The 288,358-nt window shown below is 43.7% G+C and overlaps 4 protein-coding genes and 1 pseudogene across 12 annotated transcripts; 3 read left to right on the top strand and 2 right to left on the bottom strand.

The window, feature by feature from the left end:
* The first annotated feature begins 5,421 nt into the window (after positions 1-5,421).
* LOC106605252 (elongator complex protein 6-like) lies at positions 5,422-9,130 on the top strand (annotated as a pseudogene). Its single transcript, XR_014392256.1, has 8 exons — positions 5,422-5,940; positions 6,028-6,106; positions 6,336-6,406; positions 6,577-6,701; positions 7,025-7,034; positions 7,067-7,219; positions 8,529-8,682; positions 8,772-9,130. The product of XR_014392256.1 is annotated as an elongator complex protein 6-like (transcript).
* A 194-nt stretch (positions 9,131-9,324) lies between these two features.
* Positions 9,325-44,055, top strand: LOC106605338 (sterol regulatory element-binding protein cleavage-activating protein). 4 transcript variants are annotated; one of them, XM_014200843.3, is made up of 21 exons: positions 9,325-9,461; positions 19,576-19,770; positions 23,077-23,197; positions 23,426-23,583; positions 23,694-23,914; positions 26,722-27,000; positions 28,174-28,300; positions 29,171-29,283; positions 30,146-30,240; positions 30,378-30,476; positions 30,781-30,993; positions 31,465-31,865; positions 32,088-32,234; positions 37,246-37,447; positions 37,643-37,758; positions 38,053-38,560; positions 38,814-38,982; positions 39,769-39,935; positions 40,097-40,177; positions 40,760-40,966; positions 41,172-44,055. In XM_014200843.3, the coding sequence occupies exons 2-21, from the start codon at positions 19,649-19,651 to the stop codon at positions 41,415-41,417; spliced, it is 3,792 nt and encodes a 1,263-aa protein (XP_014056318.1). In that variant the 5' UTR covers positions 9,325-9,461; positions 19,576-19,648; the 3' UTR covers positions 41,418-44,055. The 4 variants fall into 4 exon arrangements, with proteins under 4 accessions (XP_014056318.1, XP_014056317.1, XP_014056314.1 ...); XM_014200842.3 differs by lacking the exon at positions 9,325-9,461 and adding an exon at positions 9,488-9,847; XM_014200839.3 differs by lacking the exon at positions 9,325-9,461 and adding an exon at positions 9,855-17,014.
* Positions 44,056-44,183: 128 nt separating this feature from the next.
* Positions 44,184-74,536, bottom strand: LOC106605337 (tyrosine-protein phosphatase non-receptor type 23). The gene is made up of 23 exons (XM_014200837.3): positions 74,253-74,536; positions 59,427-59,501; positions 59,180-59,307; positions 53,440-53,516; positions 53,276-53,325; positions 53,007-53,138; positions 52,721-52,801; positions 52,353-52,484; positions 52,199-52,246; positions 52,007-52,063; positions 51,796-51,854; positions 51,523-51,602; positions 51,243-51,423; positions 50,986-51,131; positions 50,583-50,903; positions 50,350-50,504; positions 50,053-50,204; positions 47,341-49,810; positions 46,850-47,034; positions 46,650-46,754; positions 46,397-46,535; positions 46,093-46,209; positions 44,184-45,434 (listed from the first exon to the last, which is right to left on the bottom strand). The coding sequence occupies exons 1-23, from the start codon at positions 74,334-74,336 to the stop codon at positions 44,823-44,825; spliced, it is 5,586 nt and encodes a 1,861-aa protein (XP_014056312.3). The 5' UTR covers positions 74,337-74,536; the 3' UTR covers positions 44,184-44,822.
* A 227-nt stretch (positions 74,537-74,763) lies between these two features.
* On the top strand, positions 74,764-81,828 carry LOC106605340 (GA-binding protein subunit beta-2). Of its 4 annotated transcripts, none has more exons than XM_014200844.3 (9): positions 74,764-74,913; positions 75,770-75,880; positions 76,067-76,234; positions 76,436-76,633; positions 76,911-77,043; positions 78,767-78,847; positions 79,035-79,199; positions 80,011-80,129; positions 80,216-81,828. In XM_014200844.3, exons 2-9 carry the CDS (start codon positions 75,773-75,775, stop codon positions 80,681-80,683), a joined length of 1,440 nt encoding a protein of 479 aa, XP_014056319.1. In that variant the 5' UTR covers positions 74,764-74,913; positions 75,770-75,772; the 3' UTR covers positions 80,684-81,828. The 4 variants fall into 4 exon arrangements, with proteins under 4 accessions (XP_014056319.1, XP_014056321.1, XP_014056323.1 ...); XM_014200846.3 differs by having other exon boundaries at positions 74,766-74,913; positions 76,439-76,633; XM_014200848.3 differs by having other exon boundaries at positions 74,766-74,913; positions 76,911-77,016.
* Positions 81,829-111,967: 30,139 nt separating this feature from the next.
* Positions 111,968-234,639, bottom strand: sema6cb (semaphorin 6Cb). 2 transcript variants are annotated; one of them, XM_014200832.3, is made up of 21 exons: positions 234,427-234,638; positions 215,410-215,514; positions 173,763-173,964; positions 149,097-149,305; positions 143,073-143,187; positions 142,642-142,699; positions 140,974-141,030; positions 140,477-140,578; positions 137,951-138,041; positions 137,561-137,683; positions 137,178-137,266; positions 136,170-136,387; positions 135,714-135,845; positions 135,364-135,519; positions 134,360-134,533; positions 133,875-134,012; positions 132,009-132,086; positions 129,252-129,310; positions 128,818-128,868; positions 126,038-126,202; positions 111,968-114,509 (listed from the first exon to the last, which is right to left on the bottom strand). In XM_014200832.3, exons 4-21 carry the CDS (start codon positions 149,242-149,244, stop codon positions 113,143-113,145), a joined length of 3,321 nt encoding a protein of 1,106 aa, XP_014056307.1. In that variant the 5' UTR covers positions 149,245-149,305; positions 173,763-173,964; positions 215,410-215,514; positions 234,427-234,638; the 3' UTR covers positions 111,968-113,142. The 2 variants fall into 2 exon arrangements, with proteins under 2 accessions (XP_014056307.1, XP_014056311.1); XM_014200836.3 differs by lacking the exon at positions 126,038-126,202 and having other exon boundaries at positions 234,427-234,639.
* Positions 234,640-288,358: the final 53,719 nt, after the last annotated feature.

Here is a 288,358-nt window from a genome sequence, read left to right as displayed (position 1 = left end):
AATCAGTTCCTCCCCAACCCTGTACTGTATGTGTGTGTGTGTCTGTGCGTGTGCTCTTACAGGGCGAGGTGACCATCGAGATGGAGCTCTACCGTCCCAAAAACGCCAAGCCAAGGCCCCCCTGCAGTCCCCTGATCCACTATGATGTGTACCTCTACAAGGTGCCCAAAGCCCTGCGCAAAGCACCTGTTGTCAACCGGATAGGGGCCAGGCCCAGGGGTAAGGTACTGAGGTGGGAGGATGACATGTACCCCCCTTCGCAACCCTGTCCTATGTACAGCCCCCTTAGTACACGGTCCTTACCGACCATCGACCCCAGTGGTTATAGGACACGACCACGGACAGCCAAGGTGTGCACTCCCTAAACCCAGGGTCAAACATCGCCACACCTCTATCTATCACTGTACAGGAGTATACTGACATGCAGTATACATGCTAAAACAGAGTGTGCAATGTACTGGAACTGGAGACTGAAAGAACGTACTGACAAACAATGAAATAATACTCATATGGACAGAGTCATACTGAACTTTTTATCCATCGTCAGTGGGTTTTTGGCGAGTTGCAAAACATAAAAGGTGGATTCTTCCATAACTGTGCAGCTGAAATATTCATCAAAAATCCTGGTCTGTATTTCAATAGTCCAAAATGGCTTTCTTTTCTCTTCTCCTTCATCTATTTTGCTGATCTGGGAGAGTAAGCTATTTCAGACTATTTAGGTTACTGGTCGCCGTGATTTCATACTACCTCACATCATCTGGTGGATACTATAGTTAGTTACGTAACAGTGGCTGTAAATGCGCTACAAACTTGAACACTGGCAAATGAATGTGACACAACTCAAGTGTGTAGTCTCAGACACAATGAGGATACTTGATTTTAAAACAAACAGTCGCTCGAGCAGCTACCATTGAACATTCTAAAAGGACAAAAATCTTATTTCACCATGGATATATTGAACACATACAGTGCATTCGGAAAGTATTCAGACAGGTTTTTAGAAATGTTTGCCAATTTCTTAATTATAAATAAACGGAAATACCTTATTTACATAAGAATTCAGACCCTTTGCTATGAGACTCTAAATAAATTGAGCTCAGGTGCATCCTGTTTCCATTGATCATCCAAAAACCGAGCCATGAGGTCGAAGGAATTGTCCGTAGAGCTCCGGGACAGGATTGTGTCGAGGCACAGATCTGGGGAAGGGTACCAAAAAAATGTCTGCAGCATTAAAGGTCCCCAAGAACACAGTGGCCTCCATCATTCTTAAATGGAAGAAGTTTGGAACCACCAAGACTCTTCCTAGATCTGTCCGCCCGTCCTAACTGAGCAATCGGGGGAGAAGGACCTTGGTTAGGGAGGTGAACAAGAACCCGATGGTCACTCTGACAGAGCTCCAGAGTTCCTCTGTGGAGAAGGGAGAATCTTCCAGAAGGACAACCATCTCACCAGCACTCCACCAATCAGGCCTTTATTGGAGAGTGGCCAAAAGTCCCCTAAAGGACTCTCTGGTCTGATGAAACCAAGATTGAACTATTTGGCCTGAATGCCAAGTGTCACATCTGGAGGAAATCTGGCACCATCCCTACGGTGAAGCATGGCGGAGGCAGCAACATGCTGGGGATGTTTTTCAGTGACAGGGACTGGGAGAATAGTCAGGATCGAGGGAAAGATGAACGGAGCAAAGTACAGAGAAATTCTTGGTGAAAACCTGCTCCAGAGCGCTCAGGACCTCAGACTGGGGCAAAGGTTTACCTTCCAACAGGACACAGCCAAGACAATCTTGGGGTGGTTCCGGGACATGTCTCTGAATGTCCTTGAGTGGCCCAGACAGAGCCCTGACTTGAACCCGATTGAATATCTCTGGAGAGACCTAAAAATAGCTGTGCAGCGACGCTCCCCATCCAACCTGACAGAACATGAGAGGATCTGCAGAAAAGAAATGGGACAAACTCCCCAAATACAGGTGCGCCATGCTTGTAGCGTCATACCCAAGAAGATTCAAGGCTGTAATCGCTGCTAAAGGTGCTTCAACAAAGTACTGAGTAAAGGGTCTGAATACTAATGTAAATGTATATTTCAGTTTTAAACATTTTATAAATGTCCAAAAATTTATAAAAAACAGTTTGCTTTGTCATTGTGTGTAGATTGATAAGGAACGTTTAAAAAAAATCCATTTTAGAATAAGGCTATAACGTAACAAAATGTGGAAAAAGTAAAGGGGTCTGAATACTTTTCGAATGCACTGTAATAACTGAAATTATACTCAATGCTTATATTTTTATGATATAAACAAAATAATTGTGTCTATACAATAAAGTAAAACAATTTCTCTGTTAACATGAACTGTTTCTTGTGGGTTTCTGTGTGGCTATCTAAAGATTACTTTTCTATTCATAACCACAGGACCACAGAATGAACACATACAGCATGGGAAGCATATGGAGCAGGGGATCACAGTTTCCCTGCTTCTTTCAGTTCATACAGTCTGTACTTGTGTCATCAAGCCCCAGTGGCCTAATGGATAAGGCACTTTCTTTCTAAGCCATGGATTGCTGGTTTGGGTCAATCTGAGTGGTTTGTAGCAGAATGGCGCAGAGGAAGCACACTGGGCCTATAACCCAGAGGTTGATGGATCGAAACCTTCCTCAGTTGTCTTGTAGACAAAAAAAAAACAATTTCATGGGCGGATCTTCCATGCTGATGTTCCCACAAGCTTCTTACGTCTGTGAGTTCAAATAATAGGTTTTGTACGATCAAGATTTACAGAACTCAGCCTCCCCTGGCTCAGAGGGGTATACAACAAAGCAAGATCAGTTAGTCAGCTACTGTATCTTGCATAAATATTCTGAACTAACTTTATATTTTTGAAATTGGCATGATATAGTTGACTCCACAATCCAAAAACCCATATCTAAGTTTACTTTTCTTAATGAATAAGAAAATGTGTGGTTATTTCTGGTTGTTTATCTTTAGCTAGCTGGCTAACTCATTGATGCTGATTTGTAGTATACCACTCAGGTGACCCCCCCCTGCCAAACACACAACCAGACATTGATTGATTGGAGACAGCTTGTGTCAATTACTGAACATTTCCTAGAATTTTCTACATGCAGTGACATATGTGGCAATATGTGTAGAATTGCAGGAGATTAGCTTTAAAACAGCAACATTTTCTCTCAGCCTCATGGAAAAATGTTAGAATAGCATGAGATTATTTATAAAACTGCACGCAACTGGAGATAATCATCAGTTTTTAGAGATTTTTTTTTGCATTCATGTAATCTAAACAAGCACATAAAGGCTTCATAATTCATAAAGGTCATGTTAACAGACATATATATACACATACATACATACATACATACATACATACATACATACATACATACATACATACATACATACATACATACATACATACATACATACATACATACATACATACATACATACATACATACATACATACATACATACATACATATATATATATATATATATATATAAGATCTCCTAAACCTGTGTTAACCTCAGACCTTATTTTCAGCGTTTATCCCAAAACCCCATTCTTTACTCATTCATTTACCCCATAGGAATGGCTGAACGAACCGTAAGAGGTATGGCTTGTTAGCGGTTGTTAGAATAACAAGCACCATGAGCGCTTTAGTCCCGAACCTATTACGGTGTTTTAGGTGCCAAGTTTACGGTCATATTGTAGCAGTGTGTAGGAAGGAGATTCCTAGATGTGAGAAGTGTACAGGAGGGCATGAGACAAAGCAATGTGTAGTTGCAGCCTGGTTTCATAGACTAGACATAACATAGTAACTGAAAATATGCAACACTCAAATGAGTATGATATGTTACGTTTTGTAGGTTTCATAAGACATATGGTTACTTTAGGCAAAAACTAAAGTAGGGTGATTGGTAGGGGAGGATGGGTAGGTGTATAACGCAAACGTCTAGCAACCCAAAGGTTGCGAGTTTGAATCTTATCACGGACAACTTTAGCATTTTAGCAACTTACTACTTTTTAGCGACTTTGCAACTTCTTAGCATGTTAGTTAACCCTTCCCCAAACCCTAACCATGTTAGCTAACCCTTCCTTTAAAGAAGAATGGTAAAAAGTGTGAGTAGAGTGAGCTGAAGACTGGAGGAGAAATGGAAGTGAATGAGGTCGAAGTATCGGAGCTGGTAGGTGTGGTAAAGTTCTCGGAGCCCGAGCCATGCACCGAGGGTCAGGATAAAGATGAGTCTGTGACAGTAGTAGTGAAGTTTTTGGAAAAAGTAGACCCTTGCCTTTTGGCTGATCCATTTGTGGTTTCAAGGTGGGTGAAAACAGAGTTGGGTGCTGTTGAATCGGTGAGGGTAACCAGAAGTGGTCTTGTGATAATTGTTTGTATTTCTGTTGGTTAGAGGAAGAAGGCGCTCCGCGTTTAACAAAATGGGGGCAAGAAATGTGAATTGTTTTGCTCTCAAAAAAAGGACGTCATTGAAAAGAGTGATTACTGGGGTAGCAGTAAATGTAAAAGTTGACCAACTGAAGGGGAAGATTGACGGTGTTTGTGATGCTCGTCATTTGGTACGACGCAGACAGGGTGGCGTGAGTGGTGAAACAGAAGTGTCATTGTCTGTTCTTTTGAGTTTTGATGTTGAGTCTTTGCCCGACAAAGTGATGTTAGGATATATAAATTATCCTGTAGGAGCTTTTGTGCCGAATACATTATGTTGTTACAGGTGTCAAGCTTATGGGTATGTGGCAGCAGTGTGTAGGAGAGAGGTTCCTAGGTGTGAGAAGTGTGCAGAAGGGCATGAGACAAAGGAATGTGTAGCATTGGGGAAAGTAGTGGTATGTGTTAATTGTAGGGGTACCCGTGGGTCTGGGGATCAGAAATGTCCCGTGCGTGAGAGGCAGGTTGAGGTTTCCAGGGTTAGAGTAGTGCAGAAGTTGTCATATGCTGAGGCAGTAAAGAAAGGAGAGGAAAATGGGTCAAGGGGGAGGGATCCTGAGAGGAGTGGCGTGAGTAGTAGAGTACCAGTACAGAGGGATAGGCCAACAAATGATATATGTTTCTGTAAGATTGGATTTTTAGCATTTATAGCAATGGTTATAAACTGTACTGCAGGGATGGAACGTAAGTCGCAGAAAATTGAGGTTGTGGTGGCAGCTGCAGAGAGGTATTTGGGTGTGCGAGACTTGACATCAGAAGAGTTACAGGGTGTGTTAAGTGGTGGTGTCCCATCCTTTCAGGTTGTTGGCCTGAGGTAGGACTAAATAGATTTAAATAGTGGAGTAGAGGGATTTTTTTGTGAGTGTAGTGTTAGATGGTAAGGTATTTGTTTATTTTTTCAAAGTATAAGGTAGTTGTACTCCAGTCTAGTAGGTGGCGGTAATGCAACATTTATTGGATGCCAACCGCCGTTAAACCTCATCAAGGAAGAACTCGAAACGCTTTTCACATGCTCAGATTGTCCCTGTCTTCGTGCAGTAGAAACTACGGTCATGCACCCATGCTACTTTTTCCACAACAAACATTCAGAAAATGAAATAGCTATGAATGTGGAATTGTTTTAAACAATGTGGTTATTATTGACAAAAAAAAAAATACTCTGAGCTGTTGGGATTTGTCCTGGATAACGCTAAAATTCGTGTCAACAATCTAGCCAACTTCATAGCCTCTCTCGGCAGTCTGCGCTAGCTAAATGTATTTTCCTGGGAGTGTTAAGCGTTCATATATAGAGTCATTGGTTAAGATTTCTAGCTAGTTATTAATAAAGTAATTTATATCAATCGATGTTAGTATTTATCTAGCTAACTAGGTAAGATAGCAACTCACCAGAAGACATCCCAAAGATTCGTATGAGAAGTCTTCATCCCTTCTCAAGATGTTTGCAGAGCTCAGCAGTATTCTCAATACTAGTCCCGACAACGTCAAGCCGGTAACCCTAACCTCACCCCTAAACGTTACCAATTTAAAGCCCTATGCCTAATCCTAACAATTGTGGATTTATGTCTGTTCACTGCAGGGAGAGTTTATCTTGGTGTCTGACAAACAGACAGACGCGTCCTTCCTCATTCACAATTTCCTCTCTTTTTATTTACGAGGTGAGGATTTATGTGAGTGGGCTGATGTCTAGTTGACTGAAACTTGTGCGTAACACCGTGCCCTCTATTATTGCTGTTGATTGTAGTGTTATGTGAAAAACAATGACAGTCAGTAATAGAAGGAACATATGGGGCCAAGTTGTGTACTACTTTGATGCACTCTCATAAGTGATCAAAAATTAAATCTGGTGAGGCCAGACGTGCTCAAAAATGTTTGTGTGATTTACAGCAGGCTGTAAGGTGTGTTTCCTGGGTCTTGTGCAGTCCTTCAGTCACTACAGTGCAATCAGTCAACGGTTGGTGAGTATACTTATCCTCCAAAACGCTGGGTTAAACTTTCCCCCAGCCACTCTTATACATACTGTGCAAGTAAATGTGTCTTTACAGTTGTGTATGGTTTGCTGTTGCCTGGTGAAGATGTATTAACTACATGTTGTATGGGTTCTTTCACTGTGCTCCATGTTAATCAGGGTGTGAGTTTGGCCCAGGCAAGGGAGAAAGGGCAGCTGGTGTTCATAGAGGGACTAAAGGAATGCTTGGGGGTACTGCTTCAGGGGGAGTCCAGCAAAGGAACCCGGGCAGTGGACTTCCTCAGGTACCTGTCTGTAGCGTTGACTCTGATCAAGCCTACTCCTGGACTAAAAAGCATTTTCATTCAGTGCAGAAGCTCCATTGAAAGTGCATTTTGGTCCTAGAATATCATAGACTTTATCTGGTTCCGGGAATCCGGCCTGTATTGTTTGACACACTCATACACCTTTTTTTCTGATGTAATCAAAGCAGTTAATGATAATATGAATCTGAAAATATCTCTTCCCCCTTAATTTATCTCCTCCTCTATGTCCCCTTTCTTTCTTTGTCTCTCATCCCTCGCCCCTCAATCTTTCTCCATCTCTCTGTTCCCCTCCACCTCCACAGAGATCCCAGTTCTGGCCTGCGGGGTCTATATGACTGCGGGACAATGTAAGGTCGGCAGTAGGTGGAGGTGAGGAGTGGGGTCCCCCTGTGCTCCTGGTGGATGACCTCAGTGTGGTCCTGAGTCTGGGGGTCAGTGTTGGGGCAGCACTGGACTTCAGTCATTACTGCAGAGCCACTGTCTGCTCCGAGCTGCAGGCCAGATAATACAGTCTATCACATTTTACAGTTACATTTGAGTCATTTAGCAGACACTCTTATCCAGAGCAACTTAGTTAGTGCATTCATCTTAAGATAGCTAGGTGGGACAACCACATTACAGTCATGGTAAGTACATTTTTCCTCAAAGTAGGAAGGGCGGTGGGGGCTGTGGGATGATTTAAGATGCTCTTTGAAGAGGTAGGGTTTTAGATGTTTTAAGATACTCTTTGAAGAGGTAGGGTTTTAGATGTTTTAAGATACTCTTTGAAGAGGTAGGGTTTTAGATGTTTTAAGATACTCTTTGAAGAGGTAGGGTTTTAGATGTTTTAAGATACTCTTTGAAGAGGTAGGGTTTTAGATGTTTTAAGATGCTCTTTGAAGAGGTAGGGTTTTAGATGTTTTAAGATACTCTTTGAAGAGGTAGGGTTTTAGATGTTTTAAGATACTCTTTGAAGAGGTAGGGTTTTAGATGTTTTAAGATGCTCTTTGAAGAGGTAGGGTTTTAGATGTTTTCGGAAGATGGGAAGGGTCTCTGCTGTCCTAGCTTCAGGGGGAAGCTGGTTCCACCATTGGGGTACCAGGACAGAGAAGAGCTTGGACTGGGATGAGCGGGAGTTGCTGTGGCGTAGGGGTGGGAGGGCCAAGAGACCAGAGGACGCTGAACAGAGTGCTCTGTTTTTTTAAATTTTATTTTTATTTCACCTTTATTTAACCAGGTATGCTAGTTGAGAACAAGGTCTCATTTTCAATTGTAACCTGGCCAAGATAAAGCAAAGCAGTTCGACACATACAACAACAGAGTTACACATGGAATTAACAAACATACAATCAATAATACAGTAGAAAAATCTATATACAGCATGTGCAAATGAGGTAGGATAAGAGAGGTAAGGCAATAAATAGGCCATGGTGGCAAAGTCATTTCAATATCAATTAAACACTGGAATGGTAGGATGTGCAGAAGATGAATGTGCAAGTTGAGATACTGGGGTGCAAAGGAGCAAGATAAATAAATAAATACAGTATGGGGATGATGTAGATTGGATGGGCTATTTACAGGGTTGGGGAGTAGGGTTTGAGCATAGCCTGAAGGTAGAGATGGGCAGTTCCTTTTGCTGCTCCGTAGGCAAGTACCATGATTTTGTAGTGGATGCGAGCTTCGGCTGGAAGCTAGTGGAGTGTGCGGATGAGTGGTGTGACATGGGAGGCGCACGGTATCACAAGCTCACTGTCTCTTTTGTCTGTCTCCGTTAAAATAATCACACACATCCCTCTATCTACTATCCCTTTTCTCTTTGATCTGCAGGGCAACATGGTGATGTTGGTGCGATGTGAGGCAGAAGAAGAAGAGTGATGATGAACGCTCAGAGAGGCTGCTGAGGGGCCTTATACACCAGTCCATCCTCATTCTCCAAGTACAGGGTCTCCCCACCGGCTACTGCAGGGACATCCACGGACAAGTCAGATGGATTACATTCTTTGTGTGTGAGAGTGGAAAAAAAGAGAACTGTTAAACGCATTAAGCTGAACCGTACTGTGTGTGTTTCAGGTGGAAGTGTGCTGGCGAGGACAATGTGACAGGCAGCAGACCCAGAAGAAACTCTTCCAGTACAAGGTCCACGACAAGGGGGCTTCCTTTTTTTGCCAGGGGGACATCCAGTGTACTCCTTTAAGCCCTCGATGGCTCCTTTCTGCTTCCCTTCCCAGTGTCGATCTCCAGTCCCTCACCTCTGTCACATGGCTCTCTGAGCTCAAACAGAGAATGATAGAGGCCTCTAGTGGCCAAAAGGCTGTATTAGCATGGGCAGCTATTGGGCCATTGGGCTTCCAACATTTTAAAGTAGTCAACCTCATGGAACTTCCAACTTCATTGGCTGATCCCTCCTGGTGACTTTGTTGGAATCATGTCCAACCGGGTCATCAGGAGGGATCAGCCAATCTCGAAGAAGAAAATGGACTACATCAAAATGGAGATTGCCTCAATGGAGCTGCCAATGCTGTTATAGACGTTGTAATGGCACAACTAGAAAGATGAGTCATCTATCTATCTCTATGGGCTCAACACACAGGCGGGGAGGTTTGCAATTTAGGAGAACCAAGGTGCTGGATTATGGTCATGAAACAGGTTGGGATCAGTTTTGAACTGGAGATGTGGTATTGAATTGAACATTGGATTTCTGCATTAGAACCAACCGGACACATGTATTGCAAAGCTGACATAGGAAGCCTGGGTGAATAGGTAATTTCTCAAGCGACATGGGAACTGACCTAACTAGGTTGGACTTGTGTTATACAACAACAAAAACATCACATTTAAGACAAACACCAGTGTGGGCGTTGTTGGTCATGAAGGTAAAATACTGTGTGGTTTACAGTAATATATCCAGCGCGTGTCGCTATATCCTCATGCTTTCCTGTCTTGGATGAAGTAAAGGGTGAGAGGTCGACAATTCACGCTGCTGCTGAAACAAAGTAGTGACATGGTTCTGTTGATGTAGTCAGTTTTTCCAGTTAAATTAGCTAAATCCAAGATACTAGAATAACGAGGTTAAGACGGTACACGACTAGCTCCTCGATAGCAGGACCAGCACTATCGACGAAGACACGAGAAAGTTATTCAGCCAGGCAAGTGTAACGTAGTAGCTAGCTAGTCAACTAGCTAACGTTAGCTTTGGTGTGTTCATTTAGGTAGCTAATTTACTCGATTAGTTAGCAAAGCGACCATCTAAGCTAACTAACGAAGTCGGACGCGTAGAACCAAGGTTGAAGATATTTGTTCGACCTAGGGTAGAACTCTGGGTTTGGCGGGGGGGTATGAACGCGGGACTCGCGGTTAGGTGTTTTTGGTAGTAGAAGCTAGCCAGCCAAGTTCGCTTAACTAATAGCTATTGACAGACGATGTCACTGGCATTACTCGGCAACGCTAATGTGATTATCTAATTCCTAGCTGCCCGCCCTACTATCACCGTAAGGTCAACAACCCTGCCTTGCTGTCATGGATACCTTGCTGGTGTTGGTTGGCATCGTTCAGCAATGTGTTAGCAAGCATTTACCATATCTGCTAACAGTAGAAGCTAGCTAACGACGTTAAGCTTGATTCAAACGTTGAAGCTGATTTTACAACGTTCCATGTTGCAGAATTATGGATTAACATCGTTTTTGGTCGTTTCGGGTGTAAATGGTAATACGAAAGTAAATGGCGACTAGCTGGTGGCTAGGTAGTGGAATTCAAGTGAAGTTGCCCTGTGTTCGTTAATGTTAACTCGCTAAGTAACGTTAGCACCTGTTAAAGCTAACGCTACTGGTGACTCGTTTGACAGCCGACAGCGCGCCCTCGGCAGGCCTGTAAAGTTTGTTCGCGTGGGTGAATAAATTGTTTTCTGCCATCTAATTAATTATTAATCTAAGCATTGGGCAAACTTTGAAACAATTGATTTGATTGAGATCACGTGTAGGGATATTTACGGCGTTGCATCACCATCCTTACCTACTGTGCACAGACGAGGGTGACTGTGTTTCTGAATTATGTATTAGTACTACTGCTATCTCTAATTGATACCAAATTAAAATAAACTTTTCTGTCTGGGGATTTATATTGTTACAGAGCTGCGCCACACCAGTTGGTTAACGTTGACCAAATGCAATTTGATTGGTCAACACCTACACATTAAGTAACTGTATTTGGGATTTCTCTGCCCATTGAGATTGACCAGGAGGATTTAATTGAGAGGGTTGAGGGGCGATTATGTCTTGGGTGGTTTTTTTTTTTGTCCCACTTTGTGCCATCTGAGCAGCTGTAGAGGAGGGAAACAGTGATCGTGCAGTACAGATACAGTAATGACAAAGCATCACCCTTTAGAACAGAGTTAGGCAACCCTGGTCCTGGAGTGCCGCAAGCACTTCATGTTTTTGATTTAACCGACCTGGAAGACCAGGTGTGTTGAATTTAGGCAATCACTGAACTGATCAATCAGCCGTGGCAGGTGTGGTGCCTGAAACAGAACAGGGTTGCCTACTACTCTGTAAGATCTACTTCTCTTCACATAAACAGGCTCAATGTCTGAAAGAGCATCTACGCTGAACAAAAATATAAATGCAACATGTAAAGTGTTGGTTTCATGAGCTGAAATTAAAAATCCCATAAATGTTCCATATGCACACATTTCTCAAATGTTCTGCACACAATTTGTTCGCTTACTTGTTAGGAGCTTTTCTACTTTGCCAAGATAATCTATCCACCAGACAGGTGTGGCATATCAATAAGATGATTAAACAGCATGATCATTACACAGGTGCACATTGTGCTGGGGACCAAAGGTCACTCTAAAATGTGCAGGTTTTGTCACACAACACAATGCCAAAGATGTCTCAAGTTTTGAGGAAGTGTGTAATTGGCATCATGACAGCAGGAATGTCCACCAGATCTGTTACCAGAGAATTTAATGTTAATTTCTCTGCCATAAGCAGAGAGATTCTGTTTTAGAGAATTTGGCAGTACGTCCAACCGGCCTCAACCGCAGGCCACATGTATGGTGTCGTGTGGGCGAGTGGTTTGCTGATGTCAACGTGAACAGAGTGCCCCATGGTGGTGATGGGGTTATGGTATGGGCAGGCATAAGTTACAGACAACGAGCACAATTACATTTTATTGATGGCAATTTGAATGCACAGAGATACTGTGACGAGATCCTGAGGCCCATTGTCGTGCCATTCATCCGCTGCCATCACCTCATGTTTCAGCTTAATAATACACGGCCCCATGTCGCAAGGATCTGTAATCAATTCCTGGAAGCTGAAAATGGCTTGCATACTCACCAGACATGTCACCCTATTGAGCATGTTTGGGATTCTCTGTATCAAGGCGTACGACAGCGTGTTCCAGTTCCCACCAATATCCAGCAACTTTGCACAGCCATTGAAGAGGAGTGGGACAACATTCCACAGGCCACAATCAACAGCCTGATCAACTTTATGCGAAGGAGATGTTGTGCTGCATGAGGCAAATGGTGGTTACACCAGATACTGACCAGTTTTCTGATCCACACCCTAACTTTTTTTTTTAAATGTACGCTATATATACACAGAAGTATGTGGCCACCCCTTAAAATCACTGGATTTGGCTATTTCAGCCACACCCATTTGGTGAAGGAGGAATAATGGTCTGGGGCTGTTTTTCATGGTTCGGGCTAGGCTCCTTAGTTCCAGTGAAGGGAAATGTTAACACTACAGCATTCAATGACATTCTAAACGATTATGTGCTAGTAACTGTGTGGTAACAGTTCGGGGCCGGCCCATTCCTGTTTCAGCATGACAATGCCTCCGTGCACGAAGCTAGGTCCATAAAGAAATGGTTTGTTGAGATCGGTGTGGAAGAACTTGACTGGCCTGCACAGAGCCCTGACCTCAGCCCCATCGAACACGTTTGAGATGAATTGGAATGTAGACTGCGAGCCAGACCTAATCGCCCAACATCAATACCCGACATTACTAATGCTCTTGTGGCTGAATGGAAGCAAGTCCCCAGCTCCCCCCAGGAATGTTCCAACATCTAGTGGAAAGCCTTCTCAGAAGAGTGGAGGGTGTTGTAGAAGCAAAGGGGGAACCAACTCCATATTAATGCCCATGATATTGGAATGAGATGTTTGACGAGCAGGTGTCCACATACTTTGGTCATGTAGTGTATCTGTGACCAACAGATGCATATCCGTATTCCCAGTCATGTGAAATTCATAGATTAGGGTCTAATCATTTTATTTAAATGAACTGTTTTCCTTATGAACTGTAACTTGGTAAAGTCTTTGAAATGGTTGCATGTAGTGTTGATATTTTTGTTCAGTATGTGTTTTGTGCATATACAGTTGAAGTCGGAAGTTTACATACACCTTAGCCAAATGCATTTAAACTCAGTTTTTCACAATTCCTGACATTTAATCCTAGTAAAAATTCCCTGTTTTAGGTCAGTTAGGATCACCACTTTATGTTAAGATGTGAAATGTCAGAATAATAGTAGAGAGAGTGATTGATTTATTTCAGTTTTTATTTCTTTCATCACCTTCCCAGTGGGTCAGAAGTTTACATACACTGAATTAGTATTTGCTAGCATTGCCTTTAAATTGTTTAACTTGGGTCAAATGGTTCGGGTAGCCTTTAGCAAGCTTCCCACAATAAGTTGGGTGAATCTTGGCCCATTTCTCCTGACAGAGCTGGTGTAACTGAGTCAGGTTTGTAGGCCTCCTTGCTCGCACACACTTTTTCAGTTCTGCCCACAAGTTTTCTATGGGATTGAGGTCAGGGCTTTGTGATGGCCACTCCAATACCTTCACTTTGTTGTCCTTAAGCCATTTTGCCACAACTTTGGAAGTATGCTTGGGGTCATTGTCCATTTGGAAGACCCATTTGCGACCAAGCTTTAACTTCCTGACTGATGTCTTGAAATGTTGCTTCAATATATCCACATAATTTTCCTCCCTCATGATGCCATCTATTTTGTGAAGTGCACCAGTCCCCCTGCAGCAAAGCACCCCCACAACATGATGCTGCCACCCCCATGCTTCACGGTTGGGATGGTGTTCTTCGGCTTGCAAGCATCCCCCTTTTTCCTCCAAACATAACGATGGTCATTATGGCCAAACAGTTCTATTTTTGTTTCATCAGACCAGAGGACATTTCTCCAAAAAGTACGATCTTTGTTCCCATGTGCAGTTGCAAACCGTAGTCTGGCTTTTTTTATGGCGGTTTTGGAGCAGTGGCTTCTTCCTTGCTGAGCGGCCATTCAGGTTATGTCGATATAGGACTCGTTTTACTGTGGATATTGATACTTTTGTACCTGTTTCCTCCAGCATCTTCATAAGGTCCTTTGCTGCTGTTCTGGGATTGATTTGCACTTTTCGCACCAAAGTACGTTCATCTCTAGGAGACAGAACGTGTCTCCTTCCTGAGCAGTATGACTGCTGCGTGGTCCCATGGTGTTTATACTTGCGTACTATTGTTTGTAACGGGGGAACGTGGTACCTTCAGGCGTTTGGAAATTGTTCCCAAGGATGAACCAGACTTGTGGAGGTCTACAATTTTATTTCTGAGGTCTTGGCTGATTTCTTATGATTTTCACATGATGTCAAGCAAAGAGGCACTGAGTTTGAAGGTAGGCCTTGAAATACATCAACAGGTACACCTCCAATTGACTCAAATGATGCCATGACGTAATATTCTGGAATTTTCCAAGTTGTTTAAAGGCACAGTCAACTTAGTGTATGTAAACTTCTGACCCACTGGAATTGTGATACAGTGAGTTTTATAAGTGAAATAATCTGTAAACAATTGTTGGAAAAATGACTTGTGTCATGCACAAAGTAGATGTCCTAACCGACTTGCCAAAACTAGTTTGTTAACAAGAAATTTGTAGAGTGGTTGAAAAATGAGTTTTAATGACTTCTGACTTCAACTGTGTGTGTGTGTGTACACAGTACTAGTAACAAGTTTGGAGTGGACACCTCATTCAAGGGGTTTTCTTTATTTTTACTGTTTTCTACATTGTATAATAATAGTGAAGACATCCAAACTATCAAAAAACGCATGGAATCAAGAAGTAACCAAAAAAGTGTTGAACAAATCAAAATATTTGTTATATTTCAGATTCTCCAAATTGGCCACCCTTTGCCTTTGACAGCTTTGCACACTCTTGGCATTCTCTCAACCAGCTTCCTGAGGTAGTCACCTGGAATGGAATGCATTTAAATTAACAGGTGTGCCTTGTTAAAAGTTCATTTGTGGAATTTCTTAACTTCTTAATGCCTTTGAGCCAATCTGTTGTCTCTTGACAAGGTATGGTATACAGAAGATAGCCCTATTTGGTAAAAGACCAAGGCCATATAATGGCAAGAACAGCTCAAATAAGCAAAGAGAAACAACAGTCCATCATTACTTTAAGTCATGAAGGTCAGTCAATATGGAAAATGTTAAAAACTTTGAAAGTGCAGTCGCAAAGACAATGAAGCGCTATGATGAAACTGGCTCTTTTTTCAGGAAAGGAAGACCCAGAGTTACCTCTGCTGCAGAGGATAAGTTCATTAGAGTTACCAGCCTCAGAAATTGCAGCCCAAATAAATGCTTCACAGAGTTCAAGTAACAGACACATCTCAACATCAACTGTTCAGAGGTGACTGCGTGAATCAGGCCTTCATGGTTGAATTGCTGCAAAGATACCACTACTAATAATACCAATAAGAAGAAGAGACTTGCACGAGCAATGGACATTAGACCGGTGGAAATCTTTCCTTTGGTCTGATGAGTCCAAATTTGAGATGTTTGGTTCCAACTTTCGTGTCTTTGTGAGACGCAGAGTAGGTGAATGGATGATCTCCGCATGTGTGGTTCCCACCGTGAAGCATGGAGGAGGTGGTGTGGGGTGCTTTGCTGGTGACACTGCGAGTGATTTATTTATAATTCAAGGCACACTTAACCGGCATGGCTACCACAGCATTCTACAGTGATACGCCATCCCATCTGGTTTGCACTTAGTGGGACTATGATTTGTTTTTCAACAGGACAATGACCCAACACACCTCCAGGCTGTGTAAGGGCTATTTGACAAAGGAGAGTGATGGAGTGCTGAATCAGATGACCTGGCCTCCACAATCACCCGACCTCAACCCATGGTTTGGGATGAGTTGGACCGCAGAGTGAAGGAAAAGCAGCCAACAGGTGCTCAGCATATGTGGGAACTCTTTCAAGGCTATTGGAAAAGCGTTCCAGGTGAAGCTGGTTGAGAGAGTGCCAAGAGTGTTCAAATATGTCATCAAGGCAAAGGGTGGCTACTTTGAAGAATCTCAAATGTAAAATATATTTTGATTTGTTAAACACTTTTTTTTTGGTTACTACATGATTCCATGTGTTATTACATGGTTTTGATGTCTTCATTATTATTCTACAATGTAGAAAATTGTAAAAAATAAAGAAAAACCCTTGAATGAGTAGTTGTCCAAACTTTTGACTGGTACTGTGTGTGTGTGTGTGTGTGTGTTTAATGTATTCTTTTGCTTAAAACTTGATGGTTGAAGTAAAACCATCTGCCGTCCAAATTCGAAACTCAGTCAAATATAGACTTATTGACATTCTGTGCACTTTCACATTTTTACACTTCTCACATTCATTCACCTACTGTATGTTTCATGCATGTTTAAACCACACACGCCCACACATTCACGTTACATACAATTTTCTTTAAAAAAAAGCTGATATTTTATTCAACTCAGTATGTGAATCTTAAGGAGTTTTTTGTTGTTGTTGCACAATACACATAGGCCCACTGATTTTCCATTTAAATGTTCATTGTGTCTCATCACTAAAGCCTTTGTGACGGGTCACTCAACGTTTTCATTGTAGTTTTTGGACCGGGTTTTTGCCATTTTCGATGACATAATAGTGGTTACTGATTGACTGGGCCAATTTGCTCCCTGTGTGTTTGTAAATGGTTGGCTGTAAATGAGCTGTCGCAATAAAGCCTTCAGGCATTAGTCCCAGCTGACATTGACTCAAGAATGGTCTGTACAGTTATGGTGCATTAGAGCTGAGGAGCAAGTGCTCAGTTCACTATGGGAGAAGGGAGCTGAAATACAATCTTGCTGCTTCTCAATGCAGCCTAAAATCCCTGCTTTTATGGTGCTACTTGCGAGGAGTCTTAGCTTTTTTACTTTGGGTTTTAAGACCCCTTACACAGGTGTGGATCATGGCAATGGACTGTATAGGATCCAACGATGCCTTCAAACTGGGGATTTTAGGAAGCGTCGTTAGGAGGTAAGCATTTATTTGGTTTACTTCAGGCACACTCTTCTTCAGAGCAGCATATGATGAAATCTTAAGCCTAGTCTTGTGTAACTCTGTTACCAATTCCTCCATGAGCTAGCAAACATGTTTCTGAGAGAAGCGTGTCTGCACATTTGTTGGAAAATGTAGCCTACCTGTACGCACCATTTAAATTATAATCTTATTTTCATTTCCTGGGAACTTGCAACTAGAAAAACATGTCTACAGTGCGCACACGGGCTACTATGTAAAAAGAGGTTTATGGTTTTGGGAGGCATTTTCGTCCCTGATGTTCTTGCACAAGTGCTTTTGGAACATAATGACATGCTCTGTTTTGTCAGAAGCTGTGTTGTTTTCTGTATGAGTGGTTAGGCAGGTAGGCCTACTGAAGGTAAACTGCAGCTCCCTCCCTGAGCTGGGCTACTGGACTCCATAGTGGCACATGTCTCAAGATTTGGCATCATAAAGTCTCTGTTGTATTGCTGGCTGGGTCAGTCATTTTCTTTGTCTTAAAAAGCCTCATAGTCTGAGGTATGCGCTGATGACTGGGGCGGCAGGTTGCCTAGTGGTTAGAGCATTGGACTAGTAATCGGAAGGTTGCTGGATCGAATCGCCGAGCTGACAAGGTAAAAATCTGTCGTTCTGCCCCTGAACCAGGCAGTTAACCCACTGTTCCTAGGCCGTCATTGAAAAGAAGAATTTGTTCTTAACTGACTTGCCTAGTTAAATAAAGGTAAAATATAAAATTAAAATTAAAAACTCACTGTCATGTGCAGACTGACTTGACTGCCTGCCTGATGTGTGTACAGTGTTACCAGTTATGTCTGCCTCACCCGTGTAGCTGCAGGATGGAGAGACTAGGGAAAAAGAGGTAGAGAGGGTGGGGGCGTAGACCTGTGAGCCTCATTGTGGAGTTTCCTATCCCGGATTAACTCACTGACGGAGATGTTGTTGAGCACCTGCCAACTCAGGCCTCGCTTTCCTGCACCACAACACCAGGGAAGGACTGAGGAGATGGACGAACAGGGCATATTGGGACCTACAGGCTAGATATCAGGTCAATATGTAGAGCAAAGTAGAAATGGGGTGAGTCACGGCACTCGAGGCCTCTGATTAAATTCAACCGTCGGTTTACCCTCTAGCCATTGTGTTGGTATGTGTGTGTGTTGTGCTGCCTGCTGTGTTTACTGTACATAGAGTATTTATAGTGGAAGATCAAGCCGCTCCAGAGGTAGGCTAAATTCCCCTAGGAATGTTTCCAGAGTTCTCAGGGGGTAGAGCTGAGCCAGTCAGTCACACTTTGGCTGTGGTGCCTGAAATAGGGCTCTGTTGTTTAAAGCCATGGGTCTCCGTGAAACCTTTAAAATCCGGTGCTTTTGGAGGACTTAGGCCAAACAGGCACGAGAGAGCGTGAGAGGCAGCCAACCTCCCCCTGAACAGGTACTGGGACAGAAAGGCACTTTTTCCGATTAAAGAAATGCAACTGGGACAGGGCTGAGTTTGTCTGGGATAGTAACTAGACTAGCTAGATAGATGCTGTGGCAGGGCTGAGTTTGTCTGGGATAGTAACTAGACTAGCTAGATAGATGCTGTGGCAGGGCTGAGTTTGTCTGGGATAGTAACTAGACTAGCTAGATAGATGCTGTGGCAGGGCTGAGTTTGTCTGGGATAGTAACTAGACTAGCTAGATAGATGCTGTGGCAGGGCTGAGTTTGTCTGGGATAGTAACTAGACTAGCTAGATAGATGGCTGTGGCAGGGCTGAGTTTGTCTGGGATAGTAACTAGACTAGCTAGATAGATAGATGCTGTGGCAGGGCTGAGTTTGTCTGGGATAGTAACTAGACTAGCTAGATAGATAGATGCTGTGGCAGGGCTGAGTTTGTCTGGGATAGTAACTAGACTAGCTAGATAGATAGATGCTGTGGCAGGGCTGAGTTTGTCTGGGATAGTAACTAGACTAGCTAGATCGATGCTGTGGCAGGGCTGCGTTTGTCTGGGGTTAGAAGGTACTGTGATGTAGCCTAGCCAATCTGGTAAGGTTGTCTCTAAATGAAGGTTGTACTTGGGACGGACGGGTAGGACCAAATATCTTGTGGTGGTGTTAGGGATGGGAAATGTAGACGTGATATCTCTGGTGTTTCTGATAGGACAGGGAGTTAGTGAGGGCTTTTCTTTGGTTTCTGCAGTGTGTGACCATATATGGGTTTGAGGTGTTTTGTGTAATAAATTGGTAATAAGGCAGACTCGTCCAAAGCAACATGAACACAGGCTACATTCATCAGCAGCTGATTCTGTGGTGAGTGACGAGTATCCTCCAGGGTTGAGGTCAATTCAAAATGAAGGCAGTCAATTCAGGAAGTAAACTGAAATTCCAATTCAATAATTTAAAAAAGGCCACCTATGTCCAATGCTTTAATTCAAAGCTTTTTCCATTTGTTAATTTTCAATTCAAATCACTTCCTGAATTGACTGCATTCCATTTGAATTGACCCCAACCATGGTATCTCTGAGTTTGTATTAACCCACACCTCTCGTCTCTGTGGTTCCCTAGGTCCCTGGATGCCCCACGGCACTCCGTCCTCGCCCGCCCCCCCGATGGCCGGCAGCTGACCCCGCCCCCCAGGATGACGGTGAGAGAGCGGCTGCGAGAGAAGATCTCGGCGGCGTTTTACCGCCATGGGCTGCTTTGCGCTTCCTATCCGGTGCCCATCATCCTCTTCACATCCGCCAGTATTCTCGCCTGCTGGTACGTCTGAGGAAGGGGAGTGTCTATGAGGGAAGGGGGTTCTGGGGATGGGCGTGTGCATCTTCAAGAGATTATATGTGAGAGTTCTTGTACTGGTTTCTCTGAACACGTTTATGGCAGGTTTTGAAAGGATTGTATGTATTTTTTTGATCCACATGGGCAGAGGTGAGATGGTAGGTCAGTAGAAGAGAAGCGGATGGATGAAAATGAAAAACATAGGTAAACAACAGAGCTGGGAGAAAAAGGAGCAGGACCTGCAAACCCAGTCAACTAAATGAAACGGCCATAGCCATACACATAAATCGGCACTCGGAACAGAACACACCCTTTTCCACCTCAGAGTTCCACATTAGAGGTCAACCCCGTCACAGTTGAAAGGTCACAGATGAGAAGTCAGGACAGGATGGAACGAATTCGGTACAGCATGGAACCGTGGAAGCAGCAGTGCCAAAAGCACGGCTGGCTGACAGCTGCACTGAGTGCAGGGAATTAAAGGGGTGGAAGCAGAGTTAAAAAGAGAGACACAGCAGAGGGCTGTGAGAAAGTGACCCCTGGAGAGTAGGCCTATCTGTGTGTTCCTGGCCCTCCATCTGCCTCCCAGGAGGTGGGGGCTCCTGCTGCAAAACAAAAGCCCTTTGTGGCAGTACAGTGACCTTAGAGAGGGAGAGCGAGCGGGAGAGAGGGTGTAGTGTCCTCAAAGAGAAATCTGTATCCCGTGGCCCCAGGCCTGACAGGCTGCCAAAGAAGCAGGATGAAAGAGTGTTTAAGCACTTAGATACTGAGCAACACTGTCTGTCACATCACTATTAAAAAAACACAAGCATTTCGCTACACCCGCAATAACATCTGCTAAATATGTGTATGTGACCAAAAATATTTGATTTCTTGTACTATACTGTGGAACTATGCAAACTGCACATATTGATGTGTTGCAGGTCAGGATACTGAGTCAGTTTTGACAGTGTTTAGTGTGTAGAACACCCAGAAACGTGTCAGTGTGTTCAGTCCTCACCTGAAAATCTATTTCCCAGTGACCTGTTGGAATCTTCAGTTAATTATTCAAGAGGTTTGAAATGCTTTTGCTCGTCTATGGAAGTGGGCTTCAACTTTATAGATTTCCACTCACAAGGTCCGGATTTTTATAGAACTAGGTGGCACAGAGATTTTAACTGGTTATGGTTGGCGTCCTCCAAATTTGTACCTACATTCATCCCTTTGCTACAGTATTGCCAGGCTGTCGTCATCATTTCCAGTCGTGGTAAAGTGTACCCAATGGCCTGACAGACAGACAAATGCAGCACTGTCACTCTGGCTGTTTGTCTTTGCCTCAGTAGCCTCGTAGCTTTCCATGAATTTTGGAGGCGACCTTGAACTTAATGCACTTTTTGGTTTTCTTTGTTTTTTTCCTCATTTAAAATGAGTTTGTTCGCAGGGCAAATGGGCCCTAGAAAGTGGTCCTTTCTAGGAGAATGGTTGAGTGAAGACGATGACAACCTGGGATGAAAGGTTGTAGTTACTTACTCTTGCATTAGGGTGGAATTAGTGGGCATTAGTAGACTCATGTTTTACAAACACACATTCATGAGTGGATATGGTATCGACATGCATATTAAGCGCTAAACCCCTTCAATCCTTTTCTCATTAAGTATGTGTGTGTGTTTGTTCCTGTGTCTGTGTGTGGGGCGTGCAATTGTGCACGTGCGAGTGTATCGGTCTACTAAATCTTGTAAATCTCAGTGTGTTTGGTAAGAGCCAACCTCTTCCCAGGGAAGCAGGGGTGTCGGTCTCTAGTTAATGCTAAATCTGCCAACAAAGGACAGGGGAGGCAGTGGCACCGACTTCTTTTTTTCTCTCTTACACAGACATTCACACACTTGCACACTCAGGGATGCTTATATACACATGTATTATTATACTGAACAACAATATAAACACAACATGTAAAGTGTTGGTTTCATGTGCTAAAATAAAAGATCCCTGAAATTCTCTCAAATTTGGTGCACACATTTCTTTACGTCTGTGTTAGTGAGCATTTTGCCTTTGCCAAGATAATCCATCCACCTAACAGGTGTGGTATATCAAGAAGCTAATTAACCACATGATCATTACACAGGTGCACCTTGTGCTGGGGACTATAAAAAGCCACTCTAAAATGTGCAGGTTTGTCACACAGCAAAATACCACAGATGTCTCAAGTTTTGAGGGAGCGTGCAATTGGCCTACACCTGTGGGATCGTCTGAGACCAGCCACCCAGACAGCTGATGAAACTGTGGGTTTGCACAACTGAAGAATTTCTGCACAAACTGTCAGAAACCGTTTCTGGAAAGCTCATATGCGTGCTCGTCGTCCTCACCAAGGTCTTGACCTGACTGCAGTTCAGCATCGCAACCAACTTCAGTGGGCAAATGCTCACATTAGATGGCCACTGGCACGCTGGAGAAGTGTGCTCTTCACGGATGAATCCTGGTTTCAACTGTACCAGCAGATGGAGTTGTGTGGGCGAGTGGTTTGCTATTGTGAACAGAATTCCCCATGGTGGCAGTGGGGTTAGGGTGTAGGCAGGCATAAGTTACAGACTACGAACGCAATCGCATTTTAGCGATGGCGATTTGAATGCACAGATATACCGTGATGAGATCCTGAGGCCCATTGTCGTGCCATTCATCCGACGCAATCACCTCATTTTTCAGTATGATAATGCACAGCCCCATGTTGCAAGGATCTGTACACAATTCCTGGAAGCTGAAAATGTCCCAGTTCTTCCATGGCCTGCATACTGTCCAGACATGTCGCCCATTGAGCATGTTTGGGATGCTCTGGAACGATGTGTACGACAGCTTGTACCAGTTCCCGCCAATATCCAGCAACTTTGCAACAGCTTGATCAACTCTATGCTAAATAGATGTCTTGCTACATGAGGCAAATAATGGTCACCAGATACTGACTGGTTTTCTGATCCACGCCCCTACCGTTTCTTTTAAGGTATCTGTGACCAACAGATGCATATCTGTATTCCCAGTCATGTGAAATCCATAGATTAGGGCCTAATGATTTTTTTTTAATTGACTGATTTTCTTATTTGAACTGAAACTCAGTAAAATCTTTGAAATTGTTACATGTTGCGTTTATCTTTGTTCAGTGTACATTTAACTGTAAGGAAATTATCATTTTGGTAGAGGGTGTGTATTTTATTGCTGGGATAATAATTCACAATACTCAGGCCTGTAACTAATATTCGGACCCCACTGTCACTTATTCTCCACTCCCATGTTCTCCCATGTCATCGCTCTCTCCCCCTCTCTCAGTTACCCCCTGCTGCGGCTGCCTCTCCCGGGGACCGGGCCGGTGGAGTTCACCACACGGGTCCGAGATTACACCGTCCCTTCCCATGAGCCCCAGGGAGACCTCGGCGAGCGGCCTGACTGGGTAAGACTCATGGTCAAAAGATCACCCCGCTTACAGTACCTACATGGCTTGACTGTTTACATGGTACATTTGTAGTATCATGATCTGTAAAACCAACACCACTAAGTACCATTTGGTACCAGGTAGTTAGTTCTTTGAAATACCAGCTGAAAAAGGGACTGTAAAATAAGTAACTCATCTGTTTCTCTGCCATGTTTTTCAAAACCCTCTATGGCTCTGTTCCTCCAGTATCGGGGTCCTCCGGTGGCCTACATTCAGCAGGTCCTGGTGAAGGCAGCTGTGTCTCCCTGGGACAGTACGCTGGTCCCTGTGGACGTGTTTCGCTCCCCACTGGGCCGTGTATTCAGCCTGCTGGAGGAGATCCGCAACCATGTACACAACGACGGGTATGGGAAACTACACACGCACATCCACTGTCTCTCCCCCACCTCTAGCTTTCTCTACCTTTTTAAAATGCACCTTGACTTGACCGGACTTACCTTTCGTCTCTTTGCAGTTCTGGGGTCAAGAGCTTGGAGGCGCTCTGCCTGCAGGTGACGGACCTGTTGCCGGGGTTACGGCGTATGCAGACAGTGCTGCCAGAGCACGGTTGTCTGCTGGTCTCCCCCGGCAACTACTGGCAGAACCAGCGGGAGCTGTTTGACTCTGACCCCGACCTGCTGAAGACCGTCCACCAGCACGAACCCAAAGGACTGCACACCTCGGCCACACTGAGAGGTAGAGAGGGCAGGAAGGGAAGGGAGGGGTGAGGTAAATGGAGGGCAGAGCAAAGGAAGCATCCTTTTGTATCCCTTTGGCTAATGCTCATTGAGCCCCAACCAGAGCGTGTGAGCAAGCCGCTCGTCGCTAATGGAGTGGTGCTTACCCTCCATGTCCTTTCCACTAAAAACCCGCGCCAAATTCGCTCCATTCATTAAAATCACAATTTAACCAACACCCGTCTATTTTTGTGACTACTTGGATCTACTAATCAAATCAAATTGTATTTGTCACATGCGCCGAATACAACAGATGTAGACCTTACAGTGAAATGCTTTCTTACAAGCCCTTAACCAACAATGCAGTTATAAGAAAAATAAGTGTTAAAGTATTTGCTAGTGAAAAATAACAAACAATTAAAGAGCAACAATAAAATAACAGTAGCGAGGCAATATTTACTTATTTGTATTTTATTGAACCTTTTATTTAACTAGGCAAGTCAGTTAAGAACAAATTCTTATTTACAGTGACGGCCTATATACAGGGGGTACCGGTACAGAGTCAATGTGCAGGGGCACAGGTTAGTCAAGGTAATTGGGGTAATATGTACATGTAGGTAGAGGTAAAGTGACTATGCATAGATAATAAACAGAGAGTAGCAGCAGCATAAAGGTGGAGGCGGGGGGTTCAATGCAAATAGTCTGGGCAGCCATTTGACTTGGGGGTAGCAGCTGTTAAGAAGCCTTTTGGACCAAGACGTGGCGCTCTGGTACTGCTTGAGGTAGCAGAGAGAACAGTCTATGACTAGGGTGGCTGGAGTATTTGGCAATTTTTAGGGCCTTCCTCTGACACCGCCTGGTATAGAGGTCCTGGATGGCAGGAAGCTTGGCCCCAGTGATGTACTGGGCCATATGCACTACCCTCTGTGGTGCCTTGCGGTCAGAGGCCGAGCAGTTGCCATACCAGGCGGTGATGCAACCAGTCAGAATGCTCTCGATGGTGCAGCTGTATAACTTTTTGAGGATCTGAGGACCCATGACAGATCTTTTCAGTCTCCGAGGGGGAATAGGGGTTGAAGCTCTCAACCTGCTCCACTACAGCCCTGTCGATGAAAATGGGGACGCGCTCCGCCCTCCTTTTCCTGTAGTCCACAATCATCTCCTTTGTCTTGATCACGTTGAGGGAGAGGTTGTTGTCCTGGCACCACACTGCCAGGTCTCTGACCTCCTCCCTATAGGCTGTCTCATCGTTGTCGGTGATCAGGCCTACCACTGTCGTCTGCAAACTTATTGATGGTGTTGGAGTCGTGCCTGGCCATGCAGTCATGGGTGAACAGGGAATACAGGAGGGGACTGAGCACGCACCCCTGAGGGGCCCTCGTGTTGAGGATCATCGTGGATCAGATGTGTTGTTACCTACCTTTACCACCTGGGGGCGGCCCGTCAGGAAGTCCAGGATCCAGTTGCGGAGGGAGGTGTTTAGTCCCAGGCTCGTTAGCTTAGTGATGAGCTTTGAAGGCACTGTACCAATTGTTTTTTAAGTATTGAAACCAAACCATATGGATTTGAATGAAAGGTGTTTGAATAAACATGAGAAGGTGAATGTAAGAAGTGAACATCATTCCAAATAGGCTACATGTCATATTAAACCGTATATAAACACTCTAAATAGGTCAGGAGCCAGACAGGGAGACTAAGAAGGAACAAATTATTTAGGCTGTATTATTTCAATTATTTCAAGGCTGTAGCCTACAAAGAAATACATTGTGAAGCATTTGTGAATACAACACCAGGCTGATAGGGACATACAACATTTAGTTGTATTAAATCATTATAGTCTATCAATTTGGCATTTAGGCTGTGACTTACTTAGAATTAAATACAAACAAAATGAAAAATGCCTTATTAGTCTGTCTACAGTGCCTTTTAATAAATGTTTTGAATACACGCCAGTCTGTGGGTTCAGACTCATGCGATGGTGCCTGGAGAGCAGGCCAGCAGCTGAGAATATCCTCTCTACACCTGCAGAGCCACTGGGGATGATAAACACCCTTTTGGCCACTCTTGCCAGGCTGAGCTGAGATGTAGAGTTGTTTTAAAAATGTTCTATAGATAGGCCTAAAGGTTTTTAGGCAAAATAACCCAATGAAAACGGAAAGCTCCTTGAAAGTGGGAATGTACCAGGCCTATTGGGCCAAAATATTTATGGCCTAATTTATCTCTATTAAGGGAACAGATTTTTTGGTTTATAAATACTTTGCTACAATGACACAGTTAGTTATCTACAAACCTCGTTCCTTTCTTTTAGCATGTGGATGTAGTAAGCATACTGTCATGCTTTCGGGATACGTGTCTTTTCAGATTCCACAATGATTCTCTAGTTGTAGACATTACATCAACAAACTCCTTCTCTTGCTCCTGGTCCTCATCTTTGTAAGTCGCCATGATTTTGCACCTGTGTGTTTTATCAGTTTCTTTATAAAAAATCTTTAGTGAACTCCATGGCTGTCGCTAAAGCATGGGGCTATAGCAGCACACAAGTAGACTACAAATGCATGGTGGGCTGGACATGCCCTGAGCTCCTGAAGTGAGCGCTACTTTTTTGGAGCGGAATTAGAGCGGGCAAGATGGCCGACGCTCCAGCCTTTTGGGAATCTCGCTCCGTGCTCCAGTCAAATTGGGCACGCTCCTCACTGCTCACATACTCATACCCAACTAGTGTCAGGCAGACTGGTAATTGTGTGTGTGTGTGTGTGTGTGTGTGTGTGTGTGTGTGTGGTGTGTGTGTGTGTGTGTGTGTGTGTGTGTGGGTGTGATATCTGTTAGACCTGCTGTTTGGCGTCCCGGTGAAACACACAGGGGTGAGTCTGTACAGCAGGAAGAGGGTGGTCACCTACACCATCACCATGGTCCTGGGCAGCTACGACGCCAGGTTCCTGTCTAGCCTGCGGGCGCGTCTCCTCCAGCTGCACCCCTCGGTGAACTGCAGCCTGCGCGAGGACCACATGGTGCACGTGCACTTCAAGGAGGAGATAGGCATGGCCGAGCTCATCCCGCTGGTCACCACCTACATCATACTGTTCGCCTACATCTACTTCTCCACACGTAAGTCTCTGACTGGAGTCTGGGCGCCACGGGGGCATCTCAATAGTCTAAAGAGCTTCCCTTCATCTGCGCTGATCTGAAAGAGTTGGCTTAGTTTCATTTAGTTAAAGATGCATCCTTCTTCCCATCCCTTCGTCATTGAGGTAATGTATCCCATTACTAAGGCCGGTGGGGGGAAATTGGTTTCAAATGAAATGCTGAAGTCGAATGTCTTGCTTTGGGGGCCTCTCGTTTTCTCTCGGATATTGTGCCCAGTCAAGGCCACAGAGCCAAGGTCCAGATTAGTGTGTGTGTGTGTGTGTGTGTGTGTGTGTGTGTGTGTGTGTGTGTGTGTGTGTGTGTGTGTGTGTGTGTGTGTGTGTGTGTGTGTGTGTGTGTGTGTGTGTGTGTGTGTGTGTGTGTGTGTGTGTGTGTGTGTGTGTGTGTGTGTGTGTGTGTTTGACTGAGTCCTAGCCAAGGCTGTTCCTGTCTAGTCCAGGGATAATCTCCTACACAGGAACACTGTAGTCCACCATAATAATCTACCATGATAAGACTCACCAATGTGTGCCAACACCAACAATATGCTGGCACACACATGCAATATGTTCTGTGCACAAACCTCATTTCAACTAAAAGCTGCATAAACTCTCATGCTCAGAGACATTCTTCTTTGTAGTGTGGGTGTTAGACAGAGTCCTATGTTAACTCTTTCCTCCCAGTGTGTGTAGCCTCTGTCTATGTTAACTCTTTCCTCCCAGTGTGTGTAAACTTTGTCTATGTTAACTCTTTCCTCCCAGTGTGTGTAGACTCTGTCTATGTTAACTCTTTCCTCCCAGTGTGTGTAGACTCTGTCTATGTTAACTCTTTCCTCCCAGTGTGTGTAAACTTTGTCTATGTAAACTCTTTCCTCCCAGTGTGTGTAGCCTCTGTCTATGTAAACTCTTTCCTCCCAGTGTGTGTAAACTTTGTCTATGTTAACTCTTTCCTCCCAGTGTGTGTAGACTCTGTCTATGTTAACTCTTTCCTCCCAGTGTGTGTAAACTTTGTCTATGTTAACTCTTTCCTCCCAGTGTGTGTAAACTCTGTCTATGTTAACTCTTTCCTCCCAGTGTGTGTAGACTCTGTCTATGTTAACTCTTTCCTCCCAGTGTGTGTAGACTCTGTGCTAACTCTACTTCTTCCTCTCTCCAGGTAAGATTGACATGGTGAAGTCAAAATGGGGCTTGGCGCTGGCTGCCGTGGTAACGGTGCTCAGCTCTCTGCTTATGTCTGTGGGGCTCTGCACCCTGTTCGGCCTGACGCCCACACTCAATGGAGGGTAAGAAACACACACACACACACACACACACACACACACACACACACACACACACACACACACACACACACACACACACACACACACACACACACACACACACACACACACATTCTCAACCTAAAAGCCCCTGACCCTCTCCTGCTCATTGATCTGTATGGATTACTGTGGGACTGCAGACGTTAATGTACAGTGAGTGACAGGGGACTGTGTTACCAAGGGCAACAGATGTGGACTCAAAGGGGAGGAGGGATTCTTAAGAGGGCGGGGATAGATATTGATGTGGCGTACCTGGCCAATCACACCCAGCTTATTGGAATGTAGAGGATGGCGTGACCATCTCACACCATCCAAATCTCACCAACCATCAATCAAGATTCCAGGGTCCACACGCACATAGACCTACATACCCACTGTCGTGCATATTGACACAATGGCCACACAATAAAGCCTGTTGAAGTAATAACACGTGTGTTTGGTCTTTATCTTCTGCGGGGTAGTTTTGTTGCGTACTGACCTCCAACCCTTATCTTCACGTGTAATGATAGCATATCTCTGGTTTACTGTCTGTCAAACCTGGTCTGTCTTCAATCGGCCCTCCTCTCTTTCATCATCCCTACTCTTGTCTGCTAAATGTCCCGTTTTCTATTTTTAACCTGTTTTTTTATTTGTGCGACAATTTGACGACAATCAAATGAATCAAATTGAAAAACCTGACCTCTCTCCCACCCTAACATCCAAACTTGCATCTATCATCTTATCCACGAATAAGCACTCTGAGAGCACTGGTTACTCAAATGAGATTATGAAGTATTATTCACAACAGCTTTGTAATCATGTTGTCTCTGCTTGTGTCTCTCTCTCTGTCAGTGAGATCTTCCCCTATCTGGTGGTGGTGATAGGGCTGGAGAACGTCCTGGTTCTCACCAAGTCTGTGGTGTCCACCCCTGTTGACCTGGAGGTCAAACTACGCATCGCTCAGGGTAAGAGTGTGTGTGGGTTGGTTCTTCTATCCTTGTGGGGACCTACAATCCCCAAAAGTCCCCACGAGGATAGTGAAGCAAGGAAAATTCTCCCTCGTAGGGACATTTCCCATGTCCCCATGAGGACAAGTGCTATTTTAAGGTTACTTTGACATTTTAGTCATTTAGCTGACGCTCTTATCCAGAGCGACTTACAGTAGTGAATTAGTAGTTAGAATTAGTGTAAGGGGGCCTCCTGAGTGGCACAGCGGTTTAAGGCACTGCAGCGTGCTTGAGGCGTCACTACAGACCCGGGTTCGATCCCGGGCTGTTTCGCAGCCGTCTGCAACCGGGAGACCCATTGGCCCACAATTGGCCCAGCGTCGTCCGGGTTAGAGGAAGGTTTTGCCGGGCCGGGACGTCCTTGTCCCATTGCGCTCTAGCGACTCCTTGTGACGGGCCAGGCGCATGCACGCTGACTTCGGTCGCCAGCTGGACGGTGTGTCCTCCGACGCATTGGTGCGGCTGGCTTCCTGGTTAAGCGAACAGTGTGTCAAGAAGCAGTGCGGATTGGCAGGGTCGTGTTTCGGAGGACGCATGGCTCTCGACCTTCGCCTTTCCCGAGTCCGTACGGGAGTTGCAGCGATGAGAGAAGACTTTAACTACCAATTGGATATCACAAAATTGGGTGTAAAAAGTACCATGAAAAAATAATTAGTGTAAGGGGTCAGAGTTACGGGTTAGGGTTATGGTAAGTTTTAGAGATAGGGAAAATAGGATTTGGAATGGGAATTCATTTTAGGTCCCCACGAGGATAGAAGAACAAAACGTGTGTGTGAAATCCAAACATTTGTTAATGTGGTCTTGTGTTGTCCCTCTCCAGGCCTTAGTAATGAGAGCTGGTCTATCATGAAGAACATGGCCACAGAGCTGTGCATCGTCCTCATAGGATATTTCACCCTGGTGCCCGCTATCCAGGTAACACACACACACCAATCTATCACACACACTTTCATTCACATAGACGGTAGATCATACTGCCACTCAACATGCACACACACACACTACTACTGTGCGTGTTATGAGCGGCCTGCTGTTTATTTCTGTGTTTCCAGGAGTTCTGTCTGTTTGCTGTGGTGGGTCTGGTGTCTGACTTCTTCCTTCAGATGTTTTTCTTCACCACAGTTCTTTCCATTGACATCCGACGCATGGAGGTGAACACACACACACACACACACACTGTCAACAGTGCTTTCCTTAGTAATTTACAGCATGGAGGTGAGGTCATAGACACACACACATTTGCCATGTGAAGGTGAGGTCTCTTGATACCTGAGTGATTTCCTCAGTCTACAGTGCTCAGTATAATATTGACAGTCTCTCTTTATCCACCTTGTTCCTCTGTTACAGTCGTAGATGCATGCATACTCTAACACTGATCCATGCACTTGTACTTGCATACATGTTACACACTCCCACATGCCCGCGCACCCTAAAACTGTCCTCTCACACACACAGTTGGCCGATCTGAACCGGCGTCTTCCAGCCGAGGCAGGGATGCCCCCTCCCAAACCGGGCCCCCTGCGCCCTCGGGAGGCGCCTCCTCCCCCACGGCCCTCGCCCTACACCATCACCCTGCAGACGCCCGCCTTCAGGAACCTGCGTCTGCCCAAGAGGCTCCGTGTGGTCTACTTCCTGGCCCGCACGCGTCTGGCCCAGCGCTTCATCATGGTGAGACTGGCTGGAGGCACTTCCTGAAAAGACCGTTTAAGTTAGGGTTGCACGATTATTTTGCTAAATGCACAGGCTTTTCAGAAATGAGGATCGGAAGATTCCTGATTTTCCTGCTTATTCCCGTCTGATTCCGGGAATCTTCCTAACTGGATTTTCTGGGAATTTGGGGAAAGTTACCGGAATCTTCCGACCCCAGTTTCACTTAGTCCAGTGTTAACAAATGCTTGTGTGAAAGGAGAGTGAGTTGGCACTGGGCTAAGAACATGCAGTGTGAAGAAGCCTTGAGGGTGACTGTCTCAAGGCCTTTTCACAGAGAGTCTGCCTGTTGGGCCGTCGTGTCTGCGTGTGTTACCGTCTGTCTCGCCTGTCAGTATTTGTCTGTCTCTATATGTCTGAACGTTTACAGTACTTCCTTGAAGTAGTTCTCTGCATGCGTTGACATGTCCCTCTATCCCTGTATTGTTGTAGGTGGGTACAGTGATCTGGATTGGCATCCTGGCCTACACGGACCCCGCTGGCCTCCGTACCTACCTGGCAGCCCAGGTGTCTGAACAGAGCCCCCTGGGGGAGGGTGGGGCCGGGGGTCTGCCCCCCCACCTGGGAGTAGCCCCGGTCTTCCCTGGACCAGGAGGGGACCCCGCCAGCACCCTCAGTGTCCTCCCTGCCCCCGCTGAACCCACCCCGCTTCCGGAGAACCAGTCCCAGGGCCACCACGGGGCCCCCAGGGAAGGAGTACCCCACCAGGCCCAGGCCCCACCCCTGGTGCCCCAGATCAGCTGGGGGGCGGAGGATGAGGAGGGCTGGAGGAGGCTGTCTTTCAGACACTGGCCCTCGCTCTTCAGCTACTATAATATTACTCTGGCCAAGAGGTAGGTCAGGGGAGTTGGAATGAGTTACTGTGTGTGTTTATTGTGTGTGTGTGTGTGTGTGTGTGTGTGTGTGTGTGTGTGTGTGTGTGTGTGCGCGCGTATGTGCATAGTGTGTGCCACTGTTGACCCTACTTACCATGCTTTTGGGTTATGGAAGGGAAGAAAGGTCGAATTCATTGTTTAATGTAGGAAAAGTCATTTTGTTACCTTTCTGTCCCACAGATACATCAGCATCCTGCCTGTCATTCCCGTCACGCTTCACCTGAGCCCCCGGGAGGCCATCGAGACGCGTCACCCCCAGGACACACGCCACCCCCCGCCGCCCAGCCTCAAAACTAACGAGCTGCCCGCAGACCTCACGCTCTACAAGTCAGTACCGACACACTCTCACACACACCAACCTCCATTTCCAACGCCTTCAAACTACAGATTGACTAATATTCCCCCTACTACAATCCATGCACTTCATGTTTTTCAAATACACACACACACACACACACACACACACCACACACACACACACACACACACACACACACACACACACACACACACACACACACACACACACACACCCATGCACAGTGCACACCACTTCAAAGTCCATGCTAATGTCCTTGTGCAGGCGAAAGATCAATGTTATAGTAAACGATTATGGCGTCAAGGCCAAGAGATTCAGTGATAATCCACATAGTCCAAACCCACATCTCATACAGTATAGGTTTGCATTTGTCCCACGTAGAGGTTGCAAAATTCCGGAAACTTTCAATAAATTCCATGGTTTTCCCCAAATCCTAGTTGGAGGATTCCCGGAATAAGCAGGAAATCCTGGTTGGAGGATTCCCGGAATCAGGAAGGAATAAGCAGGAAATCCGGAACCGTCCAACCAGGATTTGCAACGCTAGTCCCACACCTCTCTTTTCTTCCTCTTTCTAACCTTGTCAACGAAACACGGCCAAACAGTCCGTCACCGTGTCGATGGTTATCTCAAAAACGGTAGGAAGAAAGAGAAAGCCGTTTTTCTCTTATCTCTATAGCTGAGTTGACTGGATATTGGGCGAGGTTGGTTTTGCATCGGTGCCCCCACCCACCCGGGGCACAGGGCCATGCAAAATGAACTCCCTCACTGACTCACAGACTTTGGTCCTGTCTACCGGCTCATCTGATTGGCTGTCAGGTTACTCGTAAGATGTCCGTGGGTTGACGATGTCATGGTGGAGTGGGTTTATGTTTGGTGTGGTTTTGGGACTGAGTGAAACGGTCTCTCAACTGTGTTTTCCCTAGTTCTATTTTGTTGGTAGTAGGGGTCAAAGGTTCCTCAAAGCAACAGGCAGTACGTCCAACGTCAATGTTTTTATTAGAATAAACAGAATTGGGCAGAGGGGGTGCTGTGTTGCTTGAGACCACCAGTGTTTTTCCTGCGGTATACTACGTCCTTGACCAATAATAGCATATTAAAATGGATCTGGAACTGTGTCCACTGTGATGTGTAACGCCAGAGAGGTGTTTCATTGGAAGTGGAAGGTTTGAATCGTATTCATCAGGTCATGGTCGTCTCTGGAACCCAGATCAGTGTTCACGGTACATATCTGAGAGAAAGGCCACAGTGGTGAAGGTCATCTGTGAAACCCAGATCAGTGTTCACGGTTCATATCTGAGAGAAAGGCCACAGTGGTGAAGGTCATCTGTGAAACCCAGATCAGTGTTCACGGTACATATCTGAGAGAAAGGCCACAGTGGTGAAGGTCATCTGTGAAACCCAGATCAGTGTTCACGGTTCATATCTGAGAGAAAGGCCACAGTGGTGAAGGTCATCTCTGGAACACAGCCCAGGCACAGACGGAGATTGATCTATTACAATCTTTGGGTCAGGTCAAGGAGGAGGGGCCTGGATGATTCTCCCAGAATATCTCTATGGTTGTCCAATCAAGGACAGAATCCTTTGAAACTCTCGCTTTTATTTAATTTTATTTAACCTTTATTTAACTAGGGAAGTCAGTTAAGAACAAATTCTTATTACAATGACAGCCTACTAAAAGGCCTCCTGCGGGGACGGGGACCTGGGATTAAAAATATAAATATAGGACAAAACACACATCACAACAAGAGAGAAACAACACTACATAAAGAGAGAGCTAAGACAACAACATAACAGCAAAACATGACAACACAGCATGGTAGCAACACAGCATGACAACAACGTGGTAGAAACACAACATGGTAGCAGAACAAATACATGGTACAAGCATTATTGGGCAAAGTCAACAGCACGAAGGTCAAGAAGGTAGAGACAACAATACATCATACAAAGCCGCCACAACTGTCAGTAAGAGTGTCCATGATTGAGTCTTTGAATGAAGAGATTGAGATAAAACTGTCCAGTTTGAGTGTTTGTTGCAGCTCGTTCCAGTCGCTAGCTGCAGCGAACTGAAAAGAGGAGCGACCCAGGGATGTGTGTGCTTTGGGGACCTTCAACAGAATGTGACTGGCAGAACAGGTGTTGTATGTGGAGGATGAGGGCCGCAGTAGATATCTCAGATAGGGGGGAGTGAGGTCTGAGGGTTTTATAAATAAGCATCAACCAGTGGGTCTTGCGACAGGTATACAGAGATGACCAATTTACAGAGGAGTATAGAGTGCAGTAATGTGTCCTATAAGGTGCATTGATGGCAAATCTGATGGCTGAATGGTAAAGAACATCTAGCCACTCGAGAGCACCCTTACCTGCTGATCTATAAATTATGTCTCCGTAATCTAGCATGGGTAGGATGAATGAATCAACTGAATCAAGGTTAGTTTGGCAGCTGGGGTAAAAAAGGAGCGATTATGATAGAGGAAACCAAGTCTAGATTTAACTTTAGCCTGCAGCTTTGATATGTGCTGAGAGAAAGACAGTGAACCGTCTAGCCATACTCCCAAGTACTTGTATGTGGTGACTACCTCAAACTCTAAACCCTCAGAGGTAGTAATCACACCTGTGGGGAGAAGGACAGTCTCCCCACAGACCCCCCCCCCCCCTGTGGGTAGAGAAAGCTTGTTGGACACTAACAAAGCTTTGTTGTAGAGCATTTAACACAACATCCAGGGAGGGGCCAGCTGAGTATAAGACTGTATCATCTGCATGTAAATGGATGAGAGAGCTTCCTACTGCCTGAGCTAAGTTGTTGATGTAAATTGAGAATAGTGTGGGCCCTAGGATTGAGCCTTGGGGTACTCCCTTGGTGACAGGCAGTGGCTGAGATGTTCTGACTTTATACACTGCACTCTTTGAGAGAGGTAGTTAGCAAACCAGGCCAAAGAACCCTCAGAGACACCAATACTCCTTAGCCGGCCCACAAGAATGGAATGGTCTACCGTATCAAAAGCTTTGACCAAGTCAATAAAAATAACAGTGGCGATTAAAGAGCTCAGCCATGTGCTTCTTGTCAGTAACAACCACATCATCAACATTAAGGGACATGGGCAGCTGTGAGGAGGAGGGTTTATTCTCCAGGTCTTTAACCGTTTTCCAGAACTTCTTGGGGTTAAACCCACAGAGAGAGAACTGCTCCTTAAAGTAACTAACTTTGGCCTTCCGGATAGCCTGAGTGCACTTATTTCTCATTTGCCTGAACGATAGCCAGTCAGCCTGAGTATGTGTGTGCCGAGCCTTTTGCCAAATGCAATTCTTTTCGTGTAGAATGAGTCACTGTGTGTGACCAGCTCCACGTGCAATACCAGTCCTGAAACCACGGCAGAGTCTGATTGGTCCAGCGCACGTCCTCTCTCACACATGCTCATGCATGGAGTCGGCGTGTACATACTGACTTGATTGTCCCCTTAGGGAAAGGTTATACCCATGTGGTGTTTATTCTCCAGGTCTTTAACCGTTACTCCACCTCAAGAATTGCATTTGGCAAAAGGCTCGGCACACGCAAGATCACGGTCGAACCAAGATCACGGTCGAATCCTTTATGGGGGCGGGTTTGTTAACAATACCACTGAAAATATCAAAAAATAAGTTCCAAGTGTCTTCGATCAAGCTGATTCTTTACCATTTTACAGAGGCCAGTTCATGAAGGAGGGCTTGCTCATTAATGTTTTTTAGCAAGTGTCTATGACAAATCAGGACAGGTCGTTTCACTGAGCAGCCATTACGAACACAGGCTGTAAAACAGTGATCACTACGGTCAATACAGAAAACACCAGAATGATACCGATCAGGATTATTTGTGAGGATTACAAAGAGGAGAGTAGCCTTTTCTGGGTGTTTGGAGTCATCCCTTGTGGGATTGGTGATAATCCGAGAAAGATTTAGGGAGTCCCATTGCTTTAGGACTTGGTCAGGTGGTTTAAGCATGTCCCAGTTTAGGTCACCTAGCAGGACAAATTCAGACTTGGTGTAAGGGACCAGGAGAGAGCTTAGGGCAGGTAGGGTACAGGCCGGTGCTGATAGAGGACGATAGCACCCAGCAACAGTCAACAAAGAGCTATTTGAAAGTTTAATGCTTAAAACCAGCAAATCAAATTGTTTGGGGACAGACTTGGTAGAGACAACCATCAGAGAATCTCCCTCAGCCTGTTTACAATAATCATAAACAAATAAACTGGTTGCCAATCAATGTTAGATACTATTTTATTATGTTAGGCCTGTGGCGGTGATGGAATTACATTAGTATGATCGTTTTGTAACATTTCAAGCCTCAAATAGAAAGGCTGCTTTCTGTTGTAGTGTGAGTGGAAGTGCAACCATAAGGTGAGGGAAAACAACCATTTTGTCCCCGGCTCTTAACGGTCAACATTTGCATACTTGTGCAGCCAGTTATACATGGGTATAACCTTTCCCTAAGGGGACAATCAAGTCAGTATGTACACGCCGACTCCATGCATGAGCATGTGTGAGAGAGGACGTGCGCTGGACCAATCAGACTCTGCCGTGGTTTCAGGACTGGTATTGCACGTGGAGCTGGTCACACACAGTGACTCATTCTACACGACAGGTGCGGCTTCTGCCTTTACAACCGTCTCCACTAGAGGGACACACTGGACCCATTACACACGGCTCTGCTTTCCAGGCTTTCCTCATGGGGGGACAATGAACAGACATGTTATGGAATGTCATTCTGACGAGCTGAGGATTTATGTCGGTACGCCATTGCGTCAAGTTCACACTTCTCTCAAGGTTCAAGTCTTGCTATTGTAAGATGCTCTGTGGTGGCCACGAGATGACTTGGTCTCCCCGTCATTGGTACTCTCTCTGTCTCTAATGTGCTCTCTCTTCACACATTTAACTCGCTCTCTCTCGATACAATCCAAACCAGCTTTATTGGCGCGTATAGAGAAGGCAGCAAACAGGTTATTAACCCTGTCTGTCTGTCTGTCTGTCTCTCTCTCTCTCTAGGGTAGCAGCTCTGGGCCTGGCGGCAGGGGTTCTGCTGGTGCTGCTGCTCTTCTGTCTCTACCGGGTCCTCTGTCCCCGCAACTACGGCCAGAACGGCGTGGTCCACGGCCGCCGGCGCCGTGGTGACCTGCCCTGCGACGACTACGGCTACTCGCCACCCATCAGCGAGATCTCCCCCCTGCTGCTGCGTGGACACAGCATGGTGAGAGACTGGGCACACACACACACACACACACACACACACACACACACACACACACACACACACACACACACACACACACTGTGACACATACCGTTGTTCATTAGCATGAATATTTACAAGTATCTCTCCTCTGCATTCTCTCTCTTCCTTCCTCTCTCTCTCTCTTTCTCTCTCTTTCTTTCTCCCCCCCAGGATATAGAGTGTCTGGCGAGTGACGGCATGCTGTTGGCCAGTTGTTGTCTGGCAGGACAGATCCGTGTGTGGGACGCTCAGACTGGAGACTGCCTCACTGTCATTCCTAAACATGGGTAACACACACACGTACCATATCCACAAGGTCACCTTGGCCAATACAGGCTTACATACACACACACCTATGGACAGTTCATGCTTGTATTCATGCATAATGTTTCTATTTTTTGGCCTGGCACCATTCACCTATTCGGAGTACAACTTGTATTATTTTAATAATAACTTTTTGTCTGTGTTCACCGTTCTTCCCATTCCCATGTCCTTTATTTCTTCCAACATAGTCTTTCCTCCTGTTCTCCTATATGCATATCCAGCCTCCTACCCTGAACACTAAACTGTCTCTCTGTCAGGCTGCGGCGGAGTAGCAGCAGTGGCTGCTGGGAGCAGCGGGATGGCTGGGACGCCGTGGGTGTGGCCGAACCTGAGAATCTGGGAGGCGGGACAGAATCAGAGGGCGGGGTTTTTGATGAGGATGAGGGCTACCCCCTCAGGCGGCGGACCACCCCACGTCCTGCCCTCTTTGAGGACCAACCCGACCTCACCCCCCTCATCGACACCAACTTCGACTCCCAGCCCCCCTCCCACCTCCTTCTCACCCCGCCCAGGGATGGCTTTGACTTCGGGGGGCTGGTGGAGAAGGCCTACCTGGAGCACGAGCCTCCCTCGCCGGGCCTCACTGCCTCCTACCCCTCCCCCTCACCCCCGTCGGGACCCCCTCCCCAGAGGAGACGCAGCCTGGGGTACATCCAGCCCCCTGCTCCACAGGGCCAGGGGACCCCGGACTGGGAGAGCGCCGTGTGGGCCATGGAGCTCCGGGGGAACCTCATCGCTGCTGGGAGGAGCAGCGGAAAACTGGAGGTGAGACCCAATCCCAAATCGACCCCCCCTAGCCCCTACACCGTCACTAGACACTTTAGGATGCTCCCTTGGAGACAGAAAGAAAGAATGGGATGGGTGCAGAGGGAGTGGATGAGAAGGGGAAAGAGAGGTAGTCATAATTAGAAAGCAGGAAACAATATTTGCAAGAGGAGAGAGAGTCAGAGTAGGAGAAATTGGCACAGCGAAAGCGATAAAAAGCCAGGGCAAGTGCACTAACGTGTTATGTGGTTAGCTGTGGGACGCAGTGGAGGGCTCGTTACGCTGCAGTAATGAAGACGGCGTCTCAGGGATCACGGCCCTGGCCTTCCTCAACAACAGGATCGTGGCGGCCAGACTCGACGGCTCTCTAGACTTCTTCACTGTCGACATCAACAAGCCTCTGGGCCTACTGCAGTACAGAGGTGAGCTTCACACACACTGTTAAACGACCCAATATACGCCGAGTGCACAAAACATTAGGAACCTGCTTTTTCCTTGACATAGACTGACCAGGTGAAAGCTATGATCCCTTATTGATGTCACTTGTTAAATCCACTTCAATCAGTGTGGATGAAGAGGAGGAGACAGGTTAAAGAAGGATTTTTAAGCCTTGAAACAATTGAGACATGGATTGTGTGTGTGCCATTCAGAGGGTGAATGGGCAAGACAAAATATTTAAGTGCCTTTTGAACAGGGTATGGTAGTAGGTGCCAGGCACACTGGTTTGAGTGTGTCAAAAACTGCAACGCTGCTGGGTTTTTCACGCTTAACAGTTTCCTGTGTGTATCAAGAATGGTCCACCACCCAAAGGACATCCAGCCAACATGACACAACTGTGGGAAGCATTAGACGAGTTGTGGGAAGCATGATGAGTTGAGGCTGTTCTGAGGGCAACAGGGGATGCAACTCAATATTAGGAAGGTGTTCCTAATGTTTTGTACACTCAGTGTATGTCTAATACGCTTGGAAAGTCGATGGGTAAAATGTCAACAACTGGAGTCACCTGGTCATTCTTGGAGACATGTTATTGACCGGGAAGTACTACGGTAGCTATCAATAGTGTAGTTAACTAATTACCAAGTAAGGTGCCTTCAGACATGTTTACTTTTGACGTTTGTGACGTCCTGACTTTGGGAGCGTTTTACCTGGAAACATCTGTAATGAGTGTGTTATCCATGTTGGGTGTGTGTGTGTGTGTGTGGTGCCAGGTCCCCCCGGGCGTAGTAACATGCTGCCCTCGCCCTGCTACAGCAGTGAGGATGTGATCTCATGCCAGCTGACGCGCTCGGTGCAGTGTGCCCACCAGAAACCCATCACGGTGCTGCGAGCCGCGGCCGGCAGAGTGGTCACGGGCAGCCAGGACCACACCGTCAGGGTGAGTGAGAACACACACAGGAACACACACACACACAGAAACACACACGTGTACACTTGTGTATATCATTCACCAACCTTTTACATGCTAAAACAGAATAAAATCTACACTCACTCACTCACTCACACACACTAAAACCCTACTGTGTCCCTGTGTGTCAGGTGTATCGTCTGGAGGACTCATGCTGTCTCTTCACGCTCCAGGGCCACTCTGGGGGAATCACTGCCATCTACATAGACCAGGTTGGTCAATGGTACAGTCTGTATCCCCCCTCCCCCCCGGGCAGTCCGATGGTACAGCCATGTTCCCCAAAACTGTGTTCCAATGGCTAAACTCTTGTCTGGCTGCATTCCAACCCAAAACCTGCTCCCTTGAATCATTTCCCCCAGAAGGATAGTTATGCAATGTAGCAATGGGTTCACCTTGCTCCTAAAATTCCACCTTTTCCGAACCTTGTGTACCAGTCTTGCTGGGTGTGCATGACTCACCAAGGCACAGGCAGCCCAATTCTGATCTTTTTTACACTAATTGGTCTTTTGACCAATCACATCAAATCTTTTCAAATCAGATCTTTTTCAGAGCTGGTCTCATTGGTTAAAAGTCTGCCTGTGTAAACGCGGCCTAAGGTGCTCCTTTCTGATCAAAATCCATTTGAGTGTAAGCCCCCCCTTACTAGGGCACTTCGCAGCAAAACATTTTGCAACGGAAAATGTGGATTTCTTATGAACAACTGCAGGTAGTCCCTTCCCAGAGCAGTCCACTTTTTTCTGTTTGTACTTAATGAATATGACCAATGTGAAGTATCAGTCATTGTCGTGTTGTAGACCATGGTTCTGGCCAGTGGGGGGCAGGACGGAGCAATCTGCCTGTGGGATGTGCTGACGGGCAGCCGGGTCAGCCACGTGTACGGTCACCGCGGCGACGTGACCTCGCTGGTGTGCACCACATCGTGCGTGATTAGCAGCGGCCTCGACGACCTCATCTGCATCTGGGACCGCAGTACGGGCATCAAGCTCTACTCCATACAGCAGGTGGTTCTCTCTCTCTGTGTGTGTGTGTGTGTGTGTGTGTGTGTGTGTGTGTGGATAATATGGGAGAAATCAGGTAAACTAGCCTCCTGTTTTTCAACGATAGTTTATGCTTTATGCCTCTTCGCCTGCTCCTATCCCAATTTTCCATTCCTTCTCTAAACCTAACCTGTTCTTTCTTTCTTTTCCTCTTCCCCCCCTCCCCTAGGAGGTGGGCTGTGGTGCTAGTCTGGGGGTGATCTCTGAGTCTCTCCTGGTGACAGGGGGTCAGGGCTGTGTGTCCTTCTGGGACCTGAACTTCGGAGACCTCCTCCAGACGGTCTACCTGGGCCAGAGCAGCGACGGCCAGGGGGTTCGCCAGCTCGTGGTGCTGAACAACGCCGCCATCGTCTGCGACTTTGGCTCCGAGCTCAGCCTGGTCTACGTACCTTCGGTGCTGGAGAAGCTGGACTGAGTAGTAGCAGAACTAGGACAGGCGCCACACAGTGGCCTGGAGGAGTAGATGAAATGGTCAGTACTGACAATGGGGATACATGCAAACGCAACTCATTTTGGCCCTACACTACGCTGCAGTTGGACAATCTTCTTGGAAAGAGTTGACGTGATTGGCTAATTTAGATCGTTAGCGCTTCACCTGATTAGGTGGGAGGGCATTTCTATAGCAATACATAAAAAAATTTTTAGAAAGCTAATGTCTGGTTGGAGAGACAGATGTACAGACAGACAGACAGACTTACAAGTGGTCAACCAACCACAGGGTGAGGTCTGTCTGACCAGAAAGATGACCCTTGACCTTGTTAGTAGCTCAGGGGGTTTGTATCCATGCATTGGATGGTTTGGGGTACACACACCCCAAGGGGTTCCCATCCAACAATCAGACAGTCTGTCACTCTATGCTGCTGTCATTGGCGGAGTGTTTGATACCACACCAGCCAATCAGTGTAGCGAAGCTGTGGCAGGCTCATGTCATGAGGTCTGAGGGCCGTTGGGCTAAGCCGTTACTAGCATGTGTGTGTTTCTTTCCCAGGACACAAAACAGTCTCTTTTTATGGTGAAAACACTGCTGACAAAAATCCTTCATTATTGTGTGTGTGTGTGTGAGATAACTGGATACGATTACTGTAATGAAATGCACCTTGAGAGGGGGTTGTTTTTATGTTTAAATCTATTTATTAGTGATACATTTTAAAGTACCAATTTGAGATGTGCATAATATAATGTGGAGATGACGAGTTAGATTTTTTATTTTTTTTAAACATTGGTTATGATGAATATTTGTAATATGAATATTTTGGAACTGAAAAGGCTTACATGTTTTCTTGTAGTTGGGGATTGAGGGGGAGAGGTCCCTTGCCTTACCAAGCCTCAGGCTCTGATTTTAGGGCTACTGTTGCTGCAGGAGGACCCATCTGGCCCCTAAGAGCCCTTTTAGCTGTAGAAGGCTCTATACCTCTACACTTTCTGCTTGAATTTGAGATGTGAAGTTGTGGTAGCTCTACATTGGCTGCTCTCTTCCCATGTTGACTGGGCCCAGGAGAAATGTCAGATCATTTGAGATTGTGAATATATTCAATTGCACTGTTTTACGTTAGTACCATTGTACGTCTTGTTCTCTGACTAAAGGTTCCATTGAGGAAATCACGTTACTTTTTAAATGCCTAAAATGGCTTCCTCTTGAAAAACATCTTACAACTGGGTTTCTCTGTCCACTATATTTTTCCCAATACGATGAAACGGTCTCTTTACTTTCCCTTTTTTATCTCTGTAATTATCTGCTTGTGAGTTTGAGAACCCCATCAGGCATAAAGGAGAGGATGGGTAGTGTACCAGTAATGTGGTGATAACTCCACCTTGGCCCAGCCAGTCTTTTCAAGTGAGCAAAGGAGTCCGCGAGGGCCTCAGACTAGGAATATGAGGAGTTTGATGGTACCCTCTACGTTGGACCCCCTCTACTAACTCAACCTTTCTTCCAGCCCCTTCGCTCTGAGTGACCGTAGCGCTAGCCTGCAGACACACGCAATGCAGAGAGCCTAGTGGGCTTGACCTTAGACGTTAGCCTACTTGGTTACTTACACCCATAGCTGAATGTAGATCTGTGACGCTTGATATTGAAAAGCAAATCCACTCAACTTCTACATACACAGATATAACACACTAACTCTTAACCCTCTGAAATGCACATGCTCACACACACTCTAGGCACTTTGAAACATAATGTATAGAAAGACACACGTCAGACTTGTGAATGCAGGGGTGGACAGCTTTAGTCCTCAAGTGTTGCAGTGTCTGCTGGTTTATCAATAACATGAATTGAAGACAAAGGAAAACCCAGACACGCGCCTCCCAGAAGGACTGGAGTTGTGCACCCATGTTCTATTGTAACATTTCTAATTTATTTTGTGTTTTTTCATGTAAATAATAGGTGAGTGTGTAGATTCACTTATAATTTGAAGATTATTTTTTACTTCCTGACCAAATGGTCTCTTTCTGGCAGTGTGGGGGGGGGTGAGTGATGACGACTTGGGTCTCTAAGGAATGAATGTTGAAGGATATAAACTGCTGCCTGAGTTGGGCAGTAAAATATGGTTGTGTTCCAAGTCCTTTTAAGCTGCCTTTCCTTATCTCCTTGCTTGCAAATAATGACACGATAGTTATTTGACACCCATCCATTGCAACAGTTCACACACATTCAGTCACAATATGTGGCCTATGCAGGAATTAAACCGCACAACTCTGGTGTTGGGGGCACTATGCTCCTTACATATGTTTCCCAGCGTTCTGCCACTGTACTATCAGTAGTGATGAAAGGAGATGAGAAGGGAAGCATTTAAGATAATTGGAACATAGCCCATGTCCCCTTGATCTGTTCCTTTTGGTCCTACAAAATAGTTGACGGAGGGAGGGGCAGAGAGAAACCGCTGTAAATATTGTTTTTGTGGAATCATAGGCCTGCTCTGCCCCCCTCCTCCCGGGCCTTCTTCGGTTGGCTAGGGTACACAGACTGTAGTGGCGGTAGCAAATGTTCTGGACTATTTTTAACACGGGAGCAAAACTTTGTACTAATTTCCAAATAAAGAGGCTTTGACACCTTGTCATGTAGTCTGTGATTTTTGTAGAAAAGTGGATACTCACTTGAGAAATAAACCATACATATATTCAAACATTCCATAAGCTGTGGGTGTGTATTTTAAATACCGTAGTCAAAACCATGACAACGTAATAACATGAGGGTAGTCTACATTTATTCAAGATATATTTACAGTGTTAATGAAAGACAAGAAAAAAACTTAAGACGTGCTGATTCATGTATGCGGTTACCATAACGACACCTTCGTCTGCAAGCTCCTCCCCCACCCTCTGGCCTCTGTCTGCGTCACCTTAGTGCCACCATATCAGTCACTACCATCATCTTAGTCCACATGAAGACCCCAAGCTAACCCTGTGCCTGGAGCGACCAGCTGTACGAGGGCGTGCTGGGATTGTAGTGGCCAGCTCTGAAACAAGGCGTGAAGAACAGACCCATCTGGTACAGGTAGAAACACAGGACAAAGAGAAGGAAAGAAAAGACGAGTGCACCATGATTTGGTCCCAGAAGCACAGCCAGGCCACCAGTGATCGGAGGCAGAATGTATGACCCCTGCAGTGTCCCTAAAGCGACAGAAAGGCCCAGGTTCAAACCAACCCCTAGCCCCTACCACTAAGCACTTCTAGTTGTGATTCTTGGAGTTTCCACCATTCTAATCATGTTGGTTCATTAACTGAGAATCAGAGACTCAAGAAGAACTAGTTCTAAAGGCTACAGGTCAGTTTGACACGGCTATGAAGGGAGAGAGAAAGAGGGCATCGTGGCTCCTGTGTTTCAGTTCTTGTTGAGGCTCCAGAGGGGGTCTAGGCAGCTCAGGGGGTCGTCTCCCCCATCCTCGTGGGGCCCCTGGTTGAGACCCTGGCCCTCGGCAGGCTGCAGGAAGCTCTGCTTAGTGACACGGTACTTCCCCTTGCACCCACCACCCTCCATGGAGAAGGCCTCGGGAGTCAGAGAGGCCAGCAGCTCCAGGGAGTTTGGGGCCGGGCCAGAGGGAGGGGCCGGATCAGGGGTCACCTCTGGGACCGCATGGTTATTGGCTGTGGGGGGAGAGGAAGGGGCGGTGGCATCCACACCATTGGGTGGTGGGGACTGAACCTTCTCTGGGGAGGAGCGTGGGGGACTGAGGGAGGAGCGTTGGGTCTCGCTGGGAGAGGGGTCCCGGGCGGGGGCGGCGGCTGGCTCTCTGTCCAAGGGCAGGTCGGTGGCGGGGATGAAGGGTTGGTCCTCCAGACCAGAGGGGGCACCAATCTCGATGACAGGGTCCATGGCTGGGTCAGTGGCACTGGGAGGCCGGATGCTGAGTTTGGCGATGGTGGCCTGAATGGAGCTGATGGTCATGTCACCTCCCAGAACGATGTCCTGTTGGGACTCCTGGCGAGAGTAAGGCTACAGGGAAAAGACAACCAGACAATATTTAGACAGGAGTGAGCAGTAGTGTAGCATAGACGGGTTGGTTGTCAAGCAACAACAGCGAAACGTGCGCAACTATGGGGCAAAACAGGGTTGGCTTAGATTGACAACATGTAAACTATATTTTGTCTCCAATTTTTATTGAAAACATAAATGTGCACAATGAGCACTTGTCTCTAAAATACATCATTACAGTTGTTGGTTAGCTAGCCAGTGAATTTTTTGCCATATTAACATTGACATGAAATCAGTCAAAACACCTCAAAACAAGACAAGATGAAGATTAAACTAGCTGAAACGAGTCACTTCCGATTCCCCACATGGCAGTTTCTTGACATTGTTGGTAGCTATCTGGCCATCCAGAATCACAACAACTCATATACTTCTGCCCCATTGAAGCGTGCACATAGTTTGTGACGTTGTCAGCTAACCCATCTATAGGGCCTCTCAATTTTAGCTTACATCGAGTACCACCAAAATCGAAGCAAATAAAATAGTTTTTCCAACTACATTTTCAATAGGAGCATATTTACGACTTCAATCACCACTACTCACTATCCATTCAGGTGTCTGAGACCCTAAAGCCTGAATGCCAAAAGGATCAAAAACTGGCTCAGTGAGAGACTGGGCTCACCTTGGTGGCAGCAGTGCTGGGTGTCTTGCTGCAGGGGGCGGTAGGGAGGTAGCCGTGTCTCTGGAGGACCTGCTCAGCGTGTTTCAGCACCGCCTCGTAACAGAACTTCAGGTGCAGCTGTGGACAGACACCAGAGAGAGGAGACACCTTGAAGAGCCATCACACCAACAAACAACACTGACTCAATGCACTGAGAAAGTGACATGTGCTTTTACTAGAGAACTTGGCTATGTGATGTCACTCTTACGAGACTGCACATTTAACCCCTTGTAAAGCATGAGCTTGTTGTGTGTGTGTTTCTAACCTTCTCCTGCAACATGTTCTTCCTCTGCTGCCTCATCTTCTTGACCAGTAGAGGTAGGTCAGGGATGCTGTTCCCTGCCTCCAGCTCCTGTACCGCTGCATACAGCAGACAGAGGGCGCCGGTACGCCCCACGCCAGAGCTGAGGTCATGGAGAGAGACGGGGTTAGTGGCAACACACACACACACACACACTTGGTTTTGATTCATCATCATGATGTTTGGTGATCTTAATAAAATAGCATGTGTGTGTTACCTGCAGTGCACGACAATAGGTGTGTGTAAGGGCCTCTGGTGCAGGTAGTATCCATGAACCTCCTGGATGAAGCAGATTAGATTGCTCTTGCTCTCAGGAAGACCCCTGGGGGGGGGAAGAAGAAGTGAAATGGTATTCGTTAGCCAGATATTAATTTCCATGCATACAGTGGTTAATCAGTTGTTACTGTGTGGACTCACAGCTCAGGCCAGGAGGTGAACTGCAGGTGTATGACGGTGCGTTTGAGGCTCTGGTCACGGTATTGCAGGCCAATCATTCGCTCCACGTGGGTGGGCGTGGTCTTCTGCGTAGTCAGGGTGACTGTGATTGGTCCCTGAGCAAGCTGCTGGCCGCGTTCTGTCGGGAAATAGCGCAAAACCTTTCCCTGCGGAAACACAGTAAAGAAACCGACTAAGAGTTGGGGTTCTTTCAATAAATAACAATGTGTCAATCAAAATATGGACTGATAACTTCCAATGAAATAATAAATGTGTTTTCACAAACGTTTAAGTCAATAGTCTGGAAGTAAATAAACCATCTAATCAAAGTTCTGCCTTATCCAATTCCTGACCTACCTTTTATCCCTTCTTGGGTAAAATCAAACAGGTGGTACATCGTCCACCCACGGTAGTAAACCTTTATGAGCGACCCCTAGAATGACCCATTCCTTCTCCCCTGAGTGTGTTCATACCTTATCTAACTCCTGCTCTGAGACCAGCATGACCACCAGCGAAACCTTCTGCTCCCACACCATGAGCCAGAAGTCGGCGGCCGTGCCCGACAGCGGCGCCTGCGTGGCGATGAGGCGCGGGCAGTAGGGCGACAGCTCCTCCACAAAGCTGCCGTTGATGTAGTCGTCCTTGCCCGAGCGCAGCAGCACGCGGTTACAGTCGTAGGGCATCACGTCCTGGTGGCGGTTCTTCATGGTGTAACAGCGAGCGATGGCGATGGACAGCTGCCTGGCGTCCCTCTCCTGCCCCTCCTGGAGCTCCTTCCAGCGGGCATCCAGCGGCGACAGACCACCTTCGTCCGCCGACGGGCGCTCCAGAGACTCCACGGCCGAACGGAAGCGTTCGAGTTCGCTGCAGAGGCGGGCTACGCGTTCGGGGGCTTGGTACGGGTCGCCCTGGATCAGCCGGACGCCCTGGGAGCTCTTCTTGCGGCGCTCCCCGTCCTGAGGGTCAGCCTTGGTGGGTTGGAGGACGTTGGCGGGGGCCTTGGGGCCACCGGGCTGGCTCTCTGGGCTGGAGGAGAGCAGGTCGTCTGTGATGGAGTTCTGGCGCGGGAAGAGGGAGGTGGAGGGGGATGAGGAGGAAGGGAGAGAGGGTGGACCGCCAGGGGTGGGGGCTGGGGAGGGCCTCTGGGGGGCCAGGCCTAGGGAAGAGGGGCCTGGGGAGGGAGAAGGGGAAGGTGAGGGCGAGGGAAGGATGGCGTTAGGTGGGAGGGCCACTGGAGGAGCTCCAGCAGTTGGTGGAATCATGTGCTGGGGAGGGGGCCGAGGTTGTCCCATAGAGGTGGGCTGTGGTGGGGCTCCGGGAGAGCCGTTCACACCTGGAGGAGTGGGGTACATGGTGGGGGTCATGGGGGCTACAGGCTGGGGAGCCTGGGACTGTTGGGGGGCTGAATGAGGCATTATAGGAGGCTGGTAGCCCTGTGGTAACTGGGGCTGGTAGACATGTTGGGGGGGTTGACCAGGGTGGGGCATCTGGGGCCCCTGAGGTGGGAGGGGGCCCCTGGGCAGGTAAGCCTGAGGGAGGTGGACATGATGGGGCTGGGAAGCAGGGGGCATCTGCTGGTGCAGGCCAGGGGGCATGGGCTGGCTGTTAGGGGGCATCTGCTGATGAGGGCCAGGGTGCATTTGTGGATGAGGATGCATTTGCTGGGCGTTGGGATGCAATTGTTGTTGTTGGGAAGGTAGCATCTGCTGATGAGGGTGTGGGGGCATCTGTTGGTTGGCAGGTTGCATGTATGGTTGGGAGACAGGGGGCATGGGCTGGGAAGTGGGTGGCATCTGTGTGTGAGGGCCCCTTGGGATCATGTGTGAGGGCTGTTGTGGCAGGTAGCCCTGCTGAGGGTGTTGAGGCTGATAGCCCTGTGGTAACTGGGGCTGGTAGCCATGCTGGGGTTGTGGCTGGGGCTGACCAGGATATGGCTGCTGATACTGGGGGGGCATGGGCGGCCGGGGCTGGGGGGGCATGTACTGTGGGTAACCCTGCTGGGCCTGGGGAGGGGGTCGGGGCCCGGGCATAGCCCTGGGGGCAGACTGGTAGCCTGGGGGCAGCTGCCCAGGAGGGTGTTGGTACTGCTGCTGTGGATGTTGGTGTGGCACCTGGCTGGGCGCTTGCATGGGCACCCCAGGCTGGGTAATGTACTGTGGGTACACACCCATCTGTGGGGGAACAGCGTAGCCTGCAGAGACAGTAGGTGGTACAGGGTGGCGTGGGGCTGAGTTATAACTGGGGATGGGGGTCTGGATACTATCTACTGTAGTAGTGGAGGGACGGAAAGGGGCACGGGCAGGCCCGACTCCCCCAGTTTGGGGGGCTTGCGGCTGGGGAAGGCCATAGCCAGAAACAGGGGTCTGCTGGGGGGGTAGCTGAGTGAAGGGTCCGCGGGGGAAACCCTGGGCGGGGAGCGGGCCAGGGAAATGGTGCGGGCGAAGGTTTGGGGGGAACTGAGGGGTATAGAGCGGTGTCCCAGGTGCCCCTGGCCAGGGTAACGAAGCATTGCCACCCAGATTGGCACCAGGAAGGAAAGCCTCAGGTCCCGGGCGAAGGGCAGAGTGCAGGGAGGGGTGGTCGGGGGGTAGACTACGGAGCTCGTCAGGCAGGTCTCCTCCCAGGCTCAGTATAGCAGCGTTGATCTGGGCAAGCTCAGCATCCTCCAGACTAGAACAGGCAGAGTCCACGTCTGAGCCCCCCTTGGACCCCAGGGACGGTTTGGCTGCAGTGGGCCGAGAAGGGGGATTCTTCTGGGTCTCCCTGTCCAGCACGGCCTTCCTCTCCTCCTCCCTGCCCTGACACAGAGTCTTAGCTCTCTCCAGCAGGCGGGAGGACTTGGTCTCCAGGTCCTCGTAGAAGTCCTTCCCCTCCTGGGACTTCTTCATCAGGTCCTCGTAAGCCTCGTAGGACGCCACCAGGGTCTGCACCGTGCCGTTCCACCTGAGAGTTGGAGCGAGAGAAAGGAAGGAGGAGAAGAGGAAGGGTGAGATATCTTCTTCAGTAACAATGACATGAGGCTAGTGCTTATGTACCTAGTGTTTCCATTTGTCTGCTCCGATTTGCTTGTGTGTTCTGATTCTCTTTATTGGCCCCTTCCCTATGGCCTTGGACTGGAACAGCGTCAAAGTCCTTTGACCAATAGTGCTGGTGTCCCACTAAAACCCTTCCAAGCCCTTGCTCACTTGTGTTCCGTCTCGGCGAGGCCCTTGCGGACCGAGGCGTATTGCACGTTGGCTTCCGTCAGCGCCTTGAGGATGTTCTCCTGGGCAGACAGATTCTGGTCGATGTACACCTTCACCTGCTCATACTTCTTCAACTGCTCCTCAAACAACCTCTATAGGGAGGGAGGGAGAGAGGTGGCGAGGAGGGAGATAGAGGGAAGGGGGAGACAGGCAGGCAAATGTTACATATAGTGTGTTAAGAGGCATGCATTAGTCTAGAATTTCCTGAAGATCAAACCCATACACAATGTCCTGTACCTTCATGTCAGTGCGCTCGGTAGTGACAAGGGAGGAAGTGATGTCGTCCTGCTGGATGAGGTCACGCAGCTGTTTTTCCAGGGTGCTCCTCTGGTCCCTCATCTCCTGCACCTTACCCAGGATCCTCTTCATGCACTGCAGCCCCGCCACCTCCTCTGTAGGAACACACACACACACACTTAGGAACACACTCCAAATGACACCATAACTCTTTTCCACTTTCCAATACCCACCCTGGTTGAGTTGGGGCCTTGGCAGGGCATCTCTCAGGGCATCCAGTGGTCCCCCCAGCAGCCTCAGGTTACTGATGTGCAGGTTCATGGCTCTGTGCAGCTCTGTGTTGGTGAAGCTGGCCTTCTCATGGGCCTCCATGTACTTCTCCAGGTCCCTGCGGATCTCAGCCAGGGTCTGGGCATGTGCCTGGGTGTGCAGCTCCGCCGCGGGGCCTCCTCCCACCGCCTCTTGCAGCGCCCGCACCCCGGCCTCGTCCTCCTCCAGCACGTCCCGGATCTCCCTCAGAGACGCCTCCACGTCCGTGAACACACCAGACAGGACTGAGGGAGAGAGACATAGGGATAGTAACAAAGGCTGTGTGAGTATATGTGTGTATGTGTGTGTCCCAGGCCAACCACTCACCCTGCATGGACTGAATGAGGCTCTTGACGGTGTCTGGTCTGACACTGAGTGCAGCACACTTCTCCATCAGTACAGGGGGGATGTGACTGTACATGTCCAGGTTATCTACTGAGTCTGGCTCCAGACCCAGAGAGTCCATAAACTGCCTGTAAACCCAGAGCTAGATCAGTAACCACACAAAGTCACTATATTAAATCGTAGAAGGCGTACCTAGACGACACAAACACACACACAGCCGCTCCGACTCTCCTACTCACTCTAGAGTCTCATTCCTGCTGTCTATCTTGGCCATGATGTCCCGTAGCAACTTTGCCTTCTCTTCACTGTAGAGAGAGGAGGCCTCGTGGGCAGCCATGGGCACCAGCTTGGCAAACAGGTCTGGTCCTGTGACACTGGGATCAGTTGGGTTCACGGGCAAGGCCTTCACCAGGGGGGCACCTAGAGAGGACATGATGACAATGAAAATCCAAATATAGTATATGAAATGCAGGAGAGGTTGTGTGTGAGGATAGGTCATAGGTCAGGGTTCAATGTGACCTTTGACGGACGCAAGAGTCTCCAACGAGGGCACAGTCTCATGGTAGATGAAGTCATTGTCTTTCTTGGCAGAGTTGAACCTACAAGGGACGGGGGGGGTAAGGAATAGCAAGATAAAAGGAGAGGACGGATCAGAGAGAACCCCTTCAGCCAGAGCGCCACTGTTTGAGTGACAGTGTGTGTGTGACTGTCTACCTATCTCAAAGGTTAAAGATTGTACCAACCTACCCTACAATCATAAGTCAATATACAGTAGGGAATATAGCTGCTTACTTTCCCCCTATCACGTCCATGGTGAACTTCAAGGCCTCCTGCACACTGTCCGGCTGACCCTGATCAAACGAGAGAGAATGAGAGAAGAGGGGATTGAGGGGAAGGAGCATAAAGACAGTTCCTTTGTTATTGTAAGTTTGATAACAGACACAAAAGAATCCATTTCAGAACGCCAAATGAAAAAGGTTACACAGAGTCAAGGTGACTGTACCTTGGCCAACTTGATGGCTTCACTGAGTTTGTCTAAGGAGCTCTGCAGGTAAGCCAGCTGTTAAAAACACAAAAACACACAGCTTTAGATAAATAGGTGTATAAGGAGAGACATTGGATTACGTGTAGAGGAATGGAGGTATGCAGAGGAAGATACACGGGGGGAGTAGGGATAGTCAAGAAGGTGACATACCCGCTCTCCATATTTCTGTTGCTCCTCTGCCTGCTTCCCCATATGCAGCTGAAAAGAAATATAATGTTATTCAATAAAAGAGCATCCGTAAACCAAATCGAGAACACATTCGCAACACACTCCCTCACAACACACTGTCCTGTCTCAAACTCACATGGGCGATGGAAGCAAAGTAGTAGATCTTCATTTGCACCAGTTTCTTCCAGTCCTTCTGGATCTTACCCAGCATGGAGGCTGTGTCAGAGTTCTCCAGAGCCCTGCACGCCTCCTTATAGTAGTCCACCACCTGCACCAGGCCAACAACAGAACAGTCGCACACCTGGGTCGTACTCATTAGGGCACACCGTAGCGAAATGTTTTTGCAACAGAAAATAATTATCATTTTCTTATTGGATAAGTTCAGTTAGTCCCTCCCAGTTTGATGCCTAATGAGAACGACACTGCTCTACGGCAACTGAGGTCTAGAGGGTGTTATCGTGCCCTGCTGCTACGTCTTGTGTTGTTGAGAGGAGAGAGATTTACCTGAGCACTGATGCGGGCTACAAGGAAACTCTTCCTGTTGTCCAGCATGGACTTCTCCAGAAGACACTCCTGAGCCTGACCCTGAATGGAGACAAATAACCATGAAGTGTGTGTGTGTGTGTGTGTGTGTGTGTGTGTGTGTGTGTGTGTGTGTGTGTTCATGCTTGTGAGAACACATGCATGTGCGCCGTGTGTGTGTGTGTGTGTGTGTGTGTGTGTGTGTGTGTGTGTGTGTGTGTGTGTGTGTGTGTGTGTGTGTGTGTGTGCGTGTGCGCGCGATAGTTACCAGCATGAGGTTGATGTTGAGGTTAAGGATCTGGTGACTCATGTCCACGCTGAAGTTGTGGCTGAAGTGGTCCCTCAGGTAGGAGAAGGCCCCCGCGGAGCACTGGAAGTGTGTACATGACACCTTCATCCCCTAGAGGGAGAGAGAGAGGGGAGGGAGACAGAAGGGAGTGAGGATGGAAGCGATAGAAAGAGGAGGGCAACACAATGGATGTCAGTGTGAGATGTCATGGAGAGAGCGAGAGAGGTTAACGTGTTGCTTCTGCTCACCTCTTCAGACACCCTGTTATCCATGGCTCCCAACATGGAGTGGAGAGCACCTACAGAGAAGACAACATCATGGCAATCAGGACATAGCTGTTTGACGGCTGGTTGGGCCCTCAGTGCTGATCTAAGGTCAGTTTTACACTTCACCACTCAATGGTTCAACTCACCCAGGTTGTAGAGGATGCAGGCTTGCTCATAGCTGATGTCATCATGAGTGACTGTTTTTCCAGAAAATATTTCTGTCCTGATAAGAGAGAATGAAATTGTTGACACACTGTTTTGCATACATGAGGGTGTGGTCTGTGTCTACATGTTTGGGCCTGTCTGTATTTGTATGTATTATGGATCCCCATTAGTTCCTGCCAAGGCAGCAGCTTCTCTTCCTGGGGTCCAGCTAAAATTAAGGCAATTATATACAATTTTAAAAACATTACAATACATTTCACAACAGATTTTTACGACACATTAAGTGTGTTCCCTCAGGCCACTACTCTACAATCACATATCTACAACACAAAATACATGTGTATGTGTGTCTGTCTGTGCCTGTGTGTGTGTCTCTTCACATTCCCGGCTGTTCCATAAGGTGTATTTTTATCAGTTTTTTTAAAATCAGATTTTAATGCTTGCATGAGTTACTTGATGTGGAATAGAGTTCAATGTAGCCATGGCTCTATGTAGTACTGTGTGCCTCCCATAGTCTGTTCTGGACTTGGGGACTGTGAAGAGACCTCTGGTGGCATGTCTTGTGAGGTATGCATGGGTGTCTGAGCTGTGTGCTAATAGTTTAAACAGACAGCTTGGTGCATTCAACATGTCAATGCTTCTCGCAAATACAAGTTGTGATGAAGTCAATCTGACCTCTACTTTGAGCCAGGTGAGACTGACAATGTTAACTCTCTGTGTACATTTAAGAGCCAGCCGTGCTGCCCTGTTCTGGGCCAATTGTAATTTTCCTAGGTCCCTCTTTGTGGCACCTAACCACACGACTGGACTGTAGTCTAGGGCCTGTAGGACCTGCCTTGATGATTGCATTGTTAAGAAGGCTGAGCAGCGCTTTATTATGGACAGACTTCTCCCCATCTTAGTTGCTGTTGGGTCAATATGTTTTGACCATGACAGTTTACAATCCAGGGTTACACCAAGCAGTTTAGTCTCCTCAACTTTCTCAATTTCCAAATGTTTCATTAGTTGAGGTTTAGGGATTAGTGAATGATTTGTCCCGAATACAATGCTTTTAGTTATTGAAATATTTAGGACCAACTGCCTTCTTGCCACCCATTCTGAAACTGACTGCAGCTCTGTGTAAAGCGCTGCAGTGATTTCACTTGCTGTCATTGCTGACGTGTATAGTGTTGAGTCATCAGCATACATAGACAAACAGGCTTAACTCAGAGGCAGGTCATTAGTAAAGATTGAATAGTAAGGGGCCTGTGTTCTGTTATACAGGTAACTCTCAAACCACAATATAGCAGGGGATGTAAAGCCATAACACCAATGCTCCCTCTATGCTGCGCACGTAGCCCCGGGACTGCCACGCTGAAATATCAGCCAACAGAGAGAAGCACGAGATTGAACCACTCAACTTTCTAGAGCAGCGATCACCAACCGGTCGATCTCCAAGACATTCCTAGTCGATTGCCAAATAATTCTGTAAAAAACCCAACGATAAAGCCTATTTTTTGTATTAGTCTTGAGCTGTTGGCGGTAGGTGCACCCAATTCAGCTGCCCTGCGCGCCGGGGTAGGCGAGCTGTTGCCATTTTGAACCATTTTTATTTCACCTTTATTTAACCAGGTAGGCCAGTTGAGAACAAGTTCTCATTTACAACTGTGACCTGGCCAAGATAAAGCAAAGCAGTGCGACACAAACAACAACACAGAGTTACACATGGAATAAACAAACGTACAGTCAATAACACAATAGAAAAGTGTATATTCAGTGTGTGCAAATGAAGTAAGATTAGGAAGTTAAGGCAATAAATAGGCCGTAGTGGCGAAATAATTACAATTTCGCAAATAAACACTGGAGTGATAGATGTGCAGAAGATGAATGTGCAAGTAGAGATACTTGGGTGCAAAGGAGAAAGAAAAAAAAATTATATATAGAAATAAAATAAATAACAATATGGGGATGAGGTAGTTGGATGGGCTATTTACAGATGGACTATGTACAGGTGCAATGATCTGTAAGCTGCTCTGATAGCTGATGCTTAAAGTTAGTGAGAGAGATATGAGTCACCAGCTTCAGTGATTTTTGCAATTCGTTCCAGACATTGGCAGCAGAGAACCGGAAGGAAAGGCGGCCAAATTAAGAATTGGCTTTGGGGGTGACAAGTGAAATATATCTGCTGGAGCGCGTGCTACGGGTGGGTGCTGCTATGGTGACCAGTGAGCTGAGATAAGGCGGGGCTTTACCTAGCAAGGACTTATAGATGACCTGGAGCCAGTGGGTTTGGCAACGAATATGAAGCGAGGGCCAGCCAACGAGAGCATACAGGTCGCAGTGGTGGGTAGTATATGGGGCTTTGGTGACGAAACGGATGGCACTGTGATAGACTACATCCAATTTGCTGAATAGAGTGTTGGAGGCTATTTTGTAAATGACAATCGCCGAAATCAAGGATTGGTAGGATAGTCAATGTGTCTCAAGGTACAAACTCTGCCTTCCCTGCGGGCCCAGAGAGCAAATTAAGTGCACTATAGGTCTACCACTGGCCAATCAGATGGCTCAGATGACTGTGTCTGCAGTAATGTAGTGTGGCATAAAAGAAAGCTGCAGAAAGTTGATACTGTGAGATTTCTAAACGTTTAAAACCATGACTAGAGAGACTGTCAACGAATACAGCAAAGAGATGCTGTTAATATGACCAGGTTTATGTTTAAATTCTTACTCAGCACTGTCAACACTTTGTATTCAACACTTTTATAAGCCATAAAATGCGCGTTGTTCCTATATCCTCTCAGCGCTACAACAAGCACTGCAGCAGTAATGAATGAGTAGGAAAGTGTCTCTATAGGCTTGCGTTGTTGTTAGTGGCTTGGGTCTTTTTTAACATCGAGGAATATTTCACTTTCTCTGTTCAACATGACTTTGTGCATGAGGCAGAAATAATGTGGTGCGTGTCGAGTTTCACCAGCTGGGAGATGGTGTCCCTTTTTGGTCAGTGTTAGTGGAGGAAAGGGAGAGCGGAGGGATGTTGAGAGGCAGATCCTCAGTCTGCTGCTCTCTCCCGCCGCTGAGACGGACCATCAGATGCACGCACCATCGCGCCCCCCCCCCCCCCCCCCAAAAAGGAAATTATTTAAATGTATGGTCATTCAGCTGTGCTTCACAAGTAATACAACAACCGATCTATTACCGGCGTGATCATTTAGCCTACCTCAAATGTTAAAATGTAATAACATTTTTAAAAATGCCAGAACAACAATGCATTGGCAGGGCAATTAATGCAAAGCCAATATGCAGTGATAATGTATTGGACCTATAACTTACTGCACAAACCTCACTGCTACAGTACTATTTTTATTTGATTGTTGCGTAGGCTTGGAGCGGTAGATCTCGGCTTGCATTTTGACTCAGTGATCTTGACTCAGAAAAGGTTGGTGACCACTGTTCTAGAGTTTTCCCTGTTAACACTATCAACGTTTCCATTTACCGTGGCAATTGTGATCGAATCAATGCAATATTACCGAAACAAAACTAACTATGCAAGAGATTTTGTTGTAGGCAGAACGCATCAGAGTAGGATTCTATTGCATTGACATGCACTACTCAGCCCGGTGCGGTTTAAACAATCAGAGCTGCAGTAGGCCTATATGCAAATAGCTCATTGCCATATATGGATATGTGCCATTTACTTTGACCTGGACTGTGTTTGCAGCATGAGCGGTCGTGAGTAGAGGCGCTTAATTTGAAGTCAAAGTAAGAGCTGCTGCAGCCACGTGTGCACATTTTGTTCATTTCCTTTGCTAGTTAGTGAGTTATTAGCCCAGTTATAGATCATTTGTAGTCAGCAATAGCGGAGTGATTGCTTCCTACAAGAGCACAAAACATATACATCTCTAGACGTCTTTGAAAAGCGAGTCAGGTAAAGAGCTTTTTTTATGTCTTAAAGGGGCAGTGTTGTATTTTGAGACAGGCTTGAATAAGCTAAGTAGCCAATAGGCAGAGGGTAGAATAATTTGTCTGACTCTCTGTAATAATGGTATGGAAATAATAATGCATTTTATTTAGTAAAGTGGTTTCTTGCATCAAACATCACATTTTCAGTCACCTCCTTGTCTGAAGGACAAGTGGATAAACAGGTTAATGTCAAGCCCTACACTTTTTCAAAAGTCTCATGGAATGTAGGCCTACATTGAACACCACACATTGGCTGCTACATTAGGCTGAATGATAGAACAGCCGTTTCCACGTTAAAATGTTATGGGATGCATTTTCTCAATTGTTTTGATGTTAGGCCACTCTGGTAGGCCTACGTTATGATCAAATAGCCACAGTAGCCTACATGGCCACCTCTAAAACTGTAACTTAAAGCGGGTACAGCCTCCGGGTTCACAGTAAACACGCGCTGGAAGTTGCACAGAATTTTCACAATGTTACGTTAATTAAGCAGACCTGAAATTTGCTCAGTGCTCAATAGAGGGAACATTACACATACGACTTTCCAGCAGCAGATTATTATAGATAATGTCAAAAGTTGCACTGAAGACCAACAAAACAGGTCCCACAATCTTTTTATTTATTCATTATTATTTTGTTTGCCAATCATCTGTTATTTGTGTAAGTGGTGTACATGTTGAATGCCCATCCCTATAAGCATTTTGAAAATCTGCTGTTCATTTGTTTACCGTGAAATAGCATTGTATCTGGTCAAACACAATTTTTTCCAAACGTTTGCTAAGGGTTGATAACAGGCTGATTGGTCGGCTGTTTGAGCCAGTAAAGGGTGCTTTGCTATTCTTGGGGAGCAGAATGACTTTTGCTTCCCTCCAGGCCTGAGGGCACACACAGTTTCCTGTAGGCATAGATTGAAAAAATGGTAAACAGGAGTGGCAATATCATCCACTATCATCCTCAGTAATTTTCCATCCAAGTTGTCAGAACCAGGTGGTTTGTCATTGTTGATAGACAACAATATTTGTTTCACCGCTTCCACACTCACTTTACAGAATTACAATGCTTGTCGTTCATAATTTGGTCAGTTATGCATGGCTGTGTAGGTTCAGAATTTGTTGTTGGCATATCATGCCAAAGTTTGCTAATCTTGCCAATGAAAAAATGATTAAAGTAGTTGGCAATATGACTGGGTTTTATGATGAATGAGCCATCTGATTCAATGAATGATGGAACCGAGTTTGCCCAAAATTCTATTTAAGGTGATCCAAACCTTTTTACGATCATTCATCTTTGTTTCATAGTAACTGTTTTTCCAGAAAATATTTCTGTCCTGGTAAGAGAGAATGAAATTGGCGACACACTGTATTGCATACCTGAGGATGTGGTCTGTGTCTACGCGTATGGTAGGGAGAGCTTATGAAAGTGTGTGTGTGTGTTCGCTCACACTTTATTTGGATAGTTCAGATTGTCCATCTGTAGAGATATCTGTTGATAAGCAACGGCGTGCTAAGGTTCCAGTTAGGGAGGGTTTAGAATAAGGGTTAGGGTAAGAGTTAAGGTTGGGGCTTGGGTTAAGATGAGGGTTAGTAGATAGTTGAAATGTTACTGATAGTCTGTCGAGCATCTACAGATGGAATATCCAAATAAAGTGTTACCTTGTGTTCTTCCGGTCTTTCCGTAGCGGTCTGTGGTAGAGTTTATGAAAGCAAGTGTGTGTGTGTGATATGGATCTCATGGATAAGTGTGTAAATATAGGGCTCCTATGTGTACTTCATTGCCTCATACCATGAGATGGGTACTGCTGCTTCCTGCCCAGGCCCCAGAGGCACACGGCTCTGAAGGTAGTGCAGCTGCCCAAAGTACTTCCTCAAAATGCTGCAGCCCTCAAAGTCCCGCGTCACATTCACCGCACCCTGCCACAAACACTTACTTATTATATGATAGAAAGACAATACAGTATATGACCTACATAACAAATAAATCACAACGTATGACATTTGCATAGCACAAGTCGCTCAGTCCCAGTTCATACCTGTCTCAGTGTCTCCAGCTTCTTCAGCTGTTCATTATAGCTGTCTGGATTCTCCCCATAGTTCTTCAGGATGAACTGAAAGGACAGAGGGAAAGCAGATAAGAGGGGCCATTGGGAACTCAGCAAATAACCTTTATTTAACCAATAAGGTCTATTCATTCAATCAGAAATAGATTTACAGTATCAGTCCAAAGTTTGGACACAACTACTCATTCAAGGGTTTTTCTTTATTTTTACTACTTTCTACATTGTAGAATAATAGTGAAGACATCAACACTATGAAATAACACATATGGAATCATGTAGTAACCAAAAAAGTGTTTAACAAATCAAAATATATTTTATATTTGAAATTCTTCAAAGTAGCCCCCCTTTGCCTTGATGACAGCTTTGCACATGCTTGGACTTCTCTCAACCAGCTTCATGAGGTAGTCACCTGGAATGCATTTCAATTAACAGGTGTGCCTTGTTAAAAGTTCATTTGTGGAATTTCTTTCCTTCTTAATACGTCTGAGCCAATCAGTTTTGTTGTGACAGGGTAGGGGTGGTTTACAGAAGATAGCCCTATTAGACCGGTGGATCTGTCCTCTGGTCTGATGAGTCCAAATGTGACATTTTTGGTTCCAACCGCTGTGTCTTTGTGAGACGCAGAGTAGGTGAACGGATGATCTCCGCATTTGTGGCTCCCACCGTGAAGCATGGAGAAAGTGGTGTTATGGTGTGGGGGTGCTTTGCTGGTGACACGGTCTGTGATTTATTTAGAATTCAAGGCACCATTAACCAGCATGGCTACCACAGCATTCTGGAGCTATACGCCATCCTAAGTAAGTTCAATATGCTGCCCTGCATCCCCACCATCTCATTGTTCCAGCAGGATCCAGCATAAATTTAGTACTGACATTCATAATTAATCCATAATCCAATCCAATTAATCCATGTAATAAAAAATGACTAGATCTGCACCTATTGTGTGGACAAAGGAAATTAATCAATCTCCCAGACAGTGTTTTATAAAAATGTTTGGTCTTTGTTAGCCTAAAGCTGGGATTCATTCCAATCCATGTTAGGTCCATGTTAGATCTACGTTATAGCCACAGAAGGCTGGTGGGAGGAGATATAGGAGGATGGGCTCATTGTAAATGGCTGAAATGGAATAGTGGAACGGAGTCTAATATGTGGTTTCCATATATTTTATGTGTTTGATACCGTTCCATTTAATCCATTACAGACATTACAATGAGCCTGGCCTAATATAGCTCCTCCCACCAGCCTCCTCTGGTTATAGCGCGGATGACTGTTAAAGGAATTCCTGCTTGAGTGTAAATGATTAAATAATTCTACCCTGAATTTAGGGATAGGGTCTATATAGCCTGTAGCATAAGTAACTAAAGCGTTGAGCAGAAGTCTCATGAGATTGGGTTGAGCAGAAGTCTCATGAAAGGAATGGAGGTCTGTGTGTTTAAGTAAACATCAAGAACTGTTAAACTGTGGTTGACCTGACCTAGCTTGAACCCTCCAGGTTTCCCTAATATCAGAGTACTAAAATGTCGGCAGGATCAGAATTTACGGTTTTCAGAGTTCTGGGGAAGAGGACAATTAATCCTTAGTGTTAGTGTGTAATGTGTGTGCGTAAATGAGGAGCCTGGTATATAATAGATGTTTTGTGTATGAACTGCAGAACGTTCTCTGAATAAACTGTACAGACCTTTTGCAGAAAGCTGAGTCCTTGCCTAATTATTATTAACCCAGTGTCTAACAAACCTTGGGGATTAGTCAAGGCTTATTGATTGGTAATTATTAGCATTGGGATTCGAAAATTCCCATAACAATGACATACAAAAGGTTATTCCCGATTGAGCCAACATGCACAGCTTTTACAGTGAATGAGATCGTCTGGGAAAATGCCTTTAAAAGCCGCATCGTCAGCTTCCCGTCTCGTCAAGAGACCCCACTTTATTCTCCTGTAGATGTTGAGAAGAAGAGCAGCAGTGCCGTCTGGATCCGAGCATGAATATTCTGACAGCGGAGAGATGAGAGACTCCCATTCAACCCCACAAACTGACCAGGATGTGGAGGTTCCCACAATCATGGAGATATCTGGAGATGGTTGTTTGGGGTCGGTGGACCAAATGGATTAAGACGATTGGAAAGCCCATATGGCTTGATTTTCCCTGCCTGATTGTTCATTGCATCACTGATAAAATTCCTGTCAATGTTTTGATTATGACAGGGATGATGAGGATCTTTGTAACAATCATGATGATGGTTGTTGTTGTTATCAATGTTGTGTTATCATCCTACAGATCAGGTGGCTGACCTGCACCAAACCAGGAGTCAGTTAGGGAAAGTCTGTTTGATCATCCTGTGTCTGAGTGTCACACTAGGGCCATTGGTGACTTTCAGGACCAACTCGACTCAAGCTTGCTCCATTCCTCCCCCTTTCCACTCTAGCTGCCCTGTTCACACTGCCAAATACACTATAACACCAGTCAATGTTTCAACGCATCTAATGGTGTCTGCATACAAGGACCACAGGGGAAGGGGAGCCATGCGAATCATCGCCATGGTCGACCCACGCCTCTGTACTGTGTTCTGCTGCTCTGGATAGGCCCCCCAGGTCGCTCCAGCCGATGTCGTAATGCACAGCGTCCACTATGGATACCTGTATGCGGCCGAAGACATGCCCGGCCTTGAAGGACCAGGATGCAACGCCACATGTCACTCTCACCACACACCTCGAGAGCCAGGATGCACTCAACCAGACATTTCTGACTATCCAGAACAGGGAGAGATGGGAGGACTTCCCCTTTTACCTCACCGTGTGCATGTCCATGTTTGGAGACTACAACAACGTCAAGCAGTTTGTCCAGACCATGGAGTTTTACAAGCTCCTGGGGGTACAGAAGGTGTTCTTCCACCTCACCAGCTGTGGGCCTGACCTGGACAAGGTCCATCAGTACTACGCAGAAGAGGGCACTCTGGAGGTGATCGACTGGCCCATCAACCACTTCCTCCTACTGGGTAGGAGGCCCAGGAGCTGGAAGGGGACATCCACCTCAATGGCCAGCTGACCACCATGAACGAGTGCATCTACAGGAATATGTACAGGTCGCGGTTCGTGCTGCTGGCTGACGTTGATCAGCTCCTGGTCCCGGCCTCAAACATCTCTCTGCGACCCAACATGGAGGACCTACAGGGGCAGCCACCAGACGCAGCAGTGTTCCTGATGGAGACACACCACTTCCCTGTCACGGCTGGTACCACTACTCCAGACCATTCCACACGGAGGAGGGCGCCGGAGGTGGATCTCCTCGACTATGTCTACAGAGAACCTGTTCAGGAGGACGCCATCCACTCCTACAAGATGGTGGTCAACCCCTGGCTGGTGCTGCAGACAGACATGTTTGAGGTGACACAGAGCTATGTTGACACTGTTAGGGTTCTGTCCGATGTGTGTAAGATCATGCAAGTGAAAGAAGCTCAGAAAGGGAGCTGGTCCAACGAGCAGCTGGTCCTCAATAGAGGTCTCTGGGAATTCTGAGATTATCTCATGTCCATTATTGATTAAATTTGACAGAAATTAGGAATACATAAAACTCCTTGGGAGCATTTACTCAGTTAAAAGTTGGATATTGAGAATCAAAATGCAAGATTTCTGGGACTACAGGGTAAATCCATTTGAATACTATTTGACAGCACCCCTTTTGATTTGAAACCTTCCAAACATACAATGCATTAGGAAAGTACTCAGACCCCTTCACTTTTCCACATTTTGTGACGTTACGGCCTTATTCTAAAATGGAATATATATTTTAAAAAAAGTTTATCATCAATCTACACACAACACAGCACTATGACAAAGCAAAAAAGGATTTTTAGAAATTGTAGCAAAATCTGAAATATCATGTTTACATATGTATTCAGACCCTTTACTCAGTACTTTGTTGAAGCACTTTTGGCAGTGATTACAGCCTCGGGTATGACGCTACAATCTTGGCACACCTGTATTTGGGGAGTTGCTCCCATTCTTCTCTGCAGAGCCTCTCAAGCTCTGTCAGGTTGGATGGGGAGCGTCCCTGCACAGCTATTTTCAGGTCTCTCCAGAGATGTTTGATCGGGTTCAAGTCCAGGCTCTGGCTGGGCCACTCAAGGACATTCAGAAACGTGTCTCAAAGCCACTCCTGTGTTGTCTTGGCTGTATGCTTAGGGTTGTTGTCCTGTTGGAAGGTGAACCTTCGCCCTAGCCTGAAGTCCTGAGCGCTCTGGAGCAGGTTTTCATCAAGGTACTCTGTACTTTGCCCCGTTCATCTTTTCCTCGATTCTGACTAGTCTCCCAGTCCCTGCCGCTGAAAAACATCCCCACAGCATGATGCTGCTACCACCATGTTTCACCGTAGGGATGGTGACAGGTTTCCTCCAGACGTGACACTTGGCATTCAGGCCAAAGTGTTCCATCTTGGTTTCATCAGACCAGAGAACCTTGTTGGGCTGTCATGTGTCTTTTACTGAGGAGTGGCTTCCGTCTGGCCACTCTACCATAAAGGCCTGATTGGTTGGGTGCTGCAGAGATGGTTGTCTTCTGGAAGGTTCTCCCAACTCCACAGAAGAACTCTGGAGCTCTGTCAGAGTGACCATTGGGTTCTTGGTCACCTCCCTGACCAAGGCCTTTCTCCCCCGATTGCTCAGTTGGCAGGGTGGCCAGCTCTAGGAAGAGTCTTGGTGGTTCCAAACTTCTTCAATTTAAGAATGATGGAGGCCACTGTGTTCTTGGGGACCTTCAATGTTGCAGAAAGGTTTTGGTACCCTTCCCCAGATCTGTGCCTCAACACAATCCTGTCTCGGAGCTCTACGGAGAATTCCTTCGACCTCATGGCTTGGTTTTTGCTCTGACATGCACTGTCAACTGTGGGACCTTATATAGACAGATGTGCGCCTTTCCAAATCATGTCCAATCAATTGAATTTACCACAGGTGCACTCCAATCAAGTTGTAGAAACATCTCAAGGATGATCAATGGAAACAGGATGCACCTGAGCTCAATTTCAAGTCTCATAGCAAAGGGTCTGAATACTTATGTAAATAAGGTATTTCTGTATTTTGCTAAATTGTCTAAAAACCTGTTTTCACTTTGTCGTTATGGGCTATTGTGTGTAGATTGAGGACATTTTTTAATTGAATCCATTTTGAAATAAGGTTGTAACTTAACAAAATGTGGAAAAGGTCAAGGGGTCTGAATACTTTCCAAATGCACGGTATGTTAGCGAATGTTGTATACAACAATACATTTAAAACTTACACACAATGTAGGCTACAAACTGGCTTTTTCTATCCTTTGGTGGGCACATTTCACAATTGAATTTACTCAACACATTCACGAATGGTGGCTTTGATCAGTTTCGAGGTTTAGGAGCACACGCACATTGTTGTGTAAATCTCTCTTCACCCACCATCAACAATCTCTGCAATCCTCCTCCATGCCATGTACCTTATGATTTTGTCTCTGTATTCTAGCATAGCAAAATCATATAGAATTGGAAAACCAGACGCAGCGATGATTGGCTTTCCTCCGTCTTTTTTTGGTTGCGCTTGCTCGGAACTAATGACAGGCTGAACTACGTGCCACGAATGAAAGATTATCAAATATCTGCTCGTCACTTGATTGGTTAGCGGCAGCGATGGCCGCGTGCAATTTGCATAAAGTAGAGCAGAGCTGAACTTTTTATATCGCTCCGCTAGCAGAGTTCGCGCCGCTCACCTTCCCACAATCCCCTGCGCATTTCTCTGCGTGTTCCCATTGAAAATGAATGGGGCGGGACTTCGCCTGGCGAATTTGGAAGTGATGGAATCCCTACGATAGAAGTACCTGGCCTGCTTCTCGCTAATGTCAAATGTAGGAGAGTGCCCAGCTGGGCTTCTCAGTAATATTTTCTTCACCTCACACAGTAAGTCAACAAATTCATTTTTTTTAACCATTCAAATGAATGTGACATTATGCGAATACTTCGTTTGAATGGTTTTGTGCGTCGAAATAGGAAATAAAATGTAGCTATATGCAGAAAAGTCAACAGACAAGGACAAAATAGGCATATCAGTGGAGGCTGGTGGGAGAAGGATATAGGAGGGCAGGCTCATTGTAATGTCTGGAATGGTATGAATGGAAGTGTCTGACATATGAAACCTTATTTGACTCTGTTCCAAAAATTCAATTCCAGCTATTAGAATGAGCCCGTCCTCCTATAGCTCCTCCCACCATCCTCCTCTGGCCTATCTCTGTTAATGTTGTGCCAACCTGGCATTTCCTAATTTGTTGATTAATATAAGTAATAATCGGAATAACAATAATGAAATGCCATGATAATAACAAAGTGTAATTACTTGTTTCAAAATGGTTTTATTAAAAAGCATAGCAATGTTAAAAAGTGTGCAAACAGAGTTGTGAACAGTTATGTCGGTGACCGTGTACATTGGTCTGGACAATTACAAGACAGTCACAGTCCTACTTAGGAATGTCAATTATCTAAAAACGCTTAAATTGTTCTAACTTAGACCCTATTTTACATGATCTGAGGTTTTTGTGTTGTGCCCACCATCGGTTGAGACACAACATGCTCTTGAATACAGGATGGGTGTCATGTTTGGCTGATAATTGTACTAACATTTTCATCAAATTTTTACTTTCAAATGGTACCACAAAGATGTTTGGAGGTTCAAATATGAGATATTGTCTTAAATAACACTGTCAATCCTCCAATGGAAACCTATTGAAATCAAATTTTATTTGTCACATGCGCTAAATACAACAGGTGTAGTAGACCTTACAGTGAAATGCTTACTTACAAGCCCTTAACCAACAATGCAGTTAAGAAAAAACACAATAAATAAATAAGAAATAAAAGTTACAAATAATTAAAGAGCAGCAGTAAAATAACAATAGCGAGGCTATATACAGGGGGTACGGGTACAGAGTCAATGTGCGGAGTAATTGATGCAGAGCAGTTGCCATAACCAGGCAGTGATGCAACCAGTCAGGATGCTCTCGATGGTGCAGCTGTAGAACTTTGAGGATCTGAGGACCCATGCCAAATCTTTTAAGTCTCCTGAGGGGGAATAGGTTTTGTCGTGCCTTCTTCACGACTGTCTTGGTGTGCTTGGACCGTGATAGTTTGTTGGTGATGTGGACACCAAGGAACTTGAAGCTCGATGCTGTTCATCGATTACAGCTCAGCATTTAACACCATAGCACCCTCCAAACTCGTCATTAAGCTCGAGACTTCCTGACGGGCCGCCCCCAGGTGGTGAGGGTAGGTAACAACATCTCCACCCCGCTGATACTCAACACTGGGTCCCCACAAGGGTGCGTTCTCAGCCCTCATCTGTACTCCCTGTTCACCCACGACTGCGTGGCCATGCACGCATCCAACTCAATCATCAAGTTTGCAGACGACACTACAGTGGTAGGCTTGATTACCAACAACGACGAGACGGCCTACAGGGAGGAAGTGAGGGCCCTCGGAGTGTGGTGTCAGGAAAATAACCTCGCACTCAATGTCAACAAAACAAAGGAGATGATCGTGGACTTAAGGAAACAGCAGAGGGAGCAGCCCTCTATCTACATTGACGGGACAGTAGTGGAGAGGGTGGAGAGTTAAGTTCCTCGGCGTACACATCATGGACAAACTGAAATGGTCCACCCACACAGACAGCGTGGTGAAGAAGGCGCAGCAGCGCCTCTTCAACCTCAGGAGGCTGAAGAAATTTGGCTTGTCACCAAAAACACTCACTAACTTTTACAGATGCACAATCGAGAGCATCCTGTCGGGCTGTATCACCGCCTGGTACGGCAGCTGCTCCGCCCATAACCGGAAGGCTCTCCAGAGGGTAGTGAGGTCTGCACAACGCATCACCGGGGGCAAACTACCTGCCCTCCAGGACACCTACACCACCCGATGTCACAGGAAGGCCAAAAAGATCATCAAGGACAACAACCACCCGAGCCACTGCCTGTTCACCCCGCTAACATCCAGAAGGCGAGGTCAGTACAGGTGCATCAAAGCTGGAACCGAGAGACTGAAAAACAGCTTCTATCTCAAGGCCATCAGACTGTTAAACAGCCATCACTAACATTGAGTGGCTGCTGCCAACATACTGACTCAACTCAAGCCACTTTAATAATGGGAAAATTGATGTAATCAATTTATCACTTGCCACTTTATATTATTTATATTAGATAATGTTTACATAACCTACATTATTCATCTCATATGTATCTACTATACGCCATACCATCTACTGCATCTTGCCATCTTGATGTAATTAGATGTATCACTAGCCACTTTAAACAATGCCACTTTTTATATAATGTTGTCATAACCTACATTACTCATCTCATATGAATATACTGTACTCTATACCATCTACTGCATCTTGCCATCCTTATGTAATATATCACTAGCCACCTTAAACAATGCTGCTTCATATGTATATACTGTACTCCATACCATCTATTACATCTTGCCTATGCCGTTCGGCCATCACTCATTTATATATTTTTACGTACATATTCGTATTCATTCCTTTACACTTGTGTGTACAAGGTAGTTGTTGTGGAATTGGTAGATTACTTGTTAGATATTACTACTACATGGTCGGAACTACGGTGGGCCAGCACAGAAAAAAAATTTTATGAAATGTATGCATTCACTACTGTAAGTCGCTCTGGATAAGAGCGTCTGCTAAATGACTAAAATGTAAATGTAAATGTAACTAGAAGCACAAGCATTTCGCTACACTTGCATTAACACCTGCTAACTATGTGTATGTGACAAATACATTTGATTTGATTTGAACCTGCTCCACTACAGCCCCGTCGATGAGAATGGGGGTGTGCTCGGTCCTCCTCTTCCTGTAGTCCTCAATCATGTCCTTTATCTTGATCACGTTGAGGAAGAGGTTGTTGTCCTGGCACCACACGGCCAGGTCTCTGACCTCCTCCCTATAGGCGGTCTCATCGTTGTCGGTGATCAGGCCTACCACTGTTGTGTCATCGGCAAACCTCATGATGGTGTTGGAGTCGTGCCTGGCCGTGCAGTCATGAGTGAACAGGGAGTACAGCAGGGGACTGAGCACGCACCCCAGAGGGGCCCCCCGTGTTGAGGATCAGCGTGGCGGATGTGTTGTTACCTACCCTTAACACCTGGGGGCGGCCCATCAGGAAGTCCAGGATCCAGTTGCAGAGGGAGGTGTTTAGTCCCAGGGTCCTTAGCTTAGTGATGAGCTTTGAGGGCACTATGGTGTTGAACGCTGAGCTGCAGTCAATTAATAGCATTCTCACATAGGTGTTCCTTTTGTCCAGGTGTGAAAGGGCAGTGTGGAGTGCAATAGAGATTGCATCATCTGTGGATCATTTGGGGCGGTATGCAAATTGGAGTGGGTCTAGGGTTTCTGGGAGAATGGTGTTGATGTGAGCCATGACCGGCCTTTCAAAGCACTTCATGGCTACAGATGTGAGTGCTACGGGTTGGCAATCATTTAGGCAGGTTACCTTAGTGTTCTTGAGCACAGGGACTATGGTGGTCTGCTTGAAACATGTTGGTATTACAGATTATCAAAATAAAGAAAGTTGCACACTCCATGTATAAACTCCCAGCAATGTAATGGGTATTTACCAACATTTCGGCATCACTGTGCCTTGTGTATTACCTCACTGTGCCACTGTGTATTACAGACTTAGGCAGGGAGAGGTTGAAAATGTCAGTGAAGACACTTGCCAGTTGGTCAGCACATGCTCCGAGTGCATGTCCTGGTAATCCGTCTGGCACTTTGTCCCTGTTTAAAGGTCTTATTCACACCGGCTGCGGAGAGCGTGATCACACAGTCGTCCGGAACAGCTGATGCTCTCATGCATGCTTCAGTGTTACTTGCCTCGAAGTGAGCATAGAAGTAATTTAGCTTGTCTGGTAGGCTCGTGTACTGGGCAGCTCATAGCTGTGCTTCCCTTTGTAGTCTGTAATAGTTTGCAAGCCCTGCCACATCCGACGAGCGTCGGAGCCGACGGTGTAGTACGATTCAATCTTAGTCCTGTATTGACTCTTTGCCTCTTTGTTAGTTCGTCGGAGGGCATAGCGGGATTTCTTATAACCTTCTGGGTGTGAGTCCCGCTCCTTGAAAGCGGCAGCTCAACCCTTTAACTCAGTGCGGATGTTGCCTGTAATCCATGGCTTCTGGTTGGGGGCATGTAAGTGCGGTCACTGTGGGGACGACGTCATCAACACACTTATTGATGAAGCCAGTGACTGATGTGGTGTACTCCTCAATGCCATTGGAAGAATCCCAGAACATATTCCAGTCTGTGCTAGCAAAACAGTCCTGTAACTTAGCATCTGCTTCATCTGACCACTTTCTTATTGCCCGAGTCACTGGTGCTTCCTGTTTTAGGAAAGTATAGATAATAGAATAAACATGACCATTTAAGTTGAGATTCAATGGTGGGTGGACCGGAGGCCATCTTTGTGGTAGTAATTAGAAGTTCAAATTTGTATTCATTTCAATTGTGTACCCACTGTTCCAGATAAATTGCAGTGGTCTGAAGGGATAGGTCCATTCTATGAATTGTATTTCTATGATTCAAATGACACTCACCCTGTACTTAAGAGCATGTTGTGTCAACTGATGGCAGGCACAACACAAAAACCTCAGATGATGTAAAGTAGGGTCTAAGTTACAACATATGTGAATATGAAGAAAAAAATACCTGAGTTTAAGCATTTAGATAATTGACGTTAAAGGTTCAAATCTGTTTTTATATCTAGAAATTATGAAATAATTTGACAGCCCTGTTTGTAAGCTTTTAAATTATATCAAACTCAACAGTTTATATTTTCCAGTGATGAAGACAATGGGTAAACTTTGAGCAGTTTTATCTTTATCTTTTATGTTTTGGCATTCGGGTAAAAAAACAACAACTTTCTGACCACCTGGGCATGGGCAAACATGTATGGAAAGTTTGGTTTAAACCAAAAGGGATGCTGTCAAAAAGTGATTGAATTTAAAATGCATTTACCCTACTGTGTTTCTATTTGCATTGAGGTCAAAGGTGACCAACGCCATGATACATACACAGCAGTACTGTAGATAAATATTTTTGAAAAAAATACATGTTTAATAATCAATGATGTGTAGTTTTGGAAGGATGTCATCAATTTTGAGATTTTGTCAGACGGATTATTAAACACTTATTGAAATCTAGTTTGTGGTGGACAAAATATTAATAGTATTGACTTATGTACGCTACATGACCAAATGTACGTGGAAATCTGCTCGTCAAACATCTCATTCCAAAATCAAGGGCATTAATATGGAGTTGGTCCCCCCTTTGCTGCTGTAACAGCCTCCACTCTTCTGGGAAGGCTTTCCACTAGATGTTGGAACATTGCTGCGGGGACTTGCTTCCATTCAGCCACAAGAGCATTAGTTTGCTGACTTTGCTTACAGAGGCAGTTTGGAACTCGGTAGTGAGTGATGCAACTGAGGACAGATGATTTTACGCACTTCAGCGGTCCTGTTCTGTGAGCTTGTGTGGCCTAGCACCTCGCAACTGAGCCATTGTTGCTCTTTGACATTTTCCCTTCACAATAACAGCAATTACAGTTGACCAGGGCAGCTCTAGCAGGGGAGAAATTTGACAAAATGACTTGTTGGAAAGGTGGCATCCTATGACGGTGCTACGTTGAAAGTCACTGAGCTCTTCAGTAAAGCCATTCTATTGCCAATGTTTGTCTATGGAGATTGCATGGTGGTGTGCACGATTTTATACACCTGTTTGTGTCTGAAATAGTCAAATCCACTAATTTGAAGGGGTGTCCACATACTTTTGTATATATACAGTGCATTCGGAAAGTGTCAGACCCCTTAAATTTTTCCACATTTTATTACATTACAACCTTATTCTAAAATACAATAAAATAAAATAACACACTTTCCTCACCAATCTACACACAATACCCCACAATGACAAAGCGAAAACAGGTTTTTAGAATTTTTTGCAAATGTATAAAATAAAAACAGATACCTTATGTAAATAAGTATTCAAACCCTTTGCTATGAGACTTGAAATTGAGCTCAGGTGCATCCTGTTTCCATTGATCATCCTTCAGATGTTTCTACAACTTGATTGGAGTCCACCTGTGGTAAATTCAATTAATTGGACATGATTTGGAAAGGCACACACCTGTCTATATAAGGTCCCACAGTTGACAGTGCACTTTAGAGCAAAAACCAAGCCATGAGGTCGAAGGAATGGTAAGGAGAGCTCTGAGACAAGATTGTGTCGAGGCACAGATCTGGGGAAGGGTACCAAAACCTTTCTGCAGCCTTGAAGGTCCCCAAGAACACAGTTGTTTCCTTCATTCTTAAATGGAAGAAGTTTGAAACCACCGAGACTCTTCCTAATGCTGTCCGTCCGGCCAAACTGAGAAATCAGGGGAGAAGGGCCTTGGTCAGGGAGGTGACCAAGAACCCGATGGTCACTCTGACAGAGCTCTAGAGTTCCTCTGTGGAGATGGGAGAACCTTCCAGAAGGACAACCATCTCTGCAGCACTCCAACAATCTGGCCTTTATGGTAGAGTGGCCAGACAGAAGCCACTCCTCAGTAAAAGACACATGACAGCCCACTTGGAGTTTGCCAAAAGGCATCTAAAGGACTCTCAGACCATGAGAAACAAGGTTCTCTAGTTTGATGAAACCTAGACTGAACTTTTTGCCCTGAATGCCAAGCGTCACGTCTGGAGGAAACCTGGCACCGTCCTTACGGTTTAGCATGGTGGTTGCAGAATCATGCTGTGGGGATGTTTTTCAGTGGCAGGGACTGGGAGACTAGTCAGGATCGAGGGAAAGATGAACTGAGCAAAGTACAGAGAGATCCTTGATGAAAACCTGCTCCAGCATACAGCCAAGACAACGCAGGAGTGGCTTTGAGACAAGTTTCTGAATGTACTTGAGTGGCCCAGCCAGAACCCGGACTTGAACCCGATCAAACATCTCTGGAGAGACCTGAAAATACTTGTGCAGGGATGCTCCCCATCCAACCTGACAGAGCTTGAGAGGATCTGCAGAGAAGAATGGGAGAAACTCCCCAAATACATGTGTGCCAAGCTTGTAGTGTCATACCCAAAAAGACTCGAGGCTGTAATCGCTGCCAAAGGTTCTTCAACAAAGTACTGAGTAAAGGGTCTGAATACCTATGTAAATGTGATATTTCAGTTTTTTCATAAATTTGCAAAAATGTCAACCTGTTTTTGCTTTGTAATTTTGGGGTATTGTGTGTAGATTGAGTGAAAAAAAATATTTGCTCCATTTTAGAATAAGGCTGTAACTTAACAAAATGTGGAAAAAGTCAAAGGGTCTGAATACGTTCCGAATGCAGTGTACCTGCATCACATGTAATCTGCTAAATTTGAACCTGGATGACAAATACATGATCAAGCTGTCTTAACATTGAATCCCGAATCTTATCAACATTCCCTTGTCATGGTTGTCTATGACCCTTTTGGCTGGACTGGGAGTAGTTGGCCTCCAAATGGCTCTGGAGCAATCCCATCATGCCCTGCTGTGGTAAATATTCTCTGGTCAGTGATGAGCCTCTCTAATAAGCAGCTACTTATAGTCAGACTCACTGGAGCCACAGTCTGGAGGTAAACAAGACCATTATTTGTCCTTATTACAAGCCACACACACCTCCAACATAATATCCGTCTTAAACAAAATATATTTATGTCAGCCGTAGCCAAATAAATCACACGGTTGTCTATATGTATTGTGCTTCAACAGGACAGAGATTGTCCTGTTACAAAACTCCAGCTGCACTGCTAGCCTAAACAAAGAAACTCTATTATTCTCTCTCCATTCCTCTCCCAGCTCTCTTTCTCCTCCTTTCCATTACTTTTACATGGACTGTTAGCCTTCATTTCCTTTCCAGATAAACAATCTGTCACTGCTATAATAAAAATCGTAACCTTCATTGAATGTCATTGACAAACGTTGCTAGAAAATTGATCTGGGACTAAGGCAGCAAAAAAGAAGAACCAGACAGGGCAAAGGTCCTCTAGTAATATCTGGAGCATGAGGAGGAAGAAACGAGATTGGATAGTAAGGCATAAGATGTAATTGTAGTGGGTGTGTGGGAGAATTTCCTCAGACATATGTTATGATGATTATGGCAGAGTTTTCCCTGGCCGGATCACATGACCAGAAAAAAAATCCTGGCTCTACTATGACCCTTAACCTAACGTTACTCTGCTGTTCTCTAATTTTAACTCATTCCAGCACTAATTTCTGAATGTCTTGGCTATTTTTGACCATGTTTTTTCCCCCTTAATGACCACTGACAGAGGTGTGAACATACAGGATTCCAACCTGTCAGACTTCTACATCAAAGCAAACTAATCCAGGGTGCATGTGACAATGACATCATTATTTTATAGACTAACTAGCTAGACTCAGGCCTGCACAGAAACCAAGACAGCTAGTTCGTTAGCTACTATAGCTTATTTATTTGTGGTGACTGGGGTATCTGACACATTAACTACATGTTGACATCAATTGCTAACTAATTATCAACTTAGCTAGCTAACTGTAAACAAAGGCGATTGTCATGGCTGACACAGCTAACCAGATACGAGCTAGTTAACTACCTTTACTTGATTCGTCAGGCTAATAACTGTCTAGATGTGCTCGATACTTATGATTATCTTCCGTAATCCTTGTCTGCTTGACTTCCAATCTCAACCGCCCGGCAGTGCCCTGTTGCTCCACTCCCCTACCCATCTCACCTGCCTCACCGACGGGCTGAACTCGAACTCCCCTGCCTCTTTCAAATCCAGCCAGATCATTGGCATACGGGGGACCGCCTCCATCGCGGCCAGCGACTGCACCGAGCCTGAGTTCAAGTGACTTCAATTTAAATATCACTTCAGCAGTTTTTAATTCAGTGGATTTCTAACTATATATTGTTTTTTATAATCCCAAAACAACTGTGTCATGTCTCCATTTACACTTCAACAGGAAACGATGGACACTAAGGGACGTGACGCCAGAAGGAACATTCCAGTGCGCAAATGTTTATGGGAGATGTAGTTCACTATATTAGATCAGACTAGTTGTTTCACTAGATGGTTTGAATTTGAAACATCTAGCTATATTCAGTGTCTTTAGTTAGACAATAACTACATGACATAATAGTATATCTTATGTAAAGTGATACTAATGTATTGTATCATCATGTTTGAGCGTGGGAACATTTGTGGAACATTTTTTCTGCACACTATATACTATTACCACTTCCGGTGTGCCTGGCCGCCATATTTGATTCTGCAAAAAATATAAATATTATGATATTTGTTTAGCTGTCTAGCAAAGTTACGAAAGTGTAATAAACACACATTCGGCGGCAGAAATTAGAAGAGTTGCACGTTTAGCGAACGACTATCTAAGGTAAGCAACACTTGAAAATCGAATCCATAGTTAGCTGTAGCTAAATAACAAACCGTGTAAAAAAGCTCTGCAACTTAGCTAGTTATCTAACGTTAAGCTAACGAGCTAGCTACTTGTAAAACTAAGTGATTGACATTGTTAGCTATCTAGCTAGCTATCTTGCAATGTAGCTAAATACCCCAAACGCCAACGCGAAATACTATTAAGATGTTATTGATTATGTGTCGGGGATATGCTCCTTTTGAAGTCTTGTGAAAGTCAAAGCCATCTTCAGTTCTGAATGCTAGTAACTAGCTAGCTAGCAATAATAGTGCGGATGTGGAAGTAGCCAGATTCGGTGTCCACTTCTTTGACATCCGTAGTTTCATATTCGACTTCCACCGGAACATAACACCAACCAAGTATCAAAGCATGTAGTGTTGATTATTACTTTATTCGATGTATTACTAGCTAACGAGAAAAGTTCAAGCCCAGATAAATGAACTGTGCGATCATTCAGTCAGTGTTTCTTCAGCTAGCCTGTGACTTGACACTGTATTTTAGTAAAATAAATAATTTCACTTTTGCCAAGTTGGTTCTTATTGCTGCCACAATTGCACATGGGTTCTGACTACGATTGCTTCACATTTACAAAAACGGAATATTTCCTAGTACTGCAATTTTTCCTTCAATACAACCATCAACATTACACCAATAAAACATATTGATGCAACATGTTTCACAGAGCATAAACAATACTATTTTGGCAGCAAAAAAACATTCTCTAGACTTTTTAGCAATGCCTGGCTTATATTCACTCAAGAGGTTTGTCTTATTGCTTTGACACTTACGCAAAAGCACTCTTTCTGTCTCCCAGTAGATGTCACTGGTTGACCTGGGGAAGCGGCTGCTGGAGGCTGCGCGGGCAGGGCTGGATGATGATGTCAGGACCCTCATGGTCAATGGAGCTCCCTTCACCACTGATTGGGTAAGGTTCTCACTGTAGGGATACTCACATCCACTCACCTCATGTAGCCTAACACAGAGATATTGTTCCTCAGATCTCTTGCGGTACATCACAAATCTACCTATGTTGCCGTGCTGGCTTCTTTCACACAATCCAGACACAGTGTTGTAGGGACTGGGTCCTCATAAACCAAACTGTGTGTTCTAGCTGGGGACATCCCCGCTCCATCTAGCGGCTCAGTACGGACACCACTCCACTGCTGAGGTGCTTCTTCGAGCAGGCGTTAGCAGGGATGCCCGGACCAAAGTGGACAGGACCCCACTCCACATGGCGGCCACGGAGGGCCACTCCAATATAGTGGAGCTGCTAGTCAGTGTAAGGGCAACCAAATGTAAAGCTGACCGTATTCAGCTGTTTATATGAAAAACATAACAGTTCTATTTTTAATAAAGTGACTAAAAAACAAATGTTATTTTATTCATGTTGAATGTTCAACACCCTCATTTTGGAATCTAGGCTACCCGTCTCACTTTCCTATCTATTTTCCACCACTGGGGGGCGTGCTGTACTCCCTAGCAGAGTGGAGCTGACATCAACGCTAAGGACATGCTGAAGATGACAGCCCTGCACTGGGCGGCCCAGCACGGTCACAGAGATGTGGCAGAGTTGCTGCTCAAATATGGAGCAGACGTCCACTCCCTCAGCAAGTTTGACAAGACGCCCTTTGACATCGCCATGGACACCAGCAATACTGAGCTCATGATACTGTTACAGGTGAAGGGACTGTGTGTGTGTGTGTGTGTGTGTGTGTTTTGTATTTATATGGCTCTGATGTTCATTTGTTTTCACGAAAATGCCCTTATGTCTGTATAAGAAGGGAGGTGAACACGAGGGAAAATCATCTAAACACATGCAAGTATGTGTTCTTATCGCTGGTTTATGTAACACGTGTTGAGACCCTGAAGGTTGAACTGTTTCCCAGTATGTGGGAGGAACTGTGTCTGTTCTTGTTAGATAACATCTTCAAGGTGTGTTTTGTGTATGTACACAGGATGGCATGCAAAACCAAGTGAACATGAACCCAGAGCCCCAGTTCATCATCTCCTCTGCTGGGGTCGTGAACCTCTCTGACCTCGTCAACACCACCGCCAAGTCAGGTATGGGCAACTGGAGCACAGGTTACAGTAAGTTAGGTACAACTTTAAGTAGAGGTATAGCAAATATAACTCACTGACATTTATACACTGCTCAAAAAAATAAAGGGAACACTTAAACAACACAATGTAACTCCAAGTCAATCACACTTCTGTGAAATCAAACTGTCCACTTAGGAAGCAACACTGATTGACAATAAATTTCACATGCTGTTGTGCAAATGGATTAGACAACAGGTGGAAATTATAGGCAATTAGCAAGACACCCCCAATAAAGGAGTGGTTCTGCAGGTGGTGACCACAGACCACTTCTCAGTTCCTATGCTTCCTGGCTGATGTTTTGGTCACTTTTGAATGCTGGCGGTGCTTTCACTCTAGTGGTAGCATGAGACGGAGTCTACAACCCACACAAGTGGCTCAGGTAGTGCAGCTCATCCAGGATGGCACATCAATGCGAGCTGTGGCAAGAAGGTTTGCTGTGTCTGTCAGCGTAGTGTCCAGAGCATGGAGGCGCTACCAGGAGACAGGCCAGTACATCAGGAGACGTGGAGGAGGCCGTAGGAGGGCAACAACCCAGCAGCAGGACCGCTACCTCCGCCTTTGTGCAAGGAGGAGCAGGAAGAGCACTGCCAGAGCCCTGCAAAATGACCTCCAGCAGGCCACAAATGTGCATGTGTCTGCTCAAACGGTCAAGAAACAGACTCCATGAGGGCCCGACGTCCACAGGTGGGGGTTGTGCTTACAGCCCAACACCGTGCAGGACGTTTGGCATTTACCAGAGAACACCAAGATTGGCAAATTCGCCACTGGCGCCCTGTTCTCTTCACAGATGAAAGCAGGTTCACACTGAGCACGTGACAGACGTGACAGAGTCTGGAGACGCCGTGGAGAACATTCTGCTGCCTGCAACATCCTCCAACATGACCGGTTTGGCGGTGGGTCAGTCATGGTGTGGGGTGGCATTTCTTTGGAGGGCCGCACAGCCCTCCATGTGCTCGCCAGAGGTAGCCTGACTGCCATTAGGTACCGAGATGAGATCCTCAGCCCCTTTGTGAGACCATATGCTGGTGTGGTTGGCCCTGGGTTCCTCCTAATGCAAGACAATGCTAGACCTCATGTGGCTGGAGTGTGTCAGCAGTTCCTGCAAGAGGAAGGCATTGATGCTATGGACTGGCCCGCACGTTCCCCAGACCTGAATCCAATTGAGCACATCTGGAACATCATGTCTCGCTCCAACGCCACGTTGCACCACAGACTGTCCAGGAGTTGGCGAATGCTTTAGTCCAGATCTGGGAGGAGATCCCTCAGGAGACCATCCGCCACCTCATCAGGAGCATGCCCAGGCGTTGTAGGGAGGTCATACAGGCACGTGGAGGCCACACACACTACTGAGCCTCATTTTGACTTGTTTTAAGGACATTACATCAAAGTTGGATCAGCCTGTAGTGTGGTTTTCCACTTAAACTTTGAGTGTGACTCCAAATCCAGACCTCCGTGGGTTGATAAATTTGGATTTCCATTGATTATTTTTGTGTGATTTTGTTGTCAGCACATTCGACTATGTAAAGAAAAAAGTATTTAATAAGATTATTTCATTCATTCAGATCTAGGATGTGTTATTTTAGTGTTCCCTTTATTTTTTTGAGCAGTGTATTTGATATAAATGGGGAACCTTAGTTACCACCTGACCTCACCCAAGACACTTCTAAATGTGATGACTTGATTGAGGTTTTGCATTGTCTTATTATTCCAGGAGAATCTGTCTCTACCACCTCAGTCCTGGCAACACTGGCAGCCCTGGCAGAAGCCTCCGGTCCCATGGGTAACAATGCAGGTAAGTGATGTCTATGCATAACCATGAGGATAACACTACAAATTACTCTGAGCTGCTCATGTTACAATTAATAGTACTTCGATCTATATCATTCTATAAAATTATGATAACTCTCTGTGCGTTAGGGCTAACACGATCTGTATTATATTTCTTAGACTGCAATGGTAAGTAACTATCTTTCCCACAGGCAAATCTGAGGATGCGATCGCTGCAGATTCTGTGGACTCGGCCATTCAGCATGTAGTGGGCGATGGAGGTCAGAGGGTCATCACCATAGTGACGGACCAACACGGCAACCTGCAGCCAGCAGGACTTGGACAGCAGTTCTTTGTCACTATGCAGGGGCAGCAAAGTAAGTAGGAAACCACAGCCATATATAGCCATTTATACACTCAGTGGCCAGTTTATTAGGCACACCACCCATTCACAAATGGTTCGCTCCTACAGACAGTGAGCCACGTGGCCGTGGCTTGCTATAAAAGCAGATAGACAGGCATCAGGGCATTCAGTTACTGTATGATTGACTGTTAGAATGGGCAAAATGAGTGACCTATGCTACTTTGAGCATGGTATGATTGTCGGTGCCAGGCTCACCGGTTCCAGTATTTCAGAAATGGCATTTCCTGGGCTTTTCACGCACGACAGTATCTAGGGTTTACAGAGAATAGTGCGACAAACAAAAAAACATCCAGTCAGTGGCAGTCCTGTGGGCAAAAAACTTGTTGATGAGAGAGGTCGAAGGAGAATGGCAAGAATCATGCAAGCTAACAGGCAGGCCTCAAACAGGCAAATAACGGCACAGTACAACAATGGTGTGCAGAACGGCATCTCGGAACGCACAAATTGTCGATCCTTGTTACGGATGGGCTATTGCAGCAGACGACCACACCAGGTTCCACTCCTATCAGATAAAAACAAGAAAAGGCCTCTTGATAGGTCCCTTGATACCAATTGAGCAACATTTGAATGCTACAACTTATAGAATCCGTGCCCTGAATAATTCAGACTGTTCTGGATGCAAAGGGGTGTCCGACCCGGTACTTGATGGGTGTACCCAATAAACTGGCCACTGAGTGTATATTTTAGTTTACATTGTGCTCATGTCAGCCTTTTTCAAGACATTACAATGAATGCATTCATGAGTTTGTGTTTTGTTTCTGTAGTGGTGGCTGTCCCGGCTGGTCAGATCACAGAGGAGGTGGTGGAACAGGAGCCTTATCCCTCTCCGGCACGCAAGAGGAGAATAGAGCCTGCAGCCATCCTAACCAGACCCAAAGAAAAGGTCAGCAATGGTCCCCATGTTTGTTGCTTGGCATAATATTCTGAAATCGTTTCTCTCTTCTTACTGTATGTGCCCAATGTTCTCAGAAAGCGAAGTCAGGGGACAGCAGTCGGGAGCAGCTCCAGAAGCAGTTGCAGGAGGCCAACCGGAAGGCCCAGGAGTACCGCACACAGCTCCTACAGAAGGAGCAGGAAGCTGAGCAGTACCGCCTCCGACTAGAGGAGGCCATTGAGCAACAACAGAGCAACAATACCAGCATTGCTACTGGTTCTATCAGCACAGGTGTCCAGGAGGTAGAGGAGGAGGTGGTCCAAATAGAAAAACAATGTGAGACAGAGGAGAGAGTTGTAGAGGAAGACAAAGTGGAAGGGGAGGAGGACATCCCATTTCCGGAAGACACCATTCTGGTTAAAGTGGAGGAGGAGCTGGATTCAGGGGAGGGTGAACAGATAACGGTGGATGAGACCGAGGAAACGGAGAAGGCTTCAACTAAGGTCACAACAACCCCCAAACGGGGGAGAGGGAGGGGACGAGGACGTGGAAGGAGGCGGTAGTCAAGTCTCCCTCTGTTCTCTTGGTGTTCTCTCATGATATGTCTTGTTTTATGCTTTTATATTAATATTAACGGTTATTACTTGTTTGTTATTAGAGAACAATAACGTTGTACTTGTATTTGTAACTAGGTTTTAAGATTATTTTATTTACTTGCAATACTTTTGATGAAGAAGCCATTGGCGAGCACTTGTAAGCTAACGCTGAGCCATATGTGGGAGGAGTTAAGGATGCAGATGGCTCCACAGTGTACAAACTATTCTGTGAATTTAGAGAAAGTAAGAAAAGGCATGTTTGCATAGGAGTGTAAATACTGCAATGTGGGTTTGATTGCACTGTGCATTAATTCTCCTAAGAATAAGGTTTGCAACACATTCGAAATAGGATATTCAATCCACAGCATTTCTGGTTCCTGTCATCAGCGTCATGTTTAAAATGGTAGAATCAAGTTAGCTCAAGTGTATAGTACTAACTGAGCAAATGTATCTGATTCTTCCGAAAAGGTTGTCCAAGGCTGGCTAAGTTGTAGTTATTTGCGTACCTCAATGTGTGAGTGTTTGGGCATGCGTGGGTGAGGTCGAGGTGTGGGATATCGGTGTTTCTTTGCTAGTCGGCCAGCTTTCTTAAATCTCAGTCTTAAATATCCTCTTCTAGTACTATTTTAGTTGCAGACCACTCAGACACTAAAATTACTGTAGGTTTTCATTTTTTGTTCCAAGTAATGTTAGATTTTAGAGTTAATGTGTAAGTTAATGTTATTCTTAAGCTCTTATTTTTGTTCCTTTTGTAATTTTAAAGCATTACACTCTGTATAGACCAGCGTCTGTCAATAGACATTGATCTGTCATCGCAGTCCAGTTTAAACTAATACTCTCAGAAAAATATTGTTTACATATGCTCTCTTTGATGGCTAGTTAGTTTTGCACTATGTCCTTCTATGTGTTTTTATAATGTTCATAAAGAAACACTATTAGTGGTTATCTTCCATTTGGTTAGGATAAAAAAAAATAAAAAAAAACATTTTGCTACAAAATAATGTTAGTGAGTCAATATGGGAAAATGTTGAATTGTTTTTTTATGTGGAATACCCCTTTTCTTAACAAATTTATTTTTAGAATTCAATAAATAAGCACTTATTGTTATTCTATCCATGCATGTTACTTGTCCTTTTTGATTATTTATTATATGACTATTGCTCATCGACAAACAATGCATCTACATACACTGAGTGTACAAAACATTAGGAACACTTGCTCTTTCCATGACAGACTGACCAGGTGAACCCAGGTGAAAGCTATGATCCCTTATTGATGCCACTTCTTAAATCCACTTCAATCAGTGTAGATAAACGGGAGGAAACAGGTTAAATAATGTTTTTTATGCCTTGAGACATGGATTGTGTATGTGTCCCATTCAGAGGGTGAATGGTCAAGACAAAATATTTAAGTGCCTTTGAACGGGGCATGGTAGTAGGTTTCCCATGTGTATCAAGAATGGCCCACCACCCAAAGGACATCCAGCCAACTTGACAAAAATGTAGGAAATATTGTGGTCAACATGGGCCAGCATCCCTGTGGAACGCTTTTGACACCTTGTACAGTCCATGCCCCAATAGGGGGTTGCAACGCAATATTAAGGTGTTCCTAATGTTTTGTACACTCCGTGTATACCTGCAGGCATATAAAACAATCCAAATCTTATGTTTTGAATTAGCCCTGACTGACTAGTTTTAATGAATTTTTTGGTTGTATAAGGTTCACCATATAGCTTCTGTAAGTAATTATTACAATGGAGCATTTCTTTTTTGCCTCGTTGAGCCTGAGAGGTTTTTTTTAATTTCATATTTTCTCTTGAGGACTGCTGATTAAGTTCATCTAACTTTACTTCTATTTATAGCATTAATTTCACAATGATGTCCCTGGTGACCAATCAGGAAAATTACAAGCAATTTTTTTTAAGTGCTTAGCTGTACATGTACAGTGTCTCTTCTGTTCTTTATACAGCTGTGATGGTTTCAGCAATGTACCATAGTACATCGGTGTCTCTATGTGGTCATGGCAGAGCTGTGCACCATGTTTCAACCCAAGAAGCTTAGAAGAAAGAAGTAATATAAAGTGCATGTACCTTAAAGGCCCAGGAGTCTTCAAAGGATATTGGTTAGATTCATTTTCCCTTTTTACCTACTGGACATATATCCTGTAGCTAGTTTTCTCCACACCCATTTCTTCCTATTGTCAGTAAATGGAGGTATGATAAATGTTGCACCCCAACAGAGGAATCATTCCCCTGCACTGCAAAATCGATTGTGCAATTCCAATATTCTCTTTAAGTCCTACTCATGGCCATTCCCACTCACAGGGGAACATTCCCAAGAAAACTGTTTACAGACCATTAAATAAACTTGAATAGACTACAGCAGAAAAACTAAAACAGCCCCTTTGGGAATGAAATGAAGTCAGTGCATATACAGTTGAAGTGGGAAGTTTACATACACCTTAGCTAAATACATTTAAACTCAGTTTTTCACAATTCCTGACATTTAATCCTAGTAAAAATTCCCTGTATTAGGTCAGTTAGGATCACCACTTTATTTTTAGAATGTGAAATGTCAGAATAATAGTAGAGAGAATGATTTATTTCAGCTTTTATTTCTCTCATCACATTCCCAGTGGGTCAGAAGTTTACATACACTCAATTAGTATTTGCTAGCTTTGCCTTTAAATTGCTTAACTTGGGTCTAATGTTTAGTGGTAGCCCACAAGCTTCCCACAATAAGTTGGGTGAATTTTGACCCATTCCTCCTAACAGAGCTGGTGTAACTTAGTCAGGTTTGTAGGCCTCCTTGCTCGCACACGCTTTTTCAGTTCTGCCCACAAATTCTCTATGGGATTGAGGTCAGGGCTTTGTGATTGCCACTCCAATACCTTGACTTTGTTGTCTGTAAGCGATTTTGCCACAACTTTGGAAGTATGCTTGGTGTCATTGTCCATTTGGAAGACCCATTTGCGACCAAGCTTTAACTTCCTGACTGATGTCTTGAGATGTTGCTTCAAAATATCCACATAATTTTCTTCCCTCATGATGCCATCTATTTTGTGAAGTGCACCAGTCCCTCTTGCAGCAAAGCACCCCCACAACATGATGCTGCCACCCCCGTGCTTCACGTTTGGGATGGTGTTCTTCGGCTTGCAAGCCTCCCCCTTTATCCTCCAAACATAACGATGGTCATTATGGCCAAACAGTTCTATTTTTGTTTCATCAGACCAGAGGACATTTCTCCAAAAAGTACGATCTTTGTTCCCATGTGCAGTTGCAAACCGTAGTCTGGCTTTTTTATGGGGGTTTTGGAGCAGTGGCTTCTTCCTTGCTGAGCGGCCTTTCAGGTTATGTCGATATAGGACTCGTTTTACTGTGGATATAGATACTTTTGTACCTGTTTCCTCCAGCACCTTCACAAGGTCCTTTGCTGTTGTTCTGAGATTGATTTGCACTTTTCGCAACAAAGTACGTTCATCTCTAGGAGACAGAACGCGTCTCCTTCCTGAGCGGTATGACGGCTGCGTGGTCCCGTGGTGTTTATACTTGCGTACTATTGTTTGTACAGATGAACGTGGTACCTTCAGGTGTTTGGAAATTGCTCCCAAGGATGAACCAGACTTGAGGAGGTCTACAATTTTCTTTCTGAGGTCTTGGCTGATTTCTTTTGATTTTCCCATGATGTCAAGCAAAGAGGCACTGAGTTTGAAGGTAGGCCTTGAAATACATTCACAGGTACATCTCAAATTGACTCAAATCATGCCAATTAGCCTATCAGAAGCTTCTAAAGCCATGACATAATTTTCTGGAATTTTCCAAGCTGTTTCAAAGCACAGCCAACTTAGTGTATGTAAATTTCTGACCCACTGGAATTGTGATACAGTGAATTATAAGTGAAATAATCTGTCTGTAAACAATTGTTGGAAAAACTACTTGTGTCATGCACAAAGTAGATGTCCTAACCGACTTGCCAAAACTATAGTTTGTTTAACAAGAAATTTGTAGAGTGGTTGAAAAATGAGTTTTAATGACTCCAACCTAAGTGTATGTAAACTTCCGACTTCAACTGTATGTAAGGTGTCTGAGTGTGTGTAGTACACCTTAAAGAGCCAATGAACACACCGATTTGTGTATGGGGAGGGGGAAACTGAAAATTAGTTGTCATTGGCAGAGAGGTTTGGAACTCTCTTTCTTATTGATCTATTAACTAATTTACCGCATGGTGATGTCACCATGGAAGGCCAAAACTCCATCCCACTGACAGGCTGACATTTCATGCATCTTTCAAACAGCTCTTACACTGACAGTTCCCTTAATAACATCATTTTCACAATTTCATAATATTATTCCAATCAAATAGTGTGTAAATATACAGTGGGGTCTGAAATTATTGAATCCCTTGATAAAGATAAGCAATAATGAAAGTATAAAATAAATAATTTAAATACTGAGGTATGTTGAATGCAAACAAAAGGGGGGGAAATTATATTATTTTATACTAATACAATTGCTCACAGAAAGAGATTTTAGTTTAACAAGTAATATTTTTTTTTCGCAAAAAGGTAGGGGTCAAAATTATTGACACCCGTTTTCAATACCTTTCAATACCTCACCTTGCGCGGATAACGGCACTGAGCCTTTAAAAGAAATTGGAGAACACATTGGGAGGGATCTTAGACCATTCCTCCATACAGAATCCTTCCAGATCATTGATATCCTTCGTCTACGCTTATGGACTGCCCTCTTCAATTCAATCCACAGGTTTTCAATGGGTTTCAAGTCCAGAGACAGATGGCCATTGCAACATTTAGCCACACACACCAGTGGTGGGTTTGGTGTTGAAATGAGAATGCACGAGCAGAAAATAACCCCATACTACTGTAAAATATGGTGGAGGATCTTTGATGTTATGGGGCTATTTTGCTCCCGCTGGTTCTGGGGCCCTTGTTAAGGTGAACACCATCATGATCTTTACCCAGTACCAGGACATTTTAACCAAAAACCTGATCTTCCAGCAAGCCTGTTGGTGCCAGACTTGATGCACCGGTACCGCTTGCAGTGTGGAAGCAGAGAGAATAGTCTATAGCTTGGGTTGGAGTCTTTAACAATTTTCCGGGCCTTCCTAACATACCGCCTGATATACTATAGATGTCCTGGATGGCAGGCAGCTTGGCCCCAGTGATGTACAGGGCTGTCCGCACCACCCTCTGTAGCTCCATGCGATCGAGGGCGGTGCTATTGCCATACCAGGCTGTGAAGCAGCCAGTCAAAATGCTCTCAATGGTACAGCTGTAGAACTTTTGGAGGATTTGAGGGCCCATGTCCTCAAATCACATGACTGTGTTTGGGCCATTTTAAGTCTTTACTGATTTGGACACAGAGGATCTTGAAGCTCTCGGCCTGCTCCACTGCAGCCCCGTCAAAGGATTCTGTATGAAGGAATGGTCTAAGATCCCTCCCAATGTGTTCTCCAACTCATAAAACATTTTAGAAAAAGGCTCAGTGCCATTATCCTCGCATGGTGAAGTATCGAAAGGTATTGAAAATAGGGGTGTGAATAATTTTGACCCCTACCTTTTTGAGAAGAAAATATATGACTTCTTAACAGTGCTTGACTTGGACTGAAATTGGTTCCGGTAGTCATTTTGGGTGCCAGTACAGTTTATATTTAGGTGCAGGAGCGCCACAATACTTTTGAGCTAATATTCTATAAGAAGAACAGGAGCGCAAGCAGTAGAACATTTGAGGTGCCGGTACTCAACTCCAGTGAGCTCCTGCCCAAGTTAAGCACTACTTGTTAAACAAAATATTTTCTCTGAGCAATTGTATTAGTATCCATAATATCATTCCCCCCAAAAATGTAGCATACAATATAACTCAATATTTGAATTATTTATTTTATACACTAATTTTTGCTAATCTTTATCAAGTGCGTCAATCATTTTTGACTGCACTGTGCCTTTAAAATGCTCATGTAATTAATGGGTGCATTTATCAGTTATTGATAATTGATAGTTATTGATCCCCACAGGTTTATGTCCTTACCATGAGCAGAGAACTTCAAATTACTGTTGTAGAGTGTGTAGATATGGGAATGGAATGCCTGCTTCTAGCAGGAAGACACACAAAGGCTTTGTATCCGTGTTCCAATGTGAGTGTATGTGTATCTTTAAAAAACAGACAAAGAGAAGTGATGACAATATCAAAAATATCTTTGGAAAAAATGTAAGGTAGATAATATGAATTACTGAAGACCTCTACAGCTTTTTTGAAAGATATGTAACAGCATTGTACTAAATGGCACAATAACAATTGCTTATTGCTTCACACAAGCGTTTTAATATTTCACAAAATGATTGTACATAAATGTTTTTAGATGTAATATTAAATAGGTTCCCCATCACTGTCTGTCTATATGATAATTATATATATCAAGGCACCCCATTTGTGTGTCACAGTGAATTGTTATTCTGCATGGTATTGGATCCGTCTCACTCGAAAGAGCAGCCCTTGCCTGCGGCTGGAGCAATAGCAGGTGTGTCTATTGGCCTGATGAGAGCCAGACAAAGTGCCTGGGTTCACACAAATGATACAGATGGCTGCGAGCCACCCCTGCCACAAGCTGAGAATGTGTTAAAGAGAAAGTGTTAACGTTTTTACCCGTATCATGATCTTGGAAAGGGCATAATAAAAAATAATTATGTTTTTTCCCCTTAACTTTTTGTCTGATGTTTAATTCTTAAAACAAAAAACTAAAAAGGTAATGCATCATAATTACTTTTATTATGAAAGGAAAGAGGCTCAAGGCAAGCATAACACATGTTCAAAAGAAGGCTCAAATGTTGACAGCGAATACTGTACTGTACCAACTAAATAACAGCAGCATCAACATGCGTAAAGCGCTCAACATGCTTGGAGGGGATATTTAGCAAAAATATGCAAAGACACTTGTGCACAGAAATGTACCACTAAACTGATACATTGTGATAGGAAAAGGCCACAGTTTATCACAAGAACATGACATGTCAAAGTGTGAAAGCACACTCATTTGGTAGGTGTATGACATCTGCTTGAAGTGCATAACATATTTTTCTGTCATCTATTGACTATCTGTAAACATGCTACTCTATAAGGCGTACAGTTAAGGAGTAGCCCAAATAAAGAGCCACAGACATTGTCCATAAAGGGATAGTCCAAGGTGTGATTATCTGTTCAGATGTAGCACACTGCTAACATGCCATCTGTGGGCAGTGATATGCTTTATTTTATTTCAGATATGAAAAGGATATTACATAGAACTATAGCAAGATGCTATCTACGACAGAACTACTGGAATTAATCTTTCACCTCCATTCCCTAAAATGCTCATCTAGATGTTCATAATTAGGCACAAGTTATGGCACAGTAAACATTTCAATAAACCTCATTTGGTCCTTCAGATTTATGACTCTGGATCCTTTCCATTAATAGTGATTTGTCATTTTTTTGATTGCAGACATTGAATAGTTAACACTTATCCCACTGCTGACATCAAACATCTAAGGCCCATTGAAACCACCCAAAAAACAATGAAGTCTCTTTAAAGGATACTTTGAAACATTGTCGACCTCTCTTTCCATGATGGCAAGAAAACAAATAACTTGGGTGACAAAGATATGGATCTGGATATCAATGGTTTGTTATAGGCTGGCTGATGTTAAAGGAAATATCTGTCTTCCAATTTCAAAAAGTATTAAGCAACTCAATGAGGGTGAGGGTCTTTGTGAGTGCACAAGGCGCTGGATGGCATAAATGTAACTACATTAGTTTTTTCTGTGTAAGTGTATTTTTGTTTGAGCAATGCTTGATTGATTGTTTGTGCATTTTGTACCCTGGCCAAAGTGGACAATTGAAGTAAAAAATTCCACAGGATACACTGTGTATACACTGAGGACCTTGCCGCAAACAAGCAACTTTATAGCTTCAAACGACATTAAAATGTTTTTCTTGTTCTTATATGGAGTTTTATTCCTTTACTACTACAAGTACACAATTGAAATATAGGCCTATTTGCAGGAGGAACTGTTGCATAGAGCACCTGTAGCCCTTTCCTGCAGTCAAATGACCAAAAGTGGTCTCATGGGTGGAATGTTATTAATATTTCTCATAATTTCATAATTAATAAACATCCAGTGTTGCTATGTCAAACGGTTGTGTTATATTTCAGTATTCTGTGATGTATATAAAATGTAATATTGGGATGCAAACTCAAAATTGAATACATTTCAACTCTATATCTGACTTGGTAAAATTGTCTTATTGTTCTAAACCCATAACCATGTGCGTGAGATGTATACATTTTTTCTAAGTAAATTTGTTTAAGACTACTAAGAAATGATCCTAATTTAGCCCATCGCAGTAAAAGGTTAAGGGGATGGGGTAGTGAAATGATGCAATAGTAGTGGCAACGAGTTAGCCTGGAGTGTGTCTTCGGGAGTTAGATTTGATAGGTGTTACAGCAGGTACCTTAGATGATGCCATTTGGTAGAAGATGTTCCTTATAAGTGATTCCATACGAAACCAGAACAAATAAAATACCATGATTTAGGGATTTTCGCAACATTTAATCCATAGAATGGTCCTTTGGAGGAAAGCATAATTGAGAAATACTGAATCAAAGTTGCCATATTATGTCCTTTTTGCCTTACCCAGGCCTCCTGTAAGACTCCATAATGTTTCATCTGTTGATGCTAAAAAGCTAAAATTGGTGTCATATGAAACTTTAATGCTTGCTCTGTAATATGAGTAGTATTATGATTTCAATCAAAAAATTGTACATTCATTTATGAATATTTAAAAATACAAACATGAATATTGAAAAAAATGAACAAATATTTTAATATATTGTTGAACATAATATACTCTAGGAGCATATCAAAGTTCCATAATGGGATCTCTGCTAGTTTTAATTTTATGGACCATTTTATATTGAGAAATTGGCACAGCAGGCAATGTAACCAATCACAGACCTCCTTTTACTTGCATCATTGCACATCATGCAAATTTAAGGACTCCTGGGAAAGGCCAAAATGTCATAAATATGACAACTTTGATCAATTATTTCTCAATTATGCTTTTAGATACAAATGTCAAATATATGTCAACAATCTTTCTTACAAAGGACCATTCTATGGATAAAATCTTTTTTTTATCTGCAAAATTATGGCCTTTTTTTTGTCCTGGATTCGTATGGAATCACTCGCATGTGTTGTCATTAGGGTAATAAGGGCTGGCAATTACTGCTTATGACTGCAGTAATTGGTGAAGCAATTGATATAACATGTTACAATAGAGCAATCAAAGAAAGGTCTTAGGTGATGCATGCTCGAAGGCTGCCTCTAATACAAAGGTGTCCCTGGTGGTTTGGCACCGGCAGTCATACAGCATGTGGTCCTTGGGCAAAATGGATAAACAAAGTTGCTCCTCGAGCATTGCAATATTTGACAGTACTTCAGTGTTAAGGGAGCTCCTTCTCCACACGGAGAAGGACACTGCAATACAGTGTCGAGGGAGCTCCTTAGGTCCTCCTTAGACAATGCGGTAGTCAAACGTGTCCTTCTCCGTGTGGTCTGTCCAGTTGGAGGAGGGCATGCTGCGGTATGGGTCCAGCAGGATGCGGAAGCAGCGCACGATGAGCAAGGCCAGGGCGATGAAGAGGAGGAGGACGAAGACAAAGGCAGCCTTCCCCTCAGCCATCCTGGACCCCTCATCCATTTCGTCACTGCTCCTCCTGCCTTCCTCAGATAATCACTTTCAGATGTGGGAAGATACTGGAGCACTGGTGGCTCCTGTAGTGAAAGCCAAACCAATCAAATATGAGTAAATGCAATATATATAATCAGTGGCGACCTGTCATTCAGGGCAGGTGGGGCTTGCCTGTTTGGCATGTTATTTTGGCATTAATACGTGTCACATATCAGTTTGCAAACAATGCAAAAAATATATATATCATTGAGTTAATAAAGCCACATACAAACATGGTCTCTTTTTTGTTTTCTTGAGTAAGGCAGCTCCAACATGCAGGTGTTTCAGCCTAGCTTAGAGCTTTCTGTGGTGGTGGGGCAAGCCAGCAGAAAAGACGGAGCATTGCACCGTGATTGGCTCAGTGTTCTGTCACTCATGGGGACACTACGTCACCTCCAAGTCTAAGGGTAGACATTGAAAATTCTATCCCCTTGGGTGCTGTCATAGAGTTACATTAGAAGTGCCCATCCAAAAAGGCTCAAGGTCATTGGCCACAGATAAAATGACGTCAAGTCCCGTTATACAGTAGCTTTGAATGAACTGAATCAAGTCGACAATCTACAGGCAAATCCTTTTAAATCCTTGTCATATGAAGAGAAATAATGAAGAGAAATTATAGATAAAACACATCGGTGCTCATCGGCCATTGGACATAAACATTACAGAACAAGTTGGAAATCGCAAATTCAACAATGAGTGGTTTGGAAGGAATCAGTGGCTAACTGGAAGTACTGCAAAGCAATCATTAGCCTGCAATTCATCTAAGTGGCTGTGGCTGTGTGGTCCCAAGTCCTAAGATTAAGGGTCTCTTTTCCTAGTTTAAAATTATAAACATTTAAGATTGGCCAAGCTGTTAATGAAGCAAGATCTGTGCCGCGCTCAAAACAACTGTTAACTCAGAACTGCAAAATCTGACTTTAGTGAGTTCAAGACAACTGGGAACTCGGGTAAAACGAGCTACGACTGGGAAAATACGTTTTGAACTTTCATCCAACTTGGAATTGTAAATCCGGAATTTGAGCCTCTATCTAGAGCTACAACCTTAAGATCACAGACATCAACAAGATTCAACCATTTTTCCCCCAGTTTTCAGTTGTCTTGAAAGCACCATAAATCCAGAGAATGCCAAACTTTGATGACAAAATTGTTCAAGTGAGTACATCACAAGGTGAGTCCAAAAATGTCTTGTATGCTGCTGCATAAATTATTTAATATGCCAGGGAGATATGTATACTGTAGCTAAGAAAGTAATACTAAGTGTATGTTGTGTAGTAAGCTGTTAGTAGCCCATGTGCCAATAATTTGGTCTATTTTTCACCTCTTAATTCACCCGACCAAGATTTACATGCTTTGAATAGTTCAGGCTCCATGCAGCAGCATTGTCTTAGAATGTTTTGCTCTCTCGATTGTGAGCTTTAAGAGGCTCTTTTGGGCTGGATTTAGGGCTCATGGTTCTGTAAGCATTAAGCGTTGTCACAGAGATTGAGAACGTCACCTGGGAGGGGATGACAGGCAAAGCCGGTGGTGTTATGTGATGGCTTATGGTGAGGATGAAGACGAAAGAGCCCGTTGTTCTAGACATATCTCTGCCAGTGACTCTCGGGAGAGAAGCCTTCAACCCTGCTTCTCTGTGACGGGCAGAGGATGAACATCCTGTAATCCATCACACTTAGGACTCAAGAATGATATTTCACCCTGCTGACTTATTGTGTTGCCATAGGAAAGTGACAGGTGATGTGGCAGTAAGCACAGCTGAAGGAAAAGGAATGTCTGGTTTACGGTTAAAAAAAATTCTGTCTGATGTAAATCGATTTTGGTTAATACAATATACTTGGTGATGAATTTAAGCTAATATCCATGTCTTACTATGATGAAATAAATAATTTAGACTACAAAAAAAGAGAACATGTTTAAGCAGTGCTTTTGATATAGGCTACCTTCTTCGGTTCTTTAATTCTGTCCCTTCAAGGTACAATTGTTGAGCAATTAAGTCCAGCAACGCATTTTACTCTGCTGATTGTTGTTAGGCAATATAAAATCAAGTGACCTCACATTTACTTGACCATTTTGCATTGTCGTTGCATTATGGAAGCCTCAGTTACACACAAAAAAAATCAGGGAGGCAGTTGACACTTTAAAGAAGATGATTGTTCATGCCTGTGTAGACATAGACAGAGTTGACTATCAAAGTGGCAAGAGAATGAGTTTTGGTTTGATTTATGACTTACGATTCTACAGCTGACTTCTAGTGTCATTTTGTAGGGTGGGCTGTGAACAGCATGAATTAAATATATGTTTTTATTAGTCAATCTGGAGAGAATAATACTATTGTATGATGGGTTCCATACGTTTGTTAATGATTCTACAGTGTCGAGAATGGATATTATAGGCTATATCTCATAACAAACACATACTTGCCTGGGATCTACTGACTTCTGGAATAATATAACAGAATGGCACGTGTTGCGCATTGACAAACCACACCATTTTGATAATAGAAAACAAGCTATTTTTAGAAAACAGGACACACCCTTAAATAAATGTTTATTTTCATATGTTTTATAAGAGTTTATAGACTATTAGAATTATTTTCTGATATCGAGTGTTATTGTATCAAGGCAACATTGGGAAATTAAAATGAAAATTCAAGGCATTCTCTCGCCTGTGCGTAGGTGCCAAAATGGCAATACACAAAAATAGGCACGTTTTTCTCTATGTCACTCAATGAGCAGTATGGCATTTAAACGCTAAAATAAATGACCAAAACATTATTCAAAATAATTAATGTATTAGGCCTACTTTAGACTAGCGAGAAGATGGCGTGACGCTTACCTGTTGTATCAGAAGAGCGCGGGAAATTCCGTCAGCGCGCGCACCAAAGGCAATACATTTATGAATAGCCTCATATTTTCAGTATTTTGCGAGAAAAACAATAACAAGCATTTTATCTAAACATACCCTGTTCTCCATTTTCAATCTCTTTCTTTCAAGCAGTTAATATTTCTGCCTGCTCATCCACCCAGAGCTTTTGTCGTCCACCTCACTCACTCCCACCAAAGCAATGTAGTAGGCTATCTCGTCGCCAGTGGCAACCTGTTGCCATAGTAATCCATCCTTACAAGTGTAAGTGCACGAGAGAAAGCAAGGTGTTGTTCTGTCCGTGTGTTTCATGACATAGCAAATTGATAAGCTTCTGTTTGAGACATATACGAATAACTGTTTCTTCCACAACCTTATTGTTAGATAATTATTGCAAAATGTGCAGAATATCTCAATAAATAGAGAGATAACACATCGAAAACACATAATTCTGGACTTTGATATATATATTTTTAACTTCGCTGGAAGAAACACGCAGAGAAACCTTGCACAGACTAATATCCCGATAGTCCAGGCTACCAAAGTATTGCCTAATATCCGAATCATTTTTCATAAATAAACAATGATGACCATGCAAGTCAGTTTCTTAATGGTCTGCGAGTAATAGGCTATATTAGACATACCTCAGTGGTAAGATGTGATTGAATTACTTGATTCATAATATAAAAAGACCAATACTGTTTTGGGTCACAGAGAGTGGGTTATTTGACCTCAGTGTTCAATTAGCATGATTTGCTCTGAGCCAGATGTCAAGCAGTTAGTCTTCCACATTTACGAATGATGGGTCAGACCGCTTGCAAAAACCAAATCCCCATTGAAGTTGTTCTCTAATCTAAAACTCACTGATGTGCCTGGCATACAAAGCCCCACAGAGCTCTCTGGTGGATATTTTATGCATTGCAGTTTAATAGCACACAATGGTGACGTACGCTGAATGTATAAAACAGGAACTCTTGCTCTTTACATGACATATACTGACCAGGAGAATCCAGGTGAAAGCTATGATCCCCTATTGATCTCAAACTATTAAATCCACTTCAATCAGTGTAGGAGGAAGGGAAGGAGAAGGATTTGTCCTTTGTCCACCACACAAAGGACATCCAGCCAACTTGACAAAACAGTGGGAAGCATTGGAGTCAACATGGGCCAACATCCCTGTGGAACGCTTTCAACACTTTGTAGAGTCCATGCCAGATGAATCGAGACTGTTCTGACTGCAAAAGGGGTGCAACTCAATATTAGGAAGGTATTCCTAATGTTTTGTACACTCGGTGTATAAGAATATACTGTATAACCTGGTATTGAGACTCAGGCGTTTAGTTACCGGACAGCGATGGGCCTATACCAGTGCTGTCATTGGCTCAAAGGGAAGCTGAATCTCCATAAATCTACACCCTCACTGCATGCAGGCTATTATTATGCAAAAACAATACACGTATAGGCAAACAATACTTTATGTGTAAGTAAGAATCAAAGATTTAATTAATTACTCATTTGTTGATTCCTATGGAAGTTCCACTGTTAACACTGCTTTCTTTCCAATAGAGAACTGAAAACACAGTCTTTGATCAGCTACCCTCCTAATTAGTAGACATTTTCACTTCATGTTCTTTTATGGAAATGAATTGAAATGAACACCATTCATATCAAACACCATTTGCATAGTTCATTCAAGAAGCTATATACTCAAGAAGCTGGGTACATTTGCCCATAACACTTTAGTTCACACACCAACATCAAACCCATATGAATTTACATTTGAAAGAGGAGCATAAGAAATATATTTTACCCAGGGGGTATGTGGTTACAGAACAGATGAAACAATATTCAAACATGCACTCACACCATCCCTTTATAGATGCTTTTCATGTTGGCTACATAGTTTACAGAGCTTTTAAGTCAAATTTCTACTGATAAATGAGTGAGCACATGTGCACGCACATACCCTTTCATGTGAAACACACACACACACAAACCACAGGAGGATGGCTCATAACGGCTGGAATCGAGTGAATGGAATGCTATCATACATGTTTTTGATGAGTTCAATACCATTCCAACTATTCCGTCCCAGCCATTACTATGAGCCCGTCCTCCCCAATTACATTTTTTTTTTAATCCCTTGGTGCAATTTTCACAAGTATGTGGTACATTTTTACAACTCTTAGTACAAAACTCAAAACAGATCACCAAAAAGGCAGTTGTTTCAAAACTCTAAGCACATTTTCAATTGACTAAGGCCTAGATTTGATTAGATCAAGCATTAACTGGCAATAGCCGACACCCACATAGCTGACATTTTGGTTGTGTCATAGATGATGTTTTGGCTGTGTCGGAGGTGTACCTGCATTGGAAATGTCAAAATCTGTGAGCAACTGCTCTTGATCAGTCACAAAGCCGTAGGCCTACCCCTCCCGGCTGACATCTGATTGAACAACAACACACAAAATCATAGTCTCTTTTTCACCAAACTTAATCAGTGTTTCAGAAATACATGTTTCACATTTATATGAACAACACACAAACTTTTGGTTAACCTATAGATTTGACATATAAACTGGTTTGTCTACAGCAAATTTTGAGAACTACATCATGAAAATGTATGTCTATAAAGTAGAAACATAAAAAGTATGATATATACTCGAATGAACTATTATAGGCTAAAGGGTGACATGATTTTACTTCAGAGAAGTTTTCAAAAAAGTATATTGACAAGATCATAGATGTACTGCATATAACAAATCCAATCAAATTAAAGTTTATTGGTTACGTACACAGATTAGCAGATGTTACAGCAGGTGCAGCAAAATGTTTGTGTTTCTTGCTCCTACAGTGTATTAATACAATACCAATACGCAATACAGTACTGTATACCGGAATATAAGCCATTTACGTAGCAGACACTTTTATCCAAAGTGACAACAGTCCACACATTTTGGTATTTGACCCCAGTGGGAATCGAACCCACTGCTCTGGTGTTGCTAATGACATGCTCTTATGAACTGAGACACATACAGGACCACTACAATACATACGTACAATACTGTAAAATACAACACACGATTACAATTCAGGTGGAAGATGTATGACTTCCATCCCCATGAGCGCACCACTCTCCTTCAGGCCATGGATGTTGAGGATGCAATGATTTCAATCCAGACCAGTCAGGCTTGGATTAGCCATGCCAAAAGGTTTTTGCCCAAGTACATTTACTGTGATGTTGATGAGAACCTATGAACCTATGGCCAAATGCTCAAGACATGCTTGATGCAATGTTGCCTGCTAAACATTGCTTCTTTAATTTCTTTAATTTGATTACATTGTGAAAGATGTCTTGAATGATGACACCTTTGATCACACATGGGATAGAAATTATGTAAATGGGATGTTCAGTCAATTTTAATGGGCTGTGCAAGTGTTTTGCCTAATGTGAAAAAGTGTCATGTACTGTAATTAACAAAAAAACTAAATTGAGAAGATATCAATATGTTTTGTTTTGGTGATTAAACCAATGTACTCATTATATTTTGCAGTAAACTTTTATTTTGAATCAATGGTTGTGTGGTCAAAGATGTATACAAACTAAATGGATGCACAATGAAAGGTTTTGAATGTAAGACTTGCTGCGTAACAAGTGGTACTAGTGTGGAGTTTAGAAAATTCACCACATACTTGTGAAAATAGTACCAAAGCACAAAAAAAGGTGCCAACAACTTCCTGTGAGACACACACACACACACACACACACACACACACACACACACACACACACACACACACACACACACACACACACACACACACACACACACACACACACACACACACACACACACACACGCGCACACGCACACAGTCTTGTACAACTAACCTTGTGGGGACACACAATTCAGTCCCATTCAAAATCCTATTTCCTAACCCATACCCTAACCTGCACCCTAAGTGTAACCTTAACCCAAAAACCTTAACCCTAAACCTAGTTCCTAACCCCAAACCCCCTAGAAGTAGCATTTGACCTTGTGGGGACTAACAAAATGTCCCCAGTTGGTCAATGTTTGTTTGTTTACTATTCTTGTATAGTTAAATACACACACACACACACACACACACACACACACACACACACACACACACACACACACACACACACACACACACACACACAAATGCCCACTCGACAAAAACAGACATATCCTCTCATGTGAAAGCCCGATTTTCCTAAACTATTCATCAGACACAGCCTCAGAAGAATAACCATTAAATACATTTTTTTTTTTAGCTGGTGGGCTAAAACTGATTTCCTTTCATTATTTTTGTATGAATGTATGTATACTACCTGACCAAAAGTATATGGTCACCTGCTCGTCGAACATCTCATTCCAAAATCATGGGCATTAATATGGAGTTGATCCCCTCTTCACAGCTATAACAGCCTCCACTCTTCTGGGAATGCTTTCCACTAGATGTTGGAACATTGCTGTGGGGACTTGCTTCCATTCAGCCACAAGAGCATTAGTGAGGTCGGGCACTAATTTTGGGCAATTAGGCCTGGCTCGCAGTTAGCGTTCCAATTCATCCCAAAGGTGTTCGATGGGGTTGAGGTCAGGGCTCTGTGCAGGCCAGTCAAGTTTTTCCACACCGATCTCGACAAACCATTTCTGTATGGACCTCGCTTTGTGCACAGGGACATTGTCATGCTGAAACAGCAAAGGGCCTTCCACAAACTGTTGCCACAAAGTTGGAAGCACAGAATCGTGTAGAATATCATTGCATGCTGTAGCGTTAAGATTTCCCTTCACTGGAACCATAAAAAACAGCCCCAGGCCATTATTCCGCCTCCACCAAACTTTAGAGTTGGCACTATGTATTCGGGCGGTAGCATTCTCCTTGCATCTGCAGATTCATCCGTCAGACTGCCAGATGGTGAAGCTTGATTCATCACTCCAGATAACACGTTTCCACTGCTCCAGAGTCCAATGGCAGCGAGCTTTATACCACTCATGTCTACGCTTGGCATTGAATTTCCTGATGAACAGTTCAGTTCTTGTGCTGACCTCGCTTCCAGAGGCAGTTTGGAACTTGGTAGTGAGTGTTGCAACCGAGGACAGTCTATTTTAACGCTCTATGCGCTTCAGCACTTGGCGGTCCCTTTCTGTCCCGTTCGGCTGTGTGCTCAATTTTATATGCCTGTCATCAACGGGTGTTGCTAAAATTTCCGCTACTTTTGTATATATAGTGAATGTGTATGTATGCGTGCATAGACAGTATATTATTATTTTCTTTGCTACTGCAGATACAGTGTTTTATAAGCCCATGTGGGCTGGGCATCCTGAAGACGTGACACTATAATAAGGAAATCAATCAATCAAATCCTTGCTTTACTTTAGACATTCCCAGCTAAGACATACTTTGTCTGCCACCAATAGTTCCTCTCCATTCCATGTAGACTCATCTGTGTGTTCTTCCCAGCTTCAATTAATTAGTAGCTTTGTGCTCTTCTTCAACAAATCTATTCCCTGTATTTCTTAACCAAAAATCCCGTCAGGAATAACCTCAATAATCTAATTTGGAGAGGAGTGTAATAGTCAGGGGCCGCTCAGACATGATTAAGTATTAGTTTGACTTTGAACCAAGAATAATACCTACAATGCACGTGTCCCACTTAGCTAACGTTACACTCCCAAGACATTTTCAAGTGTGACAAGGAGAAATGTTTTGCATAACATTTAAATGTGTTAATGAAAGGTCTACAGTATTCATGAGAATGATGTTTAGTGGCTTTGGGGCCTGAATGGACGAGGTGTGACGAACATATTCGGAAACATACCTAACTCCATGTCTCAGTAGTCTGACTGTGTGTATTGTAGTAATATGCTATGTTGTTGGATGGTGTTGATCTGTCAGTAAACATGTGGTCTATTGAATGTGTAGTGAAGAAAAGTGAAGTAAACCCTTGAGTCTTGAACACAAATGTCAAAATAAAGATAATTCATTATTGACAGTTCCGGCAAAAGTTAAGATTACATTTGTCCATCAAAGAGCTCGTATAAGGGCATGGAAGGACGTCGCGTATGGATTAATGATTGCTACGTTTCTATCCACAAGAGGGCAGTATAATATTATACATCTCATGTACATAATCCAAAAAGGACCTTTAGTCAGACGCCATTCATGTATAAAGCAGTAAATAAACATCTAAAATGTTTATTGATCATTGCCTAGATCCTGTCGAACATGGATTTTGCTGCTCTGTAAATTTGATTCATTCACAACAGCAACCCTGAAAGTGGCTTTTGTGCCTGGAAAATATCCTGCATGTACTGTACAGGAAGTTTGACAAGTGTTTAATTTCCTGAAGTGACTGTCTAGGAGAGTTGTGGCCTCTATGCTCATGGCAGCTCTGCAGCAGAGCAGGCCCACTGTATACAACTGTAGAGTAGACCACTAAAAATATCAAAGTCCCAATTGCTTGCTCGTTCGCTCGCATGCTCTCTCTCTCTCTGAGTCATTACAGCATGTTTGCTGCTCTTCCATAGAAATCAATGTAGAAATCACTACACACTCATCTTTAATGGTGATGTGGAACTCATAATATCTGGATGCTTTTGACTTGATCCTGCTCTGTTTACAATGTAAAATAAGGGGATCACAAGCGCTTTTAAAACATATATTTTGCTGTTTATGACCATGAGTAATCAACCTTTCGATTGCCACAACAGAATTCTATGATGTATCACATCATTTGAATTAACGAGGTAGAGCGCAGATACATTTGGTGTGAAAACAGAAATGAAATACAACAGAAACTTTTGGCCTCTCAGACAGAATCCCTATTCGTGAGGATTCTTCATCACACAAAGATTCCTCTGTTCTGTGGCCCATCATTTTGTGTTCTTGTACTTTGGGGGCAATCTACTGTATGTAATATCCATTGCCAGATGATCAATTCTTAGGCAGTGCTTCTGCTCTTCACTTTCCCCTCTCTCATTCTCTGTTTTTTTACCTGATGGAACTGTAGAGAATCCGGAAATAGCCCAACTCATTTAAAATGACAAAGACTAAAATGTTACTGCCTGAAAAGAAAATCAGCATTTCTCCAAACTGTCATCTCCTCAATCTCCCAAAGACAGTAATGATCCTTAGGCTGTGCAATTTAAGGAAAAAATTTGTTTGTGGAAAAAAAAGAAAGAAGGAATGATGTCTCGGGGAAGGATGGGAAGAGGTTCCGAATCATTAGCTCTGTGGAAGTGCCGCTGTTACGGGACTAATTGAGTGTCCGGGTGAGCCATCGTTGGGTCGGCCTCAAAGCGCCGGCGTCAGCATAACCAGGTGGGCGGCTGTAAAGCTAGGAAAATGAAGCCCCACTTCCAGGCAGGAGTAATCAGTGCAGTTTAATAGGGGCGACTTTGAGCTGATTCAGCCGATGAGCGGTGGGCGGCATAAAAGGTCATGAAAGGCAGAGCGAGGGAGTGTATGGTGTGTTAAGTGAGGTTAGGGACACGTACTGCTGAGTTAAGCAATTTAATTACAATGTACAAATACCTGAAGATGTGTAAGGAAGTGGAAAAATGGTCTATTGTCACACTACACTCCCCGTTCTGTTTGATCTTGTTCGTTTCAACAATGACTTTGGAATCCAGGTCACACCGCCTTTCTCAGACACTGGAACAAAGTGAACAGTGGTTGAATGCTTTATCAGGCTCTTCCCTCCTTGCAGCCTTGAGTCTCGCAGAATCACCACACACGGGTGGAGGAGCTTTCAGCTTTGTTAGTTGTAGATCTTAACTTTTAGGATAATAATGATATCATTCCCTTGCTTCACATCCTGCAAGTCACATAAGCCATTAACATAACTCAGTGAACTTCCCGTGAAGTTGATATGCCCACCCTTTTTTTATGTCAAGAATTTAGAAATTACTCAAGAGCTATAACCACATAGCTGCTAGACAAGCTACCCACTAAGCTGGAAGTGGAAACCAATTTCATCATCCATTTCACTTCATCATCCACAGCTGGACAGGACGTACAGTTGAAATCGGAAGTTTACATACACTTAGGTTGGAGTCATTAAAACTCATTTTTCAACCACTCCACAAATTTCTTGTTAACAAACTATAGTTTTGGCAAGTCGGTTAGGACATCTACTTTGAGCATGACACAAGTCATTTTTCCAACAATTGTTTACAGACAGATTATTTCACTTATAATTCACTGTATCACAATTCCAGTGGGTCAGAAATTTACATACACTAAGTTGACTGTGCCTTTAAACAGCTTGGAAAATTCCAGAAAATGTTGTTGTGGCTTTAGAAGCTTCTGATAGGCTAATTGCCATAATTTGAGTCAATTGGAGGTGTACCTGTGGATGTATTTCAAGGCCAACCTTCAAACTCAGTGCCTCTTTGCTTGACATCATGGGAAAATCTAAATAAATCAGCCAAGACTTCAGAAAAAAAAATTGGTTCATCCTTGGGAGCAATTTCCAAATGCCTGAACGTACCACGTTCATCTGTACAAACATTAGTACGCAAGTATAAACACCATAGGACCACACAGCCGTCATACCGCTCAGGAAGGAGACACGTTCTGTCTCCTAGAGATGAATGTACTTTGGTGCGAAAAGTGCAAATCAATCCCAGAACAACAGCAAAGGATCTTGTGAAGATGCTGGAGGAAACAGGTACAAAATGATCTATATCCACAGTAAAACGAGTCCTATATTGACTTAACCTGAAAGGCCGTTCAGCAAGAAAGAAGGCACTGCTCCAAAACCGCCATAAAAAAGCCAGATTACAGTTTGCAACTGCACATGAGGACAAAGATTGTACTTTTTGGAGAAATGTCCTCTGGTCTGATGAAACAAAAATAGAACTGTTTGGCCATAATGACCATCGTTATGTTTGGAGGATAAAGGGGGAGGCTTGCAAGCCGAAGAACACCATTGCATTCATGAAGCACGGGGGTGGCAGCATCATGTTGTGGGGGTGCTTTGCTGCAGGAGGGACTAGTGCACTTCACAAAATAGATGGCATCATGAAGGAGGAAAATTATGTGGATATATTGAAGCAACATCTCAAGACATCAGTCAGGAAGTTAAAGCTTGGTCGCAAATGGGTCTTCCAAATGGACAATGACCCCAAGTATACTTCCAAAGTTGTGGCAAAATGGCTTAAGGACAACAAAGTCAAGGTATTGGAGTGGCCATCACAAAGCGCTGACCTCAATCCCATAGAACATTTGCGGTCAGAACTGAAAAAGCATGTGCGAGCAAGGAGGCCTACAAACCTGACTTAGTTACACCAGCTTCATCAGGAGGAATGGGACAAAAGTCAGCCAACTTATTGTGGGAAGCTTGTGGAAGGCCACCCGAAAAGTTTGACCCAAGTCAAACAATTTAAAGGCAATGCTACCAAATACTAATTGAGTGTATGTAAACTTCTGACCCACTGGGAATGTGATGAAAGAAATAAAAGCTGAAATAAATCATTCTCTCCACTATTATTCTGACATTTCATATTCTTAAAATAAAGTGGTGATCCTAACTAGGAATTTTTACTAGGATTAAATGTCAGGAATTGTGAAAAACTGAGTTTAAATGTATTTGGCTAAGGTTTATGTAAACTTTCGACTTCAACTGTATATCTATGCATTCAGGATTTCAGTGCAGAGGGAGAGCCTGTTTTATTGCACCTATCATCTTCAGAGACAAGTTGAGAACAGCCTCTGTTTAGCACTAGGATAACGGGGCTTGCTGTGATCACCACTAACGGCCCATGATGAGAACACTCAACCTGTCTCTTCCTGTTTCCTCTGGCTCTCTGTTTATGCTCCCCGGCCATTCACAGCACAGAGGCTTTAATGGGGCACCACAGAACCAACCAAACAAACAATAATCACCCTGTAAGGTGTCAAACCAGGAGGTGTTCACCACATGATGAGGCAAGACGGTCAACATACCCTCCCTGAAGACATCGATAGTTGATGTCGTGGTATTGGTGTCGGGATCATCGATTTTGGTCCGCTCTCGCCTGCAACAGAAAGCCTTGGGTTTGTCTGAGGACACAGTCTAAATATAGGAGTAGGTTCCGGGGCAGCTGTGGTTGGGGTTGTGTGTTATGAGTGTGTTTTTGTTTGATAGGTATCAGTGTGGACTGGACAGGATGAAGGCTGTTTAGACTGGTTGTGCTGTGGGACTTCCAGTTGGCTGAAAATACTCTGGCAGGTCTGAGACCAGCAAGTGGTGTGTGTTGGGGGTTGTAACTGGGGCGGGATGTCCTGGTCTGGACAGGTGCAGGGTGAACAGGTTGAGACAGGCAGGGAACATGGGAAGAAATGGGAGGTGGCACGAAGGGCGGGGAGTGGGTGGTGAAGGAGGGGAGGGGCACAGGAGACTTGTCAGAAACGGACAAGCACAGGTGGCTTCTTGTCTCCGGGTGAAAGTGTCAGAAGTGCTGAGTCGAGACCTCTACTGTGCCAGAATGGGCCGGATTGAACCGGCACCCGCCCCCTCCGCCAACTGTAGCATTGGGGGTGTGCTACGGTCCACAAGCGCCAGACGTGCCAGGCATGCCAACCATACAGCATAGCTCTCTACTGACATAAACCCTGATTGTGGCTGAGCCCAGCGCGACAAGCCTCAACCCACAGTGTAAAGGCCACGTAGCTGGAACAGAGAGCACTGTTGATATGGGCATATGCTTCACATTCCCCATGGAACAACATACACACAGTCTGTGGCTTTCTCACTGGCTAGCTCACAAAGGATGAATGAAACAGCCAGTGAACTTGAATAAAATTAGCTTACAGGAAAGTTAATATGTTTAGCTAAGCCCATTAGAAATGTACTGTATACACTGTATGTTCTAGGTCGAGGAAATAGGATCTTGTTTTAGGCAATAGTTGAAAATGTTGAAATAGTCCTTCAGGTCAGAATTGTGGACAGAAAAAAAAGGAAAGCAATTTAGAAAGCCCTGAAGAGAATTATCCAATCAATCACAAAACATGCAGAAGGGAAACAGAGAAACTGTCTGGTAAACCAATACGTTTCAGAGGGAGACTTGACGGTACGTGGTTGACTGCTTTGCAGTGGTAGGAGGACAGAGAGTAAGGGAGGACAAGGTCAGTTTGATCGTGTTGGCCAAGCTACTGTAAGATCTGCATGGGTCCAGAGTCAGATCAATGCTGAACAGGGGCCATAAGAGGCCACTATATGGTTAGTGTTAGTGTAAAAAGCCTCGCCCCATGAGACCTATAGCCTGATAGGATTTCACCCGTAATCCATAATAGGTATGCCTGTCAATTACCTTCGCATGACACATTTGTGTTGGTGATAATGAATTTTGAACACAGAATGGATTCTATAATATCTATGTGGTGTAGACGAAATACTATTACAGCAATTTTCTCCCACATTCTTTTCAGAATGAAAGGGTCTTTCATGAAAGGCAATAAAGGAAGGAGAGCATGAAAGAGAAATTGTATATTTTTCATACTGCAATTTTCAGGAAAATGAAATGGTTTTCACCCTAGTAGAAAGGAGACTAGAGGCTGCTTGTCTCTGTGTTGGTGAAGCCTTGTGTTTCTCCACCAGTGTTTATAGGCCATTTAAAAGACTCCAAATGCACTGCGGTTTGTGGCCTACTAGTCCTTCCCAACTCCTCTCTGGGAGCGAGGCCAAACTGGGCCTACTGTAAAAACAAATACTGCAGAAATAGTGAGGAGTCTGAGTTATGGACACTAGTCTTGTGGATAGAGAGTTTATGGCTTATATGTCTTTAAGTGCTTCCATCGTTCTGTCATCAAATTTTATTTCACTGAGTGTAGCTTCTACAGAGCTTAGCAATGATCTGGTCAATAAATGTTTCCATTTTTCAGAAGGAAATCATTCTGAGGGGATCTATTGCACATATTCAAGCACAAGACCAAAACAAGATATTTGAGGACGTGTCCCTACTCTTATCAAAGAGGAACATGATTAACTATGATTTTAAGCTATCTTGACTAAATGCACTTAGAGAGTCTGTAAGGAACGTTTGCATCCAAGACCAACATATAATAAGCATCCTAGGGTACTGGACCAAAGTAGTCATTTCAATAACCCCCTATCTTATCAAATGTGTGCTAATGCCCTTCAAAGCATACCAAAGTTAATTCAAAATTGACTTGAAAAAACCTAACCTTGGTTTCCTCATCCCCTTGTGATACATACTGACCGAAGATAGTATGCCGCTGACTTTTAAGTGAAAACTTCTTCATGGTCAACTTCAGCAAGACGTTTCTGTCACCAAATGAGATGAAAGCCTTGGTGGTGGAGTATAAAACAATCCAGTTTAATGAGGAGCTTCCTCAGATCGTTTCCATCGAGTCTTGGGGGCATTCATAAATGGAGTCCTTGTATTCTACTCTCTAGAAAAAGCACAGTGTTGAATTTGCCCTCAGAAGGCTGGCGTCCCTACATCTCTTAGTTGAAGCACACATGCGCCGACTGTGAAAAGAAAATGAGGAACTTGAGGTTAGCGCTTTCACAGTATTTATCATTCATCAAATAATGTCAATCAAATAAACGGTGTTAATATTGTAAAGCCTGGATTCACATTAGTTGACAACTCAATCAAATGTTCGCAGTGGGAAAAGACAAAGCTGTATTTCTTTATTCTGTGGTCATATTTGTTGTCTGGATTGTCAAACAGCAATGCTGTGGTCTGTATAGTGACAGCCAGGTGCGGCGAGGCCACCTTCTTTGTTTAAGGCCAGTGACAGTGATGAATGGGACTGTATGAAAGCGGCACAGAAAAACACAAGAAAGGTTGATGGAGGGAAAGGTATGAATACAAGGAAGGGACAAGCAGCATTACACGTGTCCTGAAACCTGGATCAATGTTCTCAGCATCGTCTTTTTTTTGCATGCAAAACCCTGTCAACTTTTCAGCGACAGTGATTATTCCACTGACAGGTCTCGCTGGTTAAAAAAAAATGGTGACTGCGTCTGCCCAGCCTTTCAGACGTTCCGTTGGGAGATATGTAATGAATTCTGATGCCAGCTGTCAGTGTGCTGTCGCTAGGGTGGACACGTCGGGAATAGGAAGTCATTTTAAGGCGATTCCGTGATTCCACTGGAGCTGTATTTCTTAGGGGAGGGGGAGGGGGATGGGCTGAGGGGAGTGGAATGTTTGGGTGGAGGGGGGTGCAGGTAGGTCACAATGGAATAGCTGACAGCATATAAACCTATTTAGAAGGAGAAAAATACATGGTTTGTGAAGTCAACAGTCAGGCGGATTAAGGGAGGTGTGGGACCATGCAAGGTAATTGGAAAATGTATTTTTCTGTCAATCATATGTGGTGTTTTCTAACATCGGTATTCTATTAGTTTTTCTTCGATGTAGAAAGTTGAAGGACCAATCTAGTTCTGGAATTTGCCAGACAGTGACTTATTTCAGGGCGTTTGATTTTTCTCATCAGGAGAACAAGTGTAGGTGGTGTTTTGATCTAATTTGTTTCACATGAACTTCCAGGGGTGAAATTCCTTTATTTGAGGCCAGAAGGCTTTCTCATACACCTCAATTCAAAGACTAGACACACACAAAAAAAAGTATTCCCATATGAATTCAAGTCACACAGGTGTAGGCCTGCTTTGCATCAGATAAACTAGCTTTGCCGTTAAAAGCACCAAAATAAGGTTTATACATTTAAAAGGACAGCTCTTTCCTTAAGGTGCAAAGTGGTTTAAGTGATACGTCTCTGATAAGCCATCATAAGTTATTTCAAGGCCGTTTACTTATTTGACCACAGCAGTAGACTCCTATTAAATAAATGAACGCCTCACCTCTGTGTGAGTGGGGCCTTTTGACACCCTACTCCCTCCCACCACTACCCCCATGCTAATGCAGTCATGATTACCCAACAGGCACTGAGGATAATTATGTACGTTAATCAATACAGGCTTGTCAGGAGGAGCCAATGTTAAACATTTTCAGCACATCCTTATTGTACCTCATCAACATGGAGAAGGTAACAGCCAAGACATCAACAGCAATACATCAACGCATGTAAACAGTCCTCTTGACTAGGGTTGAATATTTTCCCAGTATTTTGCAAATGTTCTATCCCTAAAATAAATCACTTTTCTTCTGGGTAACCCGGTATTTCCAGCCAAAACCAGAAGTGTCATTCTAAAGCATACCCATTCTGTATGTCTGGATTTGATTCGAGCTTTGATCGGCATGAAAATTCAAGCCGGATGTGCCATACACTACGGACATTTTATGAGCCCTACATTAAATACATTTTATGAGCACTACATTAAATACATTTTATGAGCCCAAACCCAAAGAAGCCCAAATGACTGTGCAGTCATCCAATACATGACCTATGGTGACTCCCTGCTTATATAAAGGTAAAATAAAATATATAGGTTACCTAACATTACACTCGACAGAAAACATAAAAGCCCATAGATGTAGCTATTCTGTCTTGGGTAAATAAATGAAACAAGCTCCAGTAGGCTACTCTTTTTGAGTGTGGACTGTATTACTGTACTGAATTGTATTATACGGACTGGAATTACACACTTGTTCAAAGCATGAAGATGGGAGAGAACGTGTGATGCTGGTGCAGTGCATGCAGCCTATAAGTTACAATTATAGGCTATTTTACTTTTTTATAATTAGTAGGCTGACGAGTGTATTAGCCTACGTCCTCTTTTTCTCTATTGCTTCATTGCTTCCTAGCTTTCAACAGTTAAATCATTATTGCTGTCCTTATCATCATTGTTATGACATGCTTGAATAATATAGGACTAGAATAGGATGCAGATGGCTTCCTTTTACTTCAAGAATGAATGGTGAATAAACAACTGCTATAGCCTACCACCATCGCAATCTCTTATTTTCTTTCTATTGGCTGCTGTCACGTCCTGACCAGTATAGAGTATATTTGGTTATTGTAGTTTGGTCAGGACGTGGCAGAGGTTAGTTGATGTATGTATTAGGGGGTTTGTCACTGGTCTATGTCTGTGTTTCTATGTCTAGTTGATTGGGGTTGGACTCTCAATTGAAGGCAGGTGTGTTGAGTTGCCTTTGATTGGGAGTCCTATATAGTAGGGTGTGTTTGTCTTTGTTTTTCGTGGGTAGTTGTTTGAGAGCACTACTTTTTGTTGAGCCTGCTTTCACTGTTTCATGTCGCTAGTTTGTTTATTGTTTTCTTCCGTGGTGTTTGCATTATTTTATAAATAAATATGTTGAGCACGAAACCCGCTGCGCATTGATCCCTTTCTCTCTACGACGACAAACGTGACAGCTGCTGTATTTAACATTCAGCAAACAAGAGCTTGCATTCTTCTTCAAATAGTCTAGTAGTATAAGAAATGCAAAAAAATATAAAGATAAATCCATCAAGCTATCTAGTCTAGCTTTTCCTGGGACTCCAAGAACTAAGGAGTGTTTTTTAAGGATAGAGGCCAGCAGAGTGCAGGTGTGTATTGAGCAAGAGGCTATACCTGAGAAATGTATGCATAATCCATCATTCATTCATTAGCTAAAAGGCTATACTACATTGAATTTATTACCTGAAAAAGGTAGGCTAGGACATCTATTAATCTAATTATATACAGTGCCTTTGGAAATTATTCAGACCCCTTGACTTTTTCCACATTTGTTTACATCCCTGTTAGTGAGCATTTCTCCTTTGCCAAGATAATCCATCCAACTGACAGGCATGGCATATCAAGAAGCTGATTAAACAACATGATCATTACACAGGTGCACCTTGTGCTGGGGACAATAAAAGGCCACTCTAAAATGTGCAGTTTTGTAACACAACACAATCCCACAGATGCTTCAAGTTGAGAGAGCGTGCAAAAAATAATTGAATGTTAATTTCTCTACCATAAGCCACCTCCAACGTTGTTTTAGAGAATTTGTCAGTACGTCCAACCGGCATCACAACCACAAACCATGTGTATGACGTCGTGTTGCCGAGGGGTTTGCTGATGTCAGCGTCGTGAACAGAGTGCCCCATGGTGGTGGTGGGGTTATTGTATGGGCAGGCATAAGCTACGGACAACGAACACAATTGCATTTTATCGATGGCAATTTGAATGCACAGAGATATCGTGACGAGATCCTGAGGCCCATTGTCGTGCCATTCATCTGCCGCAATCACCTCATGTTTCAGAATGATAATGCACAGTCCCATGTCTCAGGGATCTGTACACAATTCCTGGAAGCTGAAAATGTCCCAGTTCTTCCATGGCCTGCATACTCTCCAGACATGTCACCCATTGAGCATGTTTGGGATGCTTTGGAGCGACGGGTATGACAGCATGTTACAGTTCCAGACAATATCCAGCAACTTCGCAATAGCCATTGAAGAGGAGCAGGACAACATTCCAACAGCCTGATCAACTCTATACGAAGGACATTTTCTGATCCACGCCCATCATCAAACAGATGCATATCTGTATTCTCAGTCATGTGAAATCCATAGGTTAGGGGGTAATTAATTTATTTCTATAGACTGATTTACTTGTATGAACTGGAACTCAGTAAAATCTTTGAAAATGTTGCATTTATATTTTTGTTCAGTATATATAAATCTTGAACAGGATGATCTATTTGGGATGCAATTTGAATGAAATTGATGGAGAGGGGAAACAGAGTGCTCAAGTATCCGCTGATTTAAAGCAATTATTTTAGAGAGATAGGCTGCTAAAAAAACTCTGCAGCTTCAAATATATTAAAAAGTATTGTTACAATTAAGAAGTGAACCCCGAAAGATGGAGATGTGTAAATTAGATGTGCATTCAGGCCTTATATTATCCTACTGTGGCATAGGCTATGCTGCAGCAAATGTAGACCTACCTGTCACAAGAACAATAAGTTAGCATGATAAGATAATGCATTGTGGACTGCGCTCCATAGCCTACTGAGATGCGCTCTGTCCCAACCCTGAGCATTGATGATTGATCATGCAGATAGCAGTGAGAAGGCCGGTGAGAAGCCAGATTTAGCCAGATATAATTTAACAGTTCAATTTCACGTCAAGCTTTTGATAGAAATAATTTATTACAATTTACTGGTTTCTTGCAGTGATTTATCCCGGGGAAAAGGGAGTGGGTTTGGGCGGGAAGTCTCGGTAAACCTGTTCCCGCTATTCAACCCTACTCTTGACAATGTTTTATAAAGTTAAATAATTTTGTAATAAAACAGGTCACTTCTATGTGAGAATAATGTGACACACATCAGAGTCAGTGACACACTTGCAATGTATTTTCGTTTATTTCTATTATAAGAGACATACAATGGTATTCTGTGAAACCAAATTCATAAGAGCCCAAAGAATGAAAACATTATGAATCCCCCCCCCCCCCCCCAAGAGAATGTATTTACACTCTGTGCAATACTGATAGCTAGTAAAAGTAAAATAGACCATTCCCTTTCCCATACAATGTCAACGCAAACTCAAATAAACTTCACTTCAACTCACCAATAAGTACTGTAGCTGCCCTTTTCCTGTTATGAGATATGGTCACATTCAAAATCAAATACTGGTTTCATGTGTAATGGGAGTGATCCATAAGGTCTGTGAGGATTCTACTTATGTGTGTGTTGCATCCAAACAACTAGTTTACCTAAAACGCAAGAAAGTACCCATCTATAACAAATGTTGTAGTTTAGGCTCATGTATCGATCGGTCAGCCCCAAGGTGAATTCAAGTGTGAAGGGTAAACTTGGGGTCAGACCAGCTTCAGGAATCTAGGGCATAAATACTATTTTCAGATACAGTAAGTGCTTTTTTTTCTCTCAAATAATTGACCATGAATCCAGCAACCATGAAGTAGCCCAGAAAGTGCAACAACAGAGTTCCAGAGGGAGTGGTATTTCTGAGGCCGATCTGACTGCTTTCCCTCTCTCTCCCTGAGGAGAACGCTCAGCAGACACTTCCGATCCCTTCCGGTCTACGCTCATCGTATCAGGGAGTCCATTCCATTTCTACCTAAAACAAACTCAACATCTTCTGATCAGACAAAAAAACCCACCAAATCCCACCCTTCGGATCTTTTCCGCTACCTGTGGTGTACCTGTGGTGTACCTGTGGTGTACCTGTGGTGTACCTGTGGTGTACCTGTGGTGTACCTGTGGTGTACCTGTGGTGTACCTGTGGTGTACCTGTGGTGTTGAGACCAAGTGACATGTAGGGAGTATCAGAGAGCCCGAAAAATCTTAACATCTGAGGGACTGATGTCCCCCATTTTAATCTATTGAGTAGCCTGCTATGCTACAAACAATCAAAAGGTAAAGTTAGCAATCAGAGAAACAGCTAACCCAGTGAAAACACATGAAAAGGAGGCAAACAAAAAAGATGCAGCCTCAAGCTGTGGTAGTCACTATGCCAGTGCTGGCAGGCTCACAGTTCAGGGATATCAAAAACCCTAGTTAGAAATACAAATCTACAATAGATATGACACATTCCGACAACCATAAAAAAAAAAAAATCATCGAACACCTATTATATAGCATCTTGGCGCCTTGCATTTACCCCTACCCCATACCACATACTATATTAAATAAGGCACACATTTACACATACAATTAACATTTGGCTAGTATCATTCCTTTATTTACAACCAATAGCCACAAAGTTAATAATTAGAATAACTGCAGTCTGTACCATGTTAAGAGTACCATGTACCATGTTGAGTGTCTTTTGGGGGCGGATGATCTGATCTTGATCCTGATTCTTTGGGGGTTGAGTGTCTGGTCCTCTGTGATACATGATAATTATATTAGAATTCATGAGGATCAACTAAGCACCAATGTGATAAAAACATTCTTTAGGAATTGTAGTAGACCCTACTTCATAGACCCGCTGTATTAATGCCTTTCATCTGTTTCTCAGGCCTTGGCAGGATAGTAGGGTCTCCATTTTCCAAAAAAGAGAAACGCCTAGCATAGTTGCTTTGAGTAGTTTCCTTTGCTTGTCAGTATCCACCATCTTGGCTCTCTTTTTGAATGTGAGTAGTACATTCACCATGAACGTGTTAATATGGTAAATGATTACTTATTCCCCTAGTCCACATACTAACCATGCTGAAACCGGGGCAGGCGAGGCCTTGCCTCAGAACTTATATTTGAGATGCCAAACACCAACCAGTAATGTATTTCAACATAATGGGTTCAGTTTCAAAGTAAGGCAAAAAGACAGAGCTACCTTTAAAGGAGTTTTGTTGATGTCGCTCCACAGGATACATATACTGCATATGTATATGTATACATATACGGTGTAGATATAAAAACACACATATATATACACACACATGCATATATAGAAACACGTTAGGGGGATCAGGACTTTTTGTCAACACTACATAAGAAAAAGGTAAGCAAAAGCAAGTTTCATAGGCATCACAAGAAGCTCTAGATTCAATCTTAAGCTGTCCGATGTTTGATGGCAAACCCTTCCACAACTAAGTTGCATGGTAAATCCACACTGAGGACATTGGCAGCATAATTTAAGGGGGTCGCGTTTCACCAACCCCAGTCCCTCACCTTCTATAAGCAAGTAGCTGAGCAATACCAATATGGTACAAAGATATGCATTGGACATAAAGGGGAAATAACAAGTTTGTTTGAGGTTTGTCGACAGCAAGAATGGCTGCCACATAATCCAGGGCACGTCTTCTCATAAAGGTCTTTCACTTTTCACCCATTGAGAGGAGAGGACGAGGCACAGTCACTCTTGCCCTGTTCTCCTCTCCTCTTTCTCCTCAGTAGTTGAAGTTTCCCTGTTGGTTGACGGGAGAGGAGGCAGGGATGAAGAGGGGTTTGGGAGGGACGTCGGGTTTGAGGGAGGTGGTCCGGCGGACTATGGCCCCCCGGTGGAGGTATCCTCCGGTATCCTCCTGTTTCTCTCCGTTGTAGCTCTGCTGGCGTGTCAGGTACCCGTTGGGGATGAGCGGGTAGTGGATCTCGCAGGCGCTGCCGGTGGAGTTCATTCGAGCCAGCATAGGGGGCGGTTGGTGCTGGTGGCCGTTACGCTGGCTGAAGCTTTGCTGTCGGTGGACCATCCCTCCACCACCCCCTCCGTTGGCAATCTTAGTGGCAGCGGTAATCAGTGAGTGTCTCTGGGAAGAGTGCCTCCGCTCCAGGGTGGACTGGTGGTGAGGGGGCATGTCCGGAGGTACGTCCATGCGGCGGGTCAGGCTGTCTCGGGGCAGGGTGGAAGAGCTGTAGTAAGGCGCAGACTCCGTCTCGGGGATGTGCGGCTGGACACGGTTGGCAAAGGCTAGTTGACCCCCATGGCACCCGCCGCTGGCTGACAGGCCGGATGAGGTCATGACCTGGGCGTTCTTGCTGGCGTTGGCCTCGTGGATGTGTTTGAGCAGTTCGTCCAGTGACGTGACCTCCATCACCTTCTGCGGGTAGCAGGGGTAAGGCTGCTGGACCAACATGCGCTCAGTATTGTGGATCTTGCGTTCCTCCAGGTGCTGAGGTCCACCGACCAAGGCATGCCCATTGGCCAGAGTTTGCCCATTGGAGAAACTGTGAGAGTAGGGGTAGATCTGCTGGTGGAGCTGGCCTGAGCTGGGCCTGGAGCCTTGTCCCATGTTGTGGGACTTGGGCTCCTTGGCATTGTTGCAGTTCTGGTTCTTCTCCCACTGGTTCTTGAAAGCCTTCATGTTCTTGATGGGCAGTTCAGGGGTGGAGTCTGGGGTGGGCAGACCCGAGAGCTCCGAAGAGTGGTGTAGGTGATGGGGGTGGACCTGGTCTCCCATGGACATCCCTGGGTGGTGACCACCGTTCCGTCTGGGTGCTCCTTGATGATGCTCCTTCCCGTTCTGGAAGAAGGAGTTGTAGAGCTTGGGCGAGGACACCTCCATCTTATCCTCCTTGTTCTGGCATTCCAGCAGGCCATTGAGCTTGGCCAGGCTGCGTAGGGACAGTGCATGAGGAATGGGGGCCTCCGGGTCCTTGGCCAGCCTCTTGGTCTTGTGGCCGGTGTGGTTGCAGTAGCAGGAGACCAGAAAGCCTGAGAGGAAGGCTCCAAGGACAAAGGCCACCAGCACACAGGCAATCAGCAGGGTGTAGTGGACACTGTGGTTGGTCTTCTCCATCTCGGGAGGCCGTCGGACACCTTCACAGAAAAAGAGAGCGAGAACAAAATGGTCTTTAGTGTAATGAAACCAGAGACCTAGAAGAGACTATCATTTCTATAAGGTCAAGCAGGCAGCAGCTGGAAAAGACTGGTTGTGTTTACAGAAGCTCTAGTATGTGGGAAGCAGCGTTGCAGAGGTGTTGGAACTAGCCTCTTGGCTTGCCTCCCTCTCTGTTAATGAATCAATAAAGTATTTCTTGCCAAGACCTCAGCTTTCGTCGCCAACTGCAAAGAGTGGCAGAGGGCAAGAGCTCCCCAGTCAGCGAGAAATCAACTCCAAAATGAGTTTGGGTTTTAAATATTGATGGGTGCACTGGCAGGAGTCTGATGTCATTCACACTGGCTGTGCTTTCAAATGCATGGATCAGGGTGAGTGCCCCTGCGATGAACTTGCCAAAAATAACCAACTCGAACAACCAGCTCATAGAATGTGTCACTCTTTAATTGAACGAGAGTCTGACTGATTCAAATGGTTGTCTGGGAAAACATCTGAACTGCCGCAACTAAGCGCCTCAAAATCTCAAGGTTATCTCAACACTATGAAAACGCCCTTGGATGGTGTGACCCTGCTACTATATTTGCCTAATGTTATCTGAGATTCAACAGGAGGAGTGATACTAGCCACCTTTCTCACAATCAGAGCTTATTTACAAAGGCTGCTGCCATCTATGGTGTCAGGCCCTTCTCCAACCTTAATGATAGTCTCTGTGAAATTGATACATCTGGGGAGGGGATTTGGGCCACCCAGGAGCAGAAATGCAGGTGTTCCAAATAGGCTAATTTCATCCCGTAATGAGAGCTCAGGTTAGGCAGTAATAGGCAATGATAGTGCCAGCTTTAGACGTAATGGTGGTGATGGGATGTTGAAGATGATGATGAGGAGGAGGATTTAGGTGATTGGGCCTAAGAGAGACTTGTCGAGGGTTTTTCTCTTTCGATGAAATTACAAAGAGCTGCCACATGCTTCAGCTTTAACAGAGTGAGGGCACTTGATTAGAAGGGAATTTCACTGAGGGAATTTACAACTAGGCGTTTAGTGGAATCAGACATCTCGTACAACAATTTCAATGACAGCAGTGTCTTACACTTCATAATTTCTTTAAATGGGTTTTGTTCAAATAGGTTGCCAATACATTATTCTGTCTGAATAAGGAAAACATTGCTGGGATGAAAACTGGAGTCTGTGAGGGTAAATGCAGGCAGCATACCAATACCATTTGAAAGAAAGATATTCATTAATTTAAAAAGGGAAAGGGAGATGTGAATAATAATTCGCATGAATCTACAGTACACGCAGAACACAGAACAGAATGTCCTTGGATACATTTAAAAAAGAATGCTCTTAGGTCAAGTGTGTGTGTTTGTCTTTAGGTATTTATGTGGAGAACAGGTATGCAGTGCACACACAGTATGTCTTTAGGTATATACTGTATGTGGAGAACAGGTATGCAGTGCACACATTGTAGGCTGAATAAATGAGTAACAAAGCTCCACTGCAGCTTCAAGCACAAACTCATCATGAATCTATACAAGTAACAAAAGCACAACAGGGAAAATCTCGATGTGTTAATAGAGGAGCACAGGCATCAGCCTTGAAGCTCCTGGCACTTTGCTAGTAACTCTAAAGGGTACTTGTCACCGTTACCGTTTTTCTTCGACAGCCTCTTAATACAAACAGAGAGAAGATGTGGCAGAATTAGCATCAAACAAGGCTTCGTTCTTTGGTCTTGAAGTAGCTGCCGACACGAGTGTCTCTTTGCCTGGCGTTGATGGAAAGTTATATGTAGGTCACAAAGTTAGAGGAAAAGTGTCTACTCCCTGTCGCTCTCCCAGCGCTATCAGGAAGTAAAAGCTTTTAGAGCACTGCAAAGCTCTCTATCACTATCAATTGGGCCATTTGCTCTACATCAGTAAATAGAATACTGGGTGTCATTCCCCTATAGAGAGATGCAATATACTGTACTATCACATTCTCCTGGCGATAATGTTAAAATCACAGAATAAGTTTGACATGCTGCTTTGAAATCGCAAGTTCTATCCATTCAAGTGCTATATCCATTGTATTTCTATGATGATTAAAAAATTGTAAAAATCATCTTTGTTTAACCAGGTAGGCTAGTTTAGAACAAGTTCTCATTTACAAATGTGACCTGGCCAAGATAAAGCAAAGCAGTTCGACACATACAACAACACAGAGTTACACATGGAATAAACAAACATACAGTCAATAATACAGTAGAAGTCTATATACAGTGTGTGCAAATGAGGTAAGATAAGGGAGGTAAGGCAATAAATAGGCCATGGTGGCGAAGTAATTACAATATGCCAATTAAACACTGGAGTAATTGATGTGCAAAAGATGAATGTGCAAGTAGAGACACTGGGGTGCAAAGGAGCAGGATAAATAAATAAATAAATACAGTATGGGGATGAGGTAGTTGGACGGGCTATTTACAGATGGGCTATGTACAGGTGCAGTGATCTGTGAGCTGCTCTGACAGCTGGTGCTTAAAGCTAGTGAGGGAGATGAGTCTCCAGCTTCAGTGATTTTTGCAATTCGTTCCAGTCATTGGCAGCAGAGAACTGGAAGGAAAGGCGGCCAAAGGAGGAATTGGCTTTGGGGGTGACTAGTGAGATATACCTGCTGTAGCGCGTGCTACGGGTGGGTGCTGCTATGGTGACCAGTGAGCTGAGATAAGTCGGGGCTGTACCTAGCAGAGACTTGTAGATGACCTGGAGCCAGTGGGTTTGGCGACAAGTATGAAGCGGGGGCTAGCCAACGAGAGCGTACAGGTCGCAATGGTGGGTAGTATATGGGGCTTTGGTGATAAAACGGATGGCACTGTGATAGACTGCATCCAATTTGGCATGGCGATGCTTCGTTTATCCTATCTGTCCTAGGCCAGTGTGTCAGAGTGAGCCGAGGCAGTATGTTTTTTTTTGAATAATACAGGTCAGGATGCCCATGTCTCTGTGTGGCTTCCCCCAGGCTCCCTGTGGCTCCCAGTTCTGTGACTCATCTGGGCCCCCTGACCAGGACCCTATGACTATTGAAGGGTTCCACATGGCCGAGGAGCTATGAGTCAAGAGCCGCAGTGGGGAAATGCACAGCGGAGGTACACAGATCTCCAACCCCACGCACAACCTGTCACAACACGTTTGGGGCTGGGGTGGATGACTCAATCGGGCCGTATGCGTGACATATGGTGGCATGGTCACAGTGAAATTAATACCCACTGAATCATGGCATGTGGGAGACTGGTGTGCTGCTAGATGGCACACAGGAGGCATAGCATGCAGGCAAACAGTGTAATGCATTGCCTCAATACAGAGTTGAAAGAAAATACCTTTAAAAAGGGTCAAATTAATCATTTTATGACCCAATATTGTATGACACCTCTGATAAAGAGGTGAGACAAAAAGGTTTGAGAGCTTTGCTTTAATGTAACATGTGACCATTCATTTTAGTTGCCTGCACCTGTGAAGTGGTAGAGGTTGTATAAAAATGTTAGTAAAATATAGGTGTGTTATATAAAGATATGTGGTGCCGCAGGATAATTGAAGCTACTCAAAGCAACAATAACAACCTCCTCTCAATGGTTTATATAATGTTAATAACTGAGTGTTTTTCAGTGTTTGTTTTTCTTGGTTGTCACACTATATCTTTAGCCAAAGTGTGGGTTCAGCATGATCTCTGTTGAACAGAGGCCTACTATATGTGTAACGCGTGACGAACAGGAACACACACACACATTAAGAACTCTCAGGTCTTCTAAAAGGTAAACACACATATGGTTGAGAGTGGACAGGAGGGAAGGAGGAGAGAAATGGTGACAGAAAGGGAGGGGGGGGGGACAGCTGGAAGTATTCATGCTCAAGAGGACGAGAGACAGAGAGAGAGAGAGAGAGAGAGATACAGTAGGGAGAGAAAATATAACTTCAGTAAGAAACTGCCAGGCAACGGAAAAGAGAGAGAGCGGAACAGGACAGAAAAAAGATGAGCAAGAGAACTAGAGAAAATAAAATGAAATAGAATGTGGCAGAAAGCTGGGGACAAAAAAGTGACAGAAATAGAGTGTGAGAAAGAATGTGCAGGGAACAGATTGTAAGGGGGAGGCTGGGAGAAGATGGAGAGAGAGAGATGTGTCAAAGTGAGTGACAGATTGTCAGCCTGGTGGGTTTTGAAGCCTCGCTCTCAGAAGCAGCTGTGTTTTGGTACGTAGAAGGCCCCCGCTTGACGCTCTCATAGCGCTGCATGAGAGAAACACTGAGCGATTATATCCATAATGGTAAAAATAGACAAGGCTGTGCATTATGTAACCAAGCTAAAGCTATACGCAACCTGGAGTCTGTTCTGCGTTTCACTAATTAGGGAAGGGTTGTGCGAGGAGCCAAAGTTGAGAACGTGTCGATTCTGGAGTGTGAAGTGCTATTTCAGCAGGTGATTAAATGGCTCCAAAACAAACAAAAACAAAAGAAGTGAAACATAAACAAGGAAAGCAGAGATTTTCACCTTTGACTCACGTCTAACCCTTCTCTGAGATGCTTAAAACCGATAGTTATATAAAATCATACAGATTCATTTAGCTCCAACTGAACTACTACTGTACATACCTAAGAAGTGTTTCAGAGTCAAGCTGTGTTTTTATTCTACAGCATGTGCACCATAGAATCAGCTAGCCATCTGCAGTGTTGATGGCCAAATGGATGGTCTTGAGATTCAGGGATTTTGGATAAGCTGGACATCAACCGATTATTGAACTACAGTGTTTATGGTAATCCTGATTGCTGATGCCTAACTATGGTGTGGAATATAGACAGCTCGACTTTGGGACAATTCCAATGTTGTTTTCAGAGTGAACTATCCCTTTAAAGATTACTGACACAATGGAAAAGTTCACTGCTCAAGATCGCACTTACAGTGCCTTCAGAAAGTATTGATACCGCTGGACTTATTCCACATTTTGTTGTGTTATAGCCTGAAGGAAAAAGGAAACTGCACACTGCTCTTGATAGTATCACTGATCTTTAATAAGCTTACGTATTGGCCTCACGGCCTTCGTCAGAGCTCTGACGAAGGCACTGATACTATCAAGAGCAGTGTGCGGTTCCCTTTTTCCTTCATCTTGTTCAACATCTTGTGCACCTGCAAAAAAGATTGCTCAGATGTGCGAGTGCCTTTTGAATGTTGAGTTATAGCCTGAATTCAAAATGTATTGAAAATGAAAAACAGAAATATCTCATTTATTTAGTATCACACCCTTGAGTCAATACTTTGTAGAAGCACCTTTGGCAGCGATTACAGATGTGAGTCTTTCTGGGTAAGTCTCTAAGAGCTTTCCACACCTGGATTGTGCAACATTTGCCCATAATCTTTTTCATAATTCTTCAAGCTCTGTCAAATTGGTTGTTGATCGTTGCTAGACAACAATTTTCAGGTCTTGCCATAGATTTTCAAGTAGATTTAAGTCAAAACAGTAGCGTGGCCACTCAGGAACATTCACTGTCTTCTTGGTAAGCAACTCCAGCGTAGATTTGGCCTTATGTTTTAGGTATTGTCCTGCTGAAAGGTTAATTAATCTCCCAGTGTCTGGTGGAAAGCAAACTGAACCAGGTTTCCCCTCTAGGATTTTGCCTTGCTTAGCTCCATTCCGTTTCATTTTTATCCTGAAAAACTCCCCAGTCCTTAAAGATTAAAAGCTTTAAAATGTATGAATTTGTAAACATTTCGAAAAACATAATTCCACTTTGACAGAACCAAAAATCTCAATTTAATCCATTTGAAAAATCAGGCTGTAACACAACAAAATGTTGAAAAAGTCAAGGGGTGTGAATACTTTCTGAAGGCACTGTAGCTAAGCACTGGAAAAGACTCCTGAGTTCTATATCTGCGTCAAGTAAAGACGTTCCAAAATAGCCTAATTAGTTTCTGTTTCTCTACAGCTAAGGGGAGAATGTAATAGTTCCATTAAAGGGTACTTCATTCCATAGTGCCGCAATGAGTCAAAATGGCCCCAGGCGTCGCAGGCAACCATTACCCCCAACTAATGCCAGAGATGTATTTTCTGCCGAGGAAAACACAACAACAAATCATCGGCTGCAACACTCCAAGCACTGAGAGTGTTTTCAAAATTAGACACGAACAAGAGTCTGCTAACTAAAATTCAGAGTACTTTGACAGTTCAAATAGCTGATGCTTGGGTAATGATGAACAGAGTTAACGCTCTGCGTTCGTGTGTGTGGTGTGTGAGTGTGTGTGTGCGAAAGGGGGTCTGGGTGATCGTGTGAATGAATTCAATCATGTATTCTCATTATTAAGAATATGCATAATATTACACATCAGTGCCCAACCAATTGGATGCAGCTTGATTTATGCACACATGAGGTAATATGATACGCTGTAATGTAACTGGTTCACTCCAATTGAAAAATAGTGCTAATAAACATGGCATTTTATTAGAAGTGTGCTGATGCATGTAGAGCATCAAGAGGTTTCACTGAGGAGACTTGTGTTGAATACTGGTAAAAGTAAAAATAAAATAAGGCACTAATGGAGATATTGAAATGTACACAATAGTTACCTGGAGGAAAATGGGGAAGGGTCATGCTTTTTCAATTTCAGTCAGGGGGAGGGTTTAGTGTAACAACAATATCATGGAATAAAATATATTTTCTATTTTACCTTTATTTAATTAGGCAAGTCAGTTAAATTCTTATTTTCAATGACGGCCTAGGAACAGTGTGTTAACTGCCTTGTTCAGGGGTAGAATGACAGGTTTGTACCTTGTCAGCTTGGGGATTTGAACTTGCAACCTTTCAGTTACTAGCCAAACGCTGTAACCACTAGGCTACCCTGCCGCCCCATAAATGATAGTTTCCCAAATGATTATTATTATTTTTACAAATGCATATAGGCATACCTATTATGTGGCTGCGGTGTTAAACAATGAATAGCTTTTTCTCTTATTCATTGATGATCAGATACTTCAGTTGTATCTGGTTCTGTTGCGATACATTTTAACAGTTGATCACTTTAGGAGTGTTCCAAACTTAGACCATCCTCTTTTTTTGTGGTACTTTTACCCCTTTTTCGTGATATCCAATTGGTAGTTACAGTCTTGTACCACTACCACTGCAACTCCCCTACGGACTCGGAAGAGGCGAAGGTCTAGAGCCATGCGTCCTCCAAAACAAGCCGCAACGCTTCTTGACACACTGCTCGCTTAACCCGGAAGCCAGCCGCACCAATGCGTTGGAGGAAACACCGTCCAGCTGGCGACCAAAGTCAGCTTGCAGGCGCACCACAAGGAGGAGTCGCTAGAGCGCAATGGGCCAAGGAAATCCCAGCTGGCCAAACCCTCCCCCAACCCAGACGATGCTGGGCCAATTGTGCGCTGCCTCATGGGTCTCCCGGTCGGCTGTGACACAGCCTGGGATCGAACCCGGGGCAGGAGTGATGCTTCAAGCACTGTGGTGCAGTGCCCTAGACGCTGCGCCACTCCGGAGGCCAATATATCCTATTTTTTAACAATAGCCTGAATAGAAATCTAAATGCATCCAGTGCTGCAGCATGCGCTCATTCATTGTCATGCTCTGTTGTGGTATAAAAACATTCTGCCCGTCTCCGGTCATTTTCGTAGAATTGCATAGAAATTCATTATAAAATGATTTTTTTTCACAGACCGCAAATAAGAGGATAGATTCATGTAGTGCTTTTATTATAATGAATATCTTTTCACCCCCCCCCCCCCCCCTTATCCGTGGTGGTTTGCGAATCCACAACCTTCTGGCTACTTTGCATTGTGAAGCTTACGAAATGAAGAACAGTTTCTAAAACTGCATACAGCATCTAAGGCTCTCGTCTGTCCTTGGAGTGAGGGTAAATGCTAGGCATGTTTTTTGATATCCACTTTATATTTTAATTATTATTTGGGGTATTGCGGAGGGTCACTTGTTATTTTTTTTCTCCAAGCATTCAGGGAGGGTCGGATAAAAATATATTTTACTGAAGGGAAGGCCATCCATTTTCTCCAGGTATCCCTTATTACAAATAACGTACAATACCTTAGAACCTGGCAAGTAGAGACCAACTTGCCATAATATCCCAGTATATCACTCAACACTGACTTTGAAAACCAAGATATTATCTGTCAAAACATGAGCGATAATACAGTTCAAAGACACATTTTCCATTTCAAACAGCTTTGGAACAGACATAGTTCAAGTACTGATAGCCTTATCATCCACCATCAAATCAAGCATGGCACTACATGCATTGTGGGACACATTTTACATGCGGTTGCATCTGGAATAAAATAAAAGAGAAATAAGAGGGCATTCACCATTCAGCACCTGGTAAAGCTACTGTATTCCAGAGCCAATCCCTAACATAATTCCCTAAACAAACATTAACTGTCTGAATAGAAAAGCAGCTCTGGAAGAACCATAGCTTTACCAAACAGTGGCCTGAAAGCACGCCTAAAGCCACAGAGAAACAACTGCTTGTAGGCAACAAAAACACACAAAGCACAGTTTCAGTCATAGGCTTTGAAACTGGGTAGAGAGGTCATATGGGGAAAAGGGGAAGAGAAGGCGAGGAGGATTCAACAAAGGAGGCAGATAAGGGTTAGTCCAACCGAAAAACAAGCAGGTTAATAGAGAACTATTCCCCAGTGGTCAGGAGTCGAGGAGACAGAAAGGGGTAAGGGGTCGGGGTTAGGAGTCAGGACAACTGCGTGTGTGGATCAGTACACTGTGGGCCCAAACGTCACTGGGACACTCAACACTGATGTTGACTAACACTCTGGTCTCCATGGTGTTAACATGATAATAAAAATGTCATGGTGACACTAAGCACTCTGAACCCGAGGGTGACAGTAAACATATAGGAAGTTTCGCAGACACAGATTAAGCCTAGTGCTGGATTTAAAAGCATGCTCAATGGAGAATCACCATCAGCTTTTTTTTTTGTCCAGGACTAGAGTTAATCTGTGAATGGGAAACCAGCCCCTAATGTTGACAGACAGGCAAGAACATGTTGTGAACAACTTCAGTATAGTGCATGTTTTGAGGTGTTCATTTTGCTGCGTATGGAAAGATGTAGTATTGTGCATGTACTGTATATGACCCGTGGGGAGGTGTACAGTACAGAGCCCTACAGTGTGTGTTTTCATAGTCAAACCTGATGTCAATCATAGCCATCATAAAGAGCCTGTAATTCGGACAGAGGAATTAAAGGAAACAGTGATCTAGGTAAAGTGACCTTTATTTAGTGTCATTACCACATGACTAAGTAATGATGGTAAATTAGCTGTAACAGCTGTGACTGAGGCACTTTAGTGAGGTGGGCAACATTTTCCTGGTTATGATGAATAGCTTAATGTACACACCCAGCTTGAGGAGGATGCTGCATAGGATTGTTGATATGCCTAAATTAACCATATTTTTCGAGTTTATAATGCACAACTTAAAATGAATTTAGCGACATAGGATGACTGATGATGTCGTAATCAAGAAGAGAGGTGATATGAGAGTTGAGTTGTATTTATGGCTAGACGGGAAGTCTATATTCCTCAATCCACTGAGATATAAATAAGAGTAAGGAACTGGCACCGTCCCCCCAGGACACCAACCCCTCTTCAGCAGCAAAGAGAAGTTCAGCCTGAGTTCATTCTCTGCTCTTCTCCTAGTGCTTTAATGAGTTTCAGAGCCCTGCCTGCTTGCCTATATTATCGAGTTGTCTCCCTGTACTTCTCGGCTAAATTAGCTGCTAGCAAGGTTTTTTTTGTTGCCGTACCCACACAGGTGAATTTGAATATGCGGACGACCCCGGGGAAGGTCTGTTTAAAATAAGCTAAGCAGGAAATAACACTGGGAAAACAAACACTAGCGAGATCTAAAAGCTGGGTCTAAATAATGTGCGTTTGCAAGCGCGTAGGTTGAAGCATTCTGACACTATAGGGAGGTAGGCGTTCTCCCTTGATGGAAACACAGGGTCGAACCGCAGCTAAATGATTGCTGGAAATGTTCATAACAGCGAGGTCTCAAAAGGGGTGCTTGTACTTGTATTTTGGTCAGTCATAGTCTTTATATAATACATTGCTTCTATCCGTAGCTGGATGAATCATGTCACCTTGTATTTGCGTCTGTGTAGGCCTTACATAAAATATAAACAAAAGCAGTTGGGATGCAATTCTAGAGGGCTTCAGAATTGCTATTACTGTAGCTTGCAGTAAATAGTTTGTTTATTGTGCCAAAGATGTTTCAAACCTGCTTCAAGGCTAGCCTTAAACATACATCAGAGCTAACTAGACTCTTCTCAAATGAACCTCAGTTTACAGAAGTACATTATGAGTTGTGTTGGTGCTGAGCTAGAACAAAAGCCTGCACCCATGGCTGCCCTACCAGAGTTTCTTGACCCCTATTCTACCTATACTGCATCTCATCTGAAGTTTCCACGATGTTCCTTAACTGAAACCAATAGCATCATACACACACACACACACACACACACACACACACACACACACACACACACACACACACACACACACACACACACACACACACACACACACACACACACACACACACACACACACACACACACACACACACACACACACACACACACACACACACACACACACACACCCGTGTCCTATAGCTAGTATAGTGTGTGGGTGCATCAGAGAGAGAGACCTTCCTTGGAACTGCCACGCTGTTACTTCCAGAACAGTTCCTCTCTCGCCTTATCAGCCAGGTCTCCGTGCTTTTGATTGAACCGGCAGCCAGGCGACACTAGCCCATGCTGAAATAGATTGCGTTGCCCAAGTTTCTATTACGGTTTCCCCTTGTCCGCTCGCCAGCTGCTGGTTATTTATTTGTTACAGGCTTTTCTCATTTGAGCCTGAGTGGCTCATCATTGCAGCCGGAGACTCTGTCGGCCTGAATGGAACCCATCACTACCGAGGATTTATGGACTCCTGACAAGGCGCCAGAGGAGCGCAGCAAGGGGAGCCTGGGCTAAAGGAAATAGCATCAACAAACAGTCTTCCCATCCTGCTGAATATTAGGAGCTCCTATTGGGAGTAATCTGGGAATGACATTCAGGAAGCTGCGCTCTAGACAGCGTGAGAAGAGAAGACGTGCTTGGTCGTGTGTGATTGTTAAAGTGTATCCCGCTGGAGAGCTACCCTAGTAGATGGACTAAATAAGAGATGAGAGGAGACATGCAGGAGTCATTTTGTTAGGACATTGTTTGGAAGAGTTAATTGAAGGGTTAATTGGATCCAATGCAGTATCTATTTATGTGATTAAGCCTCTCTAACTCATGGTTGCTTCATTAAGTGAGTGGATATATGGTTAAATGTTTAGTGTCCTACACACAAAGATTAGAGTGTTAGTGCTCATCTTGGTTAGTATAGTGTGCAGTGAAGCTTCAGGGCCCATCAATGCAATCCAGTGCAGGTCAAAGTTCAGCAGACACAGACACCCCACCCCCTTACCCTCCATCTCCACACTGATTGGTTCCGAGTCAGGTGACCCCTGGTCCCCAACTGGGACTGGAGGACCGCCATCAGGACCTGTACCTCTTTCAGAGTCACCTGCCACCTTAGGGAATGGGGCCACCTGATTGGTTGTGCTGGCGGTTGTTGTGGGTGTGGTCTTCCCTGTTGTTGTGCAGGTGGGGGAGGGGTAACAAAGTGACCCGTTAGTGAAATGGAAATGCAGCACACAAAAACACCTAAATATAATGTTGATTTATGACAAGGGAAGGATTCTTTGTACCTTGGAGAAAAATATATGTAAATCCAGCATGAAAAAAAGATTCCTGTCATAATTACTGTTAAGCTGATGATGACAATGAGGACATTAACATAAAGAGCGCTTTGAAGAGAATTCAACTGAATCCATGACTGCAATAACTAAAGTAGGTAGCCTATACATTACAAGTAAAGCACTCCTCCATAGGTGCAACATGATTCAGCGCTTTAGAACCAAAGATTTTCCCACTGTTTAATGCCCTTAATAGATAAAACATTCAGGCGTTGCAGAAATTACGAGACATTGGAGAAAAACACTCAGGGCCAATATGGTCATGATTTGGCTGCAGTGCCGGCCTTAAGATTTCCAAACCTGCTCCCTTTGTTACTGAACCAGTGAGGAATCTCTTGCACCTGGCACTGCAGCACATCCTGCACAGCAAAACCCTGTTGTTGTGGACGCTACCAGCTGGTGCATGAATGACTCTTCCAGCACATACAAACTTTGATATACAGTTACCTTTCACGTCCGATTTTCTTTACTAAGTAGTTTGACAGATGAGTTGAAATAGATACCAGTAGCTGAGGTAATGGTAGGTAATGACTTACAGCAACTTTTGGTTCTCTGCTTCACTAAACTGTTTTACAGGTAGTTACCGTCTAACCTACATAGGGAATGGTCTATGGAAAATGTGACAATGTTTATGGAAAATGTGACAATGGCAACATATCCAATTAGGATCTGTACTGGTACTGTGGGGTTATGTGGCGTCTGAGTCTGTGGATCCAATACGGGTCTGTATTGTGAGAGACCTGGCAGTAGAAAGCACTGTCATCATCACAACAACCATCATGAGTGTCTTCCTAATTCTCTGACAGTGGATGTCCTTGAGGCCTTGTGTGCAGCACGCCGCTATTGACGTGGATGTTTCGCTAATAAGCCGGCCATAATGTTAGCATACTGGAGGGTGCCAGCCCAGATTGAAAGCGAAAGGCCCGCTCTCGATGCCAGTTAATAGTTTTCACTCTGAATAAGGTGCCCTGTCAGAGCGCCATCTGCGCCAGGCAAATTAAAACAGCACACCGGGGAAGTTCAGCCTTGGCATGCCAGACAGTACCAGGGATGCATTATTAGTTCAATTTATCAACATTGTGTGTGTACATTGCTTTCTCCTTTACAGAGAGAAAAGAAAGGAGAAAAGCACAATATGCAATGGGGAATGATTTGATTGTCCACACTGCTGGGTGTTTGTCTCTCGCTGCTTTCTCTATGTGATGGGATTGTTCCATTCTGGGTAATAGTAAGAAAGAGGATTTAGGAACCAATGCACACCAGCGAGAATGGCATTGTTCAACATTATGGGGTGTTCTATTGTGGGGAAACCTTGATCTTCAGCTTGGACTCATCAAAGGCTTTTGTCATTCTGCAAGTCTGAAGTCTGGTTTGTGAAGTACTTCAAACAGAGTACAGAGGCATGGATGGAGTAATCGCCTGGCGGAATTAGGCAGTGGGGTTGCTCATCTAGTCCCACTGCCTACTGAGCGGCACTACTTCCTCCAGCAGAGAGGATACGGAGAACAAAGGCATTGTGGGAATGTGGAGGTCTGAGGCTAAGTATTGCTTGTTTTCTGAAGTAGATAGAGTGGCTGGACTGGACCCTGGATGGATGGTATTGTTGAGATATAATGGCCAGCAACTCTCACTAAGATGGTCTCAATGCTGTGTTTATCACTTCTAGGGAAAAGCAGCCACCATCAGTACCCATGGATAATTTGTAAGATGACAAAGGGTTAATTATTATATTTTTTTTACCAGCAACTCCTTTTGGGGAAAATTGTGGATTCCCATTGAATTAGACTGACAAGTAAGTTTGAGAGAAGTGAGCCTGAATGAGTTCACCAATTGTATCACTAACTTCCTGACTAGTTAACTAACTAACCGGCTAACCGAAAACCACTGAGCTACGTCAATAAGAGCAGTAAACAATTCTGCTCTCTGACAAAAAAACAATCATTAAGTCATGGCCCAGGGATGTCACTATCATAATTCAAAGATAATTCTACAGTAATTGTTTATTAATGCTACATTAGACTACATCTCAGCTGAGAGCTAGCGCTAGCAATGTGCTTGCTGCCAGCCACTGAGCTCTGTAGCCACCCTGCTCTATGGGAAGGCAGTGGGGAGTAACGGAGCGTTACAGGGATGATGATTCTCCTTGATAAAGGGAAGTGGGCAGCTTGGCCACTGGCGCTGCTAGCCTGTCAAACATCCATGCTGGTGCTGCTGCCGCGACTAGCTTTGAATTATAGCTCCAATGTTAAAGATAGCTGTTTGTGTGAGAGAGGTGGTGTTGCTGTTCTATGCAACAAACTCTCCTGAACTGCTCATGTTGCATAACAAGTCCAAAAAAGGGGAATAGAGATGTTGCTTACCAGGCTTTGCTAGCGTTAGCCTGTTCGCTAACAACCTCAGACAGTTCGGACAAGCTTTAAAAATAGAGGATAAAGAAATGTCAACTGACCATATGCTGAATCAGCAAGAGTGTTTTGCTTGCGTGTGGTCGCCAGGACGTCTAGAGAAGAAAAGGGAAAGCAACAGACATATTGACAGAACAGTACATTGTGTAAGTCTGAGTAGTGGTAAAATACTCAAACTGTGCTTAGTTAAATGTAAAATTGACTGCTTGTTTAACGTGACCATCTGCAAGGGAAAATTGAGAGCAAAATTCCCACCGGGGTACTCTTCAGCTAGGAAATGACAGGCTACTTAAACTTGTACTGAGTTGCTGATTCATTTCATTGTACTATCACTCCCCAAGTATGGCATTCACTTTTTCTGTATCATTTTGGACAATTAAATGCACTTGATAACCTTCGCTTGTTATGAAAGAGTTTTTATGATGGCTCTGTGCATCTAGTGGAGTGCCATTAAGAACAGATGATTGGTCCACCTTACCATGGCAGCTGTCTGGGTAGTGAGGGTAGCCGTTCTCCACATCCTGCTCAAATCCGCCCCTGAGGAAAAACAAAAACAGAAGAGGACAAAACGGCCTGTCAGCGTGTGTGTCATTCCTCTTTCACCATTTAAACACAACCTCCGCATTCATTAATTGGGTACATTGTCAAGCTTTCCAAAATGGTTCTGTTGAAGACAAAGACTTAAATAAATGTTGCTGCAAAAGAAAACCATTTCATTGGTTTTGTCTCTGCATGGTCTGCATGTTTTGCTAATGTCCAAATTCAAATGGATGTGTCGAGGTGCTATCACCAAGAAAGAATAATGTTTCACCACCAGTTGCATCCATGATGATACTCTGTTCTCTGGTTCCACTTTTTCTCTTATACAGCAAAAGAAACACCACATTCTTGCAAGACATTTAGTACCTCTAGTATATATTTACATTTGGTTGTGCTCCAGTGCATTAGACACTTCATCTTTCTTCAATGAATCAAAGGCGTGTACACATTCAGAAATCATGCATTCCCCCTGGTGAGTAATGTGATTGTGTTGATGCACAGTGGAGTGAGTGGCCCCTTAGTCAAGCAGAACATAACATCAATGACACTGAATCTTCTACGACGCAATATCGACTGTGCAGGCAATCAAAGAAAAGAACAGATGTAAATACTCATGAACATTCACACATATGCAAACACACGCGCTCACACACGCACGCACGGGCAACCAAACACACATCTACACAAAACAGACGTTCCAGGCGCGGCCAAAAACAAATTACATCTAAATGAGAAGCAGGCCTAGATGAGTGAATACAGACCCAGTGAGCAAATCAAGAGGGAATTCAGAGGGGAGAAATAATAAACTCTAAGAAATAATAACTTCACTTATCTTTCCATGCTCAGCAGTGGGCCCACTGACAGCCGATAGCATTAGTTGTATTACCACAGCAGAGTGGGTTTGCTTGTGAGTGAATAGGTCGGCCTGGGGGGATTTTGCGTGATTGTGTGTCCGTGTATGTGGACCACAACTAGTAACCAGTATTACTGTATGCCTCCATTCCCTTTCTGTTTGTTTAATTAACGTATTTACTTATTCTGAGAGAGTTTGAGAGAAAGAGCCACGGAGAGAGGCCTAGACTGGCCTCTTTGGCACGCCGTCCCCAAGCGCTGACAGTGACGGGAGAGAGACAGGAAACCATGGAAACAATTCACCTCTGGCTAAAACCCCCAGCCCCAAAGCAGCCGGCAGAATTTATGCCACCTCTGGAGTGAGAGTGTAAGGGAGGAGAGAGTAGAGGGGGATGTGTCCCCTGTTGCTCTCCGGTCCAGCCCCATTACAGCCTTTATGAGCTGTTGCATCTGTTCTGGAGGCATGGCCATGCTCGAGTTCTGACTATTTCACACCATATCACTCTCTCTCTCTGACGTGGACAGAGCAGGCACAGTGTAATAGCTCTACTGACTGCATGTATAATATTTGCCAATCTCTTCGGTTCCACTCCATTGGCTTGCTGCATGGCACTGTCCCGCTGGTTAAAAATGTGATAAATCAAGCCTCAGTCCAATTCTGATTACCTGCCCAGCACGTACACACCGCCGCACGCACGCGTACACACACATACACACCTTTGGAATATTCCATTAACCTCCGGCTGTGAAGCTATGGCAAATAAAACCCATGGGTGGCCAATCACAGGATATGCAATAAGTCGACCCCCAGCAGAATAATCCATTTGAAGCAGTCCATATGACTATTAGGATAGTGGCAGCTGCCTCTGCTGTGATGTCTGTCCACCCATCCACACAAAGTTTACAGCCCATGTTTGCAGAGGCGAACACCTACAGCAAGTGATTTAAGGCCACACTGAAAATCAGAGGAACAGCGACAGCCCAGTCCCTGAGTGTCAGGAGGCAACATAGGAGGTGAAATAGTGCGTTCTACTGCCTCTCCTCCTCTACCTCTCTCCTTCCCTCCCTCCGTTCGGAAGACAGAGGTACACACGACATGATTGAAATCCACCCAGCTGAGCATTACTTTCGATTCCATGCTACAGTGCAGAAAGAGAAAGACAGTGGGTCAGGAGGGAGTCTCAGACAGAGGAATTGATTGGCTTTTTGTTTGCACACATACACCCTGCTTGGTGCTGACGCTGAGCCAGTCGATAGCTCTAAGTGTCAAATGGCTTCCTTCCAGTTCATCAGAATGGATCAGTAAATTACATTGAGGTCCTTTTGATCGATGCCTTTCAGTCCCACCCCAGAGTGACGCACGACCCCTCCAAGCGGGTATCTGGGGTTTCATTTCCGAGTGATTGCAGACGTGATGTATGTCCGCCACTTAGAAATAAACAAGATGGATGCTCGTCCTATATGTGAAATGGAGCCGACAGACCAATGTTTTTACTGGAATTTAGAGGCTGGATTCATCAATCTGGGCAAGTCAAACTCCAGATTAGGTATCGATTATTGAAAGCATACAAGGAAGTGGTTCGCAGAGTACTATGAAGTTACTGCTCCTTCATTCATTTACTGTATGTTTCATGCAAGGTCATGTCTATTGCCATTTGATGTTGATAAATTGTCAGTAACATTACATTTTTCTGATCGAAGACTCAACACTAATATTTGACACATAGTACTCAACAAAACAAGGAGTAGGGGCTAGGGATGGGTTTGGTACTTGGCCTCTTAACCTGCTGTCATATAATTGGCTGCGTGGTGGGGTGGTCCTTACGCAACATCTGTGACTCACCTGAATCCGGGCACCACTGTGACACAGCTCCCAGTCCTCTGCCACACGCAGTAAGGGTCCCTCGAGGACAGACAGCTCCTGTGAGACAGACAGACAGTCAGAGTTCAGTGTGTGAACACTATCAAAACGTAAGAGACCAAATACATATTTTAATGAAGACTCTTTCGTGAGGCATGACCTGAAGTGACATGTGATATCTATTCACCTATCAACACCCCCATATTCTGGAGTGTCTCAACATCACAGGCCACAGTCACACCAGATGAAGTAAAACCGATCAGGCCAGGGTGTCATTTTACCACACAGAAAAAACCTGCCAATTCAATTTTTCAACTGCTGGGTGAGCCTAGCTTGTAACTCTCCTATCTAGGAGCTTAGAAAGAGGCAAAGATGAATACGAGAGATGGTCAATGTAGTGTGACCGGCTGTCGGTCTGTGAGGCTGCAGACAGCAGTGTTTGGTGAGAGCCCCCTGGGTGTCTGGTAGCCTGAGGCAGTCTTGGACAGGGACTCAGTGACACAGCCCAACTAACAGGCCAGTATGTAGAGGAGATGTAGGGAGCCAGAGAGGAGGACTGAGAGTTAGGTCAGTCATGCTCAACATGGTTTACAACACAGAGGGCCATGTAGAGCGGGAGAGTGGAGGAGTCTCCACCAGCCCGGCATTGACAACATGTCAGAGTTAAAAGGTAATGACCCCTATCTGTAGGGGAGACTTGAAGCATTCCTGCTGGCTCCTTTTCTCTGTGCCTGTCAGGACATGATGAAGACACAGCTGTTCCTCTCACCTATGGGACCACTAGAGCTGTGTATATCTCTATAGCTCTGTATGGAACCACTCATCAGAAACTGTCTGTCTGGAAGAAAGGTCCACCATGTCTAATCTCTCAATGGTGTAAATTCATGATGTCACCTCCCTACCTGTGGCTTGTCAGTTTTGCTGACTTACTGTTCCTTACTGAGAATATCACCCCTGGTCTGTGGGGTTACAGCTGACCTATTCTGGGGGTTCCCATTAACCTAGCTCTGAGGCAAAACAGTTGCAAATGTGACAAATTTTGTAACTGTGCTTTAGTAACTAAAAAGGGGGGGAAATTAAAATGTTATGAACATTTTGTGTGGGTCAGAGGGTTGAGACTTTCACACAACTTTTGATATCTCTTTGCCATCTTTTTCACTAAATCTCTTTTCTCTATATATTTCATTCAACGTGTTTCTGCTGTCTGAATCATATCCATTTCTGAACCCTAATAGAAACAGCAGCTGCAGCGAGAGATAGAAAAACGGTTTTGCTTTGTGCAAGATAGAGGCTACAGTAAGGTGAAGAGACAGACCAAACCAACCAAACCTAATTTGGAGGCAGACAGATGGGGAGAGTGTGGAGAGGAGGATATGGGCCTGACACCTGACCCCTGCAAAGCATCATGGGGCTTAAGGGGCCCCTAATCCCTGGTTGAGGTGCGCTGGGCTGTTTCGGAGTGATCCAGCGATGGAGGGGCTTTAAGCCCTCTAAAGTGAGACAGGCCCTATCCTTCTCCTCGTCGTGGCGTTGAAACCCTGGCCGTGGGTTGGCCTGCCGCCAATCAGCTGGTTCCAATTTGTGCGCAAATGCTGTTGAGCACTTCTCTAAGGCTCACAATGAGGGTTTAGCATGCTACGTGGGATACACGTCCCTGTTCAAATTTAATGCAAATGTTTTTCTTGGGGGGGTTGGGTAGAGGCGGGGGGAACATTCCTCCACAACCCCAAAATAGGACACAAGATTGTCGAGCATACTAGCTCGGCAAAAACATCCCTGACTAAACAAATCAGCTCCAGCAGTCCCTCGTAACAACGTCAGCTTCTAAACTCTTGTTGATTCACTCACTTCTTGCAGGAGCCGTAGTCGTTGCAGCGGCTCAGAGGTACTCGGACCACACAGCTGGAGAAGGCCACAAACAGAGCGTGATGTTCCCTGTCCAGCTCCAATCCCAGAACCCGTCGGTCCTCTCCGCGGACATTACATCTAGGAAAGGGGAAACGACAAACACGTCTCATTGTTTCCGAAATTTATGCTGATGGATGACGGCAACTACAGCACCCTGGGAGACTGTATGCAAATGAGGGTGGAGTTGAAAAGCTGTTCAGGACACGTACTAACAGCACCACAACACATATCACTGTCTTATTACAGTGGACTCTGCTTGGAAGCATCACATACAATAACCATCCTCTTACAGCGGGCAAAAAAATGTGGGACTTTTGTTTGTTGCTGAACCAATAAAAGTCAACGTTATGAGAGAAGTGCACTATATTATAAAACGGATCGTTTGCATCATATAGATGAAAAAGAACGGAGAAAAGGAGGCTGACTTGGTGGGGTTGTAGACATCGATGTCCTCCAGTAGCTGTGTGCTGAAGGAGGCGTTGAGATGGGTGCTGGCCAGGATCTTCAGTACCCTGCCGTCCTCGCTCCCCAGGAACAGCACCGTGTGGTTCTTATAGGGCCCAGCTGACGTATCCACTGCTAGCTGGGTCAACTTGAACCTGGGTGGACACAACAACAGGTTGTGGTTCGGGGTTAACATAATCATACCTCCGAAGGAGACAAAGCATCTGCAATTAAAGATGGGAATTATTGTCGGAGTGTGTGCATGCACTGCAAAGTGACAACACTGTAAGAATACGCGGGACACTATTGTAAGTAAAACCATTGTACAGCTGCTCTCAACTTCCCTTCAGTCCCACACAAGTTGACGACATGTTGTTTACTCAGAACATCACACTGACTGGCACTACGCTAGCTAAATGACTCAACAACGTGAGGTATTCATGGTTAAAGTTCTGTTGTTCAGCTGGTCTCGGGAGAGTTCTGAAGCAGATGTGACGTTTGGAGGCAGATGTGAGAGAGACAGCGTGCCCTCCCTCCGCTGTGTGACGACGCCTGGTTGTCTGTCAGACTGACTCGGCTTTACCATGTAAGTCACAGCAGGGGACCGAGCTAGGTGGCTGTCTGACAGCCCTCTGACACCCACTCTACATTCAGCACCGTTACATGGCTGGGCTTCTAATGAGCCACTGGCGCTATTTCCTGTGTTAGTCTGGTAGACCACATCCGGACGGTGTCTTTAATTGATGCGCTTTTCAGCTTTTCCAGACCCCTTCCGGTTGGATCTATAATTTTGGGGAGGCCCTATCCCTTTTGGCTCTATCTTTGATGTGGTGTTATCGAAGGCCTCATCCTGACTGCGTCAAACTTTTATATTTAATGGGCTTTTCATGTTGAGACAAGGGACCAAGTTTTCTACCCATCAATTTTCCCTTTTATCTATCCATTTTTTCATCCCTCCCTCCATCCACCCTGCTGCTGTAGCTACCTGCTGGTTGTGCGTGTGAAGTAGGGCCGGTGGTTGACGGAGGGAACCGCCTCGTCCATCAGGGGGTGGTTCTTGATGAAGGTCAGGGTGTCGTCGGGGAAGGTCGTGGACGACTTGTAGGCAGCAGCAGAGCCGTCGCCGGCACAGCAGCCTGGTCTGTGAGACAGAGAGGAGGGGCAGAAGTTAGTCAGTGGAGTTTGAAAGTCAGTGGGCTAGATTTACTAAGAACTCACGCTGAGGGAATAAAATACTGTAGATGCAAACTTTTGTTGACAGTGTTTACACTGGAATAAAGTAAATATGTCTGGACTGAGGCTGTCAAAGTTCCCACTCATATGTGTTGGTCTTACCTGGGTTTGGGTACCTGCTCCTCAGGCACGGGTGTCCAGGCTGACTCACTGTTCCTCTGCTCCTTGAACTTCCCGTTGAAAGCCTTCTCAATGTCGTCCATGTAGAATGCACATACTGCTGAGCCTGTGATGCTGATGAGGAAAACAACAGAGACATCGGTCATGGGAAAGGCCCATATTAACCCAGGTTATAATGGATTGTATAGCTATAAAAGCATTCAACACTGCTGCTCACGGTTGTATAGAACATTAAACAACAATCTTATAAAATAGGCTTTTAAAAATATACAATATCAAGGGGTATGATACTGCAAATGTGAGCATTATCTTCTGTGAAAGCATTTGGCAGTTTTTTTATTTACATTTTCTATAAAAAGAGGTACTGTAAAACCTCATTATACTCATTGTATGAGTATGTACTGTATATCTGTATGGCCGTCTGGTACTGTGACTGACCTGTTGGCCTGTGTAGTGAAGACCCCCAGCACGGCTGGTCTGAGATTGATCTGCAGCACGTTGGTCAGCGACTGCAGAACGTCAAAGTAGAAGAAGGAATCGCCCGGCACCGAGCAGTTGAGCCGCGCTTTGAGGAACGATGTCCAGTAACGCTCTAGAACCCTGGGAGAACCTCCGTTGTCGTTCTTACATACACGAGCCACTCTGGAGAACACAACCTGATTGGGGGGGGGGGGTTAGAGAAAGATTTTTAAAGGATTTTCAACAAATTTTTATTCCTTTTGTGTTCATCCAGTAACAGAACACAGTGACATGACATTACATTGTTTCACATTTGACATTACATTGCAGCCTATCCAATTACAATCCAACTTTATTGTCCATATGTTACAGTGAACAACAGAAGACGTTTTGTCTTCTCAACCCCTCCAGACAGCACATATCACACATACAGTTGAAACAAGGGGGGATTCTACTAAGCTATATGGAATTGATTTAAGGTCATACGAAGGATCATTTAGCTATTTGATAATGAATTTTAAGACACCTTGAAGTATCAAAGAAATATATGCAAAAATGATTTGATGAAAAATTGAATTTGGCTTACTGCTATTAGCCCATACAAACGCATTGAATAGCAGATTCTCTACATGGAACAACAGATAGTCCCCCAAAAATATCAAAAAGGAAGTTTATTTTGAAGTGTCTGTCCTATATCTGAGAGGGATAAAAAAATATCAGGAAACTATTAAGATTTTTTTTAATGTATTTGACCCCTTATTTGTGGCACTAAACTATTCAGACCCCTTCACTTTTTTCCACATTTTGTTACGTTACAGCCTTATTCTAAAATGGGTTAAATAAAACATCCTCATCAATCTACACACAATACCCCATAATGGAAAAGCCGAAAACAGTTTTTCTGAATTTTTATTAAAAAAAATTAATAAAAAAATAAGATATATTATTTACATAAATATTCAGACCCTTGAATTACAAGTCTCTTACCTTGCCAAGTGTGGTGTACTCCACAGCAATCTCACTGAAGAAGAAGTACACATAGTTCCCGTACTCAATGGCATGGAGGAAATGAGGCTCTGAGGAGACAAAGGGAGAAATATGAAACAATAGCACTGACTGTACTACTTGGTATTCACAACAATAATGCATTAGGCAGTCAGTGTTTTGGTAGGAAACATCACTCAAGTGGATACCACACATTGATTTAGAATGAAATACCACTCTAATATGTAATGTACTGCATACAAATATTTAATGATATGTGGCAATGCAAAAGTGAAAAGATTTTAGAAGGAAGATTGAGGAAGATTCTAAAGGTAAATTCACAAGTTGTTTCAAATTAAGACCTGAGGCCAAGGCCAGGTGCTCACCTCGTAGCCATTTGGAGTCGTACTTCACGGTACGAAGCACCGGGCTGCTCTCTCCCAGACTACGGTAAATTACCGCATCACTCGCCAGGAAGTCTGTCATGGTGGCCGAGTAGAAATCGCCACCTGAGAGGAACAAAATAACAAATTTAAGAAAGGCGTGCTTTTTTTTCAAATGAACACAATTGCAGTGAAGACTAGAAACCCATGCCTCCCAATGTGTATTTTCATCTCATGGCTACATTTGATGTAGGGGCTGTGCTGCTCTCAATAACACTGTGTGAACTATGTCTAAATGTCACTGGCAAATTGGCAAGATTGAGGACAGGTTTAGTGATCCAAGTTGCTGCCCCCAGCTGACATGTCTCTCTGTCTCTGTCCAGAGCAACTCACCAGCGAAGAGGCCGACGTTGGATTGGCGAGACTCAAAGGGACAGCGGGCCTGACCCACCACCTCCTCACCGTCCTGTTCCAGTGTAGACATCTGGGAGAGAGAGGGACGAAAGAGAAGAGGGGGACTTCATTAAGCTATTTATAGGAGTGCAACTAAAAACAAATACTCCACGGAGCATATATTGAAAAACCTCAACTAAAATAACTAGGTCATTGTTTGCAGTTGTTAAGTTTAATATTTCCCCCTTACTGAAAAATCGATTTCAGTCCAAACTTGAGTATTGTTCTGTTTTATATCAGGTTAGCTTTACTGCTAACTGCCAAGTTATAAAGTCGACTCCTTAAAGTCATGGACAGAATGTGCCTCTAGTCAATCCTGATGAATAAATAGGAACACGTGTCATAAAGATACCCTTTATTTAGTATGTTTTACACTGCATTGTAACAACAGTGAAGTCAAAAGGTCAGGAGTAACACTCCTGTCAGCCTGCTCTATGGCTGCTACACTGGTGGCACTGTGAGGATACAGTATCTCCTAACCACAGATCTTTAGCAGCTATTCCTGCCCCACCGTTAACAAGGTCGGAAACCTTGGCTCAGACAATACGTGTGAATCCCGCTGCGGTGGGGGGAGGGAGGGGCAGAATGCGACCTGGAGGAGAGGTCATTCTCGGCAGCTCCAGCCTTCACAAACACACACAGTGACAGCCGTCAACATGTGTGTTTATATTTAATGTTGTGTCATTGCTCAGTGTTCCCTATGGGTACACTCTCTAAGTGAGAAATCCACCAATGCTACTGTGGCTGTTACTGTTATATCTCTGATCTGTCTGCTAAACCATGGTTCTGGGGCTTCAGTACAGTGTGATTTAGACTAGAGGCTACAGGTTTTCACTTCCTGGTCTAGCTACCATCTGGTCACACAACCTCTGTCTTTGATCCAGCTGGCTCATTGGGCAGAGTGTTTTGTGGCGATCAATTTACATGGATAATGCACTCTGTGCAAAATAAAACATATTCCACCCGTCCACACCCACAATCCAATCCCCTTCACCCTAACAGACCCTCTCCTGACCCCACTGCCCTCCTCAGTCTTTCCAAGGAATGCTGCAGACAGATCGCATGATATGATTTCCACTTCAGCACACTATTCCCAGTTCTCCGGGTAGTCATCGCTCCCGGTTTTTCCGAGCCGGGAGGGAGCGTGACAGGGAGAGGAATTTGTTCTGGATAAAGTGTAAATCAACGTCTTCCATTGGGAGTCTATGGCGGAAAAGGTAAATCCTCTGCAGTGGTCTGTATGGATTTAGCCAGCTCCCCATTGGACTTCTCACACTGTAGACGTTACGTCCCCTCTTCCAAAAAACACACTGTGAATCATTGCCCAGAACCGTGATGTCATCTCAGCTCAACCAGACTTCTTTTGTATTGGTAGACATCCTGGGGAGTATGAGTCTATCTACGCACCGTTGTCACGATTAACGTATCGCTATTTTTCTTTGTATGTTTCCACTTAGCCGAGATCTCGCTCTCGCACACTTTGGGTTGTTAATCATTTGAGCAGTCAGATGGCCATAGAGAGTAGGTGGCGTGACTTCTTTTGGAACTAAAGTAGTGGCTCCCCTGGGATTCTGACTCTAGTTTTCAGGCATGTTTTGTTTTCTCTCCCCTCCCTTCTCTCTCTCCCTTTCCCCCACACTGTCCCTCGGAGGATGACATGATCTCAAATCTGCGGTTGCAGTTTATTCCTCAGATGTGTAAATAAAGACTTATTATATCATCCTGGATCTGTGTTCAGTCAACAGACCGCTGCCAACCTCGGTTAAGTCAACATGTTTCTCCATCAACATCCAGGATAGCAGCACTCCTTTGAAGTGGTTCTGCAATCTGGAGCCCTATCTGTGCACGACAACGTCGACTTGATGATTTTATACTGTAGATGGAGAGGACACTTTTTGTTCTCCCAAAAAGTTAGGAGTAAGTCAGGATGTCAACACCTGTAGGCATATGCTCTGAATGCAGCGCCCTTAACCGCTAAACCACCCCATGCTACGGAAATGAGCACTTTGACATTGGTCCAACTATTTTTTTAACTAAGTGTCACGGTCGTGATAATGGACGGACCAAGGCGCAGCGTGTGTTGAGTTCCACATCTTTATTAAAAGTGAAACTTATCAACAAAAACAAGCAACAAAATGTGAAGTAACGTAGTGCAACAAGCACATACACAAACAATATCCCACAAAAGCAGGTGGGAACAGGGACACCTTAAGTATGATCCCCAATTAGAGACAACGATAATCAGCTGCCTCTAATTGGGAATCATACTCAATCCCAAACATAGAAATGAATCGACTAGAACACCCCCTAGTCACGGCCTGACCTACTACACCATAGAGAACCATGGGCTCTCTATGGTCAGGACGTGACACTAAGCTTATTAACCCATCTGTTAGGTTTCAGAACAGTGCTGGGTATGGAGCTGGGGGCTTTAGATCGAAAGGTGACTGAGGTGTAGTGTCCTACCTTGTAGTTGCGGCAGGTGGGGTTAAAGGCGTTGGTACCGCAGGCAAATAGCGTCTCGTCGTTGCGTGGAACCAGAACTTTGATGTAGTTGTAGCACTCATCCTGTCAAAGGGAAACAGCTGGGTTTCAGGGGACGGCAATGTGACTACTGGCTGCTGGTGTTATCACCCCACCTGCAGTGTCATTGCACAGCTTATTATGCACTGAATGGCATTTTGCTAAGCGCACACACGCATGCACGCACGCACACCCTCTCAGTCATACTCCTGTTCCTATTCTTGTCATTCCCATAATCCCTGTTCTGATCGCTATGGTTTCACTAGAGCACTGGGAGGCTGACGCTGCTTGTGCCAGAGACTGGTTCTGGAACTACAGATACCTGTGGTGCTGATTTTGATAAGCAATCTATGCTATTGTTAGTGCTACCCTCCTACATCACATAAACAGTCGGAGAGCGAAAAACGGAGAGAAAGAAAGAAAGGGAGCGAGATACTCACGCTGTTCTTCCCCCGCACTGTGCATTTATCCACGTCCTTTGTCTTCCAAGTCAATTTCTGCAACACACAGACAGCCAACTGTCAGAGCAAGAACGAGACCCTTTTTTCACCCAGCCATTCAAATGCCATTAGGAGACAGCTGTGATGAAAAAAAGCTTCTGACAAACAAACAATCAGACAGACAAACATCTGAAGCACCTGAGGAGCTGTGTCTAACTTTGTCAGTGTGCAACTAAAGACTATTGTTCCTCTTACAACCCATCTCCCATACAATCCATCACAATCCACCTGTACTTCTTCACAACAAGACATCTCTATGGATAATTCGACCAACAAGAAGATCAAGGAATCAGAAAGGAATCTGCAATGCATTCCTATGGGAAGTAGACTGCCCTGATACTAGCCATCTATGGTCCTCCTGGACGTCCTTATCTCCTAGCATTGGCCCCCCGCTAGAGCGAATAGGAAGAGATCCATCAACTTGTTAACAAGGTCGCCTGGTTGAAGGTGGTTTAATGCACTGCCCACCAGTCCAGATCCACTGTTCCACTGCCGACTGACTGGAAGGGTGATTTACTGACCCCGCTGTCCTCCCTGCAGGAGCGCCAAACTCATCAACACCATAGGGCATGCTGGGAAATAAGATTTCTCCAGAGACTAAAGTGAAATCCCTCTTTTGTCTCAAGACTCAACCGCTACCCTTCTGGGCCTTAAAGTGGAGTGAAATGTTTCCCCCAAGGCTCTTCTCACTTCCCTATTGAAGATCCAATATGATAGGATAAATAGGATAGACGTCAGCAATATGCTAATAGTTCCCCCTAGACCTCTGGCAGAGTGAGGTGGAGTTAGCTATTTATTGCTTATACCCATCCAGGCCTTTGAAATACAGTATCTCTGAGTGGGGGATCATGAAGGGTCTGGTGAGGAGACTGGGGATTAGAACTGAAACTGGGTCATAGAAAAGGAATACATCCATGATGAAGCAGACCCTAGGTTTTCGATTATGACTCAGGCACACACTAATGAGCTCACTGAGACAGATAAGAAGCATGGGAAAGTGAGAAAGCCAGGTTGGTAATATGGCTGATGACCAATGAACTATGTATTATGCAATGCACATATTCTTAGTTCTCCTAACTTCTTTTAAATTACATACATATTCTTCCGACAATTCTCTGCGCTACACATCATTCTTCTCATCTATTTCCACTGCAATCATATACGTCAATAACGTTAGATCTCGTTGATGTTGAGTGGGTCCCTTCTGGGGATGACTCATGCTGTAAATTAATCTAAATACGATAGGCACAAGCAAACACAAACCCAAGCCTTAAAGTGATTTTTATTTAAGTGCAATCGTGTTTGACAAATGGGATTCAGATGGGAGAGAGAGAGCACAACACTTCAAAACCAGGAGTGCACGACATGACTTCTATTGGATATCTGTCTGAAGTGAAATGGCTTCGTATCTGCATGAATGAAGAGATCGGCTGAGTAAGAAGAAAACAACACAAATAAACTATATTTAAAAGAGGAGCAGAAAAGTAGGAGCCATTGAACTACCAGTAATGCTCTTATGTCCAGCCAGCTGCAATGATACACTAGTCTATGACCCATGAGGTCATGACTCATGTAAACGATGTGTTTGTGAGACAACATAAGGCTTACCTGTTGTGGGACGATCTGCTCAGAGGAGGCACTGAGACTGATAGCAAACACATGATCCCTGTAAGAGGTCAAAGGTCAGAAAACATTTGAAGATGTCTCCTCTCTGCCCTGAAACCCAACCCAACCCCACCACACCACACCCAAGCTGCCTGTTCTTAGCCTAAATTAGATTGATTAGGGTCAGTCACACAGCTCTTTAACGCAGGCTTATTGATGTAGAATGACTTCTTGCTGAGCCTGAGGAACCTTTTACATAATGAACCTACTGTATGACAATATGAACGTAACGGGAGCTATCCAATACGGTTGACTGATACAATGACAGAAATAATACAAAGGGATTCAATGAAGAGCTGTCAATACAGGGATAATGTAAGGCAGTCCAGTGCATTGAAGTTAAGTGAACAATACTGAGAGGCGTGTTGACTGACCTGGCTGCGATGTAGAGCATGTGGTTGATCCGGAGCATCCTCTGGAAGTCCAGGCCCAGTCGTACTGTATCGTTGTCCGACATGAGGCCCTGGAAGCTTGGGTACAGGTAGGAGTCTGCATGGGGAGGGGGAAAGAGTAGCAAGCTCAGTTCAGTGACAGTGTTCATCTGGGAAAAAACATCTCCATAACGACAAACCAGGCACTAAAGAAATCAAGTGTGTGAATGTGAAAATAGGGTGAATTCAAGCACAAAAATAGAGATTGTTTGAGAGAGCACGAGAGTGCACGAGAGAGAGAGAGCACAGAGGAGAGAGAGAGAGAGAGAGAGAGAGAGAGAGAGAGAGAAAATAGGTTGTTGACTTGATAAAACCCTCTGATTGCAGTATGCTTTCTCAGTTTTTATTTTGTATGCTTTTCCTTTGCCCCACATTTGCTGCAGATGCCCAGATTGCAATTTGTTCTAAATGTCAGGTGGCTGTTAATGTGGGCTATCCCATGACTCTATTCTGTGCTGCTAGAGATAATACACTTAACTGTGTAAATTAAGAGGGGGGAGCGGGAAGCATCTCTAGACCCTAAGTTTAATCACAAGAGCTAGACAAAACAAAAACACTGCAACCACTGGGACATGCTTAAACCACCTGACCAAGTCCTAAAGCAATGGGACTCCCTAAATCTTTCTCAGATTATTACCAGTCCCACAAGGGATGATCCTGATCGGTATCATTCTGGTGTTTTCTGTATTGACCATAGTGATCACTGTTTTACAGCCTGTGTTCGTAATGGCTGCTCAGTGAAACGACCTGTCCTGATTTGTCATAGACACTTGCTAAAAAACATTAATGAGCAAGCCCTCCTTCATGAACTGGCCTCTGTAAAATGGTAAAGAATCAGCTTGATCGAAGACACTTGGAACTTATTTTTTGATATTTTCAGTGGTATTGTTAACAAACCCTCCCCCATAAAGGAAATGAGAATTAAAAACAGGTTCAGCCCCTGGTTCGACAGTGATCTTGCAGAGTTACTCCACCTCAAGAATTGCATTTGGCAAAAGGCTCGGCACACGCATACTCAGGCTGACTGGCTATCGTTCAGGCAAATGAGAAGTAAGTGCACTCAGGCTATCCGGAAGGCCAAAGTTAGTTACGTTAAGGAGCAGTTCTCTCTCTGTGGGTTTAACCCCAAGAAGTTCTGGAAAACGGTTAAAGACCTGGAGAATAAACCCTCCTCCTCACAGCTGCCATTGTCCCTTAATGTTGATGATGTGGTTGTTACTGACAAGAAGCACATGGCACATTAAGTCGGGATTCCTATTTGACTCATCCATGCCTCCTTGCCCGTCCAACATTTCCTCATCTCCCACCCCTTCTAATGCGACTAGCTCTGATACTCCTCCCTCTTTTTCCCCTGCCCCGCTACAAAGTTTCTCCCTGCAGGCGGTCACGAGGTGCTAAAGGAGCTCCTTAAAACCTGTTGGGGCTAGGGGGCAGTATTGAGAATTTTGAAAAAAATATGTGCCCATTTTTAACTGCCACCTACACCAACTCAGAAGCTAGGATATACATATTATTACCAGATTTGGATAGAAAACACTCTGAATTTTCTAAAACTGTTTGAATGGTGTCTGTAAGTATAACAAAACTCATATGGCAGGCAAAAACCTGAGAAAACCTGAGAGAAAAAAAGAATTTTGTGGCTGTACAATTTTTTTTAATCATTGTTTAATAGATACCACAGTGAGAAAGGATTCATTTCGCAACTCCTACGGCTTCCACTAGATGTCAGCGATCTTTATAAAGTTGTTTGAAGCGTCTATGATCAACAGAGACCGGATGACAAGGAAGGGAAGTTGACCTCCCTGGGATGTCGTCACTTCATTATTGGCTGCACCTGCGCAATCATGTGATGCGATACATTTTTCAAATATGTTTTTCAAGACACAGGAGAGGTCGGGTTGAAACATTACTGATGTTTCACGTTAAAAATGGCTCTAAAGATTGACGCTAAACAACGTTTGACATGTTTGAACGAACATAAATAGATTTTTTTTTTTACTTTTCGCCGTGACTCCCCCCCCCCCCCCCCGCGCTACTTTTTAGTAGCCTACCGAAGCGCTAACAACTTGGAGTTATTTGGACATCAATTATGAACTTTGTTGAAAGAAACCACATTTCTTGTGGACATGGGATTCCTGGAAGTGCCAATGGATGAAGATAATCAAAGGTAAGGGATTATTGACAATAGTAATTTTGATATTACATGGTTACAAGATGGTGCTAACCTGTATAGCCTAGCCTATTGTTCTTAGCACAGCACCCGGTTTATTGCAAATTGTGATTTCCCAGTAAAGTTATTTTGAAATCTGGCAATGCAGTAGCATTTACGAAATGTTAAACTATGAATATTTGAATGACAATATTATAATTTACCAATGTTTTCGAATAGTAATTTTGTAATTTGTAACGTTGTTCACCGGAAGCATTTCAGAGAAGAAAAAAATCTGAATTTCACCGCTACTGTAAAATGCTGTTTTTGGATATAAATATGAACTTGATGGAACAAAAAATGCATGTATTGTATAACATAATGTCCTAGGAGTGTCATCTGATGGAGATTGTCAAAGGTTAGTGCATAATTTTAGCTGGTTTCTGCTTTTGGTGACGCCTGACCTTGAATTGAAAATGGATGTTTGTACTTTTGTGGCTATGTACTGTCCTAACATAATCTAACTTTATGCTTTTGCCGTAAAGCCTCTTTGAAAATCGAACAATGTGGTTAGATTAAGGAGATGTTTATCTTTTAAATTGTGTAAAATAGTTGATTGTTTGAGAAATGGAAATTATTAGATTTTTGATGTTTTGAATTTCCAGCCTTGCTAGCAATCCCGTCTCAGGGTTCATTGCTAACCTGTAGCCCCAACAGGTTAAACTTGACCCCAAACAACCATCTGGGTCAGATGGTTTAGACCCTTTCTTCTTTAAGGTTGCTTCCCCTATCATCGCCAAGCCTATCTCCAACCTTTTTAAACCCGTCTCTCCTTTCTGGGGAGGTTCCCATTGCTTGGAAGGCAGCCACGGTTCGTCCTTTATTTAAAGGGGAAGATCAAGCTGAAACTAACTGTTATAGGCCTATTTCTATTTTGCCTTATATATCAAAAGTGTTGGAAAAAAATGGTCAATAATCAACTGACTGGCTTTCTTGATGTCTATAGTATTCCCAGTATGCAATCTGGTTTCCGCTCAGGTTATGGATGTGTCATTGCAACGTTAAAGGTCCTCAATGTTGTCACCATTTCCCTTGATTCTAAGCAATGTTGTGCTTCTATTTTTATTGTCTTGGCCAAAGCTTTTGTTACGGTAGACCATTCCATTCTTGTGGACCGGCTAAGGAGTATTGGTGTCTGAGGGGTCTTTGGCCTGGTTTGCTAATCACCTCTCTCAAAGATTGCAGTGAATAAAGTCAGAACATCTGCTGTCTCAGCCACTGCCTGTCACCAAGGGAGTACCCCAAGGCTCGATCCTAAGCCCCACGCTCTTCTCAATTTACATCAACAACATAGCTCAGGCAGTAGGAATCTCTCGCATCCATTTATATGCAGATGAGACAGTCTTATACTCAGTTGCCCCCCCCCCCCCCCCCGGATGTTGTGTTAAACGCTCTACAACAAAGCTTTTTTAGTATCCAACAAGCTTTCTCTGCCCTTAACCTTGTTCTGAACACCTCCAAAACAAAGGTCATGTGGTTTGGTAAGAAGAATGTCCTTCTCCCCACAGGTGTGATTACTACCTCTGAGGGTTTAGAGCTTGAGGTAGTCACCTCATACAAGTACTTGGGAGTATGGCTAGACGGTACACTGTCGTCCTCTCAGCACATATCAAAGCTGCAGGCTAAAGTTAAATCTAGACTTAGTTTCCTCTATCGTAATCACTCCTCTTTCACCCCAGCTGCCAAACTAAGCCTGATTCATTTGACCATCTTACCCATGCTAGATTACGGAGACATAATTTATAGATCGGCAGGTAAGGAAGCTCTCGAGCGGCTAGATGATCTTTACCATTCAGCCATCAGATTTACCACCAACGCTCCTTATAGGACACATCACTGCACTCTATGCTCCTCTGTAAACTGGTCATCTCTGTATACCTGTCGCAAGACCCACTGGTTGATGCTAATTTATAAAACCCTCTTAGGCCTCACTCCCCCCTATCGGAGATATCTACTGCGGCCCTCATCCTCCACATACAACACCTATTCTGCCAGTCACATTCTGTTAAAGGTCCCCAAAGCACACACTTCCCTGGGTTGCGTCTTTTCAGTTCGCTGCAGCTAGCGACAGGAACGAGCTGCAACAAACACTTAAACTGGACACTTTTATCTCAATTTCTTCATTCAAAGACTCAGTCATGGACACTCTTACTGACAGTTGTGGCTCATTTGCGTGATGTATTGTTGTCCCTACCTTCTTGCCCTTTGTGCTGTTGTCTGTGTCCAATAATGTTTGTACCATGTTTTGTGCCGGTACCATGTTGTTGTCATGTTGTGTTGCTACCATGCGGTGTTGTCATGTGTTGCTGCCATGCTGTGTTGTCTTAGGTCTCTCTTTATGTAGTGTTGTGTTCTCTCTTGTCGTGATGTGTGTTTGGTTCTTTAAAAAAAAAATCCCAGCCCTCTTCCCCGCAGGAGGCCTTTTGCCTTTTGGTAGGCTGTCATTGTGAATAAGAATTCGTTCTTAACGGAGTTGCCTAGTTAAATAAAAATCAATAAAAATCAATTCGTCGAGGCTGGCCTGTAGACCATCTTCTCTCCCATAGTGCTGCATTAACTGCTCAGACCAGGGGTATCAAACATATGGCCTGTGGGTTGGAGGGGGTCCAATCTGGCCCGCTGGTGTTTTGAGTTGGTGTGTGTGTGTGAGTGAGAAACGAACTCAATATACTTTGAAATTACAAAACAAAAATTCTAAACTGTGTACAAATGATGGACCTATATTCATACAATTTCTTGATTATCCAGCTCGCTAATAATCACTAGACAGTCAGGGAGCAATTTCTAGCACATTTTGACAGAAAGGAAATGTAACAAATTATCAGCGCATCCCTCCGGACCTCGATGAAGACAGAATGCGACCCCTGGGAAAAATGAGATCTACACCTCTGGCTTAGGCTTTCCCGTCCAAATTGACCTCTAAAATGGGACACTATCTGAAATTACAATCTCCTCAGGGGAAGCATCTTTCCCCCAACTAAGCAAGACCGGCTCGACTGTTTAAAGATTTTAACTCAGGGGCAATTGGGTCAAGCAGAGCAGTGATTCGCTGTGGGGCAGAAAGGGAGCGGGATAAGTCCACCCGGGCGAACGCTCGCTCGTCCCTGTAATTACTCCTCAGCACATTCACTTCCTTTAAAGTTTTGGCCGCCGCGTCGCCATGGAAACCACTAACCCAGTTCCTCCAATTAGCCTCTGCGAGGGAGATGATTCCGGCGGTGGAGCTGGGCGCTGGATGTATTACCATACATAATGGACATCCTGGGGAGTTGTGAGGGGTTCTGACGCCCAGTCACCTACAGACCTGCTGACAAATGGCCCTCATTACACCTGAGATGGGCTCCACATATAGATCTATTAGCGTGGCTATTTATGCTAACGGCCACGCTGCTCCTCCAGATAGATCAATGAAAGCGCCAGGCCTCAGTCTCTGTCACCTCACAAATAAATGATGGGGCTGTAACCGCCAGGACCTCCTGGCCACACCACTTATTGATCAGGTGCCACTGACGGGCTGTACGTGTGGCCCAATCAGACGCTGTATTATGTCATATAGCTAAAATGTATAGCCATTTTATTCCGATAGTGGCAATTATGTATTTGAAGAAGTCATCCTATTACTGACATAGATCTGTAAGACAACTGACAAAATATGTGTACATACAACTAGACATGATGCTACCCTTTAACGGTACATCAGAACTTCATGCCCCCCTGAACTAAGGAGCAACATTGCATCATGACGGGCTTGCACTCACGTTCTCTCCCCCCAGTGCTGATTGGCACCAGGTCCTGGGGGAAGGGTGTGACTCCAATGGCCAGGTGAGGTAAGAGTGCTGTGAGGACTAGAGCCAGGACCACTGCCAGAAGGGGGAGGGGCCGAGGCGACCCGGGCACCAGCCTCATGTTGGCAGGGGTTTACCACACCTCACCAGAACAGCATGGCCAACAGCAGGCACACCACCACCTGGAAGAGGAGAGAGAGTGAGACACAGGTTAACATAGCTACAAACAAAGTTAGCTGTACCCATATCTGTTAAAACGGTCACAGCAGCATCGGCTTCATAATGCTCACTATAATTCTGCTATCAACTTCTACAGTAGCTGTTGGAACTTTCTGAGTTTGGATGCTAAGCTCTCATTAGCATGCGATGCTCACTGCCAGTGCGGCATTGTGATTGAGTGTTAGCTGAACTGTGATGGCAGCCTGAACACAGAGTGAGAGGGAGAGAGAGGGAGAGCGACAGGAACGGAGAGAGAGGTGAGGCCACAAGGGCCCCTGTCTGGGACACCTGGCTCATTTACTCCCAGCCTTCAGTCTTTCAAAGGTGACTTCACACAATTAACCACCGCCCCCACAGGGGAACGCGGCACCCTCTGTCTGCAACAAGACACCAGGCCCAAGGGGAGGCGACAGGTACTCACTTTCACCTAATATACAAAAACAAAACTATAAATTGTTTGACTAGATGGGAAAAACGAGTGGTTCCTGTAAGAAGGTAACAAGATTCAAGTCTGAGTTTACTCTGCATTATTAATCACTCAGGTAAGCTATGCGTCAGACCTGAATTGTCTCGAAATGCTAATTTCCACATCTGCTTGATTTCTGGGATGAGAGACTGGGACAGATGGATGTGGATTGCGCAGGGATTTGTCCAACTAAATCTCCAGAATGCTGTGACCTGTGTTTTGGCACCAACTTAATAAGGGCAGCGTGTCCTCTAAGGGTTTCAACTCAGCACAGCCCAGATTGATGTACTGCACCAATGCGATCCTGCCACACAGCTTTTAAATGGGGAGCCGAAAATAAAGTCAACAGAGATATGACCTGCCATCAATATTGATAACGGGCTGCCTCATTCTGATTCAGAGGAGACGGTTGCATTTAGCGATGAGGTCAAGCGATGATCACAGTGTCATAAATCGAGGGGAGGCGGTGTCTGCTCCTGTTTACTTCATGAATTACTGCCTCCTGCGTGTCCTGCCTGGGCGATATATGAGGACATTACTCCCGATGGATTAACTCACAGGCTTTTCGGCTTCTCAGAGGAGGTAGACAGCTTGAGCAAACAGGATATGATGCGGTGGCTTCCTGCCTGAGCAGGCCAAACCGCATGTCCCCCCCATTCTAATCTGAATCTATCATTGAAGATCTAAGATCTTTGTAAATGCTCTGATGGTTGAGCAATGCCCTCAAGTTAAAGAGTATGCTCACATTTATACGGATTATGCAAATGCTTGAGGGATCCTGAAATTTTAAAAAAAACTTGGAAAAGACGCAGTTAAAAATATGCTAAATAAACTCAATAAAACTACGAAATTATTTGCATAACTGTCTCTCTGCTCTCATGAATATGCATAGACTAGACCAACGACCAATCATAAACACGTAGCGTGAAAATCAAAAGGTTATGGAGATGGGGCAGAGATCAAATATCGACAAGTGCAGAGGATTTATCCAATGGCTATAAAGCCAGGAAAATGCAAAGATGACTCACAACAAGACAAGCACAGTGCCTGCAGGAGCTTATGCAAGACAGACCAACAGATTCACTGACCCTACAAACCCTCTGAGGCTTCTGGACCTTCCACAGATTTCCACACAAAGGCACTGAGTGGATGAGCTTCTTGGCGTGTTTATCAGCAGCGCCCTGAACAGTTGCGGTTTCCGTTTGTGAAGTTCTCCACATGTTGACGAGCCACACAGCTGGGGATGGATGTGGAGCTTGTGGAAGTGGAAAATGCTATGACGAAATGCCCAACGTAATCCAATTAAATCCTAGCTACAGTAATGTAATATAAACTAGCATAAGTCCCTTTGATCTGCTGCATACACTGTTGTTCTGGGGTTCACTTCGAGAAGGGTGCTGGGGATTTGGCAAGAGGCCTTTATCTAGGGCTTGATGACAGTGACACCCTCCCCATAAACATGTAAACCATGCACCACCCTTTAGGAATTTGTTGCTGTCCGTTTTCTTTATCTAATCAATCGCCTTTTACAGAGTGAATGGAGAGGCAGGCTGATGAGCTGACAGCTGTCGATGGGATATAAGCCACTGCTTATCCCGACCCACACTCTCTCTCTGTGTTCTGTTTTGGATGGGAGGTGTGGGATCGTTTTGTTTTTAATGAACTGGACTTGTCAAGCCATCTGGGAGATACTGGCAGTTGGTCCTCTTTGTAGGGCAAGGAATTGAGGGCCGCACATTGATTATCTGACATTCACTTGGATTAGACCACAGTGCTGGTTCTGTGGTTTGATGAGATGTCTTCAGTCTGGTGGTTTGAGGGCTTTTCACAGCACTGTGTGAAAATGAAACTTAATGATGAGAAAATGGGAGCCTTGATGAGGGGTGGATGAGGCCACGGTGTCATCTTTTAAAAGGATCCATTTTAATTCCTACATAAACCTTAACAAGTCAATCTTTATGACCCAGCCTCAGTTTGGCCAGGGACCACAGTTCCATAAAAAAGACGCAATTAGAATAAATGCCAATTTTATCCTCAATCAACCGCTTTATGCACCTGTCTGCTTCAGGGATGTTTATTTTCTGCCAACACCTGTCGTACAAACTAAATAGAGGCGCATTATCCTAATGCAGACCCACCCCCTCTGATATGCTGTGACCTCACAAACTGAACACCGCTGCCATTTCACTGGGGGGGAGGCGAATTCCTTCACTGTTTTGGATAACAGGGGGATAGCTAGCCAACCCCCCCCCCCCCCACCCCTGTGCCTTGGGACGCCACAGGGCCCCAGAGAAGTAGGAATTGAATGAGTCCACCCCCAGTATACGTGGGCCTACTTAATGAGGGTGCATGTCCCTGGCCTCTGTCATTTCAGACACGATTAGGCACATTACCCCCTGCTCTTCATGGACCATTACCCACCCAGGGCTCTGCTGGGGACTATCACATCACCATGGCGATGAGCAGGGACAGGGGGCCAGATGATCTGCCGCAGAATGTGTGTGTGGTCGGAGTGTGTAGGCCTTTGTCGATGTGTCTACCTCATTTGGGAAAAGGGAACACTGCGATGCCTGTTTAGCTCTCTAACCATGTATCCCCTAGCTATCGTGACTTTTCTCTGGTCTGTTTACTTTCAGTGATCCCACGATTATGACTGTGTAATGGCCATTGTTCTGCTTGATAAAGAACCAGAAAGTCATCCAAGTGCATGGAGTACACAGTACAGCACATTCATTGATCAATAGCAGTTCTGTGTGAAAATCTACAAGTTGATAGAAGACAGATGCTGTTATAATTTCTCATATTATTAGTTACTCAATAGAGTGATTAATGAAATGACAACAGGGTAACTTCACAACTCATAGCTGAGGAAGCACATTGTTTATTCAAGACTGAGGTTACTTCGGGAAATGGCACTCGGTTTTCTTTTCATTCCGACAAAGTTTGACCAACACCTTATACATTTTCTGCTGTGCAAAAACAACTTCATTGGAAGAAAACTCACCCGAGACCCTGCATCTTGTGAGTGACCTTGCGCTACAGAAGATTCCGTTGTTAAGCCTGGGCAGCAACATCCTCACCCTACTCTCTGAGAGTTCATCTGACTGTCGATACCTGAACACTGTCCCATGATGCACCATCACAAGACTGACGATTAGCTGCTGAATAGAGACCGTTTTCTAGTCACTGACAACTCTCCTCTTACCTCGAGACATCCACTCCCCTACAGAGTGCTCAGTGTGGCAGCACTGTATGCAGCTGATCATTCACATACGGTTTTGAGGAAGTGTGATGCTCCTCCTATCACTCTGAATTCTCAACTCTCCGCCTTCTGTAGACTTTGTGTTAGATGCTACTTCTCAACAAGCCCCTCTTCTGCCCGAGGGCCCTTTCAACTCTCTACATGAGCCCCGCAGAAAAAGGAACTTCGCTAATTAGATTTCCAATGGCTAACCACACAGACGCCGCCGAGGCAAATTGGAATTGGGATCAAGGAGCATTGGACAATAATTGGGGAACAGCTCCCGCAGGATACGGAGGAGATTTCTATGGGTGATTTTCAGATGACTACTACATGCTGGTGGTGCTAGGAGTTCATCCTACTGTTGCTCATAAATTAACTTACTGGAGTCTTTGAAAGCACCTCTACAAGTTCAACCACATCCAGCAAGGCCTGCAGGCTTCAGGCCGTTTATAGCCTCTGCTGGTTTAACTACTTTCACAGTAGTTTTAAACACTTCTTTATCAGTTACTTCTGAATTCTACTTTCAGTTGGGGCAGGAGTGCAACAATGTTGGATGTCAGTGTCAGAGTTGCAATATTGGCAGGCTTTGACAGGCCAAGTTCTGTGAATGAAGTCAACACTTGATCTAGATGAGGGTCAGAAACTTAAACTTGCTGTTGAATAACAACATGTCAGTTGAAGTTGATGGGGAATTTCAGAGGCCCTGCAGTAGCAACATGAGAGCGGCTCAAGGGAGGCCTCAGTGACAACATTCTGAAAGCCCTATTAGCATGCTGGGTCAAGAGGGAATGACGGCTGGCTGCTTTCCTTTTGGCCCCTATAGTCCCTTAGTTCTGGAATTTGCATTTCAAACGGATGGTGGCAGTGTCGTGGAATCTCTCCATATAGTCTTTATCTGACAGTTGCATGGGCAGGAGGAAAGAGTTTGGGAGAGGGGAGCGGAGACACAGGGCACCATGGCATCCAGGGTGAGATGTGTCTGTCAGTGGAGGTCAGGACCCTCCCTGCCATCACTGCCACTCAACTTGCCCCAAAGGGATGCTGTGATGGCCTCCTCGCCCATAGGGTTTAGATAAAGTGACGGGTTGTCCTGTGAGATGGGCCATCTATTGTCACCCTACGTAAGAATGCTCTACGCCTTCCACACGGAAGGGTCCCCACAGATTAAAGCTCGTTTGTCAGCCACGGCAGCCCATCAAGCCTCCAACTCATCCCCACCAGCTTCTCTCTCTAGGAATGATGTTGGGCTGAATCAAGTTGACAGTGAGAGTCAACTAAAGTTGTACTATAGGAAGAAGTGATACTGTACAAAGTCCATTCAAAGGTTCAGTAACCGTGGGCTGAGGGCTCTCTAAAAATTAGACTGAAAGGGAGCATCTAAATATTGGTTTGAAATATCTCACCAATGTTCAAGGACCGAGAGATGTTGACAACTCAAACACACTACAGCAGCGATACATAGAAAAATAACTGGCACCCATTACTTTCTGTTTACTGGTATCAATCTCTGAGAAAAGTGCCACTGCCACCAGTCTGGGCCTAAACCTGTAAGGCATCCCGCCACAGCGGGCGAGCTGGCCAGACTTCAGACAGGGATCTATGCGAGGCACAGACACTGAGACGGTCGTCCGATCGATCGGGAGAACCGCTGAGAGCGTCATCCATCGTCTTTGTGTCTACTTGAGATGAAAAAAGCCCCAAAGGCTATCAGCGAGAGACGGATCAGACACACACTAAGGTTATCCTCTTCATTTGTCTGCCTCGTCTTCATTATTTATTTTTATCTTCAGACAAGCCCTGTAATTCACTGGAAAATCCCTCTCTGTCTATCCATCTACAGTATCCCTCCATCCATCTACAGTATCCCTCCATCCATCTACAGTATCCATCAATCTACAGTATCCATCCATCCACAGTATCCATCCATCCACAGTATCCATCCATCCACAGTATCCACAGTATCCATCCATCCATCCATCCATCTAGCTATCCCAATTTTCCTCTACTGTTTCCAGTGTGACATCTTTGGATGAGTGTAACCCCGGGTCACCTCATCAGACCTACTGGCGGGAAAATGCAGATGTCGTTCAAGCTCCCTCCTCGACCCTCCTCCCGTCGTCTCCACCTCATAACTAAAACTGAATGTTATCTACCTCCTTCTCTCAATCTCTCCATCATCAATAATTCAAAGTGTTATTGAGAAACACTACCTGAACCTCTATTGACAGAAACTCCAGCACTGTCATTCCCTCAAGGGCATCATAATTGGATCCTCAAAGTCTGCTGCTGCAGACCCAGGCGGGGGAACAGGAATCTGTGTTTGTTTTTTTGTTGAGGTGTCATTGTGTGTGTGTGTGTGTGTGTGTGTGTGTGTGGTGTGTGTGGTGTGTTGCTATTTTTACATTTATTTCAGTACTCCAAACCGGCTGCCTCCAGACCCAACAGCACACAGCAGGAGCCATCCCGTGCATAGAGTTACTCGGCCAGTCTTCGGAACATTCCCCTCAGGGGTGTTTTAAAGGTGGGTGGGAAAGTGTTTGGTTATCTAGCACCGTGGAGAAAGGATTGTGGAGGGATTGCGGATGAGTCATATTGGGAAGGGCAGTGAAGCTCTTTATCAATTGCAGTGGTGCACTTTCTCAAACCTGGAGAGGGCAGTTGTTTGGCACAAGTCAAAAAGGTGAAGAGAGTTGCATTGCAAGCAGGAGTAACAGCTTTTGAGAAGGTTCAAATTCTGAGAGTTTGATTTCACAAAGCAGCAGTTTAACTCCCACAGTACATGCTTAAAAATAACAGGCTCACCAGTATGACATACAATTGTATCATAACATGCAGTATGTCAACAGCTTTAATATTTCAGTGTTGATGCGGGTGGTAGAACAAAAAAAAGATACATCATTCATAGAGCTAAATTAAAGTTTAAACAATAGCAAAACTGTCAGTATTCACACTAAACGTATCTTCAACATCAAAGTCAGCGGTATTCAAAGCCTCGCTTTTATGCACAATATACAAATATGGCAAACTCAACGCTGCTGTCGTGCAGTGTCCTCTCCTCTGACAGGTCAACAATAGGAACAGAGATAGTGCTCCCTCCCACTACGCTTTGTAGACTATAGGCTCCGCTGGTACTATCATTATTTCACCAGAACTGCCGACCGCCCGGAGGGGAGAGGAGAGGAGGGTAGAGCAGAGAGAGCAGCCAGATGAAGATGCTACTCACCACACTCCTGCTGGGAAAGATGAAACGCGCCACACCGATATAAGCGAGGGAGAGTAGAAAGGGAGGAGAGGATGAGGTGAATAAGCAGCGCTGTCAGTGCTCATCAGGTTGCTGATCGCTCAGCGTTCTCCAGTGGCTCTTTATAACCACCAAGGGGGGGGGGGCTAGCCCTGGACCCTCCTATCACTTAGGACCCCTGAGTTCAGCCTTGGTGGTACAGTACAGAGCAGCAGCGGGGTGGAGATGTGTCTTCCTGCTTGTGCCAGGGCCCCTTGGGTGGCGGTGCAAGCTAATGGGCGGGGGGACCGAGCTAAGCGGCTGGTCTGCCTCCCTGTGATTAGATTTGGGCTCATTGAGAGTGAGAGAGGGTGTGTGTGTGTGTGTGTGTGGGGGGGGGGGGGGCTGATCCCCCTCATCACACGGCTCTGATTAGGCACTGTGGTGGTTCTCTGGATTGGCGAGCCCTCGTTCTGCTGCCAGTGCAGAAATAAAGCCTGTCTATCAGCGCATCGGTGCCAGGCTGATTCTGAAGGACAACAATAATTATGTTCACTGCAGAGCGATGAGAAATAGAAGAAACAAAGTTTACGGTTATGGCCAACGAACTGTACAGTAGGTTTAATAACTAATGTTCTAACATAACGAAAGGAACAATTCATGAAGGAGACGGAGTGTTCTTTGCTATTTTCCTTCTACCCTTCTATACCATGGCCTTACAAGGAGAGGTACTGAGACTGAGCCCCTTAGAAACGGGGTCAATTAAGTAAATAAAATGTTTTAAAACATGTGGAGAGCAACCTTTCTTTAAGGCACTGAATGGTGCTTGAGCTGAGGACTGCTGTGATGATGCTCTCACAATGCCTTTGTATCCGTCTCCGTATTTAAGGTGGGGAACAATGAGAGAGTGCGACATCTCTATTAACAGAAAGCTCTTTGATCTCCATCTTTCTCTATGCTCTCCAGCAAATAGAACCTCCCCAGGCACCAATTAGATGGGTGCACTGTTTGCACTTCAATCTCTGCGTTCCAATTCTGAAAGTTGGAAGACACATGAATTATCGAAGTGAATTTGGAGTGTCACGGTGTTCCGGAGTTATGTTTCATCTGCGAGTGAACTTTAGAGGTAGTGAAGGAAGATGAATCAAACCCCTCAATTTACTCATCTCAGGCGCATTGTGCCAATTTAATATATTTATTTTATTCTGTTTGAAGGACCTGTACCATGTTTGTCAGAGCCATAGATAGAGCCCTTATGACGCAGGACAAGCACACAATGACACGTGTGAAAACATGTAGAAAGCACCTAGTCAAGGACTCAGGCATAACATTAGAGACAGAGTAGTTGTGAAAGGAAGATAAATAGCGTCCGCAATCACACTGCCGTCACCCACCAGATCCATCCTTGTCACATTAACCGAAAATATCATTTTTTTAAAGGAAGCGGGCACGCAAGACGGGTTGGTGACAACAATATGTTCTTTAGCAGCTGGTGCACAAAATGGCCGACCTCTTTAATAAATGAATGATTTTCCAATCTGAGAAGTCGATGCTGATGAAGGGACATATAAATCAGGTGAGGAGCGATGGAGGGGTTCTGGAGAATGCTCCTCGCTGTAATGGTATTATCATGCCTGCGTGCTTCACTGTTCCTGTGGAGATTAAACGCTTCATCATTGTCTGGGCTACAAACAGTCCCCATTCCCAACATACATCCCATAACCAAACATCTTCCCATTCAGACCCACCAGGGCATCCCTACGTTCGGGTTATGGCCTCAGTGGATGAACCGGACATCATTAACGCCTTCTCACAACTGATGACATCATCGAGAGGCATCCCCCAGACCCCGGGGGCTTTTTGCTCCATATATCTCATGTTGTTATTGCTGTGGCACTTATTTCTCAGCTCCAGAAAGTCCATGACCATTGGCTGCTCATACACATCATGTGAAGTGAGGCTCTTCTTGGTGTGCTGAAGGCTACTTGTGTCAGTCTGAAGTACTATCAAAATGCTTGGGTTGGTAGCGCAGGCCTGCCTGAGAAGACAATGTCCTGGGGACATGTAGTCTAGCCCTGTTGTGCTGAGAAAGAACCAGTCGCTGTAAATGAGGATGACGTCTGTGACCTCTCAGTGCACTGATCTGGAATCAGCCAGGCAATCAATCCCACTCAATCTCAGTTCAGCAGATGTACTGACAGCTCCACACAACATTGAGAGGTTAAGGTGCCAAAACAACAACAGCTAACAAACAGGCACACTAGAATAACACTATTCAGGATTTTTATTTTAGGACATATTTTATTTCTGGATAGTGTATTACAGTAAACAATGGATCTCATGACTCTAGCCCAGACCAGAGCTAGAAGTGCACCAGACCAGAGCTAGAGGTGCACTGGAAGAGAAAGGAGTCATTGAGGAGCAGGACCGGCATACCAGTATCGCGATACTCGTTAGTATCGTGGCAAGGAAACAAAACGTGAAGAGGATGTAACTTCTTTAGGAAAACAGCCCTAATGTTGGAAACAAACATTATGTTGTCATCCAGAGTTACATTTATGTATTTCCCAAGCTATAGCACACAATATTTTAAATACAGCAGGATTTTAAAGGATCAAAGTGTTTGGTCTGCTTGGTGTTTTCATTTCAAAATATTACGATGCTGGTATCGTCCCGGCCCTACTAGTTGGTGCCAACAATGCTTTCTCTAGTCTACTGACTGTTGACTAAGGTTGAGTATGGGCATGGAGACTGAGGGTTGGAGTGTGTGTAAATGTGTCTCTGAGCTGTTAAAGTGAGTCTCTGATCACAGTGCAGATACTGTAGCTCCTGCAGCCCTTAGGGAGGATAAGCTCTTACCTTTCGGCTAAATCCCCAAAGTCGTTAAGGGGCTCCGGAGTTGCTTAGAAGTCCAACTAATTAGAGTTCAAATCATTTTCGGTAACACTTTACCTGACACCTAGCATCATAACACGTAATGACACAGCCATAACTATGTCAGAATAGCTGACATAACTTGTCATAATATGGACATAACACTGTCATTACACATATGTAGACAGGTTGTGACATATATAGCATTATTTTATGGCTGGCTATGACACCTACATAAGGCAAAACATTCCATTACACCATAAACATACTGTGGACAAGTAGGCTATGTTATATACCATTTTTAGAAATTGCCCATATTACATTATCATTGTAGTTGCGCACAAATTAGACGTGCACCTAGCCCAATGCTCTGTTGCTGATGACTGGGATGAATGCAAGAGCAGATTTCAGGAGCAGGACAAGACACCCTCTTTTTGACTGATGACTGCTATAAGGGCATGTACGTGATAGGTCTATCTGGCTCATATGATTATGATGGTCATAATGCTTCTTGACAGTGTCATAAAGTGTATTTTCTACAAGTTATCTAAAATATGATGGGGGAAAAAAATGGACAAAATAATTCATTACAACAACCATAACGGACTTTTAAAAAAAAACTTCTTGGCAGGGAAAAAACTATTGGATAAATGTGGGTTTTGACACTTATGTAGATGCCACAACCAGCCATAAAATAACCCAATATGTCACAACAGGTGTAAATATATGATATTATGACAGGTTATGACAAGTTGTCTCAGCTGTTATGACATATTGATATAGTTATGACCATGCCATAACATGTTATGACGCTGGTGTCAAGTGTTAACACATTTTCTCCTTCTAGATAGATCTTTATGATGGACATACAGTACAATACTGCTAGTGTATCCAGCCATTCTACTATTCAGTTGAGACACTGACTACAGTTCACAAAGCACGATCAATGAGTTATCAAGCTAGCTAAATACTGTACAATGCAGCAACCCTTTGTTTCAAATGTATAGAACACAATAAACCGGCCTGGTCATTCTTGACAGACATTTGGTAAGGGTCGAGATGAGGTGAGAGCCGTTGTATAGAATGCTGCCCACTCTCAAACAAAACAACAGTCAGTGTGGATCAAAGCACCGTTTGTAGTATTTTTCTGTTGAGCATCCCGCTGCTCCTCCGTCCATGCACAAACACTCATCTGCATTTGTTGTCCTGAAGTCAAAAAGCGAAACGCAGTAGGCACAAAGAGAGACTAGACAAATCCACAGGGCGAGGGCGAGAATGAAAGATGGACAGAAAAACAGAGAGCGAGAGAGGGGTAGAAAAACAAAAGCGGTCTGTTGCTTCCAGGTCCCCCCCGACTTACCACCACCCACTACTCACTTCTCCTTCTCTCCCTCAGCAGCCCTGGGAATCACAGGAGGTTGGTGGCACCTTAATTGGGGAGGACAGGCTTGTGGTAATGGCTGGAGCGGAATTAGAGGAATGGTATCAAATACATGCCAATCCATTTGCTCCTTTCAAGTCATTATTATGAGCTGTTCTCCCCTGAGCAGCCTCCACTGGTGGGAAGGTATGAGCAGGCAGCCGTAATGGAAGAGAGAGGAGACCAACAGGCCCATCTATAACAGACTAGATAGTGGTGTATGGGTGCCGTTAAGCCTGGGCGATAGTGTCATTAAGTGTGAGTGCGTGATAAATGCACTCTGCTTGTCGTATTTGAGATTCTCAGTCTGTGTGCAGGAGGGAACCGGAGGCTATTACTCTTGTGGCTGTGGTGACACCGCACCGAGTGTGTGTATCTATTGTCTGTGTTTTGTTGTGTACTGTACGTGTGTACGAAGGGAACGTGTGTTTCGTGTGTGGCAAATGTACAACTGTGAGGGTGTGTAAAAGAGTTGGATAATAATCTCCTTCTGTGTCATGGGGAAATGCTCTGTAGGTGTGTACATACACTGAGTACACAAGAACACCTGCTCTTTCCATGACAGACTGACTGCTATGATCCCTTATTGATGCCACTTGTTAAATCCAATTCAAATCAGTGTAGATGAAGGGGAGAAGACAGGTTAAAGAAGGATTTTTAAGCCTTGAGACATGGATTGTGTACACGTCCCATTCAGAGGGCGAATGGGCAAGAAAGAAAATGTAAGTGCCTTTGAATGGGGTATGGTAGTAGGTGCCAGGCGCACCTGTTTGTGTCAAGAACTGCAACGCTGCTGGGTTTTTCACGCTCAGAACTTTCCCGTGTGTATCACGAATGGTCCACCACCCAAAGGATATCCAGCCAACTTGACAACTATTGAAATTATTGGAGTCAACATAGGCCAGCATCCCCGTGGAACACTTTCGACACTGTGTAGAGTCCATGCCCAACGAACTGAGACTGTTCTGAGAGCAAAAGCGGGGGTGGGGTGCAACTCAATAGTAGGAAGGTGTTCTCAATGTTTGGTATACTCAGTGTATATAGGAAGTGAACGTGTGTTTTTGCTTTGTGTGTTGTGTCAGGTTTCTCAAATGCTCCCTTCAAGGTACAGACAGCCACAGCTATAGCAGCAGCCAGCCGCAGAACGACCTGTGGGCCGTCTGGACGTCTGCCCTGCTCCAATCAATACTTGGAGGTGTCCTGTTACCCTGTCGTCCCTAAGCCTCCTCTCCCCCCAGCTCAACGGGCAGGCAGGCAGCCCTTTGTTGGCAGTTGTTCATATCAGCGCTGGCTTATCATAGAACATCACAGGAAATGTGAGAACAGCCACGTACAGGTCGGTGACACTTTTAATTTGTCTCGGGTGATAGGGTTTGTCAAACTATTCCTGGGCCGCCTCATCATCACCGACCGCATTTGCTCACTTAGAGGTTGACTTTCCCCCTCATGTGAAATGTGGCGACGCTATACCGCTATCTTGACCTTGAATTGAATTAATTTTCGAATAGGAAAAGTCCTCTAGAATGGAGACTGCATTGTACTGCAATAGAAAGTGGTGAGACGCATTCCGCACAACTAAGAAGGATATGAGAAGAGTTTTTAATATAGATGCCCTTTGCAGTATCTGCTCTACAAATCATCACGTAAGAAAAATAACTAGCTAAATCTAAATGGAGGCAGATATTTTTAAAGCTATAAGACGACACTCTATAAACAGGTCCCTGCTCGGTGATTGCGGCTGTCTAAGGAGTCAAATTAACCAATATGGTACTGGGGTACAAATGAACTTTTCCTAAATAGGTGTTCCAAATAAAGTGTGCTAGGATATTACATTTTCAAGGTGTCATTAAGGCGGCATCAAAATAGCTTTTAATGGATTGTGTACTTGAAATAACTTTCTAAATATCATTTTGATGGTTTACTTCTCAATCTGACCCAGGTCTTACGTTGAATTACCAAGATAACATGCTACTAATGATTTGGATGGTCAATATTACTTTGAAAATAAGGGAAATACGATTTGAAGAAAACTGAAGCATGAAAAGCTGAGGCGAACTCAACTCTACATGCTATAAAACAGCTCCTTCTGATAGTTTTATTGTTGATTTACACAAATCTGCCCAACAGACTACAGCGCAAAGTCAAAATGTGTAAACATGCAATAAAATGTACATTTCATGACTGCACCCATTTTTTCCCTCTTAAATCTTTCAAATTTGTGGTCTGGCATTCATCCAAATCAAATCCATTTGAAACTGCGCACGCACACACGCACACACGCACACACACACACACACACACACACACACACACACACACACACACACTTTAAAAGGACCCGTCAAAACATTCCATACAGTGCTACGCCTGGGCGTTTGGGTTCATAAAATCCCCAAATAGCAAGTGATGCCTTGTAAAGCGAAGTTCGACTTTGCAAGTCAGGTCTCTTACACCATAACCCTACGATTGAAACTGAACTATCGAAACAGACTGACATCTCTAATGAGGCCCAGGTATAGTTACAGCCCAAATAAAGATGATCTAATGTTCAAATTGTCTTCCAGAGTAGAAACTATAGCAATATTATTTATTTTGGGAGAGGGTACAATTACATTTGAGTGTGTCCTATTAAATGACTAATCATACAGTAAAACGGCAAAAGTAGCTTCCTTTGTGTTGAAATGCCATGTCAATTAAAGTCTGGAAGTAGCAATAGTGACGACTACCTTCCATTTCGTTACATCCCTGTGCCATCTAAAATTAGCCATGCTCATGGATTTAGTCTCTCTCCCAGGTAGAGATACACTTTAATCTCTTATTTTTTCTTCATTCCTGGGATTGGCAGTGCAGATGTCTTTTCTGTGTGCTAAAGCTCCACAGCCATATGTCACCACTGCCCTGTCCGTGACACGCACACTTTTAATCAGCGCTCAGTGATGGACCACACTGTGGCCCGAAGCTTTGAGTCCTGGAGTGATACAGCTGTGCTGTGCAGCATCCAATGCTGAGCTTCATCACACACATTCTTGGGTAGCAAAAAGTTAATAACTGTGAGTTACTCTGACCCATAGGAGTCTCAATATATTTATATCTTTTAGTGGCTGGCATTTAACAAACTGAAAATATACAGACGATAGGGGTAAGTCCTCTATCCCTATAGCCCAGGGAACATCAACTAGCGGATGGTTGACCGCAAGAAGCAAATTGACCGCAAGAAGCCCAAACAGATGCACTACATGACCAAAAGTATGTGGACACCTGCTCGTCGAACATCTCATTCCAAAATGAGGTGCATTAATATGGAGTTGGTCTCCCCTTTGCTGCTATAACAGCCTCCACTCTTCTGGGAAGGCTTTCTACTAGATGTTGGAACATTGCTGTGGGGACAAGAGCATTTGTGAGGTCGGCACGGATGTTGGGCACAGATGTTGGGCAATTAAGCCTGGCTCACAGTCGACGTTCCAATTCATCCCAAAGGTGTTCGATGGGGTTGAGGTCAGGGCTCTGTGCAGGCCAGTCAAGTTCTTCCACAACGATCTCGACAAACCATTTCTCTATGGACCTCGCTTTGTGCACGGGCACATTGTCATGCTGAAAGAGGAGAGGGCCTTCCCCAAAGTGTTGCCACAAAGTTGGAGACACAGAATCATCTAGAACGTCATTGTATGCTGTATCATTAAGATTTCCCTTCAGTGGAGCTAAGGGACCTAGCCCGAAACATGAAAAACAGCCCAAGACCATTATTCCTCCTTCACCAAACTTTACAGTTGGCACTATACATTCAAGCGGGTAGCGTTCTCTTGGCATCTACCAAACCCAGATTCTTCCATCGGACTGCCAGATGGTGAAGCGTGAATCATCACCCCGGAGAACGCGTTTCTACTGCTCCAGAATCCAATGGCGGCGAGTTTTACACCACTCCAGCTGACGCTTGGCATTGTGATCTTAGACTTGTGTGTGGCTGCACGGCCATGGAAACCCATGTAATGAAGCTCCTGACAAACAGTTCTTCTGCTGACGTTGCTTCCAGAGGCAGTTTGGAATTCGGTAGTGAGTGTTGCAACTAAGGACAGACGATTTGTACGGGCTACGCGCTTCAGCACTCAGCGGTCCCATTCTGTGAGTTTGAGTGGCCTACCGCTTTGCGGCTGAGCCGTTGTTGCTCCTAGATGTTTCCACTTCACAATAACAGCACTTACAGTTGACCGGGGCAACTTTAGCAGGGCAGACATTTGACGAACTGACTTGTTGGAAAGGTGGCATCCTATGATGGTGCCACGTTGAAAGTCTCTTTAGTGAGGCCATTCTACTGCCAATGTTGGTCTATGGAGATGGCTGTTTACTCGATTTTATACACCTGTCAGCAACGGGTGTGGCTGAAATAGCCGAATCCACTTAATTTGAAGGGGTGTCCACATACATTTGTGGATATATAATGCATAATGTTTGACTAAAACAATAATTTCAAACCTTGCGTACATTTGTATATGATCACGTGTTTCTCTATTATGTGTAGGAATACTTGGGAACAGATTTCTTAAATTAAAGTCACTTGTAGCTGATTTCCTGGTGTTGTTAGTCTTAATGTCTAACAAAAAAATTCATAGATTTTTTTTGGTTGCTACAAAAATAAAATAAAAAATAAAACTTGCTCTAGCCTCTTAGGCAGCCAAGCCAAGGGTGTATGTAGTCAAGTCAATCAAGAAAGGTCAAGTGTGAAACAGGCTGATGTGGACTAATGTTGACAATATTGACATGATAATGCAGATGGCAGATGAAAGACTTCACCCACACTCATGTTCTACTGTTCAACATCAAATCAGAATTCTTACTCTCTCAGAATGTACTGTACTTTAAGGACAGTGCGCGCACGTGCATGCATGTGCGCCCACCAATTATGTAGATTTTAAAAGCATTCTAGGTTCACCTCGATGCCCTGCACTGAAAAAGCACAGACAAGGGGGAATGTCAAGATGACAAGTGCAAACAGCCAAAAGCTAAAAAAGGACTTCCTATTAAAACTAAAGTAGCTATTTTGGATGACAGCCAACTGTCCAAGTAAATCAATTTGAATTTGTTCAGGAGTTATCTGAAGGGTGAAAGTGATGTAATTTTAATAAGAAAATATGAACTTTAAGATGATTAAATGAATTTAGATTTTTCCCCTCAAAGTGAACATTATTCAATAGCTGAATACATTTGCATACATGAAGTTACATTCCAAGAAAGCTCAGTACATGTCTTAAGTCAAATGGCAAAAACAAGCAAGTCCCATTACCTTACAGTACATAGTTAAAGGCAAACCTGCATTCACTAATCTACTGAATTTTCTTTCACTAGTTTAACGTAAAACATCGCAAAGGCTTTAGGACTTTCTAAATCTGCAACAAAACCAGGACTCCTACTTTTAGAGCCAACAAGGATCATATAGCAACCTTCTGAAATGAGAGCAATTTCAGTATTTATTTAGACCTCAAACCGAAAGGCAAAGAATCACCCTGGGAGGTGGTTTAGTGGGGTATAGCAAAACACAATCAGGAAACCTGAATCTCCTACCTGACTGATGTCTTCATCCAGACCTGACAGTGGGGAGAGGAGAGGAGGAAAGGAGAGGAGGAGCGAGAGTAGGACAGAGGGTAGTGGAGGTCAGATAGGCCATACATAACCAGCCTTGCTGTTGACATTGTAGAACTCATTCTGTGGTTGTAGAGGCATTTCTCTTCCACCTTGGTGACAGGATTTATTTACATGTCTCTGACTGCAGCTTTCATTTGGCTAGATTTTACGGAGTGAGAGAGTCCTAGGGTTTGGGGGAGTAAGGTCCGCAGATAGTCTTGTTGACAGTAGAGCTGTTATCACAGAGGGAGTGCTGCTTGTCTCCTCACAGCTTAAGTACTTAAGGGTATGTGTGTGTGCGGTGGTGTGTGTGTGTGTGTGTGTGTGTGTGTGTGTGTGTGTGTGTGTGTGTGTGTGTGTGTGTGTGTGTGTGTGAGAGAGAGGTTTGGATCGAACCCTACAGCCTGGAGTGTCTGAGAGGACACCTCATAAAAAATTCCATGCTGTGTGAAGTTCATGTTTTTTCAGAGGAACGTTAACTGGATGAAGAAGTTGCATCACTTTAACATTCCATGTGGAAGGAAAATGGCCGCCAAGTTACTTCGAACTCAGCAAAGTACAAAAGCAGAGCATGTCCGTAACTACATATGAGGACACCGAGGGTTGGACCTCAGTTTTTTTGTAATAAAAAAAATATATATATTTTGTACACAATAAATCAAATAAATTACGGGTCAATTACCGGTCAACATCTAAATATTGTTCCTAGCATTCATCAAAGCTCAGAACGCTTAAATAATTTATTTGACCATGCTAATCGCGCCTGCCTTTGCGAACAAGTGGAATTATGAACAGTGGTTTGTTCGTTATGATCACCTGCATCCCCCTGATTTGCCTTTTTAGCAGCACATTCACCACTCTCAAACGGCTAACTCCATCCTCTCGCGGCACAGGCCGAGGGCCTGAGTTATTTTACTTATTCCACATGTTGTTGTGTTACAGCCCTAATTCAAAACTTACACACAATAACCCATAATGAAATTTTCTAATTTATTGAAAATGAAATTGAGAATGACCTAATTTACATAAGTATTCACACGCCTGAGTAAATACTTTGTAGAAGCACCGTTGGCAGCGATTACGGCTGTAAGTCTTTCTGGGTAGGTCTCTAAAGAGCTAGACAACCACTAAGGTCTGGCCATAGATTTTCAAGCAGATTTAAGTCAAAACTGTTTCTCGGCCATTCAGGAACACTCATTTTCTTTTTGGTAAGCAACTCCAGTGAAAATTTGGCCTTTTAGTTTATTGTCCTGCTGAAAGGTGAATTCATCTCCACCTGTGTGGTGGAAAGCAGACTGAACCAGGTTTTCCTCTAGGATTTTGCCTGTGCTTAGCTGCATTCCATTTCTATTTTATCATGAAAAACTCCCCAGTCCTTAACAATTACAAGCATACCAATAACATGATGCAGCCACCACTATGTTTGAAAATAAAAAGAGTGGTACTCAGTAATAAGTTGTATTGGATTTGTTCCCAAACTTGGGGTCAGGGTCCCATGTGGGGTCCCTATGAGAAAATCTGTACTAATCTTTTCAAACAAGTTAGGAACATAAAAAAGAGGATACGTTTCAATATGAACATCTCCACATGGCCTATCTTCCCTACAGGCCTACATTGAAATGCAATCAAAATGCAAACACAGTTGAAAGTTTTCGCTTTGTCGCTATTTAATTCCTTGAGAGGAAGAACACACAGCCTAGCTCGTTTCTTTCTCACTCATCTCCACTGTGTTGCCTCCCATGGTCTCTAAGGACCAGTCGAGGTTGGGGTGCATTAACATTCCCACACAGAAGATCCCACAGATCCTCAGGGGAAAGTCCCACAGGATGCAATGATCTGTGGATCAATATCCGGAGCTTAACGCATTGTGTTCACAGAATATTAAGTCATCGTGGGAAAGTTATCCCATCACGCTCCAGGTGAAAAGATCCAAAGCCCACAATTATCCTAAGCCAGCCACCCACCCACCACGCTACGGTTTGAGATGATAAATGCAAATCGTATCAATGAACAGAGGAAAAACTACTTTGAGGCAGGAGTCTGTCGAGTTACAAAATACGAAAGCTACATCTGTAAGCAAAATATTGAAGCACAAATCAAAAGTAAGCAACATGCATCAACCTGTGTTGAAACATAGGAACTGGATTTGCTTGAATACTGTCCACAGGGACTTCGGGCATTCAGACAAACTAGCTGCTCAAATGTCGACAACGGCAACTGTGTAAACAGAACATCTCGTTGTTGACATCCTGACATGTACAGTGCCTATATTGCTGTAAACCCCTGAGTCTCCTAGACCTACCATTAGTCTGACTCGTCTCTGTCAAATCCCTCCTTGTCCCTTCTTTTCCAGGGTAGTGGAGCGGAGAGCCTGTGACAGGTTACACGCGCATCCACTGCACACATCATTGATAGGGGGGGGGGGGGGGGGGGGGTAAAGTAGGCAGGGAGGGGTGTGTGTGAGAAAGTGTGTATGCAGGATTACACAAGCGGAGCATGAGTTCCGCTCCGCGAGATCAATTTATGTCACCAAACGGCGTGACAACCAGTCCCCTCCCAGTCACCATCTGCCTTGTCCCCAAGCCAATTTGTCACAGCACATTCATGTGTGGCGATGCCCTCCTTTAACATTGAGGAAGATGGCTGTGGGGAAAAGGAAGCAAGGAAGGAAGGAAGGAAAGAAAGGAGGAAGGGGAAAATAGCACTGGCAGCATACTTATTGAGGTACTACTGGTTTGGACTGGTGTCAGAACTTAGTTCGCACCCAACTGAATAAGAATGACCTAATTGAGGTGAACACTCTCCAGCATTTTCTCACATAAGATGGCGTCATTCTAACGTGACGTACAGTTGCCAGGAGCCATCTGTCTAAGCAAACGTGGAACTCATCTCTAAGAATCATGATTTTGCTCAACCGCCTAACACTAGTTCCTAATTCTCCACTCTCCGTAGCTATGATGCACTGGCTACTACGGCAAACAATGCTCGATCAGCTGAGGCAACCAGTATGAATGGCCATTAGAGTAGGTAGTTTGACAGCTTGCTGATGAAGTTGTACGGCACCAAAGTTATGGGACTGTTTTAAGAAATCGGCATATGTCTGACTGACAGCTGGCACTGTGCCTTGCTACTTTGAAACATTTGGCCAATGCCATAACGCCGCGAAAGAGCAGTCAGCTGTGCTGCAGAACTCAGCCCACTAGTCACGGCAGAACAGAAACTGCCTTATCATGAAAACTCACTAGTGCTATTAGCTAGAATTTCTCTACACTAGCTAGCGGGAGTATTCAGCATTAAGTGTGTGAACTTGTTGGAATCTCTTTAATTTCATATAGATTGATTTGAGACTGGAAAGATGGCGCTGACAAACATGGCAGCTCTGCTTCTAGCTCCGCTTCTAGCTCCTAAAGAACTTTGCAGTATTTCGTTTTTTTGTGTGTTATTTCTTATATTATTATAATATATGACACCCTAGACCCACTTCAATTTGCTTACCGCCCCAATAGATCCACAGACGATACAATCGCCATTGCACTGCACACTGCCCTATCCCATCAGGACAAGAGGAATACCTATGTAAGAAAGCTGTTCATTGACTATAGCTCAGCCTTCAACACCATAGTACCCTCCAAGCTCATCATCAAGTTCAGGGCCCTGGGTCTGAACACCAACCTGTACAACTGGGTTTTTGACTTCCTGACGGGGCGCCCCCCCAGGTGGTGAAGGTAGGAAACAACATCTCCAGTTCGCTGATCCAAAACACTGGGGCCCCACAAGGGTGCATGCTCAGCCCTCTCCTGTACTCCCTGTTCACCCATGACTGAGTGGCCACAAACGCCTCCAACTCAAGCATCAAGTTTGCAGACGACAACCATAGTAGGCCTGATTACCAACAATGACGAGACAGCCTACAGGGAGGAGGTGAGGGCCCTGGAGGAGTGGTGCCAGGAAAATAACCTCTCACTCAACGTCAACAAAACGAAGGAGCTGATCGTGGACTTCAGGAAAAAGCAGAGGGAGCACGCCCCATCCACATCAAAAGGGACCGCAGTGGAGAAGGTGGAAAGCCTCAAGTTCCTCATTGTACACATCACTGACAATCTGAATGGTGCACCCACACAGACAGCGTGGTGAAGAAGCTGCAACAGCACCACTTCAACCTCAGGAGGCTGAAGGAATTTGGCTTGGCCCCTACGAACCTCTCAAACTTTTACAGATGTGCAATTGAGAGCATTCTATCAGGCTGTATCACCGCCTGGTACGGCAACTGCACCGCCCGCAATCACAGAGCTCTCCAGAGGGTGGTGCGGTCCGCCCAACGCATCACCAGGGGCACACTGCCTGCCCTCCAAGACACCTACAGCGATGTCACAGGAAGGCCAAAAAGATCATCAACCACCCGAGCCATGGCCTGTTCACCCCGCTGTCATCCAGAAGGCAAGGTCAGTACAGGTGCATCGAAGATGGGACCGAGAGACTGAAAAACAGCTTCTATCTCAAAGCCATCAGACTGTTAGATAGCCATCACTAGCCGGCTACCTCCAGTTACTCAACCCTAGACATGGAATCACTGGTCACTTTAATAATGTTTACATACTGCTTTTTTACATTTATTTTTATTTCACCTTTATTTAACCAGGTAGGCCAGTTGAGAACAAGTTCTCATTTACAACTGCGACCTGGCCAAGATAAAGCAAAGCAGTGCAACAAAAAACAACACAGAGTTACACATGGAATAAACAAACGTACAGTCAATAACACAATAGAAAAGTCTATATACAGTGTGTGCAAATGACGTAAGATTAGGAAGGTAAGGCAATAAATAGGCCGTAGTGGTGAAATAATAACAATTTAGCAAATAAACACGGAGTGTTAGATGTGCAGAAGATGAATGTGCAAGTAGAGATACTGTGGTGCAAAGGAGCAAAAAATATATATAAATCAAAGAAATAACAATATGGGGATGAGGTAGTTGGATGGGCTATTTACAGATGGACTATGTACAGGTGCAATGATTTGTAAGCTGCTCTGATAGCTGATGCTTAAAGTTAGTGAGGGAGATATGAGTCTCCAGCTTCAGTGATTTTTGTAATTCGTTCCAGTCATTGGCAGCAGAGAACTGGAAGGAAAAGCAGCCAAAGGAGGAATTGGCTTTGGGGGTGACCAGTGAAATATACCTGCTGGAGCGCTTGCTACGGGTGGGTGCTGCTATGGTGACCAGTGAGCTGAGATAAGGTGGGGCTTTACCTAGCAAAGACTTGACCTGGAGCCAGTGGGTTTGGCAACGAATATGAAGCGAGGGCCAGCCAACGAGAGCATACAGGTCGCAGTGGTGGGTAGTATATGGGGCTTTGGTGATGAAACGGATGGCACTGTGATAAACTGCATCCAATTTGCTGAGCAGAGTGTTGGAGGCTATTTTGTAAATGACATCGCCGAAGTCAAGGATTGGTAGGATGGTCAGTTTTCCGAGAGTATGTTTGGCAGCATGAGTGAAAGATGCTTTGTTGTGAAATAGGAAGCTGATTCTAGATTTAATTTTGGATTGGAGATGCTTAATATGAGTCTGGAAGGAGAGTTTACAGTCTAACCAGACACCTAGGTATTTGTAGTTGTCCACATATTCTAAGTCAGAACCGTCCAGAGTAGTGATGCTAGGCAGGCGGGCAGGTGCGGGCAGCGATCGGTTGAAGAGCACGCATTTAGTTTTACTTGCGTTTAAGAGCAGTTGGAAGCCATGGAAGGAGAGTTGTATGCCATTGAAGCTCGCCTGGAGGTTAGTTAACACAGTGTCCAAAGGGCCAGAAGTATACAGAATGGTGTCGTCTGCGTAGAGGTGGATCAGAGAATCACCAGCCTCAAGAGCGACATCATTGATGTATACAGAGAAAAGAGTTGGGCCGGCTCATCTCATATGTATTTGCTGTATTCTATTCTACTGTATTTTATTTAATGCCACTGACATTGCTCGTCCTAATATTTATACATTTCTTAATTCCATTATTTTACTTTTAGATTTGTGTGTGTTGTTGTGAATTGTTACAATAGATATTTCTGCACTGTTGAAGCTAGTAACACAAGCATTTCGCTACACCTGCAATAACATCTGCTAAATGTGTATGTGAGCAATACAATTTTATTTGATTTCAGCCAGAAAGCAGGTCGCTAGTTAGCTAGCAAATTTTTACTGATTCAGACCACAACACACCTTAGCTTTATGTAGAATTAGGTAAAGACTTTCTCAATAAAAAAACCATCAATATCAGCTACGAGTTTATAGTGTTTGGTAAGATTGGTAAGATGTTTGTTAAGATGTTTGGTAAGATTGGTAAGATTGACTGAGTCTTGAGGATGAAATTAGTGTTTTCGAGTTATCAGACCGATCAGTGAAGACCCTCCAGTGGCAATGGAAACAGTTGGATGAATGTCTTATATGAGCTGTTATAGAGTACTGAGGTTTGGGACAGGGCAATAAACTGGTGCCAACCAAGGCATTAAAAGGAGTGTACACTACAAATCAGAGCTTATTTCTTACTATCCTTTACTAGAAAAAGCAGTGAAACAACCTTTGCAGCGATGCATGGAAGATATGAATAGAATACCACACATTGTGTGAGGCCCGTGGGACGGGGACAGTGCTTTATTGTGAAATGAGTGGGTGACAAGGTATGAAAGCAATGTGAGACACAGTCCTCTCATATACACACACACTGTTTGCTGTGACAATTCCCGCCATTCAGTGCATCCGTCTGATCACATTACATGCCTATGCTCCCACTGACTGGTGGTCTTTCCTATTTTACCGTTTGTGGCAGCCATAATGAAAAGCAGAAAATGGCCAACCATATCAGAGCCAGCTGTAGACACCCAACTACTCTGCCAGTGACCAATTGAGCACAACACCTATATCCTCTTTCTACATGGCCTGCACACCAAACCCTAATGCATTGTTTGCCTGCTAACATATTTGACAACAATGCAAGTGGCTGGCTTGCACTCACTTTGACTGATGCACAACGCTACACAATGGCCCGTGGTGTTTGTATACATAGCCGGCCAAAAGAGGGCTATCAGTACAAAGCCAATGCACATCAAGGGGTATGAACGCAGGTGTGTCCAATGTGAACCCTCGTCCCGTCAAAAGGCTGAAAATACGGGCAACAGGGAGTGAAAATGGTGACAGAGACAGAATTGCAGCTGTGCTGTTATATAAAGCATTGAGGGCGGTTGTCCATCAAAGCCGGGCCTATACAGGTAAGGTTTCAAATGAAAGTCCTGAGGGGCTCATTTCCACAGTGGACAACAATCACTTCATGATGTGAAGGCTTACGTAGTCAGCTACGGGTGTTATCCGGAAGGCCATGGAAACATCAACTACAGGCATCATAGCACACCACTCTGTGACCTTTGAGCTATAGAACACCCATTAGATACGAGTCAGCATTTATTACAGCCAGCATGTTTTACGTCATACTCCATCTAAACCCATGGGTTAGACTACTTGGATCCTGTTTCCAAGCCAAGTTTCTAAGTCTGAAATGTAGATATGAGGAGGGAAGAATAATGGTGACAGTACTCACTTCCTGTATCAGTACAGATGGATGGTTATTGGTTACACCGTCAAATGGCCCAGTCGATCTTTGGTTCCTCCCAACAGAGGTGAAGAATTCAGAGGGTCCGATCCGATAAGTACGGAGGGTGTTGTGCAGTTGGGGGAGAGCCGGGGGTTGAAACCCCCCTCAGATTTTTTCACGATTAGTTTTGCAATCCTCAGCAAACTTCCTGTGAGAGAAAAAAAAACAAGAGGCGAACAACATGAGCGGTGCGCTGCAGCAGTGACGGCCCAGTACGTAAACAACGGGAGGGAGATACTCAAGAGCACAGCTGAGCTGCAAACACACAGGCTAATAACCTCTGCCTTTTCAACGCACAGCCTCGGCAGGATACTGCAACGGGCCGCTGACCCGTGACTGAGGAAGACGTGCTGGGGGGCAAACATCCTCTTAGCATAATCTCCTCAGTCGCTTTACTGTCATAACATAGCAGCATAACACAAGCAGATGAGCTCTAAATAGAACCAGATGTGTGGGGCTCCACGGGGGTAGAGGCGTTGAGATGGTGAGGCGACAGAGAAGCTGCGGAGCTACAGTATAGTGTGAGAACTTCTCTATACTTATCCCTTTCTTAAATAGCCCATTTCCCCATAGTCTCAAATTGTTTCGATTATTCAAAACAGCCTACAATGGATGTGTAATATAGACGCTAATGAAAAAAAGAGCTGTCAATCATCTAAGGTTGTTTGTTACATAGTAACGCTAACAGCCTAATGGTACTTCATATAAAGTTGCTGCTAACAACTCTGTGTTACAAATGGCTATTCCACTGAAGCTTGTTTATGAGCTTCAGAGCCTCATCGGTTCAGAACCATCTGGGGGTTTGAATTATAACCGGCCTTGTCAGCTAACTGTATCATCATGGTTTTACCATCTCTCCTAAAGAAACCCCCTTGCAGTGATGGGAACCCGTGACAGATGAATTTCCCTTCAATCCATTCCAGACTAATGGCATGTGGTCGATGAGTCTTGCGCCCATCGCTAACAACCAGCGCTGACTAATGGCATGTGGTCAATGCATCTTGCGCCCACAAATACGCCCCCTGCTGCACATCCATTCATGCGCACAGGGTCGCACACAAATGGCTGCGGATTGCAGGTCGTGACCCTGGAGCTCTCCCTTACATCCTGTGATTACTAAAGTATGTCCACTCACTGAACTGACTCACTGACTCACACAGCCCAGCGGATGGAGGACATCAGTCTCTCTGACCCCCCTGGATATTAACCCAGCTAACTGCAGCTGCTATAGACTGCAGAGTGACTCAGGAGCCTAACCAACAGTGGTCTAATGCACCCATGAATAAGGCTATAAACCCAGAACCACCCCAGCATTCTCCACATTAATTAGGCTAGCGTGGGTTCCTTGGCATAACGACCCACAGTGACTAAACCTATGTGGTGAAGAGGGGGACGCGAACCTTCGCTCACACGGTGTGGGTCGGTAAGTGGATGCGTGTTGGTCTACATGCCAAATGACATGGGTTCCCAATCATGGGAAACAGAAGTTTGCTGTACAGGATTGATGTCAGTGCTCAACTACAAATACCCTGTACCACTGATTTCCCTTTTCACATACTTAAGACCTAAGACCAAAGTGGTCACATTTGGCACAGAGCAGCCATTTTGGAGTCTAAACTAAACCATCGCAGAGGCCCTGTCAACATGTGTTGAATAGCTAATTTAGCAGCCTCTGGCACATAGGATAGCTCAAATTAAGGTCAGCTGATTTTGTTGGCACACATTGTGTCTGTTCAGAGTAGAGGCTAAGAGAAGGTATGAGCAAGGCGTTTTGTTGTTTGTGCTTGCTTGTTTTCCCCAGCCCAACATGGAACGACTTGCAGTACTGAATACACGAAATGAAAACTTCTAGACGGGGTCTTTACTTTTTTTTCTTCTTAAAAACAAACCATACCATGCCCTGGAACAGAAGTTGAGAGAATTGGTTTTGGTGCACACATATATATGGAGAATATAAAATCATTCATCACGTTTTTACTATTCAGACCAATCATTTCTAAATCTTATTGGCTTGGATTGGCTGCACTGAGCCTCCCTTTCCCCTGCCTTAAGGACAGCTTGTCCAACTTGGTGTCATCAAAGAAAATGCACCAACATTACAAATATTTTCACATGAGCCTCCCTTTGAACTGTAAAAATAATGTGCACACCCTTTCCCCCTGTGTTTATTAACGTGGATATTATCACATTGATCACATTGATTTTCTTGGTTGAAATTATATGGACACTAGGCATTTAACATTTTATTACTGTTCAAGTACTCACATGATTTTCTTTGGTGTACGAGTCAACTGGTTATATTATATTGTGGAACACAATCTTCAAAAAAGTAGTAACCTTTGACGTCCATTCGAGTACTCATGCCCATCCCTAGTGGAAACAATGTTGATTGGGATATTTGTTTCCAACATTAGGGCAGATTTCATAAAGAAGTTAAATCCACTTTGTGTTTTGTCTCCTTGCCACGATACTAACGAGTATCGCGATACTGGTATCGTCCAGTCCCCTAATTGTGACTAGTTGTGTTTATGCCATTCATAAAAGAAAATACATTTCAAAAGTTAAATGACAAATATTTAGGGTATATTAAAGCTTTATTGGTTCTACGTGCGTAAGGAATATCAGAGCGGAGGCAGACCACGCGTTAAGCTTTCCTGAATAACTGGGCCTGCTGGGAGCATATGTGGCCACATTTTTATAGGACAACGTGAGAGAATGATGATCCACAACAGACAGCGCATCTCAGTATCACAACTTAAAATACAGCCAGACTGGCTTGCTACTGTGCCTTTCTATACCTTATAAACAGTTCAGTAGACCCCCTGATCCAAATGGAATGAAATATTCAAATCACAGGGCACCGTTATTCAAATGATATTTTCACTGCAGTTTACAGCCTAGAGTAGAATGTTGTACTCACTTGAAAACAATACAGCAATTATTCAATGTTGTGTTGTAGGTTAATCTAGGTAGGATAATTGTATTGTTCCTAAACAAGAGCAATAAGGGAGCTGTGTGTCTCATGTCTTCACTGTTCTTTCCACTTATATTGAAAATTGGTGCAGCTTTGAATGATTTTACATGTGGTATGATTGTCCAGATCTGCAATATGGAAACTAACAAACAATCCAGCTACCACTATTGTTACTATGAATGGTGGATAGAGGACAGGATAGACAGACTGGTAGACTATTGACCTGTGTGGTATAGTTAGTGTGGGAAGTACCAAAACACCTTGATTTAAAGTAGGGGAGGCGCATGCAAGCAGATGAGGACATGTGGCTAGGATGGAAGAAATTATAATAGTAAAACCTGCAAAAGGGCGAATGCAAACCAGGGAGAAAAAAGGCACTACCCCCCCCTGCCCAGTTCATTTCTGCCCTCAAATCCCTCCTTCTTCCCTTGCAGGCTCCTCGCCTCTTGCCTCCTTTCTCTATCTCTATCCCTTCCAACCTTCACCTCCTACCATTTATGTGCAATTCCTCCCGCCTTCCAAAAAAAACCTTCAGTGTCCTCCTTAGAAGTCTTTGCAAACCCTCTCTCCCTCCTCCACACCCTCCATCCATCTCTCAGATCATTCTTCCCTCCAGATCTCCCATTAGGCATTGCGCAGTGCGCTGGTTCGCTCTGCTGCAGAGGTGATCAATGGCCCCTGGCGCCTCGGGGCCCCTGGGCTCCTGAAATGGAGGTATTAATAATGCAGGGCCCGGCTGTCATATCCTCCATTAGCTTGGGGGAGACATGGGGCCCGGACGGCTGATTGATTACTAATTGGATTAATTGCCGTCTTTTAGGGGAGGAGAATGTAATAGTCTGGAGACCTAGCTGGCAACTGATAGGGGAGTGCATTTGACATGCTGGCATTCAGAGATAGGGATACCGAATGCTGAAACGGGTAGCGTAAACTGTGAGGGGGTTGGGTAGACTGGGGTTGCCTGTTCAGTTTCTATGGTTGACGCCAGGATTGAGAGGGTATGTCATTTGAGATACAGGAACATTTGTGCAACATGCACTTGGTAGAAACGAGGAATTGATCAAGCGGCTTCTCAATAGAGGCTTTCTCCGTTATTGCACAGCGTGTGTCTGCGGAACGAAATTTACTCAACCCCCTGTATACCAAATCACCCATCCTGATGATATCGTTACTTTCATTTGCTAGGTCTTTCCTCCTATTTCCTTTGGAGGTATCTTCTTAGCCGTCGACATCTGGCTACACACTCTGATAAGACAGAGATGTAGATTAGGTAAATGTGCAATGATTGTTTCTGATGAACAACACTTACTGTAATCTTCTAACCATCCTTTGAGATAAAGTTAATAAACCTCATCACAGCCATGGCACACTGAGATCTGTATTCTCCAGAAGAGCCCATTCACCACATTGGCAAAGCCCAAAACATGTAGTCATGTCAATGCCTTTCCGTATAGTATTCTAATTGTTGACCTATCCATCGCACCTTACATTTACATTTTAGTAATTTAGCAGAGCGACTTACAGTAGTGAATGCATACATTTCATAAATGTTTTTCTCCGTACTGGTCCCCCGTGGGAATCGAACCCACAACCCTGGCGTTGCAAACACCATGCTCTACCAACTGAGCCACGCAGGACCATTGATCACTGATCGCAGACATGTACAAATCAAAGTTTATTGGTCACATACACAGTTTAGCAGATGTTATAGCGGGTGCAACGAAATGCATAATTTACTAGCGCCTAACAATGCAGTGAAATGTCAAACAAGTACACATATAATCAAACAAATTAAAAATAAGAAATGTCCAAAATGTCCAAATCCAATTAACAACCCAAATAGCCTGTAACAGTACTTCAAATGTAATCTATATGTAGATACACTGAGTATACAAAACATTAAGTGCACCTGCTCTTTCCATGACACAGACTGACCAGGTGAAAGCTATGATCCCTTATTGATGTCACTTGTTAAATACACTTCAATCAGTGTAGATGGAGGGGAGGAGACCGGTTAAAGAAGGATTTTTAAGCTTTGAGACAATTGAGACATGGATTGTGTGTGTGCCATTCAGAGGGTGAATGGGCAAGACAAAATATTTAAGTGCCTTTGTATGGGGTATGGTAGTAGTTACCAGGCGCAACAGTTTGTGTCAAGAACTGAAACTCTACTGGGTTTTTCACAAGCAATAGTTTCCTGTGTGTATCAAGAATGGTCCACCACCCAAAGGACATCCAGCCAACTTGACACAACTGTGGGAAGTCAACATGGTGAACGCTTCCGACACCTTGTAGTGTTCATCACCTGATGAATTGAGGCTGTTCTGGGGGGAAAAGGGGCGGGGTGCAACTCAATATTAGGAAGGTGTTCTTAATGTTTGGTATACTCAGTGTATACCCGATGAATTTACACAATACAGTTGAAGTCGGAAGTTTACATACACTTAGGTTGGAGTCATTAAAACTCATTTTTCAACCACTCCACACATTTCTTGTTAACAAACTATAGTTTTGGCAAGTCGGTTAGGACATCTACTTTGTGCATGACACAAGTCATTTTTCCAACAATTGTTTACAGGCAGATTATTTCACTTATAATTCACAGTATCACAATTCCAGTGGGTCAGAAGTTTAAAGGCACAGTCAACTTAGTGTATGTAAACAGCTTGGACAACTCCAGAAAATGATGTCATGGCTTTAGAAGCTTCTGATAGGCTAATTGACATCATTTGAGTTAATTGGAGGTGTACCTGTGGATGTATTTCAAGGCCTACCTTCAAACTGAGTGCCTCTTTTCTTGACATCATGGGAAAATCAATAGAAATCAGCCAAGATCTCAGGAAAAAAAAAATGGTAGACCTCCACAAGTCTGGTTCATCCTTGGGAGCAATTTCCAAACGCCTGAAGATCCCACGTTCATCTGTACAAACAATAGTACGCAAGTATAAACACCATGGGACCATGCAGCCGTCATACCGCTCAGGAAGGAGACGTGTTCTGTCTCCTAGAGATGAACGTACTCTGATGCGAAAAGTGCAAATCAATCCCAGAACAGCAGCAAAGGACCTTGTGAAGATGCTGGAGGAAACAGGTACAAAAGTATCTATATCCACAGTAAAACGAGTCCTATATCGACATAACCTGAAAGGCCGCTCAGCAAGGAAGATGCCACTGTTCCAAAACCGCCATAAAAAAAGCTAGACTACGGTTTGCAACTGCACATGGAGACAAAGAACATACTTTTTGGAGAAATGTCCTCTGGTCTGATGAAACAAAAATAGAACTGTTTGGCCATAATGACCATCGTTATGTTTGGAGGATAAAGGGGGTGTCACAAAATCCTTCGTGCTGTTGAAAGGAGGACCAAGGCGCAGCGGGAATATGGATACTCATATTTTAATTTTCAAAAAAAGGAGTAAAGCATCCACTGAAAAAACAATAAACACAACAGTGACAGTTTTACAGGCTATCAATGCAGTGTAAAAACAACCACCCACAAACCCCAGTGACAAACCACTCCTACATATATGACTCCCAATCAGGAACAACGATTCCCAGCTGTTCCTGATCAGGAGTCACAAGACACACACAAGACTGCCACGTCCTGACCCCCAACTACTACAACAGCTCCATCTGCTGGTCAGGACGTGACAGGGGGAGGCTTGCAAGCTGAAGAACACCATCCCAACCGTGAAGCACGGGGGTGGCAGCATCATGTTGTGGGGGTGCTTTGCTGAAGAAGGGACTGGTGCACTTCACAAAATAGATGGCTTCATGAGGAAGGACAATTATGTGGCTATACTGAAGCAACATCTCAAGACATCAGCCAGGAAGTTAAAGCTTGTTCTCAAATGGGTCTTCCAAATGGACAATGACCCCAAGCATACTTCATAAAGTTGTGGCAAAATGGCTTAAGGAAAACAAAGTCAAGGTATTGAAGTGGCCATCACAAAGACCTGACCTCAATCCTATAGAAAATATGTGGGCAGAACTGAAAAAGCATGTGCGAGCAAGGAGGCCTACAAACCTGACTCAGTTACACCAGCTCTGTCAGGAGGAATGGGCCAAAATTCACCCAACTTATTGTGGGAAGCTTGTGGAAGGCTACTTGAAATGTTTGACCTAAGTTAAACAATTTAAAGGCAATGCAACCAAATACTAATTGAGTGTATGTAAACTTCTGACCCACTGGGAATGTGATGAAAGAAGTAAAAGCTGAAATAAATCATTCTCTACTATTATTCTGACATTTCACATTCTAAAAATAAAGTGGTGATCCTAACTGACCTAAAACAGGGATTTTTTACTAGGATTAAATGTCAGGAATTGTGAAAAACTGAGTTTAAATGTATTTTGCTAAGGTGTATGTAAACTTCCGACTTCAACTGTATATACTAACAATGATATGTACAGCAGCGGATGTATTAAATTACACACACACACACACACACACACACACACACACACACACACACACACACACACACACACACACACACACACACACACACACACACACACACACACACACACACACACACACACACACACACACACACTGGCCAGATATTAGGTACACTCATCTAGTACCGGGTTGGACCCCCCTTAGCCTCCACAACAGCCTGAATTCGGGGCATGGAAACGTTACTCAATTGGTATCAAGGGACCTAATGTGTGCCAGGAACACATTCACCACCCCATTACACCTCTGCGAACAGCCTGTACCATTGACACCAGGAAGGATGGGGCCCATGGACTCATGCTGCTTACGCCAAATTCTGACTCAGCATGACGCAACAGGAACTGGGATTCGTCGGACCAAGCAATGTTTTTCCACTCCTCAATTGTCCAGTGTTGGTGAGTGCGTGCCTACTGGAGCCTCTTCTTGTTTTTAGCTGATAGGAGTGGAACCCAATGTAGTCATCTGCTGCAATAGCCCATCAGTGACAAGGACTGACGAATTGTGCATCCCAAGATATGTTCTGCACTGTTACTTGCCTGTTTGTGAACCGCCTGCACCATTCTTGCCATTCTCCTTCGACCTCTCATCAACGAGCTGTTGTTGCACACAGGACTGCCGCTAACTGGATGCTTTTTGTTTGTTGCACCATTCTCGGTAAACCCTAGACACTGTCGTGCATGAAGATCCCATGGCGTCGGTCGTTTCTGAGATACTGAAACCGGCACACCTGGCTAGGACGATCATACCACGCTCATAGTCACTTAGGTCACTAGTTTTGCCCATTCTAACGTTCAATCGAACAGCAACTGAATGCCTCAATGCCTGTCTGCATGCTTTATATAGCAAGCCATGGCCACGTGACTCGCTATCTGTAGGAGCTAACCATTTTCTGGAACGGAGTGGGTGTACCTAATAAACTGTCAGGAGAGTACGTATGTAAATGGTGTGTATAGACAGTTGGGACAGTATGTGAATAGAAAATGAGTTATATAGGATGAGCCATGACTAAAATACAGTATATACTGTACATTTTAAGTGGGTTAAACAATATGTAAACATTATTAAAGTGACCAGTGTTAAATGACTATGTACAGCAACAGTCTCTAAGGTGCAGGGTAGAGTACCGGGTGGTAGCCGGCTTGTGACAGTCTCTAAGGTTCAGGGCATGGTAATGGGTGGAGGCCAGCTAGTGGTGACTGTTGAACAGTCTGATGGCCTGGAGATAAACAGCTTCCATCAGTCTCTCGGTCCCAGCTTTGATGCACCTGTACTGTCTCCGGGTTCTAGATGGTAGCGGGGTGAACAGGGCGAGGTTTAGGCGGCTAAGGACCTTGATGATCTTCTTGGCCTTCCTGTGGCACTGGTTGCTGTAGGTGTCCTGGAGGGGAGGCAGAGTTTCCCCTGATGATGCGTTGGGCTGACCGGATCACCCTCTGGAGAGCCCTGCGGTGCAATGTTTCCATGTATGTGCATATTAATGCATCCAATGCTGTGCTTATGTGTTTGTATGTGTCAGCCTTACGTGTTGCCCTTGGTAACTGGTGGTAAGGCCTAGATCATGGTTGGAATAACTCGTGTGAGCACACTGGGAGTGTGTGTGTGTATACTATATGTTTTGGCTGGTATGTCCAAAATTATTACAACACGCCAACACCCACAATAGAAACGAATCCACTTATGTATGGATCCGACACATATCATTGTGGGTGTGTGTGTGTGTGTGTGTGCGTGCGTCCACATTAAAGCATAGCAAGTCATATCCTGCCAGCTGGAGCACAGAAACCTCAGGAGTGTGTGTAAAGTGTGTGAAACAACATACTGTAGTGTCCTACTTCCAAACTCATCAGGTTATTTTGAAGGGAAAATACGATTTATTGGCCAATCCAGAAATCACAAAGGCAACTCATTATTCCTGAATACAGTACAGCCGGACTGCCTCATCCTTTCCCGGGCTGTATCACATCCGGCCGTGATTGGGAGTCCCATAGGGTGGCGCAGAATTGGCCCAGAGTCGTCTGGGTTTGGCTGGGGTAGGGCGTCATTGTTATTAAGAACTTGTTCTTAACTGACTTGCCTAGTTAAATAAAGGTTAAGTAAAAAAACGAAACAAAAATCCCCAGTATAGAATGTCAGAGTGATAGACCACTATAATGGGATTTACAGAAGAGGTCCTTTGTCTGATCCTTGCCCTTCTCCTCTCAAGTCTTATGAATCATCAGGATTTTTGACAGTATGAGATGTCATTACGCTTTCTTCCCAACGAGGTGTTGTCAGGATTCCATCATGGTTTCAAACAGTAAGCCTATCTCTACAGTTCACTCTCGATGCGCACACACGCACACACACATACCCTTTGCTTCCTTCCAGGCAAAAGCGTTCTTCCTTGGGCAGTCGGGGACAAGCACGACTCTCTCTTTCTCGGTCTCTGTCTTTCTCTCTCTCGCGCTGTGCTGCACCTGCTCCCCGATCCCCTCCACCCACTCCTCACCCCTCACCGCCACCTCCTCCCGGCCCCTGTGGCTAGCTGCAGAGATGGCCTGCTGCGCTAATTGAAAGCGACCCTGACTCGTCCTTTTCCCCCCAGGCGCTCCAGCCGATGCCCCATTGTTTTCTTTCACCGGCGGTTGACAACTGGCCTTTTAGCCACGGCGCTCTGCAGTGCAAACTTTGACCCCAGCACTCTGTCCTCGCGACCTAACCCCTCTCCCCCCACAGCCCCTTTTCAGGCCCATGGTGAAATGGAGAAACTGCCGAGTTGCAGATTTGGTTGTTGTTCTGCTTCTAAGGTAAGAATGGTTTGTCAAAATTAGACAGAATTGCATGTAAGTGGATGAAGTTATTTTGATTAGGGTCCATTTATTGGAGCCAGCAACCCAAGAGGTGAAAATGAGACGGTGATGTTAAAATACTTTGAGTGCCGATGATAATAATTCACTACTTCCCCTTTCTTAGCAAGACTCCCCAAACTTTTAAAGGATCAAACATTAAATGGGAACGCTGATACACCCACAAGACAGGCAAATGTGCTTAGATACAATTTCCTTCAGACGGTACCTAGTGAAAAAAACTGCCAAGTCCCCCTGAAATGAGGCGCGTGAACAGGGAGTTTTCCCATGGCGGTAGGCTGTTCTTATCACCTACACGGAGCAGAGCTGGAGCCCATAATCTAATAGCCTCGCAGCACAGTCATAAATCACCCTGAGAGACTGCATGCTGCAACACACTGACACTTCCAATCTGGCAACCTGTGTCTTTATTAAAGACCACATTATACGGGGGAGACCCCCCCTTTCCTCCAACTATCCTCCATTGGAAAAGCATACATCCTGTACACACACACACACACAAACTTTAACACCCACACAAACACACACAGATGCCATACATGCCGTGTAAATGTATGACCTGCGGACTGAGAGGGGGTGGTGAATGCTAGAGTGATGGCTGTAGTCAAGAAGCACATTTCAGTGCATGCGTGTGTATTTGTATGTGCAGAAATGCACACAGTAGGGTTGGTTTTTGCCTGGCTGCCTGCCTGCGTGGGTCCCATGCATGCATTTGTTTCCTTTCAGTCATTTTGACAACTTCATTGGAAAATGTCAATGTAAACATGGATTCTGACAAACAGTAGCAATGTAGGGTCTAAGATAGCCATCTTAGGCTCTCTCGTTTCCTTGTTATTAAATATAATTATATCACAGTCACACAGAGAAATTACAGCATAGCACATCCAAAATGGAGAGAGAACACTGGCTCAGGGACGTAATAAAACTAAATGAACAGGCAATTATAAGCCATCCCAACCCACAGGTCTAGCTTATCGAACCTGAAGGACCAGCAGGCCTATTATAAAAACATTAACATTTTGAGAAGGAGACAATGATTTTGGTAACAAATTCACAGCTATTCTGTGCTCTTTCTATCTACGAAAGCTTTCTCTTCAAAGTTCACAGGAATAGTTCACTGTAGACTCACTGAATCTTTGTCAAGACACTAGATCCATCACTCATTGGGGAAAATTAAGCTTATTGTACCTTTACCAACCCTCACAGAGTACAAGTCGCTCAAGTTGACAGTGACATTTTTTGAGTTGAACCAACTTTGGTAGAGAAATCTATTAGTCTCTAATTTTAGAGGCAAAGCCGCAAAACTGCTTAAACTCACTGAGCGATGTATAAACCAACAAAATGAAAAATGCAGCTTTCGCTGCCTGCCTCAGTACTCAACCAAAATAGTGCAAATTCCCGAAAGGAGAGAACTCCCAAATTCCCCCCCAATCCGTGTGTACACATTAAGTGCCCCTCTGTTAACATTGCAGGAGGAACATCACCTCCAAACCGAGCCTTGCTGTGGAAAGACATCACTGAAGACATGATATTTAAATAGCAGTTGTTATTCTGTTGCAATACACCGTTGAGGAAGTGGATTATACAAAGACAGGAGTCAGGGCTGTTCTTGGGGTTTTCTGTAATCCAGCCCACTGTAATATGACCTGTAGTTCTAAACCCCAAGATACACGTCTCAGAGGACCTCTCTCACACACAGAGCTACAGTGTAGATCTTTATTACACCCTGCCATGCTTCAGAACCAGACACCCCCAGTCTCTCTGCCAGCAGACACCTCACCTGTGTCAATACCACACATCCTCCCAGACCCACTGTGGAAACCTGGGCACTGTGCAGTCTGGGCTTGCTGGGCAACTCACAACCAACTGCAGATGTTGCAGAGCCATATCACAGAGACAAACACTCACACAGTGAGTCAAAGTCTTGGCCGGTGTGGTTATCTCCGCTGACGTGGATCGTTGACACAGACGACAGAATCGGACAGGTAATCCTGGATTACAGTCCAGTCGTGTCATATCCTGGATGCCCTTTAGACGTGGGCGTAACCTCATCCATCCTTCCATCCTCTCTTCTGGTGCCCATCAACGGAGCACCGTGCCCCTGCATAGATGGAGAAATAATGAGCTCTAGTTGCCTTGTCAACGCTGTCCTTTCTACCACCGTGCTCTAAGCTCCCATTCGCCCATTCCCTCCCCACCAGGCTCTTTTGTAATCATGGGGATCCAGGAGGCAGATGAGATTTCATATTGTCTGAAATCCCTCAATCTCTGATTGGAAACCAGGAATGGAGCATGCATACCCTGGTTGCATAACTACGTGTGTAGATTGGCTTCTTAACAGCTTCTACCCCCAAGCCATAAGACTGAACAGCTAATCAAAGGGCTACCCAGACCCCTCTTTTACGCTGCTGCTACTCTCTGTTTATTATCTATGCATAGTCACTTTAACTCTACCTACATGTACATATTACCTCAATTACCTCGACTAACCTGTGCCCCCGCATACTGACTCTGTACCAGTACCCCCTGTATATAGCCTCGCTACTGTTATTTTACTGCTGCTGTTTAAATATTTGTTACTTTTATTTTCTATTTAACACTTATTTTTCTTAAAACTTCTTAAAGCATTGTTGGTTAGGGGCTTGTACGTAAACATTTCACTGTAAGGTGAACCTGTTGTATTCGGCGCATGTGACAAATACAATTTGATTTGATTACTTCCATGTTACTTCATGTAAAATGCTCCTCGAGGAAAAAAAAATTACACTTTGCCTCAGATCTCAAAGCCATCAACCTGGAAATAACAATGACAATGGATGGGGTGTTTTATATCGGAGGATTTCACTTCTCTGGGCTAATTGGGACGTGACAGTCCCACACTATTCAACAGCCAGTGAAATAGCATGGCGCGAAATACAAAACAGCAAAAATCTCATAATTTCATTTTCTCAAACAATCAACTATTTTATACCATTTTAAAGATAAGACTCTCGTTAATCTAACCACATTGTTCAATTTCAAAAAGGCTTTACGGCGAAAGCAAAAAATTACATTATGTTAGGACATAAACTTCACAAGAAAATCCACACAGCCATTTTCCAAGTGAGGACATGCATCACAAAAACCAAAAGTACAGCTAAAATATTCACTAACCTTTGATGATCTTCATCAGATGGCACTCATAGGACTTCATGTTATACAATACATGTATGTTTTGTTCGGTAAAGTTCATATTTATATCCAAAAACAGCATTTTACATTGGCGCGTGATGTTCAGAAAATGTATTCCCACCAAAACTACCGGTGAATGTGCACATCAATTTACAAAAATACTCATCATAAACGTTGATAAAATTTACAACAGTTATTGAAAGAACTATAGATACACTACTCCTTGACGCAACCGCTTTGTCAGATTTCAAAATAACTTTACGGAGATAGCACATTGTTCAATATTCTGAGTACATAGCTCAGCCATCGAAGCAAGCTATACAGCTACCCGCCAAGTTCTGGCATCAACAAAACTCTGAATTAGTATTATAAATATTCTCTTACCTCTGCTGATCTTCGTCAGAATGCACTCCGAGGACTCCTACTTCCACAAGAAATGTTATTTTTGTTCGAAATAATCCATATTTATGTCCAAATACCTCCGTTTTGTTTGTGCGTTCAGATCACTATCCAAAGGCATAATGCGCGAGCCCAGTTCCAGAGACGAAAAGTCAAATAGTTCCATTACCGTTCGTAGAAACATGTCAAACGTTGTTTACAATCAATCCTTAGGGTATTTTTAACATACAACGTCGCGAATATTCCAATAGCGTATTCATTCAAGAAGAAAAAGAAGGTGGGGCGCGCTTTCGGGCTCGCGCATCACCAAGTCCTTTGTCCATAAGCAGTCCACTCATTGACTGAGCTCCTATTCTCTGCCCGGTTACAGGAGAATGATGGAAAAACTTTCTGAAGGCTGTTGACAGCCAATGGAAGCCTTAGGAAGTGCAACGTGACCCCACAGACACTGTAGTTTTCTATAGGGATTCAAAAGAAGAACTACAATTCTCAGATTTCCACACTTCCTGGTTGGATTTTTCTCGGTGTTTGCCTGCCATATGAGTTCTGTTATACTCACAGACATCATTCAAACAGTTTTAGAAACTTCAGAGTGATTTCTATCCAAATCTACTAATAATATGCAAATATTTGACTTTGGGCCCGAGTATTAGGCCGTTTACTCTGGGCACGCTTTTCATCCGAAATCGAAAATACTGCCCCCTATACCTTGACAGGTTAACAGCCCTTTATATTGGGTGGAACGAACTCACCCCGAGCAACAAAAATGATCTCATCCCCAATTGGGTGACTCACTACAGCCAGTTTACACCAGTAAGCTCACCGCACAATTATCGCTATAGGGCGGTATCCAACCAACTTCCCTAAAGTTATACATCAAAGGGAAGAGCGCATTGGCTTGTAATTATGGAGGTTGGTTTCTGGTTAGGAGAAGTGGTTGACTTTCTGGTTTTGCTTCAAGCCCTCTTAGGTTCATCACTCTACTACATGACTTGAGAAGACACAGTATACCATGACATTTCCTGTGGGGGAGCATTCTGCTCCATGCCCATGTAACAACATGGTGTCAACCACACTCCAAAACAAAAACTTTAAATTCACACAAACTGAAAAGTTGTGTTTTCTCGTGATGAAGGCAGTGTGCCGTGACTAATGAAATGTCTTTAAATGTATGTAGAATGAAATGCGTGTGATGTGTTGGTATTACGGTTCAGAGAAACATTTACAGGTTGAGCTTTTCAGCATTCTCAACCTCTAGGTAGCACAAAACGTCCTCATGACATTAACAGTCTACTTCTTAACTCAGCTTCTCTTAAGCCTTTCATACGCATGACAGACCATTTTTCAGACTAGCTTTTTGTATATTCATTGCTTAAGTTAATATTACTTCTAACTGCCTTCACCTTGTAAATTAAACATGACTTTAAAACAGGTCAAACAGGAATAACTAGCATGGACTTTCTCAATATTTACTCAACCCGTGTCTTTTAAAAAACTTTTAGAAAGGGAAGTTCTACTAAACCCAAGGGTGTGTGTAACTTCCTCTACAGTCCCAAAAAGTCATTAGCCTACTTCATACACTTCATCCCTTCAAAACATCCATTGGTGCTTAATGTACTGCTAATTTAACAGTTACTGTAGCTGAGACAGACTTCTAGTCCTGGCAGCAGGTTTGGTTTAGCTCATGTTTCTCTCCCCATAACTGACTCATTATTTATATTTGAACAAAAAACAAATAGAATCTGTTCCTCAACAAAAGCAGCTGCTCAAACAAAGAGGAAAAACACATGCTGACATTCAGAATAACAAAATGTCTCTTTACCGAGCTTGGTTAATTAACGCAGGCAAGCTAACCTCTCAACCAGTAGAGAAAGAGTTAAAAAAAAGAGAGAACTTGCTGAGCAGTGAAATTCTTACTCAAAATCAAATCAACACAAATTGGTACACATCCAGTTGGAAAAGGAGCATGTTTCCAATGTAGGACATGATGGAGTTGGGATGACACTAAAATGCTCTGGGATTTCTCAGAAATTACATTTCCCCAGCCTTGAATATGGAGATGCCTCGTGTTTCAATAGCCGTTGTATTTTATTTTATTTAACTAGGCAAGTCAGTTAAGAACAAATTCTTATTTACAATGACGGCCTACCACGGCCAAATACCTAACCTGGACAACGCTGGGCCATTTGTGCACCACCCTATGGGACCAATCACGGCCAGTTGTGATACAGCCTGGAATCGAACCAGGGTCTGTAGTGACGCCTCTAGCACTGAGATGTAGTGCCTTAGACCGCTGCGCCACTCGGAAGCCCGAAAAACATAGATTACATTTTTTTTAACTAGATAATCAATTATTTTTTCACAGCCACTATAAACCATTACTCATGAACTGTTTCAGAAAAAAAAACAATAACCTCTGACCCTCATGTTCTTGAACCATTGGAGGGTGCACATTAATGACCGCACTACTCTATGTCAACATGCTGTTTGGATGAATGGATGCAGTGAGGGCCAGGGGGCAAGGGGTGGCCATAAACACTGACATGTCGTGGCCTGGCACGAGCCAGTGTTTTGGAAGGAGACTCATGGAAACCAGTGGGACACGGGCCGCCAGGCAGGCCCGCTACAGGACTACTCTGGTCTGCTAATGGTCCTCAGGGTTTGGGGCTGCCAATGTCGGCCCCACTGATGTAAGTGCCAGAAGGACCAGCCTCTTTCCATCGCTCCACCAGAAGAAAAATACTGCAGTCCCGCTGGCCAGCACTGCACAAACACACACCCACTCATAATGATCTAACATACAAACACACGGGCATAGACATAGAATACTGTACACAAAAGGTTGTGTGGAAGAGACTTGCAGCAGAATCTGTACTAACACAAACTAACCCACATACAAAGAGAAAAGCAACTTGACAAACTCACCGTGTACCTGATACTTCAACGGCAGACACTGCCCCAAAAAACTGGAAGCAAGATGGTCTGTTGAGATAGTCTGCTCCGATTCTTGGCGTGTTCCCAGCGCATTATGAAAAATTGGTCTCTCTCTTTCGACTGATTTGTATTCAAGCCAGGCAAACGGGATCCCAACAGGAAACACTAAACCTCTCGTGAAGAGAAAGGGGGACAGAGAAACAAGAGTGCAAGAGAGGGAGCAAGCTAAAGAGAAATAAAAGGAGAAAGCTGGAGAGGTTGTGGGGCCCCGAGCGGGCCCCGTGGTGGGCCATTTCACAGTCCCACAGACTGAGTAACACTGACAGGTCAGCTGGAAGACTCGCTGCCAAGAGAAACCCACAGCGGAAATAGCCAGGCACCAGGCAGCACACACAGACCACACCTCCCAGCACAGCAAAACAATTTCCTTCTCAATCTGCCACACAATAACTGGGCCGCTGTTTATTGACCTTTTGCATGGGCTTTCATCAGGCAATCAGTTCCCTGCTCCAGGTACAGAAATATCATCTAAGCCCTCTGCCCTCGGCTGTAAACTCGCCACCTTCCAGTTGGATGGAGCTGCTAACCCTGATTCTCCATTCACATCAGGGTACGTCAGGGACGTTGGGCTGCGAGCGCCTACGGGACTGTACGTCTCAGTACTGCCAGCTGTCACACCTTTCAGAGTTGATCAAATCATCATGGGTGACAATGAGATATCATATCCCAATAATTAGTGGAATAACAAATCAATTAGGCGTAATAATGGAGCTGAAAGGCTCCATACACAAGGGGGTCTGAGAGACAACGTCTGAATGCAGCGCACACTGTTTGAGTACTCATATCATGTCCCTTTGATTGCCATGGGAACACACATCATATATTTATGGGGTGAATGTCAACATTGCATATTATGACATTGTGAAATTGCAAGCCACTTTCTGGTCTATGGGATACTGAATCCTTATAATAAATAACAATTTCAAAAAAATAACAATAGGACAGAACTTTATAAATTATAGAACTCCAGTGTTTCAGCATCACCCCTTCTCAGCGTCAAACTTTTGGAAAAGTTATGGCAACAAGCTTTTTGGCAACAAGCTTTTGGTTTGACAGTTGACAGCAACACTTGTACGAGCACGTACAAATAAATGACTGAATTATTATCATTCAGAAAGTTCTGTCCTATTGTTTAAAGACTATCTTAGCAACACAAGCTACCTCGAACATACCATCGCTGTGATGCATAGGATCTTCAGCCATGTGGACAAGGGTTTTCTATTTTCAGTTCATTATTTCCATTACCGTCACTATCTGTGTAGCAGGAGAAGGAGCTGTTCTGTTGATTTGGACTCTCGCCATCTCACTCTCTGGGACAGGGGATTAGGCGATGGTTGGCGACGGGGATTCCATCGCAGTAGAAACCTGCCCGTCCCGCGTGAATAACGGTGACAGTGCGAGTCCCGTTCGACTGACGAGCGGCAGGAAGCCAGTCGGGCAGGCAGCGGCTTATCTGCCAAAACAGCTGGAGTGCTCCGGATCCCCAGCTGTGAGCGCCGCCGCGACTGAACGACCCCACGCAGAGAGACAGACAGAGAGAGAGGGGGAGAGAGGAGAAAGAATGAGAAATAGTGGGAAACAGTATAAAAAAAAAGAGGTAATTGGAAAGCGTGGAGAGAAAAACTAGGTGGGAGGAATCACACTTTCGCTCTACTTTTTGCGCTCCCTCACCTGGAGATTACACTAGCCTTGTTCCGCTGTTCACTCATGGCTTGTTCCACCTCCTCTGCTGCCATTTCAATATAGTCCCAATGTAACACATCCGGAACGCACAGGAATTCCATTTGGGGCAGCGCTCTGTACCAAACTCATCTCCGGAGCCTGTGAAGTGTTGACTAAGCATGGGGGGCCGCTGTCGGGGAGCTGTACTGGGCTTTGTGGGAAGTGTGAATGTGAGACCCAGGTGTCACTTTAATTGAGACTGAGATATCGCTGTAGAAGCAATACAACTGAATTGTGGGTGGACATTTTAACTTTGCAATAATGTATAACCTTACTGAGATAGTGGGGCGAATAGCTTTTGCCTCCAAATAAACCGAAAGTGTCTCATCCCCAGCCATAGACACAGAGAGGGTTAAGTCTCCAAACAGCAAAAGAAAAACAGGGGTCTGTCAAGGAGTCTGTCTGCTGCATCGGCACACTGGCTCCTCTTTCTGCCGTTGTAATGAAATTACAGTGGGCCCCGTCTGATTGATGAAAGTGCCATGTCTGCGAGTGCCTCTTTTACATAAAGGAGAGGCTCTCCCGCAGACTGCAATTCATCATCTGACAGTCGGATGGCTCCATTCGTCTTAATTCACGCCAGACCCAAAAGCAAGGGCCCGGGTCGTGCAGCCCTGCCTCAACCTCCCTGCTCGGGTTGGACAGGGGTTGGCGGGGCTATTAAAAGGAGTTTAACCTTGTTATTTACTGTCTTAAAACAGCTCAAAGTGTGTATGCATTTTTCTGGGTCAAGAAAAAGATGAGACAATACAAACAACAAATGATTACTCAGATCCTGTGCTCTCTACGTATTCCTATGGCAGTCCCTCCAATCTATATGAAGACAGGCCTACACCGCCCAAGGGTTGTGATGAGGGGTCATTGTAATAGAGGCCTATTCATCCCTCAGGACCACCCAGACTGCAAGGAACTTTCCCATCCAACATCTGCAAATAACTCTGCCACTTTTTACCACCGCCACACTATACACAGAACTGTCATCCTCCCCAAATAGACTGCCACAATCGCAAGTGAATCCTGATCCAAATACTCACCGGTAGATAGAGGGTAATATGGTGTGACTACACACTACAGTGAATCCTGCTATCCAGGGTAAGAAAAACCCTACCAGCCCAAAAAGAGGAAGTCTCATGTCTCTAACTCTGAGGGTAAACTGCTGGTCAGGGCTGTCTGGGATATGTGGGGTGTCCTTACCCTAAATCCTAACCATCACCCCTACCCTAAACCCATTTCACTTCAATGGAGGGTAGTGACATTCCAAGGATCCCGGATAGCACAGACCATAAACTACCAGCCTTACGCAGTTAGGCTTTGTTTCTTTCACATGTGGCTTGGCCTATGGATGCAGTCTATAACCTACCATGAAAAAACATGGTCATTACATTGCGTGACTGTTTCTTTTGACTCATTTAGTGAATAGAAATGGTGCTTTAGAAATGTGTTTGCCTCAGCAAGTGAGCAAATAGCTCTATTTTTTTCTCTCTCTCTCTTTCATTGTTCTTGGCAAGTCAGCAGGGGTAATTGGCATGCATGCCCTGGCAGTGCACTCGACGAGCCAGGTCTTGAGTTTGGGCACGGAGCACAACGGCTCCGCTATGCCCACGTAATTTGTTTAAAGCTATGATTCAGCTACAGGCAGCGTCCTGTAGGGCTCAACTGATGCAATCCATCACTGCAAATCCATTTTGCTGGGAGAAAACAACCGATCCACACCGCTCTCCCCCCACACAACCCCCTGCAGCCAGTTACCACTCCTTACCACTCCTTCAGAGTAAACAGCAGGAATGAGACAAAACCTAAGATGGCTGGGAGGTGGCTAACCAGCCACTACCCCTACAGCCATGATTCAAGCAGCCGTGAGAGAAAAACATTGGTGGTGATAAGGTGCTGTGGACGAGGGGGAGGGTTTCAAGGGGATCACATCTTCTCATTAACTTTGGCCAGGCCCGGGGAGCGTGGGAGGATGAGGTGGAGGAAGGGATTGGTTTAATGAAGACTCCTGCCGTGAGGGTCCGTCTCCCGACTGCGCTGCCCTGTGAGTAAGCTTGGCCGACAGACGGGCTGAGGAATTGATCAGTAGAGACAGTAGAGACCTGAGCAGAGAGACGAGATAGACCTAGATATCTATCTGTGTGCATCCACGGTTCTAGAAACAAAAATGATTTCAGGATCTGCTAATCAACAGTAAAAGGTTGTATTTGAAGTGTATGCGCAGTTGAACTTGAGGGATGAGATTTTTAGTCAAGGTGCACCACATCAGAAACACTTCTACTAATTCTTTATCAAAACAGAAAAACATGGCAGACGCAACACCCCAGAGCGCAGGAGACTGATGAATAAACATGTCTGTGCAGGTCAGGTCAGTATTCCCCACGAATGAAGAACTGTCTGCCATTAGGTATCATCCCTGCCCTGGCGCTGTCACTCCACTGTCCTTCTGAGAGCAGTCCTACTTTCAGCCTCTGTGTGACATCCATCTTTCACAGAAATTACACCCCCCCCCCTCCAGTCTCATTCTTTTGTTCAAGGCTCAGAGATGGAACCCGGCAATTCTGTCATCTGCAAAAGCTCAATACCTGCCTGCCGCACTGATAAGCAGACAGGTGCTAGTCGAGGCAGAATACAGCACATGCAGTCACAGGGAGGGCGCCTATTTGTTCCATATAACCCAAGCCGAGCATTTTGATTCAAGCCGAGGACAGGGAATATGGCTTTTCTTTGTAACGGCCCAGAATTCAAAGCCTGCTTGAGCGTCCTCTCAGGCTAAAGCTTCCCATATCCCCCGTGTTATTGCAAAATTCATGCCAAAGCGATATAAGGACAGTTGGGAGAGAGTAGAGCATCTGAAAATGTTCATTTTGTTTAACCTATTGGCAATCTCATTGTAGGTATAATTATAGTGTTCCTTGGACAGTGAGCAGGTCAGATATGCAGGCACTCTCACTTCTGTCACTGTTGAAAACACATGCAGACACAATTAGCATAGCACAGAAGGATAAACATGCTACCACAACGCTAATTTGCCTTGTATTGTGAGCTTTTGTCAGTGAAGACAGTGTTCTGGTACCTCATTCTTTGTCTGGACTAGTAAATATGAGATAAATGTATTTTCTATTGACGTCAGTAGATGCTTTTTCTTACATCTCTATGACCCTTTAAAAAAGTCCTTGCAAGGAAACAAGGGCTGCTAGGTGCCCAGATTCAGATAGCTCAGTGGTACTCCCTGGGGGCTCTGAAACCTCTAGCTGTTCAGAGCACAGTCACCATAGTTACTACTGCTTGACGCTGCTGGCAAATAGACTGACCACAAATGGGGCACATGGGAGGGCACTGCCAAACACACTAAGGGTCTTCACACACAAAAAGCTAGAGGGCACCAGAATCGCCCTTCTAATGCCATTCAGGGAATGCCAGTTAACGTTAGTACTTTCAGGAAGTTGCCCGAATGCTCTTTTAGGGGAAATGGACAACTACAGGGGAAGGACTTGCAGGCTGGGTGCCTCTGTCTCTTGGCACAACGTGGAATGTTTAATTAGGCCTTGAAAAACAGGACATCGCTCTCTTAAATGTCACATCCTTGTGAGGAGAATGGGGATGGCGGCGAGTTAGATTGACTTCTGTGAACTGATTGATGCCAGTGTTTATTTACCTTTCCCTTGGCAATTCATGCTCCCCATCTCCGCCTTTCCCTCCGCCTCGCTCTTTCAGCTTGCTCTTTCAGCTCACTCGCTCTCGCTCCCTCTCTCTCTCCCCGTTCCGCTGTTTACTCTGTGATGTATGGCTTCATTTCAAGTTTGGCTTTTTTTGCCAGAATGAGATTACAATCTGTGCAATTGTGCGGAAACAAGATAGATCTAGCCAAAAAAAGGGGGGGAAAAGGGAAAGAATATAAGAATGGACAGCAGTAGCATTCTTATAAAGTCCTTCCCTTTCTGATGTACCGTATTCTCTCCTTACCAAAACATGTCCTGTTGCACTGAACTTAAAAGTGGAGGTTCCGATAAGGTGTCCTGCAGACCAGACAGTGCTTAAAACTGAGACCATGCGAAGAAGGTAGGAGGAGAGAAGAAACAAATATCAGAGGGGTTTGTAATGAGAGGCGACACTTGAAGAATGCAGCCGGCAGCGGCCTTTTAAATGGCAGGCCTCGTTACCGGGCTGGTTTCATACCATCAGAAGGGCAGAGACAAAGATAAAGGGAACATCGTTAATGGATGGGGAACACTAAGGGCTGACAGGCAGCGAATGAACTAGGCAGCGAATGAACTAGCCAAACTCACAATGTCGCGAAGGATACATGACAAAATACCACAGTCCATGGATATGTAGGCTATGTGTTCATTTCCTGGTTCTGTCCTTGACATTGCTTTGTAATAGCTCTACTTTTCCTGAGTAATGTCTAGTGATACAGTATCAAAAGAGTAGCTTGGGGTACTCATTGAATAATTAAGCAATGCAAGAAATTACTTGAAATAATAATTGCCTCCCTCTAAATTTCCACCAAATTAATCAAACAGGCACCAAAAAGATTGAAAAATGAACCATTCCTTACCAGAGGTGAAAAGACTATGACTGACTCATAGCAATGATCTGGGGGCAATTTAGCTGTCATGATGGTTAATGCTTGGGTGGGGAAACCATTTATTTTTACAAACTTTGAAGAAGCAAATTCATCCCAGCAGATTCATCCCAGAGGTGAGATTCCAGATTGTATGCAATGGCTTTCATGAAGTGATTACAGGAGTGGAGCAAAAGGTAAAAAGCCTGTCAAAGCAATTACTCAGGAAGGAGTATGTTCCCAACCTTCCCAACAGAGGGAGCTCAGCAATTCACACACACACACACACACACACACACACACACACACACACACACACACACACACACACACACACACACACACACACACACACCACACACACACACACACACACACACACACACACACACACACACACACACACACACACACACACCGAAAAAATGCTTTAACATTCTCAACTAAATGTTAGGGAATGAGTCTTATAAGGAAGAAAAAAAACTATAGAAGCTCTGAGGAGTTGAATGGTTTACACGCTGGCTGCCAGCTCGCGTTTCGTCTTAGTGTTACAATTTGTTTGGAGACTGTCACGGACAAGCTAAAAAGAGAGGGCCCACTCCGAAAGCCTTCCCAACGGCTGCAGACGTGCTAAACGTCAATCACAATCTTTCAGCCAACAGGGAAGGAGAAAGGGAGAGAACAAGAGACGGGGAGGGGGGAGAGAGAGAGAGAACAAGAGAGAGAGAACGAGAGAGAGAGCTAGAGAGAGAGAGAGAGAGAGAGAGAGAGCACGAGAGAGAGACTCATGCATCCTAATCCGTGCCTCATGTGGTGCTTGCAGTATAATCTGAGAAGAGACTGTAGAGTTCAGGTTTCAAAGCTGGGAGATAGAGGGATTGGACCCGTTTTCCATTCCAGCCAGGCACACAAAAATAACAAGAAAACAGAAGACAAGTGTTTATAGAAGTCTCCAAAAGTTCACTTTGTTGTTGTAGGTAGTTGATGAGGGGTTTGTGTTGTTGCGGAGGCCTGGTTTGGTTTCTTTAGTTTGATTCAGTCTAAAGCCCTGCTTATCTCCATCTCACCAGCAGTGAGGAACGTGGGAACTTTTCTATTCGTTCAGTGGGGGTGATAGAATGATCCGGAATGATCAACCGGTGCTCAACCTCACATCGATATGCCAGCTAACTGTTCAGAAGCAGAATCTTTTGACTACAAGTTGGTCTCGTCTTTCGCTCTACCCAAACGGATCCCACAGGCGCTGAAAACCACTCTATATGCAAGACAATGTTCTTCTGTATCGTAGAGTCCACACATTTTCTATTTTGAGGGTTGTTCCCTTCCCTTGGTGGTCGCAATTTTACTTGTTCTAATTTTGAATCGAATTGGCTTGCATACATTTTCATTGCCTAGCCCACACTGGGCCGTGAGCAAGAACCAATGACTGTTACAAAGTTATCCCCATCTCAGATAAATATCAATCAGCTCTTGGTGGCATTCAGCTGGTCCTGTAAAAACAGTGTCTGCAGGTGTTTTGGCTCGCTCAAGAACCAGGCGCTAATGTTGAACATGCAATCAAACTTCAATGTGTTTTAAGCATCAAATTCTGTGAATGACAACGTGGTGAAAAGCCCCTTCTCTTGGCTGACATGGCTGATTTGAATATCAAAACATGATGTAAAACGGTGATTAAAACTCAATTACAGCACACACCGATGAAAAGTAAATTAGTGCTTTAGAGGCTGGGAACGGGCAGCTGCCAATGTGAGGATAGAGGGAGAAGAGAAAAGAAATGAGAGAGATAGAGAAAAGGGCTGGAGGAGTGAGTCGGAGAGAAGAAAAACCAAGAGACCGATAGAGTCGCTGAGGGAGCGATAGAGAGAGCAGCAGTGAATGAGATCCGATAAACACAGCCTCTTGAATTCTGGAGTCAGACTGCGAGCACAATTTACAGTAGAAAAGGATTTCTGTCAGTCCCTTCACAAACCATCCATAAATTATGACCAATTTGCATCAGGAGGCGTTCAATTAAGAGCCCGATCCATTGTGGGACACGCGGGGCCCTTTTCTGATGAGGCCCCCAAAAAACAAAGCCACCTTATTCAAATAACTCCATTATACAGTCCCCGAGCTTCCCTCCAGGCCAAGTTCTTTCTGATTGATCCTGCATTACTTATTTATGCACCCGTAATGACTGTTGAATATAAAAAAAGATGGAGAGAGGCTTGGTGCCGTGCTGGGCTTTTTGATCACAAGTCTGGAGCCCGCAGGGGAGAGGTGTTTAAATACAGTAGTGGTGACACATCGGCGCAGGAGCCTCGTCGCCATGGGAGAGCAGGCTGAGGTTTAACAGCATATGTGGCACAAATCAGCCATCACATAGAGCCCCTTTCATGACAAACCAGCCTGCGTCCCCATGGACTGCCCCACCGGAAAATAAATACATATAAATGAATATGCGGCAGTAGTGCTGCTTAACCCTTCGCATTAATTATTGAAATATGGCGGAAATTAGTGATCCACACAAAGCTCTCGTGCTGAGGAGGTTTTTAAGAGGGTAATGAGAGGGTTAGGACAAGATGAGATCATTTCAGAGAGCTGCCAACCTGGGGCTGACATGCTTCAAGTGGATATCTTTTGAAGTGTTTGGCTGCCTTTTAAACAGTTCATGGAGTGGAGGAATATTTCAGGAAAGCTGAGAAAAGCACCACAGATAGAATAGCAAGAGAAAGTAAGGGCCTGGTCTTTAGACACATTGCATTTGCTTGTTACTCAAGATATTTGGCAGAATCCAAGACGTCATACACACACACAGTCCACACAGGGCAATCAACACACGCACCCCCAGCAGGACTCCGGCACGCACACTCACTCACTCACTCACTCACTCACTCAATCGTTGCCCAGTGAAAACAACCACAGGGTGAAATGTTTACGCCGAGCATTTTTCCCAAGATCTGAGGCCTGGAAAGGTCTGGGAATTCAGAAGAGTGTTATCTGAAGAAAAAGTCTAGGATATCAATTAGGGTCACTGACAGTGCATGGGCCAGACAGTCCGCAGTTTCAACTGTACTCTCGCCAGCAGCGCCAATGGCCATTGCTTCATCTGTGTGTGTGTGTGTGTGTGTGTGTGTGTGTGTGTGTGTGTGTGTGTGTGTGTGTGTGTGTGTGTGTGTGTGTGGTTAATAGAGAATGAAACACACTCAATAGGCATGAATCACAAATAGAGCAAGCCTCAAAAGCTGTCCTCCCTCCACATTAGTGTGTGATTGTTTGGGATGCTGGGAATATTCTTTGCTTCTCTTAGTATTTTTTAGATGGTGTGTAGGTGTATAAAACATGTGAGTGTATTTACATGCAAATGAGTTATTCCCTCCACTCTGTTTTTGTGTGTGAGCAAATTTTAAGCCACCACCCAATTACTTCAGGGGACCAGACTTGATAGAGCTCAAAATGGTTGGCTTTTGGCAAAGTCCATCCAGAACCTACAAGGAAGAGTCATCCAAGGATTCAAGCTGTTTATATTACTCCACAGAAAATTGCATCAGCTTCATTCGTCATGGTTTGGGCATTAGTCAAGGCAATACCAGCAGAAAGCTGTATAGGCATCAGCTGAATAAGATTCATGGCTTATCTGGATTCTCCTAAATGGGGGTGAGTGCACAGAGAGGACAACACCGTGCACATGTTTTTATTCAGCCTTCACTTCATTACTGCAATAACAATAATCATAGACCCTGCGTGAGCGCCCATAAAGGAAAGCTTTTAGGAGTAGAGTCAACTCTCGGCCAGGGTGCTCTAACATGTTCCCGCAGCATTGCCATTTTAAAAGGGAGGACAGGAACACACCAGGAGAGAAAGAAAATGACACAAGAGAAAGAGAGATCGAGAAAAGGGTGAAACTATGTTTTTCATCCCACTGACTTCTGGGAACCTATAGAATAGAGGCCCAGTCCAATCCAATATTTTTTTTTACTGTATCTTGTGTGCGTTTCAAAGTTCCGGTTATAACCCTTTGATATGTACGAACACACAGGTGTGATCATTCTACAGTGATCGCTGCAGCTCAAACCAGTATGATTAGAACACCTCTTTAGAACGTCCAGTAATGATTGACGCAACAGCCAGCATTCGAGCTGACCACACTTTTTTCACAGAAACATTTTTGCACAAACACAGCCTTTACAATGTTATGTCCTCAATGTGAGCAGTTTATTTTTGGATGCGATGTTCAGACATTCACAGAAGTAGTGACAGCATAACACAATTCTCATCCAAACCGGAAAATGTAGGCCACATTAGTCCTAGCGCTGAGGAAAGAGTGACCTAATGTAACAGTGTAGCTTCCGTCCCTCTCCTCGCCCCAACCTGGGCTTGAACCAGGGACCCTCTGCACACATCAACAACTGACACCCACGAAGCATCGTTACCCATCGCGCCACAAAAGCCACGTCCCTTGCAGAGCAAGGGGAACAACTACTTCAGGTCTCAGAGCGAGTGACGTCACCGATTGAAACGCTATTAGCGCGCACCACCGCTAACAAGCTAGCCATTTCACATCGGTTACACTAACACAAGCGGTTATATTTAGCTAACTCTCGCCTGACAGAAACCATAATATGAATTAGTTAATAGCAATTACTATTTAAAATTCATCACAACACGGGTGAGCTTACTAGTGATCGAAATAATTGAGTAAAACACTTTCTAAAAGTCGAAAGTAATCTGACAATGGGTAGTTTGTGCGCGCCACCGTGTTTGTTTTTTCGCGTCAACCAAAGATAAGAGGTGGCAATATGAGTTGAGTCTGTTTGCAGTATGCATGTTGAAGTGGGTGTGTCCACTTATTCCCTTAGGGAAGTTTACTCGAAAGACGAGTGAACTTTCCCTTCACCTCGTTTTGTTATAACATCTTTAGTCTGACAGACGTTTAACCTGTTGGGGATAGGGGGCAGTATTTGCACGGCCGGATAAAAAACGTACCCGATTTAATCTGGTTACTACTCCTGCCCAGTAACTAGAATATGCATATAATTTGATAGTTTGATTTGGATAGAAAACACCCTAAAGTTTCTAAAACTGTTTGAATGGTGTCTGTGAGTATAACAGAACTCATTTGGCAGGCCAAAACCTGAGAAGATTCCAAACAGGAAGCGCTCTCTCTGACCATTTCATGGCCTTCTTGATCATCTCTAACCAAAACAGGGGATCTCTGGCATAACGTGACATTTTCTAACGCTCCCATAGGCTCTCAGAAGGCGCCAGAAAGATGAATGGTGGCTTTGCAGGCCATGGCTGAAAAACATTAGCGCATTTGGATAATGGTCGATCTGAGGACAATGAGACTGGAGGCGCGTGCACGAGCCGACACCATGTTTACTTTCTCTCTCTTTGAACGAAAACAACGACTCCCGGTCGGAATATTATCGCTTTTTTATGAGAAAAATAGCATAAAAATTGATTTTAAACAGCGGTTGACATACTTCGAAGTACGGTAATGGAATATTTAGAATTTTTTTGTCACGAAACGCGTGGGCGCGTCACCCTTCTTTACCCTTCGGATAGTGTCTTGAACGCACGAACAAAACGCCACTATTTGGATATAACTATGGATTATTTGGAACCAAACCAACATTTGTTATTGAAGTAGAAGTCCTGGGAGTGCATTCTGACGAAGAACAGCAAAGGTAATCAAACTTTTCTAATAGTAAATCCGAATTTGGTGAGAACCACACTTGGTGGGTGTCAAAATAGCTTGCCTGTGATGGCCGGGCTATCTACTCAGAATATTGCAAAATGTGCTTTCACCGAAAAGCTATTTTAAAATCGGACATAGCGAGTGCATAAAGGAGTTCTGTATCTATAATTCTTAAAATAATTGTTATGTTTTTTGTGAACGTTTATCGTGAGTAATTTAGTAAATTCACCGGAAGTGTTCGGTGGGAATGCTAGTCACATGCTAGTCACATGCTAATGTAAAAAGCTGGTTTTTGATATAAATATGAACTTGATTGAACAAAACATGCATGTATTGTATAACATAATGTCCTAGGATTGTCATCTGATGAAGATCATCAAAGGTTAGTGCTGCATTTAGCTGTGGTTTGGGTTTATGTGACATTATATGCTAGCTTGAAAAATGGGTGTCTGATTATTTCTGGCTGGGTACTCTGCTGACATAATGTTTGAGAATGTTTTGCTTTCGTTGTAAAGCCTTTTTGAAATCGGACAGTGTGGTTAGATTAACGAGAGTCTTGTCTTTAAAATGGTGTAAAATAGTCATATGTTTGAGAAATTGAAGTAATAGCATTTCTAAGGTATTTGAATATCGCGCCACCGGATTACACTGGCTGTTGAGTAGGTGGGACGCAAGCGTCCCACCTAGCCCATAGAGGTTAAGTGACAACCAGAATGCATTGTTTGATGTCAACAAACATGGTGCCCCACATAGCTGGCAAATAGCTTAGCATTAGCTCATCATAAATCAGTGCAACCTTCAAAAAAGTGTACAATAATGCAAGAACCGGAATGCATGATTTGCCACCAGAACTTGAAAACATGCGAATACAACAGTAAATGCATTATGCTCCATACATAAATACGGTGTGCTACAGTAGAAACAACATGATATACATAAACTATAATGATAACGTAATAAGGCACTTACTTTGATAGGAACGCACACATGTCTAAAGCTATCATTAGCAAGGAAAACAACAATGAAGGCCATGCGGGTGCCAGGGGGGAAAACGTTCTGTTCTGACTGGAAATGCGCAAATCCTGCATACTTGATCTGGGTAAACACTAGGATGTGCTTGGGCTCTTGAAGAGAGAAGTTTGTCCGGCTCAGTAATGCCTCAATTGTACACAACAGTGAAATGGGCTACTTCTATGTGAATTAATTAAGTGATCATGCCAAAGAAGCCGGTGTTTGAAGGATATATTGGCACTGGTGTGGTTAGGCCCGAAACAATGTTGAGGGCCGGCAAACCGAACAAATATATCCTCCAAACACCAGCTTCGAGGGCATTATCACTTCTATACAACGGGTTACGAACATATTAAAATAATGATTGACATATTTTCATTAAAACCGTTATTTTGATGAATTTATTCATACCATTTCATTCTTGCACAAAATATAGTCCTGAAACAAAACTAGGGTTGCTACCCAAGCCGGCTGGTCGTTCGTTCTATAGGTTCGGTTGACCCAGTCGTTCAGTCTTTTTGTTCTGTATGTATGGACGCAACCCAGTCGTTCATTCTAAATGGTCCATTGCCATACTGGCTAAGGACGTTCTTATGCCTTGCTTGCTAGCTAGCCAACTACAGCTAACTTAGTCACGTCAAACAGTGCAGCCAGAATAACAGTAGCTGCATTTGTTTAAGCTTTTTTCTAGTGACATTTATTTGAATACATCCATAACAATGAGCTAATGAGGCACGATTTCGCCTGGCATAGAATATGTGTTCTCTCGTTAGGACACTGCTGTTCAGAGGAGCTAGCAAACAACACAGCTAACACAATCACTTCAAACTGAAGATGGAAAAACAGCAAACTAGCTGCATTTCGTCTTGTTTACCTTTTTTTCAATTGACATTTCTTTGTATATATATCCATAAAAATGACACCAGCTGATTCACGATTTCGACTGGCTGTGAAAGATGCCTGCCCCCCTCTCATCCTGACCCCCGACCCCTAAACGTTCATTACTATGGGACAGCTGGAGATCAAATTTGAATATTGAAAAATGTTGCAAATGTCAGAGAGACAGACAGCAAGGTTTATACACTTTTGAAACTAAATGTTAGTCTCAAAGAAATGTGAGAATGTCTAGATGCTTTTTATAGTGACGATCAAGTTTATAACTTCCCTGCCTGGGCTGACAAACAGTGGATTGCGCAGTCAGATGGAACAGAGTAAATAGGCATTTTAACGTCATAGATTTAGCAGGTGGTAACTTGTGACACCAGCTGGAATGCACTTTTAACCAATCATCATTAGACCCACCTGTACTATAATGAGGCGGAACACACCTCAATTCAAACTGTTAGAAAATAAAAGCTTTTAGAAAATAATTTGAAATTGACAAGTTGAAACATAGCCCATAGATAATTAGCAGACTGTGTGCCTTGGTTTGATGGCAGTGCGGGTTAACTGTCCTGCTGCATAACAATCACATTTTGGAACAGTTTGTGCATTCTGACATCACCCGCATAAAAAGAAAAACTCACACTGGGGCAACCGTTAGAGATATTTGGAACTCCCATGTGAAAGGTACATTCAAACATTTGACTGGAAATGACTGGAAATGGAGGAAAGATTCTGAGATCTGTAGCAGAACCACTTAAACGATCTCTCAAACATTCCTTGCTAGGTTGAAATGGCACTGTTAGCTGAGCTCTGTTCTGTTCTCCCGGTCCAATCTCTACACCGTTCACCACTGCATTGTAGCCAGGGTTGGTGGGAAGTGTTTTGAGATGGTGTGAAGAGTCCTACATCCGCAGTAGACACGTGTTATCGATTTCTCAACCTCTTCACCCTCTCTAAGAGACACTGGGAAGGGCAAAACATTGAGTGAGTCACACACATCTGTGTGTTGGTGTCATCATTTAGCTAGTTTTTCTGAGAACTGGTTGGTCTCCTCCACCCAGGACAGGTGCCTGCAAGCAGGTAGTGACACCTGTTTCCACTTGCTGTTGTTGGGCGTTCTCCACCAGCAGTTCCACCCTCTTTTTAGTTGTTCAATGAGTTCCACCCATTCAACAGCTGGATGCAGGCACCCACACATACACTGACCGATCTAGAACAGCTATTTCACGACACACTGAAGCACAAACTCTGGCCACAAACCCATAAAGACTGAGGAATGGCTGTGGCTAATTGTTTCACTGGTCTAAGCTAAACAACTTTGCCGGTTTCTTCCCTTAATCCCTTGGGATGCAATTCTGGGTACAGCTGCAATGGAAGAAGGTGACATTTCTCACATAGAGTAAATAAAATGCCAATACCCATTCTATGGAATAAGCACAAGAGACATTTCTCCGGAAAAAAAGGCAGGCGATCATTACTGGGAATCAGATAACCTTGGGGAAAGTGTCCCCTACCTGCTCTGCCCAATGGCCAACTCTTGACAGCTTGATCCCATGTTCTATAGCCTCATGCGCTGCAGGAGGCCAGGAGTCAAAGACCGAACAAAACCTCTGCAAAAGTGTGCTTGACAGGGCAATCTGAGAGTAATGGAATTGAAGTTCTCCACTTAGAGCACAGAGAGTGGAGAATCTCCATGGAAACCCAGATGGTGGCTTTCCAGTTTTGAGCTTTCTGCAATTGAAATCCTTTTGTTTGGAGGACATTAGGTATGGTGCCATTTTGGAAGTAATTTCCTTCAGAAGTGTGAAAAACCCTGCTTACATACTGCACCTCACTTACATACTCTGATCTGCAAGGTAATCATGGCAGCCACACAGTGAGAGAAAGCCTTAACGGTGGGTGATAAAGGCTGGGAGATTGTCAGTAGGCAGCATAACTTCCGAGCTGCTTGTTTCAGAAGTAATTATGGAGAGTGAACGGTACACTGTGGCTGGTGCTAAAGAGCTTGCAAAGCCTTTTCCTTGTGATGCAATGTCAACGAGCTACTGGAGGGAAGTCGATCGAATAAGTAAAAGTGACTATAAAGCCAAACAAAATGTCTTAAACAAAGACATAAGTGTTGGAGGGATGCAGAGGGAGGGGGGCAGGGGAAAGAGATGCGTTCAGAAGACTATGAATAGGGATGAGATTGGAGAGCGCACCGCATCAGTGAACCAATCACAGGCATATTGAAAAATCTGGAGAGAGTGGAGATAAGGAAGGAGAACAAGAAAGGAAGAGAAGATGGGAATAAATAATGGAGTGGATGAGAGGGCTAGCATAGTCACGGGAGCAGGTGATTGAAAATAACCACCAACAGGATGAACAGATTGATAGAGATAGGCTGACAGAGAGCAAGGTTGTGTGTGTGTGTGTGTGTGTGTGTGTGTGTGTGTGTGTGTGTGTGTGTGTGTGTGTGTGTGTAAGGGGTTGCAGGTTGCTCCATCCTAATACCCATCACAATGTACATGGAATCTATCACCTCCCTCACCCCCCTGGTCTGCCCTAAGTAATCTCCTTTTCCCCTCCACCTCTTCATCTGCCCTCCTTGTCCTTGTCTCATCAGTCTGCACTCATCCTCCACTCTCTGTGTCATACAGGTGCTTGTAAGGAGGGCGCTTAACCCCTCTCTCAGGCTTGACCTCGCAGATATGGAAGGAGGGTGCCGGTGGAGAATGGCGGCAGCAGTAGGTACACCGTGTACAGCGCCTATAGAGTCTACACCCCCCTTGGATTTCTTCACATTTTATGTTACAAAGTGGGATTAAAATAGTAATTGTATGTAATTGTAATTTTTTTTGTCAACGATCTACACAAAACGTCAAAGTGGAGAATATATATATATCTATGTAAACTCAGCAATAAAAGATGTGCTCTCACTGTCAACAGCGTTTATTTTCAGCAAACTTTACGTGTGGAAATATTTGTATGAACATAACAAGATTCAACAACTGAGACATAAACTGAACAAGTTTAACAAACATGTGACTAACAAATGGAATAATGTGTCCCTGAACAAAGGGAGGGGTCAAAATCAAAAGTAACAGTCAGTATCTGGTGTGGCCACTAGCTGCATTAAGTACTGCAGTGCATCTCCTCCTCATGGACTGCATCAGATTTGCCAGTTCTTGCTGTGAGATGTTACCCCACTCTTCCACCAAGGTACCTGCAAGTTCCTAGCCCTCACCCTCCGATCCAACTTGTCCCAGACGTGCTCAATGGGATTGAGATCCGGGCTCTTCGTTGGCCATGGCAGAACACTGACATTCCCTTCTTGCAGGAAATCACGCACAGACCGAGCAGTATGGCTGGTGGCATTGTCAGGCTGGAGGGTCATGTCAGGATGAGCCTGCAGGAAGGGTACCACATGAGGGAGGAGGAGGTCTTTCCTGTAACGCACAGCGTTGGGATTGCCTGCAATGACAATAAGCTCAGTCCGATGATGCTGTGACTCACTGCCCCAGACCATGACGGACCCTCCACCTCCAAAATCGATCCCGCTCCAGAGTACAGGCCTCGGTGTAACGCTCATTCCTTCGACGATAAATGCAAATCCGATCATCACCCCTGGTGAGACAAAACCGTAACTTCTCATCGAAGAGCACTTTTTGCCAGTCCTGTCTGGTGCAGCGACGGTGGGTTTGTGTCCATAGGCGACGTTGTTGCCGGTGATGTCTGGTGAGGACCTGCCTTACAACAGGCCTACAAGCCCTCAGTCCAGCCTCTCTCAGCCTATTGCGGACAGTCTGAGCACTGATGGAGGGATTGTGCGTTCCTGGTGTAACTCGGGCAGTTGTTGTTGCCATCCTGTACCTGTCCCGCAGGCGTGATGTTCGGATGTATCGATCCTGTGCAGGTGTTGTTACACGTCCTGTCTCCCTGTAGTGCCTTACAGTACAGACACTGCAATTTATTGCAGCATGCCTAAGGCACGTTCACGCAGATGAGCAGGGACCTTGGGCATCTTTCTTTTTGTGTTTTTCAGAGTCAATTTAAAGGCCTCTTTAGTGTCCTAAGTTTTCATAACTGTGACCTTAATTGCCAACCGTCTGTAAGCTGTTAGTGTCTTAACGACCGTTCCACAGGTGCATGTTCATTAATGATTTATGGTTCATTGAACAAGCATGGGAAGCAGTGTTTAAACCCTTTACAATGAAGATCTGTGAAGTTATTTGGATTTTTACGAATTATCTTTGAAAGACAGGGTCCTGAAAAAGGGACCTTTCTTTTTTTGCTGAGATGGATATATATTTTTATTTTTTTTGAGATTAATGAAAAACACTAATATACCTTGATTAAATAAGTATTCACCCCAAGTCAATACATGTTAGAAACACCTTTTGCAGCTGTGAGTCTTCTTGAGTAAGTCTCAAAGAGCTTTGCACACCTGTATTGTGCAATATTTGCCCATTATTGTTTTCAAAATTCTTCAAGCTCTGTCAAGGTGTTTGGGATCATGGCTAGACATCAATTTAAATCTTCCATAGATTTTCAAGCAGATTTAAGTCAAAACTGTAGCTTGGCCACTCCGGAACATTCACTGTCTTCTTGGTAGGTAAGCAACTCCAGTGTAGATTTGTATTTGTGTTTAGGTTATTGTCCTCCTGAAAAGGTGAATTCCTCTCCCAGTGTCTGGTGGAAAGCCAACTGAACCAGGTTTTCCTCTATGATTTTGCCTGTGCTTAGCTCCATCCTGTTTCTTTTCATCCTGAAAAACACCCCAGTCTTTGTCGATGTCAAGCATACACAGACCATGATGCAGCCACCACCATGCTCGAAAATAAGGAGGCTCAGTGATGTGTTGTGTTGTGTTGGATTTGCCCTAAACATAAGGCTTTGCATTTAGGCCAAAAAGTACATTATTTTGCATTCTGTATATTTGTATTCTTTTCACTCTGTAATTTAGGTTATTATGTGGAGTTACTTCAATGTTGTTGATCCAGCCTCAGTTCTCCAATCACAGCCATTGAACTCTGTTGCGGTTTTAAAATCACCAACGTCCTCATGGTGACATCCCCAAACAGTTTCCTTCCTGTCCTGCAGCTCACTTCAGAAGGACAACTACATTTTTTATGTGTCTGTGTGGTTTAATACATCACCCACAGCATAATTATTAACTTCACCATGCTTAAAATATATATTTCATGTCTGATTTGTTATTAGTTACCCATATAACAATCACTGCACTTCTCTTTGAGCATTTCAGAAAGCTCTTTGGTCTTTGTAGTTGAATCTGTGCTTGAAACTCAATATCGGACTTTGGGACCTTAGATGTTGTATGCATGGAGGACAGAGGAAGGGGGTAGTAATTCAAAAATCATGCCAACCCCTATTATTCAACACATAACTTATGTGATTTGTTAAGCCAAATTTTACTTCTGAACTCATTTTAGGCTTGCCTAAACAAAGAGAAGGGAAAAGGGATACCTAGTCAGTGGTCCAACTGAATGCATTCAACTGAAATGTGTCTTCCGCATTTAACCCAACCCCTCTGAATCAGAGAGGTGCAGGGGGCTGCCTTAAATCGACATCCATGTCTTCAGCACCCGGGGAACAGTGGGTTAACTGCCTTGCTCAGGGGTGAATACTTATGCAATGACAATTTTATTGTGATAGAATTTTAATTAATTAGACATTATGGAGTATTGTGTAGATCAATGACAAAAAAAAAAGAATCCCACTTTGTAATGCAACAAAAAGTGAAAAAAACTTCAAGGGGGTGTGGACTTTCTATAGGCACTGTACATGATCTGGAAGAAATTGGATATTGAATGCAGGAAGGGACGAGGGCCCTGGTGGAAGATGAATGAAGATGAACTCATTTCACCCACCCACACAGGGAGCAAGGGCTATGAATGAGCAAGTCGATAATATTGAGTATGGGGAGGGGACTCCGGACCAAGAGGTTTAGTGACCATGTCCAATCCACCGGTGTCGGCATCCATAGAGAGGTCATTCATCATGGGACAGACAAACGGCAGTGGGGGAGGGAAGGTTTGCGATAAGAATGGGAAGCTCTGGATTGCACTACAAACTCAACTGGCTGCTAAAATGCAAGGTCGTGGTTCGGTAGAAAAGGTAACAAGATAATGAAATGTATTATAAAACACGGAATTGGGAAATGTCGTGGGAAATGTCCTTGAAATGTACAGCCAAGTACTAATGGAACTGGATGGGAGGAGTCAAAGAAATGTGGAGAGAGGTCAAGTAAGGGAAAGCAACTATTTTATTGTCTATTTATTAATGAAATGGGCCGGAAGTACTTCAATATAAATAAACTCCATTAAACACAAGCAGAGTGCATTTATATTCCAGCAAACTGCTTGCAATTACCTATTTAGAAGACATAAGTTGGTAATTAATACAGCAATCCCTGTAATGCTGTACCTAGGGAATTTATAAACATCAATTATATTAAATAGGAGAGTCAATGGGATAGAACTTGTAGCCTGCTGCAGCAGTCACAGCATGATACCACTACCAGTAAACATCCCCCTCAACGCTAACAAATGCTTCACTGGACAAAACCATCCAACTCCACTATGTATTTTTCCAAGAGAAAGCAAGAGAAATTCTGATTGGGGGTTTTGTGATCTACTGCAAACACCAACAGTCTTCACATTGTAATAACCCAGAAGTCCCTTGACAGATAAAGAAGGGATGAAGGAGGAGAAAAAACAACCCAGCTCAGTGGAAAACAACCTGGCACTGTAAATCTCCAAGCCCTGCTCCACTGTCAATATTGCTGATCAGACTGGTTCTTCCACATTATGCAGACATCTCCAGGTCCATTGCTGCTTACAGTATCAGTCTTTCACATAAACCATCCATCTCATGGACCAGATCAATACAAGCTGTCTCTCCAGCACCCTGCAAAGGGTAGGCACTGTTTTTGTGGACGCTGGACAGAATACACTCCAAAACACAGGGCTCTACAGTGCGACCATTTTACTCGCATATGTGCCTAAATAATTTGCTGTGCGACCTGGAATTTATATTTACTTTTTTTTTACTTAAATTTTTTTTTTTAAATTAAAATCACCCAGATGATAATTGTTGCAATGACTACTTCACTATACCGCAGCCCCTGAGTGCCACTGAGAATACAGATTCATGACCGTCTTGCTTGCACCATTACTACAAATAAATAATTTTGTTACTTGAAATATTTTTTATTGTGCTCCTACATTTTTCAACTTAGGCACACACGTGCTCCTTGTTAAAAAGGTAAGCATAGAGCCCTGATACACAATACAGCACAGTAACACTAGTCACTGTATATTATCATCAATGGATAGTCACTTTACCCCTACCTACATGTACATATTACCTAAATTATCTCGACTAACCTGTACCCCCCGCACATTGACTCGGTACCCGTCCCCCCTGTAACAAATATTTTCTTACTTAAAAAACGACCTCTGCATTGTTAGTTAAGGGCTCGTAAGTAAGCATGTCAAGGTAAGGTCTACACCTGTTGTATTCGACGGATATGACAAATACATTTTGATTAGATTGAGATGTTTCAAGTCATATTTCTGACATTACAAAGCTGACCTAGGAATCAAGTATTTTTATCACAAAGAGGTAAATGGTATGTAAATCAATCTGTAGAGAAAGATATGCACTAAATAATAGGCTAGGGTTTGCTAATTGAATAAGCTCAATGAATTGCAAAATCACATCTACTTATGTGTCCGTAGTTAACAGAACCTCCTCATTACTCTACTGAACCTTGCTGACCTCTTACACAGGGTTAGCCCAGGGCAAAGCTGTCTCAGAGCATTAGGGCTGAATCCCTCTCGCCACACATCCCAGCACTTTCCTGGTCAGGAAGGCAAAAAGCATAATCCGGAACCCGGGGAGTGCACTTAAGCTAATTACCAGGTTGCACGGGCACGCTGCATTCGTTAAACAAGCGAGCAGGCAAGTTAACATCAGGAGTATGGAGTCCCTTCACTGTAATCATTCCTTTATTCTAATCAAAGGTTTAAATTGAGCAAGCCCTCTCAACCATCCAAGCAACAAAGACTTCTGATTACATTTAAGTAACGAGACAAATAACTCAAGGGGAAGACAAAACGAGGACAAATATTTTAGGAAACTGGATTTCCACTTAGTCGGACTAACAAGCACATGGGCACAAACATTTGTACTTAAATGCTTTGAATTTGAAGCCCACAAGATTAGTCATGCCAATTGAAATAACCAGTATGGTATTGTGTTAAATTATTTCTAAGAAAGGGCGATGCTGAATAGAAAACTCTGAAAAATGCATACAAAAAATTGATCACAGGCTTGTTAAGACAGTAAACTAAACTATTGCTGATCACAAAAAATAGTAAGTGCAATGACCCTGAAAATCCTACAAAACTGGCATGAATCCTTGCTGCTCCAATCAAGCAAATTGTTATCTGGGAATCTAACTGGGTATGAAGACCCAAAAAGAATGTACATGGTAGTAATTGGAGTGATTCTTGGCACTATTCTGTAGAATTATAAACAGTGAGATGTCTCACAATGAATACATCCAGAGCCAAAATCCTGACTCCCGATACATCCTATACATATATTTTTTACCCTTGCATTTCACTTTCAATTTGGCAGCAGCTCTTCAAATTGCGAAAAATAGCGTTCATGGCATTGCCATCCTTCTGTCAGGTTTCACAGGTTATGGCCAGAGAGGGCTTCCATATACACATCTGACAAACCAGCTATCCCCCACCCAGTACCCCAATCAACAAAGCCATCACCTCGAGACTGAATTTCTCTGTGTTGCCTTGGGGAAAGTGCATAGGTAACGTTTTAAGGTGACCCTCGGAGCAGGTTTGCTCGCAGCAGACCTCATTCACCGAGCCCACTTTCTCAAGTCTTGTATCGCTGTGACTTTGAAGTCCTGGCCAGAGACGGGCTTTGAAAAGCCAGCAATCTCCCCACCATGACCAGGCACAGGATTAGCAAATCCCTGTAGGATTGGGTAGGAGGACAGGGGGTCGTTTTTGGGGGGTAGCATTTCCCCTCCGGACAGAGCTGGGGATTAACAAGCTACTAAGGAAGCAGAGAACACAAGGAGCCAGCCTTTTTGTGAGTTCCTCGGAAACCAATTTGTAGTGGGAGAAACTAAGAGAGGCAGCTAATTCTGCCCAGGACCTCTCTGCATCAACTTTCTCTTGTTTTGCTGCTCAGAGTCTAAACTATTTTCTCAGGAAAAGAGAGCTGTGTCCAGGCTGTCAATGTCCCTCTCCTTGACAGTGGCTTTGAAAACAAGCCTCTACAGTGCACGGAAGAATAAGAGCCTGAGCGAAAGGGGCACTTCAATGACCGAGCCTTAACAATTTAGCATTTACTGTGTGAAGAAAATAAAAACACACTCCTCCAACTGACGACGTCACTGAAAAAGGGTCGTGTCAAACTGGCTTTGAAACAAATAAAAAAGCCCTGAAACTACTGAACACACTTGCATATTAACTAAATCGGTCATTAAACAGATCTGACAGAAGCATATGTTTTCAACTGGAACTGTGTCAGAGGAGCAGACAACCATTTGGGACACATGACCATAGATAGCTTTCCCCCTAGCGTTTGTAGATTAATGAGGTCTTTGTCTTATCTCTGATAGGAGCCTGAGGAGTTTGCCCTCTATGTCTTTGTTGAACAGAGTCTCTTGTGGAAATGGAAGATTGGCCTGTATGTGTGGGAAAGCGAGGTGGACGGGACACATCGGAGTTCAACTGACTTAATAAAGCTTCTCTCTATCTACCCCGAGATCTCCTCACCCCAATTATATGACTGACACCTCTAACCTCACCCCAGGTCCCCCATCCCACATCCAGCGCTTGTCCTGTCCCTCCCTTCACCGCTCTTAAATCACTCAGCAGGGCTGGCAAGTGTTGGGATGATGGTGGCAGTCATTCCCCAGGCTCCTCTCACTCTGTTTCTGGCTGTTTGAATTGGGCCAGGGTTGGGGCATCTCCTCTGAGAGCCCTGCCAGGTGAGATGGGAATTATGGAGAAGAGAGAAGCTGCGGTTTAAGCGATATAGGGTGCAGAAATTGCTATAATTATGCCTATATGTCCTCAAAATGTAAAATGAATGTAAATCACTCACTAACAGACACCAAACAATAACAAAGTACTGTAAAATAGGTCTTAGACTGATATTATGGACATATTTTTTTAGACATTTGCACAGGTTCTACCCTCAGATTGGTCCAAGGTCACAGCTAGATTGCATCTGGCCAACCATCTGTTTAGACCCGTCCCGTGAGATGGCCTGTCACCAGCACACCTTGGCCCTGTCCTCTACTGTCCATGGTCATGGTCACCAGGGACTGTCAGACCAGACAGGATGGGGGAATCCATGCAGTTGTTTTTTCAATACCCGCGTGACTGACGGGTTGGCCATCATGCAATTTAAGCCACTTTCCATCACGGCCTATACCTCAATCTGCTGTTGTCATGCTAATAAACACATAACATGATAATATACATCTAATCTACTTTTACAAAAACAAAAAGCAAGGATAATTCAAAGTTATGAAGAGGAGTTACCCCCTACATTTGCTCATGAAAATTACTCAGCTCTGTAGATTGATTAAAATATTTTATAAAATCTAATGAATAATATAGGTCATTACAGGAATTTTAAAAAGTGGCTTAATAACCTTTCACACTGCTTCCATTTATCAATCTGTCACTGGGTGCCTCCAGCCAGCAGACCTTGCCCCTATCCTATCAAACCACTCTTATCCAGAATTATTAAAGATCAAACCGTAAGAAGAAAGTTCATAGCCAGAGTTACAACTCCCAATCAACATTAATCTCACTGCAATTAAAATTCACGGCATTCTTACCTTAACTTTCGACAAATTTGACTGCAGAGATTCAGCCAGCTGAGACGGATAGATGATTGGCACTAGCTGGTTAGGATCGCCACCTCGAGTGAAGACATCCACAACCTAAACAAAAACAAGAATAAGAATTATTTAAAAACGGGCAAATTCAAGAGTGACTTACAGTTAGACATTCACCATATTTAACGGTCTAGGCAAGAAATAGAACATCTGCTCTATTTGGTCATTTTTATAAAAAAACGGCTTTTTGAGCAAATTAAGATCTTCACACCTCGGAGGTCCTGCAAGTCACATCAATCAAATTCCTCTGCCGCTGTCATGCATCAATTAATATATTGTGAAGCAGGGTTCCTATCTGGTACAAAGTTCCTTTAGAACACCGACAATTATATTAACGAGTGAACTACTTCCTAAAAACAAGATGCAGCAGATCAATAATTTCAGAAGGTGATATGTACCAACCCTGCATAATAATTATGTGTCGGTCAACCTATTTCCTCGCCATCAAAATTTGCTAACAATTGTCCTCTATACATAATTTCAAAAACTTGCTGTGCTCCCTGACTGACTACATTTTTCTTTCAGTGATTATTAGCGAACTGGACAGTCGAGAAACTGTATGAATGAAGGCTTATTATACCTTCCAAACTGTTGGTTTTAGTAATTTTAAAAAGTATACATAGATAGAGATCTCTTGAGCGAGCGATAGAGAGAGATACACTACCTTTCAAAAGTTTGGGGTCACTTAGAAATGTCCTCGTTTTTGAATAAATGCACATTTCTTGTCCATTAAAATAACATCAAATTGATCAGAAATACAGTGTAGACAACTATAGTTTTGGCAAGTCGGTTAGGACATCTACTTTGTGCATGACAAGTAATTTTTCCAACAATTGTTTACAGACAGATTATTTCACTGTATCACAATCCCAGTGGGTCAGAAGTTGACATACACCAAGTTGTGCCTTTTAACAGCTTGGAAAATTCCAGAAAATGATGTCATGGCTTTAGAAGCTTCTGATAGGCTAATTGACATAATTTGAGTCAATTGGCAGTGTACCTGTGGATGTATTTCATGGCCTACCTTCAAACTCAGTACTTCTTTGCTTGACATAATAGGAAAATCAAAAGAAATCAGTCAAGACCTCAGAATTTTTTTTTAGACCTCCACAAGCCTTGGGAGAAATGTCCAAATACCTAAAGGTACCACGTTCATCTATACAAACAATAGTACCCAAGTATAAACACAATGGAACCACGCAGCCGTCATACCGGTCAGGAAGGAGACACGTTCTATCTCTTAGAGATGAACGTACTTTGGTGCGAAAAGTGCAAATCAATCCCAGAACAGCAGCAAAGGACCTTGTGAAGATCCTGGAGGAAACAGGTACAAAAGTATCTATATCCACAGTAAAACAAGTCCTATATCGACATAACCTGAAAGGCCGCTCAGCAATGAAGAAGCCACTGCTCCAAAACCTTCCCAACCATGAAGCACGGGGGTGGCAGCATCATGTAGTGGGGGGGCTTTGCTACAGGAGGGACTGGTGCTCTTCACAAAACAGATGGCTTCATGAGGAAGGAAAATTATGTGGATATATTGAAGCAACATCTCAAGACATCAGTCAGGAAGTTAAAGCTTGGTCGCAAATGGGTCTTCCAAATGGACAATGACTCCAAGCATACTTCCAAAGTTGTGGCAAAATGGCTTATAATAAAGTGGTGATCCTAACTGACCTAAGACAGAATTTCTACTAGGATTAAATGTCAGGAATTGTGAAAAACTGAGTTTAAATGTATTTGGCTAAGGTGTATGTAAACTTCCGACTTTAACTGTGTGTGTGTGTGTGAGATATATAAAAAAAACTCAATACTATAGCCAGGTTTATAGTGGAAGGCAAACAATGATTATTGAAGTAAAGGAAGGACCCGAACAACCAATGCAACTGTAAAGTACTCTGGAAATAACAAGAGCAGCAGCAAAAAAAAAAAAAAGACATTTAAATGTCCTGTGTTTAAGATGTCAGAAGAGAAATTCCATTGACTAACGAAGCAGAAGAGGACAAGTTTCTTGACTGGTTCTTCTCTATTCAGAGAAAGGGAAGTTAACAAAAGTGCACTTAGTTTACATTTATAATGGGCAGCTTATGAATAAAATCTGTTGACAAATCCTAGAGAGAGTTGGAGATGGCCAAATCACAGGGCATCTCAGAACACAATCTGTTCTGGCAATCTGTTTAAAGAGCATTAGACTTCACTTTGCCAGTTCCCCTTTCAGCACAGAGTGGTTTGAGAAAGCTTTGGATTTCTTTCTTTGAATTCTCCACTCTGACAATATGGCAAAGAGATCTTTCAAACAATGAAAAAGAACAATCTGTTGCTTTCGTAAGTGATTTTGTTCCTCTGGATAGGCTGACACCTAGATTTAGGTCCAATTTTTTAAATGATGCCAGAGCATTTCCATGCTCTTGCAGTGCACGGTTCATGTTGTGAATTATAGCATATTATGAGGGTTATCCAAGTCCTTGGCCACAAAATGTACACTACAGAAATCCCAAATCGGGACAAGGCCTTGCTTAACATGAGGGCCATCAATCACAATTAACATTTTGGAAACACATTAACCTGGTCATTGTTCTGGAAAATTCCTTCTGCCAGTCGATTCAGCAGAGCCTCCCTCCCATTGCAGTGGCTATTTATAGTTAGACTGAACTTGGTCGGTCAAAATCATCTGCGATTGAACATTCTTGGGGCCATGATTAGAGACCATTGGCCTAAATCCAACACTAGGACCTTATCTATTCTAGACAAAGCTAATTGTGACAAATGGTCAAGGTCGGGTATGTGACCTAGTCCCCCAAAAACACAGCAGGTATTTCAACCTGTAAAGACTTATTAAAAAAAGAAGCCACTGGACAAAAAAAAAAAAAACAGACCAGCTGGCAGCCACATGCTAACGCTGGTTCCTCTATTGTCTCAAATTCTATAATAGCTCTGTTCATTTGTACGTTGTTCCATTTTCTCTATGCCCCCAGTATGAGAGAAAAAGGCCAAGAGCACAAAGAGAGAAAATCTAAACTGTAGTGTATCAATAACAGCCTATTTGTGGGTTGCGTGATACGCGTGGGCTTCTGGCCAATGTTCTATTGTTTTGCTCTTTTTTGGTCTGTAGCAAAATGTTGATCGATGAATGCTGGTACTTGCCATCTGTAAGAGCTGTAATGGATCTCAGAATTCAAAGCACAGCCTGGGAAAGAACAACACAAAATAATAACATATTCAACGCTTGTGTGCAGTGGAAACCAAATTCCATTTCAAGTTCAACAGCTAAACATGATTAACTCCAAAGCACTAAAAGGTCCCAGACTTCAAATTGCTCCCAAATGCCCAGTAGATTTATTTTAGAGGGTAGGGCTATGCGTTTTATTTTCCTTCGGAAAAGAGGGGAAAGTTGCACAGTTTAATCAACACCACAGATCAATAAGCCACCTGTTAGGATCATGCTCGTGCAATCTGATTGGTGCACTGCGATCAACTCGTCAATGCAATTTCAAAATATATTTTCCTGGAGTAAGGGAAAAAGCAAGCATCTGTCGGGTTCAGTAAACTTTCAAGGCTCTTAACATATTGTATGTGGAGCTCAATCTTATTTTCCTTAAAAAAAATAAGAAAATTGAAGCAATCTAAAAGTATGATATACGCAAGCCATCATGACATGCTGACTAGACCGGACACGTCGCGAGCGTCACAAAATAAATGTAGAAATCCATGTTATTCAATTATTGCACCCACGAGCGTCTTCGTTGCCAAGGGCTAAAATAGAACTCCTTTCTATTTCTGACGCAGATCATGCTGCAAGTCCTGCCTCTCCCATCTCCTCATTGGTTTATATAAGCAGGTACCCACGTGCCATCTCCTCATTGGTTATACCCACGTGGGTGATTGAAAAACGAACTGTTTTGCCGGTCGTCGTGGTAATACTATGAAAGTTTAGATGCCAATCACCATATAAGTTCAATGAAGAAAAAGCCTGGAAGGAGGAGAGATGACTAGAAATGATTGATTTGGCCGTTTTATTTGTGGATTAATTGTCGGAGTAGAGGACCTTGTGCATTTCAGGTAAAATAACAACTAAATGTTTATATCCCAGGACAAATTAGCTAGCAACAGCAAGCTAGCTAAATAGGACAAATTAGCTAACTAAGCTAACTAGCTAAATTGCAAGCTAACTAGCTAAATTGCCATACATGTTTAATGCTTTTCGACCTGTCCCCAAATTAATGTAATTGGTTCAGAGTTTGTTTTGATATTTTAACCTGCGTGTCGTGATCGCGTTTGGTGTAGGGGGACAAAATAAATTTGCGCACGATGGCGCACGCACACAGCCAGTTTGGGTTCCGTGTAAGAGTAGCATAAGCTAAACACCTAAAAAAAAGAAAAAACCGAAATGTAAATTGGAAGGAAAAAAGATCTGAGAGGGCTTTGAGATAACGGTGCTAGCATAATCTTTTCTGATTGGGTAACATGAATAGAGGAACGATTCCACCACCAGAGCTAAGGTAACAAAACTGGCCAGCCTGGGCTTCCTCTCAACTCTGAGTTAACATGTAAACACCATTACACTATCCACTGCTCGTAATCACAACTTGGTACGTAATCATGTACAACTCTGGCCGCTGAAACATTTTACAGGATGTTTGTTTTATTTGCAATTTTATTCTACTCTTTTCAGACGCTTCCATATATGGTTGTAAGGACAAACAAGGAGCTCACACACCTGCATGTTAACATGTGTTGACATGAGCATGTGCGATTCTGCATCGATTCTGAATATGGATCTTCAACAGTGAAAGAGGAGATTTCACAACCACATCTCCAAAGGAACCAGAAAAGCTTCATTAACCAGCAAAATGACACAAATGACAACAACCACAGATCTCAGATCTCGCCAAGTGGAGGAAGAGATGAAGGATAGGGGTGACAGTTAGGAGAAGACGCACCCCCCCCACTGACCTGCCAGCAGTTTGATTAATCATAGAGACTAAAGTGGGAAGACTTAGCTGCTCATTATCCCGGATCAGGACCAGGGCTCGGCATTAAGCTATTAGGATCATCTACAGCTGTGGACCACCATGTCACCGCGGGTGGTGCCCATTGTCCAACCCCTCCCCCCTCCCCTTGAAGGTTTAACGCAGGGGCTCCTAAATGGTCGTTGATCAAGCGTATGTTTCAAGCTCCCCTCATTTCTGTTACAGTCAATATTAGCAAATATGTAGTAACAACGGTTTGCGGTTCAATGTCACGGACCATCTCAAACTACTTAAAGCGAGAGTGCCAGAATTTCTGTTCTGACAATGTTGATGATATCTCTGATTACTTGAGAAGAGAGACATTTTTAACGGTCAATTAAAATGTAGACTTTGGGCAGATAATTCAACCCTTTCTCTAGAAATGCATCTAGAACCATCCATATGTGAGCAACAAATTGCCACTCAAAGATCATCCAAATATCATCAGTTGAGATCAAGTTACACCCTAGAGCTCTCTTGTGCATGTCATCCCAGTGTCAAAACACTAGGAGAAAATGCTAGCCTAGCGAAGGAGTTTTTCAGCTCTACATCAAATGTTAAAAGAACTGACCACAGAGATGAGCATTCCTACGGAATACCAAGAACATGTTCATCGGGCACACAGAGTACCCTGTAACGGTCCTTCCTCCTCTCAGCTGTCTATTATTGTGGGTCAGTGTAGTATTGTGGGTCAGTGTAGTATTGTGGGTCAGTAAGAGTGAAATCACAAGGAGCGCAAAAACAGTCCAGCAGAAGGGAGAGGCATGTTGTGACTACTCGTCTCTCACCATTCCTTCACCACATTCCCATACTCTACGTCTTAACAGTGGGTAAGGTAAATGACTTGACCTCCCCCCCCCCCCCCCAACATGGCCCCCTTCCCCAGATAGCCAAAGAAAATCAATCAGTATTCAGGTCAAGCCACAACTCCACCTTAACTCCTGACCCCTGACCTCACCCGGCTCTCCTCAGACCATGACAGGGGTTTGTCTGTGCTGTCTGTGTCAGGTTTTAACAAAGTCCTCGTGTCAAGGGGAGGAGCAGCGGTCTAACCCTGTCATGGCCAACACAATCAATCCAGCGGAGGAGTTCAAGGTGGTCTGACCCACACCTGACCCTGAAACCATGGCGACAAGCTCAACCAATGATTTTCCCATCAAACCCCCACAGAGAGTGTCTGAGAAACAGTCCAGGATATGCTCATGTTTCAGGGCAGGCACTGGAGGACAATTACTATCATTTACATTTTTTTATCTACAACAACGTGACACAGCACAGTCTAAACATGAAGGCTGAACAACCCTGCTGCTGGTATAACTGGGGACCAAGGGGAGGGTATTAGCATAGCATAATTACACTGGGGAAAGATCCATGGAACAATAGTGTGGACACCGGGGAGCAAGACATAGCCCACAATTTGCCATTGTGCTCCTTCCCCCTTTCTTACCCCATTGATATTGGAGAATAATGCCGGAATTCAGACTGTTAGTTTAACCAATGGTGCATTTAGTATAATAATAACCAGGCGGTGCACAGGGTTAATGTGATTAGCAACCCTGTGCTGACACCTCACCATCCTCTTCCCGTGGGGTATTATAATGCTAATCTAAAAAGAGAAGGAAAAAAATATTTGACTGAATGGAAAATATCGGAGGCGGCAGGGACCTCGGAAGCCAAGTGAACACAATGCCTGCGTATTTCAGCCTAGTCTGCCAAGGCGAGCGGGTAGACAAATGGACATAGACATAATGCTAGCTGGTTAATTAAAAGAACATAATTAAAAAGGTCTTCTGTGTGAATGGTCGCCTCAATGCAATCACTGACCTGAGTGTCCGATATATGTTCCTCAGAGCTCAGTCAGTCTCTTACCGACTCCATTAGCACCTCAGAAGTGTTCCGAATAAGAAAATGGAAAGACAAAATGGGTCAAACTATGGGAGATGTGTAGTTCATTGTGGTGGTGTGGGGACATCTAACCAGACATTTCTTAGCACTTTTTCCAAATCAGACAAGCGTCTTGAGATACTGTTTGTTGGAACCTTTTTTTGGTGCCCATCTAGCGGTCACGGACACTGACTGTGATTATAGTAGTAGGTAATGAAACCATGTTTAGAGTGACAGTGACAGTGGGAGGTAGGGGTCATTTCCGCTGTGTCTATTTGGGTCCTTTCAAATTAGGTGACTAAAGATATACCCGGTTTACTGTACCTCTCTCACTCCTCTCTCTGAGACGAGGCAGTAAAGCAGTATCAGCCTCTGCAGTAGCAGACTTGTTTACCTTGAGTTGTCTTTCATACCGTCAGTCACCAGTGATCACCCCTCAGGGAGAGACTGTCGAGGCAGAGAGATAATGTGGGAAAGCAATAAAGGACAATCAAATGAAGCCGCCTTGGAGGCACTGGGCAGGAGAAAGAAAACCTGTAGGAGTGTGTTTGTGTGCGTCAACACAAATATGTTTACTGTATCTGTGTAAAAGACGAAACACATGGTAAACATCGGAACAGCCGGTATAACACACAAATACCCACCACACACACACAGCTGCGTGGATGAGTCCCCACATGGTTAACTGGTAGACCCGTGGAATGGGATGATTGAAGTGAGGGGGGTACGTAGCCTGGCCTGGTGCCCAGGGTAGAATTATATGACACTAACCCCCTGGACCTCTACCCCCACAGACCGGGTTTAAAAATAACCCTGTTACTGAACTAATCTTGCACCTCGTCCAAACCAAACGACTGATAGCATTATCACCACCCAGAGATGTAGACATATACTGTAAAAACCAGCACATACACCAACACATGCATATATACACACACACAGATGTTAAACAAAGCAAAGACTAGCAGACACTTGAATGCGATCCATTGTCATCCCTTCCCTAAGTGCATATATGTACAGTACACGCCAAGTCTTGATAGAACCCGGCCAAGTTTCCAGTAACAAGGTCGAACAAGACAGCTATTTATGCATAGTTGGGAAATTCGATGTAGGGTTTTGAACAAGCTAATAAAAACCCAATTGGCAGTATGCATGTCATTTAACACCAATGTGTGACAGACTAATATATATGTCTTTTTCTATAGTTGCATGATACCATTCTAAACCTAAGAGGTTTAATCATAACACTTTGTGTAAATGAATACCAGTCACCTTTTGAGTGCGTGCTGAGCCTGAATCGGGTATGATGAGGCATTACTGCATGAAGCAGCGGCTTTAAGCGGGAAAAACAATCTTAGGTTTTTAATTTCCTGCTTCATTTCACGTGTCGTGCCCAAAAAAATCCTAATTTCCAAAAACTGCAATAAGCTACTTTGAGACATGATCATGACTCAGAATAAGTTCTGCAGTAGCTAAACTCTAAATAGATTTTTTTCCCCCATGAGGTTATTGCTTTACGGTATAGGCTATATCTGTGACAACAGATACAATAACTGTGCCACAGATTTTAAGAACACAAACAAAGACTAATAGGGGGAATTTCGACCAAAGTTAAGCGTGCGTAAAAAGGGACGTCATTTTCTTTTTATGCGCTTTTCTCTATTTGCGTATTCTAATGTTACGCATGAGAATAGCATACTATTCGTTTGGGGTAGAGATCCAAGAAAGGAAGGTTGTGGCAGAGGTGTATTCTGAGGTTGACTTCATTCCGTCATAATTCCAACACCTTCACGCAAAATGAAACGATGAATAAGGTCAAGCAACCTGTCGGTTCCAAGTGCAACAACATCTTTCTTTTTTCGAATAGAAATAAACACTATTCTCCATGCACTGTAATTTACACATTTACAGAGCTATTTGTGTAATCCGTTTGGATAAGGGAATTGTAAATATAAATGGCAATTGTTTAAAATCTGTTTTACCTTATGATCGCTGGAGACAAATGTAAAACCAGTCATATTTCTGCAAACTAAAAAGCATGTCAACATGACAGGTATTTCCTACTCTTTTCCACGGTGAAGTATAAAATAGCTTTGCCGTTATTCAGAATTCTAATTGTAGGCCTAAGGCTTCATAATTTGTGGGTCTGAAATTTGGAAACCCAAGCCGAGGCTGTAGCCTATGAAAACCCGTATACACTGACAGTAGCGGCGAACCTACCGAGTTGATGTATGCACTCGAGAATTATTTAATTATATGGCCGGACATTTTCTTTTTTTTCTCCACAATGTCTATCATATTGAATATTCTCCACTATCAGTAGCCACCATCAGTAATACCCAGAGAAATAGGCCTACAGTGTCTTCAGAAAGTATTCACACCACCCCTTGACTTTTTCTAAATTTTGTTGTGTTACAGCCTGAATTTTAAATGGATTAAATTGAGATGTCACACAATACCCCAGAACGTCAACGTGGAATTATGATTTTAGAAATGTATTAAAAATGGAAATATCTTGAGTCGATAAGTATTCAACCCCTTTCTTATGGCAAGCCTAAATAAGTTGAGGAGAAAAAAAGTTTCTTAACAAGTCACATAAGTTGCATGGACAATAATAGTGTTTAACATGATTTTTGAATGACCTCCTCATCTCTGTACCCCACACACATACAGAAAATTGTAAGGTCCCTCAGTCGAGCAGTGAATTTCAAAAACAGATTCAACCACAAAGACCAGGGAGGTTTTCCAATGCTTCACAAAGAAAGGGACCTATTGGTAGATGGGTAACAATAAAATGCAGACACTGAATATCCCCTTTGATCATGTTTAAGTTATTAATTACACTTTGGATGGTGTATCAATACACCCAGTCACTAAAAAGATACAGGCGTTCTTCCTAACTCAGTTTCCGGAGAGGAAGGAAACCGCTCAGGGATTTCACCATGAGGCCAATGCTGACTTTAAAACAGTTAGTTTTCTCCTGTCACAGCCATTAAACTCTAAGGATGGATCAAAAACATAGTTACTACACAATACTAAACTAAATGACAGAGTGAAAAAAAAGGAAGCCTGTATAGAACAAACATTCCATAACATGTATCATGTTTGCAATAAGGCACTAAAGTAGAACTGCAAAAAATGTCCTGAATACAGTGCATTATGTTTGGGGCAAATCCAAACAACACGCCAGTGAATACCACTCTTCATATATTTAACCATGGTGGTGGCTGCATCATGTTATGGGTATGCTTGTCATTGACAAGGACTAAGGAGTTTTTTTTAGGATAAAAAGAAACGGAATAGAGCCAAACAGGCCATTTCCTAGAGGAAAACCTGGTTCAGTCTGCTTTCCAACAGACATTGGGAGACACATTCACCTTTCAGCAGAACAATAACCTAAAACACATGAACAAATATACACTGGAGTTGCTTACCAAGACGACATTGAATGCTCCTTTGTGGCCTAGTTACCGTTGACTTAAAAATGGCTTGAAAATCTATGGCAAGTTGTGAAAATTGCTGTCTGGCAATGATCAACAACAAATCCAGGTGTGCAAAGCTCTTAGAGACTTACCCAGAAAGACTCACAGCTGTAATCGCTGCGAAAGGTGATTCTAACTTGTATTGACTCAGAGGGTTGAATACTTCTCTAATCATGATTGTGTTTTATTTTTGATACATTTTATCCAAATATGACACATTTTGCATCGTTCCATTACATTGTTAGTTTACCTTTCTTTTGTCTGTCAAATCCGTGGGGTTGTTCCTAAAGGTCAATTGTGTTTTACATTAGGCTAACATATTACAAGTTGTTCCATCATTTGGGACATGTAGCCTATTTGAATCATTATGGAGCACAGACCATACATAGTGTCCTGTGAGGATCAAATGGCTCAGATCAGCTTGGCAATGGTTGACAACAACCAGAACCTCTCCCACCTGCAACGGGGAAGAGGGAACTGCTGGGTTGACAATTAAACGTTGTTAGTTGATTAAATAAATAACAGTCATTAGATTAATGAAAGCAAAGTCACGGCAATAGCAGTTTAAACCTGGAGCACGGTTCATGACGACGGGATCGTTGTCATCACAGTTCCGGGATTAGTGAGGATTATTAAGGTATATTGATAGGACTGCTGTTCAACACCCTATTGTACCCTTTTCTCACCTTCCAATATTTCATGAATTGAACATGGAAATATTCATGATGAATCAAACCGCTGTTGACTACAATGCTTTCCACAGTTGTGTCAAGTTGTCTGGTAGTGGATCTCTACTCTGAATAGATCATTCCATCTCATCCCACAGATACTCTATTGGATTGAGATCTGGTGACTGGGCGGCCATTGCAGTAAACTGAATTGACCGTCATGTTCTTGGAACCATTTCTGAACAAGCCTTGTGGCATGAGGCATTAACGTGCTGAAAAAATATGAAGGGATGCACCTGATTGGCAATGACGTTCAGATATCCTGTGGCTCCACTTTTATCAAGGGGCCCAATATGTGCCATGAAAACACACCTCACATCACACCACCACCCTGCAATGTTGACACACTGCATGATGGATGCATGTACTCATGTGGTTCTCCATACCCTAGTCCTCCTGTCAGTGTGAAACAGCAGGAACCAGGATTCATCAGACCAGGCAATGTTTTTCTGATTCTCCAGTGTTTTCTCCATTTATCCCACTTTGTTTTTTGCTGAATGAAGTGGAACTCTAAGGTCATGGACATCCATACCCCATTTGTGTCAAGGTACAATGAGTTGTGCATTCTTTTATAGGTCTTTGGGCACCAATGTTGTACTGGACTGTTAGTTGACTAGCTGTAGCCCATCTGTTGCTCTGCACATTTTGTGTCAGCCTCCTTTGTTGAAGTAGATTTAACAGATGACATCAATAAAGGATCATAGCTTTCAACTGGATTCACTGGTCAGTCTATGCCACGGAAAGAGCATGTACACATGTACAATGTTTTGCACACTCAGTGTATGTTCTAGTGAGTCTGTCAAGAAAATTAAATTAAAAAGTTAAAGTACTTAAAGGGATGATTTCAGATAAATGTACTGAAAACGCTATTGAATGAAAACTCCACAAGAAAATCTGTTGGCCAGCAAGTGGGAGGGTTTGAATTAAATTTATTCAGCGCCTGCAAGGGAATCACACCTGATAAGCCCGTTACGCACCTGCATAAGATAAGTCTGAATACCAACTACTGAGAAGTGCCTAGTAAAGGCGTGCATAAGAAAGGCATACATTTCCTAAGTCTGAATCGGGCCCTAAATGCATAAGGATTACATATATGGCATGAAGGATGGATGTTAAGATGATCAAATTACATTTTTGTCGATGTTATTCTCCTACTTACTCTGCCTATTTCCCAATGTCTCTCGCTCTCCCTCTTTCACTAATGTCCTCCTCTCACACATTTTCTCTCTGCGGAACAGATCTTTCCTGCATGCTAAGAAATTGTGGGTCGATTTCCAAGAATAACAAGCTCCAGCATGCACCCACATTTAAATTCCTGGAATGTGGTTAGTATATTTGGTTTTGTACTTTAATTCTAGCCTAAAAATAAAAACATATATTTTGAAATCATGCAGGAACTAGATGGTTTTCAGCTATAGTGAAATCCATTTCATGATCACAAAAATAGACTATACAAATACTGTATGAATGCGCCACCAGAAACAAAATCAACTTAATAAACCCTTTATAAGGATTTTGGATACAGCTAAGTAAAACCACCAGTGAATGGAAAGTAAACATTCAGTGACGTGAAGGGACGGATTGCTTCAGTTTCAACATGGGCAGCTAATCAATGAGGCAGGATGGAGGGAGGCTACCCTCATTATGAAGTGATTAAGAGATAATTTGGAACAAAAACCACTGCACCTTTATCCCCTCTAGGACTGCGCCAATCAATGTGTGTGCGGCCAGCAGCAATTTACAGGAGGGCTTGTTTCGTTAACTTGCATTCTATGAGAAGATGAGCAGTAGAGTAACAAGATTGTGGCAAAATATATATTGCTTCCTGCATTAAGTAGCCAATGGGAAAATCTTTTCATTCAAGTTTACTGATACCTATTGGTACTGTATGTATATAATAGTATCTCAATGCCTGAATATTGCATATAGGCCCTTGTGTTTGTTATGGTTCATTGGGGGCTCTGGGGGATTGTGGGTGTCACAGTTAAATGTGAGTTTAAAAAAAGGCAACGGTCTTAGTCATCGCTCAGTAATCCTCAGTGATGAGACTCAATGTGCAAATGAGGTAGCTACCTCCTTAGATGAAATATGCATGAAAGGGAAATAAGTTTCATCTCAACAGGATGTATTTCTTGCCCAAAACTCTTCTCCCTTACCAGCCCTGAGGGTACTGAGCACAAACTTCCCATCACACTAATCAAACAGCCGTGTATGTGTGTGGCCAATCTCTTTTGAGGAAGACAAAAAAAAAGGTCGTGAAATGTAAAAGGATTACTCAAATGCAGATTGAAGCACCTTCCCAAATCACCCAATTACAAACAAACATAGACAAGCCACTCAGACAGCAGGATTTACATACTAATATAACACAAATAAAGTAGGATGAAAACACGTTCACATACAAAGACTTTAAGGGTTGGTAAACCTTTACTGACCTGAATACATAAATATGATACTATCTGCTGACACAGGTTATACTGCCCTCTGTAATTGCTGGAACCCTTCCACTTCAGTTCATGGCGCTTAACCAGACAGTTACCCAGCATTCTCGGCCCGTGGCTGCAGCGGGTTAGCTGAGCAGCCTAAGACCATGTTTGACAAGGGGTTAACACTGCTAAAAAAACACTTTATAAAACCACAAGAAGACAGCCAGTCTGGAAAGGAGAACTGAGGCCTGTCACTTGTCCAGAGTGTGGTCTGCAAACCTTTTTCATTTTTTTCCATTCTACCCTCTGGTTGAACTCCGCTCTTTTTCCTCCCAAATTCACGCACTCATCAGCTCTGGGATAATTACCCTTACTGTGCTAACCGCGGCGGTGTGACAGGAGGGCAACCATCGCTCGCCTGTTTTTAGAATCAGAGCTAATTACTGCCCTGTCAAGGACTCTATTTAAATGACTGCTACTGATGGGGCTAATAGGATAAAACAGTGTCAATATTGAACACAGTCAATTAAATCAGACATTTATTTTGGGCACCAAGGTCCTGGTGTGCTGAAATGAACACAGATATACAGAAAAATAAATGAAAAGAGGTGATATTCAAACCAATACTAGAAAATCCAATAAATCATGAAAAATCTATGATGACCAAATACAGTGAAGCTTAGCATTGTAATGAGGACTCAGTAAAACAAGTTCCTGCATTGTGAAGAGCAAACAGCTAAAATACAGTAAAGTACATTCCCCCTACTGGTCCCGGACAATGATTGAAGACCCCCTTCAGCTGCCATGGCAAAGCCACGAGGCTTTCCTCAACCCACCATTTTTAATGCAACATGTTAATGTGATTTTCTCCCACTGTCCATTGGAGGGGCCAGACCTGAAGGCCAAGGCCTGGTGGTCTCAGCAGATAGCTGGGACAGGCCTGTCCCGTGTCAGCCTTGGGTTATGGATGATGGGGAGGCTCTGGGGCTGACAGGTAATAATTCACTCCCCAGGGTTCAGGAACCTGTCGCTGAACCGAGGCAGGCAGACAGGGAGGGTGGAAGACTGCACGGCCTTGCAAAACCCTCCTTTCCTTACTTCCCCCCCCTTTCCACTCCCACCTAAGCCAGATATGGGGTCCCCATTGGCTGCCCAGTTGCCATTGGTAACAAACTACCATCAATATGAAATATGAGGTGCCACAGTCCAGTGCTTCACTCCGGTGCAGGGCCAAACAAAGTCCCATATGCTGGGGGTGGGAGGCGAAGATTAACTGTTGCTTCTTCAAGCCAAACACAGTCACACTGCCCATTTTTTAAACTCCAGCAGCCCTCCAGTGCCGTAGGTAGTACTTCAGAGTCACCTCAGACAAATGGTAACTGTCAATACTCCACACTTACAATGCTTTAAAAAAAAAAGATACTATAAACGTCATATTGATCTCAAAATGGATGTTATCAACACAGAAGGGGCAGATTGCAGTAATTCAACCACTGCAATTGATATGTGCCAGGACGTCTGGGCTCTATCAGGATCCTAACCGAAACCATTCAATATATTATTATGGATAGTATAATGGTACCACAGTCTTCTGCGGAAGACAGTTGACTCAAAAGACAGTTGCTTCTCTACAGTACAGTAACTTGAGTCTGGGCCAGTTCTGAAGCCAGTTCTCCAACTGTTGGAACAGTTGGAGAGGCAGCAGAGTTGGATGAGGGAATATCTGCATAACAGGGGCGGTTCGGGGGGGGGGGGGGGGGGGGGGGGGGGGGGCAGTGCCCCTGTGACAACAATTTTGGACCCCCTTGTGGCCACCCTAAATGTGGAGTATGAAATAATTTTTACATAAGTAATTTTTACTATCATTCTTTTTTTACATCCGTTATTAGACAGTGGCAACGTGGAACACTAATGATTATGAACATGGTCTTTTGCCTGCTAATGCATGCAATGCAGTGAAGAAAACGATATGACAACAATAACGGCTAATGTAACTGGCCCCTCTAACAGTACAACTGGCCCCAGCTTGGCCCCCCCAGTTGAAATGGTCTAGAACCGCCACTGCACAGGGGTGACCGTGGGCTGGGAGGTATAGGCTGTACTGTACGTCCCACAGGACCATAGTTCTGGGCCCCTGGGACAGAGCCTATTTCTGCCCTCATTACCCCGCGGACCATTAAGGAGACACAGCCATCCACACGTCAAAGCCCTACAGCAGACCTCCCGTCATTTAATACAAAAACTACAGCGCCATCGGAAATAGGAAATAAAATTACACCGTGGTCTAAATGCACCATTAGCCATGCTAACCGAGCGCCGGCTCATTCAGGGCTGAAATGAGAGCCGGACAACATGCAATTTGGGAGCCGACGGAGAGGGAGCGGGCTGCTGACACTCGCCTCTCTCAGCTCCAGTCATTTACAGCCATCACCCACCAGCCTGCAAGACCTGAGTTACTTATTGAATGGGGTTGGGTAATAAGAAAGACCTGAGTTACTTATTGAATGGGGTTGGGTAATAAGAAAGACCTGAGTTACTTATTGAATGGGGTTGGGTAATAAGAAAGACCTGAGTTACTTATTGAATGGGGTTGGGTAATAAGAAAGACCTGAGTTACTTATTGAATGGGGTTGGGTAATAAGAAAGACCTGAGTTACTTATTGAATGGGGTTGGGTAATAAGAAAGACCCGAGTTACTTATTGAATGGGGTTGGGTAATAAGAAAGTGGAGATGTGTGTTTCTGGAGGTATGAAATGAGAGAGAGAGAGAGAGAGAGCAAAAGAGAGTGAGCAAGGTAAAAAGAGTTGAGAGAGGGCATACTGGTTGGGTAGGAGTTACAAATAATATAAACATATTATTCAAAAATGATAAATCCAGAAAAAGCAACAAACCAGTAGGATATTCCAACTCTTGTTGAAGGGAAGCAATATCAACACTTGTTGATTAGGCTATGACATCTAAACCACCTAATGTATAACAGTATTGTCATTTTCTCTGACAGAGCAGCCTAGCCCTGATGACAAGCACCAGTTTTAACATGTAAAAGATGGGGGTGAATATTGTTTTTAATAAAATGTCTGCAGCAAGAAACATTTAAAAAGGAGAAAAACAACCTTGTTTGTACTGTAAGATAATGATACCCTAGAGCTGGTGAGTTTTGCACCAAATTAACATGAATATTTAAATTTCTTCTAAAACCTTGGAATATAGATGCAGTTATCACACATCCACATCACCAAAACTATTATGGAGGGGAAACACAGTGGCAATAAAGATGTGTCTTTATGTTAGTTGTGCATGCTGCCAGTGGCGTCATACCCATAGGGGGCACAAAGGCACGTGCCCCCTCAGATGTCGTGTTGTGAGATGTTTCAGATGTTAAATTAATTAGTAATCTTAATTTTTAAGCCCATGTTTTATCAGAATTATTTATAAAAAGATCTGTCAGCAGTATTTTGCAGAGGGGACACACTGACTGGACTAGGCAAAGAGTACGCCCCCCCCACCCCCATAATTCTCCCTAGTAAGTGGTCCCTTCCCAAGTGCACAGAGAAAAGCAAGGCAGGCCACTATATTCTAGTGCGTGGAGTATCGTCAGTGGAGGAGGAGAGTGTAGAGTGACACATAGCGTTTGATTTGATTTTAGCTGATGGTGTTGGGCAGGAGGTATGTTTATAAATGAACGTGATCAAGCTATGTAGCCTAGGGATTTCTTCTTCATGAATAAATAAAAACAAAAATGTTCTGTTTGTCTGCTTCTACATCTGCATTGCTTGCTGTTTGGGGTTTCAGGCTGGGTTTCTATATAGCACTTTGTGATATCTGCTGATGTAAAAAGGGCTTTATAAATACATTTGATTGATAATACTAGCCACCTAGCAATTTTATGATGTTGGCTTTAGTTAGCCTGCTAGATAGACTCCCAATCTCATAACTAGCTAGCAAGCCATTTCAGGCTATCAATCAAGTTAGATTAGCTTGTCCCCCCACCCCACCCCCACACACGTACCTCATGCCACACTTTGGTCAAGATATTTGACTTGCAGATATAAGCCTACTAAAAGCTTCTCTCTGTTGGGCATAGCGGAGAGTGGTTCTAAAGAGCATAAAAAGATAGCTTATTTTTGTCTCAATCCAAGTCTGTAGGCTACACACAGACTGTCACCCAGACCTGTACCTTCAATGTCCTCCCATCCGGAACTAATGGACATTATTCTCGCTACTTCGACACAATATTGACTAATATATTTTGGCTTGTGTTTACCAAAACGCATTAAAAACTGCATGAAAAAACTAATATCAACATGTAACTCGAATCACTGTTATTGATATCCTCTAGCTGTATTTTCAGGCTATAAATATGTGCATAAACTCAAAAAAACATAAAACAATTTAAGAATCAAGTTAAATCAGCCTAAACATACAACGGCATCATCATTTGTTTCATTGCATAGGACAGATAACTAGCAGGTCACGGGCTGCAGTTGTTGTGGAAAATTCTAAGTCATCCACTACTAAAATCACCCAATGCGCATTTTAACTAAGCAGCTGTCAAAATGACAAGACATTGCTCTATAATATAAAGATGGTGAACCAAGTAAGGTAAATCTAGGCCTACAACAACAAGTTTGTCACGCCACACAAAGGACTGCGAAATCTTAGAAATTACCCAACTAGATACATCTTGGCGCACGCAGCTATGCATTTCAACTTACTCTTTATGTGGCAACAATTGTCTACAAACGCGATCTTGTATTCATCTTGTTCAAATGACCCAGTGAGATTATATAACAGTGTTTGAAAGACATGTATGGTTGCAGGTCTATTATATAGACCATTAAAGTCTCGTTTTAATGTATGTAAACTATAGCCTACACAAATACAAACAGACGTCTGTCTGCACAACGACAAAACACAGTCATATAGCCTATCCAAAGACGAATAGAGTATTCCTAGTATACTATTTTTGCCATATTTACTTGTTGACAAAAGCTCTTTTCGCGTGCATTTAGTTGAAAAGATGATCGAGCTGCAGCGGATGGTTTAGGACACGGTTTCCCAATCTCGGTCTTGGGGCCCTTCCTGGGTGGACGTTTTGGTTTTGCCCTAGCACGAACCAGCTGATTCAAATAACTAACTCCTTCAGTAGCCGACTGTCTCCGTGGCTGCACCTACATTTAACTTGCGCATTCGGAGTATTTTGTGGTGCCACAAGTTTGTCCCCAGTATCTACATAGAGGACATTGGGCTATTTAAAACAAAACGATGTCGTATTCTAGTTCTAAGTAGGTACTTATAGGAAGTCCTACCATTCATTACATGTTTGGCCAGTTTATACCACCTACCCGTTTTGGTTTTTGCCCTAGCACTACACAGAGGAATCAAATAATCAACGCTTGATAAAAGGTGCCGTAGTATTATTCTTACCTTTTTCTTTCGTTTTGGCTATCTTGTTTCGTTGTCAATAATTTGATTCTAGCAGGACAGAGACCAGTGTTACAGAAGCGTAAAGACAGGATTAGTTATTTTTTCCAAAAAGGCTTGTATTCCCAGAGCGCGAAAGCTGCGAAAGAGCGCCCCTTGTCATGACAGAGACCCACGCACGCTCGAGCTGGACTGCAATCACAACATACCTCACCCAGCGAAGAGCAGCAGAGGATAATACACGCCCTAGTGTGTTGAATTGGCAGGCAGTCGGTCCAATGACAGGGGGAGGGATAGTACCAGACCTCGTTTGAGACGGGGTTTCTAATGATTTTTTTTTTTAACCTTGTTTGAGACGTGTTTTGTTCAAACCTTTTCATTTGACTCCTCCCTCAACATCTCACTTTTGTCCAGTTGTTGGATGCCTACACATCTGGATCCTTGCAACCCGTGCCTGCAGCCAGTCTCTCCGCCAATGAGATTTCAGACAAGGGCATTTAAATTGATATATTCATTAGCCTTCTTTCTGAGGCTGGTTACTTTGCTCCACATATAAGATAACTGAACAAAATACTTTCATTCTGTCAACAAGTTTCTCTGTTGTCTTTAGTTATTAATAGTGGTCCAAATATTAAATTGCATGGACCTAAATTAATCCATGTTTTGCTTGTACCTCCCTATAATTACATACATCATGCCATTATAATAGCATTTTCATTTTTTTCACATAAAATAGTGTCCTTTGTATTGTAATAATGGTTAAACAATAAAACTGTTCTTCAGATTATCAACAAACAAAAAAGCAGCGGACTTAGTATAGGCTGCACAGAGCCAATAGTCTATACATTTAATGTATGTTTTCAGTAGAGCTTTTAGGTTCAAAATGTATGCAGCCTAGCGTACAGTATGTCAAGGTGCTAAGTAGATTTGTCCTGTCTATGTTGACAGACAGGGAATTAGGCAGGATGAAGACAGAGAGCATAATGAGGGAACCAGTAGGGTTAATTGGTGAAGGTACAGTAGTTATACTGTATGAAGCTATTGCTCCCATACTGGGGGATTGTAATGAGATATCTGCATAGGAGAGCCTTGCTGATCATTATAAATGATCCAACTGCAAATCACTGTCTAGTGGAGATAGTGGAGAAATCATGTAGATAGACATGATTAAATAGCTAGTTATCTGTAATTTTCAATAATTTTTCTGGCAGAAATATTCCGGTCACATCCTATCTTTTAAATAAACATTTATATTTTTATCTACCACAGATGTTAGTTGTTAATGTCAGCTGTTAATGAGCTGTTAATGATGTCAACTTTTAATGAGATTGTATTTTTTATAGCTTCTTGGTTATACAAATAACAGATTAACTTTATTTTTATTTTGATGGTTTGTATTCACTCTTAACATGCTTAGTCATGAACATTCCGTTGGGTTCAGGATGGCTGGAACCATAGACAAATGGCCGATTATTTTTGGTGAGTTTAGGGTCAATGCTGATAGATTTACTCCAGTCATTTCTCTTGGCAGTGAAATAGTCTGTGAGCCCGGCCATTGTGGTAAGGTGCCTTCAGGAGTAAAGAGAGGACAAGCTCCCAAGTCCACGATCTGAGTGGACACCCTAAATCTCAGTAGGCATGTGTTCAGTGTCAACTTTGCCAGTAGGGGTTTACTGGTTTTGGCAGTCTGAAATAAAATAGCTGTTCCACTTCGTTTTCTCATGCTTAAGTTCAATAGAGCACCAGCTGAGTTTCATAATAATGTGTAATACACACATCCCAAATATCTTCAGAGCAGGACAAAATGTACATGACAAATAAAAAATGATTACCTGCTCGCTGGCAGAGTTCTCAACCCAAACCAACTCACTTTCTAGCGTGAGTAGGCAACACATTCTGGGTAAGGTTATTAGAGAACTAGGTTAAAGATATCCAATCAATAATATCATGCTATCTTGCCACACCATGGGCTTGCAGAAAACAGACACTGTATTTTTCCTGTGCCAGCAGGCAAAATAAAATAAAATAAATGCCAAGGAGCACTGGCTGTTATCAAAAAGACAAGTATTCTTAAACTGGCCCAGCAACATATTGACTCTTTTTTCCCACAATTGAATTGCAGTGAGCCAATGGGTGCTAAGTGAGGAGAAAGCATGTGAGCCCATCAGCACAATAGCTTAATTCATATAGACTTGTGAGTCCATGGGAATGACTAGAGGACTCTTGTCCCCATGCGATGTATCCATATTACCATGAGGCTCTTTCAGAGGGTTGAGAAAGCGAATGGCATTGAAAGTAAAAGTTAAAGCATCTTGAATAATGCTGATAGTGATACTCCGAAAGGACACTGAACACCTAAGGTTCTTCAAATCTGCCAAGGAACAACGCCATTTGAGTGTCAACTCTGTCATTAACAGAAAATGGTTGTAATGCCAGCTAGTTTATACTGTCCAGAGCATATGAGAGCAGTCCGAATGGACTGGGATTCTTCTCCCTCTCCCTTTCCCTCTCCCTCTCCCTCTCCCTCTCCCTCTCCCTCTGCCGCTTCCTGTCAACACCTCCAGTGCCTGGCCTCAGACAGCTTACTGCTGGTCTGGGTCTGTCACAAGACATCCTCTCCACACTGTTTACACACACTAAAACATATAGACACATGAACTACTACACGTGAACATGTATGTTTTTAATTTATACATAGGAAAATATGCTCATGCATGCCAGCATACACATACAGAGTATATATAATTAATCCTGTTAACACAGGATATACCCTGTTTGTAACACATGACAGGAACATGCACATGCACGCACACTCCAATCAATCCTTCTGTGGATTCATCATGTGCTCACCCTTCCAGGAGCCTGGTTGCAGTAAACAGCAAAGTGACATTGTTGTCAGAGTAGGGAGTGAAAACACGGGGAAAAAGACTATCTGTCAGGCTTATCTTTTCTCGTTTGTGTCCAATCACCAGAAAAGAGCCAACACTTATACTATAGTACTTAACAGGACAGTAAAATGATACAATTCAAGCACTTATCAAGAGAACATCCCTGGTCATCCCTACTGCCTCTGATCTGGCGGAGTCACTAAACACAAATGCTTTGATTGTGAATGACGTCTGAGTGTTGGAGTGTGCCCCTGGCTATCTGTAAATAGATTTTAAAAAACAAGAAAATTGTGCCATCTGGCTTGCTTAAAGATGGACCACAGAGTTTCTAAACCCAGAGACGCAACATGCCGAGACTTCTGGGAATGCTTGCGAAGCAGACCAAGCAGACCAGGCTTTTGGGGTTTTGAGAAGTCAATGAGAGAAGTGAAAAATTCTTTGTTGGCTATTAATTATCTCGAAATCTAAAGGCACAACCTAGATTGTCTTAAGCAGTTGAACATGCTTTTACTCCAAACTCGCGAAAGTGACAAACTGACAGGTCAAAACAAACTTCATATCGAGGGAGTGCCTTTGATTTGACGGCTTGCACATGCGCAGTTCGATGCGAGACAACTATTAGACCTAATGACTTGTTTCTGAGCATGTTTTAGCTTGTCTTCATACCGTACAGTTTTTGGCTGCACTATGTTGAAATCGCTCTGCCATTTCCTGGTTGCTAAAATTGTAATCGTTTTTATCATTTCAGTTTATGTGACAAAACAAGCAGTCACCATAGACTGTAGAGAATCATTGTACCATCTAAACCACTGTGAAATATATTTTCCCTTACCAAAAATATTGTATTTTCAGCTGTTTGAAGCTGGTGTACAAAAAACTGAAAGTAAAAGATGCAAAAGGGAAACTTATGAACGATATGGTAAGCATAGAAATAGCACACATAGAACAAATCTACCGCCTCCTAGACTTGCTTTTATGAGAATGAAAGACCTATAACTCACATTTCTATGTGAATTTGGTCAGGTGCCTAAGTTACATATTGTAGCTTTAATTTTTTTTACATTTTAGTCATTTTAGCAGACGCTCTTATCCAGAGCGACTTACAGTAGTGAATGCATACATTTCATACAATTTCATACATTTCATACATTTTTTTTTTGTGCTGGCCCCCCGTGGGAATCGAACCCACAACCCTGGCGTTGCAAACACCATGCTCTACCAACTGAGCTACAATATAAGGAATTTGAAATAATGTATACTTTTACTTTTGATACTTAATGTAATTGCCTAAATATACTTAACTTTTGATACTTAAGTACAGTACCAGTCAAAAGTTTGGACACACCAAACTTTTCTACATGATTCCATGTGTGTTTTTTCATAATTTTGATGTCTTCACAATGTAGAAAATAGTAAAATAAAGAAAAACCCTGGAATGAATAGGTGTGTCCAAACTTTTGACTGGTACTCTATATTTAAAACCAGATACTTTTAGACTTTTACTTAAGTAATATTTTACTTGGTGACTAACTTTTACTAGAGTCATTTTCTATTAGTATCTTTACTTTTACTCAAGTATGACAATTGGGTACTTTTTTCCACCACTGACAGAATTACGTAACTATTGAAGTCTTTAGATATGATTTTGCCTCAAAAAACAATGTGATAGCTGTGAATAATCAAAATTATCCAGCATGGGACAACAATAGAAACAATATTTGGAATGGAAGTACATCAATTGTCATGTTACACTCACAATCACATGCTCTCTCATTCATTATTTCGCTGAGTAAACATCTCTGGAAAACTCTGGTCCCATCCTAATGTCTAATTAATTTGCTGAAAAAGCTCCCTTTTACAAGAGGAAAGCAACCAAAAAGTGTATTTTGTGGAGAAAAGCACAATGAGAGAATTTGGAAATAATCTTGGTGAAAAGTATAATGCCAATTATGGTATTAATGACAGAATAGAATAGATGGATACAAACTGAGGATATGGGATGATCTCTGAAATGTCAATGCTTCAGAAAAACATCCACTTTGCAGCCAAGAGCCAATTTATGGCTTGAGGTAGAACAGGGATTATAAACCCAGCATCAAGCCTTTTTGTGGCAGAGTAGACCACGCTCCACACAGCACAATTACCTGGCGATGAAGGAAGATTTAGGTCACTGAGGAGAGAGAAGAGGAGGGAGGAGGGGAGAATGAGGAACCAGCTTAGTAAGGACCTGTCTATTATTATGTCTCTAATAGTTCAGATGAATATGATTTCACTCAACTGCCATTTATTTTGGGGCCAATTAGAAAGTTTAGAAAGGCAAAAGTTGTTCGAGCCTTTAGAGAAAATGACCTATTCGTATTCGTTAAACTACCCACCCGCTCTGCTCACCACCATGATGGTAGCTGGCTCAGAGACAGAGGCTGGCCTGACACAGAGGACGTTGGAGCCGTCTCCGTCAGGCGTGTGAATAACAATTAGGGATGATTTTTTGGGGAGGTTGGTGGGAGGTTAGGTTTGATCAGTTGAGCTGCTGAGCCGTGCTCTGTGGGTGAGGGTCGTGGCTGGGTGGGCAGCCTGGATGCCCTGCCCTGGGGTACTACTGGCCAGGCTCCGATGCTAACTTTGGGCTGACCTCTGCCTGCTGGCTCCTCTGCTCTTTCACTGGTGGGCAGTTAAATGCTGACTCATATTACAAAACAAGCCTGAAACCACTTGGCCCTGGGTGGACATAGGGCGGTATTTTAAACAGATCAGATCACTCCATCGCGGCCCTCATGGTGTTCGGTGAATAAATCTGGGCCTTTTAAAGAGTGGTGATAAAATGTTTTACTGGGTCCGTCTGCTGCGACTCAGGAATGGGGACTGGTTTAATTCAGAGAAATTAAATAAAATCCTGGTTTTACTCAGCGTTGACTTACAACGTTGATGGCTTTTTACTCTGCAGATGTCTTCCTGAGATGTCCTGAGTCAGTTATTGGCCATGATATTAAAGCCTAATTCCTCCAACCTTCATTGTCTGTTTGTCTCGGAAAGGTTAGCTAAAAGCTCCTATTTGTATAGAACTAAGAGAAGTCCTTGCAGATGAGCAGGGGAAATTGCTTTTTTTATGTCAAGAGAACATTGTTTAATAATTTAGAGGACCATGGGATTTTACAAAAGATAAATGCCTCATACCCTACTACACCGCAACACGACACTTTTCTCTACCAGCAGCAGCTAAACAGTAGGCTTGTTTACATGGAGCAGACAGCTGGAAACTAACAGCAGTTGGTGTGGAAGGAAAGAGAGGGCTGTAGATGGCATCGTTAGAGCAACAGTGGCTTGGGTTGAGAGCAGTTGGTGGCATGGTGTTAATCAAACCAAGGTGGCAGTATGGGAGCAAGGGGAAAGAGGGGGGAGAGGTAGGGAGGGAGGGGTGATTAGTAAGAGTCAGGGCGTTGATGACCCATAACTCAGGAGGGCATTTCCCACTCCCCACCCCATTCTAACACTGTATATGTGTTTACACACACACACACACACACACACACACACACACACACACACACACACACACACACACACACACACACACACACACACACACACACACACACACACACACTTTACTGCTCAGAGCCTGTACTAAATAAGACTAATTAGACTGTCAGAGGGACAAGAGGGGGGGCTATACCCCACCCCCCTCCCCCAGTGAAGTGACAGCAATTAATTCCGTGCTGAATGTGGCTGTGATGGCAGCCCCCCTCCTGGAGGTGACAGGCACACTGACACCTCACTGTACCCAAACTCTGTTCTGTCGCCCGTAGTGGAAAACAATAACAACAACAACAATAAACAGGAAAGAGAGACTAGGAATGAGGCGTTCTAGGTGCCACATATTCCACTGCTGTAAATATGGTACACCGAATGTGTTCACCCTAATGGAATTCAAACACCCCACTGACAGAAAATCTGTGCAATCTGACAAATGATCTGAAATTAGTGTAGCCTGCCAAATGATTATGAATAACCATACAGTAAATCTAACATAAATCCACACTGTTAAACCAGCTATCATAAAATCTGACAAATAGTCTAACGGCAGCATATTCAGACATACTGAAATAATTGGATTCTAATTATAACATACTGAAATATAAATGCATTCTCATCATCTAAAAAAGGTAGGCAGATGAAACTGTCTCTCACATGCACAAGTGTCTACACTATCTTGACTGTTGCCCTCTGCTACTGATCTCCTCTCCTCAGTGCTCCATTGAGAGGCGGCGCACGTACCTTTCCACCCTGTTGTACCTATCGTCTCGTATAATACCTCAGTGACTGTATTAAAGTGGGTGCCCTGTGTATTGTATTTATCTGCATAACAATATGGGGGCTGTTATATTGCTGTGTAATTTCTGTCAGATCCCTGACCTGATTCATCTAGCGGGTCCGCTGCTTTTCCATAATTGTCGTCCTTGTAACAATTACCTTGGGTGAAAGATGGGCCGTTGCATGAGCTAACACGTGTAGATAAAATAAAGGTTAGAGAGGAGAGAGGGAGAGAGGAGGGATGGAGAAAGAAATATGGCAGGCCTACTGTTCATCTCAGCAGGCTCCATCATTGTATGATAACCAATGTATTCCTATCACGTCCTGTAATAGTACATCCTAAGATGTACTTACTGCAAGGTTTCAATGCAAAACAACAGCAAGACCTCACCCAGCAATCACACCATCTACAGCACTTCATGGCTGAGAGCATGTAGCTTTTTGTCGAGGCATAATTCAATAATATTGACACCGCAACATGCTACGGCCGGTCGGCTACTCAATCCCCTGCTGCCTATTCTCCTCATTGGGAGATGAGAGATGGTGATTGCACTCTGTCACTTCCAGTTTCGCTCTCTGGAGAATTACAGCGGGCCAGCCAGATGTCTGTGTTTGATCAAATCAAACTCTCGCAATATCCCCACGCTGCTGGCATTTGAATATTTCAGACATGATGAGGAGGAAAGGGAAGAGGAGTGTCAAATGGGGACATTTCACTAGTGTAGGTGACATTCCTCTAATCACAGCTTTCCTTTCAACTTTCCTGAGGGAATGAGTGGGGAAGGTAGGAGATACGTCATCCACCAGAGCAGAAATCAGGTCAGGTAAAGCAGGTTTAGCCATAACACTCCTTCCACCTCCACCAACTTCCTAGATCCAGGAAGACGGCAAGTTGAGCCATGATCCCCTCACCTCCGCCTCCCTCTAGTACCCGGTTTTGGCCAGTAAGACCCAGATCAGGTAATGACCTGCTAGGTGTATGCAGAAATATGGATAGAGGCAGAGGGCAGGATTGCCCATTTTATCCAGGGGCCTCTAAAGAAACACAGGGGGAGAGATAATGACCTGCTAGTCTTATCCTAAACAATAAGGGGAGATACAGCAGTGAGATTTAAAGACAGGATTTAGGTTTTCCTATGCAGACGGGTCTAAGATAAAAACCCTATATTGTCATATTCAGCTTTCTATTCATGGTGTATCTAATGGGAGTAACCCAGCAAACAGCTAACATTCAAGGGAAGTTCTGTGAAAGCAACCAGAAAACGTTTCTGGAAGGTTTCGTGAAGGCAAACAGCTAACGTGGCTGGAAGGTTCTGTGATAACAAACAGCTAACGTTCCTGGGCCCGGTTTCCCAAAAGCATCTTAAGTTCATCATTCAAATCTTCGTAGGAGCATCGTTAGATCTGGAGCTGTTTCCCAAAACCATTGTTATTAAAGTTTATCTTGAAAATGGTCGTTACTTAATGACTACCTCAGACCACTTGTAGAACAGCTAAGTACATCATTAGATGCTTTTTTGCCCTTCCGCATCACTTTATACACAGAAGATATCCACTAAACACAATATGAAGATGTTTATCTGTCTTTCTGTGACCGCAGATAACAAATGTGACTGTCACACCCTGATCTGTTTCTTTTTGTGCTTGTCTCCACACCCCTCCAGGTGTCGCCCATCTTCCCCATTATCCCCTGTGTATTTATACCTGTGTTCTCTGTTTGTTTGTTGCCAGTTCATTTTGTTTAATGAAACCTACCAGCGTTTGTTCCCCTGCTCCTATCTGTTCTTGCTCCTGTTTTCCAGTCCTTCCCGGTTTTGACCATTCTGCCTGCCCTGACCCTGCCTGCCGTTCTATACCTTGCGCCACCTCACTGGATTATTGACCCCTGCCTGCCCTGACCTTGAGACTGCCTGCCGTTCTGGACCTTTTTTATCCTCTCTGGATTACTGACCTCTGCCTGCCTTTGATCTGTCGTTTGACTGCCCCAGTACTAGAAATAAACTTTTGAATCTTCGACACTGTCTGCATCTGGGTCATACCTGAAACCTGATAGTGACAGTGACAACAAATACAAAGCTGCCAATTTCTTTGCATAACAAGCGAAGGAGATCAAGTCGCTTCATTTTTTTTTTAAATGAGATGACTGTATTAAATTATAAATACAGTATTATCTACATAGACCTACAGTACCAGTCAAAAGTTTTTCTTCATTTTTTATTATTTTCTAAATTGTAGAATAATAGTGAAGACATCAAAACTATGAAATAACACATATGGAATCATGTAGTGACCAAGAAAGTGTTAAACAAATCAAAATATATTTTAGATTTTAGATTCTTCAAATAAGCTGCCTTGATGACAGCTTTGCACAATCTTGACATTCTCTCAACCAGAGAATGCTTTTCCAACAGTCTTGAAGGAGTTCCCACATATGCTGAGCACTTGTTGGCTGCTTTTCCTTCACTCCGCGGTCTAACTCATCCTAAATCAACTCAATTGGGTTGAGGTCGGGGGGTTATAGAGGCCAGGTCTGATGCAGCACTCCATCACTCTCCTTGGTCAAATAGTCCTTACATACCCTGGATGTGTTGGGTCATTATCCTGTTGAAAAACAAATGATAGTCCCACTAAGCAAAAACCAGATGGGATGGCGTATCACTGCAGAATGCTGTGGTAGCCAAGCTGGTTAAGTGTGCCTTGAATTCTAAATAAATCTCTGACAGTGTCACCAGCAAAGCACCCCCACACCTCCTCCTCCATGCTTCATGGTGGGAAGCACACATGCAGAGATCATCCATTCACCTACTCTGCATCTCATAAAAACACGTGGTTGGAACAAAAAATCTCAAATTTGGACTCATCAGACCAAAGGACAGATTTCCACCGGTCTAATGTCTATTGCTCGTGCTTCTTGGACCAAGCAAGTCTCTTATTATTATTTCTGTCCTTTAGTAGTGGTTTCTTTGCAGTAATTCTACCATGAAGGCCTGATTCACGCAGTCTCCTCTGAACAGTTGATGTTGAGATGTGTCTGTTATTTGAACTCCATGAAACATTTATTTGGCCTGCAATTTCTGAGGCTGGTAACTCTGATGAACTTATCCTCTGCAGCAGAGGGAACTCTGGGTCTTCCTTTCCTGTGGCGGTCCTCAAGAGAGCCAATTTCATCATAGCGCTTGATGGTTTATGCAACTGCACTTGAAGAAACTTTAAAAGTTCTTGAAATGTTCCATATTGACTGACCTTCATTTCTTAAAGTAATGATTGACTGTTGTTTCTCTTTGCTTATTTGAGGTGTTCTTTCCATAACATGAACTTGGTCTTTTACCAAATAGGGCTGTCTTCTGTATACCACTCCTACCTTGTCACAACACAACTCATTGGCTCAAATGCATTAAGAAGGAAAGACATTGTCACGCCCTGACTTTAGAGAGTCTGTTTTATTCTCTATTTGGTTAGGTCATGGTGTGACTTGGGTGGGCAAATCTATGTTTATATTTCTTTGTTGGCCTAGTATGTTTCCCAATCAGAGGCAGCTGTTTATCGTTGTCTCTGATTGGGGATCATACTTAGGCAGCCCTTTTTCCCACCTGAGATTGTGGGATCTTGTTTTTGCATTGTGCTGTCTAGTCTTTCTGGAGCAAGACAGTCGCTTTGAGGAGCGTGTGACCCTTCAGGTACCATGTTTTGCGGAGATACGCAACGTGTCTCCAGTGCGCATCCACAACCCGGTGCGTTCTGTGCCAGCTCCTCGCACTTGCCGTGCGAAAGTGAGCATCCAGCCAGGACGGGTTGTGCCAGCTCTACGCTCCAGACCTCCAGTGCGCCTCCACGGCCCAGGATATCCTGCGCTGGCTCTATGCACTGTGTCACCAGTGCGCCTTCACAGCCCAGTGCGTCCTATGCCAGCGCCCCGCACTTGCCGGGCTAAAGTGAGCATCCAGCCAGGACGGGTTGTGCCAGCTCTATGCTCCAGACCTCCAGTGCGCCTTCACGGCCCAGTATATCCTGTGCCGGCTCCACGCACGAAGCCTCCAGTGATGATCCATGGCACGAAGCCTCCAGTGATGATCCATGGCCCGGAGCCTCCAGTGATGATCTATGGCACGAAGCCTCCAGTGACGATCCATGGCACGGAGCCTCCAGCGCCGATCCATGGCACGGAGCCTCCAGCGAAGGTCCATGGCCCGGAGCCTCCAGCGACGAGCCCAGGTCCGGAGCCTCCAGCAACGAGCCAAGGTCCGGAGCCTCCAGCGACGAGCCAAGGTCCCCGGTCCGGAGCCCCCAGCGAGGGCTCCCAGTCAGGAGCCCCCAGCGAGGGTTCCCAGGCCGGAGTCCCCGGCAACGATCCCCGCACCAGAGGCGCCACCGAAGTGGGGGGAGCCTCAAGCGGAGTGAGGTCTGCGTCCCGCACCGGAGCCTCCACCGAGATGAGATGCTCACCCGGTCCCTCCCCTATAGGTTCAGGTTTGCGGCCGGAGTCCGCACCTTTGGGGGGGGGGGGGGGGGGGGGGGGGTACTGTCACGCTCTGACCTTAGAGAGTCTGTTTTATTCTCTATTTGATTAGGTCAGGGTGTGACTTGGGTGGGCAAATCTATGTTTATATTTCTTTGTTGGCCTAGTATGGTTCCCAATCAGAGGCAGCTGTTTATCATTGTCTCTGATTGGGGATCATACTTAGGCAGCCCTTTTTCCCACCTGAGATTGTGGGATCTTGTTTTTGCATTGTGCTGTCTAGCCCTGCAGAACGTTACGTTTGGTTTTGCATTTTCTTGTTTTGTTGGTGTTCGTTATTGAAGTTAATGATGTAAGCCTACCACGCTGCACCTTGGTCTCCTCATTCAAACGACGAGCGTAACAGACATTCCACAAATTTACTTTTAGCAAGGCACACCTGTTAATTGAAATGCATTCCGGTGACTACCTCATGAAGCTGGTTGAGAGAATGCCAAGAGTGTGCAAAGCTGTTATCAAGGCAAAGGGTGGCTACTTTGAAGAATCTCAAATTTTATTAAATAAAATTAATTTAACACTTGTTTGGTTACTACATGATTCCATATGTGTTATTTCATAGTTTAGATGTCTTCACTATTATTCTACAGTGTAGAAAATAGTAAAAGTAGAGAAAAACCCTTGAATGAGTATGTGTGTCCAAACTTTTGACTGGTACTGTATGTATTTCAATCATATTAAAATCAATTTCATGTTCAATCAATTGTTTTATTTAGCTACAGTATTTGTACGTTACTGTCCCTAATTTTTGCCTCAATATATTTCATGATGTGGAACAAGTGCGAAATGATGTGGCAAATTTAGATTTTGTGCATTATTATGGGATACGCATTAGAATAAGACACCTTAATATTTGTAGCCATAGGTGATATCTCTCTAGGAGCTGATGCGTTGTCAGTATTATGGAATAATTCTAACGTTAAGGAAAGATTGGAAAGGGAGAACCCTGATCCAAGAGCAGTGCTTCCTTTCATTTGATCCTATCAGTATGGACACATGCCTCAACGATGCACTTATCAAACATTCTCTCTGCGTGTTATTTTGTAAAACGCGTGTTACATCTTCGGCCGCTGTAGGAAAGATGCGTCACTAAAATACACGTAAGCCTAAGTTCCAGTGCTATTGGGAAACGGGCTCTGGACAGTTCCATGACCGCAAACAGCTAACATTCCTGAAATGTTTGTTTACAGAAGTCAGCTCCTATCTCCTAGTCATGTAGGAAATCTAACAGAAGGAAACGATGTTGGTGCAAAGGATTATGGGCTTTTGTCTGGCCTTTTGGCCTACTGCCCCTGTGTAGAGCAATGAGGATCTCTCTCCAGAGCAGAGTAGGATACTGTAGCCAGACTGGCAACGTTCAACACATTAACAATATCCAAATTCATAAAAGCGTTCAGCTGTCACCTGTTTTCCGTTGATCTACATTTTTATGTAGGAAGCTGACAGATGTATGAGGATGCGTTTAGTCTTCAAACGACACCGTGCTGCCCTGAGGCGGCACAGTGGGTAGAGAGCAAAACTCAAAGTTAGTCTCTGTCGGGGCCACTCACCTGGCTGTCAGTGATCACTAAACAATGTCTCCACTAGAACATTCATTGAAGTGCTCATTTGGTGTGTTTAGATGAATATTCACACGCGATCCAGTGATCCTCTGTGGCTAGGATAGTAAGCCACAGTGAAGCTGTTGACTATTCACCTTCCTGTAATTAGTGATTCTGAAAGGTAGTAAATGGGAATGGGTTGATTTATCTGAAATTTGTCTCCTCTCATTTTCAACCAACAGTGCCTTTGGCTCTTAACTTTGAGCATGTGACAAGCCACCACCCCGCCCCCCTTCCCATCTTTCAACATCTAGACACCCAGTTCACCTTAACTGTGATAAAAGTCTGATTAGTAATTACGAACAGGGCCCCATGTATTTGGCCTTAATTAAGAATAATATATTGTAAGAGGAAGGCAGTGGAAGAGGATATCGTCCCTTCTTGATTGGCTTTAAAGGGGCAATCAGCTGTTGAAACAATAACAAAAGCCTATCCCTGCTACTGTTTTGCTAAAAAGCTGACAGATAAAGCTGGAGAAATGTAACCATTTACATGATATCAAAATTTACATGATATAATTAAAAAATTTTGTCTATATGGTGTTTGTTTACATTTACATTGTTTACAAACACTGGAGTAAAAACATTTATATTTTGGGTTCTGATGGGGTATGACAGTTGAACTAAGCATAATAAGGAATTTATACGTTTCTTCAAGAATTAATGGGTACATATCGTTAACTTATATGTCCAAAAATGGATGTAGCAAGTGCAGATTGCCCCTTTAAGTATTTATGCTTCAGGCTGTGACTGAGTCTGAGTCATGGTAAACTTAGTGACACTTTACGGTTACTTAACTTCAGCCTGAGGACCGTTTCCTGACAGACACATCAATGAGAGCGGGCAAAAAAGCTCTCCCCAACTTCAAGGGTACACCGGAAGGTCAAATATAATTTTAAAGGGTGCACTGGCCTTCGGCAACAATTCTGGAAAAAATTCCCTAATTTAACCTTCCATCAGAATCTGAAGCTTTTCAACTCCCCAAATGTGGCAGTGATCAGACAACATCATATGTGAATCTGCTAACCCCAACTAGACCCTCTCAAATATTACTGGCTTCAAAGAGGATGTGAACTGAAGACATGAGAAGAGAAGAGGACTGCTCTAACCGGGAGAAAATCACAAACCCAGAAACACACTCTGGGTGTGAGGTTAACAAGAGCCTCGCATGTGTTTTGCTCAGAATAATGAATTCATATCACCCACGCCAACAGAGGTTATATGGGTGGAATCATTAAAAAACTATCTAGAGAGTTGGAATACTACATATACATAGGTACAGTGAACTTTGATACTTTCAATTGATAAAGTACTTGAAAGACATTAAAGAATCAAATATTGGGCTTGCTTAGTACTCCTTGGTTGTATTCCACATCTTAGTTCTGTAGGTGTCGAGACTGATGATTTGGAGACGTGAGATTGACTTTGAAGTTAAAAAAAACGATCTTGCCTTTAGAGAACTTTACCATTATGTGAATATCTTCTCTGCTTCATCAATAAATCACTGTTTGGAGAATAACCTTTATTTAACTAGGCAAGTCAGCTAAGAACAAATTCTTATTTACAATGACGGTCTACTCCGGCCAAACCCTAACGACACTGGGTCAAATGTGCACCGCCCTATGGGACTCCCAATCACGGCCGGTTGTGATACAGCATGAAATCGAACCAGTGTCTGTAGTGACACCTCTAGCACTGAGATGCAGTGCCTTAGACCGCTACACGACTCCGGAGCCATACTAAGCTAATAAAAAGCGAATAAAAAGTTACCTACATAAACCACTGTGTCTCATGGTCATATCGGCACTTTTTGTGATGGATACTCTAATGGTTCAACCTTATTCTTTCCCTTTCAATGTCACTGTAGGCATAAAAGCAACACTTCAAAAACAACAGATATTCATTTGTTGGTGAGGCGGTGAAATATGGTAATGCTGTTTCTGTTTATGCCGTATGGATGCGCTAACCTTTTCCGCCCACGCAAAGGCTGTTTCTCCCAGCTAATGTGCTTAGTGAGCGCCGCTGTTTATGTTTCTAACCTGCAGGTTCTCATCTCTATATTAAATGGTCTCCATTTCTAAAAGAATAAGTGACATTCTTTTCAATGGCAGGATACAGCCTTTCATATTCAGAAATAGCAACAGATCTAATGACATGAATGTACGAGTGTGCCAAATCCATTGAGAGAGAGAGAGAGAGTGAAAGAGAGAGAAAGAGAGAGAGAGAGATGGAGAAAGAGGAAAGTATTTTTTATTGAACCTTTTATTGAACCTTTTTTTTACTTTTTTTTTAATTTAACCTTTATTTAACCAGGTAGGCCAGTTGAGAACAAGTTCTCATTTACAACTGCGACCTGGCCAAGATAAAGCATAGCAGTGCGACAAAAACAACAACACAGAGTTACACATAAACAAACGTACAGTCAATAACACAAAATAAAATTAAAATAGAAAGATCTATGTACAGTGTGTGCAAATGTAGAAGAGTAGGGAGGTAGGCAATAAATAGGCGAAAATAATTAGAATTTAGCATTAATACTGGAGTGATATATGTGCAGATGATGATGTGCAAGTAGAGATACTGGGGTGCAAAAAAGCAAGAGGGTAAGTAATAATATGGGGATGAGGTAGTTGGGTGTGCTCTTTACAGATTGGCTGTGTACAGGTACAGTGATCGGTAAGCTTTACTTAGCAAAGACTTGTAGATGACCTGGAGCCAGTGAGTTTTGCGACAGATATGTAGTGAGGGCCAGCCAACGAGAGCATAGAGGTCACAGTGGTGGGTAGTATATGGGGCTTTGGTGATAAAACGGATGGCACTGTGATAGACTACATCCAGTTTGCTGAATAGAGTGTTGGGGGCTATTTTGTAAATGACATCGCCGAAGTCAAGGATCGGTAGGATAGTCAGTTTTACGAGGGTATGTTTGGCGGCATGAGCGAAGGAGGCTTTGTTGCGAAATAGGAAGCCAATTCTAGATTTCATTTTGGATTGGAGATGCTTAATGTGAGTCTGGAAGGAGAGTTTACAGTCTAACCAGACACCTAGGTATTTGTAGTTGTCCACATATTCTAGGTCAGAACTGTCCAGAGTAGTGATGCTAGTTGGGTGGGAGGGTGAGGGCAGCAATCAGTTGAAGAGCATGCACTTAGTTTTACTAGCACTTAAAAGCAATTGTAGGCCACGGAAGGAGTGTTGTATGGCATTGAAGCTCGTTTGGAGGTTTGTTAGCACAGTGTCCAAAGGGCCAGATGTATACAGAATGGTGTCGTCTGCGTAGAGGTGGATCAGAGAATCACCAGCAGCAATAGCGACATCATTGATGTATACAGAGAAAACAGTCGGCCCGAGATTTGAGCCCTGTGGCACCCCCATAGAGACTGCCAGAGGTCTGGACAACAGGCCCTCCGATTTGACACACTGAACCCTATCTGAGAAGTAGTTGGTGAACCAGGCAAGGCAGCCATTTGAGAAGCCAAGGCTATTGAGTCTGCCGATAAGAATGCGGTGATTGACAGAGTCGAAAGCCTTGGCCAGGTCGATGAAGATGGCTGCACAGTACTGTCTTTTATTGATGACGGTTATGATATCGTTTAGGACCTTGAGCGTGGCTGAGGTGCACCCATGACCAGCTAGGAAACCAGATTGCATAGTGGAGAAGGTACGGTGGGATTTGAAATGGTCAGTGATCTGTTTGTTAACTTGGCTTTTGAAGATTTTAGAAAGGCAGGGCAGGATGCATGTAGGTCTATAACAGTTTGTGTCTAGAGTATCTCCCCTTTGAAGAGTGGGATGACCGTGGCAGCTTTCCAATCTTTGGGGATCTCAGACGATACGAAAGAGAGTTTGAATGGGCTAGTAATAGGGGTTGTAACAATTTCGGCGGATAATTTTAGAAAGAGAGGGTCCAGATTGTCTAGCCCAGCTGATTTGTAGGGATCCAGATTTTGTAGCTCTTTCAGAACATAAGCTGTTTGGATTTGGGTGAAGGAGAAGTGTGGGGGGGGGGCAAGTTGCTGCAGGGGGTGCTGAGGTGTTGGCCGGGATAGGGGTAGCCAGGTGGAAAGCATGGCCAGCCGGGGAAAAATGCTTCTTGAAATTATTGATTATCGTAGATTTATCGGTGGTGACAGTGTTTCCTATCCTCAGTGCAGTGGGCAGCTGGGAGGAGGTGCTCTTATTCTCCATGGACTTTACGGTGTCCCAAAACTTTTGGGAATTAGTGCTACAGGAAGCAAATTTCCGTTTGAAAAAGCTTGCCTTACCTTTCCTAACTGACTGAGTATATTGGTTTCCTGACTTCCCTGAAGAGTTGCATATCGCGGGGGCTATTCGATGCTAATGCAGAACGTCACAGGATGTTTTTGTGCTGGTCAAGGGCAGTCAAGTCTGGGGTGAACCAAGGGCTATATCTGTTCTTAGTTCTGCATTTTTTGAATGGGGCATGCTTATTTAAGATGGAGAGGAAAGTACTTTTGAAGAGCAACCAGGCATCCTCTACTGACGGGATGAGGTCAATATCCTTCCAGGATACCCGGGTCAGGTTGATTAGAAAGGCCTGCTCGCTGAAGTGCTTTAGGGAGCGTTTGACAGTGATGAGGGGTGGTCGTTTGACTGCGGACCCATTACGCAAGCAGGCAATGAGGCAGTGATTGCTGAGATCCTGGTTGAAGACAGCAAAAGTGTATTTAGAGGGCAAGTTGGTGAGGATAATATCTAAGAGGGTGCCCATGGTTACGGATTTTGGTTTGTACCTGGTAGGTTCCTTGATAATTTGTGTGAGATTGAGGGCATCTAGTTTAGATTGTAGGACGGCCAGGGTGTTAAGCAAGTCCCAGATTAGGTCACCTAACAGTACGAACTCTGTAGATAGATGGGGGGTGATCAATTCACATATGGTGTCCAGGGCACAGAAGAGGGCTGAAGGGGGTCTTTAACAAGCGGCAACGGTGAGAGACTTATTTCTGGAAAGGTGGATTTTTAAAAGAAGAAGCTTGAATTGTTTGAGCACAGACTGGATAGTATGACAGAACTCTGCAGGCTATATCTGCAGTAGACTGCAACTTCGCCCCCTTTGGCAGTTCTATCTTATCGGAAAATGTTATAGTTAGGGATGGAAATTTCAGGATTTTTGGTGGCCTTCCTAAGCCAGGATTCAGACACGGCTAGGACATCTGGGTTGGCGGAATGTGCTAAAGCAGTGAATAAAACTTTGGGAGGAGGCTTCATGACACCAATGCTTTTACGGTTACAGAAGTCAACAAATGAGAGCGCCTGGGGAATAGGAGTGATGCTGGGGGCTGCAGGGCCTGGGTTAACCTCTACATCACCAGAGGAACAGAGTAGGATAAGAGTATGGCTAAATGCTAATAGAACTGGTCGTCTAGTGCGTTTGGAACAGAGAGTAAAGGGGGCAGGTTTCTGGGCACGGAAGGATAGATTCAAGGCATAATGTACAGACAAGGGTATGGTAGGATGTGAGTACAGTGGAGGTAAGTCTGGGCATTGAGTGACGATGAGAGAGGTTTGTCTCTAGAAGCACCATTTAAGCCATGTGTGGTCACTTCATGTTTGGGGGGGGGGGGGGGGGGGGGGGTGGAACAACAGGGCTAGCTAAGGCATATTGAGCAGGGCTGGAAGCTCTACAGCGAAATAAGACAAAAATTACTAACCAAAACAGCAATAGACAAGGCATATTGACATTAGGGAGAGGCAGGTGTAGCCGAGTAATCATAGGGTCCAGTGAGTAGCTAGGCGAGCTAGAGGCACGGAGATTCAGACAGCTAGCAGGCCGGGGCTAGCAGCAGGCTAGCAGATGGGCCTCAGGGGGACGTTGCAACGGGGGAGCCTGTTGAAACCCCCTCGGGCGGTTACGTCAGCAGACCAGTCGTGATGGATCGGTGGGGCACCGTGTCGGCAGCAAAGGGTTCAGGCCAATTGGCAAAAGAAGAATTGAAGCCCAGGGATTATCTGATGGATTTCTTCGGCTAGCCAGGAGATGGGCCTAGCTCAAGGCTAACTCCAGGCTAAATGGTGCTTGCTTCGGGACTGAAACCTCCTCGGACGGTTACGTTGGTAGACCAGTCGAGATGGATCGGCGGGGCTCTGTGTCGGCAGCAAAGGGTCCAGGCCTATTGACAAAAGAGGTAATTGAAGCCCAGGAATTGCTTGATAGATCTCTATGGCTAGCTGGGAGATGGGCCTAGATTCGAGGCTAGCTCCAGGCTAACTGTTGCTTGCTTTAGGGCAGAGACGTTAGCCAGGAGTAGTCACTCGGATAGCAGCTAGCTAACTGCGATGATCCGGAGTAAAGGTTTGTAATATTCATATGTGTAAACATACTGAATTATAATTGGATGCATTTTACCGCCGTATCATACTGTGCTATGATTGGTTAAGACCACCCAGATGGTTAGGTCATGGTCAGTTGATCATGGTTGGAGATACGTGAACATGCAAGTTGTAGCTAGCTAATAAAAAGCTACGTTAAGAAATATCCTGTAGTACTGCATTTTATTATTTTGTACAAAGCGTGCAAAACAAGACATGGTGTCAGAGTAAAAGATCTTAAAAGATGGATTTTTCTGGAGTTCCTTCACCTCGAATGGACTGGGAGTCTACAAACTTACCCGATGCATGGCTAAGTACAAACAGTATGTGGAGCTAATGTTCACGGGTCCTCTGAAGGACAGAGGAGAAGAGGAAAAGTGTAGCTTCCTGCTCCTCTGGATCGGTGAAAAAGGCAGAGATATTTACAACACATGGACACTTACCGAGGCTGAATCAAAGGTACTGAAAACATACTACGATCGTTTTGAAGCATATGTTGTGCCGAAGACCAATGCGATTTTCGCTAGGTACAAATTCCATGAGAAAGTACAGGGAGCTAGCGAGTCTTTTGAACAGTTTGTGACTGAGCTGCATCTGCTTGTGAAAGACTGTGATTATGCAAACAAGAATGAAATGGTCAGGGACCATATTGTATTTGGAATACACTGAACGTGAGTGAGAGAGAAACTTTTGAATGTTGGCTCTGAGCTAACACTGGACAAAGCTATCGACATAGCCAGATCTCACGAGCTAGCACAGGCTCAGATGAAAACCATTTCGCACGGCAGCACGAGCGCATCACGTGAACAAGCAGTGCACGCAGTCATCAAAGTGTAACAGTTTAACTTCCGTCCCTCTCCTCGCCCCAACCTGGGCTTGAACCAGGGACCCTCTGCACACATCAACAACTGACACCCATGAAGCATGGTTACCCATCGCGCCACAAAAGCCACGGCTCTTGCAGAGCAAGGGGAACAACTACTTCAGGTCTCAGAGCGCGTGACGTAACCCGATTGAAACGGTATTAGCGCGCACCACCACTAACTAACTAGCCATTTCACATCATTACAAAAGTACACCTCCGGTGCACAGAGAGCGCATTTTAGAACAGAGAGAGACATAACTCCAAAACAAAGCGACACAGACTCAAAACGCCCCAAAACATGTGGATATTGTGGATACAAATTGCATGGCGAACAAGGAAACTGCCCAGCTAAAGGCAAACAGTGTACTAAATGTGGAAAATGGAATCACTTTGCAAAAGTGTGCAGAGCTTACCGTGGAAAAACAGTACACGCAGTGAGTGAAGATGAAATGTCAATCAAAGAGTCCAACGCTGATGAACTGTTTATTGATTCAGTGACACAGAAAAGTCAAATATCAGAGACAGAGCAAGCCTTTGCTGACATTGAGATAGGAACACAAGGCACAGAGCTAAAGTTCAAACTAGACACTGGTGCACAAGTAAACATTATTCCTCTGAATAAGTATCACAGCTTGACATCTGAGTGAGAGCTACAGCCCACCATGCGCAGACTGACTGGTTATGGTGGTGAACAGCTCACAGTAAAAGGCACATGCACTTTCAAATGCAAATACAAGGAAAGTGACATGATGTTGGACTTTTACGTTGTTGACACTAGAGCACCTGCAGTGCAAGGTCTTAAAGCATGTTTAGACATGGACCTCATCAAGCTAGTTTTATCAGTGACAGCACCAGTAGAGACAGAAAATGTACTGGAGGAGTTTGCTGATGTTTTTACAGGAATAGGATTATTTCCAGGAGAATGCGCCATTCACCTTGACCCAGACGCAACCCCTGTGGTCTACCCACCGAGAAAGATTCCCCTTGCTCTCCATGCCCGTCTGAAGAAAGAGTAGGAGAGCATGGAGCAATCTGACATAGTCACCAAGGTTACAGAACCGACTGACTGGGTAAACGCGTTAGTGGTGGTGGAGAAACCACGCACATGCAAACTCCGAGTATGTCTCCACCCAAGAGACTTGAACAAGGCTATCAAACGCCCCCATTACCCTTTACCGACGCTAGATGGCATCACACACAAGCTAGCGGGAGCACACTACTTCAGTGTCATGGATGCTAGATCAGGCTACTGGGTTATCTAGCTCACAGAATAGTCATCTAAGCTCACAACATTCAACACACTGTTTGGACGCAACAGGTTCCGTCGCCTGCCTTTTGGGATTATCTCAGCCCAAGCCGAGTTTCAGCGAAAGATCGACGAAGTGTACGAAGGCCTCGACGGAGTTGTGGCAATTGTGGACGACATCCTTGTCTATGGTCGAACCAAAGAGGAGCACGACCGAAACCTCCGCGCGATGCTGCAAAGGTCCCGCGAGAGAGGAGTCCGGCTCAACCCCGAGAAGAGCACAGTCGGCGCTACAGAGGTCAGCTACTTCGGACATCTTCTCACAGCGACTGGAATCAAGCCAGATCCACAGAAGATCTCAGCCATAAAAGAAATGGAGCCACCAAAGAACCGTGCAGAGCTGGAAACAGTGCTTCGCATGGTCAACTACTTAGCCAAGTTCGCACCCAGCCTCTCCAATGCTAATGCACCCCTGCGTCAACTGCTAAAGCAGTCCATTGAGTTTCTCTGGGACAAGCAACACGACATTGCTTTCCAGAATGTGAAAGACTTGATCACGAGAGAACCAGGACCTATCCTTGCCTACTATGACCCCAACAAAGAGCTCAGACTCCAAGTGGACGCGTCGAAGTATGGACTAGGTGTAGTGCCACTGCAAGAAGGAAAGCCCATCGGCTACGCTTCCAAATCTCTCACAGACTGTGAAATCAACTACGCTCAAATCGAAAAGGAGCTCTACGCCATTCTGTTCGGATGTAAACGTTTCCATCAGTACGTATATGGACGACAAGTCATTGTGGAATCCGACCACAAGCCCCTTGAGTCAATCATGAGGAAACCACTAGCCGCAGCCCCTCCAAGGCTACAGAGAACTACAACTTCAACTACAAAAATACGACTTCACAATCAATCACCGTCCAGGCAAAGATATCCCTGTCGCAGACACACTCTCCAGGAAGTTTCTTACCTACAAGGACAGCAGCCTCAGTGAAGGCATGGACATGCAAGTGCACACTGTGTACAGCAACTTACCAGTTAGTTACACAAAACTGAAGGAGATCCAAGCAGAAACAGAAAAGGACTCACAACTCACACAGCTGAGGAAAGTCATACAGGATGGATGGCCTGAGGAGAGGAGAAAATGCCCTCAGAGCGTCTCAGAATTCTGGAACCATCGTGAGGAACTATCACAGATCAACGGAATCATTTTCAAAAGAGAGAAAATCATTATTCCTACTAGTCTCAGAGAAGAGATTTTGACAAATATCCATGCTGGACACATGGGCATGGAAAAGTGCAAACAGAGAGCACGGGACATTTTGTTTTGGCCCGGAATGTGCAAACAAATAGAGGACATTGTTGTTAAATGCGCCATATGTCTTGAACGACGCCCCTCAAACACCAAAGAGCCAATGTTACCTCACTGTATCCCAGACCGACCCTGGCAGGTCGTGGCAACCGATCTGTTCACCTGGAACAACTAGGACTACATCGTAACAGTGGACTACTACAGCAGATACTTCGAACTCGACAAGCTTCACAGCACCACATCTGCAGCTGTGATACACAAGCTGAAAGCAGCCTTTGCCAGGCATGGCATTGTAGAGACTTTAATATCTGACAATGGGCCCTGTTACAAATCAAATGAGTTTGAATCCTTCACAAAATCATGGGAGTTTACACATGTCACCACAAGCCCACATTACCCTCAAAGTAAGTACACATGTCACCACAAGCTCACATTACCCTCAAAGTAATGGCCTTGCTGAACGGCAACAGTGAGAGACTTATTTCTGGAAAGGTGGATTTTTAAAAGAAGAAGCTTGAATTGTTTGAGCATAGACCTGCATAGTATGACAGAACTCTGCAGGCTATATCTGCAGTAGATTGCAACTCCGCCCTTTTGGCAGTTCTATCTTGTCGGAAAATGTTATAGTTAGGGATGGAAATTTCAGGATTTTTGGTGGCCTTCCTAAACCAGGATTCAGACACGGCTAGGACATCCGGGTTGGCGGAGTGTGCTAAAGCAGTGAATAAAACAAACTTTGGGAGGAGGCTTCATGACACCAATGCTTTTACGGTTACAGAAGTCAACAAATGAGAGCGCCTGGGGAATAGGAGTGATGCTGGGGGCTGCAGGGCCTGGGTTAACCTCTACATCACCAGAGGAACAGAGTAGGATAAGAGTACGGCTAAATGCTAATAGAACTGGTCGTCTAGTGCATTTGGAACAGAGAGTAAAGGGGGCAGGTTTCTGGGCACGGAAGGATAGATTCAAGGCATAATGTACAGAAAAAGGGTATGGTAGGATGTGAGTACAGCGGAGGTAAGTCTAGGCATTGAGTGACGATGAGCGAGGTTTGTCTCTAGAAGCACCATTTAAGCCATGTGTGGTCACTTCATGTTTGGGGGGGGGGGGGTGGAACAACAGGGCTAGCTAAGGCATATTGAGCAGGGCTGGAAGCTCTACAGCGAAATAAGACAAAAATTACTAACCAAAACAGCAATAGACAAGGCATATTGACATTAGGGAGAGGCAGGTGTAGCCGAGTAATCATAGGGTCCAGTGAGTAGCTAGGCGAGCTGGAGGCACGGAGATTCAGACAGCTAGCAGGCCGGGGCTAGCAGCAGGCTAGCAGATGGGCCTCAGGGGGATGTAGCAATGGGGGAGCCTGTTGAAACCCCCTCGGGCGGTTACGTCAGCAGACCAGTCGTGATGGATCGGTGGGGCACCGTGTCGGCAGCAAAGGGTCCAGGCCAATTGGCAAAAGAAGAATTGAAACCCAGGGATTATCTGATGGATTTCTTCGGCTAGCCGGGAGATGGGCCTAGCTCAAGGCTAACTTCAGGCTAACTGGTGCTGACTGGTGCTTGCTTCGGGACTGAAACCTCCTCGGACGGTTACGTCGGTAGACCAGTCGTGATGGATCGGCGGGGCTCTGTGTCGGCAGCAAAGGGTCCAGGCCTATTGACAAAAGAGGTAATTGAAGCCCAGGAATTGCTTGATAGATCTCTTCGGCTAGCTGGGAGATGGGCCTAGATTCGAGGCTAGCTCCAGGCTAACTGTTGCTTGCTTTGGGACAGCGACGTTAGCCAGGAGTAGCCACTCGGATAGCAGCTAGCTAACTGCGATGATCCGGAGTAAAGGTTTGTAGTATTCATATGTGTAAACATACTGAATTATAATTGGATGCATTTTATCGCCGTATCATACTGTGCTATGATTGGTTAAGACCACCCAGATGGTTAGGTCATGGTCAGTTGATCATGGTTGGAGATACGTGAACATGCAAGTTGTAGCTAGCTAATAAAGAGCTACGTTAAGAAATATCCTGTAGTACTGCATTTTATTATTTTGTACAAAGCGTGCAAAACAAGACAAGGTTAAGAACTTGCGGTAGTAATCTGGAGATATGGTGGAGAAAAGCAGTCCGATATGCTCTGGGTTGATATCGTGCTATGCAGGCTGGCAGGAGTTGAACGGGCTGAAGTTGGCAGATGTCCTAGTTAACGATGATGGCTAACTGACTACTAGTTAGTAGCTAGTTAGCTGGCTAGCTTCTGAAGGGGGTTACGGTTCTATAGTATAAAAAATAACAGATCTTTACCGCATTGGGTGAGACGGTTTGCAAGAGAGTATGTTCTGTCTGTAGATGTAAAAATGAGATAAAAATATATACGAAGAAAGAAACGATATATACAAGGGACAGGACAAGACAATAAAAACATCCCACTGCTACGCCATCTTGGATTCATCTTGGATCCACTGAATGAGTTTGAGGTTTGAGGAGTGAAGCCATCATTTATTATACATGGACTGTTTTATTTGATTTTGCGAGGTCACATTTAATTTTATGGTCAAATGTTGATATAGAATGAATGCTATTACTTTGGAAAATAGAGGTGGAGGAAGTGATTGTTTCAATGCCCCCAAAATGCCAAGGGATATTTTATAATAGAAGAATGATACAGTGGACTCTAAACTGGTAACTAGAATCTACCTATTATACACCCTGATTCTTATACACAAGCCCCAGTTCAACTCCCATTATCTCTTTCTCCCTCCATATCTCTCCATCTGTCTGCATCTCTCTCTCACTCCTCTCTGTCTCGCTCTCGCATGGTTGACCACCGTTGCATGTGAATGAGCTGAAGGTGGCATCAGCTTAAATCTTTCCCGGAGACGCCGCTGGTTCCTATTAGAGAGAACATAAATCAGGCTGGCGCTGCATGGAGTGGTACGGAGCCCCTGCGGGCATGGTGCCAGGCTCACGTGGCAATGGCACCCACACCCTGTGCTCATTACTGTCACCATACAAGCTATCCTAGAGGGTTCCTGTCTGGAGACAGCTAGGCTGGAATTATGCTCTTAGTCTATTCCCTGACATAACCAAAACTGTGCCTAGGAAACCACTGCAGGCATTATGGTGCAATGTTGGATTGTCACAAGACTCTGTCCACCTTTCAATACCTGGACATCAGCTTTGATGTTTATTCCCTTTGGATAATATACACTCAATAATACAAACCTGTAAAAACAGGTTTGAGCACAGCTGTGTGTGAATGAGACAACATTCCTTAGTAAAGAAAAGTATTAGAATTGTAACAGTCTTCTCTGCCTGACAGAGGACAAACTGAGATTAAAAGTAAAAATGTCTGCATGCAGATATTAATCTACATTTTTTTCTGCTATTGGCCACACCGCCCTGTATCCCTCTGCTGGCTTTCATCTGAAGCTAAGCAAGGTTAGACCAAGCCAACAGTTGGATGGCAGACCACCTGGGAAAATGAGGTTGCTGCTGGAAATAGTGTTGGAGGGTCAGTAAGGGTCAGTAGAGGTTACTCATCCATCTGGTCTGAAGGAAACCCTGAATCACCCAGGGCAGTGATGAGGACCCTGTCCTGCAAAGAACTTTCAGGTCCTGTTCCCAGTCTTGACAAGACTTGTTGCACATACAATATGCTATTGTCCTAGTAAAAACAAGGAGGCTGCATTTTCAGAAAGAAAAGTAATGTGGTGTTGAAAGGTCAGCAGACCATACCAAAGTAATGAACCAGTCTCTTCATCACATAACCTATAGAACTAACTTGAATCCTCCAAGTAAGTTGCTAGGATAATTAATACTAATGCTGTCACTTCTACTGCGGCTGCTAATGTTGATCATTATTGATGAGAGTCAACACTTTGAAGATGACATGTCTTTAATCAAGAATTTGAGCTGGTCTTGCAACTTCTGGGCTATGTGCATGAACATGAGGGTGATCAAGTCCAAAAGTTGACAGCACACTTAGTCTGACCACCCCTCCCCCTCCACCAGAGACTTCCTGGTGAAATAAAGGTTAAATTGCTCAAGTAAATAAATAAAAGCCAGTGGTGCTTGGTTTTAACAGGCGGCTGCTGCCATTGGCTGTAAACTATGGAAGCTTTAAAACTCTACCCCCTCTAAACCCCTGTCTGGTGCCCCTCTTCTCGAAACTGGTTTTGATTTATAGAAGCAGGGAATTTCTCTCCACAACCCCCTCCTATAACCCTACCACACACTTTTCCTGCCTTACTCTCCCACAGTCAAGTCCCATTAGCAGTGGGGCTAGTGTGTCTGTACAGCCCCAGGCCCACCAGTAAATTACTTCTAAATGAAGACCAAATGTTGGTTTAGGGGGGAGGAGGGGGATGGCACGAAAAGAGTGGGACTTGGTAGTTTATTTGGGGAAATAAGCTGGGTGTGAGGGTTAGGGGAGGTGGGGAGACCCAGGGGGTGATTATATAGATTTGGGAATATCGTGGGAGTGCGGGGGGAGGAATTATAGCTCCTAAGTGTTGACACACTGAGAGGCGGGTCATGGGGAGAGAAAAATGCGTCTCTTGTTCAACATAGACGTGTACGTGCTAATTATACGAGAAGCTGTGTGTGTTGCTATGAATGTCTATCAATAGTGTACTGTATACTATATTCATGTATTCTACACATTTATTTAAAACACAAGATATTTTATCTAAATGTATGTTTCCCCTGTAAAACTTTAGTTGGAGGTAGTTCCCTGAAAATATTTACAGTAAGATGGGAAACTTCATTGCATGCAGTCTGCAATAAAGTGTAGAAATTCAATGTGGTCTCATGGGTCCACTTTTATTGAATCGAAAGTCGCCTGCTATATTAAAGAAAAAATGAAGGATCTTGAAACATTTACCGCACCACAATAATATACTGTATGTATATTGCCATCATAATTCATCCTAATTTGATAGTACACAAAGAACTTCTGTGAAGACATTTTTACTGGAAAAACTGTGCAGAAAAACAACTATTATATATAATAATAGATTAATATCCAGGCATTCCACAAAAAGGAACAAGTACATGTTAAAAAGTATAACGCCTAAGACAGTTGTAACGTCTGCTTCCAACTCACACTCTCAAACACGTAGATCCCCTGAACGCAGCTCACTTTCCAGCTCACACTCTCAAACACATAGATTCCCTGAACGCAGCTCATTCTCCAGATCCCAATCACCTGAATTCTGACCACCTGTTCACACACCTGTATGCCATTAGCAGACACTATTTAGTTCAGTTCTTTGCACCCCATCATTGTGAGGTATTGTTTGTTTTGTGACACACTTCTTTTCGGAGTGCTGGCGTCACCGTAATTTAATCCTCCCGTGTATGATCATTTTGGCCTGCCTCACTAACAACGCTTTTTGCCTATTCCCTGCCTGTACCTTAGCCTATCGGATTTCCTGTTCTCATCCTATTGCCTGATCTCCAAGACGACGTTACTAGCCTTTTCCCTGCCTGTACTGTTGCCTTGTTGGACCCTCTGTGTATGACCTTCTGCCTGCCCCTGGACCCAGCTACCTGCCTCCTCCTGTGGTCCTTTACAATAAACACCTGCTGCGCCCTGCGCTTGAAACCAGCTCTCTGTCTCCCCTCGTGTTCATTACAACAGTCAGTAATGACAAAGAGTTTAAATTGGAATAGATGAACAGTAATGCTCGCTTTGTCAAAGTCACACCACAACTCACTGCTAATGTCTTCATGCCAGAGGGGATGTATCTCTACGAGGGGCTCCATCTCTGCATGAAATGTAAACTGTGATGACTTCTCTACTCAGCTTGGGACTGGGGATGTAACTGTTACAGGGGACTAAGCCAGACACCAGCCTACTGGTTTGTCAACCCCTGACTATCCAGCTCAGTATTTTATTTGATATTATTCAGCAATACAATACTGCTTCAGGGGAAACACTTAGTTTATTTTAGTTATCTTGCACATTATGGCAACAATAGCTCTAATAACTGACTTTATATAGACTTGAATGCAAACTAATCAATGGACCATTATATACCAGGCAAGTTCTTTCAAAAGCAACCAAGTTTACAGGTTCCCAATTTTAGTAGCTCTGCTATTGGCCTAAAGTTCTAAGGAGATGTACAAGAAACTACAAGTATACACAAGTATATGGGAGCGATAAAGAGTCATTTCTCAGAGCTTCTGGGGAGAGAGAGCAATGCATAGGGGTGACTAGCTGAGCTGAGGGAGAGGCTGCCTCAGAAAGAGAAAGAGTGCATGAATCAGAGAGCACCCTGGGATAGATAGGGAGACATTAGATGGTTGTGGGTGGTGACCAAGCCAGGCTGTCAATTGGTCCACTGGCATATAATACAATTTTGCTGCTAAAAAAAAAATCACACCAGGAAGGAAGTGACACCTACCTGTCATGACAAATTTTCAAACCATGGTTGTCACCGAACCCGGGGCGGTCCAATTTAATGGCGAGTGGCTGGCGATGTGATTCGGAAGGAACTCAATGAGGTTGTCCTGACCTTGCAGAGGTTGTGTGTGGTTTTGTATTTGCGTCACTGAGGGAACATGACAGGATTAGTGTCCTAGCGAAACGCAGGAGTCTGTGGCAGAACGTAAACAGTCTAACCCTCTGTTGGCTACTTAGCCTGCATGACAGCAGCAGCAGCATAGGGAGGGAGAGACTCATGTGGTAACACATCGAGCCATGAGCTGAATGCACAGCAATTGAAGATTAACTTTCTCATTCAAAGGGAATCAAAGCTTAAGCAAAATATACAAACTTGTGAGTTATGAATGAAACAACGGCCATTGCCGGGGTGCAGGCGATGAAACATCAGGCAAATAAAACTAAATCTCAAGAATAGGGTCAGCTCACATTACAACAAAACATGAATGTATTCTCAGGTGTCCACGTTACTACATCTCCAAGGTCACGTGACAGGCATCATAATTCTCAACTTCTGTACTCTAACACTAAGTTAGACTTTAGTTGAGAATCCTGTTACATGTAACTGAACAGCCAAACATTTCAGTGACAAAGGTTTATCTGGTCAGTCATTCATTCTGCTTTGTGGAAACCATCAAGAGACTATTTCACACACAACTCATTACAGCTATCCATTAAATGTCACAATTATCTACAGTATTTCCCTTTCATGACCTGCTGGAAGCTTTCAATATTCCTACCTGTTCTTTGTCATTTCCTGGAGACTCATAATTTCCAAACTTTTATAAAGCTAAGCGTTTTCGCCTTTAAAACGTTGTGACTGATTTACAGTAATTATTCAATCCTGCTTCCGAAATTGCTGTACCGAGAGTTTCCATTTCATTCCTGGAAAAAGAAGGTGGATATTTTTCATATTGCTCTGAAAAGAGAAATTCATGTGGACATTGGTCTGAAAGGGCAAAGTCTGTCTAGGTTGTCCTTCTCCAAGGTTGTCCTTCCCCTGCTCATTGTTCTCTTTCTCCTTTCTATACTCCCTCTCTTCACAACACACACACAAGATGAAGTGACAAGTTTCTATCTGTCAGAAATCTTTCCTAAATAAAGTTCCTTGACTCTTTCAATCGTGTCCTTCAGCCTTTGAAATGGCTTTGAATATACTCACTATAATGGTCAAGAGATGGTATGATTGCAGGGCAGGTCGGAACCATCCTCATCACTCTTGATAATCTAAAGGAGATCTGAGGAAGTAAACATGTCAATGGTGTAAATGTACGGCGTCAATGTCAAAGTATGGGGTTGTGGGTGGATAGTATATTTGTGTGAGTGTGTGCGAGTGTGTGCATGATTGCGTGCAAGTGTGCACGAATGTGTGTGTGAGACAACTTTAACATAATTGTAGAAAGCCAAACCACCACCCCCCCTCTCCTACCACATCCCCTTCAATGACAGAGGTCATTACTAACATAGAGAGGGTGACAGGAACAAAGAGCAGGATTAAGAGAGAGAGAGAGATTAAGGGGATGAGGAAGCAAGAGAGACAGCAGGAGAAAGAGAGAAGGAAGGGAGGAAGAACAGAGGCTGACAGGAGAAGAAAGGAAAGATTGAAGATGAGGGTGACAGAGTGGGAAGGACAGAAAATGGAGGCAGATTTCAGGAGTGATGATGACTTAGAAATAAAGAGAGGAAGGAAGAAACCAGGAAGAGAAACACGGGCATTAGTAACAAAAGGGTGGTGACCTTTTATCCACGCCCAACTATTAACCTCATCAGGTCCGAGGACCCCAGCAAAATTCAGTGTTTTTTTCTCACTATTTTAATTTATTTGCATGTCCAACACTTATATTTAGCATCACAATTAAGTGTTTTACAATTGTTTTTTCAGGACAACCAGAGCTACAAGTAAAACACAAAACAATTTGACAATCTGACATAAACAGTTTCATTAATGAGTTTTATTGACAAATAAAACATTTATAAAAATAAGGTCCGATTTTAACAAGCATTACTGTTCATCTCTTCCAATTTAAACTCTTTGTCATTACTGACTGTCTTAGGCGTTATACATTTTAACATGTAATTGTTCCATTTTGTGGAATGCCTGGATATTAATGTATTATTACATATAATAGTTGTTTTTCCGCACAATTTTTCCAGTGAAAATGAATGCTGTTGGTACAGAAATGGTTTCCTCAGTAGGAAATGAAAATCAAACTAATTAGTGACAACTGTGTGGAGTTTGGAGTTTGTAAACAGCAACTATGTGAGCTTATTACAGTATTATAGACATTATGTCCTGGGATTTCCTATGATGTTCTAAGAACTCCTTACCTTCTAATTACTCGTGTGGCTTGTGAGCGTCATAGAGCAAAACAGATGACATGTACACTACCGTTCAAAAGTTTGGGGTCACTTAGAAATGTCCTTGTTTTCAATGAAAACATACATTAACTGAGTTGCAAAATGAATAGGAAATATAGTCAAGACGTTGACAAGGTTATAAATAATGATGTTTTCATTGAAATAATGATTGTCTTGCGTTCGTCAAAGAATCCTCCATTTGCAGCAATTACAGCCTTGCAGACTTTTGGCATTCTAGTTGTCAATTTGTTGAGGTAATCTGAGGAGATTTCACCCCATGCTTCCTGAAGCACTTCCCACAAGTTGGATTGGCTTGATGGGCACTTCTTGCGTACCATACGGTCAAGCTGCCCCCACAACAGCTCAATAGGGTTGAGATCCGGTGACTGTGCTGGCCACTCCATTATAGACAGAATACCAGCCGACTGCTTCTTCCCTTGCATAGTTTGGAGCTGTGCTTTGGGTCATTGTCCTGTTGTAGGAGGAAATTGGCTCCAATTAAGTGCCGTCCACAGAGTATGGCATGGCGTTGCAAAATGGATTGACAGCCTTCCTTCTTCAAGATCCCTTTTACCCTGTACAAATCTCCCACTTTACCACCACCACCAAAGCACCCCCAGGTAATCACATTGCCTCCACCATGCTTGACAGATGGCGTCAAGCACTCCTCCAGCATCTTTTCTAATTTTTTCTGCGTCTCACGAATGTTCTTTTTTTGTGATCCGAACACCTGAAAATTAGATTAGTCTGTCCATAACACTTTTTTCCAATCTTCCTCTGTCCAGTGTCTATGTTATTTTGCCCATCTTAATCTGTTATTTTTATTGGCAAGTCTGAGATATGGCTTTTTCTTTGCAACTCTGCCTAGAAGGCCAGCATCCCGGAGTCTCCTCTTCACTGTTGACGTTGAGACTGGTGTTTTGCAGGTACTATTTAATGAAGCTGCCAATTGAGGACTTGTGAGGTGTCTGTTTCTCAAACTAGACACTCTAATGTACTTGTCCTCTTGCTCAGTTGTGCACCAGGGCCTCCCACTCCTCTTTCTATTCAGCTTAGAGCCAGTTTGCGCTGTTCTGTGAAGGGTGTAGTACACAGTGTTGTACGATACCCTCAGTTTCTTGGCGATTTCTGGCATGAAATAGCCTTCATTTCTCAGAACAAGAATAGACTGACGAGTTTCAGAAGAAAGTTATTTGTTTCTGGCCATTTTGAGCCTGTAATCGAACCCACAAATGCTGATGCTCCAGATACTCAACTAGTCTAAAGAAGGCCAGTTATATTGCTTCTTTAATCAGAACAACAGCTTATTTATCCGATCTGTGTGGGGCGAGAAAAACGTGTGATGGAGAGAGATAGAGAGCAGATGCTTCATATCTCTACTTGAAAATACAGTTCCTTCAGAGAGTATTCGCACCCCTTGACTCTTTCCACATTTTGTTGTGATAGCCTGAATGTTAGATTTTGTGACATAACGTGTAAGTGGAATTATGTTTTTAGAAGTGTTATTTTTTTTATACAAAATGTAAAGATGAAATGTCTTGAGTCAATAAGTATTCAACGCCTTTGTTATGGCAAGGCTAAATAAGTTAAGGAGTAAAAATGTGCATAACAAGTCACATACAGTTGAAGTTGGAAGTTTACATACACTTAGGTTGTAGGAGTCATTAAAACTCGTTTTTCAACCACTCCACAAATTTCTTGTTAACAAACTATGACACAAGTAATTTTTCCAACAATTGTTTACAGGCAGATTATTTCCCTTATAATTCACTGTATCACAATTCCAGTGGTTCAGAAGTTTACATACACTAAGTTGACTGTGCCTTTAAACAGCTTGGAAAATTCTAGAAAATTACGGCATGGCTTTAGAAGCTTCTGATAGGCTAATTGACATCATTTGAGTCAATTGGAGGTGCACCTGTGGATGTATTTCATGGCTTACCTTCAAACTCAGTGCCTCTTTTCTTGACATCGTGGGAAAATCAAAAGAAATCAGCCAAGACCTCAGAAAATTGTAGACCTCCACAAGTGTGGTTCATCCTTGGGAACAATTTCCAAATGGCTGAAGGTACCACGTTCATCTGTACAAACAATAGTAGGTAAGTATAAACACCATGGGACCATGCAGCCTTCATAGCACTCAGGAAGGAGACGCATTCAGTCTCCTAGAGACGAGCGTACTTTGGTGCGAAAAGTGCAAATCAATCCCAGAACAACAGCAAAGGACCTTGTGAAGATGCTGGAGGAAACAGGTACAAAAGTATCTATATCCACAGTAAAACGAGTCCTATATATATATATATATATTTTTTTTTTATAGTCGTTTAGCAGATGCTCTTATCCAGAGCGACTTACAGTAGTGAATGCATACATTTCATTTCATACATATATATATTTTTTTCCTGTGTGGAGTTGTGTGGAGTTTCCTGTGTGGAGTCCTGTATATCAACATAACCTGAAAGGCCGCTCAGCAAAGAAGATGCCACTGCTCCAAAACCTCCATAAAAAAAGCCAGACAACGGTTTGCAACTGTACATGGGGACAAAGATCGTAATTTTTGAGAAATGTCCTCTGGTCTGATGAAACAAAAATAGAACTGTTTGGCCATAATGACCATCGTTATGTTTGGAGGAAAAAGGGGGAGGCTTGCAAGCCGAAGAACACCATCCCAACCGTGAAGCACGGGGGTGGCAGCATCATGTTGTGGGGGGGCTTTGCTGCTGGAGGGACTGGTGCAATTGACAAAATAGATGGCTTCATGAGGTAGGAAAAATAAGATGGTAAATTGAAGCAACATCACAAGACATCAGTCAGGAAGTTAAAGCTTGGTCGCAAATGGGTCTTCCAAATGGACAATGACCCCAAGCATACTTCTAAAGTTGTGGCAAAATGGCTTAAGGACAACAAAGTCAAGGTATTGGAGTGTCTAGCACAAAGCCCTGACCTCAATCCTATAGAAAATTTGTGGTCAGAACTGAAAAAGCATGTGCGAGCAAGGAGGCCTACAAACCTGACACAGTTACACTAGCTCTGTAAGGAGGAATGGGCCAAAATTCACCCAACTTATTGTGGGAGGCTTGTAAGTTAAACAATTTAAAGGCAATGCTACCAAATACTAATTGAGTGTATGTAAACTTCTGACCCACTGGGAATGTGGTGAAAGAAATAAAAGCTGAAATAAATCATTCTCTCTACTATTATTCTGACATTTCACATTCTAAAAACAAAGTGGTGATCCTAACTGACCTAAGACAGGGAATGTTTACTAGGATTAAATGTCAGGAATTGTGAAAAACTGAGTTTAAATGTATTTGGCTAAGGTGTATGTAAACTTCCGATTTCAACTGTAAGTTGCATGGACTCACTCTGTGTTATAATAGTGTTGAACATGTGTTTTGAATGACTACCTCATCTCCGTACCCCACACATAAAATTATCTGTAAGGTCCCTCAGTCGAACAGTGAATTTTCAACACAGATTCAACCACAAAGACCAGAGAGGTTTTACAATGCCTCTCAAAGATTGGTAGATGGGTAAAAAAAAGCAGACATTGAATATTCCTTTGAGCATGGTGAAGTTATTAATTACACTTTGGATGGTGTATCAATACATCCAGTCACTACAAAGAAACAGGCGTCCTTCCCAAATCAGTTTCTGGAGAGGAAGGAAACCGCCAGGGATTTCAACAATAAAAAAAGTAAATCTGCAAGAAATGTGGCGAAGAAACAGTCACAGATCCCTCCGGAACTTTCATTACGCACACCTGTCCCCTAATCCCAGTGATTAGCAATTGTATAAGTGTGCCCTTGTTTTACCATTGTCCTGTTGATTATTGTTACAATGTCCGTTGGTTCGTGTGAGTACCTGTGCTGTGTGTTTAGCTTTTGTGCCCTTGTGGATTGCGCAGATGATTACGGGTGTTAATCATTGTGCGCTTGCGTTATGTATTCGAGGTACTCCTCGCTCTTTTGTTTGGGTTTCAACCCTATGTTTTGTATAGTGTTTGTTTGGTCTTCGTCCCCGTGCCTTTACCCCTGCACGCTGTAATTTGGGTATAATAAAAAAAACTATTACGCATTCCTGCGCCTGTCTCCCAATCCTTCACACCAATGTGACAGAAACTAATTTTATGCCCTGAATACAAAGCGTTATTTTTGTCCAACACAACACATCACTGAGTACCACTCTTCATATTTTCTAGCATGGTGGTGGCTGCATCATGTTATATGCTTGTCATCGGGCACAGGAGGTTTTTTGGGATAAAAATAAACAGAATAGAGCTAAGTACAGGCAAAATCTTAGAGGAAAAACTGGTTTAGTCTGTTTTCCAACAGACACTGGGAGACAAATTCACCTTTCAGCAGGACAATAACCTAAAACACAAGGCCAAATATACACTGGAGTTGCTTACCAAGACGACATTGAATGTTCTTGAATGGACTAGTTACAGTTTTGACTTAAATCGGCTTGAAAATGGCTTCCTAGCAATGATCAACAACCAACTTGACAAAGGTTGAAGAATTTGAAAAATAACAAGGTGCAAATATTGTACAATCCCGGTGTGCAAAGCTCTTAGAAACTTACCCAGAAAGACTCACAGCTGTAATCACTGCCAAAGGTGATTAAAACATTTGTTGACTCAGGGAGTTGAATAATTATCTAATAATTATGTTTTATTTTTCATAAAATAAATGTTTACCCCAAAACAATTATTCCACTGACATTAGAGTATTTTGTTTAGATTGTTGACAAAAAATGACAGGGGAAATTGCTCAGTTTTGCCTCAAGGACAAGGCTCCTGGTAATAAACGTCAACCTGCATAAAAGTATATCTTATTTACTTTGAAAAACTATAAAACATTTTCGATTTTGTCAGACAGCAGCTCTATAGAGATGAGATTATGACATGGAATTAAATAATAAAGTAACCAAATAATATACACAACAACGGAATATTTTCTTAAAGTTAAGTAATGTGAATAAATGAGGGATAAGAAGTGATAAGGAGTAATGGGCAGTCACTACCATCATGGGACTTTTATCAACTGTTTTATTCTGTGTTGCTACAGCATTCAACCCACATAATGCATAGTGCATTGCATGTGGAGGGGGAGGTTTTTCGGGGGGTGGGAGACTGTGGGGGCATCTCGGATGGTTCAGGGGTAGGTCTTGGGGGAACTGTGGGGGGGATCTTGGATGGTTGGGCGTTTGGGTGTAACCAACTCGCTGGTTTGACTTGGTGTGATATCTGTCGATGTGCCCTTGGGCGGGACGCTTGACCCTGGTTGCTCCTGTGGGTCGCTTGGATGGGAGTGTCTGCTATTCCCAGTGATTAGATGACCGAATGTAACATCAATGTTGAGCGGCTTCACTGCAGGTAGATTGTTTTAAAATTCTATAAACATTTTTTTTTAAATATTTTGTAAATAACATCTTTGTTACATTGAACAAACAGAGAGAGACACTCATCTCTCCCACCTAAAATGGTGTCTAGGAACATTTCCCCCACATTGGTACTCAACCATGTAGAAACCCACTCACTCCAAACTCCCCATACATGGACAGGGAGTGGGAGGACGTATGTAATTGGCTATTAGATAGATTCCCGCTAGGTCGGCTCATTACAAGGGGAAATGGATGAACCTAAATGGGCTACTTTCTCGCCCATTTCCCAACCTTAAAGAGCTGCTACAAATGCTGCAATTCCAACAACTGGCAATCACAAATGCCTGTCAACATCTAATGGCCAGAGTGCTGTGTGTGTGTGGGTGGGTGACTTCTTTTTTTAAACCTACCTAGTGGGGGAAATGTTGTTGTTGCCGGTGTGTTTTTAGAAACCATATCCATAATATGCAAATACTGTAGGTTGTGTCAAATGCATAGTGACCAGGGTACTAATTACAGCAATTTCACCAACACAATAATGATACTATGATGCCACTCAAAGAATATAATTTGAGCAGTAAACAAGGTCTAAAATTATACTAATTACAGCCTGTGGTGGCTTGACAAGTAGCAGGGTTATTGCCTTTAATATACAGTATTTGTGCTTCTGGCTGTGGTCAACTTGAATTGAAATGACTGGCACAAGGTTGTTGCTGGAGGTAGTTGAGACCAGTGTCCAGTACCAGTAAATTAGTCATGCTCCAAAGATGGGGTGAGCATGCAATACATCAAGCACTTCTCAACACCACTTTAAAAACAAAAATATACCAGTCAATCTGTGCTAGGGAACATACTGTATGGCAAGTTTGCAGCACCACAATTGCACTCCACAAAACATCTCATTTACAATAGCAGTCATTTTCTCACACCCAATACAGTTGGCCAGCTCAGGCCTTGGACAAAATATTATTGTGGACAATGATAGAAAACATTGAATGTGAATCGTTTCAGTGGCAAACGTCCTTCAATGGTCCTAATTCAATTATTTGTCCTGGCTAATACAATTGTTCAGCTATTTCATTTTATTAGTGGCAATGAAAGCATAATCGTTCTTCATCCTCAGCCTGGACAATTTATTTGTTACATTGTTTTATACATTTATTTGGAAATTTACCAGAAAGGTAATCTTACCAGTGTGAAGGATAGAACACGGCAGTGTTTGTGAAGTTCTGTTTGTATGGGACAAAGGGGAGTGTTTGTCCATGTGTGAGTGTGTGTGCGCTCGTGCGTTTATAAATATGTATGTTTGCGGCAAGTCGCTGGGGAATTAAGGGACAAGCCTGTCTGTGTTTCACCTGACTATTTCATTTCCTAATCGCGGCTTATCGATTGTTTGGCTGCTCAATCAATATTTGTTATCCATGGCATTTTTCTCCCAGTAAGCATTTCAAGCCATGATTTCACTGGGGTCACATCTGCAAAGCAAACGATTTCTTGCCGAAACTCTCAGAGACATTGGAGAGCAAATTTGTACAAATCTGCATTGCTTGCTCAATGGGGGTTTTAGGCTGGGTTTCTGTATAAGCACTTTGTGACATCTGCTGATATAAAAGGGCTTTATAAATACATTTGATTGATTGATTGATTGATTGATTGATTGATTGATTGATTGATTGATTGATATAGGGAATCACCACTCTGGAACATGGGCAATATCTCCTTCACATGGTTGGGTCCTCAAATATCTCCATATGTTTGGTCATAAATAATGTGATCACAGGTTTGTGTAAGCAGTAATATCTGTGCTCAACATCCTCCTAATGTACAGGTATTCTATGTTGGCAGAGAATCAAGGCCAGGCTAGCTATTTAGATATCCCACAGAGAACAAAATTAAATCTTTTTAACTCCTGTTCTCCATAGTGGCTCCATAATTTCACTCCTGTTTATTTCCCTACTGACATAACAGAGAGAAGAATTACTACACAACACAATGTCTATAGGGCATTACCAAATTATCTGGCTGCATTTGTAAAGTTGCACATCATTTCAAACTGCTGAGTTGTTTTGAGCTCTAAATGATCGAGATAATTGACTCATTATCAGCAGAAGCAGGAACAATAATCTAGATATACGTGCATTTATATACACATGCCTAATATACGCACACTCACATGCACACTCTACCTAAAGTTCCATTTAAAACCCCAGAAGGTAACCCAGGTTGCACTATTCCCAGGGGACGGTGCTGCTAAATACAGTATAGGTCATTAACATTCCGCCCCCTCCCCATTCCAATATCAGAGGCATCCTCTTGGTTTTCTACAAAACGCATTCCCCACTAATCTGTCTCCTGATCAAACCGTTAGAACTGTCAACAACAACAACCACATCTTTAATGATGACTAATTGCAACCAAAACTCATATCCGTTTTGCCCCCAAATGAATAGACAAAGAAACCTTCAGAACAAGAAAATGATGATACGTAGCTAATCATTTAGTAATTAGGGAAGCTGGATTAATTATAGTACCTGCTGAGAGGGTGAGAATACTAATGTTTCAGAAGAAATCCCAATGCTGTGTCAATCTAGCCTTAACAGGTGTTCCAAACCTTGTCCACATATATCTCTGTGCTTATGGGTTATAGGCCATTGGGTAGATTGAAAGGAAATACCTAAAGGCTTACAGACTAAACAGAGAAAAGTGGTGTGGATAAAACTGTGAATTTCAACAGTACTCCTATGCACTTAAGTAGTTGTTGGGGGTATCTGTACTTCACTTTACTATTTATATTTTTGACAACTTTTACGTTTACTTCATTACATTCCTGAAGAAAATTCTGTACTTTTTACTCCATACATTTTCCCTGACCCAAAAGTACTCATTACATTTTGAATGCTTAGCAGGACAGAAAATAGTCTAATTCGCACACTTATCAAGAGAACATCTCTGGTCATCCCTACTGCCTCTGATCTGGCGGACTCACCAGACACAAATGCTTTGTTTTTAAATGATGTCTGAGTGTTGGAGTGTGACCCTGTCTATCCGTAAATAAAAAACAAACAGGAAAATTGTGCCGTCTGGTTTGCTTAATATAAGTAATTTTAAATTATTCCTACTTTTACTTTTGATACGTAAGCATATTTTAGCAACTACATTTACTTTTGATATTTTAGTATATTTAAAACCAAACACATTTAGACTTTTACTCAAGTAGAATTTTACTGGGTGACTTTCACTTTTACTTGAGTCATTTTCTATTAAGGTATCTTTACTTTCACTCAAGTATGACAATTGAGTACTTTTTCCACCACATCTCCTATGTAGAATTCTGGAAGGAAACGGTATCAGAAACAACAGACATTAAATAATTTAATTACAAATCACTTAAATATAATTAAAAGACTGAGAAGACCCTTTCACTGAAATGCTGTTTCAAAAAAGAGACTAACCATACTACAAAATGTAAAATTAATACAGAGGTGATATTGATTTGCTGGCTGCACATGGCCCTCTCACCATCTTCACAATCACATCAACCTCTTCAGTATAGCTCCACAATACATTGTATTACTCTACCACTATCTGACAGGAGGCCTTAGAAAAGGGATGGGAGACGAAGTCAGTGACTTTTCCATTTGAAAAGCCTAACATATGACCCAGCAGAGCTAGCCCCTTATCAAAGAAAAGACGATATGAGGAATTCTTGAAACTGACAAAGGACCTGAAGAGTAAGGACATGCCACTGTAGCTGTGCGCATGTGAATGCAGACAAAACACGCTTTGACGATGGGGAAAACGTAGGACAGTTGTTAAAAAGGTATGTCAAGTCATAATCCTCTGCTTACTGTGAGGAAAAATGTACAGCCTTTCTAAGGACTGTAATTTAAGGCTAACATAGCTTACAGTTTAATAATTGTCCTATTCATCAAATTGTCGGCTATGCAGTCCATTATGATTATTTAACTGTGAAATATGCCATGGAACTTCTAAACTTTTTAAGATTATGAATAAACGTTTGACTTTTCCATGGAAGCTCCATCAGTACATTGAGAAGGAAGGATTAGAGCATAGTAACTTTGCAATACAGTGAAAATAGTATGTACCTAAATCATAGTGCTAGGCTACCACAAATCCCAATGGTTTCCTCGACACAGAAGCACATTCAATGGAGAATCTCTATTAAACATGCATTTTAGTGCAGGACAAGGCTTAATCTGTGTCCGGGAAACCCTAAAAGCAAATTGTTCTATTGTGTTCATGTTAGTCAAGCAGTCACTGCATTTGACTGTGAATAAGTCACATTATTAAATTGCCATGCATGGACTTCAAACGTCTGAAATACAACTATAGTTAACTGTGCTTTTCCACTATATAAACATTAAAGCGAGAAAAAAAACATGTCAACAAGTCAGTCAATCCTTTGCTAACTCACTCAATCCATCACTTACTCACTGACATAGCACAATATCTCTCCACTAACTACTGAGCTCATTTCTCCCCTGAGTCGTATGGTTGGCAGGGCATGGCGTGTCAGACAGTGTGGCTAGGCTGGGTGATGCCAGTGACAGGGGCATGCCCCAGACTGTCACCAGCCTGCATGGCACTTCCAAGGGACAGAGCACGAGCTAGAGGGAGAGTGTGTAAGTAAAACGCCCTTCAAAGTCTGTCTGATGATACAGACATACAACACCTCACTAAACTCTGTCTCAGAGCCTCCCTGATGACATGCAGCACCAGCTTTACATAAAGTATGGGAGAGTAAGCACAGAGAAACTGTATCAGACTATTGTGATCTGGAGTTTGCAGTTAATGTCATGATAGATTTTATTGCACGCTTTCACATCTTTATTAGTTTGCATACTACATTGATAAAATGTCAGCATAGTGTAAACACAAGCAGCCTGGTATCATAGACTAGACGTACCATAGTGAATATAAATCCGGTACATTCAAATTAGTATGACATATACCCACATCAAAAGTAACATAAGACAGCAGGTTACTCAAGGTACAAATGAAAGGAAGGGTGGGTGGATGTATAACATCTAGCAACCCAAAGGTTGTGTGTTCAAATCTCATTAGACAACTATAGCATTTTAGCAACTACTTATGACCTTGAGCTACTTTGCAGCCCTATAGCATTCAGCTAACCCTTCCCCTAACGCTAACCCTAACTTTTTAGCCTGACTCCTAACCCTAACTTTAATCCTAACCTTAACCCCTAACCCCACTTAGCTAACGTTAGCCACAACAAATTGGAATTCGTAACATATTATACGTATTATAAATTTGTAACATACTGTCACACTCGTCGTAGTGAGGGGACCAAGATGCAGCAGGTATGTGAATCATCTTCTTGTTTATTAAAGAAATGACCACTGAACAAAAGCACGACGAAAACAGTCCTGTAAGGTACACAGACAATACATTGAAACAAACACCCACAAAACACAAGCTGAAAACCCCTACTTAAATATGGCCTCCAATTAGAGGCAACGAAGAACAGCTCCAATTGAAGGCCAAATAAAAAAACCTGAACATAGAAATAGATCAACTAGATGACCACGTAGAAATAGATGACATACAACAGTACCCCAAAAACCCAACAACACAAAACAAACACCCCTGCCACGTCCTGACCAACTACAATAACAAAATGACCCCTTTACTGGTCAGGACGTGACACATACTGTACAAATTGCTAATCGTAACATATCATACACATTTTTGTTCGTAACATATCATATGAAATGGATGATGGACGTCCACAAATGAACACATACCATACCAAACGGAACATATCATTCTAATTTGAGTTTACTATGTTACTTCTACCCCTAGTCCAGGTTGACACAGGATATGCTTCAGGTAATTCAGTGGTGTTCCACTCTAATATCTTGCATTTAGCTGTATAAAATCAATATGCCCTTGAATGCAACTTACCGCTTACTGCAAAGTAATGTTCGTAAATGTGGCTGTTGTTACCATGAGCGAATGAGTTAGGAGACATAAGTAGCTATTAGAGGTATTTAAACAAAATGCTGTAATCTAAAAGACTCTACGGGTTCTTCTGCCCTTTGGCTGTGAACCACTTGGGGTCCCAATTAATCGTTGGATGCCTTGAAATGGGTGTAGCTATGATGTTATGAGAAGAGTGGATACTGAGAGAGCAGACGTATCAGGGAAATAGCTGGCCCGAGGCTAGATAACACAATTGCAGCACTCTCATTCGCTCCACAGCTGATAAAGGCTTGGGCAGTCTGTGTCTACATAAAGAAGTGAAGCTGCCTTGTCAGAATGGGAGAGATGCTCTGGCTTGCAGGCAGGAAGCTGTTCATTAAAAACCATGCAGAATGTGACATAAAGCAGGAAGCTTAATGTGCCCCAGTGGATGGGTGTTGACAAATGAACAGCTGTTGGCTTCATCGTACAATACCAATCGATTAGATGGCAGGATATGAATCCCTATGCCTGGCAACGCTAGGTGTGTATTTTCTCCTGTCTGGTTGAAATTGGATTAGCATTTTTGGAAAACAAGAGTTTCCTGTGTGTGTGTGTGTGTGTGTGTGTGTGTGTGTGTGTGTGTGTGTGTGTGTGTGTGTGTGTGTGTGTGTGTGTGTGTGTGTGTGTGTGTGTGTGTGTGTGTGTGTGTGTGTAATGCGTTAGATTAGATGTTGCCCCAGTAACAGCAGAAGTTTTAGCCCTGACCCTTGCACATCGTTGTCCCAATGTAACATTATGGGATGTTATTGCTCCTTTGCTCAGCTGTTTCTCTGTTTTACTCAACTGTAAAAGCACTTTAAAATCGCTCCATTAAGCTGAACTAAACCCACAGACTATAACAGGGACTTGTATTATCTGGATGATAATTCTGGACTCCCGAAGCGACACACTATGTCACTTGAAATCACTGTAGCATCTCCGGAATACCAACCAGAGGATTAGGATGGGAGAGACAATGACTTTTAATAAATCGATTCATATTTTCCACCCAAAAAGAACAAGTGATGCAAAAAATCGGCTACAATCTCCTCTCTCATCAAGCAATCCACAAGCCCCACAAGACGCGATTACGCCTGAGATAAGAGGATTTGGGCTATTATTCACAAGGAGATTGTGTATTTTTTGGACTGCAAAAATCAAAATGGGTCTGCTGATCAGAATCCCCTATTTGTGTCTCAGTGGTTGCTAATCCATGATGATACTGAAGATTGCACACTCAGGTGATCTTGAATATATTTCAGAGAACTACGTCAAATAAACATGGGACCACGCCTAAACATGGGAGAAATGTTAAAATGCCTATTGCTCTGTGATCCTGTCTAAATGAATCCCAGTAGGGTTGGCCAGTTCTAAGACCGATGCACTATATGTTGTCACCACACTAATAAACTGTCTCTGAAACATTCAGCCAAACACTGCCACGTTCACAATCCATCAGTGCTATTTAAAGGGTAAATAAATGACCATGTCTAATGCCTAAGACATCCTCAAGGCCTCAGAGATACAAGCATATTCTAATAAGCACCCAGATAGTCTGGGTAAAAATGATAACCATCTGGGCATTTCCATGTCTGTCTCCACATTCTCCTTCCATTTTCCTTACGACTGGCCCTGTTTTCTGAATCTGTTCCAGCGGTATGAGACAGCCAAAGGACAGGCATTCTTTGAGAGCTCTCTTAGGGTTCCGGCTGCAGACAGAGAAGCAGTCACACTACGGGCCATTTTCTCACTGTAGACACTTAACCCAAGTCTAAGGGTGAAAAGTTGATTGTGTCTATGGAAAGAGGGGAGGGAAGGGAATGAGGGATGGAGGGGGGAGGGAAGGAGTAAGGGATGGAGGGGGGAGGGAAGGAGTAAGGGGAAATGAAGGCGTAAATGAGAGCAATAAAGAAGTCGGAAATAAGAGCAATAAGGAGAGAGCATTGGCACACATATTCTTGTAAAATAATTGAACAACAGTTATCTGGATACGTATCACATTAAGAAGAATTTGTGGAAAATGTAATTTCCTCCTCTCTCTGAATGTGCGTGTTTTGGAAAATAACATTGCCTAAAGACCTGCAAACACTTAACTTTAAACATACTAGGGTCATTCCACCAATTCGGTGCCTTCTGAGATGTGTAATTTGGTGAGAAAAAAACCTGTCTGATTTCACTACATCTTTCAATTCTGTCATAAAGAGCACATGTTCAACTGAATTTTGGCAGTTTAGCAAGTCTTTATTCATATAAAAAAATATATTTATTGAATTCTCCATGTGGTCTATTTAACTTCATTGACTATAACAGGCTTTTAAAATGCAATATTGGTGCACAATTTCTACTTAAAATATTAAAGGGGCACTCATTTCATGGAACGACCCAGTAATGTAAATTACATGTTGGGTCTTGGTTTCTATTCAGCTCCGATATTTCCTTATACGGTATAGGCTACAGTCAAGACAAATTACTGGAAATGGTCTGCTCAAAACACTGGAATGCCATGCAAAACCAACATTAACAAACACTGCATGCATGTAAAACTGACAGCCGTCTAAGCTGAATCCGCAATTCCATTAACGCTGGCCTGTTTTTCACCACTGAGCTGAGGCAGTATACAACCAGTATCAGACTCCAGTCTGAAGCCATTAAAGGTGGCCATCAAACCACCCATAAAAAGCAAGTATCACCAGGCTTATGGTGACACATTGGAGTTTTGAAGCCCAGTTGTGGTTGACTGGATCAGTGTGTAAAGTCAGGAAATCACTCCATGCTGGTGCTGAGGCTCCATAATGATATAATGGGGCTGTGGTGCATTCAACAGAGACGTTTTGGGCCATGATACAGAGGAATGGAGCCATAAACCTGGATCATTGGCTTAACGTACCGGACTAAAGCTATACACTACTTAATCTGAGGAGAACTTCTCTATCACTGTTATGGAGTCGTAGTACTTACAATACTTTGTAAGAGTATAAATCTGGCTGTGTTTTTCAAATAAAAAGCACCTAAAGATACTATGTTACTACAGTACACTCACAGTCACAATGTACAAATCTACCCTATATTATGCAGTCAGGCCTTTTCTTTGCTGTTGTTGAATAAACAGATGTGTATTCTTGTGAATAATCATGCACAAATGATATCAGTACTCCATACTGCTAAAGGGTGACTCATTACAAAGGTGCGCCATGACAGAAGAATACTCGATACAGAAGCTACCCTGCTGCCACTGAAGTGCAGAGGACATGAAGTGTAGTCATCCATCTTGTTCCCTGTAAGCCAGGGTTTCATCTCGCAGGGCTTTTGACAGATGGTTGCAGGGAACTGTTTCCTTGTGAAAGGTCAGGATCTCTCCAGATCTCATATGTGGTGTAGACTCTTCATGTAGCTCATAGACATGAGAGGGGAGAGAGGTGATGCTATCAGATACAACCTAGCTTTATGTGATGTTTACTAAAGAAATGTTGGATATGATCAAATGGAATTCATAGTTTAGACACAGTATGTTTCTGAGATGGGGTAATAACCTAATATTGGAGAATTACTTATTCAGTTCAAGTTTATGTAGCCAATTTGTCGGTCTCGCGTCTATCCTATTGCATAATGGAACCCTTCTCTCTCCTGTGCACCCCGTGAACATCATCACCACTCCTTACCACCTCACCCAAGCCGAGAGACACTAATTAAAAAAACAGGTATGGAAGATGGCGTCGCTGCCGAGCGCAACACAGTCAGAGCCGTCAAAAATCTCATCTTGGTAATTACACCCCTCAGTTCCGTAACATTGACAGCGTGGCACTAATTGCTTTTTCTGTAATTGTGTTACTTTTTTTTATTTCCCTGTGAGAGATAATGAAGGAGAAGTCATTGGCCATCTGTGCCAGAGGTACCTGATAGAGTCTGGTAGAGATGGGAGGATCAACGCTGTATGCGTTTATAATACATTGACAAATATGGGACCATTTAGCAATGCTACGCAGCTGAGAAATGACTACTTTATTATGATGACAAGGCGCACAGGTGAATTATGGGTGTTTAGCGCAGCACGCCATAGGTGCGGTGCCTGGATTATCATTTTTTATGCTCACAATTTAATTACATTCCTGTAATCGATACAGGACTTTTGATGAATGATTTACTAAGAGAGTAACTTCAGTCACATGCACACTGATGCACATACACACACACACACACACACACACACACACACACACACACACACACACACACACACACACACACACACACACACACACACACACACACACACACACACACACACACACACACACACAAGCACCCTAATACCTTGTTCAGTTCCTTCATACTGAAGTGACATTGAAACTCAAATTTGTAATTGCAAACCACTTTCCTGACAACATCTTTGAAGTGGTGTTAAAAGGGTTTCATACCAATAAGAGAGGAGTATCTAAACTGAATAAACAGTTTATATATTTTTTTACTCAAATATAAAGTGCTAAATCTGAATGAATATGAGCTAAAAATAAATAATATTTGGAATTCTACCCTACACGGACAGAAGTATTTGGAGTAATTTAGACTTGGGTTTCTTTCATGTTTTGTGGTCAAGTCCTTTTCTTACTATTCCTCCTATGTTACCATTACAAAATGTGCTGATAAGGCTCTGGCTCTGTGAGCTTATTAAATCGTTAATATATATTTTTAAATTCTTAGAGCTTTCCTTGGATATTAAGCGTTTCATATTAATGAGAATATCCCACATCAAAGTTATTTTGGGATTGGGGACAGAAATGACTGTCACACAAGTGAGGTGCAATGTGTAAGTGAAGTTTGGCTTACATCCTGCAACCGTATCCCTCCATATAAAGAATAAGCTGACGGATCATAAAAAGGAGAGGGATTTTAAAGTTCTGGAGCATATCCAGTCCAGGGATTGGAACTAATAAATGATAAGTTATAATAAGGTCTTTGAATCCCCTATGGGTCTCTCTCTCTCTCTAAATATTGAACTGGCGTTATGGGACAGTGCTCAGTGTTTTGTGTGGACTGCTGCCTCAACAGTACATCATGTTCAACTCAAATGCATTGTCTGCCTGATAACTCAGCCTGATTTCTAACTCAACAGAAACAAAGAATAAACTCATCCAACACTTAGCACAAGATGTTCATTTCGTCCTATACTATAACATACAGTAGCCCACTGTAAGTTTATTTGCCATCAAAATATCCATGGTTTAGCTTTCTCACCACTGCACCTGTCACAATATTATGATGTAATTCATCACATGATAGAAATGCCAGTTGATGTGCCATATTGTGAACACTATTCTGTGGATATTTGAAAGCGGACTTTTGACATAAATTCTGTGACATACACTACCGTTCAAAAGTTTGGAAATGGCAGCTTCATTAAATAGTACCCGTAAAACACCAGTCTCAACGTCAACAGTGAAGAGAGGACTCCGGGATGCTGGCCTTCTAGGCAGAGTTGTAAAGAAAAAGCCATATCTCAGACTGGCCAATAAAAAGAAAAGATTAAGATGGGCTAAAGAACACAGACACTGGACAGAGGAACTCTGCCTAGAAGGCCAGCATCCCGGAGTCTCCTCTTCACTGTTGACGTTGAGACTGGTGTTTTGCGGGTGCTATTTAATGAAGCTGCCAGTTGAGGACTTGTGAGGCCTCTGTTTCTCAAACTAGACACTCTAATGTGCTTGTCCTCTTGCTCAATTGTGCACTGGGGCCTCCCACTCCTCTTTCTATTCTGGTTAGAGCCAGTTTGCGCTGTTCTGTGAAGGGAGTAGTACACAGCGTTGTACGAGATCTTCAGTTTCTTGGCAATTTCTGGCATGCAATAGCCTTCATTTCTCAGAACAAGAATAGACTGACAAGTTTCAGAAGAAAGTTCTTTGTTTCTGGCTATTTTGAGCGTGTAATCGAACCCACAAATGCTGATGCTCCAGATACTCAACTTGTCTAAAGAAGGCCAGTTTTATTGCTTCTTTAATCAGAACATCAGTTTTCAGCTGTAATTGCAAAAGGGTTTTCTAATGATCAATTAGACTTTTAAAATGATAAACTTGGATTAGCTAACACAATGTGCCATTGGACCACAGGAGTGATGGTTGCTGATAATGGGCCTCTGTACGCCTATGTAGATATTCCATAAAAAATCTGGCGTTTCCAGCTGCAATAGTCATTTACAACATTAACAATGTCTACACTGTATTTCTGATCAATTTGATCTTATTTTAATGGACAAAAAAATGTGCTTTTCTTCAAACAGAAAGACATTTCTAAGTTACCCAAACTTTTGAATGGTAGTGTAAATCCTGTGACCTCAACAGAGGTCAAACCGATCAGGAGCAGAGTTTTATCTCCAGTACTAATGGTCAATGGCTTGTGACTGGCAGAGTTGCCATGGAAATAAGGCAGCCTTCCAAAACCTAACGGCTCTTAAGAAGGTCATTGCTTCACACCAAAACAATGTGAAGTCACACTTGAATGTTTGATTTCATTAAACACAATGCATTGCATACCTCATTGCTGGTTTAATGTACCTCAGTTTTTCCTCCTACACATCACCAGCTAGGTAATGGCTGTAGGGAATACAAAATCGGACAAATCCTCCAATGACACAATTAGCGTAGAAATTGTTCTCCCTCCAGAAGGACAGAAGAGCATGTCCAGTAACAGCAAATCAAGGTGATCCGTTACTGATCATAAACTGTACAATTACATTTGTTGGCATGCCAATGAATGCTAATGGCATTCTTACTTCTAGAATTGCCACACTTATCGAGAAGTAATGAATTATTACACAAATATGCTAATATGTTGCATGTACATTAGGAATAATGGAATTGTTATCATATAGCCTTGCTGCTTAAGGTCAGTATGTTTTATTGTCAATATTGCAAGGTCTTTACCAGATGTACTTGCAGACAGCCAGTTTGTCACCTGTTCTGCAGTGATTCAATAGTACTTACCATCTGTGCAGCCAACTTTGTGGCAGCCAATTCTCGGTCAATCTCTTTTCTCATAAACATGACCCAGACAGGTCTAGCATTTAACTTTTGCCGCTTTTGAAAATCAACAAGGAAAGTAGTCTCGAGACTACTGTTAAGAGGCTCATGCTAAGCTGCGAGAGCACTTACAACACCTGCTGGATCGCCTCCATTTAATAAACTAGTCTCACCATGGAAACCACCATCTCACCATGGAAACCACAGCGCCAGACTACAGACCTATTACTGTGCTGAACATTGATATCAACTCCAAATCAAAACTGAAACTCCCCTGACAATGCTGCCACAGTGCCTCTTCTCCTGGACAATGAATCAATACAAAGGAGTCCCGATACAAGATGGAGAGGTATATGAATGCGTGGTGAAATGATAGAGGAGCCCATAAAAACATTACCAAAGAACATTTCAAGCAATATCTAGCTCTCCGCACCACTTGTATATAATAAGGTTGTGCCTTTGACTGGTGTAATCATACAGCACTCTGTAGTGGAGTCTTGACACAGGCAGTGGGCAGGAATCATTATGCCGTCTCATCAGGGATTACCCATTTTAATTACTTCCCCCCTCTCAGCTATTGACGTCTGCCTCAGTCTGGATGGGCGACACGCTATTCAAATCAATTGCTGAGATCTGCACAATGTTTGCATGATAAGCTACACTGAGGAATTTTCTGGGCTTTGTAATCCAGTTTGCATTGAATAGATAAGGTTTATTGCTTGCTAGGTAATCTTTAGATGTCTGGCATCATTCCGACTTATTCCAATTAGTTTGCTACCAAAAGCGTCCAGTACAGCAAGACCAATGGATATAGCAAATAATTAGCATGTTTTGATATACATGCTAATAATATAATGTACTTTAAGTTACCCTACAATACCAGGTTGAATCATTACACAATTGTCTTTTCCCACACTGACTGCATACTGTTTACGGAAGGTTATGCTGTGCCTCAAACAATCAATCCAGTCATTGGCTCAAGACAGCAATTGCTGATGCTAGCGATAGATGCCACGGCCTGAATATGTAAGAAAACAAGGTTATTGACAAACACATGCCCAATGCAAGATGTACTGTAGATATGCTGAACAGAAGATCAATCTTCTTGACTAGGAGTTATATGAGTGTGTTGGTGTACACTATTCTCCTCCAGAAGTATGATCATAGCCTAACTACTGGAGCTAGTTAGGAACACTATCCCCAACACCTGATCCAACAGCTTGCAGAGGTTTGTTAGGTCCACTTGTGATTATGGGTATATAGTTGCCGTTACAGTTGGAAGTAAATAAGTCATATTGATGAATTTGGCCATAATGTGCATTTGGCCTATGATTAGCATGGAGAGACTCTTTTAAATAACTGCCTTAGCAACAAGCACAAACCACCCATGAGCTGTATAGACACCTCCATACGAAAGAGACTGGTCAGACTATTTGATAGAGTAGAAAGGCTCATTAAGGGTTTCAATGGTTCTAATGGCACTGACTACACTTTGAAATACTTTAGTGGTCTCACTAACAGCAGCCCCACTGACTATGAGAGAGAGTGGGGAACAAGAACAAGAACGAGAACGAGAACAAGAGATAAATAGAGAGATAGAGGGTGAGACAGAAAGTTAGCTTTAAAAATGTCAACGGGGTATAGAGTGAGAGGGAGAAAGAGAGAGAAGCTCATCAGTGTTAGGGGTGTTAGGGGAGCGTTAATGAGGGTCACAGCAAAGAGACTCAACTCCACCATGTTAACATTGCGGCTATGCATTAGTCCAGAGATGGCCTTATTTAAGCAGCAGACAGGATCAATTGGGCTCCCTAATGCAGCACAACGAGATGGCCGCCTCCAGCAAGACAGGGTCAAGCACTTACCGCAAGTCTGGCGAGCACATCTTAATTTGAGTTAATAATGTATACGGAGCTGGGCGATGTGGAGCCTACTCACGTAGCATCTGCAGATAAAAGCCTATTTGTTTTTGAGCAGTGTTGTCGTTAAGCACAGAGGCTGTTTTCTCAATAAATCACCCGACCAGATTAGTCACCATGGAGGTGGGTGCCAGGCAACTGTGACCATACTGGAAAATGTACAAATGTGTCCCTTCAGGGAGTGGTTTGACAGATGTGCTTGGTTTGTTGACAATTGTAGAGCTCAAGCTAACGGTGCCAATGTCAGGAATGAGTCACAAAACTTCAAGTGCCAGTTTCATTGTTACCTAGCAGACACAAATCTGCTGTAAGATAACGTCATTACAGTTCCTTCAGAGAACTTAGGAGAATAGTCAGGCTCATTTGCAGCCTGCTTTGCTTTGGTCTGCATGATTTGTGAATCCGATCACTTAGCCTGTGCCTTTACAAGAGCTCCTTACACAACTATGATGTCATTGATGACCCATGAGGCACATCTGCTGTTTGTCATTTTCCAGTCAAAGTAGAGTCAATGAAACAAAGGACAGTGATTGTCATTTTCTTACTAGAACATTGTGCTTCTCTGGTGAAGATCAAACAAGCAATGCTGTATAGCAAATTAGAAGGATTAGAAGGATTTCACAAGATTTGTATCTATTATAATTGCCACTTATTCAAATACTTTTACTTTGTTTAAGCATACATCTATAGTAATTATGTCTACATTCATGTTTTGGGGATTTGCAACATTTTTCTCTTTTTGTTGGAAGGGCAGGCCAAAAGCCAAGCAAAATATTTTACATGCCTTTCTTGTGTAAGTTGCTCTCTTTAATGCTCTCTTTTCTCATCTTTAATCATATTAGGCCCCGCAAATTGCTTTTGGATATGGTCTTCTCTGATATATGACCCTCATAAGAAAATAGTTGTTTATCTGGTGGTGGGTGATGGTAACTTTATGTAGTGTTAATGGATTGTTCTCAACATCTAACATTTAGATATTAAACAAGAAATGAGGCATTACACAATCAATCAAATTATGTAATGCTGACAAATGAAATGTCACAGAAATGCCAGCTAGTAAATATATAGTAACCACTAAGCCAAATAACAAATAATTCACACACAAAAGATACCTTTTCATCGTCTATTTTAAGCACAGACTCCAGTCCAGCACCAGCCTGAAACTGTTTCATGTCACTTAATAATGTCTCCAATGAATCCCTTTGATTAAGGAACATTATTCACAAAATCTCGCATCCCGCCCGATGTCCACAAAACACAACAGGGAACTTACTGGAAGAAGTTCTATCCATATCCACATATCACCCCTCATTCGGTTTCCCAGAATTCATTACGACAGCGAGAAGCCTGAGTTAGCGCCTTCACAAAATCTGTCATAATCTTTCAGCAGTAAACAGAGCATGAATGAGACGAGGTCTCAGTAGCTAGCGATGACAGTGCATCAGAACAGGATAAACCAAATCCTCTGTGGCAGAATGGCCCTGTTGGATTGAATAGATGCCATTGCAGAACAGCGGGACCAAACCATTACATGTAAAGGGATTTTCTATGTATCATCTACATGGGATCTTGATCTAATTCTGTGTTCCAAGGAGGTTGACAATCCAATAACTGGGAAGGGATTCAGAGGAGAAGTGCAGGGACATGTCTGGAGGCAGCAGACAGTAGGCTATCACAATAGCAGTGCCAACCTCTTTATAGTTTAAATTTAAGGCAGCCTTTAAGTTACCATACAAGGAGTCAAGATTTCACAATGGGGTCACATTTAAACAACTA

Source organism: Salmo salar, chromosome 05, assembly GCF_965601325.2.
Source record: "Salmo salar chromosome 05, fSalSal1, whole genome shotgun sequence".
NCBI lineage: Eukaryota > Metazoa > Chordata > Actinopteri > Salmoniformes > Salmonidae > Salmo > Salmo salar.
This window is presented reverse-complemented; position numbering and strand designations above follow the sequence as displayed.

What these genes read in the sequence shown, in the direction of transcription:
- LOC106605338 (XM_014200839.3), top strand. Translation starts at nt 16,947, where the DNA reads ATGGCAATGGACTGTATAGGATCCAACGATGCCTTCAAACTGGGGATT. An exon ending in CCCTGGTGCCCGCTATCCAG is followed by an intron (nt 30,241 to 30,377) that starts GTAACACACACA and finishes CTGTGTTTCCAG; the next exon opens with GAGTTCTGTCTGTTTGCTGT. An exon ending in AATATTACTCTGGCCAAGAG is followed by an intron (nt 31,866 to 32,087) that starts GTAGGTCAGGGG and finishes TCTGTCCCACAG; the next exon opens with ATACATCAGCATCCTGCCTG.
- LOC106605337 (XM_014200837.3), bottom strand. Translation starts at nt 74,336, where the DNA reads ATGGAGGCGGTCCCCCGTATGCCAATGATCTGGCTGGATTTGAAAGAG. An exon ending in AAGCCATCAAGTTGGCCAAG is followed by an intron (nt 51,855 to 52,006) that starts GTACAGTCACCT and finishes TCGTTTGATCAG; the next exon opens with GGTCAGCCGGACAGTGTGCA. An exon ending in GACTCTTGCGTCCGTCAAAG is followed by an intron (nt 51,424 to 51,522) that starts GTCACATTGAAC and finishes TGTCCTCTCTAG; the next exon opens with GTGCCCCCCTGGTGAAGGCC.
- LOC106605340 (XM_014200844.3), top strand. Translation starts at nt 75,773, where the DNA reads ATGTCACTGGTTGACCTGGGGAAGCGGCTGCTGGAGGCTGCGCGGGCA. An exon ending in CAACTGGAGCACAGGTTACA is followed by an intron (nt 77,044 to 78,766) that starts GTAAGTTAGGTA and finishes TTATTATTCCAG; the next exon opens with GAGAATCTGTCTCTACCACC. An exon ending in TCCCATGGGTAACAATGCAG is followed by an intron (nt 78,848 to 79,034) that starts GTAAGTGATGTC and finishes TCTTTCCCACAG; the next exon opens with GCAAATCTGAGGATGCGATC.
- sema6cb (XM_014200832.3), bottom strand. Translation starts at nt 149,244, where the DNA reads ATGAGGCTGGTGCCCGGGTCGCCTCGGCCCCTCCCCCTTCTGGCAGTG. An exon ending in TTCACACGCACAACCAGCAG is followed by an intron (nt 134,534 to 135,363) that starts GTAGCTACAGCA and finishes GTGTCCACCCAG; the next exon opens with GTTCAAGTTGACCCAGCTAG. An exon ending in GATGTCTACAACCCCACCAA is followed by an intron (nt 134,013 to 134,359) that starts GTCAGCCTCCTT and finishes CCCCTTTCCTAG; the next exon opens with ATGTAATGTCCGCGGAGAGG.